General features: G+C 36.5%; 3 protein-coding genes, 1 long non-coding RNA gene and 2 pseudogenes across 4 annotated transcripts; 2 read left to right on the forward strand and 4 right to left on the reverse strand.

Moving 5' to 3' along the window:
• Positions 1-3,520: 3,520 nt before the first annotated feature.
• ANP32A (acidic nuclear phosphoprotein 32 family member A) lies at positions 3,521-62,554 on the reverse strand. Its single transcript, XM_074234494.1, has 7 exons — positions 62,353-62,554; positions 24,482-24,631; positions 24,097-24,219; positions 20,053-20,248; positions 18,493-18,590; positions 17,006-17,069; positions 3,521-16,652 (listed from the first exon to the last, which is right to left on the reverse strand). The coding sequence occupies exons 1-7, from the start codon at positions 62,404-62,406 to the stop codon at positions 16,591-16,593; spliced, it is 747 nt and encodes a 248-aa protein (XP_074090595.1). The 5' UTR covers positions 62,407-62,554; the 3' UTR covers positions 3,521-16,590.
• A 109-nt stretch (positions 62,555-62,663) lies between these two features.
• LOC141521689 (uncharacterized) lies at positions 62,664-102,168 on the forward strand. Its single transcript, XR_012478039.1, has 3 exons — positions 62,664-62,881; positions 66,316-66,353; positions 93,512-102,168. It is a non-coding gene; the product is annotated as an uncharacterized LOC141521689 (long non-coding RNA).
• On the reverse strand, positions 79,854-80,501 carry LOC141521688 (COMM domain-containing protein 2 pseudogene; annotated as a pseudogene).
• A 31,767-nt stretch (positions 102,169-133,935) lies between the features above and the next one.
• Positions 133,936-134,700, reverse strand: LOC141520072 (cyclin-Q-like). The gene is made up of 2 exons (XM_074231936.1): positions 134,026-134,700; positions 133,936-133,965 (listed from the first exon to the last, which is right to left on the reverse strand). Exons 1-2 carry the CDS (start codon positions 134,683-134,685, stop codon positions 133,936-133,938), a joined length of 690 nt encoding a protein of 229 aa, XP_074088037.1. The 5' UTR covers positions 134,686-134,700.
• A 65,026-nt stretch (positions 134,701-199,726) lies between these two features.
• Positions 199,727-200,529, reverse strand: LOC141520073 (THO complex subunit 7 homolog pseudogene; annotated as a pseudogene).
• A 1,620-nt stretch (positions 200,530-202,149) lies between these two features.
• SPESP1 (sperm equatorial segment protein 1) lies at positions 202,150-256,133 on the forward strand. The gene is made up of 2 exons (XM_074236222.1): positions 202,150-202,540; positions 255,109-256,133. The coding sequence occupies exons 1-2, from the start codon at positions 202,150-202,152 to the stop codon at positions 256,122-256,124; spliced, it is 1,407 nt and encodes a 468-aa protein (XP_074092323.1). The 3' UTR covers positions 256,125-256,133.
• The last annotated feature ends 32,225 nt before the right edge of the window (positions 256,134-288,358 follow it).

The following is a 288,358-nucleotide window of genomic DNA, read 5'->3' on the forward strand; positions in this document are numbered from 1 at the left end:
GAGATGGGTAGTGATTCATTATCCTAGAGTTTCCTGAGGCCTCTGATAGATAGTCCATACTGGGATGTGTCAGGGGAAGGAATCAAACCCACATATCCCTGGATATCTCCTCTGTCTTGCACTCTATCCATTACCCCACAGAGTTTCTTGTGACTGTGATACGAATTTAAGTGTGTGGATGTTGCAGTGTAACATACTGAATAAGGTTTTGGACTTGGGATCATAGTTTCAGAGCTGGAAGCAGCCTCAAATGAGGAAGCTTAGAGGCAGGAAGATATGGGTTCAAATCCTACCTTATATTTTCTTATTGTGTGATCCTAGGTACTGAAACACCCTTTCTTCCTTTGTCAAACATAATCAAAAACAAAACATCCCACTTTTTCCAAGTTTTGTTTGCTCAGATGAGCTAATAATGCATTTGCCTTGAAAACTTTAAATAGCAAGCTATTGTTATAATAAGCTATTAATAGCTATATATTAACTCATAGTAATTAATAACTACTATATCAATTAGTTATCGATATATTATTAATTATATTACTTTTTAATTAAGTAATTAATAACCAATATATTAGTATATATGCTATTAATTACTGAGTTAACACATAGATACATATAATGCAAAATAGGAGTTATTGATATATATTAATAACTACATATAACATTAATATAATAACTATATATCTACACATAGCTATTGCATTTGATATATTAATAGACTATTATATATAATAATAGAGTCAGAGGAGAGATTCAAATAAGGTGTCCTAGAAATATTTGAGAAAGGAGAGACCATTTACCTGGAGGGAGAGGGGTGGGAATCTGGGAATCAGGAAAGGATAAACAGAGGAAGAAAAACCTGAGTTGATCCTTGAAGAAAGGTAAGAGGAGGAAGTGAGAATCAGGAAAGGGAGATAATGTGAGCAAATGTAATATTGACTGACATTTACAAAGCATTTTAAGTTCAGAAAGTACTTTGTACACACATTAGCTCATTTGAGCCTCTCAATAACCCAATATCCTATCTATATCTCATTTACAGATAAAAGCAAAGCGATTTCGAGAGCCTAAGTGACCTTCCTATGAATATACACTTAGTAAATGTCAATGGTAAAATCTGAACTCAGATCTTCCTGTTTCCAAATCTAGTATTAATCAACTATGCTTCCTTATTATTGCCTCAAAAGCAGAGTCTGAAGTGATGACAAATTGTTTTAGGATATCCTTGGGCCTCTGTTAAATCTTTTATTTTCCCTTAGTAATCTCATTTAATCACAGGATTTCAACCCCCACCCCTCCACACATTGTTCCTAAATCTACCTTTCTAGTTCCAATCTCTCTTCCAAGCTGTATGCTCCTCTAGCACCTCAAACTCAACATATCCAAAACTGAGTTTGTTTCCCCCTTAAACCTGCTTGCTTGTTCTGATTTCATTATCTCTATCCAGAGTATCAAGTATTTACTAGTTTGGGAATTTTGATCTTCTTTGACTCTTTGACCTCCCTAGGCATAATTGCATACCAAGCCCTGTATGGACTAGACTCCTAAAATCTATTTTGCAACCTCTCCTATTTCTGCTACTACTGTGACTCTTCTGTAAGGGGTCTTCTCACCATTATAGTCTCCCTCTCCAATTCAGCATTCATATTGCTATCAGACTAGTTTCTCATTTTTTAGTGATGTCCTATGTGTTGTTTTCAGTATTAGAATGCAAGCTTCTTAAAAACAGAGACTATCTCTGCTTTTCTCTTTGTATCTTCAGCACTTAGTATAATGCTTTGCTCAGTCATAAGGGCTTGATAAATGTGTTTTCATTCGTTCATTCCTTCATTCGTGGGCAACTAGGTGGTGAACTGCATAGAGGTCCTGGAATCAGGAAGACCTGAGTTCAAATATAACCACAAATACTTATTATGTGTGACTCTGAATAGGTCATTGAAGGTCTGCTTGCCTCAGTTTCCTCATCTAGATAATGCAAATAAGAATAACATCTCATTCCCAGAATTGTTCTGAGGATTAAATGGATAAAAATTTCAAAGTGTTTAGCATAATGCCTGGTCTAATGTAAGAGCCATATAAAGGTTAGCTCTTATGCATTCCTTCTTTTTACTGTACTGATCAAAAAATATTTCTTGGCTCTTTAATTATCTAAGGAGTAATATTCAGTCTTTTTAACCATAATACGTTGGCACCCTACTTTTACAGATTTATCTTAAGTAGACCATTTTCTATCCCAAGCACAACTTGCATTCCCTTGCCTATGTTCCCTAAGCCTGTAATTATCTCTCTATCTCTGTCTCTCCATCTCCTTCCCTCTGTTTCTCTCTCTTTCCCTCTCTGTCTTTTCATCTCTTTCCCTTCCCCCCCAGCTCTGTCTGTCTCTGTCTCTCTCTCTCTCTGTCTCTTTTTTATCTCTGTCTCTGTCTTTCCCCCTCCCTCTTTTTAAAAACTGTACTCACATGTCACCTCTTCCATGAAACCTTCCCTGATTTCCCCTGGCAGGAAAGTCTTTTCCCTCCATAAGAGGCAATAATAGCACATAATCTTATAAAATCTCTAGGGCACTTACGATACAAACTGTGTGTATATCTCTATTCATTCTAGTCACACATCTACTTATCCTAAGACCAGGAGGACGGGAGTCATGCCTCATCTAAATTTTGTCTATTCCCCAGAAGCTACCACAGAACTCTCCATATAGAAGGTGCTTAATAAACTGAAGGGAAGGGAGGAAGAAGAGATTTAGCCCAGGTCTCTCTCTGGTTTCATTGGTATGAGAGATTCCTGGTGAGGAGACTCCCTCAACAAAGATCAGCAACTGCTCTGCAGATTCTAATCTTGGCTGAGGTCACTGAGAGGGGGGAGTCACTATGTATAAGAGGAAGGACTGAAATCCAAGGCTTTCTGATTCTAAAGTCAATTTTAATCTGTTGAGTCAAAGGAATTCTTGAGTGAAATTAGGTTAAAATTTATTAAGACCTGAGATGGGCCTTGAAGGAGGCAGAGAATTTGAATACGCAGAAAAGAGAGAGGAAGCCTCTTCAAGTCCCTAGAAGCAGTGAGGAAGGTCCTACTAGTTTTGTGTGTGTTTGTGTGTGTGTGTGTGTGTACATACATGCATATATATATCTATATATGTAACATGCTAAAGCCCTGCCTGACAAGTTCAAGATGGTTATCTTTAGGGAGATAACATTTCAGTCTTATTCAAAGGAAAAGGATCTGCTGACAGTTTATCTTTTCCTCTAGCTCAACAGTAAAACTCATCTTCTAAGAAGTGAATGTCTCCTTTAACCTTCTATACTGGGTACCAGGCCCATCCAGAACACACTTCACTTACTTAACAACAAAGCAGCCCACTTTTCTAAACAAAATTCCCCTCTGTTCTAATCTTGCACAGGACTAAGACTTGGATGGGTTCTTATACTGCTTCCTAGAGCCTCCCCCTTCCCTTCCCCCTACTTTTTTTTTCTCCCTTTCCCCTTCCTTCCCTCCCTTCACTCCTTACCCCCCCCCCCACTTTCTCTTTCTTTTGGACAGAAGAGCAAAACAATGCAGAAATTTAAACCAAATCTAGCTTCTGGGAGGCTTCATAATATATTGGAAAGATTAGTAGATGGACGTTAGGAGCCCTTGGCTTCTGCTCTCTTAGTGTCTTCATCTACAAAGTCAGAATGGTAGGATCTGACCTGACTCCTTCTAAGGATTGTTATTAAGCTTGAATCAAGAGATAAAAAGAGCAAATCAAAGTTATTATTACCAGTTGGCTAATCTACTCCTTAACCACAGAGCAAGAACTGACTGCATTATTGAATCATACAGTATCATTACTGTGACTTTGAACAGATTACAGTCATTCTGTACCTCAGTTTACCCATCTGTAAAAGTACAGGGTTGGGCTCAGTGATCTCTAATATTTCTTCCATATAAATAGCATTAAATTAGCCAAATAAAATGCCTGAAATTATTTGCATTTCCAGCATAGAGGCTTAATGAATGACTAAACTCTTCTTCATGAAAGCAAACATTCATCAGACCCCTCTCTGGCTGAAATCAGCATTAGCTGGCTACTATGGCTTGCCCTAACATAGCTAAGTATTGTTTAAACAATTGAGATTACAGCATTTTCCCCCTTTTGTTGATAACATCCAAAACACCACCAACCATAATGCAGTGCATTTAAATTCTTTAATAATAATCATATCTAACAATCAATTTCAACTCTTTCACAATCCCTTATTTCATTTGGTCTTCTATTCTCGAAGAAGTAGGGAAAGTAGGTATTACTTTCTTTTTTTCACATAAATAAAAATGAGGAACAAAGAATAAATGTGGAAGTCTCCTTTACATTAAAATTTTCTGATGCCAAATCCAGTAGGACTCTTCTTGCTGTAGCCTGCTAGAAATATTGCATGACTAATTGCCTATTGAGTGGGGTTTTTAAAAGTGTTATGAGCTCAGAAGCTGTGGGTTGGAAGACTTCAGAGGGAAAGAGAGGAGGTCCTTCTCCTTTTGTCTCCCTTGCTCCAGGTAATTCATTCTCTCTCTCTCTCTCTCTCTCTCTCTCTCTCTCTCTCCAGATTTTCTTAGAGAACTTTGAATTTCTCCTTTATTTTTATATAACTTTGCATTCTATCTGCTTGTGCCATATCTTTTACCCCCATTAAACTGTAACTCTATCTTTGTATCCTGAGTGTATAGCACATTATAATTGCTTAATAAATATTTGTAGAATTTGATAACAATTGTGAAGTTATTGGCCTAAATCAGAGGTCTCACCAGGCCTGTAACACTCCTGAGGGACTGAACTAGAGTAAAACAGATCTTATTTGATTTTAATTTAAAAAGAAATACATAAATGTGTATCTTTCTAAATCAATATGTGGCTCACAGGGATCCTTATGTATGATTTCATGGTCCCCATTTCTATAGGAGTTTGACACCACTGGCCTAGATGATCACTAAGGTCCTTAAAGCTTACCCAGTGCTTTAATGGCTGAATATATCTCCTGACCCCAGAAGGTTCACTTTCCATTAAGCTATACTGCCACTCCCATTCTAGAGTTCATCCTTAAAAAGCAGATTGAGAACTCCAGATTGTCTGATGCAAAACTATTGTTGACTTAAAATAAACTTCTCTTACTTAAGGAAAGTCTTAAGGTAGGGTGGAAAGAGGTATTCAATTCAATTCAATTACACTCACTTAGGAGGCATAGTCCAGGCATTGAGTGATATGAACCTGAAGCGTTGGGATGGCAATGGGAATTTAAAAAAAAGGAAAAGATGAATGCAAGAGACATTATGAATCAAGAATTAATGGAACTTTGTACTTTGGATATGGGAGGAGAGGGCGATGGATGAGTCGTTAACTTCAAAGTATTGAGCTCAGCTAGGAATATGACAGTACTACTGATAGAAATGGAAATTAGTCAGGTGAGGAAAAGTTGGTTTTTTGGAAGGTAAAAAGATTTTCTTTGAGAAATGTTGAGCTTAAGGCAACAGTGGGATTTTATATTGCCTAATGCCATGGTTAGAGGTTCATTTCTTTGGAACCTATTTCTCTGAGCTCCTGGGACATTTATAGTTAGGGGAACACAGGAGGGACTGGAGTATAGGAGGTAGTAGAGCTCAAAGAAATGTCAGAATTTAGATCAGCAAAGGAAAGAGAGGTCAAGAAGAGAGATTATTGTCCATAGAAAGAACTGTGTGAACATATATCAATGAGCTATCTTGACAAAGCCTAAAGAGACAAATATTCACCTGGAAGAGAAATGCAAAACTAAGCTTTCCATCAAATGTAGCTTAGGACAGAGACAAGATGGTGGAATTGCAGGAAATTCCCCCACCCACCCACTAACAAAAAGATAAAGAAAGTATATCAAAACAAATGATGATACAGAAATCTATCTTTTAAAAAATTCCTAGTCCAAGTAGGCATAGGGTGACAGAGAGATCTGTAAACCCTAGAGATAGAATCTGCCCAGGAACATGTTACACAGAACCTTCCAACACATGGGCAGGCTATAGTTCAGGTTCCAGATTCAGCATAATTGGGTCTAAAATTGGGTAGCAAGCATCAACAGAAGTCAATTGGTAATTCTGTCACTCCATTCCCAGAACAAGGAAAGACATAGGTGGAAGACTACCTGAGAGTAGTGTACCATGGTAAGGAAGTCACAGGCCTTAGGTTTTATACTGAGTAAATATCAAGTTCAGAAACAGGAAGCAGCTCTGAGGTTCACAGCTCCCCACCCCCAAGCAGGTTTTTGGTACCAGCTTCCAGTCCAGTTCCTTCAGAGGAATAACAAATATCAGGTATTCCAGACCAAAGGGAAGCCTTTCCTTAAGTCATTCAAAACCAGCAGGACTTCCCAGCCAACTAATAAAGGCTACATCCAACAGCAATCTATTGAAATTCCAAATGGAACAAACTCCATAGCCCTGTTACTCAGACCCAAATTCAGATAAGAAACTTGCAGAGTTCAGATCGGGGAAGACACAGTCACTCTTTGCCCTGGCTCAAACTACCCTGGAAGCAATTTTGGACCACTTGGATCCCCAACTTAAATTGTAGCTGAGTTTCTAGAATAATACAATACTCAATATTCCAAGAAAACAGTAGCAAATCAAGCCCAGACATTCTTTTCAGAAGTATGTAGGGCAGGGGCAGCTAGGTGGCATAGTGGATAGAGCACTGGTCCTGGAGTCAGGAGTACCTGAGTTCAAATCTGGACTCAGACACTTAATAATTACCTAACTGTGTGGCCTTGGGCAAGCCACTTAACCCTGTTTGCCTTGCAAAAAATCTAAAAAAAAAAAGACGTATGTAGTCCCTAATCTTGGCAAAGTCTGAAACTAGGAAATCAGTTCGAGGAATGAGTAAACAAAAATGAATACTGCCATATAGGGTTATTATGGAAACAGGGAAACTCAAGACACATACTTAGGAGAGAATGACTTGAAAACATGTACAAGCAAAACTTCCAAGGAAAAACATAGCTTGGACCAAATTAAAATAAAATGCCTGGAAGAAAGGAAGTAGGAATTTTTTAAAAAGGGTTAAAGTGTTTTTTAAATAAAATGAGAGGGCTAGAGGAAAATAGTGGAAAAGAAATGAGAGCTATGGAAGAAAGAATTAGGGAATTTGGCACATGAAGTATAAGATCTTTTCCAAGTGATGACTTTCCTGAAAGTTAGAAAAACTCAAATAGAAGCAAAGTATTCTGGAGTCAGAAGGAAAATATTAAGGCAAAGTCAAAGGTCTAAAAAAAAAAAGAAAATTCAAGGTATCTCATAGCAAAAATAAGTGACCAGATCAAGAAGAGATAATTTAATAATCATTGTACTCTCTGAAATTATAGCCTTAGAAAGGAACCTAGACAACACAGTTCAAAAATTTTTAAACTGACCCGATGGGTTAGAATCAGAGGGCAGAGTAGAAATAAAACAAATGCATCAGTAATCCTTTGAAAGAAATCTCAGATTCAAACTCTCAAGAACATTATAGCCAAATTCCAGATCTCCCAGGTCAAAGAAAAAACACAGTAAGCAGTCAAAAAGAATTTAAGAATCAAGATGTCATAAGCAGAACCACACATAATTAGCAACCACTACCAAAAAGGAACAGAGAACTTAGAACATGATATTCCATAAGTCAAAGAATACAAGCTTACTTATTTAGCAAAACTAAATATAATGCTACAAGGTTAAAAAAAAGACTTCCAAGCATTCCTGTTAGAAAGATTAAAGCTGCATAGAAATTTTGAAATGCAAACATAGGATTCAAGAGAAAAATAAAAAAGGTAAACATGACTGAGCAATCATATGGACTCAATAGGGACAAATTGCTTTTATTTTAATAAGGTTAGATGATATGCAGGTTGCCTATGAACCTTAACATTATCAGGGGTCAAGAGGGAGTATAAGAGAGGAAGACTTGCAGTAGTTTTTTTTTTGTCTTGAACTTTTATTGTTTTCTTTTTTTGTTTTTTTTTTTAGTTTTTGCAAGGCAATGGGGTTAAGTGGCTTGCCCAAGGCCACACAGCTAGGTAATTATTAAATTTCTGAGGCTGGATTTGAACTCAGGTACTCCTGACTCCAGGGTTAGTGCTCTATCCATTGCACCACCTAGCCACCCCCTTATGTCTTGATCTTAAGGGAGATGGAGGTTAAGGGAAATTATCTCATCTAGTCAGAGTGTGCAAGTATATCTATAAAAAACAACAAGGAAGTCATTGAAGGAATAGCTTGTGCTTGAACTTCATCTGAAATGGTCAGAGGGATATACATGTGCACATAAACAATCAAGTACAGAAACACATTAACTCAATGGGTAAATAAAGGAAAGCTGAGAAGAGAGAAGAGGGAATTAGAAGGAGGATAGGTTAAAGGTGGGATTAGTCCTAAGTGAAGCAAACTTTAAGGATGTACAAAAACATTTATAGCTTTTTCTTTTGTAGGGGCAAAGAATTGGGGATTAAAATTCCATAATTTGGAAAATGGCTAAACAAATTATGAAGAATAAATTTGATGGAAGCCCATATGGAGGAACTGATTTGCTCAAGGTCACACTAGTATACAGCAGGGTCTTAATAAATACTTGCTGACTGCAAAACCAAAGAACACTGGACTTGATCATCTAAAGATCTAAGCTTAAATTTCAATGTTACTACCTCTGTGATTTTGGATGAGTTTCATGTCTCTAAACCTCAAGTCTTTCTTCCTCTGTAAAATAAGGACATTGATAGATGATGGCTAAGGTTTCATTCAGTTCTAAATCTTATTATGCCCACTATAGTATTTTTTGAACTACTACAAAAATTTAAAATCAAGTTATTTTCAGTGTGTAATTTCTTGAAGAGAAAATTATTTTTATTTATAATTTAAACTCTGAAAACCAAATTTAGACATCATCCTCATCCTTTTAATGAAACCAAAACACAACAGCCATTGAATCCTAGAATCAAACCACTATTTAATAACTTTACTTCTCAGAATCTCAAATCTAGAGCTGGACAGACTATTTAGTTCTACCTCTCATTTTACAGATAAGGAAACTGAGACTCAGAGAAGTTAAATCATGACAAAGATTGTGTATCTAATACACAATGTGAAGACAAACTACAACTAGTCAATATTGTCTGAGTAAGGCTTCAAGATCCTGGTGGATTTTATTGAAGAAATTATATATCTAGTCTAATCTCTTTTAAAGATGCAGAAACTGAGATCTGAGAGGAGAAGCAATTTGTTCAAGGTCACATATGAATGATGGAAGAATTGAGTTTAAAAATTAGGTCTCGGGGCAGCTGGGTGGCACAGTGGATAAAGCACTGGTCCTAAAGTCAGGAGGACCTGAGTTCAAATCTAATTTTGGATATTTAGTAATTACCTAGTTGTGTGATCCTGGGCAAGTCACTTAATCCCATTGCCTTGCAAAAAAGTCAAGAAACAAAAAAAATTAGGTCTCCTATTTTCTAGTACAATAGTCTTTCTTGGTACACCAAATTTGCCCCTTGAGCAGAAGATAAGAGAGATATTGCATTCTGGCTCATCAAGGAAAATATACAGCTTCTGAATTAAGGTGAATTAAATGTGAATAGATGGAACAACCTAAGGTATCAAACATAAGTCAATATTAGAAGCAATCATGGGGGAGGGGAAGCAAGACTTTTTTCCTTTTGTCCTGAGATTCTAGCAAAAAAATTTTCTACTCATTTATACTCTTAGCAAAAACCATATCAAGTTTTTGATGTTATCCCCTTGCACCTCTAATGTGTAGACCTTATAGATGAAGAATGTGCACTTAACTCCACTGTCAGCAGATTGTAATTTTTGTTGTCCATTTCCATTTGAAGTTGAGGCAATGAGACTGAATTGTTTCATTCACACCATCTCATTTTTCTTTCCTTTTGGGCATATAGCAGGTGTTTGTAAAATGGAGCTAGAAACTACCAACCTCTACTAACATCCAGGGTGGAGAACCATTTGTAGACTTCTTTTAAAATTTGAAAGGATCTCTGGAAGTTCTTTATATAGTTCAACTCTTACTTACATCCTCTCCTGATTTCTCCATTTGTTACTGTCTCCCCATTCCAACACTCACCATTCCATCCATATTTATTTTATACATGTCCTTATTTACTTATCTGTGAATGTGTTGTATGCTTCTTCCTTTTCTCATGTATGGCTCCTTGAAGATAGAAATTTAGTCTGATGGAATATTTAATAAATGCTTACTGATTCATTGATTAGTTGGTTTATCATGAATTTTGGTTATACCACAGTTCAAGTGATCAACCAGATTTGGGTTTCTCAAATGTCCATAGGACCTGATCCCAAATCATAATAATATATTTTCATAAATAATGTTATATTTAAATATTATATAAATATATAAATGATATATTGTCCAAAGTCTTCTTTCAAATACTGATTGACTAGACACCTGAGCTCAGTTTCCCCTTTCTCCATTTTAACTGGAATTATTAAAACTTTCCCCCCCGATCAACCTCTTGAATTCAAAAGGTTAAGAATTGAGTCTTAAAAAAAGTCATGGGGTGGCTAGGTGGCATAGTGGATAAAGCACCGGCCTTGGAGTCAGGAGTACCTGGGTTCAAATCCGGTCTCAGACACTTAATAATTACCTAGCTGTGTGACCTTGGGCAAGTCACTTAACCCCATTTGCCTTGCCAAAAAAAAACAACCTAAAAAAAAGGTCATGATGTACTCTGGGGTTGGAAGTCAGGAGAGTCACTTTCTAATTTTGGCCTCACTATTTTGACAATATGGCACAGTGACTCTGCTGCATCTGGAGTCAGGAAGACTCATCTTCCTGAGTTCAAATTCAGCCTCAGGCACTTACTATGTGTTTCCTGATCTGTAAAATGTGCTGGAGAAGGACATAGCAAACTGCTCTGGTACCTTTGCCAAGAAAACCCCAAATGGGGTCGTGGAGAGTAGAAAATGACTGGGAAAAAAACGCCACAAAAATTGACAATGTATGAATTGAAGCAAGTTCTTTTTCTTGGTCAGTGCAATCCAGGGGTTGGTCTAGATTGTCTCTGGGGTCTCTTGAAGCTCTAGATCTTTTATAATGTGATCTACAATAATTCATCAGATGCATAACTACACAAGGAATAATTGTTCCATGTAATAATGAAGTTTGGAGAGACAATATCTCAGGTCCCTCTCTGCTCAAAGATTCATTCAGGTCCCTTTCAGCTCAAATATTCTAAGATTCGTTTTAATAGACTCACAGAATTAGTTGGAAGAAACTTCAGTGACCACCTAATTTAACTCATACCTGAATAAGAATCCCTTCTACAACATGCTTAACATGTAGTGAGGCTCTCTGGGATGAAGCAGAACAAATTTCATCCTTTAAAAGGACAGACCTTCATTATATTTGACAACAAAGTTTCCTCCCTCCCCATCCTCCCTATACTTCTCAAGTCAACTCTTCTCTAGATCTAACATTCCCATTTATTACAAGCAGTCCTTATATGGTTACAGCTTAAAGTCTTTCACCACTTGGTCACTCTCCAGCTGATCAATCTAGACTTAAATTATGGTGCTCCAAGTGAACACAGAACTCCAAATGATCAGGTAGAAGCAGGACTAGTCCTTGACATTGCTTTCAAATGCAACCTAAGATCTCATTAGCTTTGAAAGCTGCCATAGCACATGGATGACTCATTAATGAGTCCAGAGCTTTTCTCAGACTATTGTCTAGCTACTTTTCCCATCCTGTACTTGTGAAATTGATTTAAAAAAAAATACCACAAATTTAAGAATTTACATCAATCCCTATTAAATTTAATCTTATTAGATTTGGTTCAACTTTCTCTCCTGTGGAGATTTTGTTGAATTCTGTCATTCACTATGTAAGACTATCCCTCCCCTAGCTTTGTATCATCTGAACACTGGGTAAGTATGCCACTGGGGCCTTTATCCATGTTGTCAATATAAGCAGCCTATGTGGTCAGCACATACTATTAGAGATGACCTTGGCAAAGGAAGGCCACCTCTTTTCAGAAACTTGAACAAGAGAAAATGGTGGGGGTTGGAAGAGGGGTGTATGTGTGTATGTGTGTGTGTGAGAGAGAGAGAGAGAGAGAGAGAGGATTTGGAGGTTTGCAACAGGGGAAGTGAGGGACCTAACTGAGGAAGGCCTTGACTTTTTGAGTAAAGTCTGTGGCCATGAAGCAATGGAGTAACAGGCCCATTCATTCTAGGATCAAACCTAATCTCATGAGCACTTTGATATTATTACTCATTGATTTAACTCACTAAGTTCTAGATTTAGTTGAGTGGGGTGACAGCACAGTTAGGAGCAGGACACCATTGTTGGATGTTTCCTGATGTAGTTAATCTCCCCAAACTCCAGGGGCAAGGACCTGAAGAGCCCAGGAGCTAATTAGACCTTCATTATCAAAGGACTGTGAAGTGTATAACCTGACCAGTCTGTCCATTATTTCAGTGTATCAAGTCTATTGATTCTTTTTTTATTATTTTCCACTTCTAAATATTTATTTAGCATTTTATTTTTCCCATTACAAAAAAAAAATTACTATTCATCTTTATTTTTCCCATTACATTTACTATTCATTTTATTTTTCCATTACAAATTTTTTTTACTATTTTTATTAATTTACTATATTTAAAACCAAATTTTCTCTTTTCCTCCCTCCCCCTCCCCCTCATTGAGAAGACAATTTGATATAAACTCTATTAATTTTATTGATTCCTTGATTCTTTTTAACGGGATGAGGGGGATCAAAAAGAAATATAATTAGGGTAGCAAATATATAACAAATTAAAAAGAAAACTTAAGGCATTTTGAAATAAAATGAAATTATTTTGGATTAACTGTAACCCTGCTTCTCAAGTCATCAAGAATTGACATCATGAGATATAATGGCCTATTCACTGGATATAACTTCAAGGACAATAGTCTGACATTCCTCGGAGCACAAAGGGAATGTGCTCCAGACTCCTGGATCTTGCCATTAGATCCTCAGTGAATATGTAGCTGTATCAAATTTTGCCACATAAGGAAATAGATCCAGAGAATTGAGATAATTTACCTAAGGCCACACAGCAAGTTTCAGACAGAGTGAGGACTAGAAACTGTATCTCCTTCCTGCTAACTTTCTTCTGCCTTAGTCATAGTAAGGAGTTACTGAGCTTCAGCACAAAAGAAGGGCTTCTTCTTAACAATTCACATTTATTTCTACTATGCTTTACAAAGCATATTACTGATTCTGTAGATAATGCAAGCCTTGTGTCATTTTACAGCAGAGCAAACAAACTCAAAAAAGTGATATGAGCGGCGTAACCATTTAGGAGGCAAGATTGGAACCCAGACCTCTTGGTGCCTTTACCAGTAAGAGCACAGTCATCCTCATAAAGCCAGGCAAGGGGAAACAACACTAAGATAAAAGTCAAGAAGACCTGAGTTCAAATCCAGCCCCAGAAGTTTACTAGCTGTGTGACCTTGGGCAAGTCACTTAATCCTGATTACCTCACATCCAGGGCCATCACCAGTCATCCTAATCCATATCTGGTCACTGGACCCAGAAGTCTCTGGAGGAGAAAGTAAAATTCATGACTTAGTACAGCCCACCCTCACTCAACTCTAATTCATGTGCTTGTCATGGCATCACCTCCCTGATGCTGTGGTTCTTGAGAACGAAGGACAACAATCTTGATACCTTGTTATACCTGTAATTTCTTTCTTTCTTTTTTTTTTTAAGTTTTTTGCAAGGCAATGGGGTTAAGTGGCTTGCCCAAGGCCCAGCTAGGTGTGTCTATAAGTGTCTGAGGCTGGATTTGAACTCAAGTATGCTTGACTCCAGGGCGAGTGCTCTATCCACTACACCACCTAGCTGCCCCTAATTTCTTTAATGTCAGGGACTCCACAGCTGTAGATGAAGCTCCATCTCCATCTTTTGCAATTTGTCAATAAAAATAGATTAGAGTTATAGCCAGTCACTATGCTAAGTGCTTTGAAATTACCTCATTTGATCCTACAACTACCCTCCAAGAGGTTGCAGGGGTGGCCCAAGCTGAAAGTGGCAACCTGGGAGGTTGATGCTATTATTATTCCCATTTTACAGATGGAGAAATTGAAACAAAGAGATTTGATTTTGAAAAGTAACTTAGGGAATAAGTTTCTAAGGTCAGACCTAAATTTCATTCTTCCTGACTTCATCTAGCCACTGCATAACCCAATTGCTTGGGAAACTCGGGGTAAAGTGAGGTTTAAGGTCAGTTTTTAGCTATTAAAAGGCAGGACTTGCTAACTTGCATCTTCAGTATTGCTTTGTAGAATCCCTGCTTTTCTGTAAGACTCCACTCAAGCACTGTCTTCTACATGAAGTCTTCCCTGATAACCCATCTGTCTGTGTCCGTATCTTCTGCTATCAAATTGTCATATGACTAAGTATATATCTATATGTATATATGTTGTCTCCTACAATAAGCGTCTAGAGGCCAAGAAATGTGATTTTCTCTTAAAATATCTTTTTTATATCTAGCATAGAGCAGGTCTGGTATATATATGTGCTTAATGCTTGTTAATTAACTGACCTAAATCCAAGATTTTCCGACTCCAAGACTGGCTCTTTATCTACTATTTTATACTGTTTCAGCTGACTACTCATCCAAAAGGTGAGCTCCTTTGGAACTAATTGTACCCCCTCCTCCAGACCAGTTTATAATGTTACTTATAGCCATGATATTGTGAAACCAATTCAATTAATTGACATTACTTATCACTACTTGTACTGGTACTACTACTACTACTACTACTACTACTACTACTACTACTACTACTACTACTACTACTACTACTAAAATCATGGGCACTCCTTTAATTGAAGAAGCAAAAATCACTTACTTTGGCAGTTTGGGGTAAAATAGTCAGGGAACAAAATATATAAAAACCCCAAATTCCGCCAAAGCATATACCAACTTTCCATCAATCTGATAGGGAATGACTATTCAAAGGTTCAGGAGAGGATCTCACTGAATTTTGGCTGGCAAATCAAAAACAATAGCTGTTTTGACCCAGCTAGACTTCCTGGTTACATTTCATATAGGAAAAAATAAGCTTCACTGAATACAAAAATTCCTGCAGAATTCCTCTGGAGGAATAATGGGCTATTTGGAAGCATGCTTGAACAGCCAGTGGGCCACCAGACTCAAATAAGCCACCCCAAAAATTGTATAAAAAGATTTATTGAAATTTATCAATGACAAACAGACATAAAACTCAAAAGTTTGGCTCTTCTGGGGGAGGGGGAGAACTGTTGCAAATGATCTTTTATACAGATGAAATATTGACTAGGAAATAACAAGTCACTTCTAAAGCGATCCAAAAGAGGGATAGGAAAGAAAAACTGTACATTCACTAGGCAATTGCAGTCATTTCAGACTTCCACTAGGTAAGAAAATACAATTTTGCATTAGTTTTTCCGTGCTCGGGTATACGAAAAAAAGAAACCCCTACATTACATGCAGTGCTATTTCCTGCACTTCTGTTCATAAAAATTTTCAAAGTATAGAAGCACAAGTGGAAGTCTCTCATTTGTTTTTTTTCCCCAAATGCTGGAGTGTCATAATATAATACAAAACCAAGCAGTATACACCTTGTTTTTGTCCCTTCTTTTTAAATGGTTGAAAAAAAAAGTTGTTTCTTTAAATTACATTTGTCAAATTAATTTCCCATAGAACTCAGAGGACTTGAGAACCCTTGGACACCTTCCAAATGTCTGCGATTTTCAGCATTCTGGCGCCTCCCCTAGTCAATACAATGGGGACAGCTTAAGTCTTCTCATAGAACAGAACCCAGCATGGGATTTGGGGAGTGAGGAGTGAGGAGGGGAAAGAGAGAGGGAAAGAGAAAGCTATGATTGTGGGTAGGCCAGGAAAATACCTTTTCAAACCAAGACATCTCCCTTCCAAAAGAACCTAACTCCACAATCAAATCATTCCCTTGGTTGCTATTTACAAGCCACACACATGAATCTAACCCTCCAAGAGGCTGCAGGGGTGACCCAAGCTGAAAGTGGCAAGTCACTCCGGAACAAGGAACAAGTTATCACCTGCTCAGTGTAGTGACCTCCTTCTGCTGTGGTGGGTGGGTGATTGTGCCTGTGCCATCCTGAATAGCACCTATAATATGGCTGGTATTCCATATGCACCCTAGGCCCTGACGGGACAAGCCCAAGCCTGGATGCTGCCCATTTGGGGAAATGTCACCCACCAATATTTGTAAAATATGAGGATGCCAACACTTTCTACTCCCAAAATAAGAAACAGATAGAACCACTTGGTTTATACTTGCATTTATGGGACTAAACCAGACACAAAAAAAGTAGGAAAAAAAATTTAAGAGCGGCAGTAAAAATAGTACTTTATTCCACCCCTTCCCACCCCCCACCCAATCCACATTTTCCCTCTCATTCCCACAGCAACATTACAATCAGAAAAAAATAAGTTTCAGGGTGGGGTGGGGGTAGGGTGGGAAGGGATATGGGTAAAAACAGTCAAATCACAATAGGAATTTTTCAAAATAGGTTATTCCATTTAGTCATCTTCATCACCCCCATCTTCAGGTTCTCGTTTTCTCTTCTGTCCCTTTTCTTCTTCTAAAGAGGGGGGAAAGGGTGGGGGGGAAAAAGGATGATCTAGGTTATATGCATGTCCTGTCTCTTTTTTCAGAAAATAGTCACTGAGAAAGGAACTAGATAAGGTACACCCCCAGCAAATGTTCAATTGCTCCCAACACAATCTGTTTCAAATCCAGAAAACTATGTATTAACTGCAAAGTAAGAGAGACAACCAGAGTCTTTGGAGAGAGACTATATCTGGCTTAACCTGGGTCCCATCACATCTTATGGAGGAGGGAGAAGTTTAGAGGAGAATATACTTGGAGATCTATGTGCAAAAGAGAGCAGCTGGCTAGCTCCTGTTCCCAGTGAATACAAAATGACTGTCTTACCACCAACTTCATCTTCATCTTCTTCATCATCTACTTCCCCATCATTGTAACCTTCCTCATCCTCCTGAAAAATAAGAGGACAGAGCATCAAAAATGTTGAAGCTTCTCTGGGGAGGCCTCACACAGTCCAGAGAAGGTTTGTTGGAGAATGGTTCCTTTCCTTGATACTGAATTAGAAAGGTTAGGGATTCATTCCTTAAATGCCACAAAGTTTCTTTAATAAACTTTCTAAAGGTCTATCATGTAAGAATTTTTCTAAAATATACTAGAACCTATAATTCTCTATGCCACTTCTTAGGGACATGAATTCCATTAATTAACTTATAGATTATCATAGTCTTAGAACTTTAAGGGCTCTTGACATCATCTAATCTAACTTTTATCTTGCAAAGACAAAAAGGTTCAGAAAAGTAAACTAGGAAGGGCAAGAAGTTGGACAAGGAGAATTGGACCAAAATCTGGATCTCCTGTCTTCTAATCCAATGTTTTCTTCTATTGCCTTCTTATCTGAGCTTTTTTCTTTGAAGGGACCAGTCCTTGTTCTGACCTAACAGGATTTTATAAGTAAGTAATAGAATCATGTCCCTTGTCAATTTATAGGTTTTTATAGGGTTGTTCCTTTGGTTTTAAACATGGAGAGGGGAAGAAGAAAGACAAAGGGCAACTTAATGTGCCATCATCCCATGGGAATAATTTCTAACATCCTTGGATGCTGACAGGACCAAGCAAAAGAGCCTCCTTTTGCTTTTTTTGGGGCAAGGCAGTGGGGTTAAGTGGCTTGCCCAAGACTACACAGCTAGGTAATTATTAAATGTCTGAGGTTGGATTTGAACTCAGGTACTCCTGACTCCAGGGCCAGTGCTCTATCCACTGGGTCACCTAGCTGCCCCCTCCTTTTACTTTCAATGGTCCTCACTTTACACTCCTGGGGGGACAATCAGCTGTAAATGGAATCTTCTCTTGGATATACTGAAGGGAGTCTACTATCTAAAGATGTCCTGGATTTCTTTCTTTCTTTTTTTCTTTAAACAAGGGAAAACACTCCTTTGTCAAGAGATCTATAAAGATTGTAAAGACATTAGGTAGTGGGCTAGCATTGGCAGCATGATGTGATGGAAGAAATATGAGACTGGGAGTTAGGAAATCCAGATTCTGGCTCTACCTAGAGATAGTTCTATCTGGATCCACTAGTTGGTGTTATTACTCTCAGCAAAAACTTTACCTCTTCTGGTTCTCAGTTTCTCTATCTGCAAAAGAAAGATGCTCTCTTTTTGGATCTAACATTCTTTGACTGTATCATATCAAATAACAGCTGGCAAGGTGTAGAAAGAATAATGGACTTGATGGTGACAGAAAGACCTAAGTTCAAATCCCATCTCAGCCACTTTCTGACTATGTTCCTTAACACCAAGTCTCACATTTTCCTTATCTGAAATCTAGAATCCTTTCCAGCACAGTCTCTGAGTAAGGCCCTTGAGCTTCCATACCTCTTCTTCTCCACTCACTTCCTCCTCTTCTCCTTCTTCTTCCTCATCATCATCCTCTTCATCCTCCACTACCTGGGCATCTTCGTCATATTCCTCCTCTGCACAGAGTCAGAATCAAAGTGATTAGCTGGTCCCTTCCTCTCATTTATGTACTCTACAGATTTAGGGTCCTAGTTGTTAAGAGTATATAACAAACAACAGTAGTATTTGTACTGAAGTTTCCTTGTTACCCTACCTCTACTTTCTTTCTATCTGTATCCTTTAGTTTTTTTTTGGGGGGGGAGGAATAAAACAATTAAAGATCTGTAACAACATTATTAAATATCATCTGATAAAACCTTATAATCTAAAAGTTTTCTAGCTCTTTTTGAGAAGTCACCAAAGCATAAGCAACAAAAGATCTCTTATTTGGTCACTAGAAAAGTCAAAAACCCTTTAGGATGAAGCAAAATGGAGATTGGGACAGATTTGAAATGCCACTTTCATGGGCACAATGATCACAGGACCTAGAAAGATCTGAGTCAGCTTCCCTGCCAAAGCAAATATGATGCAATTATCAGAATGATTGGAGTTAAAAAGGAAAAATAAATATTTTGTCTGAATTATTCAGATGATTGCTTCAATTCTCTACTTCCCTTTGGCAGAAAGGGCTGTAAGACTGACATAGATCTTGGAGTTACTGAAAAATATAGGGGGAAAACCAGGAGGTGGGGTTTTTCTCTCTCATCTCTCCAGAGGATCCTATAAAGGAAGACAGTTGTTTCCTCAAGTTTCCTTCACTCTAGCTTTTGAGTACACCTTGACTAGCTCTTGCCTTTACTGCCAAAGTCATCTGTACCCTGGGCACCTGTGTAATCCTTGAGGTCCCTGGGCCACAGCTGCCAGGAGAATGCAGATGATTTCTCCACCCCCACGCCTAAAGGAGTGAAGACATCATCTGCCCCAGGTGATCAGGGAGAGAGCAATGCCAATCCACCCCCACAGCTAAAGTCAGCAGAAGGGAACACTAACCCCTATCTGAACTGACTATGGAGGGCAGGGGAAGGGCATTCTCAATTCCCATGTTAACCTCCTTGCCCAGTTTAACTGTAGATAGAGTAGTTAAATCCTGGGCCAGATTGCACTGGTGTCCAGGAGAATTTTTTCCCTGGGGTAGGGGTAGAAAAAAGATAGAACTCAAAGGAACAGGGATTATTCTAGTTATACAACTTTCATCATGGGGTTTGTTGAATTAAGACCCCCTGAGAGGCTTTGTAGTCTACATCCTTTTTATTCAAGACTATAAAATCACCTGGGGGGGGGTGCTATGGGACATTGGAATTTCTTCACCAGAAAGGCTTTGGAAAGAGGATAGAAAGACACCCCATACTCTTTGGTGTTTGGAAGCAGAAGAATGAGTTCAGTGACCTCATGGAGGATACAACAAACTCTTTTATAATCTTTTACCTGTTTCTGGTTTATTCTCTGAAACAAAGAAGCAAAGAACAGCAGAGACCCAAGAGCCTGAGCAACAAGGACAAAGCCATCTGTGACTATACCCACTCTCCATAAATTACATACCATCCTCATCTTCGTCATCTTCAAGTCCCTCCACAAAGCCCTCAACATCTGAGTCAGGGGCCTCCTTGTCATCTCGGTCATAGCCATCAAGGTATGTGAGTTGGGGGAGGAGTTTGAATACATTTTCTCTGTAGTCATTCAAGTTAGTTACCTCACAATTAAAAAGATCTAAGCTCTTGAGGTTTTCTAACTTTTTCTGAAAGCAAAAAGCAAACAGTGAATCAATGATATGAGGGGATTAGAATTCAAAATTAGGAAAGTCAAAAAATTGTGCTCAGAAACAATAAACAAATATGCATTAAATGTTTTCTGTGTAATAAACATGGTCAATGATACAAAATGTAGTTGTGCTATATATGTTCTCTGCCCTCGTGGACCTTATAGTTTATTAGGAGGATAACAGCCTTTAATTATATAACATATTATGTGATAAAAGAATTATTATATGAGTTCTGAGGGGAAAGAGTATTGAGATGGGATAGAATGGAGAGAATCAGGACAAGCTTCTCTGAGATGTGCTCTAAAAGACAAACACAATGAAAGAACATCCAGGAATTGAGGCTGCTGGGAGTGTGTGTGTGTGTGTGTGTGTGTGTGTGTGTGTGTATGTATGTATGTATGAGAGAGAGAGAGAGAGAGAGAGAGAGAGAGAGAGAAACAGAAAGAGACCAGTCAGAGACACAGAAAGAGGAAGAAAAGGGGAAGGCAAAGTGCAATTTGACTAGAGTATAGATGGCATAAAGGAAAGTTATCAGAAATAAGGCTTGGAATGACATGAAGGCCACCAGATTGTGGAAGACCTTCTGAATGCCAGAAAAGGGGAACTGGACTTTTCTTCAAGAGGAAATAGGGAGCCACTGAATACTGTTTTCTAGATGGAATGAAAACTGAATTTGTGAATAAGGAAAGTTATTTATAGCAACATTGTCAAGGATGGTTTAGAGAGGAGGGAGACTAGAGGTAGGATCTTTAGGGAGGCATTTAAAAATAGCCTAAGTGGGTGGCAGTGAAGGCAAGATTTATTCACTAACCCCTTGAGAGCATAGTTAATTTAGCAACCATATTAACCCCATTCTGGGCTAAAAGGCTTCCCTAAGTCAGAAAGTGATATATATACATATGCATATATATGCACCTTTTAATGATTATAACCAACTCTCAATCCTCTAGATTAACCCTTCATCATTCCTTTACAAGTGATAAGGATGTATGGTCACAATTTGGGGAACAGAAAGGAGAAGGGAAACACAGTTTGGAGAGCCCTTAGAGCAACTATGTTCAGCCTTTTAGCTCTTCTGGGCTGCATTGCCCAACAAAACCTATAGTCATAAATAAATATTAAATTTTGTATGCAGCTTTGACAAGTTTTTGTTGGACAGTGTGATCCAGAAAAGTTAAAATATTGGACACCCCTAGAGTTTTGTCCTGAGGTGTTAATTTATTTTATTCAGGATTTAAATGTGTGAGATTTATGAGCTTTTTCTGAAAAAACTTCTGGTTCTCAAATTCTGCTATCTGCTTAGTTCAAATAAAACTAGTTCATCTCACTCATAGAAGTCAAGAAGAATAAAAGTAAACTTTGCTACAGTCCAATCAGAATAACTCTGGTTCCCAGACAATTTTAGTAAAAAATTATTTGCATTGTATAGTGCCTTTTATTTTATCAAAGTCCTTTCATATGTAATATATCTCATTTTAAATTCCCTAGAACCATCAGGTAGCAAGGTTCTAAGAGAGATCCAGAATTATACAGCTAATTAAAGATTGAGTTTGAACTTGGGCTCTTGGTTTCCTAATCCTGTGCTCTTAAGGAGTCAGAGACACTTTCAGAAATAAGATTATATTATGAAAGAACAGAACAGGGTAGGGAAAGCAAGAAGGAAAACATTGAAGGTTGGTAGAGATTAAAGAAATGATTGTCACAACTTGATATGACCAACTATATATATCATATATATATCATAGTGTGACTTAGCACCTAGTAACAGAGGACAGAGTCTGAGGGGTAGTCCTTCATGGTCCAATATCTCCATCCCACCAAAAGCAGGTTTCTACCACCTAGTGGCTCAGTTTAGAAAACACACCATGCTCAATCTACATAATGAGCTGATCTTCCCATGGTATTTTCAGTGGCTCACACAGTCTGGGTATTTAAGATGGTCAATAATCTCTGAATCACAAAGATTTCCCAAGGACCCTATTTCAAAAAAGCAACAAGTACTATAAAGTGCCAACTAGCATCAGAGTATTCAAAAACAATGTACAAAGCAATCAACATTCTACTTAAAGAGTATACACTGCGGGCGGCTAGGTGGCACAGTGGATAAAGCGCAGGCCCTGAAGTCAGGTGTACCTGAGTTCAAATCTGGCCTCAGACACTTAATAATTACCTAGCTGTGTGACCTTGGCCAGGCCACTTAACCCCATTTGCCTTGCAAAAACCTAAAAAAAAAAGGAAAAAAAAAAGAAAGAAAGAAAGAGTACATACTACTGTCCACAAACCAAGGATTTCTCTAAAATCCTTTCCAGCTGTAATCCTATCTATTTCTGGTTTGATCCTGTGCTTATCTCTTTCCTAACAACAACCAAAAAAACCTCAGTTCCAAGGTGTGTAAAACAGAATGTACTACACCTCAGAAGATGGGCTCCTTATCACCAGAGATCTTAAGACAAAGTAGATAATCAACCTACTGGAAATGATTGAAAAAGATGAGAATTCAGGTATGGGATGGATTATGTTCTTATTTTAGAGATGCAATTATTATAATGATTTGTATTCTTTTGGCAGGACTGGAAAAGCAATGATGGTGCCTGTTCACTTTTACTAGCAACCCTGTTACAAAGTAGGAAAAACTTAGACTCAAACAAACTTGCCAGATACAACTAATCTAATCCCTCTCAGCTACAGCTCAAATCAAATGCCTGCTTTGTGTTCTAATTCATGTAGCCTCCACACTCCAGGGCTGCAGAAGTACTTTCTAATGACCCCAATCTAGATGTTGGGTTCCCATTTCATCCAGATGGAGAAGTGAGGAGAAGACGGGCATATGCTAAGAATTGTATTAATTCCCATCCCAGGAATTCAAAAATAGTTAATTCATTCATAGGGGCTTGGGTTTGCAAGATCTATAAGGAAAAGGTTTGATAACTAAATTGACAACATGGACATGATTACAGGGGGAATGCTCAGCTGTTTCAGAACAGACTGCTTAAATATCCTGAGGCACTTCAGAAACACTCATTTACATTCCAACAGATGTGTTAATCTAATCGGGAATCATTCTGCATTCATTAAAGTAGGTCCCCTCAGGATCTCAACCAGGTAACACTTTGTTAACCCAATTCTTGTTACTAGCTATCCTACCAATTACTATGCCACTTAAAATGAAAAGAGTAATTTAAAATACATATTTAAAATTCAGACTTGTTTTCCTTTGCAACTAATATGAATTTCTGGGGTTTGGTCATGTTTGCAGCCTATGGAGGCACAAATCAAACCATATTCATATCCAGAAAAGAGGTATGGGAACCCATTCCAGTTTGGTCTCCTTTCCCTGAGAGGCTACAAAAGCTATAAATCTAAACTGTCCTGACAGACTCTAGTCCCCAAAAGACATCATGTTAGAACCCACAGAGAGGGAGTTAAGAGATCACTTGGTTTAATATCTCCATTTTACAGATGAGAAAAATGAGGTGATGAGATTTCTCAAGTTTCTAGAACATATCAGGGTGGTAGAGAGGAAAAAGCTATAAGTATAAGGAACTGGGAATCTGAGTTTTAGCCCAAGCTCTTTGTCTGGTTTGGTACATGATGACAGAAGCCATTTAACCTTGGGACATAATTTCCTCTTTGCCAAATGGTGATGACAGACCATATCTGTCAATCATGTTGTGACCTGGTGAAGATAACATGTGAGAATATATATGAAAGCACTTTGAAAATGATAAAATGTCACGAGTGTAAAGATTATTGTTATTCTCCAATGGGGTTTTAGCTTGTTTTGTTTTAGGGATAAGGGGGGGTTAAATGTACTAATTACTCACCAGAGGGTCTATTGTACTGAGGTCTTTTATTTTATTTCCACTTAGATTTAGATGTGTGAGGTTTGGGCACTTTTCTGCCAATACTTCCAGTTCTCCAGAGATTCTGTTATCACTTAGTTCAAGCTAAAGAAGGCAGAGAAAACAAAGAAAAAAAGCCACCACCTCACATTAGTACTTGGATGGAAAACAACCAAGCTCCACCCTCCTCTCTTCTCATTCCCCCAGTTCTCCACCAAAAAAGCAAGGCTACTAGTCACAGGAAATTATCTGGCAAGTTAGAGCAGACATCTGGCACTTAACTACTTACCTTCAATTACCCTCCTCAAAAATAAAGTAATAACCCCACCTCCACATAGCAACATACATTCCAATTACTTTTATTTACCTTCTTAAGTTTATTTAACTTTGGTAAGTTTGCAACTGAGGAGAGGCCTACGTTGATTGTACTTAAGAACTCCAGTTCTTCAAAATCATCTGTGAGGCCTTTGATTTTACCATCATATGTCCGACAGTTGTCCAGGACAAGCTCTTTCACCTGTAAAAGGGAAAATACCTTTGTGAGGAAAAGTGGAGGTGTAGGGGAAAGAGAGGAGAAAGGAAACCTCACTGCCAACATGAACTATGGGAACAGAAGTGGGGGGGGGGTGAGAGTAGGAAGCCTTCTGTAATTACACCACAGGGTAGACTTTTCCAGTTTTGGGCGTCATGTTGCTGACGACACAAAGATAGCATTACAAAATGTGTTCTTTCTTCCTTGAGTCTAGGGAGAGAGGATGAGGGAAGGAGAGGGAGCCAATTTCCTGAATTTAGGATCAGAAACCTTAGAGGAAATACAGGGGTAGAGACCCAACTTACTGAAGATAGTGCTGGGCTTATTGTGAGAATTGCCACAATCCAATTAAACAGCCAAGAGCTCTCAAATTGCCATTAAAAAAATAGCACACACACACACACACACACACACACACACACACACACACACACACACACACACAGCCCCCCCCCCCCCCAAGAGCCACCTGACTTGATGCTACTTGCCAGCATTTGCCTTGGCAACAAGATGGTTAGAAACACTTCCATGCCTGAGAAGCAACCTCCCATTAGATTTCTCTAGTCACTGCTTGCCCTTTTCATCTTTTTTCCCTCTTTGGGGTCAGTCATCCAGCTCACTTTACATGTACCCTATTTCTGCTTCCCTGGCATCCTTGCTTTCTGTACATTCCCATAGTCTCATTACCAGCGGAAACTTCACCTTTCTTTAGCTTTCCTAAACACCTGGATTTTTCATGCTTCTCTCTCTCCCTCCCCCCTTCCTCTTTCCTCCTGAAAACTCCCTCTCATTATGGTTATTACCACAATAATTTTCATCATGTCAGGATGGAGATAACTGTACTTTGCCAGAAACAACAACAACCCACTGGATTTAAAGTCACAGGAGCAGGGCTCAAATCCTGACCTTGCCATATGCTACCTGGATGACCTTAAAGGAATCAATTAATCTCCTTATGTCTCAGTTTCCTCATCTGTAAAATAAGCATACTAATACAGGCAAGTGCTACACTCAGAGGAATGCTAAAATACTGTACATGAATAATGCTCTTGGTTGACACAGGCAAACTTTAGGTAAATGACAATGACTGTGCTTCTTATCACAATATCAGATTAGGGATAGAAGCTAGTAGAAGACAAAAGAGCTTCAAAGCACTTCAGAAGTCACCTAGTCCAATCCCTGATTTGAAGGAGGAAACAGAGCCCTAGGGAAGAGGCAGTGGCTGATTCAAGGTCATGCAACTAGAAGGCAAAATGAGAGCTATACTTAAGATCTTGGATCCCAATCAGTTTTGTTCTTTCTCTTTACAATATACAGGCAGCTCTTCACCCCTCAAGGCTCAGGATTTCAGGGTTGGTCTTTGTTCTTTTGTATATGGGCTGTTTTTTGAGGGGTAAAAGGAAAGATGATCAAGGGATAGATAATAGAAAATCACCAACTCAGGGACTGCCCCCAACCACTTGCTAAGTCAGCAGTTTGTCTTGGGAGTCTCTGGTTTCCCTCTTTCTTCCTGGTCTTCTTCCACCCCTCCCTTAACCCTGCCCCCAACACACAACACATCAATGCCCTCATGATCCTTCTTCCAGCAAACTGGAGCTTTCATTCCAACCAAGAAGTAAATAATTTATAACAGCTTAAAGGGGAATTTTGCACTTTAAGAGAAATCAAAACTTTAGTCTAAAAAGATGAATATCAAATTTGGGATTTGGAGGAGAGCAGAGCTGGTGGGGTGGGGAAGAAAATGGGGACCCAAGGCAGAAAAAAGTCCAAGAAGGGCCTGGGCAAACTCCACAAACACTGTGAATTGTTCTCACAGTGGTTCATTCTTGTTTGCAAAGAAATTTGGTTTGCTTAGATACAGATTCTGGGTGTTTAGTGTCCTTAACCCCCCCTTCCCCCACTGCAAAGCAAAAACCTAGATTCCTCTGCCGGTGTGAGAAAAAGAGAGGGGAGGAGAGGTGACAAGCAGAGCAGACATATGGCCTGCCCCAACACCCCAGCCAGCAAATACCACTCAAAGGGTGGGTGCTGCCTGCACAATCGTGCTAGAGTTGGGAGCATTAGGGAGTCCTACTAGCCTTCTGTTTGCTTTCTTCCTCCTCAGCCCCAGGGGCTGCTTCCCCACTGTGGGCCACTGGACCCATTCCCAGAGTACCTCATTTCCACTGTAGGTAACCTGATAAAAAGGGCCATATCCTCCAGAAGTCTTTCTCCTGGGTGAGGGGGGGACGAGTCTACAAGATGAAGTCACGGGCAAACTCCAATTTTCACGTTCATGTCCATTTTACAGATGAAGAAGTAAAAAAAAACCGGTTCTGGCCCAGCTTCTCTCCCAAATTTCTCCCAGGAGGCAGTGGATAGAAAAGGTAAAGTTCAGTTCAGTTTTCTGAGGTTATTTGTTAAACAAACTGCACTGGGGAGTAAATGGTGATAAACCTCAATTTCCTGGAACAGCTAATTCCTCTTTGCCCTTAAGTCTGGGATCTCCCAACTTGCAGGAGATAATACTGTGATCAGAGTCTAAGTGAGGAATCAAGTAGCACATAAAGAACCAAGGAGTAGAACTCTCAACTCTAGGATATTTTAGACAGTGTCCAGTAAGCATAATAGCATAAATGTTTTACCTTCAAATCAGGAGTACATAAGAAAGATACTTGAGACTCAGGTCTGTTGTTCCTGTATCTCACCCTTGTCCCCCAACTCTTAACTCAGTCAGCCCCTTGCCTAGAGCAGGCAATTTAAAAAATGCTTCTTGAATTGAATTAAAACCAGTCACAAATAATTCTCTTTACTCTAACCTCCTAAACAATACTTGTTACTAAAGAATAAGGAATTATGTAACTAGAGTGTATAGTGAGGGCAGCTCAGTGGTACGCTGGCTAGAGAGCAGACTTGGAGTTGGGAAGACTCATCTTCCTGAGTTCAAATCTGGCCTTAGACACTTCCTAGCTGTGTGACCCTGGGCTTAACCCTATCTGCCTCAGTTTCCCTGTCTATTGAATGAGCTGCAGAAGAAAATGGCAAATCAGTCCAGTGTCTTTGCCAAGAAAAACCCCAAATGGAGTCACAAAGACATGGATTTGACTGAAACTACTGGACAAAAAATAGCATATAATAACTAGAAGTTACTATAGGATTTGAGATTAGATATGGGGATACCATAGTCCTAGCTTTACATATGGATAGAATGACAGAGATTATTGAGGCCTCTCCTTCATTTGTCTAAAGTCATATAAGAAATGGCATAGCTAGGAGTTGAATTCATAGAATTTTTTAGTTGGGAGGGATGTCAACAATCATGTAATTCAATCCATACCTACAAAGGAATCTTTAGTGTAATATGGCCAGATAGTCATCAGCTAACCTTGAAGATTTGCAGGGAGGGAACCTCACTACTTCTTTCTCCTCCTCCAGAAATCTATAGTTCTTTTTTGAGGGTGGGGGTGGCAATAGGGAATAAGTGATTTGCTCATGGTCACACAGCTAATAAGGTAAGATTTGAACTCTCATTCTGACTCCAGGGCCAGTGCTTTATTCACTGGGCAACCCAGCTGGATAGTTACAATGGTTAGTATGCCTTAAACATAAAGATATTTATCACATCTCCCTTCCTTCCTTCCTTCCCCAATATTCCCAAGACTCTTTTTCTCCAGTCTAAACCTTCTCAGGTCCCTCAGTTGATCCATTCCATGACATGAACTTAAGGTCCTTTTTCTATCCTTGTTCACCCCCTCTGGATACTCCCTTACTAAACCAATTTCTTCCCTAAGCTTTGGTGATCAGAACTGAAAACAGTATTTCAGATGTGGTCTGAACAAGGTAGCTGGACTATATTCCAGCTCATTCTTAGATGTTATCCCTCTTTAAATGCAGCCTAAAATCACTCTAGCTTTTTTCCTCTGTCACAGTCATATTAGGCTTGTTCACTAAAACCCCTAGTTCTTTTTCTTATTGCTGTTCTGTCCTTTTCCAACTAAAAGGCCATTCCTTTTTGACTGAGAAAACAAAAGCAAAGAAAGAATTGTGCAGCTGTTTTTTTGTCTCTTGTCAGTTATCACTGTCCCATCCACCCAACTTTTTCCCTCCAATCTTTTCACACAATGTCCTATTTCCTGTCAAATTCCTTTATAGTAAATATCCTTATATCTTGGTCATCTTTGTTAATCTTTTTTTTTTAGTTTTTTTTCCTGCAAAGCAATGAGGTTAAGTGGCCACAACAGCTAGGTAATTATTAAGTGTCTGAGGCTGGATTTGAACTCAGGTACTCCTGACTCCAGGGCTGGTGGTCTATCCACTGTACCACCTTGCTACCCCATCTGTTAATCTTGATCCCCTTTGATGGCTCTTGGAATTTTTAATATTCTATTGAAAGAGTAAAAGGTAGGAATCTACCTTTCACTTCCCCATAACTTCAAACCAAAACAAAAACTGAGTATCTTCTCCTCAGAATCTACTTTTGTTTAATGAACTACTCACTTTTCAAACATTTCATATATAAAACCTTCCCTGAAGTCTAGTGTGTATTTGACTCTCCTTCCCATTGCCTTCTTTACAGAATAAATCAGACTAGTTGAATTAGAAGGAACCAAGGACAAGGAATCAATGGGTCACCTAGCCTTTGTTTAAAGCCTTCCCCAAATCCTCTATCCAATTCAGTACACATTTACTCAACATTTACTATGATTAAGGTACTAAGGAAATAAAGGTAAAAATGAACCTGTTCCTATCATCAAGGAACTTACGATTCTCCTGGGCAGGATTAAAAGGGTGAAGGCAGCACAAAGTGTTCTAGGAATATTTAGGGGAGAGGGGTTGGGGGAAGAGGTGCTGCTTCAATTGAACCTTGGAAGAGATATTCTCAAAACTGGAGATGAGAAGGGACTTTTTCAGGCTTGGGGGACAAGTTTATATTTATAAATGCAAAGCATTGGGAAATAGTATGTTGAACTGAAGAAACAGATAATAGTTCAGTTTGACTGGAATGCAAAATGCAATAGGAAATAAGAGCCAAATCATGTAAGACTGTAGAGGCATTGAATGCCAGACTCAAAGGGTTTTATTGTGTCCTAGAGTCAATAGGGATACTGAAGGCTTTTTGAGCAGGACAGTGAAATAGATTAGATGTGGGCAGTAAGACATCTATATCTTGCAGAATACTTGGCACATAATAGGCCCTTGAGAAATGCTGAGAGGTTTGATGGGAGGGGGAAGGGAAATGGGAAAATTCAGTTGAGTTTGAGGTATAATGGGCATCAGGTATTGACATCCAGGAAGAAGTTTGAGTAAACTCAAACTTGAGGAAAGAGATCAGGGATGTATAAAGAAGCTCTGGTCTAGGTTAAACCAAGGCAAATAGAGGTTAAATGACTTGTCCAGGGTCACACAAAAAGTAACTGAGATCGGATTTGAACTCAGATTCAGTGCTCCAGTCACTGTGTTACCTTGATGATCCCCATTTTACAGTTAAGGGAACAGAGATGAAGTAGCATGCCTGGGTCACACAGCTAATTAGTGTCTGAGGCTAGACGGGAATTCACATTTTCCTAATTCCATGCCCAACACTGTGTAATCTGCCACCATCTTTTTAGCCTGTGTGACCTTGACTAAATCTTCCTTTTTCTGAGCTTCAGTTTCTGATCTGCAAAAAGGAAGAAGGTAGAGACTAAATGGTCTCTAATGTTTAAACTTTGTATTTGCTCCAACACAATGATCTGTGTAAAGTAGGTGCTTAATACAAATTTGCTAAATTGACAGGGTCCCCCCCCCCCTTTTTTAAGGAAGAAATCAGCCTACCTGTAATTTCTAGTCATTGGTCCTATGTTTATGGATGAAAAGTCAAGAATGCCTTTCTATGTGACCTTTCAAATAATTGGACACAGAAATCATATGCCTTCTTCCCACCCTTAGTTTTCTCTTCCCCAGGCTAAATAGCCCCAGTTTCTTTGAGTGATCTTTATATTGTACAATGTTTAGTCCCCTTATCATTCTTGCTACTATCTAGGTGATCATAATCCTTCCTAAAATGTGGCACCCAGTCCTGGGGACAATATTATTATTAAATGTAGTTTGGTTATAGGAGAGAAAGTAGAGTGGAATTCTCTCTTTGCCATCACTCTGGACATTATACTCATTACTGAAGCTTGTCTTTTATATTGTACTGTAGACTTTGAACTGTCCACTCTTTTAAGAGGTTCTTTTTCCAAGATCAGTTATCTGATCAAACTTCCCTCATTAGAGAGTAAGCTCCTGGAGGGAAGGGACTGTGTGTCTCCTTTTCTATCCTTAGCACAATGACAGAAACAGAGTAAGCATTTAATAAATATTTATAGGCTGACTGCCTTAATGAGCTGCTTTTTCTTCTGAATGCCACACCTCATTATATTTATCTCTCCCATACGTCATCTTGTCAGGATCCTCTCATAGTTCCAGCCTTTTTTTGATCCTGATTCTCTCACCTGATACATTAGCAATGCTTCCCAGCTCACTACATTATCTGTAAATGTAGAAGCATGCCATCCCAGTCAAGAGTCAAGGAGAGAGGTTTCTGGGGAGGATGGGTAGGAAGACAGACTTTACCACAAGGTATCATGGTTTATATCCTGGGAGACCATCTCCTGCCCCCTATCATTTCAGAGGTAGGGTGGGGGTGGGGAGGAGGAGAAACTAAGGATTTATGAGTTTCTGCTGTCAGCATGTATGGAAGGCAACCTCTTCTGTCTGGCAATAATCCTATCCTACAACCACCGGGCTGTATTAGGCTAGGCTCAACCTATCTTCAGTGGGGAGGAAGATATGCCAAGAGCCAGAAACTATTTGTGTATGGATATCATACCCAGTACATTTCCTCAGCAGCAAATCAGGTATTGACAGATTCCAAAAATGTGGGCAATTCTTCTTGGGGGAGGGGGGGAGTGAGGGGATGACTTGTCATTGAGACAAGGAGATGAAGCATTAAGTCCTATGTTCCTCTATATATATATATGGACACATATGGACACACACACAATCTAGCTCTAGAGAATAATTTCACTCACTTCTACATATATATAGTATATAGGATATCAGACTTGGAGTTAGAAGAATCTGGATTCAAATCCTACTTTGTGACCCCAGGAAAATCACTGGACCACCCTTGACCTGAGTTTCCATATCTGTAAAACCTGACTTTAACTTGTCTTCTGACCTCAAGTTTCATACCTTCAATTATTTAATAAATAATTTGAAATGGATATCCTTCAGATATCTTAAAACCAAGCATGTCCAAAATTTAAGTTTATTATCTTTCTCCAAAAATCTGTCTCCATTTTCTAACTGTGAGATTATCATTCTCCCAGTCACCCATACTTGAAACCTAGGTTTCATCCTCCACATCCTATCTCCCAAAGGCAATCTAATATCAAGTCCTGTCAAGTCTATCTTTGCTACATCCTTCATATACATCCTTTTCTCTTATCTGACATGACCTTCCACCCTGATACCAACTCTTATCACCTCAAACTGAACCATTTTAATAACCTCCTGGCAGGTCTGCCTGCCTCAAGTCTCTCTCTATATACTACAGTCTACCATCTACAAAGTCATTAAAGTGATCTTTCTAAAGCACACGTATGACGACCAAGTCTCTTCTCATTCAATACATTTCAGAGTCTCCCAGTTGCTCCAGGATCAAAGATAAAATTCTCTATTTAGTTTTTCAAGTCCTCCATAAACTGGTCCCTTCCTTTCCTATCTCTCCAGTCTTATATCTTATTCACCCTTCTTGCTATTCCTTGCACATGATGATCCATCTCATATTCCAGTCATATTGACTGTCCCCCGTGCTTATAATTCTTTCCCCTAATCTCTTTCTGAAGCCTTTTCTGATCCTCTTAAATACAAATACCTTCCTTGTGCGATTATCTCCAAATTATTATATATATATATATATATATATATATGTGTGTGTTTCCCCATTTGATTATGAACTGTCTGATAGTAGGGGTTGTTCCTTGCCTTTTTTTGGTATTCCTAGAACTTAACACAAGAAATGAAGTAATAAATTCTTGTTGACTGGACTTTACTTGATTGGACCCAAGGCTTTTCAGGTTCCTTTCAGCTCTAAACCAGTAATCCCTGTTATACTCTTACTCAATTGTATTCTAACTAACTTCCCATCTATATACTCTATCCTTTTCATCTTTTTCATTCCCTCTTTTGAATATAACTGCCAGCTATACTTCCACCTAACTGCATCCTCTATGGGTTATGCCTCAAACAAATAACAAATCACATCACTAATCTCCTTTCCCAATTGAAGCCCCTCTCAGCTGAGTGTAAATTCAGTGAATGCTTGGGAAAAAAAGATGATAACAAAATGAGGTAATGGATTGAGAAGGAAAAGGAGATGAATTTGTGAAGGAGGCATGGACATTCCTCCTGAAAAGACCCTGATGGGAAAGGTTGTCATTTTTGAACTAGTACAAAGAAAGTTGGAACAGTTAAGGCTATGCTGCTACCCAGGTCATGTGTCCATTTTTCTTCATTTCCTTCCTGGATGTCATTACTACAGTGCATTGGGTGGAGAAGGAGGTGGAATGTATGTCTCTGGGGAATGCAACATCATAAAAGAACCCTTCTACTGGGATGCATTAGGCTCTTTAGCACAGAAGGCCCCCAAAAGAACAAGGGGATGTGCTATTATGGTTGGGATGGCAACCTGATTTCAGAGTCAGCAGCAGCACATTGTGAGGTGTCTGGCACAGACTCAGTTTGGGCAACCCCTCCTTTCCCCCACAGCTAATTTCTTATTCACAAGGCATCTAAGGTTTAGAGAAAAAAAAGAAAGGAGTCATCAAGTTCATCCTGCTGCTTTAACACCTTAGCCATGCTCCACCATTTTCTTACTGGCCTCTAAGGAAGGAGATCTCATAAGTCTCCCTTGGAGAGAATGGGAATATAATATTCTGCCTCAAAAGTCTAACTTTCATTTTACTTCATCCAATCCTTTGTTCCATGGGGTTATAACCCCAAACTACCCAATACAAAAAAGAATACTATCTCTTTTACATCTAGTGTATATGCCCTGCCTTAAAAATAAAAAAGTCCCTTTCCCCTGCCAAGTCCTGGGTGTGATCTAAGTAGAAAGTTAAAATTAAACTGAAAATTTGTACTTTGGATTTAAACTACACGTTCCTCATTTTGGGACACCCCCCCCCACAAACTAAAAATATCATCAGTATGTGGCTATATTTCTCTTTCCAACAACTACAGTTACTCAGGTTGTAAAAACTGTTTTTTTTTTTCCTACTTTAAAAACCTCCACAAAAAAACAAAGGCCAAAATCCTAGGCTTAATTCTTCAAATGTCAACTTAGAAAAAAAAAAATTTTTAAGCAAATTCTTCAAAGTTCAGGCATTACCAATGAGGAAGATCAATGATTTGGAAAATTCTAAAGAAATGGAATGAATACAGAGGTAACTGTGTTGACCAACAGGAAGTTCCAGATTCCTTTTTATAGGGTGCATATCTTTCTCCAAACCAATAAAGATACATCAACAACTTGCCATCAACAAAAGAGAAATCTACCATTGCAAACACTGAGTTCAGCACCAAATATACCTAGACTCTAAGGATTGCCATTAAGCTTCTATGAAGGTAAAGATCACAAGATATGAGGGCAGAAAAGCCTCAAAGCTCAACTGTTACAACTATGAGCACAATGATTTAATGGATCTGGGTCTCAGTTTCCTCATCTGTAAAATTGGAGTGGAAAAGTTAACCTTAGAATAATCTCTGAGGCTCCTTGCCTGCTATTTGATTCCTGAAACTTTATTCAATTTTAACTTTAAATGCTTCTGCGTTCCTCTCCAATCCTTCTATACCAAAGGATTTAGAGTTAGAAGATAACCTTACAAATTATCTAGCTAGTCTTCCAACTTCAAATCCAACTCTTTTCACTTAATCACTTCTCTCCAGACTGCTTTTATGAGAGCAGATAGTATTAGACATCCTATTATTCCCATCTGGCATGGCCATCAGGCTCAAATACCCATTACCTAGTACCACTATTTGCCTAGTGGTGCTTAAAGAAATTGTAGAGGCACCAACTCCTTCACAAAACCTCCCCTCCCCAATCTCCTTTGTTCAAACCATGTTCTCATAGTATTGTTTGGTTCTTTGAAGCATCAGTCACATTGTACCCTGTCCTAGACCTGTGTGTGAGTGTGTGTGTGTGTGTGTGTGTGTGTGTGTATGTACAGGATCATAGATTTAGTTTCAGATTTGGAAAGGAACTTTGAAATTGAGTCTGACCTTCCTCCCTTAAACAAAGTATATAAAAGAGCCAAAGAGGCTGTGATTTGTTCTAAGTCACATGCATAATAAACTTAGAATCAGACTTTGAGGCCAGGTCTTTGACTCTAAAACTCTACTATTGTACAGCAGCTAGTAGATAAAGCACTAGACTTGGAGTCAGGAGGATCAGAGTTCAAATTCTGCCTCAGACACTTACTAGTATAGTGTCTGACCTTGAGACAGTCATTTAACTGCTATGTGTCAGTTTCCTTATCTGTAAAATGGGGAAAATAATCACAATCATAATAAACTTTTAATTCCCAGGGTTGCAGTGAAGACCAAATGAGATAATAATTGTAAAGGAGTAAGTACAGTGTCCAGACCTATATAAATAGGTACATAAATGTTAAACACACACGCACACACAAACACACCTTTAACCCTTCTTGAAACTCTTATCAAGTTGTAAGCTCCTTTAGAGCAGAGACTATCATAATGCATCATTGCATTCACAGAACTCAGCAGTGTTTTACATTTAGAAGCTTAATTTGTTTTTAGGAAAACATTTAATAGTAAGTGATCAACAAACACTTCTGGAATACAAACCAACTCTCTCCAAATCTATATAGTAGGTCCACAAAATCATGGAAATGGGAAGGTCTTGAGAGATTATCTAGTTTAGCCTCCCCCATTTTACTGAGGAAGAAATGAAGGACCAGAAGTAAAATGCCTTAGGCACAGACACAGAGTCTGGTAGCAGAACTAGTTTTCTGGTCTAATACATATATATATATATATATATTTAAAATTTTAATAATTTATGTGAATGATTTAGTTTGGACATCCAATTTAGCCCTATTCAGCTCAAAACTCCCAAATTCAAGTGATCCAACAGCCTCAGACTCCCCAGAAGAATATATTAATTTAAGCATACAAAATTATTCATCTCAGGTAGGGTCAAAGGTCTAGAACATGAAAAATAAAACAAACCAAAAAACTATAAAAGAAAAAAAAGGTCTTTCTGAATTAGCAAACCATTTTTGTTTTGTATAACAGAGTATGAGAACACAGACAGGGCAAAGCAATGAAGACACATGGAGGATATGCAGGGTGACGACATCCCTTATTATTTTAAGGAGCCATCTGAATTCAGGATGAGGCTACGCCTTGTGCAGTCGTAATTAAGCTGTCCATCACCGCCCTAGTTTAATAGGCTAATCCCAAATGGGGAGGGGAAGAGGAAGGGAGGAGGGAATAGAAGAGGGAGATTGTCAGAAGTTAATGTAATGTAAGCATTGTTGCTCCCCACTCAGAATTGGCTTTCCTGCATAAGTGGGTGAGGGATTGGGTTTCTCCCTCCCAAGTGCAGGACAGCTGGTTCCTTTGCAGGACTCACCCACTGAGCTGAATGAGCAGATCCAAGTGTAGTTTGAAATGACAGCCCAGGTACAAGATAGAAACCTGTTGGTTTGGACTTTTTAAATAAGCCAATTCAGTCAGGTTCCATCCCCCTGCTCATTCCATGATAGTAGTTTCTGAGAATTCGATCAGACACAGGAACATAGGGTTAGGTTTTGAGTGATGCCAGAAGGGAAGTCTGAGGCTCTTAAGTAATTATGGAAATGGAGAACCACCTGTTCTCCAAAAATACCATGAAAACAAAAACTGTCCCTTGAGATGGTAACCTTGTTAACTGCTGCCACCAGAGGATGTCAATTCTTTACTCCATTCGTTTCAGTCAAGACTAGTTTCCCAATCCCATGCTATCCACTGCTCCATTTCTGGAAAGGCCCTTCAGTCTGATGGTCTTACCTATTTATTTATCAAAGACCATACCATATCATACCATACCACTCCTCCCCCAAGGCCCTTTCTCTCAACCCTGAGGCTGGGTGATATGATACAGTTTTACCCAGGTCACTGGGCAGTCAAGAGTAAACATCTCAAATTGTGAAGTTCTGCTCTCAAACACTGGGCCACTGTTCTAATTCTGAGACATAAAAATCACAAACAGCCTGCCTTATTAGAGAGACACAATTTCCCCTAAGCAATAGCAAGTCAGGGAGAGAGGTTTGGAAGGAACAGAGGAAAGGAAATCTAAACTCCACTTTGATCATTGTTATTTCCTGGACCAAGAAGCCTCCTCTCTTCATCTTAAAGTGTAAATCCTTAGATTGTCAATCACAGCCTTTCACAATCAAAAGTCACAGTCTCCATCTGTTTCCTTATCTTTCTGTACTTCCCTGACCCCAGTTACATTTGTCTCTCCTCACTTATCCCCTTGATATGTCACAGAATACTTCCCCTCATCTCCCCACCTCCCACACCAATCACACATGAAGAATGACATTCCCTCTCCTTTCTGCCTGTCTGTTCTTATTCATCCTTTAAGGACTACTTTAAATCTTCTTTGAGGCCTTCCCTGACCAGCCCATAGTATTAACCTTGGTTAGACTTTACATATTACTTATGAAGCATATGATTCACCATGCTATTAGTTTACTTTATATGTATTTGTCTACCTTCCACTAAAATTCTTCAAAGTTATCCAAGCAGAGTGTAGAATTTGGTAGATCCTACATCAAGCCACTCAGCTTTGGGAACGGGTTGGGTGATAGAATGTATGGGCCCACCACAATAAAATGCTTCAAGCTTTATTATCAAGTTGACCTCGGAGAATGATTAATGTTTCAGCTACAGAAACTCTCAAAGACAGTATCCTAAATCATAATCCAATGGTGATCTGCAGTATTGGGGGTATGGTGTAGCTTCACTCTGAAAGCTCCTGTTCCTGGTCTCTCATCTAGATTGTTAGCTCCTTGGGGACAAAGAAGGCTTTTTTTTTTAATACTTCTTTTTGTACTATCCACAGAACCTGATAAAATGCTTGGCATAAGAATGCCCAAGAAATCAATCAAAAAAATATTTTGATTGCTTAAATGAGTACATGAAAACAAACCATTAGAGCTGGGGATAGAGCTGTCAGAAGGGTATCTCTCTATGAAAGAAAAATTTTAAGGTCCCCTAAAAATCTATTCATTTGCTTTCAGAGGGAAAAGGACATCACCCTAACACAAAACATTGTAAGTTACAGAATAAGTTTCCCAGGACTGCTAGTCAAGTTAAAAGATTAATTTAGTTGATTGGGTCTCCTGCAATTGGCTTCTGGTTCTAAAGCTTGGCTAGGTCTGTTTAACTCATGGTCTAACAAAATAGCATAAATAAATGAACTCGAGAAAATAACTTAGCACTTCAACAAATGAGAAGGAAAAGTCTTGAGATTTGTTTCTCTATGACCAAGAGGGACCCATCTGTACAATAACTAGCTCTGGTGCAAACTATTGTAGATGGCAACAAAAGTAAGGATTTTTCTCTAGGTGAAGCTAAATGACCCTAAAAAGAAACTGAACCCATGACCTGGGCTTCATTAGTCCTGTACTCTAGCAACACAGGATGACAGAATCACAATTTAAAAGCTGCCAATCCAATGTAAATTTGGACAGAAGCACTGAATAACCAGATAGAAAATTTAGAGTTAGGAAAGAAATCTCTTTTTGATCATGAAAAAGAAAATCCCCTCCCATGATCTCTCCCCTCCCAACAAGAGGATTATGTATAAAAAGTAATTTAGTTTAGGTTTTTTCCTCTTAAAGAGAGTATAAAACAACTATTGTAAAACTGTAAACAAGAATCAAAAATTACTTCTGAAATATAACAACTATTAATATACTTTATTCCATCTTAATGACCATTTTGGTGGGAGGGGGAAGACAAAAAGGTAGAGGAAAACAATAGAGAAGTCAGACTCATTTGTTAAAGTATTAGGAGATTATTTTCTGCTTCACTAAGGGATTTAGGTAACAAGATTTGATTAGTTGATTCATGTCTTCACAGGTTCTAATCTTTAAGTAGGGGGAAATTGTAAATAATAGGAAGTACTCTTCGAGAATAAGTGGAAGAAACAGTTGGTAAAATTCTATCAGGGATTTATTAAACAAATCCAAGCATTTAAAAAAAATATCAGCACAGTTTCACTAGGAACAAGAACTTTATTTCCCTTTTTGGTAGGTTTATTACACTGATAAATTGTGGTGGGTAAGAGAATGAGGGTTTTAAAAGATTTCTATTTAATGAAGTCATAGGCTTGCAATGACAAGCAATAATTTAACAGGGATAATTGTCAGGGTCTACATTTAAGTTTTTAAAACAAAACCTTAGTTTTTGTTGGTACTTAAAAAATGCTTGTTGATTATTGTTTGCAGTTCATGCTCAATGAAGGCCAATGACATTAGGAAGGTGAAATCCTGATTTGCAAGTGAGTTGGCTATAAGTGAAGCAGAACTGTGTAAAGTCACCAGCCTCACTCTCTCCTCCAGAGCCATCTGGGGCCCCATGGCAACATATAGATCAGGAGATTAGAGATAGAGACTTTTTAAGCTAAGGTCTCTCTCTGAGGAAATGCCCATTTAGTGATTAAGACTAGGTAAGAAATGTTTGCTTTTTGATTGACTGAGAGGTAGGCAGATGCCTTGCCATGTTCATGTTGTTAGTATGTGCTGAGGCAGCACTCGAACCCCGGTTTTCTTGATTCCAAAGTCAGTCTAATTCACTCTACTGCTTCTCAGGAAACATGTTTGTTTTCTTTACATCTAAATATTTGAAAGGTCGTCACTGGAAGAGTTAGTAAACATGCCTTGTTACTTCAGAGGGAGAAACTTAACCATTAGGTGGATGTTGGAAAGGAGTGGATTTCAGTTCAATGCAAAAGAGAACTTTGGTATTAATAATGGATATCAACTTGCAGGAAGACTTTGTGTAGCTCCATTAAAATCTCAGTAAATTCTCTGACAGGGTATGTCACTCAGCCTTGAACCTTGGTTTAGGGGATGAAATAAATTACTTTTAAGTTCCTGGTCAAGGGCAGCTAGGTAGATAGATCACTGAACTTGGAATCAGGAAGACTCATCTTCTTGAGTTCAAATCAGATCTCAGACACTTACTGTGACCCTGGGCAAGCCACTTAACTCTGTTTGACTCAGTTCCTCATCTGCAAAATGCGTTGGAAAGGAAATGGCAAGCCATGCTAGTATCTTTGCCAAGAAAACCCCAAAATGGTATCATAGAAAGTCAGACATGACTGAAATGCTAAACAAGAACCACAAAAGGATCTAACCATTGCTAACAGTCTATGACTTCATTTCTTATCCTAGAGAAGCTTCACATTCCTGTTAGAGTTATTCTCAGGTTTATAAACCCAATGGTCAGAGACTTACCCTTATCTTGGAAAAGAAACCTGTTTTTATCATATGAAAGTAAAAGGAACAACTACACCCAACATTTCAAGTCTATGACTGCCAATACTTCCAAATAAAATGGGTACTAATTCTCAGTAAATATCTAAGGGATAGAAGCATTGGCATAGTGAATCATCAGAAAAGGAAACTCTCTTAAATCAATGAAGATTGGAACCTTCTCTGAAACTTAGCTTTAGAGAGTGGTTCAGAACATTGAATGACTTGCCCAGAATCATACGTGTCAGAAGTGAGACTTGAAACCAAGCCTTGATTTCCAGGCTATCTTCCTGGCTGCTATAACACCCTCTTGCACCAAACTAGAATAAAGCCCAGGAATGGAGAGTGGAGCCATAGGGGCAGTGAAGGACTTGCAAGACCTGGAAAAGGGCAGTCAGTGGCAGCAGTAGAATGCAGAACAAGAAGGGTGGATGGCTACATGAGATGTGAAACTTTAAGGTCTGGTATGGAACCAGTTATATATATTGGGCAAGGCTGAGTCTATAATCACTCATCTGTTACTTCACTCAGTCACATCCCCTAGTTCATAGACCATTTACTTTGCTCTTGGTTCATTTTGTTTGTGTTTTTGCAAGGCAATGGAGTTAAGTGACTTGCCCAAGGTCACATAACTAAGTATTAAATATCTGAGGTCAAAATTTGAACTCAGGTCCTCCTGACTCCAGGACCAGTGATCTATACACTGTGCCACCTAGCTGTCCCCTACTTTGCTCTTGAGAAACTTCCTATGCAGTTAGGATGACCAGACTCATCTCAACTACAGAATTGTGAATTGCAATTTTCTTCAAATGATAAGCTCCTAGGAGCCAAGAAATACTAATGGCTTGACACCTGTCAAGGGAGGATCCCTTGTTCAGACCATTAGGGAGTGAAATTGTTTTTGGTGAAATTTCTTCTCTTTTTAATACTAGGTAGCTGTTTTCTGAACTGAGTGAGCTGCTGGTTCACAGTCCTGCCCACAGGACTGCCCACATTAGTTAGGGTAATCCTTTGGTGCTCGACTGTTGCTAAGTTAGAAGACCATGGCCTAGGCCTCCTTGTGCATGTACAGTCAGATTATGTTCACTCATGAGACCTGTGCTAACCAGTCTGAATGTTTCACTTCTTTGCCAAAATACCATTCTGTTGGTATTAGATGATGTTTTATAGTCTCATGGGGGTGGGGTAGAGAAAAAGAGTATTACAGAGTCACCCTTTCCTGGAGTCTATCCATCTGGATACAAGGAAGCCTGGACAGGCAAAGGATACTACTGTTTATATTTATATATGGTCACAAGAAGACTTCTTGAGGTCACTGACTGTAGTCCTAATTACTTCCTTTGCTCCCTAGAGCTTCACACTGACCTTCACCTAGAACAAGGATTGACCTGGGGTCAATACCTTTTTAATTGGTAACTGCATTTTGATTATGATTTGCTTCCTTTGTAATCTCATGCATTATCTTATGCATTTAAAACAATTCTGAGAAGAGTTCCAAAGACATCACCAACCTTCCAAAAAAGTCCATGACGCGAAAATATTTAAGAGCTCAAAGCAGGACCTCATCTGTTTATGAGAAAGGATGTTTAGGCATATCTCTCCCAAGTGGGGAACAAAAAACCATGTTCAGAGATTTCTGTAGAACTTTTTAATTAACTATGCTGGTAGAGCACAAATTATCCAACTAAAGAATAATCCAAAAATTATTTTTATTGGGCATTAAAAGTACATTGTTGGTATTTTGCAACAATAAACTTCAGCAACTCGATTCAATTTAACACTTATGAAGTACCTACATGCTACTATGTGTGTGTGTGTGTGAGAGATGCCTTCCTAGGTGCTGAGGCTACAAAGACATAAAACATAGGACCCCCCACCCAATCTCTCCTGGAAGATACAATGTATGAATGTAGAAAGCCAGATTTGTATCTTTTGACGGGTTGTCTCAAAGTTTGTTATCGGGAATGAAACTATTCCACAAACCTTCTCATTGTGATTATCTTTCCACAAAGGAGATAGATGATGATTGCCAGACAATTTAAAAGATGACCAAAAGAATGCTTTGTTCTTGGTTGGGTTTTTTTTTGGACAATCTAAAATAGCTTATTTTAAAAATAAAAGGGAAATAGTTTAAATGATCCTACATTTAGACCTGGAATGAGCCTTCAAGATCACTGAGTTCAACCTTCACATTTTATTGAGAGACTACGTCTTGCCTAAGAGCCTAGAGATACTAAGTTGCAGTCCACTTGGGCATTAGTATAAAAAAGTTCCCCAGGAGGCAGGAATAGGTATATTATCAACTATCCTACCCTGAAGTTGGTCAAAAGGGATTATAATTATCAAGTACCATAAAAGGTATCTGAAGGCTGTCTCTAATTATATAAGTTTAATAGCCTTCTTGGTATATTAGTCAATTTATGTATTAGTCAAAGTTTCTACAAATATGTATGAAATTTAGTCAGCCACTTTTGTTTATTGAATGGTTGAAATAAAATGATGCCCTGGGTGAGGAATACAGTAAGGTTAAATAATTGCCTTAACAAAATATGAAGCCAAAGGATCAAATTTTATTGTACCTACAATATTAGAAAGTCAGTAAAATTAAAAAAAAGTCTTTTCAAGGTTGTCTTCCAAATTTACATGGGCTGTAAAAACAACCAACAAATTGTTATATTCTATGTACTGATCCTTAAAGGAAAGAGAGTTAATGACTAGGTATAGTAGACTGAATTTGGAGTCAGGAGTTGGGGTTCTAGTCTTAACTTGGTTTCTAACACTGGGTTAACTTAAACAAGTCATTTCATTTCTCTATCTTTGAAATGAAGGACTAATTGGATTAATCTTTCTAAGATTCTTCTATCTCTAAAGTTGAATCTCCAGACTCCTAGTCCCAGTGAATAGTCTTTTCCAAGGGCCCATTGGGAGCTAAAAACCCTCACACAAGAGGTAGCATGTAAATCATTAGCTCCAACATAACCCCAAGTTTGGAGCACTTACAACTTTTTAAGGTTTTGCAAGACAATGGGGTTAAGTGGCTTGCCCAAGGCCACACAGATGGGTAATTATTAAATGTCTGAGGCCACATTTGAACTCAGGTACTCCTGACTCCAGGGCTGGTGCTCTATCCACTGCACCACCTAGCCGCCCCACACTTAAATTTTTAAGGCATTTTTGTCCATATCTATGAACTATATTTTTAAAAATCTCATGACAATCCTGGGATGCAGATAGGGCAGACATTAACTTCCTTTTTTAAGGTAATGAGCCTGAAGCCCAGAAAATGAATCAAGTTGTCCAACAGAGCAGGTTAGAACTGATTCTCCTTCTTTAATCCTGTCCTGGGGATAGACATTGTGCTCTGGGAGAATACTAGGCCTATAAATCAGGGCAGTTCTTAAGAGAATCTAATCAAAATGCCTTGGAATCTTTGACAACTGGTAAGAGAAAATATCTGCCACCATCCTCACCTTCCAACTATTCATTTGTGCTATATATTTTGCTCCTAGATCACAGATGTGTGTGTGTGTGTGTGTGCATGCATGTGCGTGTGTGGAGGGGCATTGGTAGAAGGTCTCTAGAGGTCATCTATTCTACCTCCTCACTTACAATAAGACTCAGTGTAGGGAACATGGTTGGTCCATGGAAAAGCCAGGTCCAGCTCCTAATGATAAACCACTGAACCTTAAAAGTGTCTAATTAGGCTACGTTTTGCTTTGACCTCTTATCACAACATTACCTCCCTTTTTGCTAACTTAACATAAAATAATTGGATTTACATAAACTATGAATAAGGGGGTGATTATTCACTTTATAAAAAGAACTTGCCATATAATTCATTTAAATAGAAAGCTCCCTATGTTACATTTAAAGGAAACTTGTTTTTTGTTTTTGTTTTCCAAAAGGTAGAAAACTGGGACCTGGTAGATCAAGAACTGGATTTGGGATCAGAAAGATGAATTCAATTAATCTTGGGCAAGTCACTTAACTTTGATCTGCCTTAGTTTCTTTATTTATAAAGGGAACAATGATAGAACCTTCCTCACAGGGTTGTTTTAAGGAGAGTGTGTGTGTGTGTGTAATATGTATAAAGATATATACACACATGTTTACACATACCCATATACACATAGTATATGTGTTCATGCACATATATAAACATTTTGTGCTTTAAAGTACTACATAAGTAAAGGCTCATTTAATACCAAGATCAGTGGTCACCCCTTCTATAAAGCCTTTCTGAATTCCTACTCTGTAGAAGGGGAGAGCAGGGAAACAACCTGTCCTTTTCACATTCTACCTTATAGTTAGTTATTTGCAAATGTAGTTACAGTACTCAGACTGAAGGTCCTGGTCTTTCTTACTTATCCATGTTTCCTTAGCATCTGGCAATGTCATGCACAGCGGAGATCCACAACAAATTCTCTTTTACTCATTGATTCCCCCTTCCCTGGAAAAACCTGAGTTCCCATATCTCTGAATTCCAGTTGCTCTGCAGATTCACCTCTCCTCTCCTCTCCTTTAGAAGGATAAAATAATATAAAGTATATTAAAAAGTATTTTGCAAATCTCAAAACACTATATAAATATCAACTTTTATTATTATACTTTCAAGTACTAGCCTCAGGCTTGCCCATTCCAATTACTCTGCCAAGATTTAGAAGATGAGATTACCATAGTCAGCCCTCATTTTACCTAAATCCCCTTTAATGTAAATTAAAGTACCAATATTTGAATGTATTTATTTCAATTAAAGTATCCAAAATGTTGAAATTCTCTTTACCAATTGAGTTCTGCTCTACTCAACAAGGCAATAAACTAGCAATATGGTTTTCACAAGGAGCTTCCCCTCCCCATCCCACTCTAACCCTTTCTGGGATTGTACCTCAGCCTAGAGACCAGAAATGGTCTAGTAATGAAAAGGATGAATCCTAACTACCAGCAAGCAAATTGGGTGGGGAGTGGATGGTATTGATGATGGACAGAGCACTAAAGAACCAGGCTAGAGATTTGGGTCCTAACTGATTTTTTCCTTAACTAGCTATGTGTCACCCTCTTTTGCATTAGACTACTCATTTTACATATTAGGAAAACAGAGAAGCTAAGCACCTTGCCCTTGGTTATCTTTATTTTAACTTTATGTTAATGTTCAGGCACTTCAATCATATATCAGATTCTTCGTGACCCTACTTGGGTTTCTTGGCAAAGATACTAGTGGTTTGCCATCTTCTTCTCCAATTCATTTTAATGCATAAAAAAGCATTAAGTGACTTGTCTAGGGTCACAGAACTAGTAAGTATCTGAGGGCAGATTTGAACTCATGTCTTCCTGATTCTAAACCTGGTACTTTATCTACTAGTGAATACCAGATTTGAAACCTAGTCACTGTTGACTGGGCAGAGACTCTCTAAAGTTTCTCTTTACTTCTAAAAGGATTAATATTTCATGTATTATTTTTGTTCCCCCTAGAATGGTAGGTATAGCACTGGACCTGGAATTGGTAAGAACTGGGTTTAAATCTCATCTTAGATGATTAGTGTTATGACAACATAGAATTAATTTAGTTCCATTTTCTGCAGCTGTAAGAAGGGGATGATAAAGCCTGAAGTAGACACCTCACAATATTGTGAAACTCACATGAAATGGTCTATGTAATGTGCCTTACAAACTTTATTGCATTTAACAAAATATTAGTTATTCTTTTGAGAAAATATTATCTAGCCTCCTCACCCCAGGTTTATTTAAAGTACCAAAATGAATTGGCATCAGTACATTCCACTGAATTCAATTCAAAAGTTCTTGAGTATCTAATACAATACAGCATGTCCCAAAAGTGTTAGTACAGTTAAAGCTTTAATAGTTATTATATACTAATTGTTTTTAATAGCTATTAAGGCATAAAATATACTCCCTATTAGCTTAAATAAACTATTAAAGCTTAAAACTGCACTAAGACTTTTGAGACATGGTTTATTAATAGCATTATTACTGATATGTGTGGATGTCAGCCTCCTGGGACTATGACATAGGATCATAGATTTGGAGCTTGAAGAAACCTCAGAAGTCAATCTCTTCATTTTACAAATGAGGAAACTGAGTCCAAGAGAGGATAAGCGATTGGACTAGGGTCACCAAGCTAGTTGTCCTGTCTGAGGCAGGATTTAAAACTAGGACTGGATATAATTGATTTCTATTGTGGACATCATCTAGGACAAGTGACCACACCCCCTACCTAAGTCATATAGGGATGCTTCAATGCTTACACAAATCTGACTGCAATAACTCCTCTGATGGTGTGATGATTAAAGGCTCTTTAGTTCTGTCAAAGTAATTACATTTGGCTCACCTACATTTCTGCTACAGCTATAACTGAATGATATTCTTTTCCCTTCTTCTTTGGAAGCAAAATTCATTGTCTCATTTCTCCCCATGCCCTTAAACCCCCAACCCGATCTCTCAAGCCTCCTAATGGAGGCCCATTATATAGTTCTTTCTTGGTTCAGAACAATGGCATCCTTACCCTCAAATAATAAAGACTGAGGAAGCTTATGGGCTGACACCTTGGAAATGTGAAGAATAGAACTATGTTGATCTAGAATACTTAAGACATACCTAGGTTCTGAATCCACAGCATGTTTGTGCATTCTTATGATGCATTCGTTTTCAGCAAGATGCAATATTTGTAGGTAACTCAAACACTTTACTATGTGGACTTTAAAGGAAAGTGAACTACAATGTAACAAAAGGGCTGGAGACTAAAAATGGAAAAAAAATCTTTATTGTTGAGAAATAATACAAGTATTTATGACTCAACATTTTAAGGATTACAAAATACCTTATATACAACATTTCATTTATTCTTCATAAAAACCCTTTATTGTTCCCATGGGGGGGGGGATCTGGTGGTCATAATTTGAATGACTTGCTCAAGATTATACAGCTAATGAGTAGGGGAGCTGGGACTTAAAGCCAAGTTCAACTCTAGCTCCAAAACTAGTCATCTTCCCACTATATATCTACCATATATGCATATACCCACACATTATGATAGGATTAGAATATATAAGGTATATATTAGAAAATTATTATCTCTATCTCTAATGATCAGTAGAGAATCAGCCTTATTAATGTTCTGCACAACTCTGTGCAGAACTTTGCCACATACTTTAAAGCAGAGTGCTGCTTCCAGCAGTGTAAAGTTGGATGAAGAGCCGTCAGTGGTGTGGAAGGAGCTGGGACCACACCCAAGAGATATGTAGACAATTTCACAAACATGGAGTGAATGTGAGACTCAATTAACTGGTATTATTTACTCATTTGAGCAGTAGGTAAATGTTGGGGATCAGGGAAGGGGGGTGCTGAATCAAAGAAATTGTTCTATTATTGCTCTGCTTATTGTTCCTTGCTTTTTGCCTTCTACCATTCCAGACAAACCTAATGCTTCCCTGAGTTTGATCTTCGGGCTCCTACTTCATCATATGACTAAAAGTTAACTTCCATTTCTGCTCTGTACCTGCCTTCTCATCATCTTCATCTTTTGGAATCTTTATTTCCCTTTTGAGGCTTGGTTCAGATGCCCCCTCAATCTATAAAACTTCCCTAATTCCACATTACTAACTCAGCTGAAAATATTCTCTCTCTCCTTCAAATACTTTTCAATTATTTGTGTGTATTGTCAGTCTTGAGAAAATGAGCTCCTTTAGGGAAAGGATTTCTGTATAGTAGGTACTTAACAACTTTGGCTGAATTGATATGTGCATTCAAATGGGTCTGAGATCAGAGAGAATTTATTGCCTCTCTCTGGGATCAGCTAACTTTTCTGTAAAATGGACCAAATAGCTTCTGGGCTTTCTTCAAGTTCCAATTTTTTATGAATTTATGAATCTTACCATTAAGGGAAGAATTAATTCCTAGAAGAGGCAGACTCTCTAGGGGCAGTAACTGAATAAAAGGAAAAACACTATATGATGAGACAAGGTTCAAGGAAAGGAACGCACCAGATTTGAGTATCCAAAAGAAGGCTCAAGAACAGAATTGTAGTGACTAAATTAAAAATGTATGGTGCTTTACACATTATGTACACAACTACTGGTTGAGGAAGGAACTACAGAAAGATGCAGCTATCTTGACACATTCTCCCCAAGCAGCAAAATGGAGATGGGAGCACAGGAAGGCACGGATGTCCATATCCTGGCTCTAGTCCCAGAATGAGAAAAGCATCAAAGGTCTGCAGATTGCTTGCCTGCCTTTCCTCCTCCTCTACCAGCATTTGGGGGGGGGGGGTAATTTGGCTACTGCTCCTAGCTCTGAGTAAACAAAAAAAAAAACTTGTCAAGAATTGATGCTTGGTACCTTCTCGGCTCACTTCACTTTACTCTACAAGCTCAGACACCTACGAGATTCTTGTTCAGATTAGCCAATTACCCTCATTCATGGGAATCATCCAACCCAGGGGCAGTTAGTTAGAAGGCAGGTCTTAACCTTCAGGGAAAGAATGGAAAAGATAGTGTTGATCTCTACTCACATTGATGGAGACCTCCCTTTATCATTAGTTTGGCTTCCAAAGGGGAAGGAGAACCATGTATGGTGCCAGGGAAGGGGTAAGCCTCTTTCTTCTCTCCCTTTTCTTCCTTCCTTTCTTATACCCCACACCACCACCACCACAAGCATTTAGAGACTTTGCCATACAGTTTAGCACTTAGTCATATACTTTCTCCTTTTTGTGTGTATATGTCTCACCTCCCAAACTAGACTAAATTTCTCAAGGCCATGTACTTCTATATCTATTCCCACACAGTGCCTACCCATATGCTTCTGCCTTAGGCCCTCAAAACAAGGAACCTTTTTTCCTCCTGATGTCTGTAAGAACTGGTGGTGGACTCCACCCGCCATCACTGCTCAGAACTGATATGGGACTACTCAAGGCAAAAAAGACTTGCCCATCCACAAAATGAGTATTCATTATCATTGTGCTAAGGTGAGTCTCTCCAGAGTCCCTTTCTTCCAGATAGCACACAAGGCCCTTTATTAGATCTGATAGTAATCCTGCTAAATATCTCATTTCCCTCTTTCCTCCATAATGCACCATACACAGTTCTCATCACCACCACAGAAGGCACCAGAGATTTGGCAGTACAGATCTTCTGGGGGATGGATAGATGAACAGTCCCTACACAACCTGGTTCTGTTCTTGGCTTTGCATAGCAATTCCTGCTTCTCCTAGAAACAACAGGGGTCAACTCTCCAGCATTCAGAGGCTCATCAGTCTGCTGATTATGTGAAGTCCTTTCCCCCCTTCTCTATGTTCTTTCTTCATTGATTTGTTTCTTCCCACCACTTCATCCCCTACTCATTATCCTCTTTGACAAATGATAATCATCATCCATATAGTACTTGAAAGTGTGCAAAGCACTTTACCAAGATATGCCATTTGAGTCTCAAAGCATTTCTGTGAGGCAACTCATTCCCATTTTATAAATGAAGGTTAAGTAACTCTCTCATGTTCATGTAACTAGTAACCTAATCCAAGTCCATCCAGTCAAGACTCCTCTCTCTCCACTACACATAGTAAGATGTCTGTCCTGAGACAATCGAAGACATTAGGGAGTCTCTTGGAGTTTTCAGAGAATTGCTAATGCCCTACTCCTCAACCCCCAACTTGAAGCACACCTATCTCTCTCTTTTTGGATATTCAGAAATACTGAATGACTTCTTGAGTCAATAGTTTAATTGGGCAGATTTATGAGAGTGTGATAGTCGTCCCTCCATGACAACAACCTCAGAAAGAATGAACACAGGACTAGCAGTAGCCAGGAGATACACAACTGCTGAGGACAGATCAGATGATCTTGAGCAAGGGTGGCAAAGGGGAATGAGTACTGGTCTAGAAATGAATAGAAACTGAGCTCCACTCATGGCTCTTTCCCACAATGTCCTCAGCACCTCTGTCTCATACCAAAGAGGTGAAATACAGCTTTGAACCTCATTTCTTTCACCTATAAAATGAGGTAGTTCTTGAAGATCCCTTTGTCTTCTAACAATTGCTTTGTGTCATTCCTCATCATTGCCCCTTTCTGCTCCTTCCTCACTGGGCTTTCTCTGCCATGCCCAGAAACATCTTCACCCTGAAGAACAACTCTACCCTTGCACTTCTCACACTAGGAGCCCCATCTGCCCCTCATTGGCTGGTCAGTCACATCTTCAATCTGCATTTCTGACTCTGGACTTTCTCTACCAAATCCCCAAGGTTATCCCATACTTTCCAACTTTCTTTTAGGTCTTATATTCATTCCCCTATTAAACTGTGAGCTCTTAGAGGGGTCAGGAACAATTGTTATCTTTCTTTCTATGATTAGCACTTAGAACAAAACAGGAATGCAATGTGGGTGCTTTAAAAAATGCTTGTAGACTGAATTTTTTTTCTTTTCTCAACCCTAGGGAATATTCAATCAGTTGTCAAGTCTTATTCCTATTCCTAGGGGTCATTGCTTACCACAAATCCTTATCTCCTCTCATTTGGATGATTGCAAGTCTCATATTTTGACTCAAAGTCATCAGTCTCTTCCCTCTATAATCCATGCCATTTCTCTGATCAGGAATCTTTGATGGCTCCCTATTGCCTCTAGTAGAAATCCAAATGCTTCCATTTGTTATTTAACACCCTTCCCAATGTGTCTACAACCAACCTTTCCAAGCTTTTTATACATCCTTATGCTTGACATATTTTGCATTCTAGTCAAGCTACTTGCCGTTCTCCTAACTTGACACTCCATTTGCCATGGGCTCAGCCTATCCTTCATGTCCAATATATTTGTTCTCATCTCCTTTGCCTCTTGGCTTCCCTCAAGGCTTAGTACTATGTTGCTTCCTAGGGATACCTTTGCTGATTCTCTCTTCCCTCTTTCCACATTACCTGAGTTTAAATTTAGCCTCTCACACTTTCCAGCTGTGTGATCCCAAATTTGTACCTATCTCTGAGGGCATGAACTGTTTAAATTTGGTTTTATATTTCCAGAGTTCAATAGGTGTTTAGTATATTCTTGATGTTTATTGGACTAGGTTAGGAAAATAAGTCATTTAGGCTCTCTGTTTATCTATAACATGCATTGATAACCTGCCCTATTTTTTAGGGTTTTTATAAAGGACAGCAAGATATATAAATGAGCTTGGAAAAGTATAAAGTATCACACAAATGTATGAAATTGGGACAAAAATAAAGAGTCACTCCTTTCTTCTTCCTTCCTTAGAATTGCCAGTGGTACTGATCTTAGAATTAAATAACTAAGAACAGGACAGAAGAGATCACTTATCTATCCCCTTGATTCTTTCTGGGATAGATGAGGCCACAAAAGAGAGGAGGAAAGTTCACACTGCTACCCACTCAAGACATCGAAGAAATAATCAGTAAACATCTCATATTTCAGTGGATTAGTAATCTTATCAGAAAAAGGTGAAAATCAAAATTATCTAGGCTTGTCCTATACTACTTTTGTCTATTTCTTCCCATAAATCTACCATAGACAGCTCACATAATGTGCTGAAAGATTTAGCACTATATATTTCACAAAATCAATTCATTATGTTCTCTTCAACCTTTTGCCAATTCAGGATCCAAGTCACTGCCCATCTCCAGGACCTGTTTAAAATGTGTACTAATGGACTAATGCAATGATTATATATCATACTCTGAAAAACCAAACAGCTTTCATCCATTTGATGTTTCCTGTACGGATTGCAGGCAAATCTCATGTGAGTGGTTGCAGATCACAAATCAGAAACCATGTAGTATTTTTATTTACTTTTCCCCTAAATTTTCTTTTATTTTCAACTAATAAGATTTTTTTTCCCTTCCTCTCCTTCCAATTCATCCCATTTTGGGGGGAAAAAAACAAACCCTAAAACAAATATGCATAGTCAAGTATAAGAGAATACATTTTCACAATGACCATGTCCTAAAATGTACCAGCAGGAGAGTGGTACAGTGGATAAAGTGCCAGATCTGGAATCAAGAAGATTCATCTTTCTGAGTTCAGACACTTACTAAGTACATGACCTTGGACAAGTCTCTTTTTGCTATTTGTCTCAGTTTCCTCATCTGTGAAATGGGCTGGAGAAGGAAATGGAAAACTACTCCAGTATCTTTGCAGAGAAAATCCCAAATGGGACATGATTGTGGACACAAGTTGGATACAACTGAAACAAATGACCAACAACAAAATGTATGTCTGATTCTATTTATTATATCAGTCACTGTGTCAGGAGGTAGCATGATTCATCACTGGACCACTTAAAATATGCTTGGCATTACTTTGAAAAATTTTTTTTACATTATTTCAGAATTGTTTGTCCCTAAAATATAGACTGTTCTTCTGGTTCTGTTCACTTCATTCTGTACAGTTCATACAAATCTTCCCAAGTTTCTCTGAAACTATCTCCATTATTTTTTAAGGCACAATAGCACTCCATCACATTCATTTGCCATGATCTGTTCAACAATTTGACAAATAATGGACATATCCTTAATATCCAGATCTTTGAGACTAACGGCTGTATTTTCCTTTGTTCCTTCCCTCTTTCTTTGATGTCTGAGACATAGTCATAAAGTATTCAATTAAATAATGAGAATCTCTCTTTAATTGGAACTATGTAAAGAATATCTAACCCAGGAAGAGGCAAATATGTATCTTTTAGCATTACTCTTCAAGTTTTAAGCCTTTATTGAATAGTAAAATCTATGAACAAAGTTACTATTGTGGTTATATCCATCAAGGAATCTTAAATATTCTTAACATAGGCATAGAAGATACTTTGTTAAGAGTCTTTATGTCTGAATTTTGATCTAGAGAGTCAAATATTTTGAAATCAATAAATATTAGATCTTGTACTCTCAACCTTTCAGTCAAATATATAACTATGATCTGCTGTAGGAAATCACTTATTTGTGTGTATGATTACTCATACCATCATATATTTAAATTGGTAAGACACCTTGAGAGCAGTAAGATACAATTCCTTCATCTTAAAAAGATGAGTAAGCCTAAATCTTGAGAGGTTAAGTGATTTGCCCAAAGTCACATAACTAATTACAGTCTGAGGTGGGATTCAAATTCAAGCCCAGTACATCATAATGCTGCTTCTAGAGATTTCACTGGCATGAGAAAATAGGGAAATAGGTTAGTTTCTGATGTCTTTTCTTTCCTTTTAAAATTTTATTTATTTAAGGCAATGGGGTTAAGAGTGACTTGGCCAAAGTCACACAGCCAGGCAAGTATTAAGTGTCTGGGGCCACATTTGAACTCAGGTTATCCTTTGGAGAGAGAGAGAGAGAGAGAGAGAGAGAGAGAGAGAAAATGTGTGTGTGTGTGTGTGTGTGTGTGTGTGTGTGTGTGTGTTCTTGTCTGGGTGCTTCCCATCTCGAAGTTATATTGAAAATTGAATCCTTGTTGATAACAAAGTTATGCTCCCTTCACATTCTTTCTGTGTGTAATATTTATCTGTTACCTTTCCTGACTTTATTTTCTTATGTGTTATTTATCTCTTCATATATTGCACATCTGGATCTGAAGTGCTTAAAGTTCAAATGTGGCAGTTTCAAACAAATAATAAATAAATGAAAAATGGAACAGATCTGCTAGAGTTTTAATAGACAATGATCTATTTTCATTGTTGTTTTTTGTTCTTTGATCTCTCAGAAGGCAAAGATATAAAGGAGGTGATACCATGATATGCAAGACAATTGGATTTAGGTGTGTGTGCTCATGCACACTTGTGCACTTAGCGGCGGGGATTACAATGTCACCTGCCTTACTTTCTTCTTCATTGTCATCTGGGTCCAGATGACTGGAGATGGTCCTGAATGTAGTGGGAGACCATGGCATTTTTAAGCCAAGGTCTTTCCCAGGTCACAATGCCCACTGGATGATTAAGATTAGGGTAAGAGAAAGATGAGACAAAGAGGACTCTTGACCATTTAGTTAAAAGAAAAAAATTAAACTGGGAGGGCAAGATCCTCAGAATTTACTAGAGATTGAGGCAGGTAAGAAAGAAGTGAAGAAAAGCAAAGTCTCTTTTGTATAGTCAAAAAAAAAAATTCAATCTGGGAGAGGAAGACCCTCAGGGTTTCTGGCCAAAACAAAAACAATTACTATTTTCATTCACTAAGAGCCAAATGACCAAGTGGGCCAAGTCTAGGGTTGACCAATCCAGAAAAGTCATTGTTAAAGAAAGTTAGAAACAAGACATTTGAAAGGCATACAATTAAAAAAGAAATAGTTACACCAGTAGATGTACTGATAATTGTTCTGTGGCTCTTCAAACTAATATAGTAACTAGAATTAGTCAGGGAAGGCTTCAGAGGAAGGTGAATTCAATGAGATTGGGAGGAGTTAGGAAGAATGTTATAAACTAATACAGTACCTAAAGGGGGAACATGGTGGTAAACAGGCCTAAGCAAGATGACAGGAGTAAGGATGGCTCAGGAAATATAAAAGTCATTTTCTTCAAATTTAAGAATACCAAAGAAGTCAGAAGAGAGATAGGGATAAGAGAAGTAAAAATTTAAAACTCTTTTACCTAATCCATAACAGGCATTTTGCTAAGTACTGGTGATATAAAGAAAATAAGGTTCTTACCTGTGAGATGATTTTACACAAATAGCCATAACATGAATTAAAATGTGATAAACACATAGGAGAGATTAAACAGGCAAGATGATGATGATGTTGATAGCTAAGATATAGTACTTACTAAGTCGCAGACACTATACTAAGCACTTAAAAATATCTCATTTGATCTTCATAACAAGCCTGGGAGGTAAGTGCTATTATTCAGTGACTTGTCCAAGGTCAAAGCCAGTAAGTGGGAAGTCACATTTGAACTCATATCTTTCAGATTCTGGGACCATGCTCTATCTACTGTGCTACATACTAATCAAATTCTGGCATATAAACAGTTCTGTAGTTTAAAATTTTCAATTTGCCTACTTAATTTTGACTAAAACTCTCTGGTAGGGGTTCTTAATTTGGGGTCTAGTTTTTAAAATGTTTTTCACTAAGTTTATTTCAATATTAACTGGTTTCTCTTGTTCAGTTTCTATCACATTTCCAAAGGAGTAGAGGACACAGACAAAAAAGTAAGAATCCCTGCTCTAAGTTTACAATATTTAAGAAATAGCACAAATTGTGGCACATGATGTTATATAGTATTTCAAGTAGTAATTGCTGTAAATCATTCAAGCTTGCAGAGGATAGAGGCATGCTGGTACAGCAGGGCTAGCTTTGGAATTTGGCAGACTTTGGTTCAAAGCTTGCTTTTTGACATATATTAGGCATGTAGTCTTTCAGCTCCATCAATTCAGATTCTAAGTGGAAGACAAACTGACCATCTGTATGTCTATGTATTTATAGGAGTTTTCAAACCAGGAATGCTGCATGATGAAGACCTCAAAGGTAGGAGAATCCCACTCTATTCTCCCTGACCCCCTCCCCCAAAAGAGTGATTTAACTTGAAAGAATGATTTAGCTGGTGGCATAGTATGGTAGAAACAATATGGACTTTTGAAGGTAGAAGACTAAAGAGAATCTCTCATATATTTGCTCTCAGACTTTGGGAAAGTTGCAACCCCTCCCTGAGCCTCGGTTTCCTTGTCTGGAAAATAGTGGAAAAGGAAGTAATTGAAGTTATTATTCATGTCATGCTATTGATGATTAACAGTTTATTCTCTAAGGATCTGACATAAATACTAGACAATGCATAACACATAAACTTAGAAAGTTAAAGACAATTCTATAGCTGTCTCTACTTTTAACAATATCAATTTCTATGTGTATAGTGTTTTGGAATTACTAAAAGTATAATCTTGAGACAAACATTTAACCACAAGATATAATTATAAATTCTAGATAAAACATTGGAAACAATTTAATATGTAGCATAAAACAGCTAGAAAAAATATATCATATATCTAGATCTGGAAGAGGCTTCAGAGGCCATTAATAATTCAATCCTCCTTATAAATGAAGAAATTGGGGTCCAAGGAGGGTAAATGACTTGCCCAGGTACTCAGGTAGTAATTATCAGAGGCAATATTTGAGCCCATTTCCTATAAATTCAGTCATTGTTCATCTTTGAATGATTTCAAAGCATTCTGCACTACTGTGTAGTCTAATCCCTTCATTTTATAGATGAGGAAAATAAGGCACAAGGAAGTTAAGTGATTTGCTTACCTTCACAGGGGTGATAAGAATCAAAGACTGAATTTGAATCTAAGTTCTCTGATTCCAAATCTCCTGTGACTCCACATTGTCTCCCATCTAAGAACTCCATGACACTGACAAAATCATAGGATTAGAGCATTAGGGTTGGAAGGTACTTTAAACCTTAGAGTCCAATCCTCTCCATTTTACAGAAGAGGCATTCTTACTGTGCTGAACATGCATTTTCATTGACTATCTCTTATGATGGAAATCTCTATCTCCTTGTCTCTGCCTCTTGGCTTTCCTGGTTTCCATCTTCATGGCTCAGTTAATTCCCACCTTCTGCAAGCAGCCTCTTCTGGTACCCTGAAATGTTAGAGTCTTCATTCTAAGACTATTTCTATTTAATCCTGAAGATAACTCATTTGTACCTAGTCATCTGCAATCTGTTTTCTTCATTAGATTGTGAATTCCTTGAGATACTTAGTTTTATTTTGGGGGAAGGTGTTCTGTATATTTGTTGTTGTTTTTGGTATACCAAGTACTTAATAAATCAATGGCAATAATGGGTGTTTAATAAATGCTTATTGACCCTCTCAAGACCTAAAGGGTAGTTGGTAGTTCCTTCAGTGATTCCTTCAATTTTGGCACAGTTTATTGGCCTTCAATGGCTTAGGACACACCTCAAAAAAGAGGTCAATAATAATTAATCAGTGGAGCTGGAAGGCTTACTCAGTAGAAATCCCACCTAGCTGTTACTAGCCAAATCACTGTAGGCATTTCCTTTCATCTGCACACGAATAGGACTACCAGAAGATTAAAAAGAAACCTTGCTGAGGAAGGTTAGAAGAGATGGGGAAAGGCTATAGTTTTAGTACTGCCTGGTTTAGGTGGCAATTCAACAAGCATTTATTAAGTTCCTACTAGGCAGTTTACATAATAACTGGGCACTCCTAATATAAATACACACTCCTTGAGAGCAGGGACTGTTTCATTTTAGTCTTTGCATGCTCATTTCATTGCCTATGGCAGGCACTTCATAAAAGCTTACTTACTGATTAAATAAGTAAGAATACATACGTCTCCCTACCCATCCATGCTATACCCAGATTTTCATAAAAAGCTATTTTCAAAGAGCTATTCCTAGTCTTCTTCTGGACTCCAAAACACACAGAGCTTTTACTTTGAAGTGTCCTTGCACCTATACTGTAACAGGAGAGGAGGAAGCACTGAATAAAGGTTGAAGCATCTTTTGTTTCAAAGAATATAGATCAGTCAACCAACTAATCGAACCTAGTTTTATCTAGAAAATCTAAGAGTAACCGAATTCATTTCCTTGAAAAATATGCAAAAGGACTTTTCCTAATGCAATTTAATTAATATTTTCCAGTTTTTTCTCTAAGTTTGTCTTTTTATGATATCCCCAATAAATAGCATTTATTCCTTTCATAAACATTATGACAATAAAAAATATGTTATATGTTTATATAGCATCAATCTCCAATTATCCTTAGCAATATTTCAAGTCTGCTATGCCGATCCCACCCTCTAAAATTTCCAAAGTTCTATTTTAAGAATCCACAGTCGCTAAATATTCTGAGAATATAATCAACAGCCTGGATGAAATATAAGTAGGTAAGACTACTACAAAACCATCATATGGTGCATTCTAAAGCCTGATAATGTTTTCTTTCATCATTGTAAAAGGGAGCTCCCCTCATTGATGTCCTAGGAGACATAGCATAAGTCCTTATTCAGGTGTTCACAAGAAAACTCCTTCACTCACAGTCAAAACGATCTGGCAACAGGTGGTTGCAACTCAGATATTTTTTAACCTGTAAGATGCTTGGCTGGTCAAGTCTCACATTAGAGCCTTCCTTCCAAAAATAATGCTACTACTGTTTAAAAAGTCCCTCAATCCAAGAGTAGTTAACGCTAATTTTGCTCCGTGACAATGATCAAGAGGAAGCCCTATGGATTAAGAATTTTTTTTCTGCTTTTTAAATATATCCTATTTCCTTTTAGTTTAAGGGAAATAGTTATAACCTTAATCTCCTCAAAAGAAAAATGAGGGGAGGGAAGAGAGGACTCCAGGACTTCCACTGAACGCTGTCAGCCAGCGGAGGCGCTGTAATAACCTACTAGAAACAGAAAGAACGCGACCTACCTTCCCGGAGAGCCCAGCCCAGGAAGGCGTTTTCCCAACTCATCAATAATTCGTTCCCTCCCGTAGGAAGCGGCTGCTGCTGCTGCTACTGCTACTGCTGCTGCGGGCATCGGAGATCAAAAGTCTTGTTCAATTAACGCCCCCCCCCCCCCGACCTCCACCCCCAAAGAAAGAAAACAAAAAGATCGCTTTTGCCCCACCTTGGGTCAGTTCCAGTGAAATAATGATGTCAGATTAAGGAAAAAAAGCATTATCAATGTAAAAGTTAACTCCAAGATTCAGGGGGAGGAAAACAGAAGGAGGGCAAGATATTGGGGTTAGGGAGAGGACCGCGGGAGGAAAAGGAAAACCTGATTCGGCGAGGTCGTTTTCACCGAAAATTCCGTCTTTTCAATGTTACTACTGCAAACAAGGCAGCCAACAACAAGGTCCCATTTAAAGATACAGGACATTCCATTTAAAAATACCGGGCGACTCCAAAGGACGGGAGACGTCCCTGCAGAGAAACCCCGAAACATGGGTTCCTCATTCACCCTCTCCGGCCCCTGGGCTGCCTCCAGAAGAGAGCCAGGCAGAGCGATCGAGATCTGGGTCGGTCACTCGACTACCAGTCATCCTTTGGAAACTAGTCCTGCGGTGCGGGTTCGGAGATGGCGCAAGACTTATCGTTTTACCTTTATTTTCTCCCCTCCCCAGTGACAACAGCCACAGTGACAAAATGGCAGCTCTCTGCGCTGGCAGTCATGTTACACAGACACGCAGAGCGCAGGGAAGGCGCCCTAGAGCCTTCGCTGCAATTCCGGAGCAACCTTTTTCCCACCTCCCCACAATCACGAAACAGTACACCTCTCCGCTTCACCTGGGGTGGGGGGGGGGGAGGGAAGGGGTGCTAGCCACTGGAACACCTCCGGCTCAGAAAGTGCCCGGAGAAATAATCATCGAGCACTTTAGAGGCTCCGGGTCCCGGCTATCAAATGTCTCGCTCCATCACCCACCCTAAAACCCACACGCACACCCTTGTCCCCCATCTCCCTCCCCGAATATCGCACGGGTCCTCATGGAGACAGTCGCCTTCATTTCAAACCCAGGCTTTTTCTTTTGCAGCTCGATGGGGGAGGGGGAGGCGGGACGGGAGAAACCCAGGAAAAAATGGCTGCTCGTCCTATTTCAGCTCCAACGCGGTGTTGCCAGCTCCCGGAACAAAGTTGAGAAAGGATCTGGAGGTGTGTACTGGGGGGCTAGGGGAAGGGGAGGTTTGGGGGGCGCTGGGGGCGCTCTCTCGAATCCTTTCGGGTGGAAAACAAAAATACACGCACCCACTTCTCTCCTCTCCTTCCCAACCCCCTTTGTCTCTTATTACCCTGTTTTCTTCCCAAACAACAAGCAAACTGCCCCCCTCTTCCCCCACTAATGCCCAACCACTCCCCGTTGGAGTGAAGCGGGGATCTGGGGAGGGAAAAAAAAAGACTATGAAGGGTAGGAGGTGGGGGGAGGGAGGACGCGTGTGAAATATCGTTTAGTATGCGCGTCGTATTCCCCTCCCCCCTCAACCTAAGACAAGAAGACTTTGTGAAGTTTAAAGAGCGGGTTCGATCCGCTCCCCAGTCTCTTCCTTTTGCTTAAGATGGTTTTTAGAACCCACTACCTGAAGCACATCGTCTCCCAAGGCTGGCCTCAGCCCCTCCCCCCCAACTGGGACTATTAGCTCTAGGTTTTATCTCTGGCTGGGTGGGGGTTGTTAAAGTAGGCGGCCAGACCAGTCTCGGAGCCGACTACACGCGGCATTCCCCCCCCCAACCCCATTCCCTAAATCTTGGAGCAGTTAAGTTCAAAGATGTGAAATGAAAACGTTAGCAAAACAGCGATAGTAATTCTCTTTCAGTGAACACCCCCCCCCCCCCCCGCCAACAAACCCTAAGACAGGCAAATGGAGTGTCCACAACTGCGTTGTGACAGTGTGGGCACAAAACAAATGTTGGTTTCAAAAGTCAAACCCAGGTTTGAGGGAGAAATCATGGGAGGAAAAGTGGAGGAAGGGAGGCGAGGAGGGAGGAAATGGGTGGAAAGGTTCCATCTTCCTCAAGGATTCTAGTCTTTACTGGGGCGGGCGTTGGAGGTGGCGTGTTTGGGGTCCGCTTAGAACGCTCTCAAAGTTGCCTCCGCGCCCAGTCTCCCAAACCCATCCTCCAGGGTTTCAGCGACATCCTCCCTCTCTTCCCGCCCTGTGGCGGCTTCGGAAAGGGAAATTGGGCGAGACCGCCACAATCCCGGTTCTTTTCTTTCTAAAGTCTAAACAACCCCACTCCCCCTCCCCGAGAGAGGGGGACGTAAACTCCACGGGTCGAGATGGCAAGAATCATCCTGGCAGTTAGTCCGACACCTTCCCCTTTTCTCGGGTGTGTGTGTTTTGCAAGATGCTCCCTCCTTTCCCATCCATTTAAGTTTCTTCCGTCGGTGCCACCGCCGCTGCCCAATCAATAAAAGCGACGGGAGGGGAGCTCCGATCCTAGAGACACAGGTTTTCTGGTGCCCGCATACATCTGGACCCAGCCAATACCCACCACCGCCACCAGCCAAGGGCTGCTTGCGTCCTGACAAACTTTCTTGTTCTCATTTATTCAGCCAGGCGCCCAACAGCTGCCTAAGTGCTAACCGCGGAGAAGGGGAAAAAAACGGGGTGGAGTGCTTAGTTTCGGGGGCAAAAAGCCCTTCACCTTTGTGGGGGGGGCTGGAGTGAGAAGGGGGGCACCCTGCCTTTCACTAACTTGAAATCGCTTTCAAGGTGGGGGGGAGGCGCGGTGATTTCAAACGTCTCCCTTTAAAAAAATTCCTTTTTCATTTTTTTGGGGGGGGAAGGGGAGGAGGGTGGAGGAGAGGAAGAATCCTCAGCATCTGGAGGGAAGGTGAGATAGAGTGAGGGAGAAAAGAGGAGAAAGAGGAAGGGAGACAGAGAAAGGGAGGGAGGGAGGGGGAGAGAGAGAAAGGGCGCGTTCACGAACACTACAAAGTTACAAATATGGCTCCCCCGTCTCTCGCCTGATCACTGCAAAGAAATGAAGACGCACTTCAAACTCGAACCATTCCCAACTCCGCTGCATCCTCTCTCCCCACACTCTCGTCCCCGGGGTGGGGAGTACTCAGCCCAAATATATCGGGAACTAAACCCGACTCAAGAGGCACAAAACTTATTGTGTGCTGTGTGCATGGGGAGGGAGGGGGTACGGGGTGGGGGGGGGTTCTCTCCCTTTCTTTCTTTCTTTTAATTCTTTTTTCTTGGGGGGGGTGTTGAATTCAGGAGGCAGCCCCCCCTTTTTTCCCCACCCACCCCTCCTCCCTCATTTATCTTTCATCCAGACACCGACTCATTGGAGCAGCGGGCTCGTAATGTGTTATTTTTTCCCTCATTCTCTCAGACCATAACGCGTGCGCCTTCTGGCCCCCCAGTGGGGTGTGCACACACACACACACACACACACACACATACACACAGACATATATATATATATATATATATATACACACACACACACACACACACACACACAAACACAGGTAGTCACACACCAAGGGCAGCGGCGGCAGCGCCAATAGCAGCCGGAACATGCATGGCCATTGCAACCCCCACAACCTTGCAATCCGTTTGCAGACACGCTTCCCCAGCCTACCCCACCCCCCGCGCCAAAATAAATAAATAACTAAATAGATGGATGGAGACCCCGCCGCTCCCCCCCTCCCCCCCAAAAAGTGGCAATCCATAGAAAGCTATTTTGGGCGAATGCTCACATCGGAGGGCGTCCTGTTCCGCAGCTCTAGATGGATCCGTTTCTCCATTTCCATCTCTCGCCGCCTCTTCGCAGAAGTCTCCCGCTCGGGCGGTGTGCAGTGGATGAGCCCCGACCCCGCGGCAGCGCGTTTTAGGACTTTGAAGGCTCAACCAGCTCCGCTCGGCTCTCGAGCCCCCAGCACCCGCGGCGCACACTAACCTGATCGCCGCGGAGGCGGGCTCTGCGGGCCCCCTCGCCGGAGCGACGGCCGCCCGGGCCAATCGGCACGCGGGGCCTCCCGGCGGCGGCCAATGAAGACGCCGGCGGCGGAGGCCCAGGCCAATAGGCGAGCGGCGGAGCTGGCCAGGGGGGCACGGCTCTCGGGTTGTGGTGCCGGAGACGGACCCCTTTAGATTTCGGGGCGGCTGGGAAGAGCCGCGGCCGTTCGGCGGCAAAGTAGGGGGGAAAAAAAGGTGACGGTGCCTCGAGGTGCCGAACCGCCATGACTAGCCGCCGCCTCGGCGTTATTCCCGGGGGCGGGGCCGCAGGTGCGTTATGTCGGGGGGCGGGCGGGGGGAGCCGGGCACGGATAACGGGGTCCGGGGGGGAGCCCGCCGCCGCCGCCGCCGCCGCCGCGGGCTCTGGGTCGGGGGGTCGGGCCGCGGGGCGGGGCGGGGCGGGCGAGCATCCTCCGGGGCTGAGCCCCCACCCCCCACTCCGCAGCCGCGCCGCGCGTGGGAAGCAGGGTGGGCGAGCCTCCAGAGGATCCGGAGTGGCGAGGGGGGCCCGGGCATCGGGGAGGGGAAGGATGCCTATGGTTTGTCCCACCGTCCATCCCCCTCCCCCGCTTCCTGCCCAGCTCGGCCCCCCAGGAATTCCACTGCCCGCCAGCTCTGCCCCCCTTCCCGGGCTTCAGCCGGGCCCCGCATTCGCCCCCCCCCAGGTAGCGGAGCCACCCGCACCCCCCCTTTTCCTCTCCACCTTTCCAAATAAATAGCAGCTACCCTGTTGCTTGAGGCGTTCCCCCGGCGCTGGGCGAACTTTCGGAGCTGCCAGCCAGACTCCCTCCGTGGCGTGGCTCAGGTTGTCGGGGAACGAGCAGCCTCGGTGGGGGGATCGCCAGAAGGATGTGCTTCCCCTTTCCTTCCCTCTCTTCCTCGAAATAAATAAAGGAACAGGACCTGTGGATAAAATATATGATGCCACTCCCCCCCTCCCCAGATAGTAAAATAGAGTGTGGGGAGATGATTCTAATAAACTTTCTCTAAGCCATAGACACCCTCTAGCCTTTTAGCTTGAGGGACAGTGAAAAGTGTTACAAGCATATTTCCAAGATTTGGTTCACAGTTTTATCTTTTGATTTTTATCAGTGACTAATTATTTGCTTATATTTAGATCACAGAAGAGATCAGACTTGGAGAGCTTTTATCAAAGTTTATTTATTAATTTGACCCTTAGAGACCCTAATCTGAATACTCCCTTACTTTCCATAAATGTTTATCAGTCAAAGTGAGTAATAGTTGTCAGTTCGACAGAATTATATGGGACTCTCTTGCTCCTTTATTTGATTTAAGTTTAGAAGCATAGCCTTTTATAGACCTTGGACATAATCTTTGGCAGCCCCCTGATTCTGCAGTGTGAAAAACTGTACAGAGAGGTTATGATTTACTTGAAAGGCCAGGCAGCAAATTAGTGTTAGAGCCTGAGACTTAACTTGACTTTCCAGTCATAGGATTATAGAATTTCAAGCTGGGTGTGAGACCTTCAAGATCATTTAGATTAACCCCATCATTTTACAAAGAAGGAAAATGAGGTGTAGAGAAGTGAAGTGATTTGCTCAAGTCCATACTATGTCTTACTCAACATAACTTTTATGCAGTGTACCCGATTCCTCCTTGCCAAAAACATTAGACACCTTTTCTGCCAGATCTAAAGATTTAGTTTTATGTACTTTGAGGAAAGGGTGGTAGGGAGCAGACTTGCTGTATATACAATAAATGTGAAATGTTTTTTCATAATTTTCCAAAACAGTTTCATTTTTTTACATGTAAAAAAAATTGTTTCCTTCAGTGGAAGAGGGAATCAAAAGGGACAAGAAATAAACAATACACATTTATATAAATAAATAGAATATATACACTGGGGAGAGAACTCTAGTCACCATAAGATATTAAACTGATGGATTACAGATTTAGGCCTCACTAGAAAATGGCCCAGGGCATTAGTGCCAGAAACATTTACTTTAGTTACTTCTCATTTTGTGATGAAATACCAAGCAATAAATAAAATATAAAAGGGTGAAGTAATATTTAAATTTTGACTAGCATGAAAATACAGAATAAAGCGAATAAGTAAAGTTGCTAACTTTCCAACTGTGCTTGTATTTTTCAGAGCAGGTTAGCCTAACTCTTTTCTGTCATTGGATGGTATGTGTTCATGGGAATGACACTCATCCTTATAAACTGGCCTTGTTAACTTGTGAACCAGATATATTTGTACAATCAAATTATTTATATCAATATTTCTTTGATATGAATATTCTATCTATAAATACATAGATAGTTTTTGAGAATTACTGTGGTTGAAAAATCATCATCCTTCAGTCAGTTTTCTGATGATAAACTTCTTTGAACTTAATTAGACACTAAGTCCTTGTCCTTGCAAGATGGGCAAACATCTATCCTTAGGCCTTTGCAGTTTGTTAGGATGTTCTAGCCTGCTTGCTCCGGTCTTTGAAAACTCAAGAGACACTGTTAATTCCTTTAATTTAATAAGAAACAAAAAAATTATGTTTTTTTTCCCCTCTTAATGTGCTGTGGAGTTTGTGTGAATGTGCAATTTGTAGGAAAAACATGGATCTTTTGCTGCAAATCCCAGGAGTGGACTAATAATTTTAAGATACAGAAATAATTAAACAATTTTAAATTGTTTCAGCAAAACAAAAACTTAGCAGACATTCATATTCATTGTGTGTGGATTATCATACTGAGTGGAGCTAGTACTATAAATACATAACTGTTTTGATAATAAATTCACATCCCCAGGTAACTAAATTTATTTCTAAACTGAGTAGATCTTGTATTGAAGAAGAGGGAAAGTCTTTTGTCACCAGAATAGCCATTACTATCTCACCAATCAGGTGATGAGCCACAATCATTTCCTCCAAGCAGAGATAAACTGAATATTTTATGTTAGTACTAGAAATAGTCACTACTATACAGAGTATATGTGAAATCAAACTGAAAATATGAAAATGGCTCTTCCTTTGGTCAGTCAAATGAGGGAGCTGAAGAAAAAGAAGGTTGTTGAAAAAAATGAATCTTAAGTGAAATTTTTCTATTTTCTAGATTCATATTTATTTCATCAGCTTTAACAATAGACTTTCCATAGGAGCTTAGAAAAAGTCTTTTCTCATTTTTCTACTAGACAAACATCACATGATCTATTCAGAATAACCAGCCATTAAACATTGCAATACTCTGAGAAGTAGAATTTATAGTAATAGCTTACATTTTATATAGTATATTTTTGGTTTTGAAAATGCGTTGCCTATATTAACTCATTAGAAGTACCCAACAACTCTCAGAAGTAGGTATTTCAGGTATTATTCCCATTTTATAGATGAAAAAACTGAGAACAATGTTTGTGACTTATCCAGTCTCAGAGTTAAATGGCAGAGTCAGATTTAAACCATCTCCAGTCCTCAAATTCAGTCCCTTTTCCATTTATATCACCACTATTCTCTCCCCACCCCAACTACCCTTTGCTCTTGAACCATTCTAGTGTATATTTATCCTGTTAAAGATTTAAAAAAAAGAAGATGTTTTCTTTACTCTGTTGTGGTAATTATTGGAAAGTGCCTCCTATCTAGTCTGAATCTCGTACAATAAACCAATAATCACATCTGATATTGCTATAGAATTTTCTCCTCAATCACTCTGTGCAGTAATTAATGCAAATATTACTTCCCCCCACTTTGCAGATGAAGAAATTGACTTAAGTGAAGTGACTTAAAAGAAGGTAAGCAGTAAATGACTTAAACAATTTTGACCTGGCCTCAGTTTTTTTTATCTGTAAAATAAGGAAAATGGATTAGATCATCTTAGAGATCACTTTGTGTTCCTTTGACTAACCTATTTGTTCTTTTGAATGTAAGTGAAGATGAAAAATAGTCAGCATTCTCCTCAAGAGCAATCTTTTAGAAATTAGAAGACTGAGTGTATTTTTATTTTGGACTGAATAATGTACATGCTAAAAACTTCTCTACCACATTGGAAACTCTTATATGATATAGCTCTGATGCCTAGAACTCAAAAGACAGTTGTAACAGCAAAGCATTAGTGTGCTTATTTTCCTTTATGTATGTATTTTTTAGAAGTGAAAAATTATTCTTTTAAAGTCTAATGCTAACCCACTCATCAGATTAAAGTGAACTTTGAATAAAAAATGCTGAGATTATATCTAAAAAGGTTTGCTTTTAAAAATTTACCTTTTGCTTAAAAAGGATTTGATTATTTTTTCCCAAAGATTAGATGCTATTGCCTATTAATTTTATATATATATATATATATATTTAATATATATTTAATATATATTTAAATATATTTATTTAAAAGACAAGCAAGAGAAGAGAGGTATTTTGAATTGATGCATTTGTGTTACTATTTAAATCCCTTGATACACATATCAAAATCATATGAGAATGTTATGTGTCATTTTAAAAAGTTAAATGTTCTAACTTTTAAAATTTTCTTAATATTTGAAAGATAAGAAAATTCAAATCTGATCTCCATTTGGAATTGCTGTTTAAAAGAATGTTATTAAAAAGAAATTAAACATTAGGAAACCAGCTTCCTATGTAGTTATGGAAAATTGAAGTAAATAGCCGTAATAATGAATTTACCTTTCATCTTTAACAGAAGAACCTGAGATGTAAAAAAGCACTAAAAGATTTGTATGTTTGTGTTTTAGGGAAAGAATAAATGTTTTAAAAACAAATAATGGAATAATGTTTGGAAAAAAATATGGGCTACCTGGGTACAATTAAAGAACTATAAAGAAACTTTATACAAAAAGATCTCATTCATTCAAGACTAGAAATTTGAGTCTGGTAACTCAGCCTGGGTCAAAATTAACCTTTCCTAGACTCGGAGAACAAAAAGTTTATTAGATGAGTGAATTACTTAAAATTATAAGGGGAATAAATTAAAAAAATAAACATACCTACATGCCTGTATTTGGCAACACCTAAGTTAACACTTTGGTGTGCTATATTGTTATGTATTTGAAATCAGTAAAATTGCATTGAAAAGTTTTATAGGTTCTTTCAGCTAATTTAGACTGATTTTCATGTAAAAGGTGAGGCCTCTGGAAGTATTGGAACCTGTTAGTAATTCATGGTGGCAGAGATGCAATGACTTAAAACTCTATCATGAGTGACTATACCAAAGGAATGAACTCTGGCTGCATCAGACTTCAAGTAATAATGTCAAAGGACCAAAACTTTGACCTTTATGGATTGATTGCAATATCCTGGGTCAAGAATTTACTGCTAATGGCAAAAAATTTATGGCATTGCTGATAAGTGAGAATTATTTTTAATGTATATTTATTTAAAAGACAAGCATGACAAATATGCCATACCAAAAATCTAATGACAGCTTATTATTCTCTATCCTAATGGAGAATATTAGTAGCATGGATAATTTTAACAGCATGCAAGTCAAAAATAATTTCTATTTGACTTTGGGAACATTATTGTTTTAAACTATAGAGGTATCTGATAATACTGAGTTTTCACACTGATTCAAACTAAACATTATTGTAAAGGTCTGTCTGTAGGACCTTATGCTCAGCCCAACTCCTCTCCTTCCCCACTCTGATGGAAATAATCACTTCTCAGATTAATATAACCCTAAAAGCAGAGTTGAACTCTGAGTTAACTTGTACATGCACATCTGCCTAGAGTAGAGATATAATTGATTCTTCCAACTCTTTCTAGTCTATAGTAAATAAAGATTCTGTATATGCCAACAAAATACTTAACTAAACTGAATAGATAATATAAAAATTTGAGAGTAAGAATTAATACAGAATAATCCACAATAGAGAGATATGATTGTGAACTATAAAGGTTAATCCTAAAAATATAAAATAAAAAATAGGAGTCATTTTATACTTTTTTGTAAGAAGCAGAGGAGAGTGTAGGATCTCCAGAAACTTAATGATATGTGATTGTGATGAATAGCAATGGATTGTCACTAATGAGTGACTGTCCACTGTTCTGTAAACATTTTAAACCCACCAAACAGAAGAATACACTATTAGGTAAAAGGGGAGGGTTTAGGTAGTAAAGGCACTTGATTTATCGATACATACAGCACCATGCAAAAGGGAAGAAGAAGAGTGATTCAAGTCAGGATACAGCTTTTTTCGAGGATAGATTGTGAAAAAATTCTGGCAATCAAAGATAAGTGAAAGTCACAGGAAGATCAGTGATCCCAATTCCAAGGACTAGAAGGGCAATATCAACAATTCAAAGAAAACATTCTTGAAATAACTGCAGAAAGGAAATGTGTTATCACCTATTACATAATTCTGGGCCAATAATATTCTATTTGGGAGGTTGCACCTGGGAAACACAATACCATGTTATGCTGAACCATCAAAGAGATGATTCTAAAATTCAGCCCTCCTCAATAAAATCTAGTAGCTACCTAGAGATTATAGGCATGTTTTGTATTTAAAGTACTTCATAATCTGACCTCTTCTGATCTTTCCAGTCTCCTTACATATTATTTCCCTCTATAGTCTTGCATATTGGTCTGTCTTCATTCTCTAGGCTTTTGAGCTAATCTCTGCTTCATGGAATTCCTGGTTTTTTCCCAAGACTCAAATCAAGCACCACCTTCTGCAGAAGCCCTTTCTTGCTTCTCTTTGCTACTAGTGTCTTGTCATCTATCATCTATAGTTCCTTTGTATTTCTTTTGAATATATACATATATGTATATATTGTTCCTATTGTCTGTCTAGGTAGAATCTTAGTCCCTTGGGACCAGGGGAATTTTATTTTTCATTTTGTATCCCTCTTACCAGACCCATCTATAGTCCAAGATAATAATGCCTTCAAAGCAAAACATAAATTATTTTTTGGTTTGCTTCTTCTTAAGAAATGTCCATATTACTAATTCTCTCCCATCACTAGATTTTTAGTATGGCATATCGAGTCAATAAAATGGTATTTGAGAGATCTCACCTGAGAAAAGCAACTTCCCACAATTTTAAGCAACCTGAGATCTGGATACTAGTCTTAGCCCTACCTTCAGCTTTTGGATCTAAGGGGTGTTACTTCAAATGCATAAAATGAGGGACTTGGACCACATCATTTCTAATAAGCAACTCCAGTGTTCTTTGATTCTAGGATAGTCTACATATAGTCATACCATTTAAAGAATGCAACTTGTCTTTATTCTATCATTAGAGAAAATAAGGCAGCTTTGAATGAATAGAAGTACCTCTTTAAAAGATTTAACATTTCAACAAAATAGGGACAAAACTAATATTCATCAGTAAACAAGTACCTTTGATTAAAGTTTTTAAGGAAAATATTTTTTAATTTAAATTTTAACATTTGATATCATTTTTTTAAAGCCACGAGAGCCCTAGATTTCTATTCATTCAAACTTTGAATTGATTGTTATTCCTTTCTTTACATTTAAGTGGCACCACAAAATTAATGAGAAACTGCCATATTTTTTGGGGGGGGTTGCAAGGTAATGGGGTTAAGTGACTTGCCCAAGGTCACACAGCTAGGTAATTATTAAGTGTCTGAAACTGGATTTGAACTCAGGTCCTCCTGACTCCAAGGCCAGTGCTCTATCCACTGCACGACCTAGCTGTCCAGCCATATATTTTTTACAAAGTACTGGTAAATCAAGAAAAGATGAGAGGTTGCTTATAAATTTTTTTTTATTTAAATAACTCTTCAAATGAAAATTAAATGGCAATAAGCATGGCTAGCAAACTAGAAGAGTTGTTAATGATGGCTTTATTCCTACTGTAAACATTAATAATAGAAACAAAAGATTATGATTTCTAGAACTATTTTTGAACCATTCCAATAAGTTGAATTGCAGTATAAAGTCTTTGTTTCTACTCAAAAATTGCATTTTATTTGTCTTAGGAAAGACAAAGTAAAAAAAAATAATTTTTGAAGTGCACTGTACCAAGTCCTTTACAAATATTTTTTTATGATCCTTGCAACAACTCTCTCAGAGTTAGAGAGCTAGGAATAAAAAAATTCCCAAGCTTAGTAGTAATATCATATCCCTTTGCCATTTAGTAATCCCCTCTACCTCTATACTTTTTTCATTTTTTCCTTCTCTAAATATGGATTACCATTTCATTCTAATTTGTTCATTAGGAAAAATATTGCTGCTTTAAGGAGGTTCTTTTTATTATTGTTGTTGAAAGGGTCCTTGCATGTGAAAGCTTTACATGCTAAAACTATTCATGAAAGTGTGAAGTCTTAGTTTTATTGTTTTATTAGTTATTTTCTGTAAAAACATGCTAATTGAAGGCAAACCTGTAGGAATATAAGATAATCAAGTAGGAATTTTCAATTCAGGGGGCATTTTTTAAAAAAACTTATCATGAGCCAGATACTGCTTGGTCCTGGCAATACAAAATAGAGATAGTCCTGTCCTTCAAGGAACTTATATTCTGCAAGGGAAAAGCAACCTATATATATAGATATGAAAATGCAGAATACATGCAAAATATAAATGGACATCACTAATACTTGGGAGAACCAGAAAAGACCTCTTTAAGGAAGGAGTAATTAAGTGACTCAGAGGATATAATGCTGGAACTGGATTTAGGAAGACCTGAGTTCAAATTTGACTTCAGACACTTACTAGCTATGGGACTCAGGGCAAGTGGGATGACCTGTTTGCCTCAGTTTCCTCATCTGTCAAATGAGATGGAGAAGGACATGGCTAACCAGTCCTGAATCTTTGCCAAGAAAAACCTTAAATGGAATCATGAAGAGTTGTACCCAACTGAAATGACTGAAGAACAGCAAAAGCAGTTGGCACTTGAATTGAACAATGAAAGGAGCTAATGATTCCAAGAGGCTACGTAAGGATGGAGAATGTCAGTGTCAGGGACAGCCTGTGCAAAGACATGTAAGAGGGAGATGTAATCCCATAGTTCACATTAGTACTTGTAGGAATCCCATTTTCTGTGGGATTTTGTTCTACAAAATCAGGTAAGACAATTTCCTGGAATAAAGAATATGTTTACAGAAATTTAAATCTGAATGGGACCATCTACTTTGGCCTATGTTTACAGATTGAAATATGAATAAAATATTTGCTCTTTTAACTGTTTGTACTCTGATAAAATGTTTGAATTGCCATCGTAGATCTAGTTCCAAGTAGTACAGGGCTGCAGGTGATTGAAGCTAGGCAAATTCACCTAGTACTACCACTCTTGAAAAAAAAAATCTCCTTCACTTTTCCTAAGAAACACAAAAATCTGGTTCCTCATTTTTCCTCAGAAACACACACACATTATTATTTTTCACTCACACACATACATTTATACAGTTGAGAAACTGTGATACATATATATATATGTATAGCTTATCGACAGCCTAGATGATACACAGTGGATAGAATACTGAACCTAGAGTCAGGAAGACTTTAGTTCAAATCTAGCTTTATATACTTATTTATTTTGTGTCTCTGGGCAAATGACTAAACCCTCTGCCTCAGCATTCCTATCTTTTAAAAGGGGGAGGTGATAATAGCATCTGTGAAATAAAATAAAACCTTCAGAGTCTGCATAGGTATTGCTATTATCATTATTATTATTAATTTTGTTATTTTACAAGAATGGATCTAAAAACACACCTGTTGTCTTTGTTCTTAAAATCTCCAGAGAAAGAAATTCAATTATTGTCCTTGGAAGCAAGTTCCAGCATTTTATAGCATTTAAAGTCAGAGAGATGAACTCAAAATACTTTAATTGGGTATTATGATAAGATAACAAAATTTCAGAAACAAGCACCCAACCCACTGTAGAAAGAAAGATTTCCCATAATGCAAACATTATTTTGCATATTTTGCTCCCCAAGTTAAATTAGCTTAATTGCTTTAGCTTTTAAAACAAGACCAATGTCATATTGTTTTTCTCTAAGATATTGAAGTCTATCTCTAGACATAAATTGTTGTTAAGAAATGTAAAATTTACCTGTATTGATATACACAGGTTATGTGTATTTTTGTGATTTGTATTTTTAAAACCTAGTTTTTAACTGTACTAATTTAAACCTATTGTTAATTATTTGCAGATGCTGAAAGAGAATAATACTGATGTATATCAATAAGGGGGTTGGAATATGTTGCAACCTGAACTGTCTTTGTCTTGTTTATTTTGTGGTTATTGGATTGTTTAAATTTAAGTACAGACATTGCCTTCCCTTTTTTCTTTCCTTTCCCATATTACTATGTAAACATGGGACCAATAATTCATTTTTATTTTACCTTAATAATAATCTACCCATTTCATATTTTATAAACAGTCACCATTTTATTTGCACTATTGGTAATAAATTTTTTCTTTCCATTTGCATGACAAGTTATAAACTCCTCTTCAGTTAGCAAATCCAGTTTCTTAAATTACTGTAACTGAAATCTCAAATGGTTCTAAATTAAAAGTATTTCTTTTAGGGAGCCAGAAAAATAAGAACTCATATATTTTTAGTGAACAAACTAACCCAGACATTGATAAGAACCATAGACCATAAAGACCTAAAGAAAAGGTGGCATGACTTCATTGAAGGAAGGAGAGAAGAAAAGGGAAGGGTGGTGCTGGCAGGGACTAAGCAAGACATTCCAGAGAGGCAATTGAGTCCAATGAGAACCCAGCAAGGCAGGATTCCAGATTGGCTGCTGTAACAAAAACGCCATAGTGGTGAAAACACTGTCTGCCTCTAGATACCTCACTGGCTTTTAAATATATGAAATGATGCCAAAATAAGAGTACATGCCAGGGCTATCTCAATCTCCTCTCATTTCCACAATGTCACAGTTGGGCCATTTCCACAATGGCCACAAGGGCACAGGTGGTAGAAATGCGTAGGGGAGAAAAACTGGTGTATAGATAACAGGTTACTCCATAACTTTAATCACCAAAATATTTCACTTCTCATGAGTAAGACATTTTTATTTCACCCTCTTCAAAATTTGTAGAATAATTCAACTACATTACCAAAGTTTTATATGAGATCTATAAAGGATGCAGTACATATTTATTCAGTTCTCAAACTTTCCTTGTATATAGGACTTTTAAATTAAAGCTAAAATGATAGGCATTTTAATGTTACTTCTTCATAATAAACTCCAAATACTTAATAAACTTTTGGTAAGTGCATGAGTCTTTATTGTCAATCTGTAAAGCAATGTGACCCCATTCTAAAGAAACAAACAACTAAACAAAAAGTTTTATAAAGACATTAAAATAAAAGTCTTTGACAGCAGACAGGCTAATATTTCATGAAACTTTTGTGATGTCTTGTCAAGTACTAATTCAGCCTGTGAAGAAAATAATCTTGGAACGACCTATCCCAAAAGATTTTCAGCTGTTAATGTTACCACTGGTGATATTTGGTTATGTTATTATATTTATTACATAAAACATCCAATAAGTGAATCTTTATTTTCTGATGTTGCCATTCTACTTTTGGTTGACAAAAGGATTATACTTACAAGTCTTAATTTGTCTTCTAACTAATGATTAATAAAGTGGGATCTAGGGTAGAACATGGAGAAGCAGAGGATATGCCTTCAAATCAAATATCTGAACTAAGTGATAGAATTTTAGTTGGGCAATGTGATTTTTTGAACACAGGGGTCCATAGGTTCTAAACCCTATTTCAAAAATGTTTCAAATCCGACCTCTTCCCATTTCCTGTAACCCAACTTGGACCCTCAACACTATGTAACTGTTGCAACAAGTCCTTAGCTAAGTTTCTGTGCTGTTAGTTTTGCCCCTCTACACTTCCTTCAGATGCATTTAATTCAATTAAATAGTTAACATGTACCTCATATGGGTAATACATTGTATTACATGTGGATTCAAAAATGAAATTCATAATCCTTGCCTTTAAGAAATTTTCTGTCCAATGCATACATACGTATATATATATATGTATTATATATATATATACATACATATCCTATGATAAAAGAATGTGAACCGAAAATCTATGAGCACTTGAGAAGAGAGTGATCTATTTCTCCTATGTTTTTTCTTCTTACACCATGGTTTTTTCTTTTCCTTTAGTCCTAATTCCTCATATACAAAAATGACATTTGTAAACACAAGTGAACATCTACAACTTTTTAGACTGTTCATTGCTGAAGGGAGAAGGGTATAAGGGGATGAATGTTGAAAAACTTTCATAACATGTAATTGAAAAAATAAAATATCAATCAAGAAGAGAGTGATTAATTATAGCTGGAAAGATTCATAAAGAATGTGGCACCTGAGGTTGCTCTTAAAGGAAAGAATTTTAACAGATGGAAATATGTCAAGTTCCTTCCAGCTGTAAGAGAGCAAAGACACAAAGGAGGAAAGCAAATAAGAATGGGGGATGGATAGCAGTTCATTAAAGTGTGCAAAGAGAAAGAACAAGGATAGAGATTGGTCATATAATTTCATTGATATAGGGAACTTAGATCACAGAAATTTTATAATTTATGATTTTAGAGTTGCTTACAACACTGCAGATTATTTGCCCAGGGTTACACTACCATTCATGCCAGAGCAGGTAAAGGGAAGTAGTGAGAGAGGAAAGTGCTGTTTTTATTATATTACTTGCCTGAATAAATAGTTTAATGACTTTCCAAGATGTATATGACAAAAATCAAAGCTCTACATAAAGTCCCTCCCCCAAATCTGTATTCTCTAACCCCCAATTTTTTTGCCAACCCCAAATCTTCACCAACACCCAGCAAATGGCATCATAGTCTCCTATACATAACCCCTCTATTCACTTCTGCCTTTGTTAAAATTGCCACCTCTAATCAAGTATTTAGTACTTATGCTGTGTCGGGGTATTGAATGGATGCCAAACAAAATTTTTTTTTTTTAGGTTTTTGCTAGGTGATGGGGTTAAGTGGCTTGCCCAAGGCCACACAGCTAGGTAATCATTAAGTGTCTGAGACCGGATTTGAACCCAGGTACTCCTGACTCCAGGGCCGGTGCTTTATCCACTGTGCCACCTAGCTGCCCCTCAAACAAATTTTTAAAAAAGAAATTACTTTTGAGGAACCTAGATTCTATAGAGAAAAAACACCATTTACACTTAAAAATAAATACATGGAAACTAATTTTTGAGGAGGGAGGCACTAACAGTTGGAGGAAGCTAGGAATTCTGAGATATAGAGATCAGGAAAGAGTACATTCTAGGCATGAGGAACACAGCCTATGCCAAAGCACAGAAATCAGAGACAGAATGTGATGTATGAGAAATTGACTAATTTGGCTGAATTTAAGCATGTGAAGAGCCAAGCAGTCATCTTTCTGAGGGTAATGTAGGGTTAGAGTCTGACAAGATATGGGGTCAAGGGACTTGAAAAATGGAGTCAAGTTGAATTGGTTAATTAGAGATTCAGTATTTAGAAGGGAAGAAAATGAAGCTAGAGCAGAGAACCCCCAGGGATGAAAGGACTAGTAGTCATGATAAGGATAAAAAATAGAATAGGAAAGATAAAACATGGGAAAGATGGAATTATAAGAAATTATAGTTAAATCAAAGAATTTCAAATTCTGGATCATGAAAATAAAATACTCATAACACCCTATTTTCAGTTCTTTTTATGCTTCAAGATACAGCTCAAGCCACAAAATATTATCATGTCATTCCAACTTCTCTCCCTCCAATCGTCTCTCCATCTCCTGAGGCTTAACTACATATATTCCTCACTTTCACATTTATGGTACTGTTTTAATAATTATCTACATTTATATACATATATGGGAATATATGTAACTCCTCAATGAGATTATAAATTATTTTGTAAATGAGCAGGTTAAAAAAAACAACAGGTAAATGAGCAGGTTGATTTTAGAAAAGCATAGAAAGACTTGAAATAATGAGTAAAGTAAACAGAACCAAGGGATCATTTTATACAGTAATAGCAAAATTATTTTAAAAATAACTGAATGACTAAGCTATTCTGAACATTATAGATATTCAAATCAACTACAAAGGACCTATGAAAGAATATGATCTCCACCTCCAGAGAACTGATTTTATATATGTGTGTGTGTGTGTGTGTGTGTGTGTGTGTGTGTGTGTGTGTAGTGTTGTATGTGTGTGTGGGGGGCTTTTTCTAGTGCAGGGTAAGGAGGGAGACAATTTGAAACTTAAAATTTAGCATCACAAAAAAACCACAATTTTGCACAAATTAGCTTTCTGATTTGAGTGATGGATGGACAATAGATGGGCAACCCAAGTTTTGTACATTAGTACACAAAACATAAGACTTCAAAGGAGGCTTCCTCCATTGGGTATATTATTTTTTGAGAATCTTAGAGAGGAAAATTGTAAATGGGTTGTGATTTTCAAAGATAAAGGAAATATCCACCACCAAAATGACATAAATATTAAACAATTCTGACATTTCAATGAAATTAACTTAATGAAGTGGACTTTGCATAGCTTCTAGGTAGAAGTTTTCAAATTCACAAAAGGCATGTGAAAAATGACTATTTAAAAAAAACCTAGAAGACTGAAAGATATTTTCCACATCTATGGTTTGGAGAAAATTTCATATACAAATAAGATAAACAGGAAGTTACAAAATACAAAATAGATTATTTTGATTATACAAATTTAAAAGCTTTTTCTGAGCATAATCAGTATAACTAGAAAAAGAATTGTGTGTGGTTCCTATTGTTCAATCATTTCTGACTATTCATAATCCCATTTGAGGTTTTCTTGGCAAAAAATACTGAACTGGTTTGTCACTTCCCTTCTTCAGCTCATTTTAAAGATGAGGCAAATGAAGTTAAGAGAATTGCTCAGGGCCATGCAGCTAGTAAATATCTGATTCTAGATTTGAACTCATGAAGATGAGTTTTCCTGATTCCAGGCCTGGCATTCTATCCATTATACCACCTATATGCCCAAGAAAAGAAACTTTTATTTGGGAGATTGTTCATAAACTATTTCTTTTTTTTTAAATTTCATTTTTTTAAGGTAACAGAGTTAAATGACTTGCCCAAGGTCACATAGCTAGGCAATTATTGTCTGGGGTTAGATTGGAACTCAGGTCCTCTTGACTCCAGGGCCGGTGCTCTATCCACTGTGCCACCTAGCTGTCCCTCTTCAAATATTTCTGATGAAGATCTGTTATTACAGAGAAATGAGAGCCAATATAAAATACTAATTTAAATTCTATAAGTGGATAAGAGACATGAATAGTTTTGAGAGAAAAATGTAAATGATCCGCAACCATATAAAAATACTCCAAGTTACTATTGATAAGAAATACACATTAAAAAATGGTGAGATTTCAAGTAACATCCATCAAATTGGTAAAGGTGTTTAAAAAACAGAAACAGTCATTGTTGGATGAACTGTGGAAGGACAGATTCATCTGGGAGCTTTGAATTGGTCAAACAATTTGGAACTATGCTAGAAAAGTCACTAAATTGTACAAACCTCTTGGCTCATCAACATCACAATATCCCAAGCTATTTCAAGACAGAGGGAAAAGTCTCATATATACCAAGATATTCATGATAAATTTTTCTGTGGTAAGGACAAAGTAGGTATCCATTGTTTAGGAAAGAAAAACAAATTGAGGAATGATATTTGAGAAGACTTGTTTGAACTGAGATAACTTGCAGACACAATGACTAAAATAATAAAAATGAAAACAAGACTAGAAGGCAGGGGCAGCTAGGTGATGCAGTGAATAGAGCACCGGCCGTGGAGTCAGGAGGACCTTAGTTCAAATCTGACCTCAGACACTTAATAATTAATCTAGATGTGTGACCTTGGCCTAATCACTTAACCCCATTGCCTTGCAAAAATCTAAAAAAAAAAGACTAGGATGCATATAAATTTGGCTAATTTCCCCTCTCTAGGAAAAGGTAGTTGATGCAATGAACAATGACAAGCTCAGAGTCAGGAAAACTCATCTTCCTGAGTTCAAATCTGACCTCAGACACTTACTAGCAATGGGACCCTGGGCAAGTAATTTAATCCTGTTTACCTCAGTTCCTCATCAGTAAAATGTCCTGGAGAAGGAAATGGCAAAGCACTCCAGTATCTTTGCCAAAAAATCACCAATGGGGTCACAAAGAGTAGGACTCAACTAACATGACTGAATAATTACAACAAAAATCACCCATCTTGATTCCAGAAGAATAATGATGGAATATACTTTCCTTTTCTCAGGTGAGAAGTGTTATATAACAGATATAAACAAAACTGTTAATATTAAATATGCTATGTTGTTTTGCTTCGTTATATTTTCTTGTTAGAAGGGGAAAGTGAGGAATGTAAGTGATTGCCATCTAAAGGGGGAAAAAAACCCATAGCACTAAAACATTTAAAAAATTATCTATCTATTTATCTATCAATTTTCTCTCTCTCCCAGATTTTAAAGGTTCTGAACTTTTCTAAGAGCCATTTCAAAATATACAATGGATCATGAATACAATATTAAAAGTAATTTATTAAGACAGTAAAGTAACATTTATCCAGAATACAAATGATCCCCAAACTCAGATAACCATGATTTTTTTCATACTCCTGAAGAATACCAAAATATTCATAATGATTCCACATATCCTCTCCCAAAGCACTATAGGATTGTAAAATGCATATTGAACCAAAAAAAGATTTTATTCTCTATTTTAAAGTGTGTTTTTATATGTCTAGTACAGGAAAGCACTATAATAGGTATCAGTAGAGATGGTTTCTGCTCCCAATTCTTCTGTTAGGATGAGTTGGCAGTTTTCTGTAAACTTTTTCTCTCCTTCCATTTCTCTCAATAGCTTTTCATTATTTTTACGAGGTAATATTCTAACACTATCCTTTTCCATTATATTTACAAAGAAGTTTACTTTTTTAAGGTATCAGATTGTACTTTTTATTTTAGTTATAATTCAAATATTTTTAGATATCAGGGCATAAGGAAAATAATGAAAAAAATTATATGCTTAAAAAATCAAAAGATTCTAAAAGACGTTAATATGTACAAAGCCATGAATATAATAAATTCATTTCCAGTTGGCCCATCATCATACATATATGTATTTATATATAAGAAAATTCATTTTATAGCATTCAGAAGCTGGGAATAGGAAGCCTCATGAAAGGAATTTTAGCTTCTAATTACTGCATCAATGGTATGGCAGAGAAAAACAAAGTCTATCTAATTCAGATATTTAATGCTCTTAATTACAAGAAAAGTGAATTTCAACCAATGCATTCTTTAACATTGCTTTATAAATCATTTGAACAGATTTACAATGCAAATCCAATACTGCTTGATATTTCCAACAATTCTCCTGCAGTGGTTTGTTTTCATTTCTCCTAATGCTTGTTCCAGTTGCTGAATCAAATGGAGCAATGTAGCTGGGTCAGTTGCAAAACCTGGTTGCTTTGCTCTCCATCCTGACTCAGGTGTAGCTTTAGGGTCATTGCTGGTTTAATTTGTTGTCTTAGACATCTGCTAGCAAGCTGTACATCTAATCTCCACTCAAGATTGTGGTAACTGGGGAACACCGGTGCCAACTCACTCAGAATTGTTCTGATTTCTTTTCTGTTGTCAAGTAAAGCTGAAGCAACAATTTATTCAAGTCTTCATTGAATCCCAAAACAAGCACAGAATCTTGGAAATCCAGTTCAGAAATCATGAGTTTTGAGCTCTCAGTGAGTAGATAGGTTAATCCCTCAACTCTATGCTGGACTGTGTTACTACCAGCATTGAGTTTTCTGGTGGCGCCTTCGTAGACTTTCGGGTTGGAGCCTTTCCTCAGAAACTCCAGAGCGATCTGGCCGAAATCGGCGACCACGGCACAGTCCACCTTGGGCAGGAAGCTCAGGTGCTCACGGTGCTCCTCTGAGAGCTCCAGAAGCATCTTCCTGGCCCTCCCGGCGCTGCCCGAGCCACGGCAGCGACGGCGGAAGCCGAGGACCGGGCCCAGAAGTTTACTTTCTAAATCAGTTATTGGCCTTGGTTGCCATATCTCTCTCCCTGGCAAGAAGAATATATTTCCTGTCTAGGGTGGTTTCTCTGTTCTTTTCATTTTTTCTGTGTGATTAAAATCTACCAAACTTCTTTAAGAAATCACAATGGTCAATGTCAATATTGCTTCTCTTATCTATTTCCTAAGCATTAATAGTTTCTTTAAAAAGGACAAGTTGGTGTTTTTATGCTTATCTTTTTTCTCGTTTTTATTCTTCTAATTTGTTATTAATTTTTATACTTTGATTTAACAAGACAGTGGTATGACTGTACAGAGACAATGGTTTGGAAATGACTCTCACAATGGTAAGAAGTATATCCTTTAGGCTAAAATATATTAATTTCATTTCTGGTGATGCTATTTTGGCCTTACAATATATAGTGCCTTCTGACTCTCTTCTGGATATAATTATGACATATGCATGTGGTTTTTGTCTAATATCTAGGCATTTAGCCCCTATTTTATGTATGAATCAAGCAAACTAAGCAATAATTTATAATTGAACCATGTTTGTCAAAACATTTTACATTGTCCATTTTTTTCTGTTCACCTTTGAATTGAAACCATAAATTATTCAAGTCCATGTTGACTAAATTTAGAGATCTTATTAAAATTCTTTGCAGAATTATTCAACTTTTACATACTTAGTAACAGTTGCTGGTATATAAACTGTAATTATTTTCATGGGGGTCTTTTTGCAAATGATTATCAAGTATGCACTATAATGTTAGATGACCAAATGTTCCAGGAAATTGCATTTCTTGTTGCTTTCACATTCGCAATAAAACCAATGCCACCAGAGCTAATTTATATCTTCAAGGAAATTTGGAAGAGCCATCCTTTCATTTAATTATGACTTTTTTTCTTTTGTTTCATTTATAGCAAAAATCTTAAGATTGATAGTTCCTCTAATGGTATGTTGCCAAGTCAATAAGAATTTATTCAGAGTTTTCTTTGTGCAAAGTACTTTGCTCAGTTTTGGGGAATACGAAAGAGATGGAAAGAATGGTCCCTGCTCTTAAGAAGCTCACATTCTAAGTAGGGAGGACCACATACAAACAATGATGTACGTACAGGTTAAATTAGAGATACTCTCCCATTAGCAATGGGCTTGGGGTGGGGAAGGGAGTCACTAGGAAAGCATCCTTGCAGATGGTTCAGTCATATTCACTAGATAAGGATGTACCAATAATTAAATTAATGCTTTTAAACAGTTAAACAATCATGTGAATCTTAGCACTCTGGTCCATTTACCTACAATTCTGCTTTTACAACCAAATCAAAATGCATTTATGAAAGATTTACTATATTCCAGACCCCATATTAAACACTGAGAATTCAAATACAAACAAAAAGATAGTCCCTGACCTTAGGGAACTTACATTTCATCAAGCACAGACAGTATATAATAGGAAGCTTAAAACAAGTAAAGGCCAAAATGAAGAAGTCTAGAGAATACAGAGAAGAATGAAGAACTGAATGCAACTGACCCAGGCACTGCCCTTATAATAGAATATACAGGAGATTTCAACCAGTTAGAAGAAGGGACCACAGGAATCTAGTTGAGCAGAACCAGAAGAGGGACTAGAAGCACAAGGTCATTTTGTATTTTTTCACTAAGTATCCAGTCTACTGGTGGTGACCTTCTCTAACTAGGTTGTCCCCTCTCTACCTAAGGTTGGTCCTTAGGAACAGATGCAGTCTGGTATTGAAACTGTACTTGAAACCTTTCCTTCATGGGAGAATATGCCAGAGCTTGTGCTCTACTGACATAAGCTTCAAGGACTCAAATTGATGTCTATGCCATGGTGAGGCATCAAAGAAGGACAGTAGAGGTCATTGCAAACCTAATGTAAATTCTTTTTCCACTGAGCTTTTCTAAAGCAGTGCTCTTTGTGTGAGTCTCCTTTTCCATAACTTTGTATTCACTGATGTTCTTCTAGTTTCAATGGTAAGCTAACTGTACAACATTACCTTTTCTTCAAATCAGTCCTTCTCTTTCAAAGCACTCTTTCTCTTATGGAATGGCTGACTTCACATCAGTTGAGCCCAGAGGATTATTTTTTCCTATACATGAACAGAATCCAACTATTTTCCTTTAGTGCTGAAACAGGCATCTCTACACTAGAAAAATGGTTGCCAAGAGAAAAAAAGTGCCAGGCTGTGAAGTATGTTGACTTACCAACTCAAATGAAACATTTAATGAAAACAAAATAAAATTATGTCATGTCCTTCATATAAGTTCCAGCAGGGAACTTTACAATCTAGAAAAGGAATTAACAGGAGAAACTTTTATGTTTTTATTTAAAGGCTGGGTAAAATTCAACTTTCTAAAATTTGCTTGGAAGACAATTCTACAACTGTGCAGTATAATTACAGAAGCTTGGAGTCCCATTATTCTAGGCTGTATTTAGGGTATCCCAGTCAACCAATTCAGACTGCTGAGTAACTAGGGATGGATGATGGAAGAAATGGCTGAAAGATTTTGTGGCACTGCTAAAACTGTATATACTGCATAAGTGAGTTAAAGGACTTAAAAATCAATACACAATTTTACTGGAAGTCAAGCTATTTTAATGTGGTAGTAATGTGCTGAGACAATTTAGTACTAAAAGAGAAGTCCAGCACTCTGCTTAGTTTATGTGTATCCATACTAATAGCATTTTATCTGGAAAGCTCATAAATAACAAGTTATGAGGACCAACCTTTGAAGTAAAGTCATTTGAGATCAGATTTGATGGAAGTCTTTGTCCATTCATGCTTCTAAGATGGCAAGATGAAAGTCATTAAGGTTTAAAAGACACTTATCAAAATAATAAAGTAATACATCAGAAAGGGACTTGACATACCAAATATGCAGGACTGGTTCACTTATAAAATAAGCATTTAATTTGAAGTAAAAAAAAACTTGAAGATTCCAATGATGATTAGTTCCAAGCAAATCAAAGCTCTTCAGTGTATGGAAAGAAGAGCTTAATTGACCAGCAATGTAAATGGAGGAGCCTGAATTAAAAAAAAATACTGACATACAACTATTGTTTTGTTCAACCTCAATTCTTCTATGCTACCACTAGCTCTGATTTGGTCATACTTTTAGTAATCATTATATTTTGTTTCTTTATCATACTGCTGCTGTATGTTACACCACCTTCCCTTGCTTTACCACACCTTGTGATCTAGACACATGCAAAGTGAGATGGCTAGCCAGTATAATGTATTAGTCCATGGTGCTAATGAGATTTGGGAATCAAGTTTAGTCACTGCATATATCAGAAGACACAGAAATATCTCCTTGGTCACCACTTGCATCCTGAAGTATTAATTGCCTTCTAATAAATGTAATCCCTAATATTGGAATAAGGGAATTTGGGTCAGAGAACAGATGATTTGGTGCCATTGATACCTCTAAGTCCCTTCAGAACTATTGCAACAACCTCTCAGACTGTTGACTTTCAGTCTTTGCCCTCTCTATTCCCTCTTCCCTGAAACATGAAAATAATATTCTTAAATTTCAATCCCCTACTCAATGGTTCCCTATTGTCTCTAGCATAAAATATAATCTACTCATTTTAGCTTTAACTGACTCCAGTCCATTCTTTTAGATTTATTGTACATTACTTTTCCTAACATACTCTAGTTTCTAGCCAAACTTCTTCCTTCTTCATGACTTCATCTTACATCATTGTGCCTTTGCATTGGTCCTACACCTGGTTGCCCCCATTCCTCACTTCTACCTCTTAGAATCCCTTGTTTCTTTTAAAGGTCAGCTCATATGCTATCTTCCATAAGGAAGTCTTCCCTGAGCCTCTTCATTGTTAATGCTTCTTGTTACTTCTCAAATAATCATATTTATATTTATTTTTACATGTTGCATTATTAGATTATAAGCTTCTTTGGGGCAGGGACTAACCTCTGTTGCCCCAGTTTCCTCAACTGGAAAGTGAAGGTAATCATAGCACCTAACTTTTAGAGTTATTATGAGAGCCCAATGATATATTTGTGAAGCATAGCAGTTACTGGGACATATTAAGTATTTATAATTTTTATTCTCTTCACTCTTTGTACCCTCATATCCTAGTATAAAATTCATGTTTAACATACTTATTGCATTGAGTTCAAAGAGGGTTAAAAAAATCTGGAATTTTTTTGTGTGTACATATTACCATGAGATATAAACTTGGTCATAAACTTGCACAACTTAGTAGATGCTCTCCTATAGAAATGTCATGACTAAAAATTCTATCATGCTCTCACCAATTCAATAATGGACCCATTAATTTAGTTTATTACAAAAAATAACATTTAAATGGTATTTTAAGGTTTGTAAAGTGCCTCATATATATTTTCTCATTTTATTTTATCCTTCTAAAAGCCCTGGGAAGTAGGATGCTAATAGTAGCTCCATTTTATAGATGAGAAAGGTGAGACAGATGAATGATTTGCCTAGCTAGTAAGTATCAGAGGCATGATTCAAGCTCAGTTCTTCCTAACTCCAAGTCACCATCTATATAGTCTCTCTCTGGACTCATATCAGAACTCTCTCTAACTTGGTAAAGTCTTGGTAGAGTCAGAGCTTACCTTCTGTTAGCATAACCTTCAAAAACCCAAGGATACTCTCACATCTTGATGAGACATTAAGAATAAGACATTATTAGAGCTTCACCCATCTCTACTGTTGAATACAGATAAGATTTCTTTAGATTTTGTAGTAAGTCAATAAACATTTATTATGTACCTACTGTATATCAGATACTCCCACAAACTAATGGGAGATAGTAGGATAAATAGAAAAGAATTAACAGAGGGGAGGCAGTAGAATTAAGTGATTAGGGAAGGTTATCTGTAGAAGTTGAGATTTTAGCTGGGACTTGAAGAAAGCCAGGGTGGTCAGTAGGAAGAGATGGGGAGGGAGAGATTCCAGGCACAGGACACAGAGAAAATGACAAGGCTGAGAGATGGAATGCCTTGATTTTTGGAACAGCTAGGAGGCCAATGCCTCTGGATCAAAGAGTATATGTTGGGGGTAAAAGGTGTAAGATGACTGGAAAGGCACTAAGAGGTTAGTTATGAAGGGCATTGAATGCCAAAGAGAAGATTTTGATCCTGGATGTAACAGGCAACTACCAACATTTACTGAGTAGGGTTGAACCTGCACTTTAGGAGTGGCAGCTGAATGGAAGATGGACTGCAGCGTGGAGAGATGCGTGACAGGCAGGCTATTGTCCAAGTGTAGGATAATGAGGGTCTGTAGTGCCAGCTTGTTGACAGTATCAGAGGAGAAGGGATGCTGCAAAGGTGAAAATGACAGACCTTGGAAACACATTGTATATGCAAGGGGGGGGTCAAGGATGACACCTGGGTTGCAAACTTGGGGTCCTGAGAAGATGCCTTCAACAATAGTAGGGAAATTTGGAAGGAAGGAGGGCTTAGGGGGGGAAGATCATACAGTGCTAAATCTGGTGATGTGTTATTTTCTGTAGAAGGGGTCCTCCTCAAACATAAGGCACTGGAAATCTTGGGATTATTGATGTTTGTTATACATACATACATACAGTATGTATAAATAGAACTAAAAATTATAGATCAAAAGGCCCATATTTACTAAACCTCTATAAAAAGGACCAAATGTGAAAGGGAAATGAAAGCTTTTTTTAGAACCAGGTTTTAAGCAGGTTTAACATTATTTTCCATTAATTTTATTTTCCAATTGATTTTTTAAAAAATGTTTTATTTTATTACTCTTAAACTGAGGTCTTTCTTAGTATTGTAAAATGAGTTTCTCTTTGTAAAGGAGGGAAAGTATGAGGATACAAATCCTGATTCCTTTAGACATTACTTTTGAAGTTACTCACTACCAACATGCTCCTTACCTTTGCAGGATGCTGCCTGTAGCTTAGCATTGAACAACCATTACTGAAAATTAATTGCATACTTAATTAAGAATAATGTACTTAATTAGGCATGCAAAGCATATTATTGGACGTGTAATATTGGCACAAAGTTTGGATGGTTTAGTCCAGTCTTCGGAGATATTGTGTTATTTATTTCTGAATCAGACAGTTCAAATTGAATTTGTTCAAACTACCTCTGCACTTAACTCAGCATTCAATAAACATCCTGGGTGGGCCTTATTTCAGACAATTTGCTTTGAAAAGTTTGCTTGGAAATAATCTAGGACAGCTGTTCTCAGAGTGTGGTCTGAGTACCCCTGGGGGTCTCTGAGACCCTTTCAGGGAGTCCTCCAGGTCAAAAACATTTTCATAATAATACAAAACATTTAACTTTCCAATATGGTAAATATCAATGGACGTAACCTATGTAAACAAAACTGCAGGAGAGGGGAGTCCCCAATAAATCTTTAAGAGTACAAAGGAGTCCTGAGACCAAAAGGTTTGAGAACCACTGATCTAGGGAATTACTAAAGAAACATAAACAAACAAAACCAGTAATATGGATAGGGAAATTCTATTCTCAATAACAAAATGGATAAAATATTTCATTATTAATCAGTCAAGGTACATATAAAACTTAATGTAAATATAATTAAAAACACTAAATACAAAAATAAAGAAAAACAAATATTTGGACAGGAATTCATTATTCTTGTCGGACTTCTCCAATATTAAAAAATGATGGTATTGCCTAATAAAATGGCAGATTTAATGCTATAGTTATGAAAGCTATTAAATAGTTTCTTTGTAGAACTAGAAAAAAGTAACAAAAAATTCATTTGAAAAGAAAAAAACCCTTCTAGAATATAAAGTAAAATTAAGAAAAATGTAGCAATAAAGGGGTCAATATCATCAAAACTGTTTGGTGTTAGTTAAAAAAATTAGTAAAATAGATCAGTGGAATAAATTAGATAAACAACATCCAGAAACAACCAAACATCCATGTCCAATGTTTGATTAATGATAGAAAATAAAACTTTTTATGGAGTCGCTTTTTTTGACAATAATTATTAAAAAATTTGAAAAACAGTTTGGCAGAAATTAGTTTTAGAGCAGTATCTTGCATCATATACCACAATAATGGGAAAATGACCTAAATATAAAATGTCAGTTAACATTTAAAATGAAAAGAGAATGGAAGGAAGATACTCTCAGATCTTTGTTTCAGTAAATATTAATCAGCCAAGAAGGATAAATGAGTTAAAAAAAAAACAAAAGAAACCATTCATGTTATATAATTAAAAAAAACTTTTGCATGAATAAAATCAGTGTTATAGAACAAGAAGAAAGTTACCAGTTGGGAAAAAAATCTTAGGGAAAATATCTTTGCATGAGATAGCTCTAATAAATTCTTATGTCTGAGATATATAGGGATTTTATGTAAATATATAAGAACTAGAACCATTTTCTAATAAATGTTTCCAAAAGGGTGTAAAAATGTGATCAGCATCACATAAAAATGCTCTAATAATAATAAGATAACTACATTAAAATAACTGAATTCTAATATTAATCAAATTTACAAAAATGTTAAAAGATAGAAATAGATAATATGGGGAAACTGAGAAAGATGAAAGTGGTGTAGTGTTGTTGAAGCTGTGAACTGGCCATAATTCTGGGAAACTTTTAAGAATTATGCAAAAATTCATCAAATTTATACCTTTTGACCTTAAGATTCTACTGCTATGAATATAACCCTAAGGAAGTAAACATCAGAAAGAAAGTTTCCAATTATACCAAAATGTTTACTGCACTATTGTGGAAATAGAAACAAAAATGGGTTTCCATCCCCTGGGAATTGCCTGATCAAATTGTGGTATGTTAAATCTTGTCTGGCAAGCAACAGAAATAAAGAAATTTAGGAGACCTTAGTTAAAATGATATATGGCAAAGAAACTGGTATCAAAAGAACAGAAGGCACAATGATTACAGTTCTGTTATTATTGTTCATCCTTATCATTTGAGGTGATATCTTGACTTATCCATGAACTGGATTTAGTTGAAGCAGAACAACATAAAGTCTTCAATCTCATTCTCTTCCAGAGACATCAAAGTCCAGGAAGACTAGTGATAGCCTCAAATGCGGTGGATGACCTTGGTGTCTTTGCTGTCTGATCAAGCTTTAAGTACTCCATATGTGCCCTGCCTTGTGATTATTGGGACAAAGTGTTCTCATCTGTCCATTCCACTGAGGGAAAGTCTTCATGTACTTGGGGTAGACATCACTTTAATTCAGCAATTGGTTTGAGATCTGTCTGTTATCCTCAACCTCATTTAGCCCATCTGCTGAGATAGTTTACTAGGGTGTGACTGCTATGCATGATACAGCTTCTTGGAGTCACAGGTGAAAGTCAGCTGATGGTGGACACCAAAGATAGATAAGCAACCCTGACAAGGTCTCAGGAAGCCTCCGCACTGGAGTGCTAATTCTCCTGGAACACTCCATGCACCCCACAATGACTGCAATCATTAAAGTGGAAGCAATACCAAAAGCAGCCAATTGATTTTAATGTATATCTTGTTTTTAGAGCTCAGAGGATGAAGAATTGCTCCTACAAATAGAGATATAGTGGACTATGTGTGTAGAGTGTTTCTATCATGTTTTGCCTATTCCCCCCGCCCCCAACAAGGAAAGGTTTAATGTGTACATGAATATATCTCGAGAGGTGATTATGATGTGAAGAAAAAACAAATAAGCCAAAGGAATCACTAAAAGCATGTAAACTAAGGAAATAGCCAGAGGTTTTGAGGAACATACTACAATGCTCTGAGGTTCAAAATTCCCAGAGATCATGTTCTGTATCCAGGTAGTTAACTAAAAGGATTGAATAAAACACATATCTCTATTGACTAGAGCTATCTGAAAAATAGAATTTACTCATTTATTTTCTAAATTCCAAATTCTAAATTTCTTATCTCTAAGATAAATTTTCTTACCCACTTTTCCTCTGCCTATTCTAATTTAATACAATCCATATCTAGCTACTGGATCCACATGGCTCTGGAGAAGAAAGTGAGACTGCACAGTCCCCCAGCCCCCACTTAAATCTAATTCATTGCATGTCATGGCATCACCTTCCTGATGTCATGGTCTTCTTTGAGAACAAAGGACAAACAACATCAATCCAATCAGTATTTATAAAGAACCTACTACAATGTGAAGGCACAATGCTAGGCATTGGGAACACAAAGACAAAGTATAAATAAGCTTCCTGTCCTGAAGGAGTACATTCTACATTGGAAATGTCTAGTTTACTATTGATTTATACTTGGTTTTGATGAAAATTTTGATGATTGTAGATATAGAGTACTCAGAATAAAAACTATTGAATTTTAGTGGTTAATGTATAACAAATTTTTAAGACTGAAATAAAAGATTTTTTAAAAATTAAGAAAAACTACTTAGGACCAAAATGAGCTTTGAAAAAAGTAGAATATGATCATTATAAAATGAAGATCTCAAGTCAACAAAAAAAAATGATGGCCATTTTAAAATTTTGTTTTATTGTGTTTGATCTAAAGCAATTATTTCATAGTATAAGGAATTAATATAAAGATTTCATTACTATAAATCATTTTACCAATGAAGATCTGCAGGTTTTTTTTTTTTTAACAATTTGGAATTTTAGAAAAAGCTGTTTTGCATATCAAATTATCAAGTCTTAAGAGTTTCCCAGACTCACAGAGAACATTTATGTCAGAGACTGAACTTGAATTCAAGTTCATCCTGACTCAGAGGCCAGGACAAAGACCACCTTACTATATTATCTCTCCTGTAGGCACTCAGCTTAAAACTAATATCTGGAGAGCTGGAGGACAGCAACAATATCAAACTGGGGAGAATTACAGTTATCTGAATATTTCAAACTTAGAATTTCTTGAATATATAGCAATACCACTTGCCATAACTTTGTTTCTATTCTGTGGAATGTTATCTTTTCAGATATGTGACAGTTATTTCCCACTTGATTTGCCAGATATCTTAGAAAAGCCATTGTCACCGATTTTGTAAAAATCATCTTCCATTAATTTTATCAGCTATCTTGTATAATTCAAGTTAATTCAATTCATTTCATTTTAATTCAAAAAAGCATTTATGAAGAGCCTGCTATTATGCAAGGCACTCAGGATACAAAGATAAAAACAGAATGACCTGCCTTCAAGGCAGAAACAGCATGGACCCAGATAAATAAAAGCAAAATATAGGCAAAGCAATTCCGGGAGAGGGAGAGGGAGAGGGAGAGGGAGAGGGAGAGGGAGAGGGAGAGGGAGAGGGAGAGGGAGAGGGAGAGGGAGAGGGAGAGGGAGAGGGAGAGGGAGAGGGAGAGGGAGAGGGAGAGGGAGAGGGAGAGGGAGAGGGAGAGGGAGAGGGAGAGGGAGAGGGAGAGGGAGAGGGAGAGGGAGAGGGAGAGGGAGAGGGAGAGGGAGAGGGAGAGGGAGAGGGAGAGGGAGAGGGAGAGGGAGAGGGAGAGGGAGAGGGAGAGGGAGAGGGAGAGGGAGAGGGAGAGGGAGAGGGAGAGGGAGAGGGAGAGGGAGAGGGAGAGGGAGAGGGAGAGGGAGAGGGAGAGGGAGAGGGAGAGGGAGAGGGAGAGGGAGAGGGAGAGGGAGAGGGAGAGGGAGAGGGAGAGGGAGAGGGAGAGGGAGAGGGAGAGGGAGAGGGAGAGGGAGAGGGAGAGGGAGAGGGAGAGGGAGAGGGAGAGGGAGAGGGAGAGGGAGAGGGAGAGGGAGAGGGAGAGGGAGAGGGAGAGGGAGAGGGAGAGGGAGAGGGAGAGGGAGAGGGAGAGGGAGAGGGAGAGGGAGAGGGAGAGGGAGAGGGAGAGGGAGAGGGAGAGGGAGAGGGAGAGGGAGAGGGAGAGGGAGAGTCCTAATAATGGGGGAATCATGAAAAGTTTCATCGAGCCAGGTCTCTTGAAGGGAGCTAGAGATTGCAAGAAGCAGAGTGGAAGAGGAGATTATTTTAGCAAAGGATATTAGTTGGTGCAAAGGCAGAGACAGTAGGTGGAATGTCAGGTATGAGAAACTGGAAATTGATTAGTTCGGTTGAACTGAAGAAGGGTATGTGAAAAAAATTATGGGAAATAACTATAGAAAGATGATTTGGATGATAGATTGTGAAGGACTTCTAATGCCAAAAAGAGTATATATTTTTTTCCTAGAGGAAACCACTGAAACTTTTTGAGCAGAAGAGTGGCACTTTTGTAAAATTGTAATTCTTAGGAATTTTTTTCTATATTAAATCTAAATTTCTGTCTCTGCACTGTTTAATCTTTAGGTAGAATGCCCCCAAACCCTTGGACCATTTGAAATAGCCTCACAATCAGTTAGCTCCTAATAAGCATCTAGATAACCCATACTTCACAAGAGAAGTCAAAAAACTTGGGTTCCAAACTCTGTACCATATACTATATCTGTAAAATATAAGAAAATGATCTCTAAGCCCTTTTTTCTAGTTCTGGTATTTTTTGATCCTAATAATAACTACAACAAATCCTGTATAATTCTCAGAAGTTTCTAGAAAGAGGAAGTTATCTGCTTATGAGATCATATTCATTTGGTAAGCAAGCATTCTTAACCTTCCCTTTATTCCTAGTGCAATGGGGGACTTGCTAGGTGACAATGGGTAGAGTGAAGGGTCTACATCAGAAAGAATCTTCCTGAGTTCAAATCTAATCTCAGATACTTATTGTGTTGTTGCCAGAGAAATTTGGACTGCCATTCAAGATTGAGAGTTGTTGAAAGTGAAAGAATTTACATCTAGCCCTGGAATTGAAATAACTCAGGATTTATTTTATAAACCTGCAAAGTTTACAGATTATTCTAGTAAATAGCATGAGGAAAGGGTGAATAACAAATTTTTAGGCAAGGCTACCTGAGAGTAAGGAGGAAGGAAAGAAGGTCTTACTTCTCCAATGGTCTAGGCCAGGAATATATGGCTCTAGCTTAGAAAAAGGAAGAAAATGTCCATTCTTGTATAAAGAAAGAAGGAATGAGAGCTTTTCTTTTGGGTACCCTGACTGAAATGCATTTCTGCAGTGGATTGGACAAGGGTGGCACTTGGGGAGTTGTTTAGCACCTAGCTTCAGATACTCTCCAATATGCACCCTACAGGGGATGGTACTCCAAGGAGGGGCCAAGACAGTGCTCATTGTGCATGAGTGATGCAAGGACACACCAGTACTTGCTGTTTCAAAGTACATGACCTTTAAGTCCAACATGTCATTTCCTGTGGAAGGTGATTTTCAAGCCTATGTCATCAAGTTCGCTAAGACTGGAGTGAAAGTCAAGAGGAAGTATTTGAATTCCCTACATCAGTGTGACCCTGGGTAAATCACTTAATCTGATTTGCCTCATTTCTTCATCCTAAAATGAATTGAAGAAGGGAATGATAAACCACTCTAGTATCTCTGCCAAGAAAGGCCCAAATTGGAATCATGAAAAGGCAGTCATGAATGAACATCTAAGCAATAACAATGGGGAAACAAGAAAATGAAGATCCAGGCCTTAGAACTTAGGGTGGATATATTTGTCTTAGTGGATCATTCAGAATATAAACAGAATATTTTCTGCCTGCTGTCAATTCAATACATAGAACTTTGGAAAGGGGTGGGTGGGTGCACAGCTTCTGCCCAAGATTATTTGAGGGTCTGGTTCTATATGTTGATAAGGAGTTTGCTATTTGGCTTTGGAGCCAGAATAACTCTTCAGAGGCAGAACTGAAGCAAAGTTTGCAAACAAAAAAATTGATATGTACCCTTCCTCAGTCCTTTGTACAATTTTCTTTCCTCATGATGAGAAAAAAATGAACTGTTGGAAGCCTCCCATTTTTGAGAGAAGCCACACTGGTTTAGCAGTTAACTATGGCTCCTTTAGCTCCCTACCCAGTTACCACATGTGTGGGAAAGCATGATGCCTCTATTGTTTTGTTTCATATTTATCCTTTCTTGATCATAGGTAAATGAGTATCTGAAGAACAAATGAGCCATTTTATAACCTTGTGAGCCTTGAAAGTTTTAAAAAACCATTAGAGGATCAGCAGCTGGAATTGCTAGAAGAATCTACTGGTCATCACAGCAACTGAATGCAGTGAAGAGTCAGCGAGTCAGCATAGAGGAGTGAGCTGCTTGATCCAGATTGGCAGTGAATCTAACTGTCATCTGAGACACCATGTTCTGAAAACAAGGAAGATAATCATCCATTGGCTATGCTGCTTCCAAGTGATCTTTGTGGGGTCTTTTGTGAAGGAAAAAAATAATTCATAGAACTAAGAATTGCCCTTCCAGGTGCAGTTGGGGTGGGGGGAGAATTTTGTACCAACCACTTTAAGTTTGAGTCTACTCTCCCCAAGGTCTGAGTGTATGAAAGGGGAGAGTACACCATCCAGTTGTAGCTATCACTGTACTTTTTTCTTTGCTGTATCTTCTCAGAATATATTCCTTTGTTAAAGCTAATTGATATCAATTGGTTGAATGATATTGGGGAACACATTAAATGGAGTTTATGAGTGCTAACATTAGATAGAATACCTCAGTCATTTAGAGTTAGCCCTAGAGCCTTGGGGAAATTTTAGTCAACTACTTTCTAGGGACCCCACTTGCTAAACTAGTGGGAATGAATAAGCCCAGAAAAGGTGCTGCACCAATAGGAATGAACAAATGAGCATTCATTAATAAACAAATATATTCCAACTTTGTGTTGGTCACCAGGGATAAAACTACAAAAGTGAGATAACCCTTCTCCCTTGAGGAGCTTATATTCTTATAGAGGAATATAATACATAGGATAGCATGGACTATGAGAGGAAACTCTGGTCTGAAGTATAAAAATTAAGAGTAGAAATACTGTAAGGTATGTGTTCATCATATCCTTTCTAGTCAAAATGATAACATTGATTTTAGTGCAAAAGAAAGAGTTGGAAGTGAAAGGAGAAACTGGAAGGCAGATGCTATAGTGCCCCTGCTAGGTAGTCACTATTTTTCTCATGAATCTGTAGCTGAGATATGAAGTATGGCTGGGATCAGGGATATATAGGGAATACCTCTATACATCCAGGTAACATAGTACACAGTATAGAAGATAAGACAAAGGATATTCCTAAGATGTTGAGAATTAAAAAAAAAACACTTCAGTGATCCACACTAACTAAAAAATATAGACAAGTTGGTGATGGGGTGCTAATTGGAAATCAATGTCAAGAATCTGTGATTTCTAAGTCAGAGATATCATTCAACATAGATCACAACCCAGATATAATTTAAAAGTTAAGTCTCAGAGAGTTACTCGAAACTGTATCTGAGTAATTATATATATAGTATCTGAGTGATACTAAGTGACTACTCTATAAATTGTTTAATAATATCAGACATGGGATTTGACCTCAGGTCTTCCTGACTCTCAAATCTAGCATGTTATTTAAAAGAGCAAATTCTTTCAGAAGAGAAAACTTCTTGGAGGTGGTAAATCCTAAGCCAGGAAGTGACAGGATAGGGAGAGTTGCAGATTGGCAGAGAGGAGACAAGGAGGAATCTCTTGTATCCTATGAATCTCTAATTTGAGTGAATTCCACAGATTTCTCTAATTTTAGTTACATGTTCTTGATTCTTAGCTGATGCTTTGAATTTAGAAGACATGTGGAGATGTGAAAAAAAGTTGGGTGTGTATTGAGCATATTAATGTAATTTGAAAAACAATCAACCACTCCATTGCAGATAGTGGTAGTATGATTATACTTAGCAAAATGTGGAATCATAGAGCTAGAGATTATGTGTCAATTCCCTCCTTTTGCTGAGAAGGAAACTAAAGTCCAAAGTGAAGTGATTTATTTGCCCACCGTCACACAAAAAGTTAGTGCAGGACCCAAGACCAGACTCCAGACTTTTTTGATATCCAATCAAGTATCTTGCTGTTATTCCATACTGTATCCAAATTCCATGTCTTCTCTGGTAATATAATATTTGCTCAACATAGAAATAATCATTTCTCCTACTGAACTCTCTAAACCAATAATTTACAACTGAATTGCCAATCTGCATTGCCAGAGGCAGTTTCCATGGAGAAAGTTCCTTACTCAGATGAAATCAAGGTCTGAACCAAAAGACAATTCACATGGATATGAGGTAAGTAGGGTTCACATTATTATGCCCATTTTTGCAGCTGAAGAGATTGAAAATCTGGGAGTAAGGAAATCAAGGGAACAAGTATCTGGGGGCAGAATTTAAACCCAAGATTGCTAACTCCAGAATCCAGTACTCTTGCCACTACTTCCTCTCTAGTATCTTGCAAGCATCAGGGGAGAAGTTGAAAGGATTGAACTGTTGTTTTTTTATTCTGTTCTGTTTTCTTTGGGATAGGGAAACCCAAGGGCAGCCAAGAGGTGCAAGCAGACCTAGACAAGTCCCAGATTCATTTTCCAGAATTCAAATTTGGCTTCTTGTTTATTATAGTTCATCCTTCCTAAAGGAAGAATGACATCAGAGTGTCTTGAGGTGCAAATGAATTGGATTTAAGTGATTCAGGATTGTGCAAAGTACTCAGTCTCACCTTCCTCCGGAGTCATCAGAGTCCAGTGGCAAGACACAGGACAGGAGGACTGGTGATGACCCTGAATACAGTGGGAAAATTCACTTCCAAGTCAAGACATCACCCTCTTGAGGTCATTGGTCCTCTTGGAGAAGAAAGAATGAGCAACAGTCTGTGAACAGTAGTAGTTACCCCTTGAGGACCCAATGTAATACTATTATAAATCTTACCTCATATACTTAATTACTTAACTCATTTGCTTTTGTCTTTTTCTGTAAAATAGGCTGAAGAAGGAAATGGCAAATCACTCTAATATCTTTGCCAAAAATAAAACCCAAAATAGGATCATGAAAAGTCCGACATGACTGAAAAATAACTGAACAACCACAGCAGGGAGAACCAATGAGTCAACCCTATCAGTTAATGCAGATCTATAAGTGTTCTTAGAGTTGTCTCTTAGAGTTTTGGGGACTCATTCAGGTTCACAGTATAGCACTAAACAAAAGGAATATTTAGGTCAGATGTCTTAAAGTCATTCTGTAATTGTGAGAGTGGTGAAAACACCCATGGAAGTCTAGGTATTATCAGAATTTCAGAACTCCTAAACTACCCTGAAGAGGAGAGAGAACTTTTCATTGGTTACTTGCTTTAAAAAAGACCAGTGGAAAAACCCCAGATAGGGAAAGATCCTTCATTGCTGGTCCAATGAGCTATAGTTATCTTTTCCATATTTCAACTTTTCTCATAGTGGGTTTGATATATCACAGATTTGGCATAAGAAATTAAGTGGGGATTTGGGGGAAGTTTTGTGGAAGTTATAAATGACACACTCACAGGCCAGCAGATGGCAGAACCTATGACCAAAGATTTAAAATTTTACAATAAGGTAAAGAAGGAAAAAGAAAAAAATTAGACTTCTCTGGTACAAAGGTGGGGGGGGGTGGTCAAAAATTTTGTACAAATTTGTCCATAGCCCCTGCAATGTGGAAGGGAAAACTGTAATCTTCCTGCTCCTTCCCAAGTCTATATTCCTCAAGACATCAGAGTGTCTTGAGGTAAAAATAAATTGGATTTAAATGAGTCAGGATTGTGCAAAGTCCTCAGTCTCTCTGATGAAAAGAATAATAAGAGGTCAAGAAATCCTGGGCCTTTGCAACTAATTTGTTACAACTAACACTTAGCATAGTAATGAGGTTATCAGGGCCTCAGATTCTTTATTTATAGATTGAGGGTGTTGGCTATCACTTAATAAAGAGCAAAAACTCATAACGTTTGACCCAGTAGTAAAAAAGGGGCAAAACAGCCAGCCATTAAACATTCATATAAGGAAACATTAGTTCTAGGCTTAGCTCTAGTGCCAGTCTACTTTGAAACCTGTCTCTTACTCAAAATGTTGAAAATTAGCAGAGAGGGGCGGCTAGGTGGCACAGTGGACAGAATCAGGAGTACCTGAGTTCAAATTTGGCCTCAGACACTTAATTACCTAGCTGTGTGGCCTTGGAAAAGCCACTTAACCCCCATTTGCCTTGAAAAAAAATCTAAAAAAAAAAAGAATATATTCGAAAATTAGCAGAGAAAAAGTAAGGGTGGAATTCCTTGTAGTCTATGTACTTTTAATTTCAGTGAATTCCACAAATTTTTCTATTATTAGTTTTACATTCTTGATACTTATTCAAGCTTTGAATTTGGAAGACATGGAGATTTGGGGAAAGAATATTTTCCTGGATGTCTGTATGTCATTTTTGTCCATATCAAGGTCAACCTTGAAATATACATATATATGTATATTTATTCATGTATTTGTATGTATGTGTGTATATCAATATGTACACATACATATACATGCATACATTTTTGTTTACATGGCTATGTTTTATTCCTTCAAGTAAAATAAAGGCTGTTAAGAGCTGGGACTGGGCCTTTTTTTTTCATTTTTTTTTTTATCTCTTGCAGCAACATGAGGTTTTCCCAAACATTCAGGAAAGGAAGGATTTTTGCTTCATTTAGATAGGGAGCTCCCTTTACCAAAGCATTTCCAAGGTGAGGTACATTGATCTTAAATGACTTCCTCTAGATCCTACACAAGAAATATCTGAGGTAAGATTTTAAATATTTATCCTTCTGATTCTAAGCCCTCCATATTATCTAATATTCCACATTGGATACCATTTTGCTAAGTATTACAATTTAAACTGAAATAGTGCTGAACTTGAAATTTGATTTTGAATCTTATTTTTTATGCATAAGACCTTAATGTAGCCTTGTGTGACCTTGAACTAATCATTAAAGTTCTCTGAGCCTCAGTTTCCCCAATTGTAGAATGAAGATAATAATACTTTAACTATCTGGTAATGACAAGAATGAAAGCATCCTTAATTTCTAAAAACTTACACCCCATAAACTAACTAGATTAAAAAAATACCCATTCCTGACTGCATTCTCCTCTCATTTGTGTCCTAAGGCTTCATCACAGTTTATCAAGAAGATATGGTGTGGCCAGCCAGGTGATGAAGGAGATAGAGCACTGGTCCTGATGTCAGGAGGACTTGAGTTCAAATCCAGCCTCATACATTTAACAATTACCTAGCTATGTGACCTTGGGCAAGTCACTTAACCCCATTGCCTTACAAAAGGAGAAAAAAAGAAGATATGGTATCCTAAAGTGTCAACCAGTACTTGAAGCTCAGAACCCCATCTGTATATAATTAGCTTCTGTCCTTTCTACCTTCAAAGAATTGAATTCAATTTACAGGACTGACTTTAACTAATATGTATTAAATTCCTGTGTGCTTGAGACTTCACTCTTTGAGGGCAGGAATTTTTAAAAAATCTTTGTATCTTTAAATGTCCATCACAGTTCCTGGCACATACAAGATACTTAATAAATGCCTGTCTTTGTTATGGTTATAGGTCTTGCTTTTTCAAATTGGTTCATAACTAGACATAGGATTTAGTAATCCCTCAGTAAAACCACCTTCCAACTCTAGTTTGGCTCATAGACCTGACTTATTAAATAGCTTTGTTGCTGAGCCATCATCTCTGAACCAATAATTCCAACTTCTGGTTAGCATCTGTAACAAATTTTTACTCATCTACAAAACCTTTATTACCAAAGATCTTACTTCATAAAATGAATAGATTTAAAAGATCAACTCTGCTGTTTCTTTTGCTTTTTTTTTTCTCCTCCATGGCTCTTAGTTTTCTTGCTGAATTTCTCTAAGAACCACCTGGCAGAGGTTAAGTGAGTTTTAGGTAAAAAAGGGCAAAGAAACTAGGTTTTAACCATTTTGAAGTACTGGATATTTCTGACCCATTTGGATGAGGAAATACAAAGACGTAAAAGTCTATTTGTTAATCAAAGTCACCCTATTGTGAGGTTAAATAAGATAATATATCATTTTGATATAAATAATTGCTAATAAATATTATTTTTTTTGCAAATCTTACCCCAACATAGAAACCAAGCCATAGATAGTTATGTAACTAGGTATCTAAAATAGATGTTTTATTTTGTGGTGATCACTTTATTTTAAATAATGTTCATGGGACAATGCTATGGACCATTTAGAAATAAGTTTTAAAAATCTATTTTATGTTCAGTTTAGGAAATATTTTAAGTAATGTAAGAAAAGTCATTATACACAGAGGTCCCATATCTAGGCATATTTCCCAGAGAGATGAAACATTGAAAAAAAGAGCCTTATATATACCAAAGGTCCAATATAAACCAAATATAAATAATAACACTTCTGTTGTGACAAAAAACTAGAAACAAAGTAATTTGATTGGACCCATTGATTAGGTGATGTTTGAAAAATTCATAATATGTAAGTGTGGTGAGCTACTATTGTGTTACAAGAAATATAAATATATGGAATTCAGAGAAGCGTGGGGAAAATATAAGGAGAAATAACTAGTATCAGGAGAGCAATATAAATAATGCCTGCAAATATAAACAAAATCAACACAAGAAGGCAACTAATATTACTCTGATTAGGTTTTTTTTTGTTTTTTGTTTTTTTTTTTAGGTTTTCGCAAGGCAAACGGGGTTAAGTGGCTTGCCCAAGGCCACACAGCTAGGTAATTATTAAGTGTCTGAGACCGGATTTGAACCCAGGTACTCCTGACTCCAAGGCCAGTGCTTTATCCACTACGCCACCTAGCCGCCCTACTCGGATTAGTTTTTTATTTTAGTTTTATTTTTTCAATTACATACAAAGCTTTAAATATTAATTTTTTGTAAGATTGTGACTTCCACATTTTTCTACTCCCTCCCTTCTCTCCCCTCCTCCCCTTTACAGAAAGTCATCAGTAACAAGTAATCTTGTTGGTCCTGAATAATAATTGATGAAACATGGCTAGAAGAAAGATAAGGGGCTTTGCATACTCTGTCAATCTAAGTAACTGTGTTGCTTTTACTCATCTATCTATCATCTATCTATCATCTATCTATCTATCTATCATCTATCTATCTATCTATCTATCTATCTATCTATCTATTGTTACAAAGGAGAATTCAGTAGTAGGGGTTAGGGAGGAGAGGCATTCAGGATCAGGCAAATGGATGGCATAAAAACAAATGGCACTAATAAAACTTAAAAACAATTAGCTTCTCATAAAATATAAATGCAGGTTTTCCTAAAAATAGCTATGTAAAACTAAAAGCAAGCATTATATAGAATGAGGATATACTAGAAGCTTTCTTTATGAAATGAGGAGTAAAGCAAGGTTACTCACTCTTTCCACAATTATTTGATTTAGTTCCAGGAAAACTAGCAAGTAATTGAAAAAAGAGAAAAAATCAAAGGCATAAAGAATGACAAAGAAAACATAGGAACTATATCTTTTTGCTGTTAACATCATGGTTTACTTAGAAAATTCTAAGTTATCAGAAAAGATTTTAACTGAGACAATTCATATCGAGCAAAGTTGCAATCTACAAAATAAATTCACAAAAATCAGCAGCATTTCTGTACAATAATAACAAGAGGCAATAATAGATAGAGAAATCTCATTATCAAAACTATAAAATACATAAAATACTTTGAGAATAGCCTACCAAAGTACAAAAAATACTAAAGGTAGATTTAACTACAACGTGTTCCTTAATTATAAAAACACCTTAAAAATAAAGAAACAGGAATGATAGTAAATGTACATGTCTGGGCTGTGCCAATATAATAAAATGGCACTACTACCAAAGTTAATTCAGTTTTGATGCTCTACTAATCAAATTATCAAAGGAATAACTTACAGAATTTGGAAAAACCATAATAAGTTTAATTTCAAAAAAATAAAATCTCTAGCATATCAAGGAAATAATGTAAAAGGCAAAGATGAAGGGAGAATACTTCTAGACCACAACCTATATTCTATATAGCAGTTTTCAAAGCCATTTGGTATTGGTTAGAAATAGAAAAATAGATTAATGAAACTTACCAGGCAAGAGACAATCAGTGATAGTGAAACTCAAAAATCTTGTTTCAGTAAACTAGAAAACAAATCACTAAGGAAAGAACTCTCTTATCTGTTGAAAATTGGAAAAACTGGAAAGTATTCTAGGAGAAATTAGGTGCATAATATCATCTTACCCCATATTCTGTAATAAATTCAAAATGGATATTACCTGAAAATTAAAGATCATTCCATAAAAAAATTAGAAGAGAAGCAGACCATATACTTTTTATAGTTATAAGAGGGAGGTGCATTTAAAAAAAATGTATTTATTTTCACATTATTACCATAGTCTTGCTGTAAAAGTAACTATAACCCCCCCACACCCCTACAAAGACAAGCCTCAAGAAAATTAAGTGAGAGAAAAAGAAAAATTGAATTTCAGTCTGTATTCGGATACCATCAGCTCTGTCTCTAGGATAGATCACCATCTTTATCATAAGTTCATCAAAGAAGTTGCTTCAATAATTTTTTCCCCCACAATTGCTATTGCTAACTGTATTTCCCTCCATTCTATTCCTCTCCACTCCCATTTTTTCTATTCTCTTTCTAGAGGTGAATTCTTATTTTTTTTAAATTTTTTTTATTTTTTTAGGTTTTTCGTAAGGCAATGGGGTTAAGTGGCTTGCCCAAGGCCACACGGCTAGGTAATTATTAAGTGTCTGAGGCCGGATTTGAACTCAGGTACTCCTGACTCCAGGGCCGGTGCTTTATCCACTGCGCCACCTAGCCGCCCTAGAGGTGAATTCTTAATGAAACATGGGATAGAGGTAGTTTAAAAAATAAAAAATAATAAAACAAATCAGAAAACTGATTACATGAAACAGAAAAACTTCTACACAAATAAAGTTAATGGAGGTACAATAAGAAGAAAAGTTGGGGTGGCTAGGTGGCGCAGTAGATAGAGCATCGGCCCTGGAGTCAGGAGTACCTGAGTTCAAATCCGGCCTCAGACACTTAATAATTACCTAGCCGTGTGGCCTTGGGCAAGTCACTTAACCCCATTGCCTTGCAAAAAAAAAGAAAAGTCATTAGATTAAAAAAATTTGATCTCATTTTCTCAGATAAAGATTTAATATTCAAGATATATGTATATATAAGCACTCATATGTATATATGCATATATTCATATATCATTTACAAAAATATATACATAAAAACTAAAAGTAATTTCTTAATAGATACAAATAATTAATTGTTATGAATGAGCAGCTCTCAAATGAAGTATTGAAATTAACAATCATATGAAAGAATGCTCTAATAAAAGAAATGTAAATCAAAACAAAATTGAGAGAGATTTCACAATTCCACTAGCAGCCAAAGATGGCAAAAAAATAGTCAATGTTGGAGGAAGTTATGAATTAGTACAACCATTTTGGAAAGTAATTTATGAATATGCAAATAAGGAGACAAAAATGCTTGTATCCTTTGACAAAGCGATTCCATTATTAGGCTCATACCCCAAAGAGATTATTGGTAAAAACAAAGTTTTCATATACACTGATATATTTATAGTAGTACTTTTGTGGTAGCAAAAATTGGAAACAAAGTAGATGTTGATCAATTGAGAAATGACTAAACAAAATTGTGGTATATTATATCATAGAATATTATTTTGCTGTAAAAAATGGTGACTAGAATCCGTACAAAGCTGTGTGGAAATATTTTCATGATCTGATATAGAGTGAAATAAACAGAGGCAAGAAAATAATATACACAAATGACTACATACAGTAAATGGAAAGAACAGCACCTACAAAATAATCAAAAGTCAGAGTTATAAAATAGCCATAAAGCTACATGACCCTGAAGAAGAGACACAATACATACTTTCCCCATCCTCCATTCTTTTGAAAAAGTAGGAGGATCATAGATCTGGAACATTACATATATTTTCTGATTTTTCTTGAAATATTGATTAGTTTTGCTGATTTTTCTTTTTCTCTTATTTTTTCTCTTTAAAAATATTACTTGTTAAAAGGGCTAGCTCTCTGAAAGTGGGATTGTGGTGAGGGAGTGATACATGGAGACATTCTGGTGATGTAAAAAAATGATAGCAATAAAATTTATTTTTAAAGCAACATGTATATATTCTTTAGTGAAAAATAAAATAAAGTTCAAATATATTCTTTCAGCAAATTTGACATGATATTTGAAAATGTGAATTTGCAAACTATTAAGTAAGAGATTTGCTATTTCGATCTCAAGAAGAAACTTCACTTTATAAAAGGATGCACTACAGGGTTCCTTTAAATAAAGAACTCCCCTAGTGGAGTTAGTGGAAGTATTCCTTTATGGCTCATTAATTATGTGTCAAAGAGATGGGATTGCCAAGAAACTTAAAACTGAAGTGTTTAGGGCCATTGACATTTAAAAATCAGTCAGAATCAATGATGAAAACCTTCAAAATTATAATGGAAGTGGGTGATAATATAACATCAGTATACAAAAATTCGATTTATACAACTTTTGGGAGGAACCAGAGCATATCTTTAACTACATTGAAATATATGTTTAATAAGAATAAGTGGCATTTATGAAGAGTTTTAAGGTATGCAAAATACTTTACAAATGTTATTTCATTTGATGCTTATATGTGCAATTATTGTCCCCATTTTATAGATGAGGTTACTGAGAGAGGTCATATGACTTGCCTAGGGTCACACAACTAGTGTGTTTGAAGCAGAATTTGAACTCAGATCTTCCTTGTTCAAAAAGTTAGGTTTTAAAAGTTGACTTCTCTTTATAGTTATGCTAAATGATATTTACAGACTGAAAGCAAGATATCTGAGGCCAAATGTGAGAGTTTTATTGCATTAGTCCAGGTGAGAGGTGATGAGAGACAGAAGTAGGGTGGTAGTCATATGAGTGGACAGAAGGGGAACATGTCAGAAATATGAAGGTAGAAATGACAAATTTTGGCAATTGACTGCATATGTGTTGGGGGTGGGAAAGTGTGGGAAAGTGTGGGGAAGAATGAGAATTGAAACCATCTTCTTTCTCCTTCAATTATCTTAAAGTACTCTACTTTAGATCATAGAGTAAGTGCAGTAATATATAAAAAGGTGGTTGATTGGTGATTCTTGTTGTCAAAGGAGATCAAAATGATACAACTATGTTACAGGCAATGAAAAGGACAAAAATGGCATCATTATGTTAGAGACAATTTACAGTGTGTCTGTTTGTGGCTGAAAGACCAACATGAGTTTGAAATGTTCTGCCACAGGTCAGACACAAATAACCCATGTGAACTCCTTGAGGTGGTTACTCTAAACTCACGAATCTCATATTTTCTATGAGCTACTTCAATTCTACCTTGCTCATAGAGCACATCACTTTCTCTGATGAGGACTCATCATGCTGGGTGGTCCTGTGCCAGTGTCTCCCATTCTGTACAATCAATTCCAAAGGTAGGACAGGGTCAGATGATGAAGGGCTTTGAAAGTCAAACAGAGGATTTTATATTTGATACTGGAAGTTGTGGAGAGCCTCTCAAACTAGTCATCTTATCAACTATCATATAACTTGCACTATAATAATTTGAGCCTTGCTTCCCCTAGTAGACAAAAAATTCCTTGAAAATAGGACCCCTATCTTGGTTCAATTTTATATCTTATGCCCTTAGGAGAAAAATAAAAGTATTTCACATAGTAATTGCTTAATAAATATTTGCTAGATTGAATTGTAAGCTCCTAAAAAGAGGGCTTCATCTGGAATTCATTATTTCTTTCTACCAAAATTAAGAATGTGTTATGTTTGTTTGGTGGGATAGTGAGTGGGGAAGTTGTAACCTGACCATTTTTTAAAAGTTACAGGTTTCAAAAGCATTTAAAAGGATTACAAACCTGGAAAAAATGCTAGTAATTTTCAATTCCATAGCACTTTATAGTTTACAAGATGCTTTCCTCAAAATAGCCTGGTGAGGGATATAATACTAGCATTGTCATTCCTATTTTGCAAAGGAAGAAATAGGCTCAGGGGCAACCAGTGCCTATGGTCACACGATGTTGCCTGTTTCCAAAACTTTTTGTTCATTTCATCCCTAACTGAATTTCATATGTGAGGACCTGAGTAGGGCAGAATAAATGTAAAACACCTTGAAAGTTATAAGGACTCTGGTAATGGAACAGGGTGCCAGATTTCAGGTCTGAGACTCAATTTATTCTCTGTCATTTACTAGCTGAATGCATAGTTAACGGTCCACACAGTGACTTTCCCTATTGCCATTTTGCTCTATTGTGGGTTTGTGTAAGAACTTTAATGGGAATATTTTGGGAGTTTAACAGAAGCCACAGATGACACATGAAAGCCAACAGATGATACAGAAAAAAATTTAGAAATTCAAAAATTCATAGAATATATGTATTGTATAATATCAGCATATTTTTATCTGTTAATACCATAACAAATTAGACTCCTCTGTTAAGAAGGGAGGGTCAAAAAATTTTATTCAGATTTTCCAGATCGTGGCAAGGGGGGGTGGGAAGAGGGGTTGCCACACCTCTAACCCCATGATATAGAAGGGATAACTCTATTTGGTTAAAGGCACTTAATTTCTCTGAGACTGTTTCTTCATCTGCAAAATTAGGGATTGACCTAGAAGCAGGAGCCCAGGTTCTTAGCCTGATGCCCTTAGGCTTCATCACAGGCTTTGCATCAAACTAACTGCCCAAGGATTACACGACTCAGAAAAGGGTAAGAACTCCTGGCCCAGATGATCCCTAAGGCTCCTTGCAGCTGCAAAATAAATGAGTAGAAATAAAAGCCCGATCTGGATCTATTAGTTCCTAGTAAAGGAGTAGAAAAATAACAACCATTATGCTTTAGACTGGTTACTGTTTAAACTTGGTTAAACTCTCAAGGCTTTCATCATCTCATTTTCATTATTATCACTATCAAGTATTTACTGAAAATCCACTCCCCAGGTTTCAGGAACTGTGGAATTAAGAATTTTGCTTAGGTAAAGTTTTAAGCTCAAGTCTTGCTGCATCCAAGTATATCCTTTATCTTCTAGCACACCCCTTAGCTGTCACTGAGCTTACATTATTAGTGTGTTAATGTGCAAAGAGGTTTGAATTCAGAGTCCAAGGACCTGGTTTTGATTCCTAGTTCAGACACTTATTGACTGTGTTATTGAAAAGCAGTTGAACATCTCTGTACACTTACTGCTGTGAATCACTCACTGATAATTTCCATGAAGTTTAATTTCCCAGAATGACAGAATCTGAGAATCTGAGGGATCCTCGGTGACCATCAAATCCAACTTACATCCCCACCCCACCTCTAACACATCCAAGAGCAGTCTCCAGCCTCAGTTGAAGCCCTTGAGAGACAGAGATTTCATCCCCTCTTAGGGAAGACCATTCAACTTTAGGCCAGCTCTAATTGTTAGGAAATATTATCTGAAATAAAACTTAAACTGGCTTTCTTTAACCTACTATGCCTTGCTCACCATTCTGTCCTCTAGGGCCAAGCAGAGCAATCCATTCCTTCCCCCCACAAGATAGCCTTTCAGATTCCTGAAGTCAGCTTTCATGTGTCTCTTGGGTCCTCTCTTTTCCAGGGTGAATGCATCCAACTTATTTAACCAATCTTTTGCATGGACTCAATGCCCTCCCCTCATCATTCTCCAGCTTATCAACATTCCCAACAATATTTGTGGCGCCACAAATTGAACATAATCCTCCAAATGAACTCTAATGAGGGCACAGTACAGTGGGACTAGGGGCAGCTAGGTGACTCAATGTGCCAGGCTTGGGGTAAGGAAGACTTGAGTTCAAAAATCCATCTTCAAACAGTTAGTAACTGTCTGACCCTAAGCAAGTCACTTGACTCTGTTTTAGTTACCTCATCTGTCATATGACCTGGAGGAGGAAATGGTGAATTATTCCAGTATCTTTGCCCCCAAAACCTAAATGGAGACATGAAAAGCTGAACACAACTGAAACAAGTAAACAGTGGGACTATGACTTTTCTGTTCTTTAGATGCTCTGCCCTTTCTTAATATAACCCAAGATTGAGTTCACTTTTTCAGTTACCAGATCATACTGTTGACTCATACTGGGCTTATAATCCATTAGACTCCCTCAACTAAGTCTTTTTTTTTTTTTTTTGCTGAATTGCTTACTATCTATGAAATTGATTTTGTATACCTAGTGTAGGATTTTGAATTTATTCTTGCTGAATTCCATCTCGTTAAATGTGACCCAATATTTTTTCACTTATCAAGATGATACTGGATCTATGCTTTGAGTTGTTTGCTCTGCCTCTCAGTTCCAGACCATTTGAAAATGTGATGAATATCTCATCTCTGCCTTTATCCAAATCATTGCCCAGGATCAAACCAAATCCTTAAGCTATTCCAGTGGATACCTCTTTGCCATACTGAGTTGATACCAATTGGGTTTGATCCTTGACCCAATTCTAATTCAATATGATTGCATGGATTATATGTTCCTTATTTCTCTGTCTTTTTCATGAGAACAGTAAGAAATGTTTCATTAGAAACTTTACTAGAAGAATGCTTTCAGGAAAACTATAAAGACTTACATAAACTGATGCAAAGTGAAATAAACAGAGCCAAGCGAACATAGTATGCAGTAACAGCAAACTTGTACAATGATCAACTATGAATGACTTGGTTATTCTCAGCAATGCATCTAAGACAATTCTGAAGGATTTATGATAGAAAATACTATCTAATTCCTGGGAAAGAACTGATGGAATCTAAATGAAGATAAAAGCATGCTTTAAAAAAACCCCAACACTTTATTTTTATTGGATTTTTGGTAGGGGGCTTTGTTTTCTTTTGCAACAAGGCATACATGACTACACATGTTTAATCTATATCTAAATGTTTGTCATTTCAGAAATGGGGGGCTGAGAAGAAGGAAAAGAGAGAAAGAATTTGAAATTCAAATTTTAAAAAGTGAAAGTTAACAATTTTTTTGCATGTAACCTAAAAAAATAAAATTAAAAAAGAAATTTTGCTAAAATCTGGATAAAATATTTTAACAACATTCCCCTCCTCAACTAATTTAGTAATCCTGTCAAAAAAGAAGATAAGGTTTTTCTGACATGACCCATTCTTGATGAAGCATGATGACTATAATGATGAATTTACTTCATAGATATTTATCAACTATCTTTTAAGTGATTACTTCTAGAATTTTCCCCAAAATTCAAATCAAGCTCATTGGTCTATCATCTGTTCTCTTTCTTCTTTGGAAAATGTCACTTCTCTAGTCCTACAGTATCTCTCTCATTTCCTTTGATCTATCACATATCATTGATAGTGTCTCAGCAATCACATCTGTCAGTTCTTTCAGGACTCAAAAGTGCCAATTCATTTGAATCAAGTGGCATGAAATGATAAAGGGAATCTTGGTGCCATCCTCTTGCAATTTCTTTTGTTATCTTGTGGTATCTTCCTATTAGTCATTTTAGTTTTGTCATCACCAGTGTATATGCTGTATTTTTTTTTACTGAGAAAATAGAAACCTAAAAACAAATCAGCAACTCTGCCTCAGTAATGAACTTGACCTGAATTAGAATGGTAGCCTTACAATGGACAAGGAGGAATGGAAGCAATCAAGATAACTAAAGTTTGGTATTATTACAATCCTTTACACCCATGTTCCTAAAGTGAGAGCCAGCCTTAGAGCTGTTTAATATTTATGGGAAGCCCACAACATGCTGGATGTGGTACAGAACATACACATGACAGCAGCTGTCTTCTCTTCCTTCAAGAGCCGCCCACACTTGCAGTCAGCATGCACTGCTGGGGGGAGGCCTCGAGCCTGATGGAGGGAGTTGAAAACATGGGCTAACAAAGCAGCCGAGTTTGGGTATTAGGGATGTGTTGTACTGTCGCTTTCAGGTGCAGTAAACTCCTCCACCTGAAAATGCCACCAAAGACTTCTTTTGACTTCACTTTCCAACAGGCGACCATTTCATTTCCTTCTCTCCACTTAATTGCTGCCCTCAGGCCCATGAGCAGAGGTTGGTTGATTGGGAGCTTTGCGTACAGTCAAACACGGACCAAACCTCCTCTTTTTTCTCTCAGTGGTGCCAGCAAAAAAGAGTTATATAGAACTGGAGAATGTTAAGAGTTGGAATAAAGAGGCCTTACCTAGTCAAATGTCCTCATTTTATAGATGAGGATACTGAGTTCCAGAGAGAGTCTTTGGCAAGCTGCTTTGCTCACGGTAATGAAGTTAAGCAATGGCAGAACCCAAGTCTCCAGATTCCTACTCCAGTGCTCTTTCTGTTACATCATATTGCCTCTCTTTTGTTAATAAAAGCACACCAATGGTCTCATTATAACAAGTTCTATTTATCCCAGAGAAACAATAACTTAACTAGAACAAAATAAACGCAAACTTCCTGCTGATCACCCCTGTGTTGTTCTGTTTAATTTTTAAGCAGGTTTTAAGAGCCATTGGAGAATCAGAGGACTGGAAGGAACCCTGGAGCTTCTTTTGCCTTTGATCAGGGTGCTCTCACATCCCCCAGTCAATCAGCTGATTCTTCCAACTCTCAGTCTAGGTACTGAACACTATATATAGAACAATGGAATAATGACCAATATATAGAGCCCTAAGCTCATTGAAGGAGGGCATACAAAGTCAGAGGACATGCTTTCTTCCTCAAAGAGCTTATAATCTAGCCATCTGTGGAAAAACAAAGTATGATATTAAAATGCTCCAATGTTTCTGGATTTCATACATGTAGGTATTACCTTAAACAATGGGTATTCCTTCTAAAAATGCAGATCGCGCGCAGTCTTGGAGACATCCTTGGCTACTTGCTTTCCCTCATCCTTCATATTCAATCAGTAGTTGAGTCATATGGACTCTACCTGCTCATCTCTCACATCTATCTTCTTCTTTCCACTTACATAATATATCATCCTACTTCATACTTTCCTTATTTCTCATCTGGATTTTTGCAATAGCCTCCCAGTTTGCATCCCACATAGATGCCAATGTGATATTCCAAAGAGCATAGTTCTAACTATATTACTTTTCTGTTTGAGAAATTCTAATAGTTCCTTATTGGCTCTAAGATAAAATATAATATTTTCTTTAGCATTTAAAACCTTTCACAATATTGCTACAGTGTCATTCCCTTTTGTATTCTCTACATTTCAGACAAACTGGCCTATTTTCTGATCCTCATAGATATATGACATCCTACTTCCTTTCTCCATTTATTTACCCAAGCTGTCCTCCAGGCCTAGAATGTACTCTCTCCTCATCTCCTGTCCTTATATCCACATGTTTCTCAGGTCTATCATTTCTCTGCCAAGAGGTGGGAGGCATGCTTCATCAGTGTTCTGAAGTCATGCCTAGTCCCTGATTGATCAGAGTTCAAAGTCTTTCAAATTTTCCCTTTTCTTACTATGACCAATCAGATATGTCTGTTGGTTTTCAGTGGGGATAGTCTACGAGTTCTTCTAACATCCTGAGTGTGCCTAGGAAATACATCCATTACCTAGGAAATACATACCTTCCCTCTCTCCATAGGAGAAACTCATCTTCTTCTATCAACCATTTCTTTTTTTGATGACATGTACATCATTTCTCCTGTGATTACATTCTTTAGAATTTATAATAACTTTATAACTCCTTCTTTGTAACACATGGCAACTTGCTCAGATCTCCTTGTGCTTCTCCAAAGCAATTTGGTTGAGTCTTAAGCTCAGGTTTTCGGAGACTGTAGTCTTCCAAGTTTTGTCATGTCATTGAAAGAATGTTGCAATTAAAAAGATGGGCCTTCATTTTAAGAAGAAACTCAGGGCTTTCAAATAACTTTTTTTTTTGCAAGGCAAATGGGGTTAAGTGGCTTGCCCAAGGCCACACAGCTAGGTAATTATTAAGTGTCTGAGACCAGATTTGAACCCAGGTACTCCTGACTCCAGGGCCGGTGCTTTATCCACTACATCACCTAGCCACTCCTTCAAATAAATTTTTAAAAAAAATCAATTGATGTCTTTTTTTTTTTTGCAAAGCTGTAGGGTAAAGTAACTTGTCCAAGATCACACAATTAGGTAATTACTAAGTGTCTGGGGTCAAATTTGAACTCAGGTCCTCCTGATTCTAGGGCCAGTGCTCTATCCACTGCACCACTTTGCTGCTCCATAGCTTTCAATAATGCAAGACAAAATAGAATCATTGAACCTGTTCCTACTAGGGAAAATCAGACTGGTTCAATGGATAGGGACAAAATGATAGACAACAGGGGATCAGAAATTAAAGCTCATCTATAGTGAGGAAGTCCATAAGGTTTAGCTAATAATCTCAAAGAGGCAGATGCAAAGTGTTAGTGGCAGGATCTGGGCTAAGTGACATATCCTCCCCTCATGCTCCTGCTGTTTGGAATTATATATAAGTTTTAAGATCTACTTTAATTTGTGTCAATTCAGCACATATAAAATGCCTATTAGAAACCACACATGCTGAACAATATTCTAGATAGCACAAAGGTGAAAAATGGCATAATCCTTACTCTCAAGAAGCTTACATATCCAATAGGAGACATGCAACAAATTCATCTCTGTATATGAAATGTGTGACCCAGAACAAATCACTTAACCTCTCTTTGCTTTCAGGCATGAATCTAAGAAAACTCTATAAGGTAAGGTAATAAATTGATAAGCAGAGTTAAAACTGAATCAGGAGGAAATTTTCTTCTAGTAAGTTCCTCACCTCAGGGAAATCATAGAACCAATCTATAAAACATACTAAATTAACACACAAAACAAGTATAATAGAAGTGATAGAATGATGAGAGCAAAGAATTCTAAATGAAATGTTCTAAAATAATGTTACCTAGGACAGAGAGGTAACTTCCTGTCCAAATTCTAGGTGGCCTGATGGATAAAGACACTTATTAGCTTTGGGACCATGAAGATATCATTGAACCTTTCTATGCCTCACTTTCCTCATCTGTAAAGTGAGGATAATAATACCAGCTACCTTCCATGACAATTGTGAAGATCAAATGAGATAATATTTATAGAGCTTGTCCAAAGCCTTAAAGGGATAAATAAATACTGGCTATTATCATTATGTATTCCATTAACCCTTCTCTAGTTTTTTTAGACTAGTTTTTGAATTTGCATATATTTATAACTAATTTTTACATGGCACTGACATTTTTAAAGTACTTTAATTATCTTTCCTTAGATCATAAATTTGGATTTGAAAAGGAACTCAAAGACCATCTCTAGAAGTCATTTGACAAAGTCAGAAACTGAGATCTAGATTGGTTATATGATTTGTCTAAATTAACACATATCATCCATAAAAAGAGCTGGGATTCAAACACAGAGCCTCTCTGATCATAAATCCAAGTTTCTTCCCAATGTATTGCCCTTGATTAAGCCTAACCATATCCTGTGAGGTAGAAATTAGAAATATTGTCACCTTTCCTACCCCATTTCTCCATCTTATAGATGAAGAAATTGGGGCACACATGTTCGCATGATGAATAAGACTGGGGGAGGCTGTTTACATGATTTTGGAATTCATGGTCAATATTTTGTCCACTGAGTCACATTCCATTTTATTTAATGTTGAGTTGTGTATTTCGCTTATCTTTCCTACTGGACCATATAAAACACAGGACATCTCTATGTAGTTTAGCACATAGTAGATACTATATACATTCTTATTCCTTTCCTTCCCCTCTACAAAACTTCTCAGAGTGATCATTCAGTCTCTGTTTAAATTTCTACAAGATTGAGGAGCTCACTACCCCATAGGAACAGTCTCCAGGCTATTTTGCATAAGGGTTCATCATTCCTTTACACTTGATGGGGTGGGGGGGAGTGGTCATTTTTTTGTAGTACATTTCCATTCAGGCACTCTATTTCAGTTATGACTCAGAAGTAGCCAAGACAGCTAAAGGAAAAAAAAACTAGCAGGGGGTTGAGGGGGACTGCCAGGTTGGAAGACTAACCAAAAACTTCAGTCAAATCTCTACTGGCAGAAAAAGTGGATAAATGAGACTTTTCTGGGGGCCAATTGAGGGGAAAGTGCCTCCAGTTAGAACTGAATCATTCAAATTGTGGCATTTCTCCACTTTACTTTGCCAGCCTCATCCTGTTTGTATTTCAGCCTCAATGGTGTAGTGGGAAGAACCCTGGGCTGTGCTTTCCCTTAGTCCTTGAAATTACCACATTTGGTCTATCTTCTCTATCTACAATGGGACAAAATGGAAAGAAACTTGCATTCAAGTCTTGACTTTGCTGTGAACTAACCATGGGACCCTGAATGAATTCCTTAACCTTTCAGAGCCCCAAGTATCTCTTTAAAACCTTAAATTACAGAATAAGCAGAACTCTTTTGCTTCTCCAATTCTATACTTCAAATTGCTTCAGTGCCAATTCTTTCTTCCTTTTCTCCCTTGATTCTACATTCTGTGAGAATGTGGACTCCTTCCATGCTGCCTTTAAACATCTTTTAAAATCCTTGATTTGATCCTACCATCTTCTCAATCTAGCATTCTATCTACCATATTTCCCCATGTAAAAGATGTACCTTAATTTTTTGACCCAAAATTTGAAAAAAAATATTACATAAAGTTATTGAACTCAAGTTTTATTCAAGATGAAATTCAAGGACCTTCTGCTCATAACTTTCAGGCATTTTTTGGGCAAGTTGGGTGCAGGAACACATACTTAGTTCATTCTGTTTCATGAACCTGAAGAACCAGTTGTTTCTTTCTTTGAAATATGTAACTTCTTTCTCATCATCAATTTTTGCCTCATGCTGAACCATCTTTGTGGACACAGGAATTCCAATTGCCTTTTGCTCTTATCCATCTCTTCAATACCCTCTCTTTTTTTTTTACTTTAAGGCAACAGGATTAAGTGACTTGCCTAAGGTCACACAGCTAGGCAATTATTAAATGTCTGAGGCCACATTTGAACTCAGGTCCTCCTGACTCCAGGGCCAGTGCTCTATCCACTGCACCACCTAGCTGCCCCTCAATACCCTCTCTAAATCAGGTCATTTTTCTGACTTGCCTCTCATGGACTTCTGCTGTGGCATTTTCAGTAGGGTTTCTTCTTCTAATAGCCAGTCTCAGATTATTTTCCCAGTTGGAGGAGGACTAAACCTTATGTTCATCAGCCCAATTTCAATTCACTTTTGCAAACTGGATCACTTTGAACTTGAATTCAGCACTGTACAAAAATCTCTTCTGAGCCATTTCTGAGCATAATGTGGCAAAACTTAACCTAATATATTGGTAAGAAATGCAAAACAAAGAGCTCAAAGACACCGAGTATGAAAAAGCAAGAAATGCAAGTAAAAAAAAATCTACAACCACTGTATAAGAAGCTCCCGGTTTTTAGACCTTAAATTTTTCAGAAAAGGATGCATCTTATACATGGAGAAATATGGGTATCTCTTCTCCCTTTTATAACCAGAGTAGAAAATGTTGTCTATATCCAGCTATTTTCTATTTCCTCCACTTTCTCACCCCCATTACTCTTTTGAATCTGCTTCCTCCAAGGTCACCAATGATTTCTTAATTACTATTTTCTTTTCTTTTTTTTGCAGATTTTATTTATTTTGAGTTTTACAATTTTCCCCTTAATCTTACTTCCCTCCCCCCAACCCCTAAAGAAGGCAATTTGCCAGTCTATACATTATTTCCATGGTATACATTGATCCAAATTTAATGAGATGAGAGAGAAATCATATCCTTAAGGAAGAAAAATAAAGTATAAGAGATAGCAAAATTATATAATAAGATAACATTTTTTTTCTAAATTGAAGGTAATAGTCTTTGGTCTTTGTTGAAGCTCCACAATTCTTTCTCTGGTTTCCTCCATAAGTCTATCATGTCCAGGTTTTCTAACAATTCATCTACCTCATTAATTTCTTTCTTGTTTATTTTATGATTAGATTTATCTAAATCTGAGAGTGGGAGATTGAGGTCTCCCACTAGTAGAATTTTGCTGTCTATATCTTCCTGTAACTCCTTTAACTTCTCCTCTAAGAATCTGGATGCTATACCAATGGGTGTATACATATTTAGTATTGAAATTACTTTTTTGTCTATGGTACCTTTTAGGAAGATATAATTTCCTTCCTTATCTCATTTAATAATGTCTATTTTTGTGGTGGGTAGGTGGCATAGTGAATGAAGCACCAGCCCTGGAGTCAGGAGTACCTGGGTTCAAATCTGGTCTCAGACACTTAATAATTACCTAGCTGTGTGGCCTTGGCCAAGCCACTTAACCCTGTTTGCCTTGCAAAAACCTAAAAAAATAATAATATCTATTTTTGCAGCTGCTTTGTCTGAGATAAGGATTACTATTCCTGCTTTTTTTCACTTCAGCTGAAGCAAAATATATTTTCTCCAACCTTTTAACTTTAACTCTATATGTATTTCTCTGCTTCAGATAAGTTTCTTGTAAGAAGTAGATTGTAGGATTTTGGTTTTTAATCCACTCTGCTATTCACTTACATTTTAAGGGAAAGCTCATCCCATTCACATTCAAAGTTACAATTACTAACTCTTTATTACCCTCCATGTTATTTTCCCTCTGTTTGTATTTTTCCCTTTATCCATATTCCTCAGTATTTTGTTTCTGAATATCAATACCTTCAGTGTGTTTGCCCTCCTATATTCAACCCCCTCCTCTTTTTTCCCCTTTCTCTTTGCCCCTTCTTCCTTCCCTTCCTTCTTTTAGTTCCCCCCTTTCTCCCCCTCCCTGTCTCCATCTCCCCTACCCTTTTCCCCTTTTAATACTTGAAAGGTAAAATGTTTCTTAAGTTAACTGAGTGTGTATATTTGAGTTACCTTTAAACAAAGTCTGATGAGAGGAAGATTCAGATGTTTCTCATCTCCTCCCTTCTTCCCCTCTACTACAATAGGTCTTTTGTACCTCTTTATGCAATGAGATTTACCCCATTCAATGCCCTCCATCCTCCCATCTCCTTCCCATACCCCTTCTTAAGGAGGTAGTGTTTTTAAATCATTCTATCTGAGTCACAGGAAATCATGAATATCCATTACTTCTGGCTAACTGTATTCTCTCTGATAGAGTTATAATTCTAAAGAGTTATGAGAATCTTTTTCCCATGCTAGAATATAGCCAGTTTCACCTTATTGGATAGCATTTTTTTCTCTTTACCCCCCCCTTTTTAACCTTTTCATGAGTCTCCTGAACCTCCTGTTTGATTTTCTATTTAGCTCTGGTCTTTTCATCAGGAATTGTTGGAAATCTCCCATTTCATTAAATGTCCATCTTTTCCCCTGGAAGAGAAGACTTAGTTTTGCTGGATAGTGGATTCTTGACTACATTCCAAGCTCCCTTGCTCTTCATTATATAGCATTCCAGGCCCTTCAATCCCTTAATGTTGTTGCAGCCAGGTCCTGCATAATCCTTACTGTGGGTCCCTAGTATTTAAATTGTTTCTTTCTGGCTGCTTGCAGGATTTTCTCTTTTATCTGATAGTTCTGGAATTTGGCCATAACATTCCTTGGTGTTTTCATTTTAGTATCTCTTCTGGGAGAGGGGGGGTCGATGTATTCTTTCAATAACTATTTTGCCCTCTGGTTCCATGATATCAGGGCAATTTTCCATCACTAAATCCTGTAATATTAAGTCCAGGCTTTTTTCCTCTTCAATGTTTTCAGGAAGGTCTATAATTCTCAGGTTGTCCCTCCTCAATCTATTCTCGAGGTCAGTGGTTTTGCTGATGAGGTATTTTACATTTTTTGTCTATTTTTTTTTGATTTTTTGGTTTTGTTTAACAGACTCTTGCTGTTTTATGAAGTAATTAGCTTCCACAGACTCCATTCTTTTTTGAAGAGAAAAATTTTCTTCATTTACTTTTTGCAGCTCCTTTCCCAATAGGTCAATCTATTTTTGTGAGAGTTTTCTTATTTGAACAATTGAGGTTTTGAGAGATCTGTTTTCTTGTTGCAAGGTGTTAAGTTTCTCTTCCAAATTTTCCAATTGATTTTTATACTCCTTCCTTATTTTTTCAAGGAAGTCTTTCTGTGCTGGAGACCAGATCATATTCTCCTCAGAGGTTCTAGGTCTCACTGAGTTAGTATCTTTTCTTTCCAAGAATTTTTCTATGGACCCTCCTTTTCACTGCCTTTCTTCATTTTCCTAAGACCTTGTGTTGGAGAGGGGCTGGTTCGCAGAGGTTTGGTGTTGGGATCCCTAGAGGCATTAATCATTGAGTGTAATATCTCCATCTGGCCAGTAGGGAGTGCTAGATGTTTTTCTCACTGTGTGTAATATCTCCAGCTAGCCAGTAGGGGGTTCTGGTTGCTTTCTCTGGAGTGTCTGTGACCTTGATTGAGATCTTCTCTCTTGGTCTGTAGGGAGTGGTTGAAGTTGTTGAATACTTTCATATTTGATCAATGGTGGGCTATATCCTGGGGTGAGGTAATCACTCTCCCTATTCACAGCCTGGGGCAGAAGGTGGACTGTAATTGTGTTTGTTCTGGGAAGAGGCTTCAGCTGAAATGAAGGTATGGACTCTCAGTTCCTCCAGACCAGAGGAGCCCAGGGATCGATTTCTGCAGCTCTCCTACACTGAACTCTTGCTCCAGCCCTGCCTGCAAGCTCCAGACAGTTAGTGCCACAACCAATGCCTCTGCACCCTAGTTGGCCTGAGCCCCTGTGGCTGACCCAGCTCTAGCCCCGCTGCTGATAGAGTCAGTCTGGTTCTCAAGCTCTCAGGCTGGCTGGCTCCTGCTCCACTGCTAATCAGGATAATCCAAGTCTGATCCAGGCTCCCAGTCTTACCTGGTCTGGGGCTCCCAGCAGAGTCCACCCTCTGCACCCAGACTCACCCACGATCTTGGAAGACAGATCCTGAGGTGAATGTTCTTCTGGATTTTTCTTTCTGGGTTTTGTAAATAGGCTTTCTGTTAAGAGGTTTATTTCATATCATATATGAAGGAAGATCAGGAGACCTTTAGCACTGTGCCTGTCTTCTCTCTACCAACTTGACTGGGAATCTGGTACCACTTTTTCCTTTTAATTGCTATTTTCTTTTTCAGATTTTTGCAAGGCAAACAGGGTTGAAGTGGCTTGCCCAAGGCCACACAGCTAAGTAATTATTAAGTGTCTGAGACCGGATTTGAACCCAGGTACTCCTGACTCCAGGGCTGGTGCTTTATTTACTGTGCCACCTAGCCACCCCTTAATTGCTCTTTTCAATGACTTTGCCTAAGTTCTCATCTTTGACTCCTCTCAGTGATTAAGGTGAGAAAGAAAAGAAATAAGAAGCCTCTCTTGCATAGTCCACTTTTTTTTGAGGCAAATGGGGTTAAGTGGCTTGCCCAAGGCCACACAGCTAGGCAATCATTAAGTGTCTGAGGTCGGATTTGAACTCAGGTACTCCTGACTCCAAGGCCAGTGCTCTATCCACTGCACCACCTAGCCACCCCCATAGTCTACTTCTAAAAGATTTTTGATATATCCTGTATTTATTTATCTGTGAATATGTGTCTTTCTAGTCCAGACATTCTTAACCTTTTCTGTATCAGGTTGACAAAATCTCCATGGAATTAAAGAAAATGCTAAATTGCAGTTAGAAGCTTGTGAAAATAAAGATGCTGATTTTTCCCTATCCAAATTCCCATACCCCTGAAAACTATTCATAGGTATGAATTCCAGAAAAAAAGATCCCTAGACCCAGCAAAATAAAGCCTCCTTGAGGGTAAGAACTGTCTTATTTTTAAATTTCCCCACTGCCTCATATAGTGTCTGGTTCTTAGCAGGCATTGGGTAAATGTTTATGGTTGATTGGTTGGTCTTTATTATTAGTTTCCTCAGTGGCGGTTCACTACATCAGGTGAATCTCAGGTTTGCACTCCTCTCCCTCCACAATCTACCTTCTACTATGGATCACAAATTTAAGACTATTAATAGCCTTAGAACTCTTCTAACTCAACACCCTCATTTTATAGATGAACTGAGGTCATTCAGGTTAAGTAATTTGTCTAAAGTCATACATGTAGTAAGCAGCAGAGATGACATTAGAGCTCAAATTCCAAATTCAATTCATTCAGATCAGTCACAGTATGCATGCACACCCTGTTGACTCTAACCTTTTTGACTTTGCTTATGCTGCACCCTTCCACCCTTCCATATCTTCTTGTCATTAATGGAAGTTTATGCTATGAGGCACACTGAGAGATTGATAGAATATTGTATGTGCCAAGCAAGTCAAACTTCCTCAGTGACTATTTGCCCTTATACCTGAATGGAGTCAACATAGAGCACTTTACCCAAGAATAATGAGACTCATAATACTCTCCCTAGATTCACTCGCAATGTTTCCAACTTTGTGCCAACAACAATCTCTGAAGGGAGCAATCTCTGTAGAGAAAAACCCTCTTTTATCATCATCATCTATACCAACCACTGATAGAAAATCTCAAATGTTCCAGATTTAGCAATGCTCAACCAGAGCATTGCTCCTTCTTCTAATTCTGTAAGTCATCATTAGGGAAGCAACTATTTGAAGAAGGGGCTAGTCATTCTCATCGCTGCTGACAAATTTCTATCTTTGGAATAGGCAAGCCTGGCTAAAACAGCAAGGAAGACAGTGCAGAGGACACCAGAGGCAGCACCAGTCAGGCAAATCCAACCACAGTGATCAACACCTGCCTTCAGACTCTAACAAACAATCTAGAATCTAGAACCCTGTGAATAGCAGTGCCCCCAGACCACCAATCCTGCCTACAACCTGGTTCTTGCAGCTATCATTCTAGGAAGCAACTCCTACGATCCAGGAAATAGATGCTATCACAGATGCTAACACAAATACTAATACCTTTCACCCATCACCCAGCCCTAGAAACTGCAGTTCTGAAGGCATAGAAAGTTTTTGACAAAGTCCTTGGTATTTTCAAATTTTAACAAAATCAGCAACAGATAAGATTTTTTAAATTAATATTTTATTTGTTTTCCAATTATATACAATAGTAGTTTCTATCATTTTTGTAAGGTTTTGAATTCCATAATTTTCCCCATCTTCCTTTCTCTCCCCCTATCCCCTCACAGAAGGCAGTCTGAAAAGCTTTACATTGTTTACATGCTATATATTGATTAAAAAAAATTGTCCCTGATTATTGCATTGATGGAATGAGCAAGTTCATTAAGATTATTCATCATCCCCATGTTTCTTCTAAGGCATATGTATTCTTCTGGTTCTGCTCATCTTTCTCAGCATCAGTTCATGCAAGTCCTTCCAGGCTTCTCTGAAATCCCAACCCTCTTGGTTTCCAATAGAATAATAGTGTTCCGTAATATACATATACCACAATTTGTTCAGCCATTCCCTTGATGGACATTAACTCAGTTTCCAATTCTTTGCCACCACAAACAGGGTTGCCATGAATATTTTTGTACAAGTGATGTTTTTACCCTTTTTCATGATCTCTTCAGAGTATAGACCCAGTAGTGGTATTGCTGAATCAAAGAGTATGCACATTTTTGTTGCCATTTGGGCATAATTCCAAATTGCTTTCCAGAAAGGTTGGATGAGTCCACAGCTCCACCAACAATGAATTAGTATCCATGATTTCCCACATCTCTTCCAACTTTGAACATTGCCCTTTCTGGTCATATTGGTCAATCTGATAGGTGTGAGATGGTACCTCAAAAATGCTTTAATTTGTATTTCTCTAATCACCAATGATTCAGAACAATTTTTCAAATGACTATGGATAGTTTTGATTTCCTCTTCTGTAAATTGCCTTTGCATATCCTTTGACCATTTGTCAATTGGAGAATTGCATATTTTTCTTTTTTCTTTTTTTTAAATAAATTTGACTCAGTTCGCTATATATTTTAGAAATGAGACCTTTGTCAGAAATACTATTGTAGGAGCAAAGCCAAGATGGTGTCTTGAAGGCTGCAATTCCTGGAAACTTATTCCCCCCAAAACTCTAAAAGCCATCAAATTATGACTCTAGCCAAAATCTAGAGGGGCAGAACCCATAAAAAGACTGAATGAGAAAAATTCCCAGTCCAAGACAACTTAGAAGATCTCTGCAACAGGTCTGTTCCACTGGGACCAGGGGTTGGAAAAAGCTGCAGCACAGCTGCAGCACAGCCTGGCTGGATGCCTGGGTCCATGGCAGAGGGGGTGGTTTAATCATCGGGAATAACCAGAAGGGGTAGTAAGAGATCCCTGCCACATCACAATGAGTGAGGAGAAGAGCTCCGGTCTCAGAGCATCCCTGCAGTGAGAACATGCAGCGGAGTGGGCAGAGCCACCCAGCATGTCCAGAGCTCTCAGTCCATAGATGGTAAGGGGGTCAGGGGAGACTGCAGAAATCTCTGCTCTGCCTGGTCCAGGACTCAGCTGTTTTCCCACACTCAAATTCAGGTTGCAGTTTGGGCTTCCACACTACCATAGCTGAGCAGGGGCCATCTTCACAGCTACAGGGCAGAGGGGAGTACCTGAAGCCTCTCATAAGAGTTTAGTGGAATTAAGATCCCTGTGGATTGTCCCCAAATGAGCAAACACAGGAAAAAGAACAATCAGACTATAGAAAATTACTTTGGTCCCATAGAGGGGCATAATACACATTCAGATGATGACAAAATCGAAGCTTCTATATCCAAAACCAACAAGAGAAATAGAAAATGGACTCAGGCTATGGATGAGCTCAAAAAAGACTTAGAAAAGCAATTAAGGGAGGATGAGGAAAAATTTTGAGGAGAAATGAGAGTGATGCAGATAAATCATGAAAACCAAGTCAGCAACTTGGTGAAAGAAGTACAAAGAAATACTGAAGAAAAAAATATGTTAAAAAACAGTTTAGGCCAAATGGAAAAAGCAGCACAAAAAGCAAATGAGGAGAATGCCTTCAAAAGCAGAATTGGCCAGCTGGAAAAGGAGATATGAAAATCTCTCTAAAGAAAATAACTCCTTCAAATGCAGAATGGAACCAAAGGAAGTGGATGACTTTGCGAGAACCCAGCTGTACCAACCCCCCCCCCCCAAATTTGAAGAAAATGAGAAATCTCTCATTGGAAAAAACCACTAACCTTGAAAACAGATCCAGAAGAGATAATTTAAAAAGTATTGGGTACCTGAAAGGCAGGAAAAGAGCCTAGACTTCATTTTTTCAGAAAAATAATACAGCAAAATTGCCCTGAGATCCTAGAAGCAGAGGGTAAAATAGAAACGGAGGGAATTCATTGATCACCTCCTGAAAGAGATCCCCAAACAAAAACTTCCAGGAATATTACAGCCAAACTTCAGAACTTCCAAGTCAAAGAGAAAATATTAAAAGCTGCCAGAAATAAGCATTTCAACTACTGTGGCTCTATAGTCAGTATTACACAGGTTCTGACAGCATCTACATTAAACCCCTCATGGGGCTTGGAATATGAGATTCCGGAAGGCAAAAGATCTTGGTATACAACTGAGAATCAACTACCCAGAAGAACTGAACATCCTCTTTCAGGGGGAAAATATTGACTTTCATTAAAACAGGGGACTTTCAAACTTTTCTTTTGAAACAACCAGAGCTGAAAAGAAAGTTTGATCTTGAAGTACAGGACTCAGGTGAACCATAGAGGGGGTGGATGAGAAGGACTAACTATGAGGAACTTAATGATGTTGAACTGTTTATATTCCTGCATGGGAAGAAGATACTGCTAACTCATGAACTTTCTCATTTATAAGAGCAGTTAGAATGAGTATTTATAAAAGGCACATGAAGGAACTGAATATAATGATATAATACAGTAAAAAGATTGCATCAATAGATGATAAAGGAAAGTACTGGGAGGAGGAGAAAGGAGAGGAAGAAGGGGCTAAGATATAAAAGAAAAAGCTTTTTCAATGGAATAGAATTGTGGGGGAAGGTGAGGACAACGAGTGAACCTTCATTCTCATCAGAAATGGCAGGGGCAGCTAGGTGGCTCAGTGGATAAAGCACTGCCCCTGGAGTCAGGAGTACCTGGGTTCAAATCCGGTCTCAGACACTTAGTAATTACCTGGCCATATGGCCTTGGGCAAGCCACTTAACCCCATTTGCCCTAAACAAACCTAACAAACCTAAAAACACCCTAAAACCTAAAAAAAAAGAAATGGCTCAAAGAGGAAATAACATACACTTAATAGAATATAGAAATCTATCTTATTCTAGAGAAAAATGAGAAAAAAGGGATGGGGATAAGGGAGAATGGGGGGGAGGGAAGGGGGAATAGGTGATAGAAGAGAGGGAAGATTATGGGAGAGGGTACTCAGATACATTGAGTATATATGCTGTATATATGTGTATATATGTGGCTACCTCTGATGAGAGCAAAGATTCCCTCATTCCCCCTTGTCTTCCCCACTTCCATATCATTGCAATAGCTCATTGTAATAAAGAAAAATCTTATTATATGAAATATCTTGCCCTATTCCCCCTCTCCTTTTTCTTTCTCCCATTATATTTCACTTTTTTTCTATTGACTCCATTTTTACACCATATTTTATCTTCAAATTCAACTTTCTCCTGTGCTTCAAGTATAAAAGCTCCCTCTACCTGCTCTATTAATTGAGAAAGTTCATATGATGAGTATTACCAGTGTCATTTTTCTATACAGGAATACATGCAGTTCATCAAGTCCCTCATATTGTCCCCCTTTCCTCCGATCTCCATGCTTCACCTGAGTCCTGTATCTGAAGATCAAACCTTCTGTTCAGCTCTGGCCATTCCAACAGGAACATTTGAAATTCCCCTGGTTCATTGAAAGTCCAGCTTTTTCCCTGGGAGAGGACATTCAGCCTTTCTGGGTAGTTGATTCTTGGCTGCATTCTAAACACTTTTGCCTTCCGGTATATTATATTCCAAGCCCTATGAGCTTCCAATGTAGTTGCTGCTAAGTCCTGTGTGATCCTGACTGCAGCTTCACGATATTTGAACTGTGTTCTGGCTGCTTGTAATATTTTCTCTTTGACTTGGGAGTTCTGGAATTTGGCTATAATATTCCTAGGGATTGGTGTTTTGGGATCTTTCTTGGGGGGGATTGGTGGGTTCTCTCCATTTCTATTTTGCCCTCTGCTTCTAGAATATCAGGACAATTTTCCTGTAGTAATTCTTTGAAAATGATGTCAAGGCTCTTTTCCTGATCATGACTTTCAGGTATTCCAATAATTTTTAAATTATCTTTCCTAAGTCTGTTTTCCAAATCAGTTGTTTTTTCAATGAGATGCTTCACATTTTCTTCTAATTTTTCATTTTTTTTGGTTTTGAAGTATTGAGTCCTGGTTTCTCATAAATTCATCAATCTCCCTGAGTTCTATTCTTTGCCTGAAGGATGTGTTCTCAGAGAGTTTTCTTATCTCTTTTTCCATCTGGCCAATTTTGCTTTTTAAAGCATTCTTCTCAATAACTTTTTGAACTGTTGTATCCATTTGACCTAAGCTGTTTTTTAGCATGCTGTTTTCTTCAGCATTTTTTTGGATTACCTTGACTAAGCTGCTGACTTCATTTTCATGTTTTTCCTGCATCTCTCTCATTTCTTTTCCCAGATTTTCTTCTAAATCCCTCATTTGATTTTCAAAGTCGTTTTTGAGCTTTGTCATAGCCTGAATCCAATTTTTGTTTTTCTTGGAGTCTTTAGATGCAGGAGCTTGTGCTTCCTCATCTTCAGACTGAGTATTTTGATCCTTCTTGGGCTCATATGCAAAATATTTCTCAATGGTGTTCCTCTTATTTCTCTGCCTGCTCATTTCCCCAGCCTGAGCCTGGTTTTGGGATGCTTCCTGAGCTTTTGGGACACTCCCACAAGGGTCTCAGTGTGTGAGGCTCTGTCCTCCCTCCTGGTCTGTGAATGACCATATGTGCCCCACCTCTGCCACAGGGCTGAGGTAGGGGGGGGCCCTGCTGTTCTATTGGGGGGGGCTAGACTGTGATCAGGATCTAAATGTGGTCACAACCCCAGAGTCCTGTTCCTGGACAGAGCTCTGCACTCTCTCTCTCTTCAATCCCCTCCCTAGGTTCAATGGGCTTATGCCCTGGGGGCTCCTGCTTACTGACTCTGCCTGCTTCTGTTTCCTGGAACTCAGCTGCACTAGCCAAGTTGCTCTCTGTGTGCCCTGAGGGCTGGGCTTCATGTGCTCGCTCTGGCAGAGGTCCCCCTGCTGTTTCCCCATTTTGTGCCTGGTGCTCCCCGGGGTGTAGCTCAGGAAACTCCCCTGCTGCTGTGAGCCGCAGCTCCCAGCACCCTGGGGCTGCCTCCTGGAGGCTGAAGTTCTTTTCGCTCTGGCGGGCCACCCCTCTGGTGGGCTGCCCCTCCAACTCCGGAGAGCAGAGCCTTTCTGCTCTTTTCCAGGTTACCTTGAGTAGGAGAACTGCCTCCCTGGGTCCCTCTGTGGGTTCTGTCTCTCAAAAATTTAGTTCGAGTCCTTAGCTTATAAGTTTTATGAGAGAGCACCTAAGACAAGATCCATTCTTGTCCCCATCTTGGCTCTGCCTCCCCCAGAGTCATAATGTGAAGATTTTTAAAATATTTTGATGATAGCTCCTAGGAAAGGCTGTTCTCCTGCTGCCATCTTCACTCTCGATGCTTCTAGTAGTTTTTTAGATGATTTTTTAGGATTCTCTAGTATACCATCATGTCATCTTCAAAGAGTGAGAGTTTTGGTTCTTCCTTACCAAATCTAATTCCTTCAATTTCTTTTTCTTATTGCTGAAGCTAGCATTTCTAATACAATATTGAATAGTAGTGGTGATAACGAACATCCTTGTTTCACCCCAGATCTTATTGGGAATGCCTTTAGCTTATCCCCATTGCATATTGTGCTTGTTGATGGTTTCAGATAGATCCTGATTATCATCCTAAGAAACAATCCATTTATTCCTATGTTTATGTTCTCTAATGTTTTTAGTAGGAGTGGGTGCTGTATTTTGTCAAAGGCTTTTTCAGCATCTATTCAGATAATCATATGATTTCTGTTAGGTTTCTTATTTATATAGTCAATTATGCTAACAGTTTTCCTAATATTGAACTAGTGTTGCATTCCTGGGATAAATCCTGTTTGGTCATAGTGTATTATCCTAGTAATAACTTTTTGTAATCACTTTGCTAAGATTTTATTTAAGATTTTTGTATCCATATTAATTAGGGAAATTGATCTATAATTTTCTTTTTTCTGTTTTGACTCTTCCTGGTTTAGGTAGCAGCACCATATTGGTGTCATAGAAAGAGTTAGGCAGAGTTCCATCTTCACCTCTTTTTATTTTATTTTATTTTTAAATTTTAGAAGGGGTTTATTTATTTTGAATTTTACATCCCCCCCAATCTTGCTTCCCTCTGCGCCCCCACAGAAGGCAGTTTGTTAGTCTTTATGTCGTTCCCATAGTATGCATTGATCTAGGTTGAATGTGATGAGAGAGAAAACATATCCTTAAGGAAGAAACATATAGTATCAGATATAGCAGAATTATATAATAAGATAACATTTTTTAAAAATTAAAGGTAATAGTCTTTGTTATTTGTTCAAACTCCACAATTCTTTCTCAGGATACAGATGGCATTCTCCATCACAAATATCCCAAAATTGTGCCTGATTGTCCTTGTTGGTATGAGCAAGTCCATTCTGGTTGGTTGATCATCATTCCCATGTTGCTGTTAGGGTATACAATATTCTTCTGGTTCTGCTCATCTTGCTCAGCAGCAGATCATGCAAACCTTTCCAGGTTTCCCTGAATTACCATCCCTCCTGGTTTATAATAGAAAAATAGTGTTCCATCACATACATATACCACAGTTTGTTTAACCATTCCCCACTTGATGGACATTCCCTCAGTTTCTATTTCTTTGCCACCACAAACAGAGATACTATGAACATTTTTGTACCCTTTTTCATAATCTCTTCAGGATATAGCCCCAGTAGTGGTACTGCTAGATCAAAGGGTATGCACATTTTTGTTGCCTTTTGGACATAATTCGAAACTATTGCTCTCCAGAAAGGATGGATGAGTTCACAGCTCCACCAATAATGTATTAGTATCCTAGATTTCCCATATCCCTCGCAACATTGTTCATTGTCCTTTCTGGTCATATTTGCCTGTCTTAGAGGTGTGGGGTAGTACCTCAGAGATGTTTTAATTTGCATTTCTCTAATAATTAGTGATTTAAAGCAATTTTTCATATGCCTATGGAGTGCTTTGATTTCCTCATCTGTAAATTGCCTTTGCATATCCTTTGACAATTTGTTAGTTGGGGAAATGGCTTGTCTTTTTTTTTTTAATTTGACTCAGTTCTCTGTATATTTTAGAGATGAGTCCTTTGTCAGAAACACTAGCCATAAAAATTGTGTCCAATTTACTACATTTCTTTTTATCTTGGTTACAGTGGTTTTGTCTGTGCAAAAGTTTTTTTAATTTAATGTAATCAAACTTATCTAGTTTATTTTTAATGGTGGTCTCCATCTCTTCCTTGGTCATAAACTGCTTCCCTTTCCATAGATCTGATAGGCAAATTATTCCTTTTTCTTCTAGTTTGCTTATAATAATTTTTTTTATGTTTAGATCATGTATCCATTTTGATCTTATCTTGGTATGCAGTGTGAAGTATTGGTCTAATCCAAGTTGCTTCCATACTAACTTCCAATTTTCCCAACAGTTTTTTATCAAAGAGAGTTTTTATCCCAGTAGCTGGACTCTTTGGGTTTATCAAACAGCAGATTACTATAATCAATTCCTGCTTTTGCACCTAGTCTATTCCACTGGTCCACCACTCTGTTTCTCAGCCAATACCAGACAGTTTTGATGACTGATGATTTATAATATAATTTTAGATATGGTAGGGCTAAGCCACCTTGTTTTGCATTTTTTTTCATTACATCCCTGGAGATTCTTGACTTTTTTCTTCTCCATGTGAATTTACTTACAATTTTTTCTAACTCATTAAAGTGATTTTTTGGAATTTTGATTGGTAGGGCACTAAACAAATAGTTGGATTTTGGTAGAATTGTGATTTTATTATATTTGCTTGGCCTATTCATGAGCAGTTGATATTTTCCCAGTTATTTAAGTCTTATTTTATTTGTGTGAGAAGTGTTTTGTAATTGTTTTCAAAAAGTTTCTGAGTCTGCCTTTACAGTAGACTCCCAGTATTTTATATTGTCTGAAGTTACTTTGAGTGGGATTTCTCTTTCTAGTACTTTCTGTTGCATCTTGCTAGTTATATATAGAAATATTGTGGATTTATGAGAGTTTATTTTATAACCTTCTACTTTGCTAAAGTTGCTAATTATTTCTAGTAGTTTTTTAGATGATTTTTTGGAATTCTCTAGGTACACCATCATGTCATCTGCAAAGAGTGAGAGTTTTGCCTCTTCCTTCCCTATTCTAATTCCTTCAATTTCTTTTTCTTTTCTTATTGCTGAAGCTAACATTTCTAATATGATATTGAATAGTAGTGGTGATAGTGGGCATACTTGTTTCACTTCTGATCTTATTGGGAATGCCTCTAGCCTATCCCCATTGCATATAATGCTTGTTGATGTTTTCAGATAGATACTGTTTATTATTCTAAGGAGCAATACATTTATTCCTACTCTGTCTAGTGTTCTTAGTAGAAATGGGTGTTGTATTTTGTCAAAAGCTTTTACAGCATCTATTTATATAACCATATGATTTCTGATAGGTTTGTTATTGATATAATTAATCATATTGACAATTTTCCTAATATTGAACCAACCCTGCATTCCTGGGGAAAATCCTACTTGGTCATAGAGTATTATTCTAGTGATAACTTTTTGTAGTTGTTTTGCTAAGATTTTATTTAGGAATTTTGCATCTATATTCATCAGGGAGATAGGTCTATAATTTTCTTTCTCTGTTTTAACTCTTCTTGGTTTAGGTATCAGCACCATATTGGTATCATAGAAAGAGTTAGGCAGAGTTCCATCTTCACCCATTTTTCCAAGGAGTTTATATAGAATTGGAACCAGTTGTTCCCTAAATGTTTGTTAGATTCACTTGTGAATCCATCTGGCTCTGGAGATTTTTCCTTAGGGAGTTTAATAATGGCTTATTGAACTTCTTTTTCTGGGATAGGCTTATTTAGGTATTTAATTTCCTCTTCATTTTACCCGGGCAACTTATATTTATAAATATTCATCCATTTCATTTATATTATCAAATTTATTGGCATAGAGTTGGGCAAAATAATTCTGAATTATTACTTTAATTTCTTCCTCATTGGTGGTGAGTTCACCTTTTTCATTTATGATACTAACAATTTGGTTTTCTTCTTCTTTTTTTTAAATAAAATTGACCAGGGGTTTATCAATTTTATTTTTTTTCATAAAAACAGCTCTTGGTTTTATTTATTAGTTCAATAGTTTTCTTGCCTCTGATTTTATTAATTTCTCCTTTAAATTTTAGAATTTCTAATTTGGTATTTAACTGGGGTTTTTGATTTGTTCTTTCTCTAATTTTTTTAGTTGCATATTTAGTTCATTGATTTCCTCTTTTTTTAATTTATTCATATAAACATTTAAAGATATAATATATCCCCTGACAGCTGCCTTGTGTATATCCCATAGGTTTTGGTATGTTGTTTCATTATTGTCATTATCTAGGATTTAGAAATCCAGGATTTCTATAATTTGTTGTTTGATTTCCACATTCTTTAAAATGAAGTTATTCAGTTTCCAAATGGTTTTGGCTCTATGTCTCCATGGCCCAATATTGCATATGTCGTTTATTGTATCGTGATCTGAGAAAGATGTATTCACTATTTCTGCCTTTTTGCAATTGACCATTAGGTTTTTATGCCCTAGTACATGGTCAATTTTTGTGTAAGTGCCATGTACTACAGAAAAGAAAGTGTATTCCTTTCTCTCCCCATTTGATTTACTCCATAAGTCTATCATGTCTACGTTTTCTAACAATTCATTTACCTTCTTAACTTCTTTCTTGTTTATTTTGTGGTTAGATTTATCTAAATCTGAGAGCGGGAGATTGAGATCTCCCACAAGTAGAATTTTGCTGTCTATATCTTCCTGTAACTCCTTCAACTTCTCCTCTAAGAATGTGGATGCTATACCATTGGGTGTATACATATTTAGTATTGAAATTGCTTTATTGTCTATGGTACCTTTTAGGAGGATATAGTCTCTTTTAATAATATCTATTTTTGCAGCTGCTTTGTCTGAGATAAGGATTACTACCCCTGTTTTTTTTCACTTCAGCTGAAGCAAAATATATTTTCTCCAACCTTTTACCTTTACTCTATATGTATCTCTCTGCTTCAGATGAATTTCTTGTATGAAGCAGATTGTAGGATTCTGTTTTTTAATCCACTCTGTATTTGCTTACATTTTAAGGGAGAGTTCATCCCATCCACATTCAAAGTTATAATTACTACCTCTTGCTCTCCATGTTATCTTCCCTCTGTTTTTATTTTTCATTTTATCCACATTCCCTAATATTTTAATTCTGAATACATCTCCTTCAGTGTTTGCCCCCATATATCCACCCCTTCCCCTATCTTTTATTTTTAGTTTTTTTGCAAGGCAAATGGGATTAAGTGGCTTTCCCAAGGCCACACAGCTAGGTAATTATTAAGTGTCTGAGACTGGATTTGAACCCAGGTACTCCTGACTCCAGGGCCGGTGCTTTATTCACTATACCATCTAGCTGTCCCTCTTCCCCTATCTTTTCCCTTTCCCTTTGCCCCTTCTTACCTCCCTTCTCCTGTTAGTTTCTCTTTTCCTCCCCCCCCTCTCCCTTTCCCCTTTTTCATATTTGAAAGGTGAGGTAAGTTTCTTAACTTAACTGAGTGTGTGTATGTTAATCCTTCTTTAAGCCAAATCTGATGAGAGTAAGATTCAGGCAGTTCTTACCTCCTCCCTTCTTCCCCTCTATTTCAATAGGTCCTTTGTACCTCTTCATGCAATGTGATTTACCCCATTCTATCTCCTCCATCCTTACATCTCTTTAATGTCCTCCCTTTTTAAAGAGATATTGTTTTTAAATTATTCTATCAGAGTTATGGATAAGTCATGAGTGTACATTACTTCTGGCTAAGTATATTCTCTCTAATAGAGTTTCAATTGTCAAGAGTTATGAGAATCTTTCTCCCAGGTAGAGATATGGCCAGTTTCAGCTTATTGGAAAGCAGTTTTTTCTTTTCCCTTTTTTCCCTTTTTCATATGTCTCTTAAGTCTCCTGTTCAAAGTTCAAATTTTCTATTTAGCTCTGGTCTTTTCATCAGTAAAAGTTGGAAGTCTCCTATTTCATTTAATGTCTATCTTTTCTCCTGGAAAAGAAGGCTTAGTTCTGTAGGATAGTGAATTCTTCGCTGCATTCCAAGCTCCCTTGCCCTCTGTAATATCATATTCCAGACCCTTAGATCCCTTAATGTTCATGCAGCCAGATCCTGTGCAATCCTTACTGTGGCTCCTTGGAATCTAAATTGTTTCTTTCTAGCTTCTTGTAGACTTTTCCTCTTTTACCTGATAGGCCTGGAATTTGGTCACAATATTACTTGGTGTTTTCATTTTTCCCTCCTTTCAGTAGGGGTTGATATATTCTTTCAATAAATAATTCAATAAATATTTTGCCCTGTGGTTCTATGATATCAGGGCAATTTTCCTTCAATAGATCCTGAAATATTGATTCAGGTTTTTTTTAATCCTTAATGTATTCAGGAAAACCCAATGATTTTTAAGTTGTCTCTTCTAGATCTATTATCTAGGTCAATTGTTTTGCTGATGAGCTATTTTACATTTTCTACTTTTTTGATTATTGGGTTTTGTTTAATAGACTCTTGTTGACTTATGAAGTCAGTAGTTTCCATGGATTCCCTTCTTTTTTTTTAAAGAAGTATTTTCTTCATTTACCTTTTGCAACTCCTTTTCCAATTAGTCATTTCTATATTTGAAGGAGTTTTCCATTTGCATTTTCCAAGGATTTGTTTTCTTGTTGCAAGGTATCAATTTTCAGATGACTTTTTTTTAGGTTTTTGCAAAGCAGACAGGGTTAAGTGGTTTGCCCAAGGCCACACAGCTAGGTAATTATTATGTGTCTGAGACCAGATTTGAACTCAGGTACTCCTTACTCCAGGGCTGGTGCTTTATCCACTACACCACCTATCCACCCCACAAGTTATTAATTTTCTCTTGCAAGGTGTTAGTTTTCTCTTGGGTTTCTTTTCCCCATTTTTTCCAATTGATTTTTTTAAAAAAATTATTTTTTTAAGGCAGTGGAGTTGTGACCAATTGATTTTTTTTGAAACATGAAACAATTTTTTATTAGGAAATCAACAAACAGGTTTAATAAACAACAAATTTCTTTTGGAAATGACATAAGTGAAAATCTTAAGATGACTTGTTTCTTCTGGCCAACTGTTGGCAATATGTTCTTGGTTTCTGAACTGTAAAAGTGTTTTGCTATTCTTCCAACACTTTAATCAATCCATGATCTCATCCGATTTGTGCTGCTAATAACCCATTCCTATCCTCTCTACCTCTGTGATTCTTTTCCCCTGGTGTCTCAGACATTCTCCACATAGCTACCCATTATTCTAGAGGCCTTTCTCAGCTTTTTACATTTTGTGACTACCAGTCCATCATTTATACTGTCTTTCTATTACTCCCTGATGGTTACTACATGACTGGTTCATGAACAGTTTTCCCTTTTACATTTCTTGCACATAGGTCATCAGTAGAATGCCCCCACTACTTAATTCTCATTTGCCCCAGGATTTACTGGAAAACTTTTTCAGAGACTAAGGTGTTCCAAGATTTTGAACATAAAGGATTACTGGAAGAACATTTGTGTTGAAAAGATAATCATATTTTATGCTTTGGAGAGAGGAAGAGAATGCAAAATGAAAAAAGAAAAGGCTAATATAATCTCCTCCTATCCCCAATGTGGTCCACAGAACATTGACATCTCTTAAAATATGTGCCTATTTTCACATTTTTACAAAAAAAACTTTTCTTTTATTATGTAAAATAAAATACTGTTCACTTATGTTACAAGATTAAGTTTAGGTATGGCTTGAAAATATATTCCAAAGGCTACAATCAAGTATTCTATTTTGGCTTTGTTTTAATGAAGAGATGTCTAAATATAGTCTGCACCAAATTCAAAAGGTTCATCTTCAAAATTTCCTAAGGTGCAACTGAAAAGGCAACTGAACACAGTACATTCTTTTTTCAACATGGACCTATTCATATCCAAACACAACAAGGTCTAAAACTTGCACAGGGGGAATCAGTCAATCACTGCACCATTACATGAATATCAGAAAACAATTCCTTTAGTTCTTCCCCCTTTGCTAATACAAATAATGACTTATCTACTTTTCAAAGTTGGGACCCTTTTGAGTGGATCAGACCCAACCTTCAAACAAAGCAAATGTTTACTTCTCCCTGCATGAATTAAGGGATTTCTGTGTCCATTGTGTAAATCTGAATCAGGTCAGACACAATGTTATCAATGACTGGCTTGGTAAGGTCTTCACTAAAAACCTGCCACCAGGGCTTTTCTGCCTCTGAATTGGCAGGCACCTCCACTCCATAGCACTGCAAAGCAAGATAGAGCACCACTACAGCTATGTGTTGGGCAGGATACTGAAGGCACAATGATCTGTGATAGCTATCCCGCAGCAATGCCCAGGCTGCCAGAGAGAGGGGAGTCCTTTCCCAGCTATGACTATTCATCCAATTCTTTAAAGAAATAAGGTAGTGGAGCAGATATTTGTGGGGATGCTGGAAAGAGAACCAGAAATGCAAAACTCTCAACATGAGTAATTCACATTGAACAATGCTGTCCCTCAGTTCCCAGAGCCAAGAGTCTAACTCCAAAGGTTCACTCTTGGGATTTAAATACCTATGAGAGACATTGATGATGTCTCTTGTTCGGAGGTGTTGCTCCTCCATTTTACCTGCCAAGTAAATGGCTGACATGGCTATTAGGTAAGGGTCATATGCATCTAATTTGGTCTCACAGAAAAATTTATGGTAAATGATGCAGGATGTGGCAATTGGAATGGATTGCATCCCTAGCTTGACACCGGCCTCCATGATGAATCGTGTCACTTTGAAGTGGACTTTGGCCTCAGAGGCTGGGTGCCCTTCTTTCCTCACTTCTTCACCCTCTGTGCTGCCCTCACTCTGTCTAGACTCCATGACTAACACCTTCACCTCAATGTACACCTGGACCCTTGGGTTCCTTAATGCCAAACAAAAATCCAATTCAAGTCACACAAAAGGACAAAATGAAATGAAACAAAAGTAGGAAGTATATGCTACTGCTATGAGGTCTTTGCATATACATAGCATGGGAACTTTAAAACAGTGAACCCATCAGCATTCAAAAGATTTCCTACAGCACACCATATATCTTTAGTCACCCAGTTGCCCAAAAGGTACAGAGAAGACAAGATTCCACTATATTTACTGTCTTTTGGTTGATAAAGAAGCCTCTGATTTCAGAGATTAGAACATTACCACTTAAGTGTTCTCTTCCAATGAGTCTCTTGCAAATACATTAAGATATTACAATATTCCTTGATGAATGCAGAGATTCTGTTGATAACAAGACTTCAATTACTAAGCATAACATAAGATGGATGCTCACAAAAGGTCCACATAGTTGTCATGGAAGATGTCACATAGAGAATAAAAGTGGACAGTGGGGTGCTCTGATGTTCCTGTTTGTGGATAATATTGTGTTCATTACATCAAGCCCTGGAACATCATGAAACTTCCAAATGGGGGGAGAAAAAGGGATGAAAAATGCCTGTTGTCCAGAATATGAAGAGCTTTTGGATGGCCAGGCAACTGAATCAGGACATCAGTTCATAAACCTGTGACAGACAATGTAGATGGACAACAAGTTGGGCTGAGAATCATCTGGGTAGAAGAAGGTAGACTGGAACTATCTTTGTGAAATTCTGCAGGACGTGTTTTGCATTTTCAGCATCAACAGTATCCATAGAAATGGGTCAGATTGAAGCTGCTTCAAGTTGTTTCCCGCATGTGCCCAGTCCCGGCCCCAGACGCGGCAGCAGTGGCGGCGGCGGTGGCACTTGGGCCCGCGCAATGCTGTTCCGGTTCGGGGTGGTGGTGCCTCCCGGTATGGCCCAGGGCCGCCCGCAGGTGCTGCTGGTGGGCTCCCAGGCTGAGCTGGGGTGCTGGGAGCCGCACAGGGCCGTGCCCATGCAGCACAGGCGGTGGCGGTGGTGGTGGCGGTGGCGGACTGCAGGAGCCGGGCCTGTGGCTGGCAGAGGTGGAGCTGGCCAGGGAGCCCCAATTGATTTTTAAACTCCTTCCTGATATCATTTAAGAAGTCTTTCTGGGCTGGAGACCAATTCATATTCTCCTCAAACGTTCTTACTCTCTTTGAGTTAGGGTCTTGTGTCTTTGAGGTAGCTTTAAATGGACCTCCCTTTCCACTGCCTTTTCTTCATTTTCCAAGGATCTTGTGTTGGAAGATGGGCTGGTTCACAGACCTTTGGTTTTGAAAATCCTAGAGACTCACTAGGTTTAGTAACTCCAGGTGCACGGGCCAGTACAGGATGCTGGATACTTTGTCTGAAATGTCTGTGACCTTGATTTGTGTCCTTATGCCTAGGCTGGGGTGGGTGGGGTGGGGGGTGTGGACAGCAGGATCTGGATTAGCCTAGCACAATGTGGGCTGGGCCCTTGGGCTGCATAGTTAATCTCTTTATTCTACTGAGAGGTATCTGTTGCCCACACTTGAGCCTGGGAGTGAGGGTGGAGGTGGGAGGTGTTACTTGCGCTTTTTCAGGGAGGAGTCACTTTCTCCCACAGGGACTGGGAGAGGGGACTTGACTGGAAATACCGGGGACTCCACTGAAAATATGACCTTCTAGGTCAGTGGAGCTGACCAGTTTGATTTTTAGCTGATGCTGGAGCTTTCCTGCTACCCTGTAATTCCCCTTCCAATCTCTCTGGAGCTCTCCCACCAGCTGCTCACATAGCCAAAGCTCCCGAGGCTGTTATTAGGATAGTCCCTGGTCTCACCCTAACAACTCTGTGCTGGCTTTCTGCTCTCTGCCCCAGGCTCGTTCACGTTCCCCTGAGACAGACTTTGTTGGTAAATGTTCTTCTCCTTTGTTCTCTGGATTTTGTGGATCTGAATTCTGTTAAGAAGCTTGATTTATATTAGTTCCTAGGGAAAGCCAGGAGACCTTAGGACAGTGCCTGGCTTCTCTCTGCCATCCTAGCTGGAAGTCAACATAGATTGTTATTTTTTTTTTTAGTTTTTTTTGCAAGGCAGTGGGGTTAAGTGGCTTGCCCGAGGCCACACAGCTAGGTAATTATTGAGTGTCTGAGGACAGATTTGAACTCAGGTACTCCTGACTCCAGGGGAGGTGCTCTATCCAGTGTGCCATCTAGCCACCCCCAGAAATTATTTTTTAAAAATTTAGTTTTAAAAATTTAGAGGAGCATCACATTTGCTTTCTCTATGGTCCTTTCCCCTGCAGACCATGTGCCATTTTCTCTACTTGTACATGAAACCCTATTAGAACATGAAGAATAGCTAGTTGGCACAGTGGATAGAGCACTGGCCTTGGAGCCAGGAGGATGGGAGTTCAAATCCAGACTCAGACACTTGATAGTCACTAGCTGTGTGATGTTGGGCAAAACATTTAACCCTGATTCCCTTGCATCCAGGGTCATTTCCAGTCATCCCAATTCATCTGACCACTGGATCCTGATGATTCTGGAGGATAAAGTGAGACTGGTGACTTAGCACAGCAGCCCCTAACTTAAATCAAATTCATGTGCTTGTCATGGCATCACTTCTCTGATGTCATAGTCTTCTTCAAGAATGAAGAATAAACATCAGAACATGAGCTCCTTGAGAGCAAAGCCTGTTCTGATTTAATTTATATTCCCAAAACTTAGCATAGGGAATGCACATAGTAAACATTTAGGAAATTGTTGTTTATCTATCCATCCATCCATCCAACCATTCATCCATCCAATACTTTTACCTAAAAAAATCTCAAACTAGAACTACAGTTTATTTAAGTTATTGCTAGCTTCCTTTCTCTAGTATTATCTACAGTTGTGAATTTTCAGGGCTTCTCAATCCAATTACAGGCTTCCCCCAAAAAAAGGTGGGGGAAAGGATCACAATAAATAACTTGTAGGGAAGGTACAGAAACCCTAAACCTCAGAAGGCATTGACTTTGAAAATCCTGATTAGTTCATTCTTCAAAATCCCACCCAAGTCCTTTTTTTTTTTTTTTTTTTTTTTAGCAAGGCTGGAGTTAAGTGACTTGCACAATTTCACACAGCTGCGAATGTATCAAGTGTCTTAGGCTGGTTTAGAACTCAGGTCCTCCTGACTCCAGGACTGGAGTTCTATTCACTGCACCACCTAGCTGCCCTCAGCCCCTATTCTGTCCACTTTGTGGATAGCCTTCTCAGATTTCTCTGCTTCACAATCTGGAGTCTTCTTTTTCAGACTTTCCCTCTTCTGAAGTCTGTGCATCTACTATATGAGTTGTATTACTACTAATGCTTTAATAATATTTAAGTTGAGGATCTGTGATTTTCTAGGTGGGGGGATTCCTTCCACCTATGCAATTAGTAACTCACCTATAATTTGATAGCTAGTTTTAGACAGTTGTTTGAGTTATTTGCATATTATTTTCAAAGCTAATAAGTGCTAGAAATATGACTTGAGAAATAATGGAATGAAATGAGCAAAACCTAGCAAATATTGTATACAGTGATATTGTTCAAAGTGTAAATGTGAATAACTAAGCTATTCTGAATTATAAGAATTTTCAAATCAGCTACAAAGGGCCTATGAAGAAAGATGCTATCCACCTACATAGAAAGAATTGTTATATGGAGCTATGTATTGTATATATTTGTGTGTGTGTGTGTGTGTGTGTGTGTGTGTGTGTGTGTGTGTGTGTGTATGAATTGTAGACCTTTTCTAATGCAGGGTTAGGAGGGAGGGAAATAGCTTGGAACTCAAATGTAGCAAAAAATTGGATAAAAATTTAAAAAAAGAAATGAATTCAATTCAATTCTTACTGGATTACTTACTAATATTATATATTACTAATAGTACCAGTGTTTCATTCAACAGCATCATATTCAGTGTTGTCCTTTTCATCATTGTACTTTTAGAGTATGTTTTTATATCAAAGTAAAATTCTGTCCTGTTTCTTAATTCATGAATGTTAGGCCTTGCTTCACCTCCTAGATTATAGTTGCTCCTTGTGGGCCCAGGGCATATATTTAGTTTTGATATCATAGGAACATGCCCATTGCTACAGCATGTGATTAATACTCAATAACTATGTGATATGTTCCATACTAATTTGAATTTCTTTTCTGGAACTTGCCCTGAACATAGGAGATCAATCAATGTTTATTGAATTAAATTAATACAAAATAGTATGATCCAATCCAATACAATAAGTATTTATTAGGTGTCTACCATGCATTTTTTTATTTCTAGGGATACAAAGAGTACAATCAAATAATTCCTTCCATTGCTTTTCACAGAGGATACAACTTGGAAACAGATAAGTACATAAATTATTAACTTAGTAATATCTCTTATTTTAGGATTAGAGAAATCCATCTTTTAGGAAGTGATACACAGTGAACTGTGTTATTAGGAAGCCTGGAATTTTAAGAGGTAGAGATGAGGAGTACATTTCCATAGCCTACACAAAGGCACAGAAACAAGAAATAGAATGTCAAGTTAAATGAATAAATACAAACTCTCTTTTGTCATGTTTTTAATTTTGTTTTTACAGAACTGTTATTATTTCAAGGAAATAAGCAAAAATTCTAGCTCATAATGAGCGTAGTACAATGACAGAGATATTGCAGAAGCTGTTGGTGTATGGAAGTCATGTTTGTGAGTCATTCAAGTTCACAGTGAAATAAGGTCAGCTGAATCAAAGTGCAGAGGAAGATGTAGTTAAAAAAATCAACGACTAGCAGACTATTGCTGCAAAAACAAAGCAAACAGAAAATTAAGCAAGCAGAGATCTGTAGAATACGGCATATGATGAAGCTGTTAGTAATTGCTCTGCACTGTAAAATAAGCTTTTAAAGTTGGAAGAACATGAAGAATGCCAGTAAAAAACCCCAGATATTATCCATTGTCATGAGAAAAACTTTTTGTTCTAAGCAAGACTATATAAAGACTGGAATACTGAAGATTGAAAAAAAATATTTTATGATTAAAACTCACTATTTTTATTCATGGTTAGCCAAAACCACTGACAGAAGTTGATATGAATTGATATGAGTTGGACATCTTCATGAGATTTTAAAACATCTACCCCCCCCCAAGTTTTTGTGTTTTTTAAAAATTACTTCCAATGGGTCTGGAAGCCTAGTCCCCTTTGAGAAAATGATGAAGTCTGATAAATGTATTGATATATTGAAGAACAGAATTATTAAAAAATAGGAAATCTCAGATTTTTCTAAGAGATGGAAGTAAACATTCTTTCATAGCCTAGGAAATTGCTGGTTTGAAACTCCACTGAAAGCTTAAAGAGTGTAATCAAGTCCAAATTTCAAAAACTGAAGTATTTGCCAAAGGTATGTTTAATATCCAATGCAATAAATAAAGTTTTTGTAAAAACAAATATATATATATGTATATATATATATATATATATATATATATATATATATATAAACCTTGTGAACTTGATGATAAATCATGTAAAATAAATGAATGCTATAAAAGGCAGGACCAATATATATTAATAAATATATTTTTTCTAAAGATATAAAAAATTGTAAGACTTATTGGATAAATAAAAAAATTGCTTTGTTCTAGAAAATTCATACAGCATTTTGAAATGATAGCTCTTGTGGACATTAGAACATTAGAATTAGGAGAACTTTTTTTTAATGGATACAGAAGACCTGGACATGTTTGTATACCACAAGGAAGGAGTCAATAGAGAGGGAGAGATTGAAAATTAGAGAATGGTAGATGATCAAAGAGACAAGCTCCAGGAGAAGATGGAAGGTAATGATATCAAAAAAATAATTAGAGGTCTTGACCTAGAGAAGGGTCACCTCTTCATTAAGAATTATAAGAAAGGTTTGGGGATGATGTTGAGGGGTTTGAGGCATGAGACATGGGAGAAGAAACTCATGGCAGATGACATCTAATTTGAAAAGAACTCTGAATTTCAAGACAGAGGACCTGGATTAAAATTCCATTTCTGCCATTTCTTACTTGTGTGACCTTGGTCAAATTGCTTATTTTTCTCTGGATTTCCTCACATTTAAAAGGAAAATGGTAGACTAGAATCTAGTGTCAGGAAACTATTGCCCATGGAGAAAAAGTAGCCTGACCTCTCTCTCTTTTTTTTTAATTTTATTTTTAGGTTTTTGCAAGGCGAATGTGCCTAACTGGCTTGCCCAAGGCCACACAGCTTGGTAATTATTAAGTGTGTGAGGTTGGATTTGAACTCAGGTACTCCTGACTCCAGGGCCAATTACTCTATCCACTGCACCACCTAACTGCCCTAGCCCTCCCTTTTTTGTATAGTCTACAAGCTAAGAATGATTTTTACATTTTGAAATACAGTAAGACTTTATTTAAAAATATAAAAACCAATCTTGATCACACAAAAATATGGGTTTAAAACTCAGACTGTAGTTTTCTAATTCCTGAACTATGATCCTATAACTAAAGATCTAAGAAGAAGAAAAGACACATTAAACAAAGCATGGAGACCTAAAAGCTCAAGCAGGTAAAGCCAAGAAGACTGATGTTAGAGTAAATTTTTAACTTATTTGGAGGATAATAGGGAGTCACTGAAGATTTTTCAGGAAGGAGATAACATGATAGGAAATATGTAAAGGCTGTGTAAAGAACTTTTTAAAGACAAGGAATTTGTATCTTATAAAGGAAACAGTAACAATGCCAGAATAACTTGGATGAAAGCATAGATAGCAAGCTTATTAAATCTGCAGATGTCATAAAGCTGAGGAGGATAACTAGCACATTGTATGACAGATCCAAAAAGATCTTGACAGGCCAAGTCTAAAAAGAGGAAATTTAATAGGGATAAATGTGTAGTGCCCATGTCTCACCCACACAAAGTTTCAGAAATGAGTACAGCCAAGTACAAATGCACATGGCTATGCAACTAATGGAGGAAGCCCAAGGCAGGGGGATTTTTAAAAAAGATGACTCGGAATGTGTGAAGTGAGATTTGGGAAAGGATAGATTTGCTTATACTTGCTTATACTCACTGATTGATTTTGTGGGATTGTGCTATCCAGGCAGTGTGCACATTGGAGGGGAACAACTTCCTTAGACCAGTCTGGTTCTATATGGAAAGAAATGCAAAATAAATACAAATAACCATGATGCTATGAATCAGGAAATGGAAGTATGGTTATGGATATCATGCACATGCATTAGGCAGTGAATGCTATATTCAGGAGACATCAGTAAGTATTCCAAGTTTCTATATCACACTATTGAACATAAATCTATTGTGAAAGATTTGTTGTGAATGAAAAAAAGCCCTGGGCCAGTGCCCTTGCTGGCTCTCCATTAGTTGAGATGAACACTTCCGTGGTGGTACTTCATTCATTTCTACTATTTTGGTTCAGCTGTATGAAAAGATGCTTTCCTAAGTTGTTTAGCAAAAAGATGGACTGAATAAGGGGAAGCATTCAGAAGTTGGGGCCCAAGCTATGATTTGATTGGTAGCAACAGCAAATCATGCATAGATAGTTGGAAATGTAGACACCACTCACAAAAGGGCAGGGCTAAGGAGTGAGTACAACCAAATATCCAAAGAAAGACACAGAGAAATTTGTAGTTACCCCACAAGTTCCCTGTGGTATTAGGTGGTACACATGAGGGATTAAGTACTTGACTGACAGCCACAAGTTTAGCATCTTGATAATTCTACAAGTATATTGAGGAGTGAATTCTTGTTAACCAGAATAGATTTTCTCCCTCCAATATATACTCTCTAGTTTAGAAAGGGCAAGCAGATGGCCTTTTTATCTTTCAAACACATTAAATTCATTCTTGCCTCTACCTTACCTCAGGCTTTGTCTCTCACTGGAATGTTCTCTAGCCTCCTCATTCCACCTCCAAACCTTACCCCTGTATAAAACTTTACTAGCCCATTTGCACTGATTTCCACATCACCCAATTGCCTATATTAGTACATCTGGCAATGCCAAAGTTAACTCAGTTTTGGGGATGTTTCAAAGGAAAGTGTGGGAGAGAAGAGGCATCAGACTGCTTTTCAAACTGAAGGTCTACAGAACCATAGCTGACATCAGTGGTGTAAACCTGTGAAACCTGGACAGTATACCAATATTGTAATAGAAAATTGAATTGTTTCTATTTGAAATATCTTAGGAAGATTTTGAAAAACGCCTGACAAGATAAAGTGTCCAGGTTTAAAATTATGCTTTATATCTGGGCTCTGTGTGATGATGGGTAAGTCACTTCATTTCTATATAAATAGTTTCCTCATTTATTAAAAAAAAGTGTGTATATATGGCTAGATTGACCATCTCTCTCATAAGATTGTAGCAAAGCTCAAATGAAATATTATGATTAGATCATTTGGTATATATTAAAGAGTTATATAAACATTGATTCATTTTTATAACTATTTTGTGTTATATTTTTATATGTACTAATTTCTCTTGATAAAAATGTAATTTCCTGAGGGCAGCAAATGTTTCACTTTTGGTTTTGTATCTACTCTCAGAGCCTGGCACAAAGTCTCCTACTTTGGAATCACTTAAAGTTTATGGATTGACTGATAGTTTGACACTTAATTATATACTACCTTGTGTAATATATCTCACTGTTGCTTCTTGAGTAAAGTTTAACTTAAGTCCTTTGAGGGCAGAGACTGTGTCCTGAACACTTTTGCTTAGCATTTTTATCTCATAGGTATATGGTAGCTACTTGATATCTACCTGATGATTGACTGGTTTTGTGGTTTAAGATGGTAAACTCTATTAAGGGATCAAGGATCATGTATCTTATTGGTCTTTGTATCTCCCCTAATATTTAGTACCAACTAGAGTTTTCTGTATACTCTAAATACATGACTATTTGATGAACTGAATTGGACTGCATTGTTGGACATTGTGACATATATGCTATAGAATCATCAGGGTATAGAACTTTACATTTGAATTGGACTTTAGAGATATCATAGGCAATTATATGGCATGGTGAATCTGAATTCAAATTTGGCCTCAGACACCTCCTAACTATGTGATTCTGGCCAAACCATTTCTGTTTGCCTCCGTTTGCTCAACCTAAAATGGACCTCAATGTAAAACTACCTCCCAGGGGCAGTTTTGAGGAACAAATGAGATAACTATTAAACAGCAGAATACCTTACACAAAGATGGTGCTATGTAAATGTTAGTTGCTGCTGCTGTTACTACTATTACTCCTAGAGAGTTGGAAAGGGTATTTGCATATCCTAGGTAAGGTTTAGAAATTTGTCCCTTACGTGTTATTTTCTATTAAAGTATCTGTTCCATTTACTGTAGTTCTTAGAGTTTCTTTAAAAACAAATAACTACATGCCAGAGATAATTTTCTGTATTAAAAAATACACATTTGTAAAAAAAATATGTATAAAATTTTCATTGTTTTCTACTTCCATTTGTACAGATAGTTAGCTATCTTTCCAACCTAGTACTAGCTTCAATTTACTAAGGAAACTGAGTCTCAGAGAGATGAAGTGACTTGAGCAAGATCAGACTATCTAAGCCTGAAGTCGAAAACAGGTCTATTGATTTGTGGTCTGAAGCTTTCTCTGACTTACATTCTTCCTTTTTTTCCTTGCCTCTTGTTCTCTTTGACCATTACTACTTTGTCCCAGCTCTCCTCTTAGGATGGAAGTTCCCTCTAAGAACTTCCTCTGGGTTTATCACCCTGAAACCTCCCTCTGATTCTTCTCCCATTGCTGATTTTCTCTTATAATCTCCATTTTGAGGAATGACTCAGATATATTTTATTCTTTTCTTAGTACTGATTTAACTCTTGACTTTGCTGCTAGGCCAACATGTAGGTACCTCTACCACTAACCTTTTAGTTGCCTTTTATGAGTTGTCTTCCTCCATGAAAATATAAGCTTTTGTTTTTATATTCTTAGCACTTCACAGAGCTGGGATGTCAGAGGCTGAATTCAAACTCCCATCCTTCTGATTCCAAGGTCAGTGCTCCATCCACTGACTGTGCCATCTAGCTTGAAGACCTCTAGGAAGGAGGAACACCTCTCCTAGAGCCACCTGTTCCACTTCTGGGTAACTTTAATAGCTTAGAAGTTTTGCTTTACATCAAACTTAAAAAGCCATTGCACCTTCCAAACCATTGCTCCTCATTTTATCCTGTGGGACCACATTTATCCTGTGGGAACTCATTTAATCCCTTCCCATTCTCTCAATCTATATGCTTATGGTCTTTCTTTTTGTAACCTTTAAACTACCTTCACTTTGCAGAAGCACTTAGAATTTGGCAGTTCTACCAACAAATACTTGCAAATGACTGATGAATATTAAGATCTAGGTCACAATGAAAATGGGAAACAATAGAGTAATACTGTATGCATTTCTCTGTGGTGTAGGGTGGGTGGTAGTTTGTTTTTTTCACTCTTATTTGTTCAGATAGTTGCTGCATCATTTACATGTGAATGATTAGATTAGCCAGTGGCCACAAAAAACTCAAATCTCTATGCCTAGTTGGGTAAACTTGAGAAAAAAGGAAGGAATTGATCCTAGTCTTAAAGGAGAAATATTTGTCTAGCCTTTTAATATTGAGGATATTTTTCTGACTCTCCCCTTCCATTGATCAATGAAAGCCTCTTCTCAAATGTAAATTCACCAGGATAATACCCCATACCCCTTCTCTACCTTCCTGGTTCTCAATTTTCCAAGGAGAAAATCTGACCCCAGTTATGTCAAGGGTGGGGTCACTCTTCTACCCCTTTCTCTTTGCACAGAGGATGAATAGGACTCTCTATAATAGTTTGGCCAATACCCTCCTCCATACTGGATCCACCTAGATCTAAGCCTCCTCTGTGGCTGTTTTCTCTTCCTTTTCTCTTTCTTCCTCAGACACTTTTGACTCAATTTTGCTATTCAACCTGTCCTTTGAGTAGTTTGCTATTTTACTGCCTCTCCTGAGAGTTCAATCTTCAATCTGTTTGTATTCACCTATGAACTTTATGTAATAACATGTGAACTTCACAGTTATCTGTGAATTAAAATTTAGCCTTTCCCAACTTCAGGGTCAGCTGGTCTGAATTTTTCATTTAGAACAAACCCCCTTTCTTTGAGGTCACCCTATTTTTCCATCATAGTTCTTAGCATTCCAAAACAGAAATTTCTATATATAAAGAAAAATTGATTATGGTTGGGTTTATAATACTGTTATTCAATCCACTTTTGTAATGGATTCATTGATCTTTGTTCCTAAAACAGGATTAAATTCAACCTTGCTCCTGAGTTTGCCTACCTAACTTCTTTGCAGTTTTGTGAAGTGAAGATGATTTGAAGGAGATCCAGGCTTCTGATTACAGATATAAAAGAGCAGTTAAAAAGAATTTGGGAGGGGCAGCTAGGTGGTGCAGTGGATAGAGCACTGGTCCTGGAGTCAGGAGTACCTGAGTTCAAATCTGGCCTCAGACACTTAATAATTACCTAGCTGTATGGCTGTGGGCAAGCCACTTAACCCCATTGCCTTGCAAAAAAAAAAAACTAAACTAAAAAAACTAAAAAGAATTTGGGGATCATTACTCAGACAAGACTTTAGATTAAGAAAAAGAATTCAAGATACAGACAAACATTTCTAAGGGCTTCTCTGGATAGAAGACTGGATGTGACTAATCGAATTCTTTCCCAATAGGAAAAATGCAATGAAATCCAACATATAATAGCAACATCCTTAATAGAAATTCCCAGCAGATAGTCCCAGAGAGATAACCCAGAAGATAAACACAGAGAGCAATACAATAGTTCTGCAATACTTTAGAGGAATGAGTTGCTTCAGATACTATTATATTTCTGCCACACATAATCTCTAAGTCAGCATATCTTGCACATTTACTATGTGGGTGAACTATATGCATGTTTTCTGATTATACTTGTTCTCTCTGACTGACCTCTCCTACTGATGATATGCTAACATGTGAGAGAGTACACATAACTTTGTATATATAGTAGGCACCTTCCACCCCTCACTTGGGCTCACTTTTCCAATCTGCATCCACTCTTATAGGCTGAATTCTCAGAAGGGTTACTGCTGCAACTAAGCTTGTAGTTCTAGGGGGGTAACCCCTGTGATTGGCTAGGCTAGCTACTAAAGCTCCTGAGCTCCCAGTGATATAGTTCCCATGAACAAATCAGCCAGCTAACTCAATTGATTCAACAAAACTGTTTACTCAAAAGACAAAGCAAGAACTATAATTATCCAAGATTCCACCCATAAATCCAGAACCCATTCTCACCAATGTGCTCAGCACTGATGAGGGAAGATTGAGAATAAAGCAAAGTATTCAAATTGGTGAGGCACATATGGCCAGAACAACTCATAATTTTGAAATTGAGGTCCTCAGTGCCCATTGTGGCACAGTGGATAGAGCACTGGCCTTAGGGTCAGGAGGATGGGAATTTGAATTCAGCCTCAGACATTTGATACTTACTAGCTGTGATCTTGGGCAAACCATTTAACTCTGAATGTCCCACACCCAGGTTCATCTTCAGTTGTCCTGATTCATATCTGGCCACTAGACCCAGATAACTCTGGAGGAGAAAATGAGGTTGGTGATTTATGAAAGTACCCTTTTACTCAAATCCAATTCATGTGCTTGTCATGCCATTACCTCCTTGATGTCATGGTCTTCTTTGAAAATGAAAGCCAAACATTATTCTCTTTCTAGGGGATTTTCTCTATTAAGCTCACCATTGGTTGTGGTGTCTATGTAGAATTGATCTGTTGCTACATTCTCTGTTCAATGGCTGTACTTCCACTGCACTCTGGGGGTGCTCTGTGGCTGTACTAATCTGTTTGAATGCAAAACTGGTGCTAATCTGTGACTAGATCAGAGAAGTCTACTCTAAGGGTGTTTCATAATCGGACTAGGTTACTTTACTGCTGAGCTGGCTTTTTCTCTCCTAGGCTGGGCTGTCTATCTTACTGGAGTGCTGTACTCCAATTGTGCTGCTAGAGTAGTACTTCATTATTTCAGATCAGATAGAGCCCATTGGTTGAAGACTGCTTTCTCAAAAGTTTTTTATATTTAAATCTCACATTTGTCTTTGTCCTTGCTTCTTTAAAGTAATTTTCTCTGTAGAAAAATTTGTGTGACTCTCTGGAGTCTACATCACAAAAGAACCAAATTTAGTAATTATCATACACACACACACACACAAATATGCAAGGGTTCCTTTTCTGAGAAAAAAAATTTACTTGTCTGCCTGATTCGTTTCCCATGGCATACTGTAAACTTATTGAGGGCAGGGATTATTTTATTTTTGTTTTTGTCTTTGTATACAGTAATTACTTAATGAATGCTTGTTAAATTAATTATATGAAGTAGAGTCTTTTTTGTCACTTATTTTGCTATGTTCTTTATTGTTTGTTTGATGGTTTGTTTTTCCCAAGGCAATTGAGGTTAAGTGATGGATAAGTTCTTTATTTGGAAATTTTATACTTTGAACCAGTGTGTCCTCTAGTTGTCCAGAGTTAAAACAAACTTATTGATGAAGGCTGAAAAGCTATGATTTTTGAGTGAACTGAATTCCTTAAAGTGCTTGACATCTGGAGGTTCTTGAAGGGACTCTAGGTGATACGTTATTATTATAAGTTAAATAGACTTTTGGGAGACCACCTGAAGGCTCAAACAACATTTTACTATTTCCTTTGTAGATGTCCTGTGGGCTTTGGTTTGGGGTGTGTGTGTGTGTGTGTGTGTGTGTGGTCCTTGGCTAAATAAGGGAGAGAAATATTGTTCGTTGAATTTCTTGAACATTATTCAATTTAGTGCTCTTTTTGTGATTTTTCCAGGAGTGCACGTAGAAAAAAAATGGGCTCTTATATAAACTTTCGTACCCTGATTCTGACTCATTTTTGATGCCAGGCTGTCACTCATTTGTAACTTTTCTAGTCATTTTTTTCACATGAGGGACTCTTAGTATTTTGTGTTCATTTTCATATCTCCCAGTTGTAAAATCTTTTGCTTGGCACACAATGAATGTCTGATCTTTAGATAACTATGATGTCCACCTTGAGTCTTCTCTCATTCTCAGTTCTTTCAATTCATTGTCATATGACCTGGACTTAAGACCCTTTACCCAGGGCAGCTAGGTGGCACTGTGGATAGAGCATCAACTCTGGAGTCAGTACTTGAGTTCAAATTTGACTTCAGACACTTAATAATTACCCAACTGTGTGACCTTGGGCAAGTCACTTAACTCTGTTGCCATGCAAAAAACAAAAAAAAAGTCTTTACCCTTTTCTGGACACAATTCAGCTTATCAATGTCCTTTTAAAACCCTGGAAACTTGAGCTTACAATGCACTTCAGATGTGTATTGTAGAACATAGTATAATAGGGGTGTAGGATGTGTTTAAGGAAGATTAGTACTTGCTAGAGGGCTGCTGAGTCCTCTTCAGGGTTGCATTCCACCTTTGATGTCCACCTGAGTCACCTAACTCTCATCTATGACTACAAGAAGCTGTGGCATGCACAGTGACCACTCTCTGGTAAACCATTTCAGCAGGCAGGCTAAACCAGGTTGAGGGTAACTGAGGGAATCTCAAGCTCATCAGATTCATGGCTGGGGGAGGGGTTTCTACCCCAAGCATGTGAAGTATTCTACTGGTGGAATGGGAAGAAGAGAACAACTCATTCCAATGGCCATGTAATCAGCTGAAGCAAGTGCTGTGAAGCATTTAAGAGCTTGGTTATATATCAAACACTCCAAGGTCATCCACTGCATCTAGAGACATCACTAGTTGTTTTGACTTGTCTTGCTATGCTAGATCATGATGACTTTGGAAGAGAGAATGAGGCAGATGACATCATGCAGCTCTACCTCACTTAAATCCAGTTTACTCAAGCAACAAAAGACATCACTCATAACCATTCCTTAAAGTCCTGTGGCAAATGGCAAATGACAAATGACAAAGCAGCATGTGCAGATACACTGGGAGTTGTAGTCACAATCCTGCACATAGATTATCCAGGCCATAGGGTCATTTCTCCAAGAAAGCAGCATTGAGATTCAGCAACCCCCTGGGTAACTGAGCAGCCCTTTAAAGGATCATAATGCTCACCTCCTGATGTGAGAAAGGGGCTAGAAAAGTTACCCTAAAAATTGTCTACTTAACCAAACCATAGTTTACATACCATGGCAAGTGAGGATCCCACACTGTGGTCAAGACACAAAAAAAATCTACAAAAACTTCTTCAAAGAAGATTCTACTCACCATCAGTGAATGTAATGTGCACACACTCATAGACAACACAAGATCCAATAGACCTGAAAGAACTCAGCAGGTATCAAATTCAAAAATCAACCTTGAGTAAAGCAAGGATGGCAAATGAAGGTCAGTCTATTGAAGTCAGATCTGGATATACTTTTTTCTGGAGTGGCCACAATGAAGGGGAATTCTGTGAAGCTGGGGTGGATTTTGCAATCAAAACTAATTTAGTCAATATTCTTGAATGCCTATCAAAGGAGTGAACAACAGGCTCATGAAAATGAGATTGCCACTTCCAGGAAAACACCATGCCATCATCATTAGTGCCTATGTTCCCACCATGAGGAGCACTGATGAAATTAAAGAAAAATTTTATGAACACTTGAGGACCCTTTTCCATCAACGTACCAAAGGAGAAGAAACTTATAAATCTGGGTGACTTTAATGATAGACTCAGATTACATATGGTAGGGAGTCCTTGGAAAGAATGGAATTGGAAACTACAATAGCAACGATCACTTACTACTGAAGACTTGCACATCCCATAATCTTTTCATCACAAATACTGTCTTCCATTTATCTAAACACATTAAAAATTCCTGGATGCACCCTTGTAGTAAATATTGCCATCTATTAGACTATTTAATTGTAAGGAGAAGAAACAGACAGCATGTGAATGTGACAAAGGCAATGTGTGGTGCAGAGTGCTGGACTGATCACAGATTCTTCCTCTCTAAGCTAAAACCAAAGCAGAGACCCCAAGGCAAAATGAATACTAGAGATTAGAGTGTCTTTCTGAGCAGGAACAGTTTGTTGTTAATTTGGAGGGAAAACTGAGCCAGCACACAGTTGGTAACAGTGGAGCAGAAAGAGTGGGCTAATTCTTTGGTGATAACATGTCCAGACTTACTTAAACTGGTTTCTCAAAGCTGTATTTAAACCTTTTTAAATTTTGAAGGACCTGCTAGGGCTTTTGTTCAATTGATAAGACATGTGAGAAGTTAGAGCCACCTCCACTCCAAAGTGAGACAAGTAAAAATGCACATGGAATGAAAAAATCTAATCCTGACTGATCATATATTTGAACCATAACAAAATCCATTGCTTCTTCATTGATTTTATTAACCATCTTCAGTGTATAGAGAGATGCTGAACAGGAAAAGAAGATATAAACAGGGTCATCTACCTGATGTGATTCGAAGGATGGTCCAGAAATGTCATTCTTTTCTTTTTTTTTTACCTCTCTTTCATAAAATATAATAAAAAAAATTTCTTTGAATTTCCATCATCAGAGTTGTATACTTTTGGATTAATTAGCAAATATAACCGGAAATATTAACCTATTCAAACAACTTTCAGGCATTCTTATTTTAATAAGAATGAGATTCACCAGACTGTTTTTCTCATAATAGTAAGCTAAAGTTAGTTGTTCTGGTTTTGATGGGAACAATGAGAAGGGCAATTTTGAACTTTCTTTTTTTATTTTCTCATTTTTATTTATTTTCATATTACTATAATAGTCATGTTGTAAAAGTAAACATAATCCCCCCCACCACCAAGAAAGAGAAACCTCAAGAAAAATAAAGTGAGAGAGAAAAAAAGTATGCTTCAGTTTCTGATACCATCAGTTCTGTCTTGGGGATCATAAATCCATCAGAGAAATTTCTTCAATATTTTTTTCCAGTTGCTATTGCTAGCTGTATTTCCCTCCATCCTATTCCTCCTCACTCCCATTTATTCTATTCTCTTTCTTTCCTTTCTCTCTGTCCCTCCTCAAAAGTGTGTTGACCTGACTACCCTCTCCCATGATTTTCCCTCTCTTCTGTCACTTACACTGCCCCTCCCCACCTCAACTTGTACTCTTTCTCCCTTACCTTTCCTCTCCCTGTGTCCTGTAGGGTAAAATAGATTTCTATACCCAATTGAGTGTGTTTGTTATTTCCTCTCTGAGCCACTTCCAATGAGAGTAAAGGCTCACTCATTCCCCCTTACTCCCCCCCCAACCTTTTACTCCTTTGTAAAATCTTTTCCTTGACTCTTTTATGTGAAATAACTTAGCCCATTCTACCTTTCCTTTTTCCTTTCTCCCAGTACATTCCTTTCTTGCCCCTTAACTCCATCTCTATAATGTATTATACCTCCAGATTCAGCTAGCTCCTGAGCTTTATCTATATATACTCCTTCTAACTGCCTTAATAAATAAGAAGGTTCATATGAGTTGTTAGTATTATCTTCCTATGTAAGAATATAAGTAGTTCAGCATCATTAAGTCCCTCATGATTTGTCCTTTTTGTCCACCCTTTTTATGTTTCACCTGAGTCCTATACTTGGATATCAAACTTTCTATTCAGCTCTGGTTGTTTAAATAGGAAAGTTAGAAATTCCCCTATTTCTTTGAATGACCATCTTTTCCCCTGAAAGAAGATGTTCAGTTTTATTGGGTAGTTGATTCTTGATTGTAAGCCAAGCTCTTTTGCTTTCCAGAATATCATATTCCAAGCCCTACCAGCCTTTAATGTAGAAACTGCTAAATCTTGTGTTATCTTGACTATAGCTCCATAATAATTGAATTGTTTCCTTCTGGGTGCTTGTAATATTTTCTCTTTGACTTGGAGTTCTGAAATTTGTCTATAATATTCCTGGGTGTTTTTATTTTGGGATCAATTTTGGGAGGTGATCATGGATTCCCTCAGTTTCTATTTTATTCTCTACTTCTAGGATAACAGGGAAATTTTCCTGTATTATTCATTGAATAATGAAGTCTAGGTTCTTTTCTTGGTCATGACTTTCAGATAGCCCAATAATTTTTAAATTTTATTTTCTGTTTTCCAGGTCAGTTGTTTTTGCAATGAGATATTGCATATTTTTCTTCTAGTTTTTCATTCTTTTGGTTTTGTTTTCTTGTTTCTTGATTTTTCACAAAGTCACCAGCTTCATTTTACATTTGAAGGAATTATTTTCTTCAGAGAGTTTTTGTATCTCTTTTTTTTCATCTGGTCAATTCTGCTTTTTAAGACATTCTTCTCCTCCTTGGTCTTTTGGACTGCTTTTTCTATTTGACCTAAACTGGTTTTTAAGATGTTATTATCAGAGGCAGCTAGGTGGCACAGTAGTAGAGCACTAGCCCTGGATTCTGGCTTCAGATACTGAACAATTTCCTAACTGTGTGATGTTGGGCAAATCACTTATCCCCATTGCCTTGCAAAAACTAAAAAAACAATAAATAATAAGATGTTATTATCTTCAGTATTTTTTTTGTAATTCCTTCACCAAGCTACTGAATTGATTTTCATGATTTTCTTCATTGCTCTAATTTCTCTTCCCATTTTTTCTCTACTTCCTTTACTTGATTTTCAAAACCTTTTGGGGCTCTTCCATAGTCTTAGACCAATTCATATCTTTCTTGGGGGCTTTGAAAACAGAAGTTTTGACTTCATTATCTTCTGAGTGTGTATTTTGATCTTCCATGGGAGCAAAGTAATTGTCTATGGTCAGATTTTTCTTCTTCTGCTTGCTCACTTCCCCAGCCTATGACATGATTTTGACTTTTTGTTAATGTGGAACTCTACTTCCAGACTGAAGGATACACTTTCCCAGGCTTTTGAGGGTTTTTGCAAATGTTTTCAGGGACAGCCCCCAGGGACCTCAATTCCTTCAAGGTCTTATGAGAGGCTCTGACTGCTCTCCTGGCCTGTGCTCTGGTCTGTGGATGTCCACAAGCACTCCCCTCTACCCTGGAACTGAGGGGAGAGTCCCTGCTTCACTATGGCAGTAAAGTTCTTTTTCCTGAGACTGGGCCCATTCTGCGACATGGATCTGAGTATGAGCAAAGCAACAGAGTCTTGCTTCAGAGATAGCAAAGAGACCTCAGTAGTCTCCCCTGACCCCCTTAACATCTATGGGTTGAGCACTCTGGAAGTGGCTACCAGGTAGTTCCCTGCCAAGTGACTCTGAAGGTCTACTTCTGGATCCCAGGGCTGAGACCTGCACTGGACTGGGCTCTGTGCTCACTCTAGTGTGGCAGAATTTCCCTGTTGATTTTCCAGGTTGTCCTTGGCAATCCTTGGGCTGATAGATCTGGAAAATGCCCCTGCTGCCACAGACCCAGGCACCCTGCAGGTTGTTCCTGGATGACTGCAGTCAGTTTGCTCCTGTGGCCAAGCTGGGCCCTTTCTAACCCTGATGTAATAGACCTTTCCTGTGGATCTTCCAAGTTATCTTGGGCTGGAAAATTGTTTCACTCAGTCTTGCTGTGGATTCTGCCATTCTAGGATTATGTTAGAGTCATTACTTAGAGGTGGGTGTTTGTTTTTTAAAAGAAAGATTTTATTGATTTTGAGTTTAACAATATTTTCCCCATTCTTGCTTCCCTCTCCCCCACTCCCCACAGAAAGCATTATGTTAGTGTTTACATTGGCTCCATGTTATACATTGATCTCAGTTGAATGTGATGACAGAGAGATCATATCCTTAAGGAAGAAAAATAAAATATGAGGTAGTAAAATTACATATTAATATAATGTTTTTTCCCCTAATTTGATGGTAATAGTCTTTGGTCTTTGTTCAAAGTCAATAATTCTTTCTCTGGATACAGATAGTATTCTCCATTGCAGATAGAACCAAAATTTTCCCTGGTTGTTGCACTGAAGGGATGAACAAGTACATTAGGTTTGATCATCACCTCCATGTTGCTGTTAGGGTGTACAATGTTTTTCTAGTTCTGCTCATCTTGCTCAGCATCAGTTCATACAAATCTTTCCAGGCTTCCCTGAACTCTCATCCCTCCTGGTTTCTAATTGAACAATAGTGTTCCATGACATACATATACAACAGTTTGTTAAGCCATTCCCCAATTGAAGGACATGAACTTAATTTCCAATTTTTTGCCACCACTATTTGCTATAAATATTTTTGTACAAGTGACATTTTTATCCTTTTTCATCATCTCTTCAGGGTATATACCCAGTAGTGGTATTGCTAGGTCAAAGGGTATGCACATTTTTGTTTCCCTTTGGGCATAGTTCCATATTCCTCTCCAGAAAGATTGGATGAGTTCACAGCTCCACCAACAATGAATTAGTACCCCAGATTTCCCACATCTCTTCCAACTTTGAAGATTGCCCTTTCTAGTCATCTTGGCCAATCTGAGAGGTGTGAGGTGGTATCTCAGAGATGTTTTAATTTGCATTTCTCTAATAAGTAATGATTTGGAGCAATTTTTCATATGACTATGGATTGCTTTGATTTCCTCAGTTGTAAATTGCCTTTGCATATCCTTTGACCATTGTCAATTGGGGAATGGCTTGTTTTTTGAAAATTTGACTCAGGGGCAGCTAGGTGGCTCAGTGGATAGAGCACCAGCCCTGGAGTCAGGAGGACCTGAGTTCAAATCCGGTCTCAGACACTTAATAATTACCTAGCTGTGTGGCCTTGGGCAAGCCACTTAACCCCATTGTCTTGCAAAAACCTAAAAAATAAAAAAAATGAAAAAATGACTCAGTTCTCTGTATATTTTAGAAATTAGTCCTTTGTCAGAAATACTAGTCACAAAAATTGTTTCCCAATTTGTTACATTTCTTTTGATCTTGGTTACAATGGTTTTGTCTGTGCAACAGCTTTTTAATTTAATGCAGTCAAAATTATCTGGTTTGTTTTAATTTTAAGTTTGTTTTAATGTTCTCCATCTCTTCCTTGGTTTCTCTTTCCATAGATCAGACAGATAAACTACTCCTTGATCTTCTAGTTTGCTTATAATATTTTTTTATGTCTAAATCCTGTATCTGTTTGGATCTTATCTTGGTATAGGGTGCTAAATGTTGGTCTAATCTAAGTTTCTTCCATACTACCTTCCAATTTTCCCAGAAGTTTTTATCAAAGAGAGAGTTTTTATCCCAATAGCTGGATTCTTTGGGTTTATCAAACAGCAGATTACTATAATTGTTTCCTGCTATTGCACCTAGTCTATTCCACTGGTCCACCACTCTATTTCTTAAACAATACCAGACAGTTTTGATGACTGATGCTTTATAATATAATTTTAGATCTGGTAATGCTAAACCATCTTCTTTTACACTGTTTTTCATTGCATCCCTGGAAATTTTTGACTTTTTTTTCTCTATATAAATTTACTTACAACTTTTTCTAACTCTTAAAGTAATTTTTTTGGAATTTTGATTGGTAGGGTGCTAAATAAGTAGTTGAGTTTTGGTTGAATTGTCATTTTTATTATATTAGCTCAACCTATCCATATGAACAGTTGATGTTTGCCCAGTTATTTAAATCTGATATTATTTGCATGAGAAGAGTTTTGCAATAGTTTTCAAAATGTTTCTGAGTCTGCCTTGGCAAATAGACTCCCAGGTATTTTATATTGTCTGAGGTTACTTTGAATGGGATTTCTCTTTCTAGCTCTTTCTGCTATATCTTGCTAGTCATATATAGACATGTTGAGGATTTATGAGGTTTTATTTTTATATCCTGCTACTTTGCTAAAGTTTCTAATTATTTCTAGTAGTTTTTTTGATGAATTTTTTTGATTCTCTAGGAATACCTTCATGTCATCTTCAAAGAGTGAGAGCTTTGTCTTCTCCTCTTTTCTAATTCCTTCAATTTCTTTTTCCTTCTCTTATTGCTGAGGCTAACATTTCTAATAGGATATTGAATAGTAGTGGTGATAATAGACATCCTTGTTTCACCCCTGATTTTATTGGAATTATTGGGAATGCCTCAAGCCTATCCCCATTGCATATAATGCTTGATGATATTTTCAGATAGATACTGCTTATTATTCTAAGGAACAATACATTTATTCCTACACTATCTAGTTTAGGAATGGGTACTGCATTTTATCATAAGCTTTTTCAGCATCTATTGATATGATCATATGTTTTCTGATAGGTATGTTATTGATATAATTAATTATACTGGCAGTTGTCCTAATATTGAGCCAACCCTGCATTCCTGGGATAAATCCTACTTGATCATAATGTATAATCCTAGTGATAACTTGTTGTAATTGCTTTGCTATGATTTTATTTAAGATTTTTGCATCTATATTCATCAGGGAAATAGGTCTATAATTTTCTTTCTGTTTTAACTCTTCCTGGTTTAAGTATTAGCACCATATTGGTGTCATAGAAAGAGTTAGGTAGAGTTCTGTCTTCACCTATTTTTCCAAAGAGTTTATATAGAATTGGAACCAATTGCTCCATATATATTTGATAGAATTCACTTGTGAATGCATCTGACCCTGGAGATTTTTTCTTAGGGAGTTCAATAATGGCTTGTTGAATTTCTTTTTCTGAGAGAGGGTTATTTAGGTTTTTAATTTTCCCTTTATTTAATCTGGGCAACTTATATTTTTGTAAATATTCATCCATTTCACTTGGATTGTCAAATTTACTGGCATAGAGTTGGGCGAAATAATTCTGAATTATTACTTTAATTTCTTTTCATTGGTGTTGAGTTCACATTTTTCATTTATGATATTAGCAATTTGGTTTTCTTTTTTTCTCTTTTTAAATCAAATTGGCCAGAGGTCTATCAATTTTATGTTTTTTTTTCATGAAAACAGCTCTTGGTTTTATTTGTTAGTTCAATAGTTTTCTTGCTTTTGTTTTTATTAATTTCACCTTTAATTTTTAGAATTTCTAATTTGGTATTTAACTGGGGTTTTTAATTTGTTCTTTCTCTAATTTTTTTAGTTGCATATTCAGTTCATTGAGTTTTTCTTTCTCTAATTTGTTCATGTAAGCATTTAAAGATATAATATATCCCCTGACAGCTACCTTGAGTGTATCCCATAGGTTTTGGTATGTTGTATCATTATTGTCCTTATCTAGCATGAAATAATTAATTCTTTCTAAAATTTGTTGCTTGATGCACTCATTCTTTAAAATGAGGTTATTTAGTTTCCAATTAGTTCTGGGTCTATATTTCCCTGGCCCAGTATTGCATATGATTTTTATTGCATTATGATCTGAGAAAGATGTATTCACCATTTCTGCCTTTCTGCAATTGATCATTAGGTTTTTATGTCCTAGTACATGGTCAATTTTTGTGTAAATACCATGAACTACAGAAAAAAAGAATATTCCTTTCTATCCCCATTCATTTTCCTCCATAGGTCTATCATATCTAGGTTTTCTAACAATCTATTTACCTTCTTAACTTCCTTCTTGTTTATTTTATGATTCGATTTATCTAAATCTGAGAGTGGGAGGTTGAGGTCTCCCACTAGTAGAGTTTTGCTGTCTATGTCTTTCTGTAGCTCTTTCAACTTCTCCTCTAAGAATTTGGATGCTGTCTCATTGGGTGCATATATATTCAGTACTGAAATCACTTTATTGTCTATGGTACCTTTTAGGAGGATATAGTTTCCTTCCTTATCTCTTTTAGTGCTATCTATTTTTGCAGCTGCTTTGTCTGAGATAAGGATTGCTACACCTGCTTTTTTCACTTCAGCTGAAGCAAAATATATTTTCTTTAACCTTTTACCTTTATTCTATATGTATCTCTCTGCTTCAAATGAGTTTCTTGTAAGCATATTGTAGGATTCTGGTTTTTATTCCACTCTGCTATCTGCTTACATTTTAAGAGAGAGTTCATCCCATTCACATTCAAAGTTATAATTACTAACTCTTTATTTCCCTCCATGCTATCTTCCTTCTGTTTATATTTCCCCCCTTTTCCCTTCATCCATATTCCCCAGTGTTTTGTTTCTGAATACCGCCACCTTCAGTGTGTTTGCCCTCTTAAATTGACCCCCTTCTCTCTTTTCCCCTTTCCCTTTTCCCCCTTCTTCCCTTCCTTCTGTTCATTCCATTTTTTCTCCCTCTCCTCATCCCCCCCTCCCCTTATTTAGAGATGTTTGGAGTGGTCTGGGGGAGAGCTACTGGGATTACCTGCCTTCACTCCACCATCTTGACTCTACCCTTAACTCTAGAGGGTGGAGTGGTATCAGAGATGTGCTGACAAATGTTTAACAACACGCTCTATGAAATAAAAATCTTGATCAAGATTTAAGTTTAATCTGTTTAATTTTAAATTTTTTTCTACCATTCTATTAATTTTAGTCAATCAAAAAGGCAATTAATATAATCTTGCTGATTTCTGAAGTGTAAATGCTCACATTTTTTTTTTGGTTTTTGCAAGGCAAATGGGGTTAAGTGGCTTGCCCAAGGCCACACAGCTAGGTAATTACTAAGTGTCTGAGACCGGATTTGAACCCAGGTACTCCTGACTCTAAGGCCGGTGCTTTATCCACTACACCACCTAGCCGCCCCAAATGCTCACATTGAAAATTTAACATTCTCTCCATCCAGGCAGTTATAGCAGACTCCAGCACACACCTCTACATAGTTAATAAGTAGCACAAAGGTATTGGAGAATGCTGATGGAGAGGGGGATCCCAGAAATCAGTAAGAGACAGAGAACAGGATGTAGTAGAAGGGCTCCAAAGGCTACTTTCACCTACTTCTTGATTTGCCTTAAGTTTAATTATAGGATTAGAAGATTTATAGCTACAAAAGACTTGAGAAAGCAACTAGTTCAACTCATTCATTTTTACAGATGATGAAACTGAAGCCTAGAGAGATTATGATTTTCTCTAGTACTATGTTCACTATGCTATTCTGTAACCTAATAATAAACAATTGATAAGGAAAGAGTAATTATGTTTGATTCCTAATTTTCTTCCCATCTCTTCTGTATTATTTCAATAGTCTTCAAATAGAATTTCTTATCTCTTCAATCTTCCTCCTCCAGTCTATTCTTTACATTTCCACCTGTCCTCCTTATACATTTCATTCAGTTGTTTTCAGTCATATCCAACATTTTGTGACTCCATTTGGGGTTTTCCTGGCAGTGATACTGGAATGGTTTTGCCATTTTCTTCTCAAGTTTATTTTACAGAAGAGAAAACTGAGGCAAACTGAATTAAGGGACTTGCCCAGAGTCATACAGCTAGTATGTGTCTGAGATTGAATGTGAACTCAGGAAAATGAGTTTGCCTAATTACAGGTCCAGTACTTTATCCACTCATGCCAACTAGCTGCCCCTTCTGTATGCTTACATCTAGTCATATCACTGCTCTTCTTAGAAATCTTCCATGGACCCCTATTACCTACCAAGTAAAGTTTTAATTCACTTGCCTGACAGTCTTACACAATTTGATGTAATTTAGTCTTATTTTATTATTCTGATCCTTTCAGAAAGTGGACTACTATTTGCCAAGTTGAACAATATCATACTTTTCCAGCTCTGTGACTTTATTCTTTAGGCCTGAAAATGTTCTTTTTTCCCTCATCTTCAGCTTTTGAATTCCTACCTACTCTTTCAAACTTGTCAAATTCAAATCTTCCATGAAATCTTTCCTGTTCCTCTTTATCTAGTTAAGACTTCTGGTCCTAGTCATCTCATGCAAAAGTTTGTTTTGCATTTCTTCAATTGCTTATCTTATAATATTGTGAAACATAATTATCATATCCCTACTAGCCTACCAGATCTATGTGGGAAGGGACTATGCCATATGAAAACTATGTATGTTCCCCAATATATAATACAGTGTTCTACACATAGTAAGTGATTAATGAATATATAAATAATATGGTTGTTTTGTGGTTTATGATTTTTTGAATAGTTATTTTAGTTCATGTATTGATTTATCATGTATTGATAGAAAGATAGGAATAGGTTTGGACCTCTGATTTCAGGGGCATAGAAAATTCCCAGGTGAGGAAAATTCTACCAATGAAGATCAGTTCCCTTATTTGATCTTTCAATTCCTCTTAACCTATGTCTTTCTTCCTTTTGTAGTTATACTCCTTGAGAAGGTCTACACTAAGTGCTTTCACTTTTCTTCTCACTCTCTTACCTCCCTACAGTCTGGATTCTGCCCTGATAATTCAATGAAATTATTCTCTCCAAAGTTAATAATAACCTCTTAGCATATAACAGTGCACAATATGTTCTGATTTTTTTTACTGTGATTTTATCTTGCTCATTTATCATTTTTTTGGTTTTCTATTCTTTTACTATTATCTAAACATTTATCAATTTTATTAGTCTTTTAAAAGATAACCTTTTAGTTTTGTTTTTCACTCTTCTGATTTCTCTATTTTCTTTCTAAATGTTGATCTTATCATTTGTACTTACTTTAGATTTGATTATTTATTGACTTTCTAAGTTTTTTTAATGCAAATTCAGTTAATTAATTCTTTTTCTATTTTGTTACTATATGAGTGATTGTCAGGACATGATTTCCACACCCCCACCCTCACCCCCAGGAACTGTTTAATGTGTAGCTCAGAAATTTTGGTATGTTACTTCATCTTTATCTTTTTTCATAGATATTAAAAGAATGTATTGACTATTTCTACTATTTTACATTTGTTTGTAATACTTATGTGTATTATAAGCTACACGATCAATTTCTGTAAAAGTTCCATGTGGTGCAGATAAATATGTATATTTTTTGCCATCCCATTTAAAAGATACCACGAGTCTTTTAACTTCATTTTTTCAGAAATTTATTCATATTCCTTTTATTTATCTTTCTATTGGATTTATCCAAAACTGATAGAGTACATGTAAGTCTCCTGTTATTAATGTGATACTGTCAATGTCATCTTATGGCTCAGTCAATATTTCCTTTATAAATTTGTATACTAAGGCATTTGAAACATATAAGTATAATACTGTTATTAGGGTATTGCTTATGATTCCTTTCAGCATAATTTTGTTTCCTTGTTTATCTCTTTTTATTTTTTAATATTTGTTTTGGCTTTGTCATAAAACATTATGACTTCTGTTTTTTTAATTCACCTGATGCAGAGTAAATATTTTCCATCCCTCAGTTTTATTTTCTGAATGTCTTTGTTTTTTGTAAGCAGCATATCAAAAGTTTTTGCTTTCTTGTTCAATCTGTTACCCTTTTTTTCATTTTATTGGATTATACAATCCATTTCCATTTAAAGTTATAAATTGGTTTTAAATTTATCTCCATGTATCTCTAAAATTGTTTTCCCCAAGTTTTGATTTCCTCCTCTTCTGTAAACAAAGTATTATATTCTTTCAGTTATTTTAATCTTTTTTTAAAAAGTTGACTCTATTCTCACTGACTCATTTCTTGTTCCTGATCCCCTCTTCCCATTTTTTATCATTTTCCCTTCTGAGTTTTATTAGGTCCTCTCTTCTGCTTTTATTTTGTTATATATTTCTTCTTCCTCTTTTTCTTTTCGGTTAATTCTCCCCCTTCAACTCTCTTCTTCACTAATTTTTTCATTTAATTTTTTATATTTCTTTCCAAAAAAAAAAGATTTTTCTCACTCTCTTCACTGTCCGTTTTCTATTTCTGCTTACTATAGACCCTCATTCTCAGATTTATGGTCCCTATGATCCTATGGTCTCTAGTTTCTCTGTATCCTTCATACTGTTTTTGCTGTTCATACCTTGTTTTTGAAGAAGACTGATGACAGACACTATAGGTGATGCATTGACTTGTGTGTGAATTGGATTTAATTGAAACAGAGTTGTGTAAAGTCATTAGCCTCATTCTTTCTTCTTGAGTTATTAAAGTCCATGACAGGACAAAAGACTATAATCCAGGATGCAGTATGCCTTTGGTGCTTGACCAAACTCTAAGCACTCCATATTGTCTCTTTCAGCTGCCTTCATGGCCACTGGAATAAATAGTCTTCTTCTGCCTATTCTTCTGGGAAAAGTCTTCACAAACTTGATGTAGACATCTTCCTACCTCATCAACAGGTTTGAGGCTTGTTGGTTACTCTCACCACGGTTTAGCCCATTGGGCATGACAGTTTACTCAAGTGTGGTCATTGTGCATGCTACAGCTTCCTGGAATCGCAGCTTTCAAGATATTCATTCTAAATTCAGCTTCCAGGTATTTTCTGCCATTGCCTCATAGGGATTCATGAGGTACTATGGATTCCTTTTTTTCCATTGTATCTCACTCTCAGAACAATTTTTGCATGTGCCAAAGAAGACATTGCCCAATATCAGGGCACCTCCCCTCCTGCTACCCTGCCACCAACACACAAACGAACTCTCTCTCTCTCTCTTTTTGATCTATTCTTCCCTCTATTTAACTGGGAATATCCTTCCTATATCCATACTTTCACATACCTCCAGGTGCCACTTGCCTCAGGGGTTCTAACTTCCTCCTTCCAGGAAACATAGAGTTTTCAGGCACCAAAATCCCCCCAGTTGTCAACCAGTGTAAGGTCCTTATCTCCCTTCAACCATCAAAGCATTCATCAGTAGAACCTCATCCCACTTCCAAAGTAAGGTTTCTTTTGTTTTCTCTCCCCCTTTTAACCTTGCTTCCCTCTTCTTCATTCATTTCTTTGTAGACTCTTCTCTTTCTCAGATCAGAGTGATAATTTTTGCCTAATTGTGAGCCATTGATTTGACCTTGGCATATTACTCACTTCTTAAACCCCCTTCTCACCCCTTTTATGTATCCTCTCATGTTAGAATGTAATATCAGAAAAGAAGTACTCATCTCTATGGAGGGTATCACTAGGTTCTGTCCATAATGCCCCCTATCCTGTTACCACTTCACAATTTCCACCTTCATACCTGTCTTTCATACATTTAGAAAGAAGCTACTTATTGCTCTTTCTTGCTGTCTTTCTCTTACCATCTACATTTATTCACTCCTGGGTTTCAATTGTTTGGGGTATGTGAGAAACAAATAAGTTCTTCAATTCTATTTTTCTTTCTAAAAATATTTCAAGGGACAGCTAGGTGGCACAGTAGATAGAGCACTGGCCCTGGAGTCAGGAGGACCTGAGCTCAAATGTGGCCTTAGACACTTAAAAATTACCCAACTGTGTGACTTTGGGCAAGTCACTTAAGCCAATTGTCTGGCAAAAGTAAAACATATATATAAATCAAAGTCTTATTGCTGAATGTCCATCTTTTGTCCTGTTTGGTTAAGCCCAGATTTATAAAATTGGTCACTCTAGGCTGTATCCTGATCACCAGTGCTTTCAGAACACATTATTCCATTCCTTATCTTTTTTCTGGGAGGTTTAGAAAAGTCTTGGATATCTTCCTCTTTATGGTTTGCAGAATTTAATGTTTCTGAATTTAATTGTTAAATTTAACTACTACTTGAGTTTACAGCCTTGGGTTCTTTTGTGGAGGTGATCTAGGAATTCTTTCTATACAAATTTCAATTTCTATAATCAGAAGTTGCTTCTTTGTAGTGTTAATTTTTTTGTTCTGTCACATTCTTTTGTTTTTGGTTGTCTTTATGCATCCTGTCTTTGGGGACCATATGTTTTGCTTGCATGATGAACACATTTTCTTTTAATGTTCTTGTTTTTTGCTTTTTTTTTATGTTGTCCTTCATGTCTGTGTATTTGTATTCCCAATTTGTTATTTCTTTTTTTTTCCTTTGGTGAGGTTTGCCATTGAATATTCCAGTTTTTCCTATTAAACCTATTTTAAAAAAAATTTTTATTTAAGGCAGTGGGGTTAAATGACTTGCCCAAGGTCACATAATTAGGCAATTATTACGTAACTAATGTTGGATTTGAACTCAGAGTCCTCCTGATTCTAGGCCTGGTAGCCTATCCACTGTGCCACCTCACTGTCCTGGAAACCTATTGTTTTTGCTGTGCATAATATAAATTCTGCTCTCACAATTCTTATGTCTCTTCTATACCATTCAGGAATAGCATGTTGTATTTCCCTATTCTCTTCAAATTCCATAGGTTTCTCTGTTTTGTCAAGTGCTGGATCATTTTCCTTCATTTTATAGTATTCATTCATAGATGCTAAACTCATTTACTAGATGTGGAGACCATATTTCCCTTCTGTTACTGTTTTTCTTGTTGATTTGTTGATATTCAAGGTCTTTGAGATTTCTTCTTCCTGAAAATCTTTGATCCTTTTAGTTCTTACCCTCCCCCTGCCATTTTCCTTATTACTCATTTCCTGATACCCTCTCCTCTGAATTTTGGATTTTCTTTGGGGTTGGATCCTTTTTGTGGGGGGAGAAGGCAATGGGGTTATGTGACTTGCCTAAAGTCACACAGATAGGTAATTATTAAGGTCTGAGTTCAAATTTGAACTCAAGTCCTCCTGATGCTAGGGCTGGTAGTCTATCCATTGTGCCACCTAGCTGCCCCTGGGACTGGATCTGTCTCAGCTTCCTCCCACACTGGGTAATTCAAGGTTCACAATCCAAAGTCTCTGCCCCAACTGACCTTTGAGTAAGAACTGTCTCTATTTGGACTCTGTGCTCTTTCCCTTAGACTTGGTAGAGTGCTGCACAACTCCCCACTGTATTCTATCCTTACTCTGACCATTTTCTCAGGCTGCCCCCCATGCTTACAATACTCTCTTTCCTCATCTTTGCCTTCTGACTTATCCAGCTTCCTACAAATCCTAGTTAAAATCCCACCTTCTCCCGAAACCCTTTCCAAACCCCTCTCTTAAATCTAATGATTTCCATCTGTTGATTATTACCTGTTTATCCTGTATGTAGCTTGTTTGTACATAGCTCTTTGTATTTGTCTCTCTTCCATTAGACTATGAGCTCCTAAAGGGCAAGGACTATAGATCTTTTACCTTTTCTTTTATCCCTAGTGTAGCATAATATCTGGCCATAGTAGGTAATTATTTAATGCTTATTGACTGTCTTTCTTTAAAATAGATAGTTATAGAGTTACCTAGTGCCTAATGGAGAAGTGACTTGTGCAGGGTCAGAGAGTAATTTTATGTCAGAAGTGTGACTTGAAGCCAGACTTTCCTGGCTTCTCTATCCATGACAACAAGCTGTATATTTTTTGCATCAATTTTGTTTTGAGAAATTTTTGAGAATTGCATATCCTCCCACACACACAATAACGAAAGATACCTTGGGGTATCATGATGCCAGAGATGGGAGCAACTGATTTGTAAGACAATCTTCTTGACTTGGAAAACATCATATTGCAATATAGCATGAAAATACAGGATCAGACTCAGATATGACTTCTTAAGAACCTCTAGAACATTTTGACATTAGTTTAGCAGTAGGTCAGGTGACAATGGGATGGACTAGATTAGAGATCATACAGATAGCCAGGACACAAACACTAGAGAGAACTCATGGTTTACAGAAACTGACCCTGGGTCATCTCAATAGTATATCTGGATATGTGGGTGAACTCTTCGGGGAATTTGGCATCAGATAACTCATTCTTGAGATAACCTCCTCACCAACTCTCTTCTCACTCTAGAGAAACCTGGGAACCTGGGGGCACTTCTCTTTTGATTGGTGAAAACTTGGCCCAGACCACTATTTCAGAAGGGGTCCTTGATGTATATCACTTCACTTTACACTTGCTTTATTCTCTGTGATTCTCTTCACCAGCTACTTTGCCCTTCTCAGGTATTCTATTCCCTATCCCACCCACTTTGGGTTCCCTTTTATGTTGCCTCCTCCCAATCAAATGAAAAGTCTCAGAGAGTAACGTCTTCTTGGCTTCTATTCTTAGCCCCGGTACCTAACACATTGCCTTGCATGTGATAAATGCTTAATAAATGTTTTATACACTTAGCATTTTTCCCTCCCTCCTCCCCCTCCCCCTTTCCTCTACCTCCCCTCCCCCTTCCCTTCCTCCCCTTCTCCTTCCCCTCCTCCCTCCTTCCCCTTCTCCCCCCTCCCCCTTCCCCCTCATATGAAGGTCAATCTCTGCCCCTCCCCCTCTCCCCCTCCCTTCTTTTTTCCTTCCTTCTTTCCTTCCTTCCTTCCTTCCTTCCTTCCTTCCTTCCTTCCTCCTTCCTTCCTTCCTTCCTTCCTTCCTTCCTTCTTTCCTATCTGTCTATCCATCTGCCTGTCCATCTGTCTAAGTATCATGGATATCCACACAGGTTATTGTCAGGAAGCTCTAGTGGGTGCCAATAAGGGTTATTTATTCATTCAAATTTGTACTAGATTACAAAGTCTCTGAGGCTGAGGATCTCATGTTTTTATCTTTACGAATAGTTCTCAAGCTTTTTAATTTTTGGATTCTTTAAAAATTATTGAGGCAGTCTCCCAAATAGCTTTGGTTTAAATTGGTTATATATCTATCAATATTTACCATATTAGAAACTAAAACATCTTAAATATTATTATGAAAATAGTTTTTACCTCATAGATATCCCCTTCTCCCTGAAAAAATCTCAGGGTATTCTAGAGGTTTTACAGACCACACATTTAGAACTTTTTACTTGGGACCTACCCAATATCTTTCTATATTTGTACCTTTTTAAAAAAACCATCTGGAACAGTTCTTTGCCCTCAGCAGGTGCTTGGAAGGGTTTCCTTACATTCCTTTAACCTTTGGGTCTTAGACCAGATTAAGTCTGAAGATGGTGGAATACAAAGGGAGAAGTCAAGCTAGTTATTATATATTCTGTTCTCATCAACAATTGACATTAAATCCACCCAGTCAGAAAAGTAGCCATTTTATCTCACCCCCATAGATTCCCTAGAGAAGGATCTTCCTCACTTCAGCAAATTTCTTTCAATATCTTAGAGGCTTGGCTTTCTAGATGTTATTCTTTATATTTTTACTGAGATTTCAACCCAATATAAGGGGAAAAAATCCTTTCCAACAGAGCTGTCTTTGGAAATTGGAAAAGAGCTCCATCACTGTAAGTATTCATTTGGAGGATGGATAACCATCTGTCAAGCATCTCATCTAAGGAGTTATACACTGGGTGAAAGGTTGGCCTAAGTGACCTCCAGAGTCTCTCTGATGATTTCAAGCTAGCCTCCATCTCTCATGAGGTAAGGAGCCATGGCAACTACAGAGTATTAGGAGGAGTTTTAAAAGACCATCTTTTTTTTTATTTAGGATAGACTCAAAAAGACAAATTTGCTTTTCTGGAAGTGAAAATCTTTCAAACAAAGTTATTTTAAGGATTCTTGGTTTTCTTTGTCTTTTAGAGAGGAAGATGGGAATTGCCTATTAAAATAATAAGAATATTCATATTCTTCTAATTCTTCAAACCTTGAATATAATGTCCACAACTATTTGACCCTCACAACAATCTAGGAAGTTATTAAGGTAGATATTATTATTCCAGTTTGAGAGATGCTTGTCCTTCATTCTCAAAGAAGATCATGGCATCGGGAAAGTGATGCATAACTCTCATGTGAATTGGATTTGAATGAGGTCTCTTGAAGTCGTTTGCCTCTTTTCCTTCTCTGGGTCCAGTGGCCAGATATGGACCTAGATGCAAGGCAACCAAGGTTAAGTGCCTTGCTCAAGGTCACACAGCTAGTAAGTGTCTGAGGTTGGATTTGAAGTCAAGTGTTCCTGACTTCAGAGCCTGTGCTCTACCCACTGGGCAACCTAACTGCCCAATTTGAGAGATGAAGAAATTCATATTCACAAAAGTATGATTGACTTAACATAGATCCAGGATCTATCCTTTATAACTAAAGGTTTCCCTACTCACCCAGCCCTTTTCCCATGTAAGATCACTAGTCTCTAACTACATTAAATATACTGCTGTGTGTGAACTGCTGTGTGTGAACATGGTTCCATGTCTGGTTTGATTAAAATGGGTTCTAGGTGACAATGACCCCCCAAAAAACCCCAAACAAGCTAACTTTCCAAAAATGTATTTCTAACCAGACTGTAAATTTAACAGTTGCAAATTGAAACATTTAAAATTCATTGGAAGAATTCAAAGTTTAAATTCTACTTTGAGGTAGAATACTTTGTAAATTGGATCATTCTTTGGAAAGGTGAAGCATAAATTTCTCTCATTTGCCAATTGTTATTGTTGTTGTTCAAAACTGGTTCTCATCAGATCCCTAACTAGGAATTTTTGCATGTAGGGCAAATAGCATAACCCTTACTTGGGACAGGTAGACATGAAGTGCTCTGACATTTGAGGTGCAGGTATAGATGAAGTGGACAGGTTGGAGTAGGGGAAGAGCAAGTTCTAGCCTACAATTGGTAGTTTTCCATGTGTTGTTAGAGGACTGAAAATTTTATTAGTTTCCTCTAAATCTCACTGCCCTGAGGTAAAACTCTGATTCCTCCACCCAACTTTGGCTCTTATTATCATAGACTTTTTAAAAAAAATGACATTCATCATCCTTTTTTTATGATAATTTTTTTCCAAATAAGGTCTTAGGAATTAGAATTTTAAGAACACTGGAAGGTCATCTATTTGAGAGGTACTTAATTTGATCCCATGAACTTATTTTTTGTAACTATATTTTGATGAGTATTTCAATATAGTTGGTTTCTTTTATATTGGTTTTTTAAAATTAAATTAAAAACATTTTGTCAGGCAAGTCTTCATTCTTGAAAAGGACCAAAATGACAATTCTATATTGTGATTAAAATGTAGTATATCTGACTGCAACCGATCATAATACTACAAACTCAGGAGTCCCTCAGGTTGGGCAGAAATAGTCTATATGAAAATTTAGAGTGGAGATGTCTCTAAATTTATGCATCTCATTTATTTTAAGCTATTGCAATTTTGCTTTGCTCATAGAGTGCAATACCTTCTTTGATGCAGGCAGTGATTCCCATGTCTTATTTACAATAGACTAGGCAAGGTAGTACATGCTTGTAAGCTCCACTACCAGTTTGGTTGGTGGATCATTTGAGCTCAGGAAAAAAGTGATTAGGTGCCCAAAATAAGTCTGGCACCAATATGTTGAGACCCCAGGAATAGAAGACCACTAAGTTGTGTAGCAGTCGATCCTGCTCAGATAAGAAATGGAGCAAGTCAATACTCCTGTACCAATTAGAGTGGGATCCTGCTGTGTTCTATCTAGCTTCTGGGTTTCTAAACTGGGGGAGATATGGAGACCTACTTTCAAAAATAAAAGAAAATTTAAAACCCATTATTCTGAGAAGAGTCTGTTCATAAGTTTTTATCAGATTGCCAAAGGGATCCTGACAAAAAATAGGCTAATCCCTTGAAGTCTCAGTTTTCCAGATGTTGAAAGTGGGGTCCAGAGAATTTAAGTGATTTGCTGAGAATCACTCTGATATTAATGTAGCAGAAATCTGGGAAAAATCCAGATCCTCTGACTCCAAGTCAGATCTGGATCTAGATACAATACAAGACATCAAGATATTTCAAGACTAACTTCCTCTTTCAGTCTACACCAAAACTACCAGGAAGTGACCATTAGAGTTCAGAGCACAGAAATATATTTTCTTAAAATTTAAATTGTACTGAAATTTAGAAAAATTTCTAGTTTTTGAAGGCAACCAATCCCTGAGTTCTGAACTTTAATTCCCTTGTTTTTGATATAGGGCAGTGGCTCAGAAAAACAAATGCCAGAAAAGAAGGTGAGTTTGCCAACAAGTCCTAAAAAATTATGGAAACCAAGTCACCATGAATCTTTTGTTCCATTATACCCAGTTTGAACACATTCAGTGACCTTACCTGATTAAGTCACATACATATGATATTCTACAAATATTAATGTAGTTAAAGCTATTATATTTCTGTTTATTTTATATATCCATATGGAAATTTATAGACATATTATTATAATAGCATTTGTATAGTGCTTTGAAGATTACAAAGTACTTTACAAATATTATCTTATTTGATCCTCATAAGAACCCTAAGAGGTGGATACTTCAATTATATGCATTTTAAAGATGAAGAAACTGAATTAAATATTAACTGGCTTGCCCCAGGACACACAGCTAGCCTCTAAGGTCATATTTGAACTCAAGTCTTCCTGTCTCCAGATCCAATTCTCTTATCTAGCTGCCTAAATGTGCTTATGTTTGTAAACCTACACACATAAGTGTACACATATATAAATATCTATATACTGAAAACACATTTGTATATAACTTGATAGCCCTAGATGTCCCTTCAACAAGTAGGAGTTCCTACTCTGAACTCAAGTGGACAGGAATCAATCTTGGAGAAGCCTGACTTTCAAAACAAGGGATTCAGGTTTTTGTTTTTTGGGGATTTTTTGTTCTTTCTTGGTCAGTTTACTCCAGTTCTGGACTTCCAGAGAAAAGCATTTAAATACAGTTTAGGTGTAGTTGAAGTCTAGAGTTTCCTTTAAAAGTTCCCTTCTAGAAAATACCCTTCCTTCCTTCCTTCCTTCCTTCCTTCCTTCCTTCCTTCCTTCCTTCCTTCCTTCTCTTCACTTCCCCTTTTTTCTCTTATAAAAAGTTTATTTTTAAAAAGTTAAAACAGAAAGATTGATTTTATTTTTAAAATAATAAAAGCTTTTTGAAATAGAAAGACTACATAGCAATCTCAGTGCAGTGCTTCATACCTACACTCATTCTAAGACTTCTAACATGATGATCCTATTTCCTCAGATACAACAATTCTGATATTGTTTTGTTGCCACATGGTGCCATCTCTGCACATTCATAAATCACAAGATTCATAAATGTATCAAACACTGGCAATATTCCTTGGATGTGCTTCTCACTATTAAATTTCAGTGATAGACTCTTTCCCATAGTAAAACCAAGCAAACTTGAATAATTTTGTTCATCCTGTTTCATTTGACCTCCTTGATATCCTCCTTGAACAAGTAAAGAACACTCAGACTTCTCTTGCCACCTTCACCATTCTGCTGTAATTCTGGCCAATAATTATTTATTTCCTCCACCAAAAAAGAAATGTTTAAAATACAACAACCTCTCTATTCATTAACAAATTAAACATGAAACAGTAGCTTATCACCCCTATTATATTGTCCCTGAAGGTCCAGACAAATTTGTAGGACTACAGAATATATATTTTACTTTTGCCTTATATCTCCATAATAATAGGAACTCAACAATATCTAGATTTTTCTGGCCAGTCAGATGTAAGCTGTAATCCTCTTGGGTATGGTACTGTTCTCCTCTGAGAAGCTATTGGGGAAATCAGTTTCTGTCAAGTAACCGTCACCTGTCAGGACTTCTGACCTCTGGAATTCTTGAAGTTACTGACAACTGGAAATATTCATTTCTCATCATCATTGTCTGGTGACAAAGTCAGGGAAAGAAACATAAACCAGAAGAGGCAGCTGAGGATATGAAGGCCAATCTCCTATATCTGGACAAACACATATTCTTTCTGTCATATCACCACTGCTGTGGGAATATGAGAGAAATCCTCCCCCCCCACCACTAGAAGTCCAAATGAGATCTGTGTTCCAAGCCAAGTGGGTTCCAAAGAGATAATCAGTGGTTTATCGTCATTCTTATATTGTACATATGAAGGAAACAGCTCTTCCTGGGTCATATATCATTCATTTTTTACTCCCAGTCACACAAAGGGACTGACAAGATGTTCACAAATGTCTTTTAGCAAATGATCCACCAGAAGGGACCAGGGCATATTCTCAACTATATCACTCCGATCACTTTTAAAAATGGCATTATATTGTTAATTTCACTGATGATACGAACCATGTTTTCTTGAATTTTGCTTCTTGCACAGTTGTCTGCATAGAGTGAGTGCTCAATTAAGGTTTATTGACTGTAAGAATCACTTAAATGGTGAAAAGACTTTCCAAAGAAGTCACACTTCAGAGAGCACAATCCCTATTTCTGTGGCATCTTGCTACCTTACCGTGTTCCCACTTTTCAAGTTGCAAATAAATTTCAATATCCAGTCTGTCTCTGCAATGTGACAGTAGATGGGTTATGCTTATCTGTCTGATTCCTCTAGCCAACCTTGAAGGAGGAAAATCTTCCTATGTGAGTAAAGAAATTGTTAATGTTTATTTCTATTGCATCATTTTTATTATTACCACTACTGTCTTATTTAATGTATGAGAGTAAAAACATACACACAATAATAAAACATGCTCCCATAGTCCCCTACAACAAAAATATCACCCATTCATTGACTTATTAAAAGTTAATAGTCCTGCCCTCCTGTGGCTATTGCATTAAACTCACTCTCTCACCATAGCTCTGTTAGATGTTGCTTTGTTGCCCTCTACTGGCATATGGGCTTCTCTGGCACACTGAAGAAGTCTCCATTATTAGATTCCTTCAAGACAGTATTTTGGAGGGTTGTAACTGAAGGAGGATAAGGTCAGTTTTACTGTGTTTGAATCATATATTCTCAGAGACAGAATGTTATGGGGAAGGGGAGGAGAAATATGCTATTGATTTCAATTTTTTATTGATTGTACAAAAAGCTGATAAAGTGTATAAATAAAATCTTACTAAAAGTCTCCACACACATGTAACTCATCTATATTTTCCACATCTATATAATAGATATATATTTGTTAAAACATAAAATGATATTTATTGAATACAATAATGTTAATGCTAAGAATGTGTGTACTGTTGTATATGCAATGCATATATTGATGTTAATCATAGTAATAATTATTAACATTTGTATTGTGTCAACTTTGTAAGAGGTATTAAGTACTTTACAAATACTACCACTTTTTAGCCTTACAATAGCCCTCTAAAGTAGTTACAACGGAAGAAATTGAGGCAAAAAGAGATTGACTTGTCCAGAGTTAAATATATAGTATCTTAAGTGGGGTTTGTAGTCAGTTATTCTCGGCTCTAGATCTGCTGAACCACCTAGCTCCCTATTATATTATTCTGATGTAATATGTATGGAGAATAGTATAGGATAGTGAAAGAGCGCTGACCTTACTCAGAATTAAAAGAAAGAACTGGACTTGAGAGCTGCCTCTGATACATTCTGACCAAGTGACCCTCATCAAATTACCTCACATTTCAATTTCCCAGATAACTCTCTCAGAAGGTTTGACCAAGCTGGTGATAATTTAGGGATCTGAGGGATCATAGATCTAGAGAGAAGGAATCTAATCCAACCTCTTCATTTTATAGGTGAGGAGTTGGTGACTCAGGGAGATTGTGCAACTTGCCCAAAGTGATAGAGCTAGTAGGTGTCAGAGATTACACATGTACTTATATACATAATACATGTACTGTATATGTATACACATATACCCATCCACATAGACATGTATATATGCACCCATGCACTTGTATATATTAAACATAGCATGCAATTATACACACATATAGCCACTTGAATACATAAATATAAACACACATATAATATATAGTATTATATATAACTATATAGCTAACTATATACCTATATATCTAAGCATATATACACATATTTTTATACATACATATTTAACAGGGAATTGACTGATGAAATCTCATTCTTGGAAGCATGCATCATTGGTGACCTTGCTTCAGAAAGTTCTTGATAACAGAAATGAGGGACCCTATTCTGTACTTCAGATCATAATCTTATAGACAATTGATGGTTCATTAACCACATAGTGAAGACATATACTTTTGATTGGTTGCTGAACTAGAACTGATTGATATGCATTCTTTTTTTCCCTGCTATCTGCAATGAAAAAGGAGAAAAAGACTCTTGGTGAAGAAAGAAAACTAGTACCATTGGTCTATTCTTCCCACTCTAGTCAACATGAAGCCATGATCCCTGATATTGCTTCTGTATCTGCGGTGCCTAGGCTTTTCTGCCTTAGATAAAGGAATTTTGAAGATGCAAAGGACTGCGTTATGATCATGTGATATTTGAAGGGTCAAGAAAGTTGCCAAAAGCCAAGAGATGGGAGTCCATGATAGTTTGCCATCAGAGTAACCTCAAGAAGTGACCCATGGGATTTAGGCCAGAAGAGAATTAGACTAAGCAGATAAGATTCTACTTTCTGAAGATACTTCATTTATTGACTATGACACATTTGGAAATGGACTTGGGGTGAAGGGAGAAAAGAAACAGAAGCAAATAGAGGTACAGGGTACAGGGGAGAGTATGCTCTGATTTGGGGTAGGACACTGTTTGAACTTCTTTTCTCATTGTAAATTCTCAAGAAGTATCCATTTGTGAAAGCTAATAGATATTTATTGTTTGCTAATTACTAGATGGTATCAGTGATATAAAGATGCACTACTCATAACTGGGGATTGACATTGGAAAGAATGCACTGGAATGGCATTTTAACTGATAGGACTGGAAAACCCTCTTACTACTCTGGATCATATGACCACTAGATAGAGGACTAAACACTGTTGTCCAATCTTCATGGTCTCTCAAACCTCTCCAAAATACAAATTATGCACAAGGGATAAAAACTTTATCCCCATGTCTAAATCACTAGCACACTAACCCATGAATTGACAACAGAGAAGGCTAATCTCTAATCCCTTAAATGCTCAGTAAGCAGCCATCCCCCACCAGCTCAGCTAGCTCTGTCAGGATGACTCAAACTTAAAAACATGCTATTAAAAAACAAACAAACAAACAAAGATTTCACTGACCTATGGCATACAATAGAGCTCAACTGTCACCTCACTCCTCACCCTTAGTTTACCACGGCAAGCTTGATGCTTGCTCTGGTTGGGCTGGTAATGCTCTGTTCCAATAGTGCTCAAGTCAGAGAATTGAGGAGCAGAAGGAAATATATAGTATGCCAGTATGTGTGTTTCTTCATCATATCTGAAAACAAAAGGGCACTGACATTTACCTGTGGGCAGGGATTTGGGGGAGGCTTCCAACTAGATCCTGAGCAGTATCAGACAGGATAACCCAAATGTTCCAGAATGGTTACAATTGTGGTTTGCTAAAAATATAGAAAAGTGATAAAGAAATCTCCAGACTTCACCTTTTTCCATCATTTTTCTGAGGCTGACCCTACTTCTCACTCATTCTTCCCCAATTTTACCTAACTGGTAACTCGACTGAATTTTAAATTTTGAGAAATTGTTTTTTAAATTTGAGAAAATTTAAGAAAATTTAAAATTTTAAGAAAACAAGTGGGTAAGACTGGGGGGGCGGTTCTGTTAAAAAATGACTGATTAGCATTTTCAACCCAGATAAGTGCAAGAGAAGGAAGAAAGGGAGAAATAATTTAAATTATTGTTATTATTATTAATATTATTTTAGTTTTTGCAAGGCAATGGGTTTAAGTGGTTTGCCCAAGGCCACACTAGGTAATTATTAAGTGTCTGAGGCCAGATTTGAACTCAGGTACTCCTGACTCCAGGGCGGGTGCTCTATCCACTGCACCACCTAGCTGCCCCTAAATGATTTTTAAAATCATTTTTAGAGCAGTGTTTCTCAAACTTTTGGGTCCTAGAAACTCTTTATACTTCTAAAACTTTTTGAGGACCCTAAAAACTGTTTGTTTATGTGGACTATGTCTAGAAGCATGCTTGTAAATATTTAGCCAATGGATCTGGGGGAAAAATGTACCCATGACACATTTTATGTGTCATGTTAATCTGCATTATTAACATTTTCCCCAACACTTTCTTAAGTGTAGGCAATTAATAACAACAAAAATAAATCAAAGTCTCATTTGTAATGTTTGCTGATTTCTGAAGTGTAAATGGTCATACAAGTTTGAGTTGCCTTAGCATATCCCTGGTTATATCTATTGGTATTTATTGAATTAAAAAAATTAAATCTAATAAAGTTTAAAAATGATTATTTATTAATTCATCTAAAATAACAAGAACCCATCATATTACAACAAAATAGCATGCTTTTATGAAAAAATTTATCCACTTTCCAAAACAAAATAATGAGAAAAGTACATTTTCTCAAATCTCTTTAATGTCTAATTTAATAGAAGACAGCTGGATTCTCATAGCTGCTTCTGCATTCAGTCTGGAGCAATATGTTGTTTTGATTGGAAAATATATATATATATATATATATATATATATATATATATATATATGTGTGTGTGTATATGTACATAAATCTAACATCACAATATGTATGGTTGGAGAAAGGGAGGAGTACTTTAGAGGTGCATAATGTTCTACTATTATTATGAAAATAGTTTTGACCTCAGAGACACCCTGAAAGGCTTTTGGATGCCCCAGGGACTAAAGGATCATACACCTTAGTGAATTCTGTTTCTATACATAGCCTTTATAAAACAAATTACTGTATATTTTAACACTTTGTTTGCATACTCCATTCAGGTGTCAAAGTAGTTCTAGAGCCCTAGACTTCAAGGTAAGATAGAAAGCTGAGTAAATTGCTTTATGGATTTCTTTAGTGTAGAAAATCAGTCTTGTTTAACTAGATAAAAACCTAAGTCCTTCAAGATCTCAATTGTGAAATTGATTTTATGGACAGAATGGGCATTCATCTAGTTGATTTGAATTATTTCATTAAATTCAATCAAATCAAGGGGGTTTTATTCCTGTCAAGGAGTTCCTACTATGGTGGAGATAAGATTGATAAAGGGGAAAAAATATCACCATGAGGCACTTAAGTGGTAAGGGCCAAACGAGGGGTTCAGGTATTTTGTGTTTTCTGAAGTCAGGGAAAGGAGTTGTAGCCTAGATTGGACTCTAGCTGTATTCTGAAGGATGAATAGGATTTAGAGGGAGGCATGGGTCCTAAAGGTAAGAGAAGGGAAGAGTGGTACTTTGGGAATGATAAAAAAGGTTTTATAGAATAATCACTATTTAATCACAAATTATGATCTTCAAGGAATAAGAGAGATGGTGATAATTGATCAGTGGGATCAATATCTAAAATAAGAGTGGATATTGTATATATATATATTATATATATACCATGTCACATGTATATTACATATACATATATGCCTATATGTAGATATCTATCCAGCTAGGTAGAACAGTGGATGGAGTAGCCGGGCTTGGAGTGAGAAAGGTTCATCTTCCTGATCACAAATCTGACCTCAGGCACTTGCTATCTGTACAAACTTGAGCAAGTCATTTAACCCTGTTTACCTCAATTTCTTCAATTATCAAATGAGCTGGAGAAGGAAATGGCAAACCATTCCAGAATCTTTTCCAAGAAAATTTCTAATGGCATCACAAAGAGTCAGACATGATTGAAAAGTGATTTAATAACTATATCAAAGGTGTGTATGTAAAAAATATTAATTGAAACAACAATATGTATCAACCAATACTATATGCATAAGTAATGTTATATACTAGGTTCTGTGGGGATAGGAATTATATGAGGAAGAATCTCTGCCCCCCCCAGAAACTTAACAGAATAACTGGAGAGAAAAGCTAGGAAGCAAAGCAAAAGATAAAAGATAAAATAAATGATATAAGCAGTAAATAGCAAAGATGATAGCTTAAAATGGATTCTTAACCTTTTCGATGCCTTGGGTCCTTTATGGAAGTCTGATGAAGCCTAAGGAGTATTTCTCAGAATAATGCATTTGAATGCATAAAAATGACTTGTTAAATGGGTGGTACAGACACACAAGTAATATTATAGTTGTTTCACAGGAGAGAGGAATAAATATGTGCTGGAGTGGCCAGGAGATGGTGACTCTAAGGGGTAGCTCAAGAAGTCAAAATCAGTAGAACATACAGCAAGATTATCTTGAAATCATTTTAATAAAATACCTAGAGTCACTTTATATGCAATAAAAGAGCATGCAGTTCAAATTCAACTGTTATTTCTTAGCCACTTGTCTATGAACAAACTATGTAACTTTGCTAAGGACAGTTTCAAATCTCTAAAATGGGAATATGAAGTATCAGTGATTTCAACCTTGTCAGGAAGAACTTATAAGTGTGGAAATTCTTTCTACTAAACATGATGATATTCCATCTGTGTCTTAGCAGATATGTCCTAGTAGAGTTGTCTAATTTGCCCAAAGTCACTAGAGAGTATAAGAGACAGCTCTTCCTGACACTGAGCCAAGGGTACTTAACTTCTTTTATGTCATAGACTTCTCTTGAAAATCTAATGATGCCTATAGACCCCTTCTCAAATTTTTACATGCTTAAAATAAAGTGGTGGAGATTACAAGGGAAACCAATTATGTTGAAATAGAGCTATAGACTTATGGCCAAGATGGCAGAGAGAAGACAGGCACAGTTCTAAAGTCTCCTGATCTCTTCCCCATCTATCACATGAAACAAACCTCTTAAAAGAAATCCAACCCACAAAACCCAGAAAGAAAAGCAAGGAGAAAGAACATCTACCTCAGGATTTGTCTCTGGCAGCAGCATTGGCCGAATGCGGGTGGGTGAGTCTGGGCACAGAGGGAGGATCAGCCTCGGATCAGCCAGATTAACAGCTGAATTGGAGCCAGGAGTCTGAGGGCCTGAGAGCTGGACCTGCTGGATCAGCGGTGGGGCTGGACGGCAGGGGCTTGAATCAACTAGGGAGTAGAGGCACTGGTGTTGGTGCTGTCCTCCAGGAGCTTGCGGATAGGGCTGGGGGAGAGTTCTGGTACAGGAGAGCTGTGGACACCATCCCTGGGCTCCTCTGGTCTGAGGAACTCTGAGTCCCATTACAGCTCAGACCTCTTCCTGAACAAACAAATGCAAACTACTTCTGCCTCAGGCCCAGGTGTGTGAGTAGAAGAACCAGCCCAGCTGAGGAATGACCTCAGGCCAGGGTAAAGCCCACCATTGATTGAAGGCAAAAGAATTCAATAGCTCCAACTCCTCCCTTCAAGCAAAGGGAGAAGGCTTCAATCAAGGTCATAGACACTCCAGAGAAAGCAATCAACACTTCCTATTGGCCAGCCAGAGAAATTGCACTCAGTGAGTAAAGCCTTTAGCGATCCCAAGCCCCTGTGAAAAAGTCCCTCTCCAACTCAGGTCTTAGCAAAATGAAGAAGGGTCAGTGGAAAGGTGGAGCCATAGAAAAATTCTTGGAAGGGAAAGACCCTAACTCAGAAAGACCTAGAACCTCTGAGGAGAATGCGATCTGGTCTTCAGCACAGAAAGACTTCCTTGAAGAAATAAGGAAGGAGCTTAAAAATTTGGGAGAGACAATTAATACCTTGCAACAAGAAAACAAAACCTTAGAAAGTACAATTGGACAAATACAAAAGGAGAATAAATCTCTCAGATCATCAATTGGACAAATACAAAATGAGAATAAATCTCTCACATCATCAATTGGACAAATACAATTGGGCAAATGAAAAAAGAAAATAATTCTCTCAAAACCTCAATTGGTCAAATGGAAAGCTCTTTCAAAAGTAGAATTGACCAATTGGAAAAGGAAGTTGCAAAGGTTAATGAAGAAAACTCCCCCCCCCACCAAAAAAGGAGTCTACAGAAACTAATGACTCCATGAGACAGCAAGAGTAGGAACAACAGTAGGAACAACTGTATCAAAAAATAGAAAAAAAGAAGAAAATGTAAAATACCTCATCAACAAAACCACTGACCTGGAGAATAGATTGAAGAGGGGCAACCTGAAAATTATAGGACTTCCTGAAAACATTGAAGAGAAAAAAAGCCTGGACTTAATATCACAGGATCTAGTGATGTAAAACTGCCCTGGTATCATGGAATCAGAGGGCAAAGTAGTTATTGAAAGAGTACATCGATTCCCACCAGAAAAAGATCCTAAAATGAAAACACCAAGGAATGTTGTGGCCAAATTCCAGAACTATCAGATAAAAGAGAAAATCCTGCAAGCAGCCAGAAAGAAACAATTTAAATATCAAGGAGCCACAGTAAGGATCACGCAGGACCTGGCTGCATCAACTTTAAGGGATCGAAGGGCCTGGAATGCTATATAAAGAGATATTTTGAAGAGCAAGGGAGCTTGGAATGCAGCCAAGTATCTACTTTCCCGCAAAGCTGAGCCTTCTCTTCCAGGGAAAAAGCCGGATATTTTTTTTAGGGTTTTTTTTTTGTAAGGCAGACGGGGTTAAGTGGCTTGCTCAAGGTCACACAGCTAGGTAATTATTAAGTGTCTGAGACCAGATTTGAACCCAGGTACTCCTGACTCCATGGCCAGTGCTTTATCCACTATGCCACCTATCCACCCCAAAAAGAGACATTTAATGAAATGGAAGAATTCCAAAAATTCCTGATGAAAAGACCAGAGCTAAACAGAAAATGTGGACATCAAACAGGAGGTTTGAGAGACACATGAAAAGGTTAAAAAAAGGGGGGGGTTGGTAAAAGGAAAAAAAAATGTGATCCAGTAAGTTGAAACTGGCTATATCCCAGCATGAGGAAAAAGATTCTCATAAATCTTGAGAATTGTAACTCTAACAGAGAGAATATACCTAGCCAGAAATGAAGGACATTCATGATCTATCCATGAAACTGCTATCTAAAGAGATGTAACTGGCTTTAACCCCACTTGGGAGAAAGACTCTAATAACTCTCAAGAATTTTAACTCTATTAGATAGAATGTACTTAGCTAGAAGTGACAGATACTCAGAATTTTCTATGACTAAGATAGAATGATCTAAAAAGCACTACCTCCTTAAAAAGGGGGACAAGAAAGAGATAGGAGGAGGGAGGGGATTGAATGGGTTAATTCTCATTATACTATGAGGTACAAAATACCTATGGTAATAGAGGGGAAGAAGGGAGCAGATGAGAAGCACCTGAATCTTGTTCTCATCAGACTTGTCTTAAAGTCAACCTACACAGACTCAGTTAACTTATAGAACATTTAACCTTTTAAGTATTAAAAGGGGGAAAGGGGAGGGGGGGAAGAAACAGGAACTAACAAAAGGAAGGGAGGGGAAAAGGGAAAAACAGAAAGGGGAAAGAGTAGGGGGTGATAAAGGAGGGAAAACACACTGAAGGGGTTGGTATCCAGAAACAAAATACTGGGGAATATGGATAAAGCGGGGGGGAAGGGGGAAACATACAAACAGAGGGAAGATAGCATGGAGGGCAATAAAGAATTAGTAATCATAACTTTGAATGTGAATGGCATGAACTCTCCCTTAAAACCTAAGTGAATAGCAGAGCGGATGAAAAACCAGAATCCTACAATATGCTGCTTACAAGAAACTCATTTGAAGCAGAGAGATACATATAGAGTAAAGGTAAAAGGTTGGAGCAAAATATATTTTGATTCTGCTGAAGTAAAAAAGGCAGGGGTAGCAAAGCAGCAGAAAATATAGATAGCTTAAAAAGAGATAAGGAAGGAAACTTTATCCTCCTAAAAGGTACCATAGACAATAAAGTCATTTCAATACTGAATATATATGCACCCAGTGGGACAGTACCCAAATCTTAGAGGAGAAGCTGAAAGAACTACAGGAAAGCATAGACAGCAAAACTCTACTAGTGGGAGACCGCAACCTCCTGCTCTCAGATCTAGATAAATCGAATCATAAAATATACAAGAAAGAAGTTAAGGAGGTAAATAGATTATTAGAAAAATTATATATGGTAGACTTATGGAGGAAACTGAACAGGGATAGAAAGGAATATACCTTTTTCTCTGCAGTACATGGAACTTATACAAAAATTGACCATGTACTAGGACATAAAAACCTAATGATCAACTGCAGAAAGGCAGAAATAGTGAATACATCTTTCTCAGATCACAATGCAATAAAAGTCATATGTAATACCGGGCCAAGGAGATATAGACCCAGAACAAATTGGAAGCTAAATAACCTCATTTTAAAAAATGAGTGGGCCGAAAAACAAATTATAGAAAAAATTAATCATTTTATCCTAGATAATGATAATAATGAAACAACATACCAAAACCTATGGGATTCATTCAAAGTGACTCTCAGGGGATATATTATAGCTCTAAATGCTTACATGAATAAATTGGAGAAAGAGGAAATCAATGAACTAAACATGCAACTAAAAAAATTAGAGAAAGAACAAATAAAGAATCCTCAATTAAATACCAAATTAGAAATTCTAAAAATTGAAAGAGAAATTAATAAAATCGAAAGCAAAAAAAACTATTGAATTAATAAATAAAACCAAAAGTTGGCATTATGAAAAAACCAATAAAATTGATAAACCTTTGGTCAATGTGATTAAAAAAAGAAAGAAGAAAACCAAATTGCTAGTATCATAAATGAAAAAGGTGAACTCACCACCAATGTGGAGGAAATTAAAGTAATAATTCAAAATTACTTTACCCAAATCTATGCCATTAAATTTGATAATCTAAGTGAAATGGATGAATATTTAAAAAAATATAAGTTGCCCAGGTTAAATGAAGAAGAGATTAAATACCTAAACAACCCTATCTCAGAAAAAGAAATTCAACTAGCCATCATTGAACTCCCTAAAAAAAAAATCTCCAGGGCCCGATGGATTCATAAGTGAATTCTACCAAACATTTAAGGAACAATTGGTTCCAATTCTATATGAACTCTTTGGAAAAATAGGGAAAGATGGAACTCTGCCTAACTTTTTCTATGAAACCAATATGGTGTTGTTACCTAAACCAGGAAGAGTTAAAACAGAGAATGAAAATTATAGACCTATTTCCCTGATGAATATAGATGCAAAAATCTTAAATAAAATTTTAGCAAAATGATTATAACAAGTTATCACTAGGATAATACATTATGATCAAGTAGGATTTATTCCAGGAATGCAGGGTTGGTTCAATATTAGGAAAACTGTTAGTATACTCAATTATATCCACAATAAACCTATCAGAAATCATATGATCATATCAATAGATGCTGAAAAAACTTTTGACAAAATACAGCATCCATTCCTATTAAAAACACTAGAGAGTGTAGGAATAAATGGACTGATCCTTAAAATAATTAGCAGTATTTATCTGAAACCATCAACAAGCATTATATTCAATGGGGAGAGGCTAGAGGCATTCCCAATAAGATCAGGGGTGAAACAAGGGTGTCCATTATCACCACTACTATTCAATATTGTATTAGAAATGTTAGTGTCAGCAATTAGAGAAGAAAAAGAAATTGAAGGAATTAGAATTGGGAAGGAAGGGACAAAACTCTCACTCTTTGCAGACGACCTAGAGAATCCCAAGAAATCATCCAAAAAATTACTGGAAACAATTAGCAATTTTAGCAAAGTTGCAGGTTATAAAATAAACCCTCATAAATCCTCAACTTTTCTATATATGTCTAGCAAGATACAGCAGGAAGGGCTAGAAAGAGAAATCCCATTGAAAGTAACCTCAGATGATATAAAATACTTGGGAGTCTATTTGCCAAGACAGACTCAGAAACTTTTTGAAAACAATTATAAAACTCTTCTCACACAAATTAAATCAGATTTAAATAACTGGGCAAATATCAACTGCTCATGGATAGGTAGAGCTAATATTATAAAAATGACAATTCTACGAGAACTAAACTATCTGTTTAGTGCCCTACCAATCAAAATCCCCCCAAAATTACTTTAATGAGCTAGAAAAAATTGTAAGTAAGTTTATATGGAGAAATAAAAAGTCAAGAATTGCCAGGAGCTTAATGAAAAAAAGTGCAAAAGAAGGGGGCTTAGCCCTGCCTGATCTAAAATTATATTATAAAGCATTAGTTATCAAAACTGTTTGGTATTGGTTAATAAATAGAGTGGTGGACCAGTGGAATAGACTAGGTGCAAAAGCAGGAGATGATTATAGTAATCTGCTGTTTGATAAACCCAAAGAGTCCAGCCATTGGGATAAAAACTCCCTCTTTGATAAAAACTGCTGGGATAATTGGAAGTTAGTATGGAAGAAACTTAGATTAGACCAACACCTAACACCCTTTACCAAGATAAGATCCAAGGGGTGGCTAGGTGGCGCAGTGGATAAAGCACTGGCCCTGGAGTCGGGAGTACCTGGGTTCAAATCTGGGCTCAAACACTTAATAATTACCTAGCTGTGTGGCCTTGGGCAAGCCACTTAACCCTGTTTGCCTTGTAAAAACTTAAAAAAAAAGATAAGATCCAAATGGTTACAGGACTTAGACATAAAAATCAATACTATAAGCAAATTAGAAGATCAAGGACTAGTTTACCTGTCAGATCTATGGAAAGGGGAGCAGTTTATGACTAAGGAAGAGTTGGAGAACATCACCAAAAACCAATTAGATGATTTCGATTACATTAAATTAGAAAGCTTTTGTACAAATAAAACCAATGTAACCAAGATCAAAAGAAATGTAGTAAATTGGGAAACAATCTTTACTACTAGTGATTGTGACAAAGGACTCATTTCTAAAATATACAGAGAACTGAGTCATATTTTTAAAACAAAAAGCCATACCCCAATTGACAAATGGTCAAAGGATATGCAAAAGCAATTTACAGATGAGGAGATCAAAGCAATCCATAGCCATATGAAAAATTGCTCTAAATCATTAATTATTAGAGAAATGCAAATCAAAGCTTCTCTGAGGTACCACCTCACACCTCTCAGATTGGCCAATATGACCAGAAAGGATAATGATCATTGTTGGAAGGGTTGTGGGAAATCTGGGACACTATTACACTGTTAGTGGAGCTGTGAACTCATCCAACCCTTCTGGAGAGCTATTTGGAACTACACCCAAAGGGCAACAAAAATGTGCATACCCTTTGACCCAGCAATACCACTACTGGGTCTATGCCCTGAGGAGATGATGAAAAAGGGTAAAAACATTACTTGTACAAAAATATTTATAGCAGCCCTGTTTGTGGTGGCAAAGAATTGGAAATCAAGTAAATGTCCTTCAATTGGGGAATGGCTTAGCAAACTGTGGTATATGTATGTCATGGAACACTGTTGTTCTATTAGAAACCAGGAGGGACTGGATTTCAGGGAACTGATGCTGAGTGAGATGAGCAGAACTAGAAAAACACTGTATACCCTAACAGCAATGATCAACTTTGAAGGACTCGCTCATTCCATCAGTGCAACAATTGGGAACAATTTTGGGCTGTCTGCAAAGGAGAGTGCCATCTGTATCCAGATAAGGAGCTGTGGAGTTTGAACAAAGTTCAGTGACTATTCCCTTTAATTTAGAAAAAAAAGAGATATCTTATTGTCTGATCCTGTTACCTCTTAGACTTCTCATCTCTTCTTTGGGGATATGATTTCTCTCTCATCACACCCAACTTGGATCAAGGTACAACATGGAAACAAAGTAAAGACTGACAGATTGCTTTCCATGGGGAGGCGGGGATGGAAGTAAGATTGGGGGGAAAATTGTAAAACTCAAATAATATCTTTAATAAAAAATAAATTAAAAAAAGAAATAGAGCTATATATGGTCATGAATCTTAGGGTTTTTTTTTTTTATGATAACAGTTTTTTTTCCCTAACTTGAAGATAATAGTCTTTGGTCTTTGTTCAAACTCCACAATTCTTGCTCTGGATACAGATGTATTCTCCATTGCAGATAGAACCAAAATTGTCCCTGGTTGTTGCACTGATGGAATGAGCAAGTCCATCAAGGTTGATCATCACCCCCATGTTGCTGTTAGGGTGTACAAGTTTTTCTGGTTCTGCTCATCTCACTTAGCATCAGTTCATGCAAATCCTTCCAGGCTTCCCTGAACTCTCATCCCTCCTGGTTTCTAATAGAACAATAGTGTTCCTTCACAAACATATACCACAGTTTGTTAAGCCATTCCCCAGTTGAAGGACATTCACTTAATTTTCAGTTCTTTACCACCACAAACAGGTCTGCTATGAATAGTTTTGTACAAGGGATGTTTTTACCCTTTTTCATAATCTCTTCAGGGTATAGTGATATTGCTGGATCAAAAGGTATGCACATTTTTGTTGCCCTCTGGGCATAATTCCAAGTTGCTTTCCAGAAAGGTTGGATGAATTCACAGCTCCACCAGCAATGTATTAGTGTCCCAGATTTCCCACACCCCTTCCGACATCAGTCATTGTCCTTTCTGGTCATATTGGCGAGTCTGAGAGGTGTGAAGTAGTACCTCAGAGATGTCATAATTTGCATTTCTCTAATAAGTAATGATTTGGAGCAATTTTTCATATGATTATAGATTGCTTTGATTTCCTCAGCTGTAAATTGCCTTTGCATATCCTTGACCATTTGTCAATTGGGGAATAGTTTTTATTTTTTTGAAAATTTGACTCAGTTCTCTGTATATTTTAGAAATGAGTCCTTTGTCAGAAATACTAGTGGCAAAAATTGTTCCCCAATTTACAACATTTCTTTTGTTCTTGGTTACAGTGGTTTTGTCTGTGCAAAAGTTTTTTAATTTAATGTAATCATAATTATCTAGTTTGTTTTAATTTTAAGTTTTTTTAATGTTCTCCATCTCTTTCTTGGTCATAAACTGTTTCCCTTTCCATAGAGCTGACAGGTAAACTACTTCTTGATCTTCTAGTTTGCTTATACTATTGTTTTTTTATGTCTAAGTCCTGTATCCATTTTAATCTTATCTTGGTATAGGGTGTGAGGTGTTGGTCTAATCTAAGTTTCTTCCATACTAATTTCTAATTTTCCCAACAGTTTTTATCAAAGAGAGAGTTTTTGTCCCAATAGCTGGACTCTTTGGGTTTATCAAACAGCAGATTACTATAATCAGTTCCTGCTATTTTGCCTAGTCTATTGCACTGATCCACTACTCTATTTCTTAGCCAATACCAGTTTATTTTTTGCAAGGCAATGGGGTCAAGTGGCTTGCCCAAGGCCACACAGCTAGGTAATTATTAAGTGTCTGAGGCTGGATTTGAACTCAAGTACTCCTGACTCCAGGGCCAGTGCTCTATCCACTTGATGACTGATACTTTATAATATAATTTTAGATCTGGTAAGGCTAAGCCACCTTCTTTTGCACTTTTTAAAATTAAATCCCTGGAATTTATTGGCTTTTTATTTCTCCATATAAATTTACTTACAACTTTTTCTAACTCATTAAAGTAATTTTTTTGGAATTTTGATTGGTAGGGCACTAAACAAGTAGTTTAGTTTTGGTAGAATTGTCATTTTTGTTATATTAGCTCAACCTATCCATGAACAGTTGATGTTTGCCCAGTTATTTAAATCTGATTTTATTTGTGTGAGAAGTGTTTTGTAACTGTTTTCAAAAAGTTTTTGAGTCTGCTTTGACAGGTAGACTCCCAGGTATTTTATACTGTCTGAGGTTACTTTGAATGGGATTTCTTTTTCTAGCTCTTTCTGCTGTATCTTGCTAGTCATATATAAAAACGCTGAGGATTTATGTGGGTTTATTTTATATCCTGCAACTTTACTAAAGTTGCTAATTATTCATGAACTTTAGTTTAAGAATAGCTTTTAGCTTTACATCTCTTCACTAAACTAGGATGTTTCTGTATTTATAAAATGGAAGAAATAATAGTTCTTATTATGTGTTATATATTATTATATAACACATATAAGTTATAGTTTTATATATATGTATATATATAGTTATTGACATATGCTACTTCACAAAGTAATGAGAATAAAGCTCTTAGCAAACCTTAAAGTGATATGTATCATTGTCAGTGCTAATGTTTTTTTAGGGTTCCCTGGCAGCCTCTTAGATTAAGTTTCTATATTTCAGGATGAGACACCTTCCTTAGAATAAACTGGGCATAGACTAAACCATGACTGCTCCAACAGTTACAAATTCCAAACTGGAAGACACTTTAGAAATAATTCTTCCAACAAATCTTCCACCATTGTATCATATGTATCTAATCGGGCCTCATTTCTCCCTATTAGACTTTTCTCCTGAGGACAAGATTGTGTCTTATCTAAACTGTATACCATGTTTTAGATGAAGCACAGCACAGGGGTAGTATGATGTGGGTCTAAAGTCCAATGCTGAAAGAGATGTATCCCATGGTATCTAGGTAAACCTTCTAATTTTTTTGTAGAACAAAACTTGAATTTAATTACTAAAATTGAAAAGTACAACCACTTGGCAGAATTAGAATGTGATATTCTAACCTATTATAAGTACAGATTGAGTTAGTTTTTTTTCCCCACAAATCACTTTAGCATTGTTTACTAGGAAAATATCTAATTTTTTAAATTTATGGAATAAAACAAGTATTTCCATAACAGAATAAAAAGATTAATCTGCAAATATTTTATTCTATTTGCTATTACCTTTAAAATATAATAAGTTACCATGTAAATTTCTCCCCCTCGTTTTCTCCTTGTTTTTCCCCTCACCTAAAGATGGCTACCATTAGACGCAAATAGTTGTATATATGCAAAATTATTCTACACACACTTCTATTTATTCATTCTTTCTCTGATGCAGATAGCATCTTTCTTCATATAATCTTTATAATTAGTGGGTATTAATAATAGTCAAAATGACTTATTCATAAAAGTAATTCTAAAAACAATATTGCTGTTACTGTAATCAATGTTCTCTTGGTTCTGCTCATTTTGTTCATTATTTTATTTTATTTTTTTATGTTTTTGCAAAGCAAACAGGTTTAAGTGGCTTGCCCAAGGCCACACAGCTAGGTAATTATCAAGTGTCTGAGACCGGATTTGAACCCAGGTACTCCTGACTCCAGGGCTGGTGCTTTATCTACTACAGCACCTAGCTGCCCCCATTATTTATTTTTTTAAAAAGATAATTGAACTTATCGTATCTTAAAGCCCAGTAGCATTCCATCACAATTACATAACAAAACTTGTTCGGCCACTTGACAAAGAAGATAGTATTTACAGTAACCTTGGTTAGATTCCAATTTGGAACTTCATTAGATTGATGCAAGGAAGAATTTTCTCTTTTCTTATCTTTAAATTATTATTTGCTTCACTGACCAGATATTTGTTGTCACAGCCTGACAAATTATTCCACATAAGGCATTGCAAATCACCATTTCTTGTTGCATCTTTTGTTTAAGTTCCAAAGTATTGTCCACTGAAAATACTTGTGTTGGTGATACAATCAAAAGTGTCTTTTGCCAGGTGCCTGAGATACTGGATTTCTTTGACCTGTTTGAAGAAGATTCAGAATTTCATCTTTTTCCTGAGCAATTTTTCTAGTTACATCCATAGACTTTAATTATTTTCTAATTGTTCTGGGCTTGGTACTGGCATCATTTAGTATGTGACTTCTTAATCTAAACAGGAGTTCTTAACTTTGTATGTGTGTCATGGACTCCTCTAATTATCTGGTGAGAGCCCCTTTCAGAATGATGTTTATTTAAAAAAAAATCTTAATAGAAGGAAATGCTAAAGTCAGAGGTTATAAAAAATTTTAGTGTACTTTTTTTTTCAAATTCATTGACCCCCATGACCACTGTACTTAAACCATTGGGCATCTATGGATCCCAGGTTAAGAGCCCCTGATCCAAATTAAGATGCATATTTCTTTCTTTCACTGAGACATATTAAAATTTACATCTATCTTCCTTAGTCTGGTGCCTTTACTGTTCAGAAGTTCAATCAGCATTTTTGGAATATTGCAACTACTGGAACTATTTCAGGAATTAAAAAACAATGAAATGATGACTTTCTTCTTCCTACTTCAATTCATTTATTTGATGGTAATTCACCCCCTACCATCTTTGCATAATGTCATTGAAATCATAACAAAGCTCATGAACTAATGTCAACCCTAGATACTATGAATATTTCAGAAACTTCATAGACTCTTGAGTTCTTAGAATCCTTTAACAGATATAATCTTACTACTATCTTTTTGTTAAAACTTCACAATGCCCTGTAGTAGCACAAAGAATAACTGAAATATTTGTTCATACATCAATTAGGGAAATTGTCTGGTTCTTACAAAAGGAGCTTTTTTTTACTTCTTGATCCCCATTACTGTGGACTCAAAGATGGATGATGATAATGAGACTAAGATTCATCATAAAACATCTAAATATCTCCTGAAGATGTCAGAGAAATTTATTGTGAAGGGAGGAGGCAGAGTCACGATGGCAGAGCAAGAGGATGCATGGTTTAGTTCTCCCCAGTACTTTCTTGATAAATATTTAAAGAATCTCAAAAAATGCTACATAGCTATAATTATCAAAACAATTTGCTACTGGGAAAGAAATAGATTGATTGGAGGGACATATTAGGCACATGATATATAGAAGCAAATGAGCACAGTACCTATTATACACAAGAACACAATACAGATATATAGAACACAAATGAACATTGGCACTTGATAAATCCAAAGATTCCAGCAATTGGGGCAAGAATTCTCTATAATACACACACACACACACACACACACACACACACACACACACACACACACACACACACCACCACCACCACCACCACCACCACCACCACCACCACCACCACCACCAAAAGACTATTGAGAAAACTGAAAAGCAGTCAGGAAGAAATCAGAAAAAGAACAACATCTGACACTATATAGTAAGATAAGCTTGAGATGTATACATGATGCAGACATAAAGGGTAATATCATATGCAAACTCATAAGATTTAGAATAAATTACCTGGCAAGAAATTTGGGGTGGGGGGAGATTTTTTATAGTAAATTTCTCTAATAAAATTCTCATTTCTAAGATATATAGGGAATTGAGTAAATTTAAACAATATGTCATTTTTCAATTGATTAATTGTCAAAGAATATGAACAGGTACTTTTCAGAGAAAGAAAGCTCTTTACAGTCATATGAAAAAATTATCTAAATCACTAATAACTAGAGAAATGTAAATTAAAACAACTCTGAGATACCACTTCACATCCATTAGACTGACTAGGCTGACCAAAAAAAAAAAAAAGCAACAAAAAAGGAAAATAACAAATGCTGAAGTGACTAAGAAAATAGGTTCACTAAATTATTGCTGGTGGAACTGTGAACTAATCCAATCATTCTTTTTTTAAAAAAATAAATTTATTTATTTCCCAATTATATGTAGAGATAATTTTCATCATTCATTTTATTTATTTACACATTTTTAAAACAGCCATGTTACAAAAGTAAACATAATCCCCTCTTCCCCCACAAAGACAAGGAAACTCCATGAAAAATAAAGTGAGAGAAAAAGAAAAAATTTGTACTTCAGTCTGTGTTCAGATAGCATCAGTTCTATCTCCAGGATGAATCACATTCTTTATCATATGTCCTTCAGAGAAGTTCCTTCAATAGTTTTTTTCCCATAATTGTTATTGCTAACTGTATTTCCCTCCATTCTATTCTTCCCCACTCCCATTTATTCTATTCTTTCTCTCCTTTCACTTTGTCCCTCCTCAAAAGTGTCCTGTGGGGCAGTCAAATGGTGCAATGGACAGAGCACCAGCCCTGGAGTCAGGAGGACTCGAGCCCAAATTCAGCCTCATACACCCAACAATCATCCAGTCCTGTGACCCCGGGGGGAAGCCACCCAATCCCACCACCCTGTAAAAAACAATGTGTTGTATTTGACTACCCTCTCCCACAATCTTCCCCTTCCTCTATCACCTAACACCCTGCCCCCCATCCCCTTTTCCCCTTCCCCTTACTCTCCTTTCTCCTCTAGGATAAGATAGATTTCTCTACCCCTTATGAGTGTGTATTATTTCCTCTCTGAACAATTTATGATAAGAATGAAGGTTCACTCATTCCTCCTCACCTTCCCCTCTTTCACTCCATTGCAAAAGCTTTTTCTTGACTCTTTAATGTGAAGTATCTCAACTCATTCTACCTTTCCTTTCCCTTTCTCCCACTACATTCCTTTTGTCACCCATTGAGTCCATCTTTATACTGTATTATACCATCAGATTTAGCTCTCTCCTGTGCCTTATCTACATATGCTTTTTTGACTACTCTAATAAATGAGAATGCTCATATGAGTATCATCTTCCCATGCAGGAATATAAGCAGTTCAACATCATTAAAGTCATCATAATTTGCCCTTCTATGCTTTGCCTAAGTCCTGTACTTGGAGATCATACTTTCTGTTCAGCTCTGGTCATTTCAGCAGGAAAGTTTCAAATTCCTCTATTTCATTGAATTTCTATCTTTTCCCCTGAGAGAAGGTGTTTGGTTTTGCTGGGTAGTTGATTCTCAGTTGTAATCAAAGCTCTTTTGCCTTTTGGAATATTATATTCTAAGTCTTATGAGCTCTTAATATAGATGCTATTAAGTCCCATATAATCCTGACTGTAGTGCTATGATATTTGAATTGCTTCTTTCTGGCTGCTTGTAGTATTTTATTTTTGACTTGGGATCTGGAATTTGGACAAAATATTCCTGGCAGTATTTTTGCTGGGGAGGGGGCTCTTTCTGGAGGTGATCAATGGATTACCTCAATTTCTATTTTAACCTCTGCTTTTTGGATATCAGGGCAATTTCCCTAGAGAGAAATTCTTTAAAAATGAAGTCAAGGTTTTTTTCCTGGTCACAACTCTAATTTTTAAATTATTTCTCCTGGATCTGTTTTCCAGGTCAGTTGTTTTTCCAATGACATATTTCACATTTTGTACTAGTTTTTCATTTTTTGGTTTACTTTTATTGTGTTTTAATTTCTCACAAAGTCATCTGTTTTCCTTAGCTCCATTCTACATTTGAAGGAGCTGTTTTCTTCAGAGAGTTATCTTATCTCCTTTTCCATCTCGCCAATTCTGCTTTTTAAGGCATTCTTCTCTTCACAGACATTTTGGATTGCTTTTTCCATGTGATCTAAATTGGTTTTTAACATGTTGTTTTCTTCAGCTTTTTTTGTATCTCCTTCACCAAACTGTTGACTTGGTTTTCATGATTTTCTGCATTGCTCTCACTTCACTTCCCAATTTGTCCTCTACCTCCCTTATTTCATTTTCAAAATCTTTTCTGAGCTCTTCCATACCCTGACACCAATTCCTATTTTTCTTGGAGGCTTTGGAAACAGAAGATTTGATTTTATCATCTTCTGAGTGTATATTTTGATCCCCCATGGGATCAAAGTAATTTTCTATGGTCAGATTCTTTTTTTCCTGTTTGCTCATTTTCCCGACCTATAACCTGGTTTTTACATGCTTACCAAGTTTTTGAGTATTGTGGGGACACTACCCCCCCACCCCCAAAGACCTCAATTCCTTCAAGGTCTTATAAGATGACCACTTTCTTGCCTGTGCTCTGGTCTGTGAATGACCATGAGCACTCTCCTCTGCCCTGGAGCAGTGAGAAGGGTCTCTGCTCCATTATGGCAATAAGAGGCCCAGACTGTAGCCAGGGTCTGAATATGGACAAAACAACAGAGTCCTATCCCAGGAAGCAGAGAGACCTCAACAGTCTACTCCCTACCCAGATGCCCACAGGAACCCTGGTGCCCCTCAGGTTGTTCTTGGAAGGCTGGAGTTCATTCACTCTGGCAGACTCATATGTAAAAACATTTTTTTACCATAGCCTTGGAAAATGAGAGTATGATCATCAATTGGTTAGTGACTGAACAAGTTATGGTATATGAATATGATGCAAAAATACTGTGCTATCAAAATAATGATAAAGGGGACAGTTTCAGAGATCCTTGAAAGACCTGTATGAGTTTATGTAAAATGAAATAAGCAGAATTAGGAGAATAATTTATAATATATATGCAAATATTTTAATGGCTTCATTTTTCTTGTCTTCTCAGTGGATGAGGGAAAAAGGAGGAGTAGAAAATTCAAAGCTGAAAATAAAGCAAAACTGAATTTACAAAAAAAAGGATGGAAGAAAAGAGGAGTTTATAACCACATCAAACTGTTCTGTTAGGCTAGGTCTGAATGTCACAGATTAATGGATATTAGGTATGAGGAGACAGGATTCTCTCATCTTTTATTGATCCTAGGTAAATGTTATGAATATCTTTTGGAATTTCCAGTTTATATGTCAGAATTCCACAACATTCAAGGAGTATTGTACATAGCCAGATGTATGTTCTAAGGTAGTGGTGTCAAATTCAAATAGAAGGGGATTCCTGTGGTTCATATTGACTTAGAAGACCACAAATAAGCATTTTCTAGGTAGTAATATATTTTTATTTATTATACTAAATATTTCCCAGTTAGATTTTAAGCTCACCTGGGCTATACTCAGAAGTGACCATGAGTTTGACTCTTCTTGTCTAAGGGAGGCTTTTCTGTTCAAAGAATAGATAGCACAATGAGAAAACTGAGTGATGAAAATGTTGCTAGGACCTTAGCAAGACCATCCTCTCAACCTTTCTATTGTTCTCTATCTACTTAGAGCTGACTATAACATTTGGAGATGTTAGGAAGCTCTTCTTCTTATCACCTATTAGCATTTCCCCTTACCTGTGGATTGTTTATTCAGTAGCAAAAAAGAAATAAAACCAACCCCCCCTCCCCAAATTTACTTGGATTAAAACTGAGATCAGAGCAGGTTTAAATCTAATTTGTAGTTCCATGAGTTTCTATGCAAAATAAGTTGCAATGTAATTTAAGTAGGGTACAATTATTTTGTATTTTTCACTGATAACAGCATATAATAAATGGCAGCTATTAAAAACATCTTTTAAACTCATTATGTTTGTACAGGATCTTTTCTAAAAGCTTCCAGTTCTTTTATTCTCATTCATATTTTTGTTGTTGTTGGTCAGACATTTTTCAGTCTTGTACATCTCTTTTTGACCCCATTTGAGTGTTTCTTGATAAAGATACTGGAGTAGTTTGAGATTCCCTTCTCTAGCTCTTTTTATAGATGAGGAAGCTGAGGCAAACAGGGTTAAATGATTTGCCCACAGTCACACAACTAGTTAATGTCTGAGGCTGCATTTGAATTTAGGAAAATGTCTTTCTGACTCCAGGTCTGGTGCTATATTCATTGAGTCACTTAGCTGCCCATTCTCATTAAAATATACCATGCTATATTTTTTTCTTAAGGGAAGAAAGGATGCTTTTTCTATTTACATTCCTGCTTGTCTGGGCTGTGGGCTTGTCCAAAGGGCCTGAATAAGATAGAGGTAAAAAATTCTATTCCTTCTCATGAGTTGGAAAACCAACAGGCCTTACCATTTGCCCCGACTCTATATCTCTCTACTACTGCTATTTTAATTATTTAAATTAATAGTGATCTAAGGGCCTCTAGATCTTTCCATTTGTCTCATCACTGCATTGTTGATCCTTTTGGCCTTTCCATCTACTGCAGTTATTCACAATTAGAATGTGTCTCCCTTGAAAGCAGGAAATGTCTACTGACTTTTTCTATTTGTATCCCAACACTTAGCACATAGTTTGGCTCAAAAGAAGCATTTAATAGTTGCTTTTTCATTTATCTATAATACATTTGGATGCAAGCAATATTACAAATAAATAATTCTAAAAACAGCAGGTTAATACTGTAAGATGTTATATTAAAAATGATTGAGCAAAGTCTTTGCAATGGGTAATGGCAGTAAGGTTCAGATCCTTGTAAAGGATATATCATAAATAATTTTCATTTCAGTTATGAAGTGCAGTCAGGTTTTAGCAAGGCTTATATCTAGCTGAAAAAACCCCCCAGAGAATTACTCTAATGCTGATAAGGGGAGTGAATATCAAGAATAGAGTCATATCACTTCAAACCACTATGGGGGAGATTAAATGTGTCACATTTTCTTCCTCTCATGCATCTCCATTCATTCTGACTGCCTCTATCAGGGCTGGAACACAGGTGTAAAAAATCTCTGATTGACATTTACAGTATTGTACAATCCAAAAGAGAAAATACTTCAAGCAAAGAAATATAGAAGGTAGCATAAGCATGAATATCACTATACATTTTGTCAAGTTTAAAATTCTCATCCCTCCAGTGGCTGATCCCAATTTGAGTTTTAGGAGGGTATGTTTAAAATAGCATTGATAATAAGGAAAAAGGGGGCCTGCAGTTGAGAATAGGTGATTTGTTATTCCATATTTGCTATAGTTTAAATATATGGTGCGAATGCTATTGTCAAAAAGTAAATCATTCTAGGTTGCCAGGCTCAAAGACCAACTCTGAATAGCAGAAAACATTCTCCTATCAGGAGATGGGGGCAGCTAGTTGGCACAATGGATAGAATTCTGGACCTGAAGTCTGGAAGATGAGTCTTTCTAAGTTCAAATCTGGTTTCAGACATATATTAGCTGTGTGATTATGGGTAAATCACTTAACCCTGTTTGCCTCATTTTCAACTGTAAAATAAGCCTGGAGAAGGAAATGTCAAACCACTCTGGTATCTTTGCTAAAATAATCCCAAATGAGGTCAGAAAGAGTTGGATAGAACTGAAACCAATCTGGAGGTAGAGAGTAAGAGAATGAGTTGGAGTTAGGGTTCAGCTCATCTTATCTCTAGGATATGGAAGCCCCCCTTGGTTGCCTTGGTGTATAACAAAAGTATCCTTTTTACACATGATCAATATGGAAATATGTTTAACATAATTGTACATGGATAATCTATATCAGATTACTTGTAGTCTTGGGGAGGGGGAAGGGAAAGGAGAGAGGAAGAAAAATTTGTAACTCAACATTCTATAAAAATGAATATTCTATTCCTTGTTGAATTTTGTTGGTAATGATCAGTGACTGAAAATTTGTATGAGTTTATCCTATATCCTCCTAATTTACAGAATCTAGGATTTATTTCAATTAATTTTAATATAATTTCTGAGTTTCTTTCTGTAAGTAAACCTAAATATCATCTGCCAAAATATTGATAATTTTGTTTCCTCTTTTTCTTATGCCTTTGTCTTTAATTTTTCTCTTATTTTATTCCAATAGTAAGCATTTCTAGAACTATATCCAAAAGCATTGTTGGTAAAGGACATCTTTACCTTGCCTCTGATTTTATTGGAAAGTGTTTCTTCATTATCCAGGCTAAGTTATAGATTAAAATTTCATTAAGACATAATACCGACTCTTGGTTTTAGATAATATTTATCATATCAATAAAAGGTTCACTTATTCCTATGCTAATTAAATCTTTTTGAAACAGAAATTGATCAAAAGCTTTTTTTGAATCTATTATTCATATCCTCACATTTTTTAAGTTTTCATTTTTCCTATAATTTATTACGTTTATAGTTTTCCTAACATTGAACCAACTCTTCATAACTGGTATAAATAAAATCTGTTCATGGTATATAATCTTTTTAATATGTTGCTTTGGCTTCTTTGCTAATATTTTATTCAGTATCTTTGTATTTATATTTATTAGAGATACCTATCAATGGTTTTATCTCTGCTTTGGTTCTACCTGGTTTAGGTATTAAGGTCATATTTGTATCATAAAAGGAATTTGACAAGAGCTCTTATTTTTCTTTTTGTTTTTGCGTACTTTTTGTATTATTGGAAATAACTTTTCTTTGAAAGTCAGAGAATTCACTTGTACTTCCATTGGTCTTGATGAATTTATTTGTGGCTTGAGTAATTTCATTTCCTAGGATTTTAATATTTAAATTCTCCATTGTTCATTCTGCCAATCTGGATATATTTTTGTAAATATTCATTTCATATTGTTCTTTGGATTATCAAACTTTTTTTTAGTCCTTTCTTTTAACAAAATAGAATGAATGAATCTACATTGGAATGTGTGTATCTGTGTCTTTGTTTTTTTGTGTTTTAGTTCAGCAAACTGAAGCTAACCCTGGACAGTCAGGGAACTGTGGAACTTGCCAGGGGGGGAAAAACCACAGCAGCGGTCAAGCAAGCAATATTTATTAATCCCCTAGGTATAGAAAATACAAGAATAAAGAATTAAGCAGTCTTTATTTGCAATGAACTTGCATTCTAATGGGGAAACCAAGTATAGGAAAAAATATAGCATAAATATAACGTTAAATATATATATATATATTTAAATAATTAAAAATACTAAAATATTAAAAATAAAAAATAATTAAAATTTATATATATATATATTGTATGTATATAAGGTTAATAATATATACATATGCCAGTTGGACAACAGAGCTCCTCCCTCCCTCCTTCCTTTCTTCCTTCCTTCTTCCTTCCTTCCATATACATATATAGAGAATTATACAGAAAGTAGTTAAATCCATGGCAATTTGAGAGAAGGGAGTACATTATCAATTGGGAGCTTGGTAAAGATTTCAGGTAAAAGATAGTGCATAAAGCTGCATTTTAAAGGACCAACAGGACCCTAAGTGGCCAATGTAAGGAGGAAGTGCATTCTTGGAATGAGGAAATATCATTTCAAAAGAATAGAACTGGAAGACAGACTATCCTGTGTGAAGGATAGAGAGCTGATAAGTTGATCTAAATCTGGAGCTAACATGGGAGTAGATAGTTTGGGGTCAGTTATGAAAAGCTTTAAAAGTTTTATTTTATCATTAGAGGCAATAAGAAGCAACTGGAATTGGTTGTAGTAGGAAATCCACAAGGGCAAATTCTTGCATAAGGCAACTTACCTTGGCAGCAGTGCCTAGAATGTACTGGAGAAGTGAAAAACTTGAGTCAGGGCCACTAATTTGACAACATTATAGGGGAGAGGTGATGAGGGTATAAACTAAGATGGTATCTGAGTGAATGGAAAGAAGGGTTCAAATGTGAGTGCTACTATAAAGGAAGAAATGGCAAGATTTGGCAACTGACTGGACTTATGGGGTAAAGGAGAGTGGGCAGTTGAGGATAGTGCCAAGATTATGAACCTGAGACACTGTTAGAAGGTTGGAAAAAACAAAACATCTCTTACATTTTTACCATATGTCCATCTTTGATTTTACAGATGTAAAACAGTAATAGAGAGGTTAAGTGATTTTGCTCAAGATTGTACAGGTAGTTAGTGTGGGAGGCAAAATTTGAACTGAGTCTTCTGATTCCAGAATTAGTGCTCTTTCTATTGTATCATATTGCACTTCAAAAATTGTAATATATATATATATATATATATGTATATATATATGTATATATACATGATAAGGTGATATAATTAATATATGAGTGGAATATTCTCTCTTAAGAGTTAAAATTCTGGGGCGGCTAGGTGGCATAGTGTGGATAGAACACCGGCCCTGGAGTCAGGAGTACCTGAGTTCAAATCTGGCCTCAGACACTTAATAATTACCTAGCTGTGTGGCCTTGGGCAAGCCACTTAACCCCATTGCCTTGCAAAAAAAAATCATTTTTTTTTTCATAAAACCAAACTTCATTAAAATAGTTTCTTTGGCTAGTTGGGCATGTCAAAAAAATAAAAATTGATCATCCATAGTCTGTTAGTTTCACCAAAGTAACAACAACTGAACATGTGGAAGGAAACTAAGATGATGCTATTCAGGTCTCTTCATGGTAGTCGCATTGGCCTAGGGTTTTGTCTCTGTTCCCCTGCCTGCTTCCTGAGCCTCTTCCACTTCTGAGAGTTTTTCATCATTTTCTAATGTTTGCTGAAGTTCATGAATAGTGCTCAGAAGAACATGGAACTGCTTTCGCCTTAACTCCAGCTTATCTTCAACATTTTCTTTTATATGAGAAAGATGCTATAATTCTTTCCCCAAAGCATTGAGCTCCTTTAATGTTTCATGTCTGTCTGGATGGTGCTGTATGACTTTTGCCAAAGCATTGTATTCCTGGCAATTTTTCTGGATTCGTTTTGCTTGAAGGATCTGCTTTTTGCACTCAGCAATTTTTTCATGTGCTCCAGTTATGCTGTTTTCGATGTCTTTGTAAATTTTTTCATAATTTTCCTCTCTGAGATTCATATCATATACAAGCAGGGTTTTTCCCATTGAAAATTCACATTGAGACAATGTACTCAGCATACGCTGGTATTGGCTATAGCCTTCTTCCTGAGATCCAGCATTGCACCATTTAATGAAACTCTTCACTAACAAGTTGATTCTCCGATCATCACCAGCACCATCACCATAGATTAAGAGACGCTTTCTAATAACTTCATCATCCGTCACGGCCCCCATGCTGGCCTCGGCGGTGGTGCGGCCCGCGCTCCCAAAAAAAATCATTTAAAAAATGATAAACTATTACTCTTGGACTATTCTTAGAAGAAAGAGGTAGAGAGACCTTGCATTCCAAGCCAGGCACCCTCCCGATTCTGTTGGGGGTTGGGGGGGGATAGTGGGTTATTTCCAGAAAGACCTTGCATTTTTGGTTTGTCACTTATTTGATGATAAAACTATCTTAACTGGGAGAACAAGAGACTGTTCCCATGAGAAAAACTTTGCATTCATAAGACTCCCCTTATTTGATGATAAGTAGACTGTTCCTAGACCTTGTTGTTACTTCAATAAGATAGTTATAATTGTGAAGGTTATTCTCACCATCTGGATGGTGAGGTAATATTTTATGAAAACCTTTCATTCTTTTCTTTGTTGCTGGGGGTAGATTGTCACAAGTAGAATGTAACCAATGAGTTGACAGAAAGGGATGATAGGAAGGAGGAGGGGATTGCCTTAGGTCATATAATCTTGCTTGACTGTCAGTTTGGGGCAGCTCCTTGATCTTCACTACCTTTGCGAGACTTGGAGTATGCCCTTTTCTTGAGAAACGCCAAAATAAACTTTTCTCTTTTGCTCAGAGTACTTTCTATATTTTTTAAGTGGATTTTTATCCCACACATATCCATAACTATGAAAGAATACATAATTAATAAATATAATAAAACAATTATATATAATAACATCCATATATTATATAGAATCATGCTCATATATATATATATATATATATATATATATATACTTTTATAAATATATACATTCATATGTGTGTGTACTTTAGGCAGCTAGGGGGCATGTATGGTAAGCCATTTGGCCAGAATTGGAATATGAATCTCCCTTAATAACAGTGGTCCAGCCTGTCCAGAAAAGGTTCATTTTAGGAGATTATGGTTATATAATCAAGGTCAGACATTGAGACCTTATTTGAGCAAGGAAGTAATTGCACAACTTGTTTATAATTAATGATATAAATGCTATAAATCTTAGACTTGGCATGATGCTGGATTTGTTCTCTGTCCCTATAAGTGTCCTGGCTAGGGGGCTGAACAATGGATAAGTTGAGGTGGTCAGAGATTGCATTGCTTGCAGACATGGAGAGTATTGGACAAAGGGGAGAAGCAGACCCCAAACTTGGGAAACTGAGAAGCAGACCTGGGCTATGCAGATAGATTTATGTGTGGACTTGACCCTTCAGCCTTCAGAGCCAAGGCTGTACAATAAAGGTATATATTTCTCCAAGCCTCCTCAGCATTCCTTTGGTTTCTCTGAATAAAGAACCTAGAAAGCAAAGAGGATGGGATTTGTTTGCAACCTCCTACTCCCCTCAAAGAGACTATTTTGACAGGATTGCTCTGACTTACATTTTGATTTGCTTGACAGGCACAGTGGATAGAGTGCTGGGCCTGGGGTCAGGAAGGCCTGATTTCAAATCTAGTGTCGGACACTGAGCAGTGCGACCCTGGGTAAGTCACTTACCCCTTTGCCACAGTTTCTTCATCTATGAGTTGGAGAAAGTAATGGCAAACTGCTACAGTATCTTTGCTGAGAAAAAACCCGACGATAACAAAATGTGCTGTAAATATGGACACACACATATAAGCATGAATGGGTTAGGCCCGATTCCTGTCCTGCATAACTTAATTCACATGGAGGGGGCAAGCAAGGGGAGGGGGCGCTTGCTGATCTCCCACCTACAGAGGGTGCAAGCGCAACTAACAAAATGCTGGGGTGACGTCAAGTCCTCCGCTACGCCTGCGCAGTGGGGCCTGCAGCGGGGGCGGGGCGCAGGCCTCCACGTGGGCTTCGGTGGTTGCTGGGATCCCGTTTGTCCCGCCCGCCCGCCTTGGCCCTCAGGCGCGGGGGCTCGGACTGGCCTGCCCATGGGATTGCCCTCCGCGCGGCGCTGCGCTCGCAGGGCGATGCCCCCGACTCCCGCCGGCCTTGTGGTGGCCGCGCTGCTGCTCTGGCCTCTGCCCGCCCTGGCACACCCGCGTGAGTGACCGGCTAGAGGAGTGCGCACCCTAGAGCCACCCGCAGCCCGGCCCGGCCCCCCGCCCCTGCCCGCCGCGCCCCTGCCCGGCCCCGCCCCTGGCAGCCGCGCCCCTGCCCCCGCCTCTAGGCCGCCTCCACCTGCTTCTCCTGCTTCCCTCCTCAGGCTTCTCCTTTGTCCACTCTAACCCCCTGGGACCTGTTACCTCCTCCACTTCCTGCTTCTTTGCACATTTCTAAATCCTCCCATTTTGGGGAAATCTCTTTTTTTTTCCTAGGCTTTGGTACCTTTCTCCCCCAGGGAGCCTAAGATCTGTCTGTCTGTCTGTCTGTCTATCTATCTATCTATCTATCTATCTATCTATCTATCGATATCTATATCTATCTATCTATCTATCTATCTATCTATCTATCTAGCACCTTTCTCTCCCAGGGAGCCTAGAATATATACATATTATATAAATATATATATATACATATATATATATATATATATATATATATATATATGGCACCTTTCTCTCCCAGGGTGCCTAAGATCTATATCTATCTCTATCTCTATCTCTATCATCTATCTATATCTATCATCTCTATCTCTATCTATCTCTATCTCTATCATCTCTATCTCTGTATCACACCTTTCTCTCCCAGGGAGCCTGGGATATATATGTGTGTATGTATATGTGTATATATATATATCTATACACATATACTATATATATATATATATACATATACATACACAATTATAGTTTATATGGTTTTATATGGCTTTTGCTCACCTAAACCCAATACAGTTCACATGCTTCTTCAGTGCACCAAATTAATCTTGCAAAACTTAATCCACATGGAGAGAAGGGAGTAGGTGTTTGCAGATTTCTTGTCCAGGCTGGTCAACATCTAAGTTCAGCCCTTTACAAATACCCAGCCACTTAGTACTTGAGTAGCTGCTTAGGTACTTGCTTCCTGGAAGGAACTAAAATGAATAAATAAAACCTCTGAAATGATCATATAATCAACACCCCCCAATGGACTTGACCATCCAAACTCATTTCAAGGAAGGAACAGAAACTAGGTGCTTTGGGTAATTTCTGGTTTGTTTTAGCCAGTCTTTTAAGAAATTCATCCAGGGGTGGCTAGGTGGCGCAGTGAATAGAGCACTGGCCTTGGAGTTAGGAGTACCTGGGTTCAAATCCAGCCTCATTGATTATTTAGCTGTGTGGCCTTGGGCAAGCCACTTAAACCCATTGCCTTGAAAAATCTAAAAAAAAAAATTAATCTGAATTCTACCATTAATATGTTTAGGGAAATGTGGACAATTTAATTTTGTTCAGTTGAAATTTCAAGGAGATGAAATCTTCAACTTCATAGAGAGATTTAACAAGTATCCAGTGTACTGTCTGATGTTTCTATTTTATACTTTTAGGTTACAGTTTTAAAATTGATTTGAAATGTATGAATAAATGTAGGCTTAGCCATTTTAAATGTTTGTTGTCCAAGTTAACATTGAACTATGTAAAAAAAATGGCTTAATGGCTTTTAAAAGTTCTAACAGCTGTAACTTATTTGTAACCCTCTGTGACTTATGCTACCTTATCAACTCGTCCATTTTTTGCACATTTCCCCATTTTGGGGGAAATCTCATTTTTTCCTATTCTCATCTCTTCCAAAGTCTCCACCTTTTCCGGAATGAACATAGTGACTTTTAATTATTACCACATAAAAAAGTAATGAATATATAAGGAAAAAAGTCATGCTTGTCTTCAGCTTTGTTATAAATTTTTACAATATAACCAGTTTAAATGCTATGGACTAATAGTATATCAACAAAACATATGCATGGATTAAGTCTTATACTTACACACACACACACACATATATATATATATATATATATAAATATGTATTTCAATTCATTTAAAGTGTCACTAATAAAAAATTCATCACTTTTATTCCCTTTTATAAATTTTCATGAAGCATTTTAATACCATGATGATAGTTCAGTTTTAGATGACTATGCTATATTATTAACCACTAACATGAATGAATTATTAACCTAAACTAATATGAATTCTTAGGTTTCCTAAGAATTGATAATTCAATGGGTTGGATACTTCCTCTGCTATCACAAGTCATAATCTTTCCATGCCTTGCCACTGTGTTGTTCTGATCCATGAATTCCAATAAATGTTCACAGGAGATCTTACTGAGCCCACTGTAGACTTTTTTCTGATTTTCTTAGTATTTAGGGTGGACTGATATATTATTCAGGCTGTCTTACCTGTTGCTTGTCATTCCTATTACATATAACTGGTTCAGTTTTTATTCTAGTCCTCACCAGGTTTGTGCTGGTAAATGCTTAACAACTAGCTCTCTTAAAAATCTTCATAAGTGGGGTGGCTAGGTGGTACAGTGGATGAGCACTGGCCCTGGAGTCAGGAGACCTGAGTTCAAATCCGTCTCAGACACTTAGTAATTACCTAGCTGTGTGGCCTCAGGCAAGCTACTTAACCCCATTGCCTTGCAAAAACCTAAAAAAAAATTTTCACAGGATACACTTTAGTTTAATCTGCATTATTGACATTTTCTCCAACACTTTTGTAAGTCTAGGCTATCAACAAAATAATAAATCAAGTCTTGATTTGTAGTGTTTGAAATTTTCTAAGATATAAATGTTCAGACTGAAAATGTAACAGTCATCTCTTGAGAGCCAGCAGAACAGGCTCTAACATCCTTGGTCCTGACACTCCTTGTGTTTGTCTTAATTAAATTATCACACACTATTCCATTGGTATTTGAGATTATTTGTAATAAAGTGAGTATGAGTGTGTGTGTGTGTGTGTGTGTGTGTGTATGTGTGTGAGAGAGAGAGAGAGAGAGAGAGACAGAGACAGAGACAGAGACAGAGACAGAGACAGAGAGACAGACATCTAGATAACAGAGTGACAAAGACTGATATTTTAATATAATAGCAGATGTAGGCAAAGTGATTAGGTGATTCTTGAAGTATTATATGAAGGACTCCACCCAATTTGCTGCTCTGCTTTCTGTAGAAAGCAAGTTGTCTCTTTAATTAACCAATTAATAGCCAATGAGGAATACCCTAACTTGTCTAGGTTCAATATAGTACTAGGTGTTCAGTGTAGAATATATTTCCAAAGAAGTAAAATAGGGAAATCTCATCTCTGCACTGGAGCCTTCTTTCCCACTGTTATAATCTTCATTTAGTATTCACAATCGATATTTATCATTATCATATATGCAATTCATACTGTGACTAAATCATTTTGTTGTACAAAAAAGAGGAATAAAGAAAAGGAATGTTGAGGCAGCTGGGTGGCGCAGTGGACAGAGCACTGTGTGCTCTTGGGCAAGTCACTGAACCCCACTGCCTTGTAAAAAAAAACAAAAAAAAGAAATGGAACATTTAGCTCAACATCTTCTTAACCTTCTTGTTTTCTCCAGGTGGTGAAAGGAATACAGAAAAAAAAGATTGCATATTGATGATCTCTTCTTTTGAGCGGGTCCCTACATTAACTGAGATAAGCAATGTTGTGACAGGAGAGTCTGCTCTTGTTCCGACTCACCAGTTGGTGCTGTTCTCAAAAGATGTTACTCTTGGTAACCCAGAATATATTTCTGGTGCAGATCTGACTCCTCTTGGCTAAAGTGACTCCTATAATCCCAGGAGATACCTTACCTGAATCTTAGCCTTAACCAGTCCTGGACATAGCAACTTGAGGCTTTGTCAACACAGCAACCACAGGGAAACAGTCAGACTGAGCACTGCTGCATAAACCTGTTTGACAGGGATAGATAATTTGTCTCTCAATCCTTCTCCTTCCTCCCCCCCATCCATATTTATTGAATCTCATGGTAGATGTCTCTACAAGGACAGAGGACAAGGGAACTCCCTCGTGGGAAAATGTATATTTGTATATAATTTTTTCCCATCCCCATTGTCTTATTCTTCTATTTTTCTTTAGTCAAAACTAACAGGAAGGAGTGGGGTTACCAGGAACATTATTAGGATTGTCATCTGTCTAGCATTTTTACTGAGAGAATATTGGTGCTGAAGAGATAGGCAATTAGGTGATAATTAGTTTGGAATTGTTGAAAGTACTGTTTAGTTTGCCTAATGAAGTTGAGCTTACTCTGATCTTTGAATCTGTGGCCAGTTTATTATCTATCTATAAAAGCTTATCCTGGATGACAGATAGCTAGTTAGATAGACAGACAGACACATAGATAGATATTAGATGTATTAGTATTTCTAATTATATTTATAGCTACACAGTTGTATATATAAAATTATAATTCATATATATGCATATATCTTATTTCATATATGTAACCATTATATATATATATCTATATCTGTCTTGATAGATTAATTTGATAGTTCAATTGTCATAATCTGAGCAAATATACTTTTTCAGTTTATTTTTTTAAAAACATGGATTGTTAACTTATCACTTTTGTTAAAATGTAATCTATGTATTCCTTTCACTAAAGAAAGTTTTGTAGTATTCAAAGGTCTAATATGGCTCATGAAGAGGAAATTTGGAGAATTTCATTATCGATAGGCCAAGTTTTATTTTGTTTATACCTTACATAGGACATCTTCCATAATGCTGGTAAATGTCATTGATAATTTTTATTTATGTCCTAACTTGTTTGAATAGACCACTAGATGGCACAGTAGATAGACCTTAGAATTAGAAAGACATCTTCTGGAGTTCAAATTTAGCCTCAGACACTTAATAGCTCTGTTACTACCACTACCAGGCAAGTCACTTACCACTATTTGCCTATACTCCAGTATCTTTACTAAGAAAATTCCAAAGGTCTCATAAAGAATTGGACCTGAATGAAATGATTAAGCCTAATGCTTAGTAATGCTGTGTGTGTATGTATATACTCATATTTGTATATATACATGTATTTATATATCATGACATATTGCATAATTTTGGCATATGAAAGACTTTAGGGAATTTTACTTTGCTGAGTCCAATGCTTTCTTAAAATTAATGAATATGAAGCACAGTAGGATCTTATATTCTCATACCTCATCCAGTTTTTAAACAGTAAAGATAGTCTACAATAGATCACCTGTGAAAATCTCCTTAATGCTGCTTTATGCTTGTATTAATGATATTGTCATTGATCATTCTTATGAAAAAATTTTGATGATTAGAAAATAGATATTCAGATCAATAATTGTTTGTATCTTGATCTTTTTTCATTTCAATATAAGGTACCACCCATAAGCTTTTTTGTTCTCTTGGAATCTACACCTTCTTCAGCTAATTTGAAAATCAGTCCCTGAAGGCTTTAAAAATTGTACTGTCAGGGGTGGCTAGCTGGCGTAGTGGACAAAGCACCGGCCCTGGAGTCAGGAGTACCTGGGTTCAAATCTGGTCTCAGACACTTAATAATTACCTAGCTGTGTGGCCTTGGCAAGCTACTTAACCCCATTTGCCTTACAAAAACAAAACAAAAAAACCCCTAAAAATTATACTGTCAAAAGCATAGGTTTTTCCTCCTGTATTTACCTGGTCGGTTTTTGACTGCTCCACTCAAATGTTTCTTTTTATGTGCCAATAACTTTTTTAAAGTACATTGAGGACAGAAGTAGTAGAATCTAGGTATGAATTCATTATTGCAGATGAGAAAAGGTCAGTATTAAAATGTTAGATCTGTTCCATTTTATGTCTTTTTTTGTTGTCCTTCTAGTTTTATCTGATATACACTTAGAATAATACAGTCTCCTTAGATCTCATGTTAATCCCTTTGAAGGTGTATATATATACATATATATATATATTTACTATTTTAAAACATTTCATTAGGAAATTATACTCTTATCTCCTTCCTATCAGTTTACAAATAAATTTAGATTCTAAATGGATTTTTTCCTTGACTGACTTCTGTGATTCTTCACTGAGTAAAGAGATCAAATTTTATTGACATTTTGACAAGTTTTTATTGACTCATTCAACAAACATTCATCAAACAAATATTCACATAATTTTTTAAAAAATCTAAGGGTGATTGAAAATTAAAGAATAAGTGAAAAATAAAGAATAAATATAAGTACTAATAGTTATATAAAGAATAAATGAAAATAAAGAATAAGTTAAGAGTTGTGTTTTTATGGATGAGGTTTTAAAAATCAAAGTACAAAATTATTTAGTTACATGTAGTGCTTTACTTCAACAAATATTTATTCAGTGCCTTCTGAAGGGGGTCATGTGATAAGATGGAGGACTAAACATTCTCTAATCCCTTCGATCTTTCAGACCTCTCCAAAACAGAAATCATGTACAGGGAGGGACACATATCTGAACTGGGAATAGAGTTCAACACTGCAATCTCTCCCCCTCCTCCCAGAACCTCAGAGACCCTAACTACAAAATAAGTCAGCTTCTGTGTGATACTATTGATGGTAGACCAGAGTATTGAGGAATAAAGGAAATGGGATATGACATTGTGTCCTGAAAGTAAACATGAAACACGAACATGAAAGTGAAGCAGAAACAAAAATCTTAATACCATAGTGTAGGAAATAATACAAGGAAATAAGACAATTGCTTGTAACTTCTGAACATAAAGAATGCTTTTGTTTGTCCTTCATTTTTGAAGACCTGTTATACCATGTCTTGGCTTGTACTTGAATTGGATTTAAATGAATCAGAATTGTCTCATCATCTCTTTCTGAGTCACTGAAGTCCAGTGACAAGATAAGAGTCAAGATGACTGGCAATGAATGACTGAGGAATGAAGTGGATGACCTTGACATGTTCTATATTTGACCAACCTTAATGCTTTCCACAGTGCCTGTTTCACTTGCCTTGATGGTCATTAGAACAGTTTGTTCCCATTCACCCATTTCACTGAGAGAAATTTTCACATCACTCATCAACAGGTTTGAGGCCTGTTAGTTACCCCCAACCTAGTTTAGTGCATCTACCAAGACAGTTATACCAAAATGTGACCACTACCCCTACTTCACTTGTTGGAGCCACAGGTGAGAGTTGGGTAAAGGTGAACACCAAAAAAGGATGAACTGCTCTGAAAAGGCCTCAATAAGTCCTCACAGCAGAGGTGCTTGTACTTTCTGAAGGTCTATATACCCCATAGAGAAGGGAATATTAATTGAAGGAATTCATAGATCACTTTCAGAATTCAAAACAAAAAAACACAAACTCAAGGCTACAAACTCCAAGACACATAGAAGCTAAATTAACAATTCAATTCAGAAACAAGAAGTTATTGCAAGCAGTCAATAACAAGGCCCTCAAATACAAAGTAAAGGATAATTTGAATAATAAAACTATTCTGTATCCTCTAGAAAATCTAGAAAGAAAGGAATAATGTAATCCCCAAAGCAATGGAACTCACATACAATCCAGGGTGATCTAACCTGCAAATCTGAGCTGAATATTCAATAATAAATAGGATTTTGAAATAATCTTAGAAAGAAAACCAGACCTGAAAGAATCATTTGTTTTTAAATGCCCCAGACAACAGAAATTCAGGAAGGGAAAATGAATATAGCAGCAAAAGCAAAAGAGTAGCAGCAGAGGTACCAGTAAGAGACATTTTTTTTTCTAAATTTACACATAAAGATAGGAGTGAAGGCAGAAGTCATGTGGAAGTAACAATGAAAAGGTAGACCTAGACCATTATGGACAGAATCTAGGGACACAATGCCTAGAGAGAAACAATGCTTTTTTTGTAATTATATTACAACATGGGAGGTGAACAAGAGAGGAAGAGGGAAGCAAGGGAACAGAGGTTGATGTGCATGGGGTTAGTAATAAGAAGAAAATGACCATGATACTTTCAAGATGAGGAGATTTGGGTGAAGAAGTAGGGAGAAAGATTGAAAAGGGGAAAGAACAGGAGAGTTTCTAGTGAAGACTCCTATGGATGTAGAGAAATGCTCTGTGAAAGAAGATGGACACTGTGCTACATGTGTTTGGGTGATTTAATGCTTGAAAAGACCACTTGTAATTCCTCAAGAGAGATGGAGGAAATTGGGTATTCTGGGGACAACTTGGCATCTGGGAGAGAAAGTAGGAGAGCATGGACCCATTTGAAGCAAATGATGAAAAGCATGTAACTAGGGTGAAGATATAGATAGATCAGTGTTGGGCTGCATAGTTAGAGATGCGGTGCCAGAATGTGGACCACTCTACTGTGAGACAATATCTTCTTTGTCACCTGCAGGAATTGATTTTGTTCTGAGAGTGAGGTATAATGGAAAAGAAGAATCCTTGGGGGCAAGTTCTGCAAGACAGTGGCAGAAACTTCCAAGGGTAGACAAGTCCCAATGGATACCTTGAAAGTTATGGTCAAAGAAGGAATACATAGGAGTGGAAAGGAGAGGGGAAGGGAGAGAGAGAGAGAGAATAATTACAATGGCCAGGAAACAGAGAATAAAGAATTAGAGTTTTATAACAGAAGTAACAGAGAAAGTAAGAGAAGATGGATAATAAAGAGAATAAAGATACCTGTTCCGGAAAGAGGTGAAAAAATTAAATAAAATATTATATCTATAATGTATATATTAGAGCACAGTGCTATTTCAAACAAATATTAAAAGGCATAAATAGTTACAATATCTTTTATAGAAAATAATATAAAAATAATAATTGACTCATGATCATGAACAAAAAATACAGATTGAAAGGGAGATTTAACAAGAAATTTTAAGTAATGAGTGAGTTAACATATAAATATATAGAGAAATATATATAGAAAGCATTATGAAATGTAAAATGGATCATTTTGATTATATAAAATTAAAGTTTTTGCTCAAAATCACTGCAACCAAAATTAGAAGGAAAGCAGAAAACTGGGGCATAGGAGGGGAATTTCAGCAAATACCTCATTTCTAAAATATATAGAGAACAGAGTCAAATTTATAATAATACAAGTTATTCTTCAATTGATAAATGATCAAAAGATATGAATAGTCAATTTTTCAGATGAAGAAATCAAAGCTCTCTTTAGTCATAAAAATGCTCTAAATCACTATGAATTAGAGAAATGCAAATTAAAACCAGGCTTATCAGATTGGCCAATATGACAAAAAAAGGAAAATGCTAAATTTTGGAGGGGATGTGGGAAAACTGGGATTCTAATGCACTATTGGTGCAGTTCTAAACTGATCCAAATATTATGAAGAACAATTTGAAACTATATCTAAAGAGTATAACTATGAAACTCTGCATACTTTTTGATTCAGCAATATTAGTACCAGGTCCGTATGCCCAAGAGATTTTTTAAAAAGGGGAAGTTGGGGTGTGAAAGATAAGGAAGAGACTTATTTGTACAAAAATTGAGCAGCAATTGGAAACTGAGGGGATGTCCATCAGTTGGGGAATGACTGAACAAGTTGTGGTATGTGATTGTAATGGAATATTATTGTACTACTGTAAGAAATGACAAGCAGGATGATTTTAGAAAAACCTGGAGATGTACATGAATTGATACAAAATTGAATTGAACCTGTGGAACATTGTAAACATTAACAATAATATTGTAATATAGAACGAATGAATGAAAGAACTGTGAATGACTCATGATCCAGTGATCAAAAACAGTCCCAAAAGACTCATGATGAAAAAATATCCAGAAAAATAACGAAATAACTTATGTCTGAATATGGACTGAAGCATACTCTTCCTCCCTCCCTCCTTCCCTCCATCCCTCCCTCCCTCCCTTCCTTCCTTCCTTCCTTCCTTCCTTCCTTCCTTCCTTCCTTCCTTCCTTCCTTCCTTTCTTCCTTCCTTCCTTCCTTCCTTCCATCATCTTGCATAAAATAACTAAAATGGAAATGTTTTCCATGATTGCAAATATATAACTTGTATCAGGTTGCTTATTATCTCATGGAGGCAGAAGGGAAAAAGAGAACAGTAGAACTTGAAGATCAACATTTAAAAAAAAGAATGTTAAAAATTGTTTTTTACATGTAATGGGGGAATAAAATACTATTTTAAAAAAGAAGAAATCATAGAAACTAATTTAAAACTAATGTAGATGGGGTGGCTAGGTGGCGCAGTGGATAGAGCACTGGCCCTGGAGTCAGGAGTACCTGAGTTCAAATCCGGCCTCAGGCACTTAATAATTACCTAGTCGTGTGGCCTTGGGCCAAACTCAAATAAATAAATAAAAATAAATAAAATAATGTAGAACTAAACCATAGAAACAAAAATTATGTGAAAGAAAAGGATGATGAAATAACATATCAAAATTTCTTGTATGCACCTAAAGCAATCTTCATAGTAAAAATCATATTTCTAAAAATATGCATTAACAAAATAAATGAACTGACTAGGTATCTAAAAATTAATAAAACAAAGGGATCTAAAATAAGCACAAAAGAGAAGATAGTAAAAATTAAAGAAGAAATAGACAAATTAAAATCCAAAACCTATAGAAATAACTAAAACTAAAAGTTGGTTCTTTGAAAAGATCATTAAAATCAACAAAACCTTACCTAATCTGATTTTTAAAAGGTAGAAAATCAATTCAACAAAAGAACAAATGAAGGTGAAATTACTACACAACTAGAAGAAAAGAAATGGATAATCAGAACAAGCTATGCACAATTATATGCTAACAAACCTGATAACAAAGAAATAGAGGAATATTATCAAAAACATAAAATAATCCAATAGCTATTTTAAATAACCCTGTATCTGAAAAGGAAATAGAATTAAGTATAAAGGAAAAAAAATGCTTGATTCTTATGGATCCATAGAAGATTTCTATCAATTTTTAAAAGAATAATTCTTACCAATACTTCCCAAAGCTTCCTCAAAAATTGAGAAAGCACCTCATCAGAATCCTTTTATAAGACAAATATAGTGTTAACACCTAAATCAGGGAAAGAAAACTATAAACTAATATCATTCATGAACACTGACTCAAAAATTTTTGAACAAAATTCTATCAAAGAGATATAGAAATTTACTCAAGAAATCATTACCAAGCATGATTAGAAGATAGTTCAATGTTAAGAAAAAACTATGAAGGTAGCTAGGTGGTGCAGTGATAGAGCACTAGCACAGGAGTCAGGAGGGCCTGAATTCAAATCCAGTCTCAGATTTTTGATGCTTATTTGCTGATGATATGATGATTACCTTTGAATTTCTAAGGATTTATCAAAGATATTAATAAAATCTGAAAAGTTGCAGACTGTTTAAAAACAACCAAAACCAACAACCAAAATTCAATAGCATATCTATATAATAAAAATAAAATCAAGAAGCAAATATAGAAAGGAAAATACCATTCCATATAACTATAAAATATATAAAATACCATCAATCAACTTACCAAAACACAAAAAGAATAGTAGAGATTCAATTATATATTACTCCTTAAAGAAAATACCTGAAAAGCTCATGGCTATGATGTGCCAATATAATAAAAATACTGCCAACATTAATTTATTGCTATAAGAAAATATTTTATAGAATTTGATAAAATAATTTTAAAAATCACAAAAAATCCAGAGATCTGGAATAACAAGAAAATGAAGAAGTAGGGATAAAAAGAAAATATTTTCATGACTCAAACTATTTATTTATGTTTTACTGCAAACATTTATTACAATAGTTAATGAGATTCATCTCACCAAGTGAATGTTATTTCCAACATTTCAGAGTGGAACCCACTAATGATTTCTCACTTTGTTCAGTTCTTATTCATTCTTTTGTTTACTTCCTTCCCTTCCCCCAATAATTCATAGCATATATCAGCGAAGCCCTTTGGCTCTCTTTCTACTCTCCTTTACTTTTGCTTTAAATGCCTCACATTCTTTTCTAAAGGAATTATATATTTCCTGGATGATATTTCTTTTTCTTTTTTTGGTTTTTGCAAGGTAGTGGGGTTAAGTGACTTGCCCAAGGTCACACAACTAGGTAATTATTAAGTGTCTGAGGTCAAATTTGAACTCGGGTCCTCCTGACTCCAGGGTTGGTGTTCTATCTACTGTGCCACCTAGCTGCCCCTCTGAATGATATTTCTTAAGTCACTTCTTGCTTGCAAATAGCTATTGGTGATATCCTATAACTTGTTTATGTCCATTAAAATTGTCTTTAAATGTTTATCTTATTGTTATTGCTATTTTAGCTCACATTTATCTTTATAATATAACTTTCCTCTCTAACCAATGAATCATTTTTAATAACAAATATTTTAAAAGAAAATAAGATTTCAGTAAAACAAATGTATTGACAATTTCCAATTCAAGTAATATTCTACCTCTATGGTCCTCCCCTACCCCAACTTTTCTTTTTAAAAAAAATCATCAATCAATCAATTAATTAATTAATTTTCACAATACTACAATAGTCTTGTTGTAAAAGTAAACATAATCCCTCCTCTCCCACAAAGATAAAGAAAACTCAAGAGAAATAAGGTGAGAGAAAAAGAAAAAAATTACTTCAGTCTGTGTTCAGTTACCATCAGCTCTATGTCTGGGAGGAATCACATTCTTTATCATAAGTCCATCAAAGAAGATGCTTCAATTTTTTTCTCACAATTGAACTCTATTTCTCTGCATTCTATTCCTTCTCACTCCCACTTAATCTATTCTCTCTTTCCTTTCACTATATCCTTCCTCAAAAGTGTGTTGTGGGGTAGCCAAGTGGCTCAGTGGACAAAGCATGGGCCCTGGAACCAGGAGGACCCAAACCCAAATCCAGCCTCAGATGCCCAACAATCACCCAGCCCTGTGACCCCGGGCAAGTCATCCAAACCCATCACCCTGCAAAAAAAAAAAAAAAGAATGTCTGACTACCCTCTCCCACAATTTTTCCTCTCTTGTATCACCTAAATCCTGACTCCCCCCTCCCCACTTCCCCTGTTCCCCTTTCTCCCATCCCTTTCCTTTCCTTTTTCCTCTAGGGTAAGATATATTTCCATATCCTATTGAGTGTGTGTGTGTGTGTGTGTGTGTTGTTTTCGCTCTGAGCCATTTTCAATAAGAATGAAGGCTCATGTATTCCTCCTTACCTTCCCCTCTTCCACTCCATTGCAAAAGCTTTTTCTGGCCTCCTTCATGGAAAGTAACTTAGCCCACTCTACCTCTTCTTACCCTTTCTCCCAGGACATTCCTTTTTTTTTCACCAATTGACTTCATCTTTGTAATATATTATGCCTTCATATTCAATTCCCTTCTGTGCCTTGTTTATATATACTCCTTCTAACTGCTCTAATAAATGAGAAAATTCATATGAGTTATCAGTATCATTTTCCCATGCAGGAATATAAACAGTTCAACATCATTAAATTCCTCTCTTCCTTGTCCACCATCTCTATGCTTCACCTGAGTCCTGTACTTGGAGGTCAAACTTTTTGTTCAGCTCTGGTTGTTTAAATAGGAAAGTTTGAAATTTCCCTGTTTCAGTGAATTTCCATTTTTTTCCTCTGAAAGAGGATGTTCAGTTTTTCTGGACAGTCAATTCTCAGTTGCAATCCAAGCTCTATTGCCTTCAAGAATATCATATTCTAAGCCCTACAAACATTTAATGTAGATGCTGCCAAATCCTGTGCAATCCTGACTGTAGCTCCATGATATTAGAATTGTTTCTTTCTGGCTGCTTGTAATATTTTCTCTTTGACTTGGAAGTTCTGGAATTTGATTATAATATTCCTGAGGGTTTTTTTTGATGGGGAAATCTCTTTCAATTATTGATCATTGGATTCCCTCAATTTCTGTTTTACCCCCTGCTTCTAGGATGTCAGGGCAATTTTCTCTTCTCCTTGACATTTTGGATTGTTTTTTCCATTTGACCTAAACTGGTTTTTAACATGTATTTTCTTCAGTATTTTTTGTATCTCCCTGGTCAAGCTGCTGACTTGGTTTTCATGATTTTCCTGTATTGCTCTCATTTCTCTTCCCAATTTTTATTCTGCCTCCCTTACTTGATTTTCAAAATCTTTTTGACCTCTTCAATAGCCTGAGACCAATTCCTATTTTTCTTGGAGGCTTTGGATACAGAAGTCTTGACTTTATCATCTTCTGAGTGTATGTTTTGATCCTCTATGGGACCAAAAGTAATTATCTATGGTCAGATTCTTTTTCTTCTGTTGTTTATTCATTTCTCCAGCCTATGACCTGTTTTAACACTCTTCCCAAACTTTTGAGTGTTTTTGGGACACCTCAATTCCTTCAAGGTCTTATGAAAGGCTCTGACTGCTCTCCTGGCCTGTGCTCTGGTCTGTGGATGACCATAAGCACTTCCCTCTGCTCTGGAATGAGGAGGGCCCTGTTCTTCTATGACAGTAGGGGACCTCAGACTGTGACCTGAATCTGAGTATGGATAAAGCAACAGAGTTATGCCCTAGACATAGCAAAGAGACCTCAACAGTCTCCCCCAACCCCCTTTCCATTCATGGGCTGAGAATTCTAGAAGCAACTGCCAGTTGGCTCCCTGCTGGGTGGCTTGGCAGGTCTACTTCCCTTTCCTGGGCTTATTTAGCACTGAAGCCTGAGCTGCACTGGGCTCTATGCTCACTCTGATATGGCATAGTTTTCCTACTGACCTTCCAAGTTGTCCTTGGCAATCCCTGGGCTGAGAAGTCGAGAAACCACTCCTGCTGCCATGGACTCAGGCACCCCCAGGGACCCCCCATGGGTTGTTCCTGGAAGGATGGAACTCATTCATTCAAATGGAGTGGCTTGGACTGGAGGATGTGGCTGGCCCCTTCCAACCCTGGTGCAATAGACTCTTCCTGCAGATCTTCCAAGTTATCTTGGGTCTGGAAATTGTTTCACTTGATCTTTCTGCGATTTCTGACCCTCTAGAATTTGATTAGTCATAATTTTAAGGCATTTAGAGTGTTCTGGAGGAGAGCTTCTGGGAATTCCTGCCTCTACACCACTATCTTGGCTCCCCATGTCTCAAAATATATTATAAAGCAATCATCATCATCAAACCACTTGGCATTGGTTAAAATATAGAGAAATCAATGGAATGAACTAGATAATGGAAAATCAGAAATGATGCAACTCATTTGCTTACTGTTCGATAAGGTGAGCTCATAAAACTTATTGAAAAAACTCTTCTCTGGATAAAAAAAAACTATGGAAAAACTGGAAAGCATTCTGGCAGTAATCATTCTTAGAACAAAACCTCATACCATATTCTACAATGCATTCTAATTGGATACATGACTTTGGTGTTAAAGATTTTACTATGGATACCAATAGTCGGTGGCGGAGCCAAGATGGTGACAATAAGGGATCGAGTCTTAGGAGCTCTCTGATAAAAACTCATAAACTAAGGACTCTAACTAAACTTTTGAGAGACAGAACCCACAGAGGCACCCAGTGAGGCAGTTCTCCTACTCAAGGTAACCTGGAAAAGAGCAGAAAGGCTCTGCTCCCTGGGGCCAGAGGGGCGGCCTGGGGGGGGGGGGCACCAGAGTGAAAGAACTTCAGCCTCCCAGAGGCAGCCCCAGGGCGCTGGGAGCCTCAGCTCACAGCAGCGGGGGAGTCGCCTGAGCTTCACCCCGGGGAGCACCAGCACAAAGTGGGGGAACAGCAGGGGACCTCTGCCAGAGGAAGCACGTGGAGTCCAGCCCTCAGGGCACACAGCCAGTAGCCTGGTCTTTTGGCAGCCCTGATCCAGGAAACAAAAGCAGGTGGAGCTGGTAAGCAGGAGCCCCCAGGGCATGAGCCCATTGAGCTGAGGGAGGGGAGTGAAGAGAGACTGCAGAGCTCTGTCCTCTGCCCCTGGAACAGGACTCTGGAGCTCTGACCACATTCAGATCCTGATCGCAGTCTAGGCCCCCCCATAGAACAGCAGGGCCCCCCCTACCTCAGCCTTGTGGCAGAGGGAGGTGCTTATGGTCACTCACAGACCAGGAGGGAGGACAGAGCCTCACACACTGAGACCCTTGTGGGAGTGTCCCAAAAGCTCAGGAAGCACCCCCCAAAAATAGGCTTAGGCTGGGAAAATGAACAAAGAAACAAGAGGAAGACCATTGAGAAATATTTTGCAAATGAGCCCAAGAAGGATCAAAATACTCAGTCTGAAGATGAGGAAGCACAAGCTCCTGCATCTAAAGACTCCAAGAAAAACAGAAATTGGGCTCAGGCTATGATAGAGCTCAAAAAAGACTTTGAAAATCAAATGAGGGAGTTAGAAGAAAAACTGGGAAAAGAGAGAGATGCAGGAAAAACATGAAAATGAAGTCAGCAGCTTAGTCAAGAAAATCCAAAAAAATGCTGAAGAAAACAGCATGCTAAAAACCAGCTTAGGTCAAATGGATAAAACAGTTCAAAAAGTTATTGAGGAGAAGAATGCTTTAAAAAGCAAAATTGGCCAGATGGAAAAAGAGATAAGAAAACTCTCTGAGGAGAATAAATCCTTCAGACAAAGAATAGAATTCAGGGAGATTGATGAATTTACCAGAAATCAGGAATCAATACTTGAAAACCAAAAAAAATGAAAAATTAGAAGAAAATGTGAAATATCTCATTGAAAAAACAACTGATATGGAAAACAGACTTAGGAAAGATAATTTGAAAATTATTGGAATACCTGAAAGTCATGATCAGGAAAAGAGCCTTGACATCATTTTCAAAGAATTACTACAGGAAAATTGCCCTGATATTCTAGAAGCAAAGAGCAAAATAGAAATGGAGAGAATCCATCGATCCCCCAGAGAAAGAGATCCCCAAAAAACCAACCCCCAGGAATATTATAGCCAAGTTCCAGAACTCCCAAGTCAAAGAGAAAATATTACAAGTAGCCAGAAGGACACAGTTCAAATATCGTGGAGCTGCAGTCAGGATCATACAGGACTTAGCAGCAGCTACATTGGAAGCTTGTAGGGCTTGGAATACAATATACTGGAAGGCAAAAGAGCTTAGAATGCAGCCAAGAATGAACTACCCAGCAAGGCTGAATGTCCTCTTCCAGGGAAATAGATGGATTTTCAATGAACCAGGGGAATTTCAAAGGTTCCTTTTGGAATGGCCAGAGCTGAACAGAAGGTTTGATCTTCAGATGCAGGACTCAGGTGAAGCATGGAGATTGGAGGAGAGGGGGAAAATATGAGGGACTTAAGGAGGATGAACTGCATGTATAGAAAAATGATACTGATAATATTCATATGAACCATCTCAGTTAATAGAGCAGGTAGAGGGAGCTTTTATAGTTGAAGCACAGGAGAAAGCTGAAGTCGAAGATAAAATATGGTGTAAAAATGGAGTAAATAAGAAAAAAAGGGAAATGGAATGGGAGAAAGAAAAAGGAGAGGGGGAATAGTCCAAGCTGTTTCACATAATAAGATTTTTTTTTATTACAATGAGCTATTGCAATGATATGGAAGGGGGGAGGCAAGGGGCAATGAGGGAACCTTTGCTCTCATCAGAGATGGCTAGAAGAGGAAACAGCAAATATACTCAATGGGGTATAGACAACTGGAGTAAGAAGGAGGGGGGAGCAGGGGGAAGGGGTGGGGATGTGAATAAAGGAGGAGAGGATGGACCATGGGGGAACAGTGGTCAGATATAACACATTTTCTTTTTTTACTTCTTGCAAGGGGCTGGGATTGGATGGCCTGCCCAGGACCATAGGGCCAAGTGGATGCTGGGCCTCAGGGGTGGTATGGGGGCTCAGGGCTTCTTGGCCCCAGGACCAGGGATCTGTCTGCTGCGCCACTCAGCCACCCTACAGAAGAGTAAGAGTGAAAGGAGAGAGAAAATATAGTAGGTAGTAGAGAAATAAGAAAGGAGGGAGTTGCAATCAGCAATGGCAACGTTGGAAAAATATGGAAGTAACTTTTGTGATGGACTTATCATAAAGAATGTGATCCACTCACGACAGAGTTGATGGTGTTGGAACAAAGACTGAAACACATTTTTTGTTATTATTATTTGGGGGAGGGTACAAGGCAAGTGGGGCTGGGTGGCCTGCCTGGGGCCACATAGCAGGGTGATCATTGGGTGTCTGGGGCCAGATTCAGACTCAGGTGCTCCGGGCTCAAGGGCTAATGCTCTGTCTGCCACCCAGCCACCCCTACTATTATTACTATTTTATTTTATTTTGGGTCTTTTTTTTTCTTCTTTTTTGGTTTTTGCAGGGCAGTGGGGATCGGGTGACTTGCATGTCACATGGCTGCGTGATTATTGGGTTTACGAGGCTGGATGTGGACTCGGGTGCTCGTGGCTCCAGGGCTGGTGCTTCGTCCATTGCACCACCTGGCCATACATACAATTATTACTGTTATTTTTTTTATTTTAATTTTTTTTCTCCCCCCTTTACTTTTTTGCCCAAGCAAGTCTATCTATATTCATGGGGGGAGGGGTATTTTGTTTACTTGTAAGCAAGTATATTTTATTAATGTAAAGAAAAACATTTGTACAAAATGAGAATAAAAAATAAATTAAAAAAAACAAAAAAAACAAAAAAAAGATTTTACTTTGCAGAAATTAACAAGGAACATCATATATCTCACAGTTATAAATAGGAAATGTATTAAACTGGAGAGAGCACAATTACAAAAGATAAAATAGATAACTTTGATAACTTGAAACTTAAAAGCTTTTGCATAAATAAAATTCACCTAAAATAAGAAGAGAAATAGTCATGAGAAAAAAATTTGTAGTTTTTCTGATAAGTTTGACAATCTAGATATATATATATAAATAATTAATAAATTTATACAAAATTAGTAGTCATTCCACAATAAATAAATGGTGAAAGCATGTGAACAAATTGTTCTCAAAAGAATTGCAAAGTGTTTGACCACATGAAAAAAATGCTTCAAATCACTAATAATAAGAGAAATCAAATTAATTCTGAGGTTTCACTTCACCCAGAAAATTGACAAAGATGAATAAAAATGTCAGGGTTGTCAGGATTGTGTGGAAGATAGAAACTAATACAACATAGTATATTATTATAGTACTGTAAAACAGTATAATCTTTTGATTTTATTTTCTCTCCCTCTCTTTTTACCCTGCTCTACCTATAGAAAAAACAATAAAAACAAAACCTATTACAAATTTGTATAATTATGAAAAACAGATTCCTGATTTAACCATGTCCAAAAAAAAGAGAAAAAAATGAAATGAAATTGTGCTTCAATTTCTATGATGAATTAAAAAATTCTCTTTGTAGAAGTGAATAGCATGTTTCATAATGAGTTCTTTGGAGTTGTGATGGGTCAATGTATTGAACCAGTTCTCCTTGTTCTACTCAATTCATTTTACAAAAGTTCATTTAAGTATTTTCAGGTAGAATTATTTTGGAAAGTTTAGAATTATATAAATAATGTGACTAAAATATCCATACCCTTTGAACCAGAGATTCCATTACTGGGCTTATATCCCAAGGAAGTTATTGATAAGAAGAAAGTCTTTGTAAACAACAAAATATTTATATAGTAGCACTTTTTATGAAAGCAAAGAATTGAAAACAAAGTAGATGTCTATTGATTGGGGAATAGGTAAACAAATTGTGATATAATGAATATAACTGAATATAACTGTTATAGAAGAAATGAAGTATATGATGAATATAGAGAAGCATGGAAAGATTTGTAGGAACTGATGCAGATTGAAGTAAGAGGAGTCAAGAAAACAATATACACAAAAACTGTACTAATGTAAATAGAACAATCACATACCAAAAATCAAAAGTGGATGCGGGGCAGCTAGGTAGTACAGTGGATAGAGCACCGGTCCTAGAATCAGGAGTACCTGAGTTCAAATCTGACCTCAGACATTTAATAATTACCTAGCTGTGTGGCCTTGGGCAAACCACTTTACCCCATTTCCTTGTAAAAAAAAAACCTAAAAAAAGTGAATGCAATGAAATTATGAAGATTAAATCGAATTTGAATGAACAGTTATGAAAAGACAGTTCTAATTCACACATTCATTAAGATGAAAGGTCTACAGCTTTTAGGCATTGTATATGTTTTTAGACTTCTATATATTGATCAGTTGTGCTATTTTTTTCCCTTTTAAAAAAACATACTATTTTTTATCTAGGATGACTCCATGGATAATAGGCAGACTCCTAGAGGTAACAATGATGATGTAAGAAACATCAACATTTTTAAAAGTTCCTGCTACATATAGAACAGTCTACTGGGTGTTGAATGATACATAAAGGTTTGATAAGACCAAGTCCCAGACTTCAGGGAACTTACAAGCTAATTAGGGGATATTACAAATACATAAATTTCATGTATTATTTTGTATTAGAGTGCAAGTGTCTTAAATAGATGTGACCAAAATGTTATATGAATTTAAAGGAAAGGTTATAACCAATGATGGGAATCAAAGAAGACTTCATGGAGAAGGTGGGATTTAAATTGGGTCTTAACATATTAAAAGGACTTCAAAAAGAAGAGGGAGCTCATTTCAGACACAAGGAAGAACATGAACAAAGGCAGTTGAAAAAGACTACACAAGGATTGCATAAGGGACAGTTAATAATTCCCTTTTGGTGGAAGGTAGAATATGTGGAGGTGGAGTAGTATAATTTTATAGATGTAGCATACTGCAAAACTACAGATAACCTTGATTATCAGAGAAGGGCACAGGTTCAATAGAAGGTAAGAAGTTTGGTTTTTTCTTGATATGGAGTTATTCAACTGTTTTAAACAGGAGAGTGACTGGCATGGAAAGGTATGTGTGAGCCAGAGTGAGGAGAATTAAATGCTAGACTGAAGATTTTGTATTTTATTATAGAGGCAATAGTTCCTAAAGATTTATGAGTAGAAAAGAGGCATAGTCAGAGCTGTATTTCATGAAGTTCTTTTCTGGCATCTATGTGGAGATTGATTGAAGGGTAGCAGGGATTGAAAACAGTAAGTCCAATGAGAATCCAGGATGAGGACATTAACAGTCAGATATTATGAAGAATTATTGAAGGAATGGGATAGGTTTATTTAGTTTGGAAAAGAGAAGGTGTAAGTGATATGATCACTGTCTTCAAGCATTTGAAATACCTTGTAGAAGAAACATTAGACTTGGTTCTGCTCAATCCAAGAAGGCAGAACTAGACACAATAGATGAAAGTCATGGAGAATCAAATTTCTACTCAGTATAAGGTCAAACTTCCTACTTAATTATTTCAAGTATAATGGATTCCATTTGGTGGTTGTGAGTTCTCTATTCCTGGAAGTCTTCAAGCAGAGACTGTATGACCATAACTGGGAATATTGAAAAGGGAATTCCTGTTCAGGTATGAGTTGCATTGATTGATATCTGAGCTCTCTCTCCAAACTCTGAGATCTATGAATGCTCTCATACATTTTTCTGTTTTATATACCTTAAGCCTGATACTAAATGTAATGCCCATTGAAGCTATTAAGATGAATTTTAATGAAATTAAGATGAATAAAATCCTCACAGACTCCTATACTGTATTCATTGGCTTGCAGTTAGAATAGCACAGTGACACTCAAAGGGAATAATGAATTGTGCAAAGCTTAATTAACCTTTTTATTAATTGCCCCCTACATATTTCTGTCTTCCCAACAGATCTTTTTTTTCTTTCTTCATGGCAGTGCCTGTCCTATTGACTTGTTCTACATTTTTGTTATAGTATTTGTTAAATGAGGGGATTAAAGTAAATGATCTCTAGAGTTTCTTCTTATAAAATTTTATGATTCTGTGATTCACTTGTTGCCTGGATTATCCATTGTTTCGTTTCTAATTGTTGATCTTTCTGCTGTTTGCCACAATGCCCTTTTTTTTATACTTTTGTTCTTTCATATCTACTTCCTTTCACTTTACTTCTCCCTTTCCTATAACTCATCTCCCTCTCCTACACCCTAATATATGAACCTAGTAGAGCTTTACTTTTACAACCATTGAATGTCTGAGATCATGCCATTATTTGTATGGATGGTCAAATGATGAGTCACTTTATTTTATCTGAGAACATGTGATTATGATTTCCTGGATTGTTTTTGTTGCTGAGTTGGTTCACAATCTTTTTTGGTCACTTGCTAATCTAAAAATCCTAACAAGATAACTATCTTGAAAAATTGAAGGCACTAATATTGCAAAGGTCTAATTACCCTTAAACTAGGTTCACTTGAACCTAGCTTCCAAGCTTAGAAAATACTTAAGAAGGTCATCTTCTCCACTTGATTTTGCTTTCTTTCAGAGTTTGCCGAAAAAATCTCTATGCCTTGCTTATTTGTAGTTTGTGTCTGCATGTAGTTGTAATAATATCTCTGAAAAGAGCTCCTAGCACACAGCCTCTGATGCTTGTTTGGTGGATCACCATGTACACCTCAGGCAAGGAAATGTTCAGTTGAATCAGCTCAAAATGTCCTCAGTGCCTAACCCTGTTGAATAGCCTTCTCTTGCTTAGTAAATCTCTTTTTTGTTGACTGATGGATGACCTAGGAGAATTTTATTTTGTTAAAATATAAAACCTAAAGTACCAGGAGACTGACCTGAGTTAGGTTCAGTTCAGAACATCTGTTTTCCACAAATGTGGTTGTTAGGGTCCCCAGCTTCCAATACACATGTGTGAGTGTGTATGGGGGAGTATTGATGATTACATGAAAAACAAGAAGTAAAGAAGATTCAAGAAATGAAGGAGCTTAAACAAAGGTAGACAAACATTTTGGGACTTCAGTAACCCATAAATACGTTCTCCCTTTCTGGTGGGTACCACTTTTCCAAAAGATCCTGGTATCCTTCTGCCCCAGCTCTACCCTATAGTTTATAAGGAAATTGGGGTTGCCATTGAAACAACATCCTGTCAGAAGGACTGGCCCCTTAGTTTCACAGGATTCTGTAGTGGCCTTCCTAGACTTATAGTCCAATATGTGATCTGCACTCCAATGAAGGAGCAACATATCTTGAAGTTATGATCCAGGCAATCTCCTTCCCTTTGGACCCTTTTTATAAAAGTCAAATTCTTTTTTTCTCCTATATCATAGAGTCCTTTATTGATTTCTCTAGCTGCAAGAACTACATCAGTGATTCTTTTCTCTCATGAGAGACACTGCTTAAGAAATTCACCTTCCCCGACTACAAATCTAGATGCAGACTCTCAAAGTTGGCGCCATCCAAAAATTCTTCCTTCTCTAACTGGGAGATGATATATAGTTCAGGAATGATATTATTATCTATGAAGTTGCTTCTTGAGTGAAAGGAATGAACACATATAACTCCTTATGCTTCTCCAGAGTGTCCTATCACTGCCTTGACTGCTGCCACCTCTTGGAATGGGAAAGTCAGTTCTCTGACCTTAGAAGGAAAAAAGTGCAGCCATTTGTATCGGGAAATTAGAGACAATAGTAATGTCACTTTAGTGGACTGACTGTCAGAAGTTAATGGTTATAAGTCTGGCTGCTGTGGATACAAGGGAGGACAGGGCGGGATGCTGTTGTGTCCTGTATTGAGCTTCCAGGTATCAGTTGGTAGAAAGATTTTGGTATCTATTAGATAAAAGAATCATCTAATTTTGTATTTCTGATCAAGAGCTTAGGGTGTTCCAGGAATGCATGAAGCTGATGAGTAAAGAGGCAACCAAGAGCAAATTTTTGCAACTCTAAAGTAATATTTTATTTTGTTCATACATTTTCCATATTCCATCCAATTCAGCAAAAATAACCCCTTCTATGTATGAGGCACTGTGTTAGGCAATAGTTGTATAATAATAATTATGGCACAATATCTGCTCTTTAGAAACTCAGAATCCAATAAATTTGCCTTGGTTTAGGCATTCCTTTTGAATTTGTTTGATTTACATGAATTTTTGCAATAGTAATAGAATCAGCATTCCAAAAGAAGATAATTGCCCAATTGAGAGATTTTTGTAAAATGTTTGGATTTGTTGATTAAAATTCATTGAATTCTTAAATAGTAGTAATTGGTCATCTGTTTGAAGATAATCTAGTGAAAGTTAATTAGACTCTGTACTATAAAATTAATCTTTTAGACAGATCCTACAAAAAAAAAAAGATGAGATTGAAACAAGTTTTCAGCTGTAGGTGTGGAGGATCTTCAGTGAAGGTTTATCTCTTTGGGGGAAAAGGGGAAGTTCAGCTAGGCTGGAGAGTGGGAAAGTCAGTGAAAGACTTTTGGCCACAGTGCAGTACAGGTCCTGACAGCTTAACAACTGCATAGGTCCTGGCTGCTAGATAGCAAGCCAACAGGGAGGGTCCAAACCCCAAGGTCTGAATTCCTGGGAATACTGGGGCAAAAGACAGGACTGGGTTGGAACAAACCACCAACAAAGGCAGAACATGGACATAAAGTAGAAAACAAACCTCTGCAAAGGCAATGCTGAGCTAGGGATCAGACCCCAGCCCCACCATAAATAGAAAGTTTAGGTCTATACTCCCCATACTCCAGGAGCAGAGCTCAAACAATCAAAATGAGCAAAAAAAGTTAAAAGAACACTATCCATAGAAAGCTGCTATGCAGAGAAAGATGATATAAATGTCCCCTCAGAAGAAGAAAGCAGTGAAAAATTACTTACATGGGAAGTCTCAAAGGAGTCTATAAATTGGAATCAAATCCAAAACCTTAAAGAAGAGCTTAAAAAAGAATTTAAAAACCAAAGAAGAGAGGAAGAAGAAAAATAGAAATAAGAAATGAGAGCCTTGTAGGAAAATTATGAAAAATTGACCAAAGAAATCAACTACTTTAAAAGTGAAAAATGACCAACTGGAAAAAGAATATAACTCTTCAAAAAAATAAAATTGACTAATTGGAAAAGAAATGCAACTCATCTACAAACTCAAGGAGAACAACTGGAAAAGGAATGCAATATATCTAAAAATCAATTCAAACAACTGGAAAGGGAATGTAACCCAGTAAAAAGTGAAATTAATCAATTGGAAAAGGAAGCACAAAAGTTAGCTGAAGAAAATAAAACCCTAAACCTTAGAATTGGATAAATAAAAACCAATGAAACTATGAGATACCAAAATTTCATCAAACAAAGTAAAAAGATTGAAAAAATTGAAGAAAATGTAAAGTAACTTTTAGGGGAAAAAAAAGACCTGGAAAAATAGATTCAGGAGTTTATGAATTATGGGTGCACTAGAAAGCTTAGTTCTTAAAAAAAGAGGTTGGAAAATATCTTTCAGGAAATTATCATGGGAAGTGGTCCAAATATGCTAGATCAAGAAGACAAAATAGCCATTGAAAAAATACACAGAAATCCTCTAGAAAGAGACTCCAGGATAAAGAAATCCAAGGACTATCAAAGTCAAATTCCAGAATTTTCAAATAAAGGAGAAAATAGTGCAAACAGCAAAAAATAAGTAATTTAAATTCAAAGGAAACACAACCAGACTTACACAGGACTTTTGAATGTCAACACTGAAGGACTGGAAGACCTAGAATACCATATTTCAGAGGACAAAGGACCTTGGATTATAACCAGGAATTTACTATCCTGAAAAATTCAGCATATTCTATCAGGGAAAAAGATGGATGTTCAACAAAATAGAGAACTTCCAAAATTTCCTGATAAAAAGACTAGAACTGAACAGAGAATTCAATCTCCAAATACAAGACTCAAGAAATGCATTAAAAAGGGAAACAAAGGGAAAAAAAATGAAGTAAATATTAGTAAAGATCATTAAATTGTATCCAACCCTACAAGGTAAGATATAATAATACTTGTAATTCTTGAGAATTGTATTTCTCTTAGGATAGTTAAATGGTTGAACATAGTTGAAGAGATTGGATTTAGAGGATATGGGTATGATTGGTTCTTGTCTTTCTATTGAAGAAAACCTAAATGACGCTAACTTTATTTGAGACAAATAGCCTAGGTGAAAAGCTGGGGTGCTTACTCTAAACTTTTGTGTCTCACTTTTCCTTTGACCTAATTTAATTCTGTTTTGTTCATAGAGCTTAGTACTTTCTCTGATGAGGGCATCCTATGCTGGGCAGTCCTGAGCCAGGATTTACAAACATTTGTAAAGTTCTTAAGAGAGACCTTCAGAGTGTCACAGTGCTTAGAGTGCTTAGAGACTCTAGTTAATCAAATCAGAAGTGACTTTACTTCACTAGATAGAGGTTTTATAGTACCATAGGGACAGAGGGTGGGAACCCTATTCAGAAGGGTTGAGCATAAAGAAATTAGGAAGTGATTTTATCTTTTTTTTTTGCAAGGTAACATGGGGTTAAGTGGCTTGCCCAAGGCCACACAGCTAGGTAATTATTAAGTGTCTGAGGCCAGATTTGAACTCCAGGGCCAGTGCTCTATCACTGCACCACCTAGCCCCCTGATTTTATCTTAATCTATAATTTAGTTAATTTGGGTTTAAGTACTAAAGTGTGTGGGGGAGAGTATGGGAGAAAGTATGCTTGGGGGAGGATACAAATGGTTCATGAAATGATTTGACTTTGCATGATGTTTTGACTCATGAAGTTTGTGTATCCATGGAGGGTACTTGAAAAGGGGGCAAGGTATAAAATGATTAAAATTTGATGTGATTTTATGACTCTTGACAAGTATATTTTTAATGAGACAGAGGAGGGGAGGGTACTTAGTGACTAAGAGACAATGCTATTCATTAATCCATCAATCAACCTTTGTATTTTTGATAGTTTTTTGAGTTTATCAAGCAATCAATCAAACAATCATTCAATCAACCTTTGACTGATGGTACTTTCATAGTACTTCTATCAGGTCAGATAAAGGAGTATAATTTGATAAAAGGAATATAAGTACAAAACAGGGTTAAAACAATAAAAACATAAAAAGGGGAAGACTAGGCATTAGTGGATAAATAATATCAGGTGAAGAGGCACATAGACCTTTTATAGTAGAAGGAAAGAAGGGAGGGTGTGAACACTGAGTAAATCCTATTCAATAGATTGGGCCCAGAGAAGGAATAAGATATATTTCCAATTGGGTTTAAAAATCTGTCCTACCCTATAGGGAAGGGGAGAAGGGAAAGAAAAGGGAAGAAAGGATTGATAAAAGGGAAGGTAAAGGTATAAGTGAAAATAAACTAAAAGAAAAGTTAAAAGGGAAAAATAGTAAAACATTGGTGAGGAGGAATAAGAGGAAAGAAAAGAGAAAAGTATAAGTGGGAAAAAGGTAACAGGGAGGGAAATACAGAATTAATAATCTTAACTGTAAATGTGAATGGCATGAATTCTCTCAAAAAAAAGAAGTAGATTGCAGAATGGATTAAAAACCAAAATTCTACAATATGTTGTTTACAAGAAACACATTTGAAGAAGAGAGATACTTACAGGGTAAAGATATAAGACTGGAGCAAAATATATTATGCTTCAGCTAAAGCAAAAAAGAAAAATCAGGGATAGCAATCCTGATCTCAGATAAAATAAAAGCAAAAATAGATATCATTAAAAGAAATAAGGAAGGAAACTACATCTTCTTAAAGGCAATGAAGCTATTTCATTATTAAACATATATGCACCTAGTGGTATAATGTCCACATTCTTAGAAGAAAAGCTGAATGAAATACAAGGAGATATAGACAGCAAAACTTTAATAATGGGGGACCCCAACCTCCCTCTATCAGAACTAGATAAATCTAATCACAAAATAAACAAGAAGGAAGTTAAGAAGATGAATAAGATCTTAGAAAACTTAGATATGATAGGCCTCTGGAGAAAACTTAATGGGAATATATTATATCTTTTTCTCTACAATACATAGCACCTATACCAAAATTGACCATGTACTAGGGCATAAAAACCTACTTGAGAATCTACCTCCCAAGACAAATGTATGAACACAATTACAAAGCACTTTTCACACAAAGTCAGATCTAATCAATTAGAAAAATGTCAATTGTTCATTGTTAGGTTAAACTAATAAAAATAAAATGACAATTCTGCCCAAATTAAATTACTTATTCAGTGCCATACCAATCAAATTACCCAATAACTATTTTACGGAGTTAGAAAAAATAGTAACATAATTCATATGGAGCAACAAAAGGTCAAGAATATCAAGAGAATTGATGAAAAAAATTGTAAAGGTAGGTGGCCTAGTAGCTCTACCAGATCTAAAACTATACTATAATGTGGCAGTCATCAAAACTAGCTGGTACTAGTTAAGAAATGTATCAGTTGATTAGGATAGGTTCAAAAGAAACAATAGTAAATGATTACAGTAATCTACTGTTTGACAAACCCAGAGACATTAGTTTCTGCGATAAGAACATATTATTTGACAAAAATTGTTGGGAAAACTGGGACAAAATCTATGCATAGACCCACATTTCATAATACCAAAATAAGGTCAAAATAGGGACAGGATTTAGACATAAAGGGCAATTTAAATCAAGAAATAATCTATCTGTTAAATCTATGGAAAAGGGAGAAAATTATGACCAAACAAGAAATAGAATACATTATAAATTGCAAAGTGGATGATTTTTGACTCCATTAAATTAAAAAGATTTTGCACTTATAAAGCCAATGCTACCAAGATTAGAAGGAAAACAGAAAACTGGGAAACAATTTTTCACAGCTAGGGGTTCTAATCAAGGTCTCATTTCTAAAATATGTAGAGAAGAGCATCAAATTTATAAGGTTAGATATCATTCTCCAATTGATGAATTATCAAAAGACATGAAGAGACAGTTCAGTAGAAAAATACAAATGAAAACAACTATAAGGTTATATTTCACCACTTATCATATTGGCTATGATGACAAAAAGGGGAAAAGATCAATGCTGGAGAGATTGTGGGAGGATTGGGACATTAATGCATTGTTGGTGGAGTTGTTAACTAATTCAACCATTCTGGAGAAAAATGAAACTATGTGCAAAGAGCAATAAAACTGATCATACTCTTTGACCCAGCCCAGCAATAACACCTAGGCTTATATCCAGAAGAAATCATAAAAAATGGGGAAAGTCCCACATGTTCCAAGATATTTATAGCAGCTCTTTTTGTAGTGGAAAAAATTAAAAATTGAGAGAATGCCCATTAATTGAGGAATGACTGACCATGTTATGGTATAGTTTTATAAGAAATCATGAATGGTTAGACTCTAGAGAAGCATGGGACATATTGTAAGGACTGATACTGAGCTAAGGGAGCAGAACCAAGAGGGCACTGTACACCTTAACAACAACATTGTGAGTTGGTCAGTCTTGATGTACTCAGCTATTCAATGCTATTCACATACCAAGGAATAAAAACCAAACCAAACCAAACCAAACCAAACCAAACCAAACCAAAAAAACCCTACAGAATGTGAACAAACACTACTTTCACTTTTTATAAATTTCTCTTATGTTTTTCTTTCCTATCTCATGATTTTCTCTCTTTTCCCTTAATTCCTAATTCCTCATGCAGAAAAGGACTAATTCTGTACACAAGTTAAGCACAATTGTTTATGTTCAATATTTACCAGACTGTTCATCACTGAGGGGAGGGTGGTGGGGAGGGAGGGTGGAAGGAAATTATGTAACTTAAAATATTAGTATGCATGTGGATGAATGTTAAAAAACTTTCATAAAATGTAATTGGAAAAATTAAACAAAATATTAATTGGAAAGAAGAAATAAAATTGATCTTTTATTTCCCATTTGCTCATTTGTACTTGCTTTTATACATATGTATATGCATATATATTATATATATATATATGATGTATGGATGGAAGAGGAATATTATGAAATATTTCAATATAGTTGCTAAAAAGTTTTTCAGGTTCTAAATTTGAAGTATCACTTTTGTAATTCCATCAGCTTTCTCTTTGATTGATCCCCAGGACTTCTTGGTGCCCATAAGTCTATTGTGTGTTGATAATTTTCTTTCACTCTGTGTTCATTATTATGATTTACTAAACAGACTTAGACCATATCAATATGAAACCATCAGCTTTATTGGCTTTTCTTTTTAATTGTAGTGCTACAAAATGAATCAGATCAATTATGTGACAGTCCAAAATAGATTTTAAAAGTAGTTCAAATAACTTAGCTGACCACACTGTAGTGAAATTACTTTCATTTCATTGCTATTATTTAAGCTTCTGTAATTTATCTTTTAAATGATCAACTTGATTTTGAAAAGTAATTATAACCAATCTATTTTTCCTTCTATATTTGACAACTGTCTCATTTTTAATCCTTCTTTCTCATTCAAAAAACTCTCTTCTTAAGAGAAGAATGACCAAATTTCCAAGAACCAAATCTTAAGAGAGATTCTGATTGTTTTATTCTACTCATCTAGGTATATATGGGATGTTTATCAACTACCAACTTAATCTCATATATACTAGTTTATATATAATATAAAACAAGACAGTTTTTATGGGGTTAATTTCTTCCTACTTTTAGTAGAGATTTTGAAATATCTTTCATTTGTTAGGCTAAAATCATTTTTAAACTTACAGAACAAAATATGAAAATATATTTAACATGTTTGTGCTTGTATAACCTTTATCAGATTGCTTGCAGTCTTGGGAAGGGGATAGGGAAGGGTGGGAGGAAGAGAGAAAATTTTACAAAAATGATGTTGAAAACTATTCTACATATAATTGAAAAAAAGGGAAAGTAAATACGTTTTTAAAAAAGAAAAAAAAAGAACAAAACTTCAATGAATTCCCCTCCCTTCATTAATTAAGAATTTATGATCTCTTGAAAAGTGGTTGAAATTACCTTTGTTTTATGTATATTACAAATTAAAGCAATAGGATCTTAGAATTGAAAAGGATCTTCCAATCTCCCACTTATTTGATACCACTTCTGTGGTATTCCAGACAGATGATTATACATGTACTTGAATATGTTAGTTTTCTTAATCTGAAATAGGTCCCACGGTGATCATAAAATATTACTCCCTCTTTCACATGCTTGAACAATCTTTCAAAATTTGGAAAATAACCATCATTTTCCCTTAAATTTTTTTAAATCTCTGTTACAATCATTTTTCATTTAAAATATATAGAAATGGAGTGGATTTTAGATATCACCTTGTCTAATCTTTTCATTTTCTAAATGAGTAAACTGAGACCCAGGAAATTTAAATGACTCCCCAAGGTCACACACCTAATTAGCAGAGGAGTGCTAATTCAAATCATTCAAATACAGACCTTTTCTTGTGAAACCTGACTAATTACAAGCTAGAATTATTGAGAAAACTGTAGAATCCTTTACAAAGGAACCCTGCTCCTAAATCCCATATTAAATTACTCACAGGTGTTCATGGCTCGTGAAACATAGACTTTCTTGTCATGTGCTACTTGGTTCCCATTGTTCAGTCAGCACATAATTGGGCTTCTGATCTGGATCAGCTTGTGTCCAACTTTAGAAATTTTCAGTGATCAAACCAAAGTTGCCTTGGCTATATCCCACATATGGGAACAGGGTCTTATAATTTACTTACATGGGTCCTCCATAAGCACAGAAGAGAATCCCTTCCCTAACCCTTGGCTAAAATTGAAAATTCTGTCTTATGACTCTTAAGAAAGTTTTGAATAAGCCTGTGACCAATTAAACATATAATTTAGGAGAACTACTTCAGTTGTAGGTAGTTCTAAAGATTTCTCAATAGTTCTAGCTTGTAATTAGTCAGCTCATATGGAATGTTTGTCAAGGGCCTTATGAGTTCATTTAAGGATAGAATCCCAGATTTGAAAGGGATCACTGAGGTCATCTTGTCCAACCCTTTTGGAATAAGAATTTTTTCCACAGTGTCCCTTACAAATGGTCATACAGATTTCACTGGAAGGACTCTTGTGTAAGACAATCCATTTCCTTCCAAGGAAGCCTAATTCTCTTTGGTAAAGATTTAATTCTTTGGAATCATTTCTTTAAATACACCCTAAATCTGTCTTTATTGAATTTCCTTTTAGTCAGGCAACCAGAATATATTAGTACTAGTTCTATACTAGTTCTATGCTTGGTACTGCTTCTACCCTCTGCAACTAGCCTTTCAGATACTTGTGGGCAACTATCATGCTCTCTCCATTTGCTCCCTCTTCCCACATAAAATAAGTAAATCTGGAAACCTCCAAACAATTGTTTAAATAAATCTCATAAATACCTTTCTATTTTAGATTATAGTCTGCTCAATAATTCATTATTTTAGGCCTATCATTTATCTCTGTTCCTGTCAGAACCATTCCTACTGAACCAGCTCCATAGATTCATTCCCATTGAACCAGCCCCACTTGGAGTCCATTACTGTCCCAAGCTGTTGCATCACCCAAGTAGCTTGAGTTGTGTAGTAACTTGGGGAGTGAGGAAAAAGAAATCAAAAAGCCAAATGATACTAAAAAGGAATCTGAGATGCTCACAATACATTTGATATGACTTTCCTCTCACTCTTTCTAAGGCAACTAGGTGGCTCAGTAGATAGACCACTGGCCTTAGATTCAGGAGGATGCAAGTTTGAATCTGACCTCAGACACTTGCCATTTACTAGCTGTGTGACTTTGGGTAAGTCACTTAACCCTGATTGTCCTGCATCTAGGGCTGTCTCCAGTCATCCTGATTGCTATTTGACCGCTGGAACCAAATAGCTCTGGAGGAGAAAGTGAGGCTGGTGACTTGACACCTCACCCCCCTCACTCAAATCCAGTTCACGTGCTTGCCATGGCACCTCCCTGATGCTGTAGTCTTCTTCAAAAATGAAGGACAAACATTATTCTAAGGCAACATCATCAAGGCTTAAATTGGCTGACTGAAGTAACTCTTTTACGATATCTCTCAGACTATTTATGTAGAGTTGCCAGAGTTTAGAATCTTTCAAATTAAAAAGAAAATCCCCCACTCTGAAATTCAGGTTAACAAACATTTGTTAATCCCCTACAATATGCTAGGCATGGTAGTTGGCATCAGGGTTACGAAGATAATATTGAAGTGATCTCTGATCTCGAGAACCTTATATTCTACTGAAGGAATCTAAAGGAAGTAAATTCAAAGCATATACCAAATTTTTTAAACATAATTTCAGAAGGTGGAGAACACCAACACTGATGGCAGATAGGAATCAGGAAATTGTTGTGTATATATCAATCAATCAACAGGCAGTTATTAAATACCTACTATGGGAATACAGAGATAAAAATGAAAGATTTGTCCAATCTTTTTTTTTAGGGTTTTTTTTGCAAGGCAAATGGGGTTAAGTGACTTGCCCAAGGTCACATAGCTAGGTAATTATTAAATGTCTGAGGCCAAATTTGAACTCAGGTACTCCTGACTCCAGGGTGGGTGCTCTATCTACTGTACCACCTAGCTGTCCCTTTGCCCTCCAATCTTAAATTAGATTCAGAATCCTTTGTTTTCTAATGATCTTCCCATTCTAATTATTTTCACAAAAATTATCTCATTCATTCTGATACTAACATTGTAAAGTAGTTAGGGCAGATACAGTTATCCTCATTTTCCTAATGAAGTACCTATATAATTGAGATGTGAAAGAACCAGGCAGAGATTCGATAGAGCAAGTCTAAAACCAGATATTAATAGAAAGACTCTACTTAATAAGAGTAGTCAATAATATGACTGAATAATAGAAGAATCTTTAATTTAATTTAATATATTTAATAAAAGAAAAATCAATAGAAGAAACCAAGGATATTTAACTTGGAGAAAAGATTTTTTATGTGGGAAGAGGAGGCAAATAGGGAGAACATGTAGTTCTCTGAAGCATCTGAAAGGCTTGTTGCAAAGCATCTAGCATAGGAATATGAAGTGCCTATTATTTCTTTGTTGCCTGACTGAACTGAAATTCAATGACAATGATGAGACATCATACCAAAGGGAGTTCTTTTTGCCAAGAGTTCTTCCAGTGAAACAATCATACAGGTTTAACTGGAAGAACTCTTGCCAAAAAGAACACATTTCCTTCCAAGGTAACCTATTCCTCTTTAGTATAATTCTAATTGTTTGGAGATATTCTCTTAAATCTACCCCAAATCTACTTTGGCCACATCCCATAAGTTTTGGTATGGTGTCTGATCATTGACTAAGGAGAAAATTCTTATTCAAAAAGGATGGACTAGATGACCTCAGAGACACTTTTCAAATCTGAGATTCAATGACTTTGGTTCCCTTTGAAATAAATTTCTCTTTATCTGAACTTACCAACAATCCCATAATTTTTTTTCCTCCAAGTTAAGCAACCTTAGTTTCTTCTATTGATTTTTTAGTCACATTGTTGGTTGCTCTTATTATGTAGAGTTTTTCTATTAATAGCTGACTTTAGACTTGCTCTGTTGAATTTACCTCATCTTTTTACATTCTCAGTTACATACCCCTCTTCCTCCCCCCACTCTTCGCCTCTCCAAGGCTCACCTAAAAGAACCTTGTCAACCAGAAAGTCTGTTACTTAGCCTGACCCAATGCAAGAGACAATCTATAGTACTTTCTAATGATTTCTATTAAATTTAATATATTTTCCCCATATCAAACATGTTGCCTGAAGGTCAATTTCAGTCTACAATGCTCCTGGGACCACAAACCGAATTAAAATGTAATATGGTTTTCTGAGTCAATATGCTCCCATACTCTACTATGCAGGACCATAAAAGCCTTTTGAATTTTGATTCTGTCACTTCTCCCAGGTTCATGTCATTAATAATTTGATAAGTGTGTTATTTATGATCATCTAAATCAATGGTAAAAATTTTAAAATAAAACAGGGCTCAAGAAAGATGCCTTGGGCACTCTTCTAAGAGACCACCCTCAAGCCATTAATGGTTAACTCTTTTGGTATGATAATTCACATTCTTAGTCTGTCTAAATGTATTATTATCTAGTTCATATCTTTCCATTCTGTTCAAAAGAGTAGGATGAAAGAATTTTTCAAATTCTTTACTGAAATTTAGGCATACTTAAACCATCATTGACCTCCTGATTGCCAAATCCACTGAGATTTTCTTAATCTTCATTTTTGATCCCTCTACAATTGTTAACTATACTCTACTGAAATTTTCCCTTCCCTTGGTTTCTGTGATATTATATTCTCAGGGTTCTTTTTTGTGGGTTTCTGACTATTCCCTTCCTATCCTCTTTTGCTGATTTTTTCTTGCTTCATCCACCCCCTAGATCCAAGAATTCTTAACTTTGTAGAGTTATGTATGCCTTTGGCAGTGTCATGAAATCTAGAGACATCCTTTCAGAATCATAAAATGTAAAATAATTGTACACAGGATTACAAAGAAAATTAATGAAAATGAAGATGTAATTTTTTCCACCTAAGTTTGCAGACACTCTGAAATCATTTGATCTTTGAATCAGGTTAAAAATTCTTGTGCTAGATGTTGGAGCTCCGTTATTAGTTTTCATCTTCACATTATTTTCCTTGATGATCTTTTTTTGTTTTTTTTTTGTGTTTTGTTTTTTGCAAGGCAATGGCGTTAAGTGACTTGCCCAAAGCCACACAGCTAGGTAATTATTAAGTGTCTGAGCCTGAATTTGAACTCCAGTACTCCTGATTCTAGGATGGGTGCTCTATCTACCGTGCCACCTAGCCACCCCTCCCTTGATGATCTTATTTGCTTAAGTATCATGGAAAGATTTTTAAGAGAGTGAATGCTCATTTTTTTTTAGTTTAATAATCTGAATCATATGATCTCAGATGGGAACTGCCCTAATCTGGTCTCTCAGCACCAAAACATCCCAAACTAATAACCTGAAATGGGAAAGACTTTTGATCCTCATATCTTGCTGGAACCATCTGAACTGATGAGTGATTGATATAGTACTGAGGAGATTGTTGACTATCCCATAGAATTCTCTAAGGCAGGTCATGTATCATTCAATAGGAATGTTTGATAATATAAATATAGGAGGGTGTCCATCAGACTATTTGTCCTAAGAAACTTACTTCCACGTTGATTGTGAATGTCCAGGACCAAAAAAATCATAAATATGCATGTCTGCATGAGATATTTAGATTGCCCACCAATCTACCCAGACTATTATGACTAGAGGACTGATATAGGGTGACATTTTGTTACAAACTTGTGGAATTGCCAGATTTCCTTGGTCAAGGATGCTACTTAGACCTACTGGTTAGGATTTTTTTTTTTCTCTTGATAGTGTGACTAAACTGATTCTGTAGTTGGCTTTCTGTATAGTCTGTATTAATTGTGGCATTCAGAATCACCATATCTTTAGGTTACATTTAACTAGGAATGGTTGAGCTCCTGGTATGTTGGAATAGCTGTTTACTGCTTGAGGGAGGGTACTTCCATGGAAATCAGGAATCAGGAATGCAAAGTAGTGGTCAAGTATGAGTAAAATGTTGGGAAAAGGGGAGTCTACATGACACAGAGATAACTACAATGCAAATCCAAACCTGCTCAGATGTATTGGAGTAGTCAAACAAGAAAATTAACTAGGTTGAAGGCAAACCTTCAGGATGGCCAAGAATGGCAAATGAAGGAGAATCATCCCATCATTTGCTGTGTTTAGCCTAGTATCTTTTTCAACAGCTTAAGCACATGTCCACACCCCTTTCTGCCACTTAGAGGAAAGCTATTAAGGCCAAGATGTACAAAAATAGCACCAAGTTTATCCTAAATATGGAGATTGGAGCCTGATTTATTCTCCATGAACTTGATAGTTATAATTAGTTCTATCAGGAAGTAAAGTGTAACCCTCATGGAAAAGTCATAAAGGAGGTTGATTGAAAAAATGTAGAATTGAGTGACAGATATATGGGATAGGAAACATACACAGGGAAGAAAGGTTAGGCATGTTATAGAGAGGGGTAAAAGGGGGTTACAGGCATATAGTGATGGAAGTGAAGGTGGAAGATTTGAGGTACAAGCATTGGATCTGATGTAGAGAGATGAGATATAGAGTGAAGAGTGACTTGTTTTGTACTTTTGAATGGAAGAATTAGAAACTGCTTCAGCTTCAAACATACCTTGATAACATAGTAAATGCAGACCTATCTAAATGTCATATAGTGATAAATGTTAACCCAGTATTTCTACTTTATTTAACTATAGTTGTTTAGTCATTTTCTAGTTGTATCCAACTCTTCATGACCCCATTTAGGATTTTCTTGGCAAAGATACAGGAATAATTTACAATTTTCTTCTCCAACTCTTCCATATGAAACAACTGAGGCAAACAAAAGTTAAATGCTTTGCTCATGGCCATAAAGCTAGTAATTTTCTGAATCTGAATTAGAACTCAGGAATCAATTCTGGCACTGTCCACTGTAGTACTTAGTTGCCCTAGTTCCATTGTATTGTTATTGTTCAAACATTTCAGTCATATCCAACACTTCAGTGACCCCATTTGGAGTTTTCTTGGGAAGATACTGGAGTGGTTTGCCATTCTTTCTCCAGTTCATTTTCATAGATGAAGAATTGGGGCAGAGATAAGTGGCTTGCTCAGGGTCACACAGCTAATAGGTGTCTGAGTCTGAATTTGAACTCAGGAAGCTGATTTTCCTTGGCTCCAGGTCCTGTACTCACGCCACACTGCCTGTTTTATCTAACTAAAGAACTAAACTTTTAATGATGTTTTACTATCTGGAAGAACCAGGATTGAAAATATTAATTTGAATGATGTTGTGAGAATTAAATTTCAATTACAATTACTTTTTTGCTTGCCAAAATGATCAGCATTCAACTTTATCAGTAGCCCACAAATGTAGACTTTGGTAGGAAATTTACATTATTATCCTAATTTATTCATAATTTATATTACGATGTGTTAATATTATATCATATTTTATCTATCATTATGTATTTGTTTTTTAAAAAATTTGAGAGCTCTGATGAAATGTGCTAGAATTGTTAATTTTCTATAATTCAAAAAATCAAATGAAAGCAAACTTTTATTATGAATGAACCAAGATTAGACAAATCATAAAAGTAAGGCAGAAGTTGAAGTGTGTTTGTGAAGTTATTTCAACAGGAAGTACAGTCTTCATGGTCATCTAACATTTACTTAAGATGCCTTCCATGCTAGTTTATGCCCATCTGCCTGCATTTCTAACACACAGAATAGTAAATCAACAGAATTGCACTTGTATTTCAATTCTAGCTAGATCAGCACCTTGATAAAGACATAGGATGGTTGTGTCCTTGATTTTTTTAAGTTTCATAAGACTAGTGGTGCCATAACCTAGGTCAATATAAGCAATTTTCAATTTAGGATGAGTTGACCTAAGAACAGCTTACATATATGAAAAACTTTAGGGAATATTCCCTTTTGCCAAAGCTAGACATTAGTAGGTACCTCTGCTATCACTGCTCTGAGCAAGGACACTCCTTATCTGGCTGTTGTTCCTTAAAAGTAGAGCCAGAGGGAGCCCAGGGACACATTTTCAAACCAACTTAATGGCTTACTTTGAAGTTAATTTTAATCAGCAGCTACCTCCCGAAGCAATTTGACCAGTTTATCCTTGGTTGCCAGATTTAGACTGTTGGAACGCACAGTTAGACCCACCAACCAATACAGCTGAGAAGAACCCATGCTCAGTGATGACCAATCTCCTAGGAACCCATGAGCAGGATTCTTCCTGGGACCTAAATCAAATATAAAAACCAATGAGCCACAAAAAAGGCAATATGGAACAGGATTGGAAATCTACTATTGGCAGAAAGCTTCCCGAGTTTTGTTACCTTCTTCCAAAATCTCAGCCTTCTATTGTAGTTAACAAATCTCTCTATATACTGAGGTCAGTGTGACTCCTTATTCTTTCTCATCCCCCAAAACATGTGTTGCCAAGTCCTATCATATCTAACTTTCACAACAATTTTTATCCTGACCCAGACCCTCATCAGCTCAAACCTGGACTATTACAATAGCAGGTTGGTTGGTCAGTCTGCCTCAAACCTCTTCCCACTCTAGTCCATCCCCCATTCAACTGCCAAAGGAATCATCCCAAAATGTAGAACTAACCAAGTCACTTCCCTCCTTCCTGCCTAATTAATGGTTCCCTATTAATTTGAGGAGGATAGATGGCACAATGACTAGAAGTCAAGAAGACTCATCTTCACAAGTTCAAATCTGATCTCAGACACTTACTAACTGTGTGACCTTAGGAAAGTCACTTACCTCTATTTGTTTTGGTTTTCTCATCTGTCAAATGAACTAGGGAAAGAAATGGTAGACCTCTTCAGTATTTTTTGTCAAGAAAATCCCTAAAGGGGTCACAAAAAGTTAGATACAACTGAACAACAAATCCATTGAGGATCAAATATCAACTCTTTTAGACTTCAGAAATTGTCTCCTTCTTACCTTTAGAGTCTTCTTATACTTTTCTCATATCTACATACTTCACCATCAGTATTGGTATTTTGGGGGGAGGGGGTTCTTTTCCTCTCATAAGACAGTCCATCTCTTGATTTTTCACTGGCTTTCCCCCAATACTTCAAATACTGTCCATCTTCACCTCTTCCTCCTGATTTCTTCAAATCCTGGCTAAAATCCCATCTTATCTAAGAAGCCTTTCTTGATCCTCTTCATGAGCTCCAATATATTTTATAAGTAACATACCTGAATGTTTATAGATATCTGCATGTTGTCTTCCCCATTAGAATGTGAGCTCCTGGAGAGCAGGGACAGCATTTGCATTTCTTTGTATTCTTATCACTTAACACAGTGCCTTCCAAAAAGTAAAAGTTTCTTCTTTGCCTGATTGCTGCTGTTTTGTTCTTTTAGCCATGTTCAATTCTTTGTGGCCTTATTTATTCTGGGTTTTTTTTTTTTTTGCAAGGCAAATGGGATTAAGTGGCTTGCCCAAGGCCACACAGGTAGGTAATTATTAAGTGTCTGAGACTGGATTTGAACCCAGGTACTCCTGACTCCAGGGCCAGTGCTTTATCCACTACGCCACCTAGCTGCCCTGGCCTTATTTATTCTTGGCAAAGATACTGGAATTATTTGGCATTCCCTTCTCCAGCTTATGAGAGATGAGGAAACTGAGACAACAACAACAAAATGCTAGGATATGCCTGTGAATTATTTTTTGATTTGAACTTTAAAAAACTTTAAAAAATTGTCATTTTAATGAATCTTTGTTCGTACAGTATAACAGAAGAACCGGATTGTATATGAAACCCTGACTTACTGTTTTTAAAAGGTAGATAATTAAACATGTAACTTTCAAAATTGTATTATTTATGTTTTACAATGAACTCACTTCTCTTTCCTTCTGTGTATTTTAAAAGATAATTCAATGACCTATTATTTCTTTTCTTCTTATTTTTTGGCAATTATATTGCTAGCTACCTCTCTCCCCTCACAATAAAAAGAAAAAACACCATTCTTTCCATAGTTAAACAAAACACTTTACATATTTTTCATTTTCAAAAATGTCTCATTGTGTTTTATCACTTCCCTTTCAAGAAATAGGCCCCTCTGAAGTTGAGGGGTTCTGATCAGCTCTGTACTTTAAAAAATCTTACCAAATTATTTCTCTTTACAAGGGAGAGAGAATAAGATGCATACAATCCAATGATTATTTTTCATCCCAATTACTGATTTTCAGCTTCAGTTGAGGAAACAGAAGACTTGCTCAGGATCTGAGGATATATTTGAACTAAATTCTTCTTGATTCTAGGCAAAGTTTGATAATCATAGTGCTGTCTCACTTCCTCAATTTACAATGATGTTACTACATGAACTCTTTTGATTTTATTCACTATGGTTTGCATTAGTTCATACAAGTCTTTCTGGATTTCTCTGAAATTTCTTTTATCTTTTCTTAAGACACAATGATATTCCACTAATAGTCATATACTGTAATTTGTTCAGCTCTTCCCCATTTGAGCAGAATCCTTTTGTTTCCAGTTCTTTGCTCCAACAAAAAAGAACTACTACAAAATTTTTATGCCTATACCCTCTTTGGTCTCTTTGGGATACAATGGTATCACTGAACAAAGAATATGCACAGCTTAGTGATATTAGGTATAGTTCTATATTATTTTTTGGAATAGGTGGACCAGTTCATAATTCTCTTGGTAATGTACTATTATGTCTATCTTCCTACTACACTTCCAAAAATTGTCTTCTCTGCCAATCTGATAGTGAGATGGGACTTCAGAATTATTTTTAAATTTCATTTCTCTAATTAGTCATTTAGAACAATTCATCTAATTATCAATCCCTTGAATTTCTTTGAGAGTAGTTTATTCATATCATTTGACCATTTATCTATTGAGGATTGGATATTATTCTTATATGTTGAATGAGTTCCTTATATATTTTGGATAGCAGACATTTATTCAGAGGAATTTGCTGTAAAGATCCCCCCCCACCCCATTCAGCAGTTTTCCTTTTAATTTTAATTGTATTGATTTTCTTAATGCAACACTTTTCCACTTTTACATAATAAAGCTTTTCCATTTTATCATTTGTGATCCTCTCTATTCTTTGTCTAGTCATAAACTCTTCCTTTAACAATAGTTAGAAAGGCATTTTTCCTTATTCCTCTCATTTGTTTTATGAGGCAAACTCTTATATCTAGGCACTATACCTATTTGTAACTAATTATATTACTACTTTAGGATCTTGATTTAAATCTAATTTATGTCAGGTTGCTTTTCAGATTTTTAGCAGTTTTTGTCAAATAATGAGTCCTTATTCCAATGTTGCAGTCTTTGGGTTTATTGAACATGATACTGCTATGTCCGTTTATTTCTGTAAGTTGTATATTTAATTTATCATTGTTTCTTCTCTCTCTGTGTCACACAACAATTCAAGTTGATGATAACTACTCCTGTTCGGCACAAGAATACAATCTCATTGAAAAAAGAATTAAATTTATTCTATTTGACCCCAGAGGACAGAACTGGAAACAAAAAGAAGTTGTAAAGAAGCACATTTCTGATGTGCCTTGATGTCAGGAAAAACATCCTTGGGATTAGAATGATCCAAGATTGGAATTGGTCAGCTTAGCATCTAGTCAAAGAGAAGAAGAATAAGCTGTTACATTTTATATTGTAGAGAGAAATTTTGTGAGGGTATAGGTTAAGTAAGTGAGGGAGGTCATTCTTGACATGAAATTCAGTATGTACATCCAGTCTCTGAACCTCACTCCTGTTCCATGTATTATTAGGGATCCTTGAAAATATCCTGGGCATCTCTCCTTTTCCCTAAAAGTATGAAAGCATTCTACCCTACTCTCTTTTCCTAGCTACTTAACTGATTCTTCCATTCCTTGGTCCCTAATCAAGGATTATTTATTTATTTATTTGATTAGCATTATCAACATAGTGAAAACTCAGGCCATATTGAGACCCATATCAGTAGAACTAAGCATAGTCTAAAATCTATTATACTTCAGTTAAAATAAAAAAAGCAAGCATCCATAGGTCTTGGGAGCAGTAGCCTGGGAACCTGTGACCATCATTGAAAAGATTATAATGTATAATTATTCCTCTGATTTTGTCCCCATGATCTGGAAAATCCATGTAAAATTTTTTGATCTTGCCTTTGTACCAGAGAAAAAGTCTGATTTTTTTTTGTTTTCTTTTATGGATTGTTTACAGAACTTAAAATTTGGTGTATGTGATTGATCATAGGCTATATATATATAAGTCAAAGTTAAGTAAAACTATTGTATGAAAAATATTTTTTTCTGTGTTTTCTGCTGGCTTTTGTGTTTATTTATAACTTCCACAAATTCCCATTTAATTTCTTATGCCAATCTGCAATATATTGAAACTGCAATTAGAAAAGTCTTGATGTGGAAGGGATAATTGTAATGTGAATGGAGGTACACCAGTTATACCACCACCCCATATATCATCCTGATCTCACTTTGAATCCTAGTGTGTACTCATGTGTAATTCCAATGTGGGATAGGGCAAGTCAGTTCATCTTTATTAAGAGAAGAGTGGACTGTCTCCAAGTGTGGATAAGTCAGATTAAAATGTAAATGGGAAATGTTTAACTAAATATATTAAAATAAAATACAACATAGATAATGTTAATTTGTGGATTTCTAATTCAATAGGACATCCACAGGGATTCATTTCTATTTTAGTTTGACAATACTGAGTTAGATAATCCTTAAAATCCTATGATCTCCTGCTGACATAGAAGTTATACCATTTAGACTCCTAGAAATCCAATGACAAATCTTATCTTTATGTATTATTCCTTAAAGATGCAACAAATCAGCTGAAAGACATAATCAAGACATAAAAAGCTTTGTTAGCTTAGGCCATTTAAACAGAAGCAGTAGCTACATTTCTTGGTGAATTGACAAGCTCATGTTCAATGTCGGCATTTTGATGGACTTTGTATTCAGGGTCAGAATGGGGCATGTCCAGCACACACTATAAAAACTGCTGCCATAGGATGAGTCAAAACATCAAGTTCATTCAATAGCATGCGTTTCTTCAGAGACTTTTTGTCTCTTTTTGGCATTGTCCTTTGCTTCTGTTTTTGTCTCTTGTATTCTGTGCCTCATTTGCTCCAGGTTCCCAATGTCCTTTCCACTTCATTTTTTCTGACCCCCCTTTTTTTCTGCTTCTCAGGGATCCATTGGTTTATAGCTTTGTTGTATTACACCCTTCTGATGTTTCCATGATCGTGTAACATTCAACTTTTCAAGCTACTAGTGCCTCAATTTTACATGATCGGGAAGACAGAAAAGGATAGTTAAGGTCATTTTTCATTTTGCTTCCCACCACTAGAAATATACTGATGAAGCCCATGACCAAAACCCTTCATTCTCTCTGGGATGTAGATAGAAATATGATTTCCCTGGGCCCAAACCCAGTGGTGAAAACCTGAAGAAAGTATAAAATCTCACAAAAAGAGTCATATGGAATGCAAGACCAGTACTACTTGAGTAGATAAGTTGTGTGATTATATATATATATATATATATATATATATATATATAATAACAATATTACATCATCTTCTAATTGAAACATAGCTTAGCTACATTAAGGATGGCAGTCCATACATCATTAATTACTAAGGCTTTCCCCCCTCTGGATCTTATAGGCTATGCTGATTGGCTCCAGTAGTGCCAAGAGGAGAAAATGCCAGCTGGGGAGAACATACCCCACTTGTCATATTTCACCTGCCTCTCTTATTTTGCATGTGCTTGCTTTCATTTGTGCCTTCTTGGTCCCACCATCATTAACAATTAATTTTCCACTATGGGTATGACGTCTATCAGATACATGGAGTTCTGTTTTCTTCCTTCCTCTTGTCTGCATATCTGATGTCAATCTTTGATGACATGTTGCAATGAAAAATAACCTTCTCCATAAGCAGCAGCAGCCACAGAATCTAGACATACTGATGGGAGAGAGGCTGGGGAGTCTTCTGGGAGCCAGGGGACTGCTCTTGAGCTAGAAAGGAATTCCTTCTCCCCCTGTTTCCACACTCAGTATTGTCATAACTTAGCTCACTAAGAGCCTTTTGGTCTTGGAATATAAGATCTGCTGCTTTATTTTTTACTCCATAAAATAATTTGAGTCTTCTGCTTTTTAAAGTATTTTCATCTTAAATTATAATCTTTTGAGCCAAGGGTAAAGAAATACTTTTGTCAGATGACTAGGTTGTCTAGAATCATTCTTTTTGACTACTGGTTTCAGACAGCCGCACCTAGTAGTTACTTAATGAATACTTTAATATAGGCAGATAAAGTCACACAAAACGTTTCTTGGGATTTTATACTTGTGAAAGTGTCATCCATATGACTGAGCAAAAAGGAATTTAACTTTTATATCTTTAGTTACATTAAACCTAATTCATTCCTCTTACTAATTTGAGAAAATGAGTAGTATAAGATAAATCTACTTCAAAGATCAAAGTATTTTCAAATTCTTCAGAAAATTCCATATATTTATAATATAATTGCAAGGTTCAGTACAAAGACTATAGCCTGACTGGGTCTAGAAGATGCTTTGATAAGCTCAGAATAAATCAGTCTTATCTACTCACTGAAGTAATTTAATACTTTATAGTCTAATTTGTATTATAACATGGACAACAATATCATATAGTTACAATTCTTTTTTATGTCTTTATCTTAAAAATAAATTTTACTGATATCTTTTGATTTTACTTCCCTCCTATTTGGCTTTCCCCTCCTAGAGAGCAATCTTTCTTTCTTTCGTTTTTTTTTTTTTTTTTTTTTTTTTTTCCACACAGCTAGGTAATTATTAAGTGTCTGAGGCTGGATTTGAACTCAGGTGCTCCTGACTCCAGGGCCAGTGCTCAATCCACTGAGCCACATAACCACCCCAAGAGCAGTCCTTCTAACAAGGAAGAAAACAGTAAAATCAACCCTCCCTCAAGAAGATTGAAGTTCTTTTTTTTGAAAAGTATTTTCTAAGTTAGTTTTCTCTTCAATAAGTCTGAATTTATTTGAAGTGATTTCTCCTTTCCTAGATTTTTCATAGCCCTTTGTGCCCTTCTTATGTAACCATTGGATACTAAAAGTTCTGTATTTGGCAGGATAATTCTCTAGCTTTAGGAATATCACACTTTCTCTGAGTCTCAATTCTCCATTTGTTAAGTGAGGAAGTAGGGCTCAATGATGTTTAGGGTTTCTTTTGACTCCAAAAATGTAATTATTTCATTCATTCATTCATTTATTTTTTGTTTCTCATGTCCCCTAACATAATCTAAGTTCTTGGAAGACATCAGCTTCCTTATTCACCTCTGTAGCTTTCAATACCAGGTATAGGGCATTGTATCAATAGATACTCAATAAATGCTTCCCTAATTAAATATTTATTGGATTGGTTTAGTAAGTATTTATTGTATTTTTTCATGTTGCTCTCAATTTTTTGCAGGTACATAGATCCCATATAACCCAATTTAGTAAACATTTTGTGAGCAGTTACTCTCCTGAATAAGCAGTGTAATGAGTGTTATAAAAGAAACAAAAATTGTGAACCTTTTTGTTTTTTACTTCATGGACTGTAGGAGACCATTTAGTCCATTTCAAATACCTTGAAAGATGCTAGCACCTCTTGAAGTTTGTGTGCATTTTAAAGAGTTCAAGGAACTGTATAAATTGTATGAAATAAACAATTTAATTTTAATCCCTTTATTTTGTAGTGACAAGTAATGTAAGTGCAAGGGAAATTAGTGAATGTAATCTGTATGCTATATTAGTCAATACTTTATCAACTAGAAAGCTCTGAAAACTATATCTTCAAGGGTTAATTGTCAGAAGAACAGTCATCTCTGTCTGGTTTCCAAAAACATTACTTTAAAAGATCCATGATTTCATTGATATGAATATTCCCTCAGTAAGGCAGATGACAGTTTACTCTATGACTTAGATACCCTTCATGAATTGGTTTGTCCAAACACAATTCCTTATCTGGGTGATGGTCTAACTGTAGTTAGATTGCAGTTAGACAAATTTACCTTCAAATAGAAACAGTCTGTGGTTGAACTTGAAGCTTTTTTGGTGTGATTGGATTGACCAGAATTCTGGCTTAACTTTTGGGGACAAAGAGGTCTTACTGCACCATGATAAAGCAATAGTTTAGGACATAAATAGGAAGTGAAAGGGTTATTGCTGAGTTAGCTGCAATTTTTATCAAACTGGTATGTCATTATTTTCCATAAAATGAAATCATAGATTATGGATAACAAAGTTATGTGTACATGCACCATACCTTAGTGGTCCTCAGTAGCAAACTAGAAAAAGAAGCCATGTTCAAATAGTGGTTTTATTAAGGTATTTGACTGAGAGATCATTATCAATAACTTAATAGTTTGAGATAATATTAAGATAAACTATTAGTTTGAGATAATATTTCAAATGGTATCCCTAATGGGTTAATCCAGGGTTTTGAAGACTTTTAACTAATTAAAATGATTAGGGCATGGTAATTCTTTGACTAATTTTACAGATTGAATCTATTAATTAGACAGTTTTCTTTGCTCTTGTCATCTGTAGCTATTTACCTTAAATTGATATCATCAGTCATTGTGTAACCAAGAAAGACAGAGGTTATACTGTGCTACCTAGGTCACTAATATCACTAGCAATCATCTGGTTTTCATGCAAGAAGGATAAAAGATTAATATCTTTAATGATCTTGATGCAGTAATTTGGAATGTTCTCACCAAATATCCTGTTGTTCAGTCATTTCAATTGTGTACAACTCTTTGTGACTCCAATTGGGGTTTTCTTGGCAAAATTACTAGAGCTATTTATCATTTCCTTCTCTAGCTCATTTTACAAATGAGGAAACTGGAGCAAACAGGGTTAAGTGACTTACTTATGATCTTCTAGCTAATAAGTCTCTGAGGCCAGATTTGAACTCAGAGAGTCTTCCTGATTTAAAATTGGGCATTCTGTTCACATATGATGCTAAATTGAGTTGAATTGTAAGAGTGATAAAGAGTAAAGAGCATCTGATATAGAGTCAAATGCCTTGAATTCTAACTGCTAATTGTATGATTGTGTAGAAGTCACTTAATATATTCTAGTGCTTAGCAATGTGCCTGGCACAATAAATGCTTATAGATTAACTTACTGACTAAGGCTCCATTATCTGTCTTATAAAATGAATGCCTTGGGATTAGTTGTTCTCTAATATTCCTTCCAGCTCTAAATTCTATATGTAGTTAGTTAGTCAGATAGATAGGTAGTCTTTGAAATGGAGACTAGTATTCAAGATGACCTTGATAAATGAGAGAAAACATCCTTTAGAAGAAATTCAAGCTTATTGAGGAGACATACAAAATTATTACATTTACCAGTAAAGTTATATTAACATAAAATAGATAAAATGCACTTGTTGCAATACCTGAAAACTATAGTAGACCATAATACCTTGTTTTTAAAATCATTGATATAGGATTTTCTTCTAGTCAGCAATCTTTGAAATATCATGGAGAAAAGGAGAAAGTGATCAGTGCCTGCAACTCATTGCCATAAAAATCATGAGACAGAGGTTCTTTCTGGTCAGTGATCTTTGAAATGTTTTGGAGAAAAGAGAAACAGTATACAACTGGAACATGGCAGATGCTGCCCTGATTTTCAAATATAGGAAGACAATAGAGCATGTTTATTGTGGAATGGGAACTTGATTTTAATTTCTGACAAAATGCTCGAACCTGTTGTTAAAGAAAAAGTTTGTTAACATCTAGCAAAAGAAGGGCTGATCATAGGGAAGCATTATTGCTTCATCAAGACCAGGTCATCAAATACTCACCTTATTTACATTTCTGATAGGATATTAATCTGCAAGTACAGAAAATTCTCTATAGTCTGCCTAAATTTTAGAAAAACATTTGATAAAAGAATTCATAGTAGTTTTGTGGGGGAAGGAAAGAATGGAGAGCTATAGGGTATAGGGTAGTACAATCAGGGAGATTTAGAACTGTTTGAACAGCTAAATTCCCAAAGTATAGTCATTAATGATTCAGGATCAACTTAAAAAGAAAGTCTATAGCTGAATGTCTCAGGAATCTCTGAATGTCTCTCTGCTTTTTAGTATTCTAATCAGTGTTATCTGTGGAGGTATAGATGTTATGTTTATCAGATTTACAGATGACATAAAGCTAGAACATTAACTAACACACTGACAGATGAGAGTCAAGATGGATAAAGATCTTGGGAGGGAGAACATTGAGCAGGATCTAATAAGAAAGTTAATACTTATCAATATAAAGTCTACCACCTGGACCAAAAAAAATCAATTTCACAATTATAAGATGCACAGTACCTTAAATATAGTAGATATTTAATAACTGTTTGGTGACTGTCTGTTGGGAATAATAGGCTGAGGTAGGCATCACCTTGATTGAAAAAAGACCTTGGGGTGGAAGAGGACAGGTTAGTGAACTAGAAGGTCAATGTGTATGTATTAGTAGAATAAAAAAGCAGCTAGAAGCAAGTAGGGTTTTAGGCTGTAAAGGGAGAGGCCTAGTTTCTGGGACAGGAAGTGAATTGTGCCACTGTCTGATCTGCCCACAGTAGTGGGCAACTCAAGTTCACTTTTGGACTCATGTTTAAAGATTAGCAGTAATTTTTTCAGTTATACCTGACTTTTTGGGATCCCATTTTGACGTTTTCTTGGCAAAAATACTAGAGTGGTTTGCCATTTCCTTTTAATTTTACAGATGAGGAAACTGAAGCAAGTGGAGTTAAATGACTTACCCAGGGTCTCACACAGCTCATAAAGTATCTGAGACCAGATTTGAACTCAGAAAGATGAGTTTTCCTGACTTTGGGTCTGGCACTCTATTCACTGTGCCATATAGCCATCCCACATTGGCAAGAAAGAAAAGGTCTATAAAAGGTCTACACACACACACACACACACACACACACACACACGCATACACACACACACACACACACACACACACAAACACACACACACACACACACACACATGCGCACACTGCACACAGTACACCACACACCATATCCATATATATCTACTGTATGTATATCTATATGCATATCTATGTATATCTATGTATATGTATATATGTATATGTATATCTATATGTATATGTATATCTATAATCTATATCTCTCTCTCTCTCTCTCTCTCTATCTCTATCTCTATCTCTATCTCTATATCTATATACATCTCAAAAGAGGATCACATTAAGGTACTGTTGTTTGATCTGGAGAAGAGAAGAAGACTTGGGGGACTTATGATAGTTATCTTCTGATATTTATGTGGTCTTCAATTGAAAGGGGTTAGATTTATTCTCTTAGTCCCTTCAAATAGGCAAATTTAGACTTCATAGATAAGCATCTTAATTATTAGGATCATCCATTTTTTTAGAAAAAGATCGTCTACAAACACACCCTTATACAAATTAGCATTATCTAGAAGTCAGATGAGCTAGCTCATGAGGTCATAGGAGCAAAGATCAGGAAATGGGCAAAAACCTCCAAGATTTCCTGTCCAGCCCTTTTGTTCTGCACATAACTGAGATTAAATGAGGCCCCACAAGGAGTGTTAGAAGTGAAATTTGAGGGGGTGGCTAGGAGGCTCAGTGGATAGAGCACTGGCCCTGGAGTCAGGAGTACCTGAGTTCAAATTAAAAAAAAAACTAAAAAAAAAAAAAGAAGGGAAATTTGAATCCAGGTCCTCAACTGTTACTTTTCTTTTACCATTTCTCACTATAAATCTTCAAGCAAGGGCTAAAAGACCACTTTCAAATGTGTCATTAAGGCATGGATTGTGCCTTGCTTTCTTTTTTAACTATGGAATTCTGGAATTATCGAAATTGTGCCTGACTAAAGTTTTAAAAAGTGTTTTACATATTTGAAATAAATATGCTATTTAAAATAATTCTGACAAATTATTATAGTAACATGAAGAACTTTTTTCAATAGTGAATAGTTAATCCCAAAACTTATCTCTTATGAAAATCCAAAATTTTATGTAGGAATTTGTTATAGGCATATAACATAGCTCTCCTTTGAGATACATAGTAGATATAGTTGGCAAACTTGGCTGCAAAGTAAAATTTTGTATGTCATAATGCATTGCCTCAGCAAGTACAATTTGTAAAATTGGGGAAATGTTTTAGAAGTGAAATTAGAAGCAAGGTCTCCTTTTAGCAAGCCCTGCCAATTTTTACAAGATGGAACTTAACTCTAACCTACATTGGATGAGGTTCTGTTCCATTGGACCATCTCTGTCTGCTTCTCTGAAAACTCTCCAGTTTTATTTATTGAGCCAAAATGCTCTCCAGAGTGTACTTAAAAGCATTATAAACATTTTACCTCTACTTTGGAAGAGAATTTTTTTTTATCCTTCTGAACTCTGAGAAGTTCAGGAAAGAGGAAACCTCTAAGGTCAAGGAATTTTAAAAATATTTTGTCTCAAGACTACCATATAAAAGTATTTCCACATATGAAATTTCTTTATTTAGCCAGAATAAAATTTAAAAAGTATTCTAGATGGAGTGGTTGATAGAGTACAAGTCCTGGAGTCAGAAAGACCTGAGTTAAAATCTGATGCCTACTAGCTTTGTGACCCTGGGAAAGTCATTTAACCTCTGTTTGTCTCAGATTCTTCTTCTGTAAAATAGGTATAATATAAGCACCCTCTTCCAGGGTTGTTGTGAGGATCAAATGAGTTGATAATTGTCAAGCACTTTAAAATGTTAGCTATTACTATTTTTATTAGATAGTATTGAAACTCCTGAATTGTGGTTACTGAGTCAGTAATGGATCCTTTATTTCATTCATATATATATATATATATACACACATATATACATATATTCATATAGATATACATATATGTATATGTATGTTTGATTAGCTGTACTAAAGGGACAAGATTATTTGGCATATAATTTACAAATCACAATGATAGTAATGAGTAAGGTGGAAATCCTGCTTAGAAGCCCTAGAAAAGTGTCTGTTATTTCCATTCTATCCCTTTATTCGGAGTACTTTCCTACTACTTTTCCATAGTGTTTGTCAAAGAACCAACATAGAGCTGGTAATTTTTCAGCTTAGTCAAAGTATAGTTTTTCTCTAGACCAAGAGTATTTCATCACAAAGAGAAGTATCTAGGAGATCCTCCTCCAATTACGTGAGGTTGAACCATTTTTAGTACTCTTTGAAGTAGAAAACAACAATAGAAACTGCAAGGACAAAAGATCTTAAGATAACATGAAAGTTTTTAGAGTTGGTAGCTTAATGGAGATATTTAAAATGGAAACCTTGGTTCAACAGGTGGCAGTTGGCAGGGTGGGGAACCATTGAAAATTGTTGATTAACATGGTTCAGATAACTATTAACAGAATATTTTATTACAGCAAATAGTATAAATGCTTCCATTGTTTTGAAGAAAGTAAAGTTTATCTTGAAAAGTAAAATTTCTCTTACTTATAAGTTTATTGAGGTTTCCAGTATCTAATTTACATATTGGCCTTTTCAGTGATGTCAGATTTTTTTAGAAGTTCAAATGAAGAACAGACATAATGTCTTGATTCAACAGGTGTTTTTCTCAGATGAGAAAGACTGCTTAGACATTTCGGGTCTTTAGACTGACTTGGGAAAATTAAAAATTAAACAAGTTTTGGAGAATGGTATCAACAAAAAGGACTTTGTTACAATTCCAGATATCCTGAAAGAAAGATTTGCCTCAGATAGTTCACCTGAAGATAGCTGAGTTCTTTATTATTGTTTTGACTAACTTTTAAGCAATGATATATAAAAATCATATACTTATAGTCCATCTATATATCATAAAAATAGCTCTATACCTGTGAATTTTTTTCCTAACTCTCAAGTCATACATCCTGTAAACACAATGAAAATATTTGGAAAGATTTTGTGACATTTTAAAGGAGATTGTCAAAAGTGTTGCAAAAGAAGGGAACCGGAATATGAGCCAAATCCATTGGGAGAAAAATTATATAACATATTTTCTTGATAAATGACCTCAAAATTTCCCAAGACAGGTACCCTACACTATTTGGAAAAGGTCAAACAAACCAAGACAATGCAGTTAATTTCTCTTTAGATGGTTCCAGATATCCCTCATACGTCTAGCTATCCAAGAGAGAGAAAGGAAAAGAGAGGTAGAGACAGATGAGAGGAGAGAGAGACAGAAACAGTGAGAGAAACATGCCACATAATGACTATTATGATACTATTCTGGAATATCAAGTTTAACAAATGTTTCTGATGTTTTAGATACAAAGAAATCTTACATTGAAAGAGAACCATCTGCTTCAACTGTGATGTCAGTTTTGGGTCCAAATCTGGAAGCAGTGAAGCTGGTTCTAGGACCAGTTACAAGACTAGAGATAAAAAGTCTGAAGCCAGAGGCAACAACAATATTGATATCACCTATGCAACATCTGGTGTCACCTTGGAAATCAATTGGGTTGTTACCCATTAAACAGCTGAAACCAGATAAAAAACAAACTGTGAAACCAAGCCAATCTAAGAAGATGAAACTGTCTGTGATGATAACTAAGAATTCATCTGTGGAGCCAACTGGGTTGCTGATCCTGAAACCAACTATAGAGCCAGCTGTAGAATCAACAAGTATGAAAAAATCTCAAAAGTTAAATGTACACACATCTCAGTACCTGCCTCTGGACAAAGTTCAGAAAGGGAAAATAGTTGTAGACATAGCTAACTCTGTTCCTCAACTTGAAAAAGTTTTAAGAGAACAACTCAAGATCATAGACACATTAACAAAGTATAACTCAAAGTCACAATCAAACTCTTTAACGAGGAAATACAAAATATTGAAAGACCAATTAGTGAATGAATATATGCTTGAAGATAAAATATTGCAAAACATTTTAGAAACTAACAAAATGATAAACCATGATCTTATGAAGGCTAAACAAATGAATGAATTCAAAGGCAATATTGATTCTTCAAAAAACCATCTAACCCCAAACCATTTTTTAGCAGCAAAAGGATCATTTAAGAAAGTAAATAAATCTCAGAAGGGAAAAGAAAGGTCTGATGATAAAAAACTTATAGTGCTTATTAATTTTTTTTATGATTACAGGTCAGAACTAACTTTATACTTAAATATAAATAATATTCCATCAGATATTCGTGAAAAGGCTGCTACTTTATTCAACATTTTAAAAGATATACTTTGTGAAAATAAACAAAGAAACACTATTAAAAGATTATTAGAAGATAATTTAACAATCTTAAACATGCTTGGTACTCTATTACATTGATGACTAGATTTTCTGTGACCTATTCATTCATTTCTAAGAGTTGTTAAATTCTATTTACTAAAATTTTATTAATAGATTTTGTATTATATTTCTATCTACTAACAACTGTAATTTGTCATGTAATATGAAAGATTTCAAGCAAATAAAGCCTAGTAATTTGAATATAATCTGTTTTCTATGATGTTTTGTGACATCACTTTAATTCCCCCAAATCTATTGACTTTTGTGTTTAAAATATTACCTTCAGTTTATGCATAAATAAATTTGGTTTAAAATACATATTAAACTAGGTTAATATTTTTACAGATTTATTTTATAGCAAATTATGATTTGCTGGATTCATATATATGGTGTTAAATAATTGCTTAGAGATGAACATTTTTAGGGTATAGTCTCTTTTGTCTGAGAAAGTCTGTTTAAATTTTGTCTGATTTCTGGGCTTAAGTATATATCAGAAATATATCTGATTTATATGTTGGCTCTCCTTGAGATGTAGGTAATCAAATGACAACTATATATAAAATCTTCTGTTCTTTTTATTTTAGGAAGTCACTCTATAAAACTCATTGGGGGTCCATACTGCCTGTCATCAAAGCCAACTGTTTTGTGTTCACTGTATGTTATCTTTATGTCACAGGGTACATAACATGTATTATATCTTAATATATGGAATGGGTTAAGCTATGGTATAATGAAGTTCAATTTGATTCCCCAAGTATTTATTAAATGTCTGCTATATGTAAGCTACTAGAGATGCAGAGACAAAAAAATAAATAGTTTCTGCCCTCAAGAAACTTAAAGTTTTCAAGGAATATACTTTGTAAAGTGATTAAAAGACAATCCATGAGGGGATAGCTAGGTGGTGCAGTGCATAGAGTGCTGAGCCTGAAATCAGGAAAATTCATCTTCCTGAGCTCAAATTGACTAACTGTATGACCCTGAACTGGTCACTTAACCTTGTTTGCCTCAATTTCCTCATCTGTTAAATGAACTGGAGAAGGAAATGGCAAACCACTACAGTGTCTTTGTCAAGGAACCTGCGAATGGGGTCATGAAGAGTCACCAACTAAAATGACTGAATGTCAGTAACAACCTGGAGATCAGGAAACGTCTTGTGTAGAAAATATTACCTTAGCTCTGAAAGGGGGAAAATGAAGGGAGAGCATTTCAGGTGTGATGGATTGTCTCTGTTGTAGGAGAAATAAAGTTATATACAGGGAGCAAGAAAGAGACCAGTTTGTATAGAGCCTTGAATATATTTGGGGGTGTAGCATGAAATACATCAGGAAAGGTGTCAGCTGTCATAAGGCCTTTTAAAATGCAATTGCCACAATTCATTTCATAGTTTATGATTTCTATGATCTTTTATTATGCTTTATAGAAGGTTATGCTTGCATCTTAGAATTTTGTAATTGCCTGTTCTATCATTTCTCACTCTGGGGAATGAATATAAATGAATCAATACAGCTTACCAGAAAATAAATGCATCCATGCATACATTCATATACAGATATATTAATAATTAAAGCCTTTCTCCTCTTGAGAAAATCTTTGGGAATTGGAAGTCTATTTTTCCTCTTTTAGAGAATCTGAGTTAGTATTAATATATAGATTCCCAAAGGGGAGGAACAAACCACTTATTCATATATAGAATTCCAAAGGAAAAAACCCTATTTCCCCAAAGCCTTAATCCTCTCTCTGAGAGAAAATTCCAAGATTGTCCTACATCATGCCTGTATCAATCTGACTAGTATCTGAATTAATTTTTCCTTGCTTTCTTTTGTTTTTCATCCCTAAAACCAACTGAGATTTTCTTTTTCTCTAATTTTTCCTTTTTTTTTTGGTAGGGGAAGGAGGAAGAATAATTATCACTTCCTAGGTAATTGTCCATCTATTCTCAAAGAGCCTCATAGTATCTGCTGTCACAGATGAGAACCTCAAACCCTCTTGTTAGCCAGTTTCCAGGAAACTTTTTGGGATGCAATTTGGGTTAAGTGACTTGCCCAAGATCACCCATCTATTAAGTGTCTGAGGTCCAGTTTGAATTCAGATTCACTTTACTTCAGGGCCAGTGCTCTTATTGCTCTCCTCTAATTACCATGTTCAAAGACCCTGAAGGGTAGATCTGTAAACAGAAATAACCAGTAATACCTTGTGCTCCATCAGTCATCACCTTGAACCCCTTCCGCCAAATAATTGTGTTAGGTAGATTCCTGTAGCTCAGGATTTAGAACATGCTGAGTAAACAGTGGTCATCAGATCAAATTCATTATAGACATTTTTAGGTAATGTTTGCAACAAAAGATTCTTTTGTTTTGATAAGAATACTATTTATCATTAATGTTTTATTAAAAACTAAGATAACTTTCAAGTGAAATTCTATTTTGAAGATTATGTTGTTTAACATTTGCTTTGAGAGCACTTGTAATACACAGATGAGATTGAAATTCAATGATATTTTCAGAGAGCATTTATAGGCATAGACTAATGCTTTAGTTAAATTCCAAGCTCAGGCTGGAATTTAACTGTAAGAAATATTTGAAAATGTTAAATCCTATTAGAAAACCAACAATTTGCTCATTAGCAGGTCTTAAAGAAAAAGTCACCCAAACAAAAACTGCTAATAATTTCTATCCTTTAATGGTGCTGATAAGAAGCTAATGGTGTGATGAATTTCTCTTTGTTCTGCCTCTGTAGTTAATAATATGATTACCTGCCATATGTTGTCAATTAGCCAGAATTTGGATATTAACCATAAACATATTCCTATTAACCAGTGGGAATGTGCAATTTCAAATACCTGTTGCCTGCCCAAGAAAAAAAAATTGTATTAGACAGAATATCTGAATACAGATTGAATCATGCTATTTTCACTTTTTCTTTCATTCTTTTTTATTTGAATCTTTTTACAAAATGGCTAATATGGAAATGTTTTACATGATTGCACATATATAACCTTTATCTGATTGCTTACCATCTCAAGGAAGGATAGAATTTGGAACTCAAAAGTTTAAAAAAAATGTTTAAAAAAATCATTTTAGCATTATATGCATATATATATATATATATATATATATATATCAGATTGCTTGCTATCATGGGGAAGGGGAGGAAAGGGAGAAAGGCAGAAAAATGTGGAACTCAAAAATCTTATAAAAAAATCAGTGTTGTATTCTTTTGAATTTTTCTATTAACTACATATTGTCTTTCCCCATTAAAAATAAAATAAATTGTTTACAGCATTTAGTTTAGGAAAAAATAATATTAAACAATAAAAAGAATTATATTGGAATAAAACGGTCCAAATTTTAATATGGATAAAATAAAGACAAATCTGTTGGAAATAAGCAAAAAACTGAGAAAACTATTTTGATTTTCAATTTTTTTAAATTTAAGGCAATGGGGTTAAATGACTTGCCCAAGGTTACACAGCTAGTTAATTATTAAGTGTCTGAGGTTGGATTTGAACTCAAGCCCTCCTGACTCCTGGGCTGGTACTCTAGCCACTGTGCCACTTAGCTGCTCCCTTTCAATTTGTTTAAATTTAGAAATGTTTGCATTGTTTTAGGACTATCCAGTCTATCATATTTAAAAATTTCATTCTGATTTTTCTATGCTTGATTGTTAACATTTCTTAGTAGTGATCTCTAAGATCTCATTACTTCAGACACTGTGGAGTCTAGCAGTCTATGCTGGCTGGTCCTCCAAAGCTGGAAGAGCTTTAAATATATACCTGTTAATGCACTCTATATCTTTCATTCAGATTCACTGAAATTGCTAATGGGGGTTGGTTGTAGGATGATGGGTTTTTCTGTCACAGAAACTCTAGAAGGTAATCTAGGTATAGAGGGATTGTGGTGATCTCTGTGGTTAGAAGAACCATTTGTACCTCTATGAAATCACATATTGTTAAAGGTTTGAAGTAAGGAGTAACAAGAGATCATTTCTGTGTTTACAGATGACAATGACATATACTTTCAGAATAGGTGTTGACCTTCAGAGATGTTTTTTACATAATATGCTAGGGGAACACCTCAAAATACTGCTGCTACTCTTGGTAATCCTCTAAGGATTCTTATTTTGGGGGGAATTGAAGCCATTATCCTCTGTTAAAATCGGAACCTGTACCACAAATTAAACTATAAATCATCAACACCTTGATTTAATTCATCAAGTCATTTCCAGCATACTGGTTCTCTTGAGAACAGGACTCAAATGGAGCCCAAAGGAATTCAGAAGAGGTAAGTTTAAATAGAGGGTGGGGAAGGTAAACAGGAGAAAAGGAAGGAAAAAAAAAGTCAGGACAGCTTTCAGGACTGTTATCTGGTAGAGGGATTAAAGAGGTTTTGTATGACCTCTGAAAATTGCAGATGTTAATGATGAAAGAAATAGTAGGACATATAAGTTTAATAATTGATTTAGACAGGTCTTGAACTGGCTCTCCCCCGATGGGATTAAGTCACTGAGAGCATTTGGAATTTGTAGTTTCTCCAGCCCCCAAGGTAGCTAAAATGTGACCTGTCCGCATAGACTGACTTGAGGGTTAGGTGGTCTAGTAGACAGATCACTAGACCTGGTTTCAGGAAGATGAGTTCAAATCTAGTTTCAAACACTTACTACATGATGCAAAGTGTTTGTTTCCTCACCTGCAAAGTGAAGATAATAATAGCTTTTCCCCAGGATTGCTGTGAGGATAAAATGAGCTAATATTTGTAAAGTATACTGTAAGCCTCAAAGTACTATATAAATAACAACTTATAATTATCCAAAAATCAAATGTCCAACTTTTGAATCTTAATAAGTTCCCAACTATTAGAGGTCTTTATGATGTTTAGGTAAACACTGGGGCTAGGTGACACAGTGGATAGAGCATCTGGCAATGAGTTCTAGTTTCTATGACAAGGTGGTGAAGGAACCTGCCAATAATTACTGTAGGTGCTACAGCCAAAAGTACTGAAGATTCACCAAACAAAGTTCTGACCATCAAAGTCCTTGGCATTCACAATAGCTCAACATCAGAAACTGATATCTGTGGAAATGACATCAAGAAGAGGCATTATCATCTTCTTTGCCACTATATCCTAAGACCCATGGGATCTTTTTCATCTGACTTGAAGCTAAAACCTTCCCTATTTATTGTCATTAAAAAGTGAGCTCCTTGAAAACAAGACTTCTTTTTCTATTTTTATCCTTATGACATAGCATGCTTTACATATAATAACTGCTTCAGAAATGTTTTTTCATTCATTCATACTATCTATATAATCTTCTAATCCTATCAAACAAGAAAATTAGATTAACCTGGCAAAATGTGCTTTTGACTTTAATTCTAGCTTATTGCATCACTTCTTCCCCAGTTAAATACTCACAAAACCATTTTTTTGTGGTTTTTATAAGACAATGGGGTTAAGTGACTTGCCCAGGGTCACAGCTAGGCAACTGTTAAGTGTCTGAGGTCAGATTTGAACTCAGGTACTTCTGACTCCAGGGCCAGTGCTCTATCCACAAAACCACTTTTTGGTAGTAATACCTATACTTTCCAACCAAGTGGATGTGTTGGGTGACTGTGCTTAAATGGTTTCTTTTAATTACAAAAGAAGGCTCATTGATATAAAAATAAGAAATGTCAGTATTTTTTTCAGGTTTTTTCAAGGCACTGGGGTTAAGTGACTTGCCCAAGGTCACACCAGTTACATAATTATTAAGTAGCTGAGTCTGGATTTGAACTCAGGTCCTCTTGACTCCAGGGCCAGTGCTCTATTCACAACCTCACCTAGCTGCCTCCCAATAAACTTTTTTTAAAAAACTCAACAATTTGTTCTAGATTTTTTTTTTACCAAATATCAAAGGCAAGTTCACCATTATCCCTGTTAGAATTATTTGTCTCTTTCTGATTCTGACAATCAAAAAAGCAGTTGTCTGTCTTTCTTTATGAAGGTATCTGTCCAGTGATAACAAATTTAAGTTTTTCCTTCACTGTTCAAATAGATAAAAAGTATCAGTTCCCAACTAGCAAATTACAAAGAGCAGAGGGAACTGAGGACATAGCTGCAAGTTATTAACTATGCTAATGACAAGAAAAGTGGGGAGCTGACAATACCTTCTTACAACTTAACAGAGTGATAATAATTCACTTTTTTAAAAAAATAGATAAGGAAACAGTCCCTGAAAAGTTAAGCAATTTGTCCATGCTTACACAGCTATTTAATATATAAGAAAGCATTTGAACTGGTGTCATGACCCCAAATCCTGAAGGAGCCCTCTTAATTTGGTCCTATTTTTGAATATCATAATAGAGGGGAAAATAGAATAATATTGCATTTCCACTACTCTTCAGGAGAACTGTGTTTGAAACCAGCTTTTTCACTTCATCAGAGCATTTCCAGCATAATAATTATTTTGAGAACAGGACTCTGTCCAAATGAAATACAAAAGAGGTAAGTTTGGAAAGGGGTGGGGGAGAAGGGGAACTAGGGGCCAATTACTTTACTAATGCCACTATTTTCTCATCTACAAAGAATGATTGATAGTCATAGTTGAACTCTTAAGATTACTGTGGCTTTCTTTGATACTACTTCAATTGAGGATTTTAATTAGGAATTTTAAAAGGAAGCAGGACCAATGAAGGAAAATTATATTCTTAACTAAATTCTTACTTTTATGGGGAAACTCTTTGCTGAGATAGAAATGAAAGCAATATTTTGTAGAAGTGTCCATTCATTTTAGAATTTGTGATTCAAAAAGGGAAAAACCAAGAATAGTCTGATATGTCCCCCTAAATTTCAAATGAATTGAACTACAGAGGAAATCTGCCCTGGAGAAATGGAAAATGCTCAAAAATAAATTCTGAACCCATAAAGAGAAACATTTAAATGGTATTTAGAGATTAATGTGGATGCATAGGGAACTCACTAATCAATTTAGATTTTTTTAAAATGACAAATGAAAGTAAGAGCAGTCATTGAGAATAAATACAAATGTATGGTCTAGTCCTTTAAAAATTGTGACTAGGAGAGCAAAATGCAGCAAATATTGCATATATTGAAGTGATTTGAAGAAAAGAGAATCAAAGAATCAAAGGAATATGACCTTTGTTTAAGTTAGAATTATGACAAAAGGAAACTATGCTCAACTCATTTTATTTCTCTATTCTCTGCCAAGGAAAGTGATGTGGGAATTGCAGAGGACAAAACAATAATAGAGAGTTGATACTCAAAAGAAATGACAAGAGAATACTTAGCTGCTCTTGAAATCACCTGTCCTAGATGAACCAAAATTCACATTACAATACTGAAAGAACTGATAGGTGAGTTCAATAATTATTGAACTATCATGAAGAATGGAGTATAAAGTGTAGCATTAGAGAAGGGGAAATGTCCAGATTTTCAAAGAAGATAATGGTGCTTTCAAACCGTAGGTCATTAGACATGACTTCAATTTTTGTCAAAATTCTTGAATAGATTACTAAATATAGGACTTTAAAAAATATTGACCAATTCAATTCTGCTGCTTATTACCTATATGTCCTTGAGTGAGTTGCTTAATTTGTCTGAACTGCAGTGAGCTTAACTGTAAAATTAAGAAAAGGCATGAATTAAATTATCTACACAGTCTCTTTTAGCTCTAAATCTAGAATCCTATGATTTAGAAGAGAACATGGCAACCACCAAGCGCCATCACAGCAGTCAAGAAAAGTTCATTTCATCTCAAGTTTTTGTCCCTTTTTTGAAAGTTACTAAATTGGTAAATCAAGAGAATGTCATAAATATCTATCCAGATTTAAACAAGACATTTTATTGAGGCTCATGCCATTTTTTGAGTGTAAAATAAGAGATCTGGACAGTAGTGCTTTTATTGCTTGGATGATTAGTTCTAAAAAAGTCATTATTTGCCTGATGTCAGTTTGGAAAGAGAGTTTTACTGGAGGTCCTGAGGAAATTGTAGTTGGCCCTGTGCTATTTAAATTTTTATCAACAACTTACATAAAAGTAGAGGCATCAAGTTTAGCAGATTTTTCAGATGAAACAAAATTGAGAATATCACAATTGATGACAAAATTAGGGAACTCACTACCTTGGCAGTCTAGACTATTGATTCCAAAATAACAGGACAAAATATAACAGGTATAAAAGCAAGGTCTTACCTTGTTAGCACCAAAGACCAAGTAAAAGATAATGGAGACAATTTATCTGAAAAGTATTTGGGAATTAATGGATTCAATATACTTTAGGTTGATATGCCCAGTCCACACTGGAGTATCATTTTCCACTGTAGATTTAGTAAAGACTTTTTAAAAAACATTTAATAGTATTTAATTTTTTCCAATGACATGTAAAGATAATTTTCAACATTCATTTTTATAAGATTTTTGAGATCCAAATTTTTCTCCCCCCTCTCTTCCCCAAGACAACAGTAATCTGATATAGTTATACATATGCAAGCATATTAATCATATTTTCACATTCATCATGTTTTAAAAATAAACAGAACAAAAGATAAAAATCACAAGAAAGAAAAAATAATGAAAGTGAAATATGCTTTGATCTGCATTCATTCTAACTCTGGATGTGGATAGCATTTTCCATCATGAGTCTTTTGGAATTGACTTCAATCACTGCATTGCTGAGAAGAATAAGTCTGTCACAGTTGATTGTTGTACAATGTTTACTTGGTTCTGCTCACTTCACTCAGCAACAGTTCATATAAATATTTCCAGGTTTTTCTGAAATCTGCCCATCATTTCTTGCAGTAGTATTCTATAACATTTACTTGCCACAACTTATTTAGTTATTTTCCAGCTGATGGACAATGCCTTATTTTCTAATCTTTGCCATCACAAAAAGAGTTGCTAAAATATTTTTGTACATGTGAGGCCTTTTCCATTTTTAATGATTTCTTTAGGATAAAGACCCAATAGTGTTATTGCTGAATCAAAGGGCATGCATAGTTTTATAGCTCTTTGGATATAATTCCAAATTGCTCTCCATTGGATCAGTTAACAACTCCACCAGCAATGCATTAATGTTTGGATTTTCTCACATCTTATCCAACATTTATCATTTTTCTTTTTTTGTCATATTAGTCTGATAGGTATGAGGTGGTACCTCAGTCATTTGCATTTCTCTCATCAATAGTAATTTAGTGAATTTTTGCAAATGATTATAGAGAGGTTTAATTTCTTCAATCTGTAAACTGCCTGTTCATATCCTTTGACAATTTATAGGAAATGATTTGTCTTCTTATAAATTTGATTCCCTTCTCTATATATTTGAGAAATGTGACCTCTATCAGAAACACTGCCTATAAAAATTGTTTCTCAATTTTCTGCTTTCCTTCTAATTTTGTTGCAACATAAGGGCATTCTTAAACTTGAGAGCATTTAGGAGTGAGCAGTTAGGTTGGTGTGAAAGCTTTCAAGTTAATGTCATACAAGAAGCTGGGAGAGAGGAAGTACATAATAATAGTTGTCTTCAAGAATTTGAAAGGCTTTTGCTTAAAAGAAGGACTAGCCTTATATTTGATTGCAAAGGGCAGAATTGTTGATAAAAGTTGAAGGAGTAAATATTAGTTTTACTTAAGGAAAAGCTACCTAACAAATTCTCCCAAAATTGAATGTGCTGATTTAGAATGGATGGTTTCTTTCTCATCATTAAAAGACTTAGGGCAAAGGCTGGAAAATAATGTCAAATATACCGTGGATCATTTCTTCTTAAGTTATACTTGATGACCACTCAAATCTCTTCTAACACTGATAGTCTGTAAAAAGAACACAAACTTTGTGGATAAATTAGAGCAATATACAAGGTCTACAAAGTTCTTTTAGACTCTGATAAATGTTCCTCTACTTCCCCTCAATTCCCAATGCCATGACAATATGTCATGGCAAGGTATAGCAGTTTTCTTAAAAAAAATCAAATTCCACAACTCTGATTATGTTTTTAGTTTTGATCGAAATTCTAATTTAAACTGTCAGAATCTTTTTCTTTTGTACAAACTATTTTATTTCATTACAATTAATTAGAACTTCAGGGTTTCCATGATCTATCTTTCCCAAAAGATGATTTTGGAAGTGTGCAACAGGCATTTCTAAACTACAAAAGAATAGTATCACTAGAAATAGGTATCAATCATTCTTTAGAAAATATGAAAAAAATCATGTAATTGTGACAATAATGTAAAGTAGTTGGTAAACATATAAACTGTACAATGATGTTTCCATGAGCTAAATGAATATTTAATAGGTTTAGAATATGAGAAATTTATTATTGCTAATCAAAAAAAAAAAACCCTGACTGAATAATGATTGTATCTAAAAACAGTTAAGGGGGTGGCTAGGTGGCACAGTGGATAGAGTATTGGCCCTGGAGTCAGGAGTACCTGAGTTCAAATCCAGCCTCAGACATTTAATAATTACCTAGCTGTGTGGCCTTGGGCAAGTCACTTAACCCCATTGCCTTGGAAAAACTAAAAAAAAAAAGTTAAGGAAAGTCTCAAGATGTGGAAGTGAAAAAAAACTTGCCATTTTTAAAAAATGAGATTCTAGTAGTGCTAGTGCTTAGTAGTGAATGGATACTACTTTGTATACTGAATAGTAAAAATTTAGGGATAGATTACCATACTTATTCCTCAAATAATCATAATAGACACCCAGTTTTACTGTAGTTGGCCCAACACCTGTAAGTATAACTGGTAGACATTTCAAAGCTTCTAATTATTCTGATGCTTTTTTAACTTGACAGTATTGGCATTCTTACAGTAAAAGGGATAACTCAGTGGTTGGACTCAGTAAATACTTTAAAATTTGAATCATTTATGCAACGATAACTTGTTATGTCAAGATTTGGACTCATGTGTGCTGCCTTTGGCAACAAGATAAAATTTGAAACCAACCATTTCAAATCATCTTACATTTAGTAAGTATATAAGCTCAAGTTTTTATATTATTACATTAATAAGCTTTATACATAAAAGGGAGCAGTTTATGCATAGTTAAGTAAAGAGAGGGTAATGATATTGGTCTGACATAAATGAAGGACAGCATTATTTAGAACAGTGGTTAGTTTTGTTATAACAGATGAGGAGGAATAATATTTATTTTTACCTGATATTTACCAAAAGAATATTAAAATTACATGGAAAATGCAGGTTACAAAATGACTTCTAAAGTATAGATATTTTATGTTTTAAATGAAGGCAATTAACTAGATATAAGAGGATAAGAGAGAGAAATGAGACCTCAGAAGCCTAAGGAGGCCAAGAGGTTTGTAGTGGAGTAAGAGTAAATAGTCCAGAAAACTTCATTGTTAGTGTTTTAATTCTTGAAAAACTTGAAAAATCAATCTGTGTTAAGTTACAAAAATTACAAAAACCCAGTAACTTAGAATTGCACCTTAAGCCAGGAAGGAAAGATATGATTGAACTAAGATCTAGCAATGATATGCTTTAAATATGCAGCTATTATAGTAATTAACAATTTCAAATAGCAGTTTGTGGTTTCTTTGTAATCTGGCCATTAGTTTTATATACTTTATAAAATAATCATGCTAACCTAAGAAAGTTCTCACCAAAACACAGTTAAGAAGTTTTGAACTGTAGGCTTGTTTATTATCTTTTCAAGATTGTAATTTTAAAAATCACAGCTTCCTCATAAATGTCAGCTACCTGTTGCTGTCTTCTGATTTTTTAAGTTGTGAACTTTAATCCCTTGTGGATCAAATGTAATTCTACAAAACTCCCTAGATATTCTGATGATCTATTAGTGAAGCTCAAGCGAGGCCATTAATTAATGCCATTGATGTAATGAAAAAGTCATGAATCATTAACATTTCAGTATAAAGGTTTACCTGAAAACTGTAACTAACAGATACAAATTTCTTGATAATTCTTAGTTTTCCATACTCAGCTATTATATAAACTTTATTATAAGTCCCTTGATCTCTTCATCTGAAATACTTCAACACGATTTTAGAACAAGAATCCATTACATTAAGAAACTGATTATTCTTCCCCTCCATTCCCTTTCCAAAATTGCTAGTTGCTTCATGATAAATTCAACATTTAACAATTATAAAAATATTATTCAATTTCTATGGTTTATAACAATTTCATGAGAAGCCATTTTTCTTCTAGATTGATTCTAAGAGTACACTAATTTCATTCAGTCAAATTTTTAAAATGAAAAGAATTTAGTGGAAGAGATAATAAGTTAGTCTTAGATCCTTACAATCTAGTAAATCTTAGCTACATGCCAAATTTGTGGCATTAATTACTAACTTTACTTATGTATTTTTATTACTATTACTTTATTAAAGTTGTCTTGAAGTTTCATCAATCATTTATAATAGCACTGTAATTTATAGAGCATTTTAAACTCTGAAAAGAGTTTATTTAGGTCTTATACCATCCATGAGGAAGTTAAAATATTAGTTGCCAATCAATGCTAAATTAATCTTCCCACTAAATGTCTTTCATTTCTCTGATGAAAAATATCAGAAAATATTTTGGATTCAAGTAAATCATGAAAGCTTTAGCAGCTAAATCTGAAGTTCATGCAATCAAGGGTTAGCTAGTGAATTTCAAACTAAAATTAAAATGATGCTTTTTTGTCTAAGTCCTCTTCTACCTTTTTACAATAGTCTTTTTCATGGTGCTCTACCCCTGCTTGTTTGCTTCAATCACTGTCCTCTTATAAGGTAAGCATTCACTATTCTTCTAACAATGATATTATTTTCTTAAGATATGTATACACCTGGTGAATCTGCTCTTATCCTCCTACTCTTTTGTTTTAAAGATGACTACACGATGCAGTACAAGTCCCAGTTTACCCTTGAGATACCGACTACCTACCTTTCAGATATTTGGATTAGACCTTTGTTATAAGGCAAAACCATCCCATGCATTTAAAGAAAAACTAGGAGGGGCCAACTCCATTATAGCTTTACTGCTTTCATTTTTCATTTAGCTCTTCTTCACGTCATGCCAAGAAAACCTAATGAAGATGTTTGAAGACGGTCAAGCTCATTTTAATTTAAGTTTCAATAGCAATGAAATTTAACAGAATAAGGCAAAAATATCTGAAAGTAAAATCTATCCTACAAACTGCAGTGGAAGACTATTACATTGCTCTACTTTACCTTTCCCTCACCAGCATCATCTATTAAAGCTGCACAAGCTTCCCAGGAACCTTCCTCATATTCAAATTCTCTTTCAAAATAATTCTGTCTCTTTATCTAAAGATAATTTTTCAGCTATTATTTTCACAGTTAATTGCTATTTGAATGAACTAAATCTCTAACATTTTCAGTGGTCCTTTGGGTGATTGGACACCCATTTCATGCATCATCATCATATACATCATCCCTTTTGTGCCAGTCAAAAATTCTTGCTGTTGACCTTACTTCATCCCCATAAGCTTCTTTTAACATTTCGAATGTCTCACTGGCAGATTTGTCTAGCTTTACACAAAGCTTGAATATTAATTCTTTGTTTTATGTAATGGTCATTCATTTTTACACCAACAAGAAGTATACTTTTCTACATTCTACAACTGCAATACTGACTCAAGGACCTTGAAAGTATTTTTTTTTTTCTGCAAAGTGAAGCATGTTCCACTAGGGTCACTTCTCTGCTTTCCAAGTCAGACAATAAAAACTAGTCTCATGTAATAAATTATACATGTGAATTATACAGCAATAGCTTAAGAGTTTTTGGAGGAGTCTCAGAATCAGATCATCTCAGCTTGCATTTTTCTTACCTGATACTGCAAAATCATATATTAACTTATAATTTTCCAAGGCCTCTGAAACCCTCAGCCTCTAGAGTTCTCTCAGTACCTGTCTGTTCCTAGGACAAATGGGTTTTAACAGTTCACATCTTCCAAGCAGAAACACTGTGGCCTTCTAAGAAGCATCTTTGTCCCCCATGGCCACTAGCCTCCTCTACCTTTGCCTCTGAGAAGAGAATCTATCAGAATTTTTAATTCAAAACAAAATGAGATAATTTATTATTTTAACAAGATAATTTTTCTCAGTTTTGGGAAAATAGGAAGGTAATACTCTAAAATAAATTTGCATCAAAATAATACACACACACACACACACACACACACACACACACACACATATATATATACTATTTTGAAATCATTAGAAATGATACTATCAGGTAAAATGCTCAAAGCTATGTTAGTTTTTTAATGACAAGAAAATATACTTTTTCAGATTCTAATAGCATTGCATATTTTCTTACTTTCACATTACATATATTCTTCCAGAAAAGGTTTGTAATAGACTTTACAAGCACTAAGAAACACCAATTCTTTTAGACAGTAAGATTATTCTCATCTTCCTAAAATAGAAACATTATTTTTTTAAATACAGGTTTTAAATACAAGACAGATTTCCTGTCTTTTAAAATGCTCATTTCCATGTTTTTCAGCAATGTATTCATGATTTATCAATAATCAGTGAAAGAGGTTTGTGATTGGATTGAGGATCTACTGATCATACTTCTTTGGATTTCTATTCATAATCAATGGAGGGGATTTTGAAAATATGTACACACAGATTTATATAAATACAACTAAATACATGCATAAATACATATATTTAAATATCCACACACACACATATATATATATATGTATACACACTAAAGAGTATTATTTAGTTGTCATCAACAGATGGTGATCTCAGGAGCTCTTTTGAGATTCTTATTCAACAAACAGAACCTTTATAAGGGACTTGCACCAATAGCAGATCAGATTTTCTTCTCTTATTTCTTAATATTTTTGTAATTTCATTTCAAAATGAACTGTTTGCTTTGAAAAACAGTAAGAACAAGAATTTTTCTTTCCTTAAAGAAAAACAAGTTTTTTTTGAAAACTAGAAGGCAAGGTAGGTTTCATCATAGATGAGTAGTTTTGCTGGTGGGGGAGGTGGGTAACTGTTTAGAATGACCATTTTATAGATATTAGTAGGGATGGTGATAATAAAATGAATTTATAATTGATATATAATATTATTAATTTTGATACATCTAATGATTTTAGACTTTGTGTTCATATTTTAAAATGAAAATTTTTGGAGTAGTGACAAAGATGTACAGAGAAACAAAAATTTATAATAAACATGTGTTTATTCAGCAAAATCATCTATTCTGCCTAAAAGAATTATCCAAATAACTTGAATTTATCCTTTAAGACACCAAAACATGAGGGGAAAAGATGAACAATTTTTCCTAAATATATTAAATGTTTTGCTGCCTTCTTAATGAAAAGATAGAATTTAACATTTTCTTAATTATTCAGGGATGTGTGCACAATTATTGGCAAATAGTTGGAACTTCATCAATGCTTCTTAATTGGTTGATTAATTAAAATCCTTGGTGATATTATATTGCTGAATTTAAAATTATACACTTAAGAACTATGCAACTCAGGACCATTTTTCCCAACATGAAATTTTTCCTGCTTATTTTTTTTTTTTTGAGTTTGGGTGTCCGCTTTTTCTAGTTTTCCCAGATCTTTTTTCATTAAAAAAATTAATGTATTTGAGCCTCAAGCATCTGACCTGATAAAATCTTTTTGTTTACTTTGAAATGATAGTTTAATTATTAGCTAAATGCTATTTATGTTGATTAATGTAATTTATTTTGATTCATATTTATTTTAGAGAACTATATTCCTCTTTCCCCCTGTAATTGAGAAAATTATTTGTCTTCTCTTGATGTCAGCTGTCACTTTAAATAAATTATATTTTGTCTTAACAGAACTCTCTTTTCTGGATTTATCCTTATTCCCCCTTCTCATTCTGGCTTAGAAAACTTTCCTTTAGAACAAAGAAAAATTAAGCAAAACCATCCAATTTAGCAATCTTGGCAGCAGAGAGTTTATTCATTTTCCATCTGTAGTCCTCCATCTTTCCAAGGAGAAAAAGGATGCATATTTTTTTCTTTTCTCCTCCAGGGCCATGCTTTGTCATTGCAATTACACAGTTCTGTGCATTTGGTCAGTTCAGGAATTCATAGGTTCAAAATTTGTTTTTCTTTTCTAGTTTGTTGTGATTCAGCATTTCAGTCTGACTCTTCAAATACTGTCTTGGCAAAAGATTATAGAGTGGTTGGCCATTTCCTTCTGCAGCTCAATTGACATATAAGGAAACTGAGGCAAGCAAAGTTAAATTACTTGCCCAAGGTCATACAAGTAGTAGGTGTCTGAGGTAGGATTTGAACTTAGGAAGATTAAGTCTCCAGGACTTTGGGCCTGGAACTATATCAACTACCACACCTTGCTGCCCCTAGTTGAGTTTAAAAGTTTGATTTTCTCATTGAAACATTTTAATTAAAAGAAACCTGCTATCTTAAGTTTAAGAGTTTGGTTTCCCTATAAATCACTTATAACGGAAAGAAACTGGTTATTTCTACAGCACTTGGTCCTTGGATAATTGGTGGAAATGTGTTATCTCTTGGGTTCAGAAGTTTAGCGTTCCTGTGAATCACTCTATGTCAAGGAAGTCTGTTATCTCTGTTCCGCAATAGGCAGAGGGACTTCATCATGGGTTCCACCTTTCTTGACAGCAAGATGAAAGAAGAGGTTATTAGCTCCAAGTGTCTGGCTAATCATTTTGTTTTTGCTGCCTATGATGCCATTGACTTTGTAGCTAATCTTATCATTTTCCTCATCTCTGATGTTTCCTTGTCAGAGATAAGGAACATTTTGTTTTCCCTATCTATTATACTGACTTTTAATATTTGGAGACTCCTCTTTTATCTATAAAAATGATTTTTCAACCCTCACTTGAAGTCTTTTATTTTGCTGAGAAGCTGTGAGATCTCATTTATTGGTATTTGCTTCTCTTACCAATAAGGGCAGTGAGGTGACTCAGTGGATAGAATGCTAAACCTGAAGTCAGGAAGACCTGAGTCCAAATTTGCCTCAGATATTTTCTGGCTCTGTGAACCTGTGCAAATCACTAAACCCTTTTTGCTTCAGATTCCCCATCTGCAAAATGGGCTGGAGAAGGAAATGGCAAAGTACTGCGGTATCTTTGCCAGGAAAACCCCAGATGGGGTCATAAAGAGTTGGACATGACTGAACTGCGTGAACAACAACAAAAGTTTTTATTGATAAATTGATCATGCATGCAGCTTTAGTGCCTCAATTGACCTTATTTTCAATCATTACAATATCCTTGAGGAGGGGGAGACAATTCATCAAGGATGGTGAATTTTAATTTTTTCATATATGGCATTTATATCAAGAATAGTGATAATAACTCACATTTATAAAATATTTTAAGATGCGAAGTAATACATGTGTTATTGCCCTTACTTTGCAGAGTTAAACAGAGGCTTAGAGAGAGATTTGCCTATGATTATATGACTTATAAATGCTCTATCTGGGATTTGAATCTCCATCTACTGATTCTAATTCAGTATTATATATTACAGCCCTGTGTTGCCACATTTGAATATATAGTTCTACTTTCTGCAGTGGGAATAACTAGTTGGTACAGCAAAGAGAGGGTAGGAAAGAACTGAGTTCAAATCTCAGTCTCAGATACGGACTACAGTTATTCCTTCCACTTCATGGGTGAGGGAGTTAAGGGCATGATGCTCTGAAGTTCTGGAAAATCCATGTAAAATTTTTTGGACCTCCCTTCATACTAGAGAAGTCTGATTTTTTTCTTTTTTCTTTTATGGGATGTTTACAATATGCTATTTTAAAATTTGGGTTGTATTATATAATACTCTACATATTTTATGCATTTCTGAGTTTCTAAGTCTTTCTCTATCTGCCTCAGTTTTCTCATCTGCAAAAATAAGATTATAATAGTTCCTATCTTCTAGGTTTGTTGTGAGGATCAAATGAAATTATATTTGTGAAGTACTTTGTGAACATTAAAACTTAAACTGTTTAAATACATCCTAAGCTACTGTTATTATTAAAATTGGCAGCAATTTTGGTCATGATTTTGAAATAAAATATTTAAAAAAATAAATTCATTTTACTTATTGACTTTCTTATATTTTGTCTATTCATATATCTTCTTTGTCTATTCCTTGCTGCTTTTCTTTCTTTGAAATTATTGAAGTGGCCAGACAAATAACCTTCAAATGAAGAGATATTTTTGACATAGTCATTGGTATTTATACTGCCTAAAACTAATTTTCAATAATTATTACATTGAATTTAACCAGGTATGACAGCTAAATGGTACTGTGGATAGAGTACTTGGAGTCAAGAAGACCTGATTTCAAATCTGGCCTCAAAGCTTATTAGCTGTGGGACTCTGGGGAAGTTCCTTTAATCCAGCTTGCCTCAGTTTCCTCATCTGTAGAATGAACTACAGAAGGAGAAGACACTCTGTTATCTTTGCCAAGAAAATCCCAGATGGGGGTCATGAATATTTAGAAAACAATACAATAGCATCAAGGCAAGTTATAAAGGCTTACTGAGCTTCCATTGTGGAAATAAATATTTTCTAAGAAACTTGTAAATTTATAAAAGCCTTCATTTTTGATATTTGATCCTTAAAAAACACTTGTAAGGTAGGGGAAAATATTGCATTTTATAAGTGCAGAGATTGTATAGTTTCAGAAAAGTTACTACAAAGCTAGTAGTTGATCACTATACAATGTTGCTGTCAGTGTATACAATGTTCTTTGGTTCTGCTCACTTCACTCAGCATCAGTTCATGCAAATCTTTCCATGCTTTTCTGAACCCATGATACAATCCCAGTTAAATAGATTATCACCTAAGTGCTGCTCCTGGATCAAGTTTATAGATCATGCAAAGGATATCTCACACCTTGAACTCTAGAATCAAAATTCAAATATAAAACTGATAAACTGGAGCAATGGGCCCATGTCAACAAGATTAAGCTTATCAAAATAAATACCCATGTCCCATGTTCAAATTTGGAAGTCAATTTTCAGAACTAGGTATGAGAGACATAGTTTTTGAGCAGTTTGATAGAGATTTTGATCATAATCAATGGTATGCCACAGCAACAAATGACTATATGTACATGAATGCGCGCATGTGCACACACACACACACACACACACACATACACACACACACACAAACTCATATCATAGTGTTAGGCAGTATAAATTGAAATTTAAGATTCAGGGAGAAAATGCTCTCAATATCCGCTGTCCTAGTCAGATCACATCTGGAGCAATATATCTTTTTTTCTCTATTTGCCCTATTGAGAGGGATATCAACAAACTTGGTGTGTTCAGGTAAGGGTTTACCAGATCAGTGAGGGTCCTGGCAACTGTTATAATAAGAATTTTTCAGAAGAAAATTATAGTTCCCTTTCCTGAATTCTTCCCAGAATTTCCTCTTAGGCATAAGTAACTCAACCCTCCTAATCAATCTTTCTACCCACTTTTTAGCTTCTTGCCCTTTAATATGTTATCTTTCCTTATTTAAATGAGGTCAGGGATTACCCATGTTTTTGCTTATATTTTACCTCCTTAACACTTAGAACAGTGCCTACATGTGGTAAATGCTTAATAAATGTTAATTGAAGAGAAGAAAAGACAAGGAGAAGACAACATAGTTTCCAAATATGTGAAATGCTATCAGTTATGTGAAGGAGGGAACAGATTTATTCTCTATGGTTCTAGAGGACAGAACAAGGATCAGTAAGTAGAAAAACAGGGAGGAAGGATTTTAGCTCAAAATAAGTTAGCAGAGTACTGAAGATGGATGTTCAGTGAGGAAATGCTTACCATTTCTCTCCTTGGTTGGCTGTAGCAATGCCCACATCTTGTGATTACCTGGGGCTAGATTTGCTATTAGGCTAGCTTTACTTCGGTCAGTCACCATAATGGGACAGGTCCCTGGAGATTTCTACTTCTGGGATTCTGCAATATAAAGGAGACTTTTCTAATAATTAGAGCTGTTCAGTAATAGACTAAATGACCTTTTTCATAAAAAAAGTTAGCTTTCCATCATTGGGAGTATTCAAGCAGAAGCTAGATTACTATTTGTCAGAGATGTACAAGAGATTCTGAATGATCTCTAGGGATTCTTCTGGTGAAAGAGGGATTTGATGAACTCAATCCCAAATCATTTATGGGATGAATGCCTCCAGAGATGTACTGGTAAATGTTTAACAGTTGACTCAAGGGGTGTGCCCATGACACGCTTCTCTTTTGCCTTTTCTTTAAAGTGTTATTTTATTCTTCAGTTGTGTGCTAAGATAGTTTTCAACATTTATTTTTTTGTAAGCTTTTGAATTCCATATTTTTCTACCTCCTTACCTTCCCTCCCTCCTCCCCATGACAATGAATAATCTGATATAGATTGTATATGTACAATCTTGTATGTATAAAGGGGAAAAACCCATGAGAAAAACAAAAAACACAAAACATGTTTTAAAAAAGTAAAATTATGCAGTGATCTGCATTCAAACTCCATAGATTTTTCTATGAATGTGGATGGCATTTTCCATCACAAGTCTTTTAGAATTGTTCTTGACTATTGAACTGCTGAGAGGAGCTAAGTCCATCATAGTTGATCATTATACAATGTTGCTGTCAGTGTATACAATGTTCTTTGGTTCTGCTCACTTTACTCAGCATTAGTTCATGCAAGTCTTTCCATGCTTTTCTGAACCCATGATACAATTTAATTTGCATTGTTAACATTTTTATCCTTCTTAATTCTTATCTTTCTTAAGTCTCGATAATCAGCAAAATAATAAATCAAGACCAGAATTGTAGCATTTGCCAATTTCCAAGATGTAAATGCTCATATTGATAATTTAACAATCAGCTCCTAAGAGTGGTATGAGCTATTTCAAATACACCCTTTACCAGTCTTAGAGTACCATCCAGTTCTTAAAGGACATAAGGTCTAGTTCCAGAAGTGATAACTATGCAGTGGAAGTAAGCAAATTCAGCAATAGATACAAATCCTTGAAAAGAAACAGTCTTAGAGTGTGAAAAAAAGTTTGATGAAGCATGCCCATTCATAGAGAATAATTCATAATCCCTAACCATTTTAGCCTAGTGTAATACTAACTGAATTGCAGTTTTTGGTAGTAACTAGAGTTTGAGATGTATAGACAATTATAAAAAGTAAGAAAATATCTGAAATATTGTATGTAAATTGCTTTCAAAACAGATTGTTCAATCACTTGCTCAATTGTTGATCCCACTGGGGTTTTCTTGGCAGAAACACTGAATGGTTTGCCATTTCCTTCTCCAGCTCATTTTAAAGATGAGAAAACTGAGGCAAAAAGGGTTAAGTGACTTGTTTAGAGTCCCGCAACTAGTTAAGTATCTGAGGTCAGACTTGAACTCATGAAGTCTCTTGACTCCAGGTCTGGCACTCTATCCACTGCTTCCTCTCCCAGGAAAAAAATTGTTGATTTTTTAATGGTAAAAAAAAAATTAATTACACTTTTGATTCAATTTGTCAACTGTTTATTAAGACCCTAATATGTACAAAACACTGTTCTAAGCACTGGATATATAAAAATCAGGTTTCTTGCTTTCAAGGAACTTACACTTTTCAGAGTGATAACAGTGGTGGTTCATTTTTTTTAATTTATGGAATAAAATAAGCATTTCCATAACAAAGTATAATTAAAAAACCTTGCACATGAAATTGCAAATCCACTATGTACAACTTGCTATTCTTTTAGAATATATAAATTTTTCTGTTTTCTTTTTTTCTCCCCCCATTATACCCAGATATGTATAAGCATATATATGTATATACATATATACATATATATACATATATACATATATATATATATACACACACATATGTGTGTGTGAGTGTGTAAAATCATTCTATACATACCTTTGAGCAGCAAAAAGGCACAGTGGGTAAAGCACTGGTCCTTAAATCAGAAGAACTAGTGTTCAAATCCAGCTTCAGACACTTACTGTGTGATCTTGGGCAAGACACTAAACCCTGATTACATTGCATCCAGGCCATCTCCAGTCATCCTAATTTATGTCTGGCCATTGGACCCTGGTGGCTCTAGAGGAGAAAGTGAGGCTGGTGACTTTGCACAGCATCCCTTCACTCAAATCCAATTCATGTGCTTGTCATGATATCCCATTCCTGATGTCATGGTCTTCGAAGAATAAGTATCATCATCAAGTATACAAATTTCTAGTTATCAGTTCTTTCCCTGGATGCAGATAGTATCTTCCTTCATTTTCCATTGTTGTTACTTAGAATGTTTATAATAGTCAAAATGACTTAGTCACTCAAAATTGATCTGTTTTTTAAGATTTCTTTTTTAAAATTTAGTATTTTATTTTTCCCCAATTAAGTAAAAAATACTTTCATTTTCCAGTTGGTTATTTTTACTTTTAATGGATTTGATTTCTTTGGTCAAGTTTTTATAATTTTCTTGAATAACTCATTTCTTTTTTCCATTTTTCTTCTTCCTCTCTTATTTAGTTTTTAAATTATTTTTTAAAGCTCTTCTATGAGCTTTTGTATTTGAATCCAATTTATAGACTCTTTTGAGATCTCCCCTGTGAGTAATTTTTCACTGATTTCTTCTTCTGATATGGCATTGTTATCATCTTTATCTGTAAAAATATTTTTCAACATTTATTTTTTAAATTGAGTTCCAAATTCTTTCTCTCCCTCCTCACACCTCTCATTGAGAAGGCAAGCAATTTGATTTAGGTTATATATGTTGAAAGAAAATATGAACCAAAAAAAATCCAAGAAAATTAAGTTTTAAAAATATGCTTCAAATTCTATCAGTTCTTTCTCTGGGGCTGCATAGTATCTTCATCATAAATCCTTTAGAGTTGTCGTGGATCATTGTATTGATCAGAATAGCTAAATCATTCACAGTTGATCATCTTACAATACTGCTGTTACTATGTACAATATTCTCCTGGTTGTACTCATTTCACTTTATATCAGTTCATGTGAGTCTGTAGTTTTTCTGAGAACATCTGGTTCACCATTTCTTATGGTATGATAGTATTCCATTACAATCACATATACAATTTATTCAATCATTCTCTAATTGATGGATATCCCCTAGGTAGCACAGTGGATAGAACACTGACCTTGGAGTCGGGGGGATGGGAGTTCAAATCCAGCCTCAAACATTTGATTCTTACTAGCTGTGTGACCTTTGAAAAATCACTTAACCCTGATTGCCTTGCATCCAGGGCCTTATCCAGTTGTCCTGATTCATATCTGGCCAATGGACCCAAATGGCTCTGGAGAAGATAGTGGGACTGGTGAGTTAGCATAGCACCCCTCATTCAAATCCAGTTCATGTGCTTGTCATGGCATCACTTCCTTGGTGTCATGATCTTCTTCAAAAATGAAGGACAAACATTATTAAGGGCAACTTTAAATATTATTAAGCATATAGGTCCTTTTCCTTTTTGCTTTTTTTTCTCTTTTGAGATATAGAATTAGGAGTGTTATTACTAGGTTAAAGGATATGTGTGCTCTACATAATGGTTGAATTAGTTCACAATTCCATCAACAATGCATTAGTGTCTTAGTTTTCCCACAACCCCTCCAACATTTGTTATTTTCCTTTTTCGTCCCATTAGCCAGTCTTATAGGTGAGAATGATACATCAGAATTGTTTTAATATGCATTTCATTAGTCAGTACAGTGTTAGAGAATTTTTTTCATATGGTTATAGATAGATTTTATTACTTTATTTGAAAATTGGCTTCCTTTTTAAAAATCATTTATCAACTGGAGATTGGCTCTTATTTTTACAAGTGTGACTCATTTTTTGCATATTTATAAGATAAGCCCTTTAGCAGAGAAACTTGCTTCAAAAATTCTTCACAGTTATTTCCCTCTCTTACTCTTGGTTATTTTATTTTCTCTCTCTTTTAATCCTGTTCTTCCTCAAAAGTATTTTGTTTCTGACTATCACCTCTCTCAATCCTCCCTCCTCTCTATAAGTACCCCCCATCCCTTTTTATCTCCTTCCCTTCCTACCTATAGGTTAAGATATATTTCTATACCCAGTTGAGTATATATATATATATATATATATATATAATTTCTTTTTTGAGGCAATTTCAATGAGATTAATGTTCAAGCATTTCCTGCCACATCTCCTTCTTCCCCTCCACTTTAAAGGGTCTTTCTTGCCTCTTTTGAGTGATTATCTACTTCTTCTACCTCTCCCTTTTCTCTTCTCTCATTTTATTGCTCTTTTTCATCACTTAATTTTAGTTTTTTAATATAATCCCATCATATTCAACTCCCACTTTTGCTCTCTCTAACTGCCCTAATAAAGAGAAAGTTCAAGACTTCTGGGGTGGAGCCAAGATGGCAGCATGAAGTTAAAATGCCTTTCCCTACCAAAGTTAAATGAAGCCTCTGCACCGACATTAAAGTCACAGATCCCACCAAGAAAAAGAGAAGATTCAAAGAAGTTTCCAATGGTAGATATCATGGAGGATCTTGCCCCTTTGGGGCAAAAGGGGAAGTAAAGCCAAGTGAGGTGGAAGAGTGGGAAAGCCAGTGGGAGGTTTTAAACCAAAGTGTAATCCAAGTCCTGACAGCTTGACAACAGCATAACTCTTGACAGTTAGATAGCAAGCCAGCAGAGAGGGTCCCAACCCCTAAAGTCTGAATCTTGGGAACACTGGGGCAAAAGACAGGGATGGGGTGGTTGAAAACAAATCACTGCTTAGGCAGAACCTGAATGAACATAAAGGAGGAAATAAACTTCTGCAAAGGCAAGACCTAGACTGTATAGGCAACATCTTGGCCAACAATAAGCCAGAGATACTAAATTACAGTGTACTTATAATGACATAGAAGAAGGGAGGGTACTTAGAAACTATGAGGAAATGCTGTTTATCAAGCAATCAATCTGTGATGGTACTTTGATAACACTTTGAGTTTATCAAGCAATCAATTAATCAAGCTATACTAAAATTGACCTATACTAAAAAGTCCCAACATAAAAAGATTGAATCCCTATACCCCAGGAGCAGAGCTAAAACAACAAAGATGGGCAAAAATGCTAAAAGAGTGCTCCCTATAGACCAAGAATTTATGATCCTGCAAAATTCAGCATATACTGTCAAGGGAAAAGATGAATGCTCAATGAAATAGAGGACTTCCAAAATTTCCTGACAAAAAGAACAGAACTGAACAGAGGAGTCAATCGCCAAATACATGACTCAAGAGATGCATAAAAAGGTAAATGTAAACAGGAAAGAAAAAACAAAACCAAGCAAAACAAATGTTAATAAAGACCATCAAATTGTATATAACCCTAAAAGGGAACATATAGCACTTATAATTTTTGAGAATTTTACTTAGGATAATTAAAGCATTGAATATAATTGAAGAGCTTGAACTTAGAGGATATGGGTATGGTTTGGTCTTATCTCTCCATTGAAGAGGTCCAAGATGATCACTATGTTTGAGACAAAAAGCCCTGATAAAAAACAGGGGTGTTTATTTTAAACTTAAGTATCTCAGTTTTCTTTGACCTACTTTAATTCTTCTGTGCTCGTAAAGTTTAACACTTTCTCTGATGAGGGCATCATAAGCTGGGTGGTCCTGAGTCAGAGTTTTCTATAACTTACAATCAATTGCAAAGTTCTTAAGTGAGACCTTCAGAGCCTCCCAGTACTTGGAGCTCTTTGAGATTCTTAAAGTTAATTAAATCAGGGTTGGACTTAATCCATACTTTACTTAACAAAAGGTTAAGTATTCTGGGTAGGAAGGTGGGGAAAGTGTGGGAGAAAGTATGCTTGGGGGGAAGGGTACAAATAGTTCATGAAATGATTTACTTTGGATGATAATCTGGTTCATGAGGGTTGTGTGTCCTTGGAGAGTACTTGCAAAGGGGATAAAGTAAAAAAAAAATGATTATAATTTGATGTAATCCAAGACTCTTGAAAAGTGAACTTATAATGACATAGAAGAGGAGAGGATTCTTTTATAACTATGAGGAAATGCTGTTTATCAAACAATGGTGATGGTAATTTGATAACACTTTGAGCTTATTAAGCAATTAATCAAGCTATACTAAAATTGACCTATACTAAAACTGACCATGTACTAGGGCATAAAAACTTTAAAATCAAATGCAGCTGGACAGAAATAATAAATGCATACTTCTCAGACCATGATGCAATTAAAAATTACATGTAATAAAAGACCATTGAAAGATAAATCAAAAACTAATTGGAAATTAAATAACTTAATTTAAAATAATAAAATAATTTTAAAATAGAAATAATTAGTAATTATATGCAAGAAAATTATAATAATGAGAAAATCATACCAAAATTTATGGGATGTAGTCAAGGCAGTTCTGAGGGGAAACTTTGTATCTCTAAATACTTATATGAATAAAATAGAGAAAGTCGACAACAATGAATTGGATTTGCAATTAAAAAAGCTAGAAAAAATTAATTAAAAATCCCTAATTAAATACAAAATTAGAAATTCTGAAAATCATGGGAGAGATTAATAAAATTGAAAGCAAGAAAACCATTGATCTAATAAATAAAATTAAAAGTTGGTTTTATGAAAAAATCAATAAAATAGATAAACCTTTGGTTAATCTGATTTAAAAAAAAGAAAGAAGATAATCAAATTTCCACTATCAAAAATGAAAAGGGTGACAACCACTAATGAGGAGGAAATTAAAGAGATAATTTGGAAACATTTTTCTGAACTATATGCGATAAATTTGATAACCTGAATGAAATGAATGAATATTTACAAAAATACAAACTGCCTAGTTTAACAGAAGAGGAAATACCATACTTAACCCCATTTCAGAAAAAGAAATTGAAGAAACCATTATTAAACTCTTTAAGAAAAAGTTTCCAGGTCAGATGGATTTACAAGTGAATTCTAACAAACATTTAAGGAGCAATTAATTCCAATTCTATATAAACTATTTTTAAAAATAGGAAAAGATGGAGTTCTGCCAATGACACTAATATGGTGCTGATACCTAAACCAGAAAGAACCAAAACAAAGAAAATTATAGACTAGTCTTTCTAATGAACATTGATGCAAAAATTTTAAATAAATTTTAGCAATGAGATTTCAGCAAGTTACAAGGATAATACACCATGATCAAGTAGAATTTATACCTTGTAGGTGCAAATGTACAATATTAAGAAAAAGTCAACACAATTGAACATATCCATAGCAAAACCAACAGAAATCATATGATTATCTCAAAAGATGCTGAAAAAACCTTTGATAAAATACAGCATCATTCCTATTAAAAATAGAAGAAAGTTAAGTAATAAATGGAGTTTTCCTTAAAATAATAAATAGAATCTATCTAAAACCATCAACAAATATTATACGTAATGGGGAGAAACTCAGAGCATTTCCAATAAGATCAAGGGTGAAACAAGGATACCCATTACATTACCTATTACTATTCAATGTAATATTAGAAATGTTAGCTTTAACAATAAGAGAACAAAAAGAAATTGACAGAATTAGAATTGGCAATGAAGAAGCAAAGCTTTTAACTCTTTGCATCATCTTAAAAAATCTTTGAAACAATTAACAAATTCAGCAATGTAGTAGGTTACAAAATAAACCCACATGAATCATTAGCATTTCTATATATGAACAGCAAAGCCCAAGAGCAAGAGATAGAAAGAGAAATTCCATTTAAAGTAACTGTAGACAACCTTAAATACTTAGGAATCTACCTCCCAAGACAAACTCACAAATTGTATGAACACAATTGTAAAGCACTTCTCACCCAAATGAAATCAGATCTAAATGATTGGAAAAATGTCAATTGCTCATGATTAGGTCGAGCTAATATAATAAAAATGACAATTCTATCCAAATTAAATTACTTATTCAGTGCCATACCAAACTACCAAATAATTATTTTACCAAGCTTGAAAAAATATTAACAAAATTCATCTGGAGCAACAAAAGGTCAAGAATAGCGAGGAAACTGATTTTAAAAAAATGTAAAGGAAAGTGGCCTAGCTCTACCAGATCTAAAACTACTGCCTAGTACTGATTAAGAAATAGAGTAATGGATCAGTGGATTAGGATAGGTTCAAAAGAAGCAGTAATAAATGACTATAGTCACCTACTGTTTCACAAACCCAAAGACATTAGCTACTGGGATAAGAACTCACTATTTGACAAAAATTGTTGGGCAAATTGGAAAATAGTATAGCAAAAACTAGACATAGATCTACATCTCACACCTTAAAACAAAATAAATTGGGGTGGCTAGGTAGCACAGTAGATAGAAAACTGGCCTTGGAGTCAGGAGTACCTGAGTTCAAATCTGGCTTCAAACAGTTAATAAATTACCTAGCCTTGTGGCCTTGGGCAAGCCACTTAACTCCATTGCCTTGAAAAATCTAAAAAAAACCAAAACAACCCCCCCAAAAATAAGGTCAAAATGGGGACAGAATTAACACCATAGATAAATTATTAGATCAAGAAATAATCTGTCAGATCTATGGAAAAGGGACAAATGTATGACCAAACAAGAGATAGAGTACATTATAAACTGCAAAATGAATAATTTTGACTCTATCAAATTAAAAAGGTTTTGCAGTAATATAATCAATTCTGCCAAAATTAGAAGGAAAGCAGAAAACTGCGAAACAATCTTCACAACTAGGAGTTCTGATAAAGATCTCATTTCTAAAATATATAGAGACTTGTATCAAATTTATAAGGTTACAAGTCATTCCCCAATTGATAGATGATCAAAGGATAAGAATAGTTTACAAATTAAGAAATTAAGTAATATTTATATTTATATATGAAAAAAATGTTCCAAATCATTATTGAGTAGAGAAATGCCCTTTTAAACAACTCTGGGGTATCACCTCATGTTTATCAGATAGGCTAAGATGACAAAAAGGGGAAAATGATCAATGTTGGAGAGATTGCAGGAGGACAGCGACACTAATGCATTGCTGTTGGAGTTGTGAACTGATCAACCACACTGGAGAGCATTATAGAACTATGCTCAAAGAGCAATAAAACTTCATTCCCTTTGACCAAGCAATTCCAATTCTAGGGTTGCATCCAGAATAAATCATAAAAAATGGGAAAAGTCCCATGTTCCAAAATATTCTTAGCAGCTCTTTTCATAGTGGCAAAGAATTGTAAATTGAGGGGATGCACATCAGTTGGGGAATGGATAAACAAGTTATGGTATATGAATATTATGGAATGCTATTATTTTGTAAGGAACCATAGGAAGTCAGACTCCAGAAAAGCAAGGCATAAATTACAGGATCTGATGCTGAGTGAAAGGAGCAGTACACATTAACGACAACATTGTGGGAAGATCAACGCTGATAGATGCAGCTGCTCTCAGAGGTTCAGGGAGCTAGGACAACCCTATTAGACTGACTATGGACAATGCTATTAGCATCCAGAGGAAGAAAAACAAAACAAAATAACCCCCCCCCCCAAAAAAAACACCCTTCAGAACCTGATGAACACTACATTCATTTTTTAAAAAATATCTCATATGTATCTCTTTTCCTTAATTCTAATTCCTCACAGTTAAAATGACTAATTTGTAAACATCTTTAACACAAATGTGTATATATAACATTAAACTGATTGTTCACTGCTGAGGGGAGGGGGTTGAGAGGAGAGAGTGGAAGGAAAGTTTGTGACTTAGAAATATACATATGCAAATGAATGAATGTTGAAAAATTTTCATAACGTGTATTTGGAAAATTAAAATAAAAATAAAAAATGAGAAAATTCTTATGAGTTACAGGTATCATTTTTATCATGTAGGAATGTAAATAATTTAACTTTACTAAGTACCTTATAATTTCCCTTTTCTATTTACCTTTTTATGTTCTCTTGAGTGTTATATAAAGAAAGTGAAATTTTCCATTCAGACTTGGTCTTTTTATCAAGAATATTTGAAAGTCCTCAATTTCACTAAATAATTATTTTTCTTATGAAAAATTATACTTAGTTTTTCTAGGTAGGTAATTCTTGGTTTTAATTCTAGTCCTTTACCCTCCAGAATATCATATACTCAGCCATCTGATCCTTTAATGCAGAAGCTGCTAAATCTTGTCTTAGCCTGCTTGTTATTCCACAATACTTGAATTGTTTCTTTCTGACTGTTTGCAATATTTTTTTCCTTGACATGGGAGCTCTGGAATTTGGTTATAATGTTCCTGGAGTTTTTATTTTGGGATCTCTTTCAGGAGATGATTGGTGGTTTCTTTCTATTTCTATTTTACCTGTTCTAGAATATCAGAAGTTTTGCTTGATAATTTCTTGAAAGATGATGGCTAGGCTTTTTTCTTTCTTTTTTTTTCCTCACATTTTTAGTTCAGTTGTTTTTTTCTAACAAGATACTTCACATTGTATTCTATTTTTTCTTACTTTTGGTTTTATTTTATTGTTTTTTGATGTCTTTATAGAGTCATTAGATTCATCTTGTTCAGTTCTAAATTTTTAAGGAATTATTTTCTTCAGTGAGTTTTTGTACTTCCTTTTCCATTTATCCAATTCTGGTTTTAAGATGTTCTATTCTTCAGTGAATTTTTGCATCTCTTTTACCATTTTACCTATTCTATTTTAAGGCTTTATTTTCTTCAGTATTTTTACCAAGTTGTTGACTCTTTTTTATGATTTTCCTTTCTTTTCCCAGTTTTTCCCCCCTCTACCTCTCTTACTTGATTTTAAAAATCCTTTTAGAGCTCTTCCAAGACCTGAGACCAATTTATATATTTATTTGAAGATGGAGTTTTGACTTGTTTTCTTTTGAGTATTTATTTTGATCTTTGTTGTCATCAGAATAAATTTCCAATGTCAGATTCTTTCTGTTGATTTTTTTCCAGTTTTTTTTCTTGACTTTTAACTCTTTGCTAATATGGAGGGTACATTGTCTCAAACTTCATTGTCTCAAATTTTCTTGGGATCTGTAAGTTTTTACTTCTTCCAAGATCATATATTCTAAGGAAAAGTGTGTTTACTACTCTCCTGGTCTGTGTATTGGTCTGTGAACAACTGGAAACACTCTTTTCAGCCCTGGAATTGTGATGAGGGTCCCTGCTCCACTGCAGTCAGAAGCTGGGTTATCTCACCCTGGGACTGAAATGGGATTAGTTCACAATTCTAACAACAATGAATTTGTGTCCCTATTTTTGCTTTTGCCTACACTCCCTCCAACATTTGTCACTTTCCCTTTCCATAATTTTAGCCGATATGATAGGACATATTATCTTGAGGTTGCTTTAATTTGTATTTCTCTAATCAATAATGATTTAGAGTATTTCTTTCATATGACTATAAATTGTTTTGATTTCTTCAATGGAAAACTGCCTATTCATATTTACTCATTTATCAGTTGTGAAATGAGTCATCTTCTTATCGATTTTACAAAGTTCTTTATGTAAGTGGCAGTTCTTAAAATCTTTTGAGAATGTTAAGGGCCTAGTATTCCTTGCTGTGAGTAATCTCACCAAAAGTAAAAGTTCAGATTGGTAGAAGAAGGAAGAAAAAGAGAAGGAAAAGGAGGGAGAAGAGGAGGAGGAGGGGGAAGAATAGAGGAGGAGAAAGAATAATAAGACTAACAAGAACAAGAATTCTGTTTCTCCTCTTCACCCTCTTCTTTCTTTACTTACAATGAAAAAGGTGACTATACTTTTCAGGTCCAAGGGACTTAGAAGAAGGAATACCTGAGGCAGTGTGAAAAGTTAATACTTCAAAATAAAGAGTTGTCTCTTAGAGTTTAAGAGGGTATTTTATTTTTATTGGATTCTGATGAGTGATAACATTTATGGCAAATTCAAAATCAGTAGAATTTATTATGAAGGCCAAAGTGGGTCAATTTATGAAGTTTTAAGTGGACATATAGGAAGAAAAATGTACATCTAGTGAAACTCTGGGGACATGTTTCAAGAATTACTGCTGTACCCAAATGAGCAAATTTAGGATAATTTCAGGTGGTTGATCAGCAAAGGTGGGAAGGGAGTGTATTTTAAGGATTGAAGGCATCATTTCAGGCATTTTTTTGCCTTTGTCACATCCTAGAGACAGGAGATCAAATGCTGAATATAAAGAACAGAAAATAAGCATAATTTGACTGTTGTATAGAGTATATATACATGAAAGGAGCAGTCTGCATTGCTGTAACTAGGGTTGCCCATTGAGTGTTGCCTGAAGTTGGGCATTGACCCAGGGTAGGGAATGTGTATTAATGTGGGAGAAATTTAAAGGGCCATGGTCAAA

This window comes from Macrotis lagotis, chromosome 4 (genome assembly GCF_037893015.1).
Source record: "Macrotis lagotis isolate mMagLag1 chromosome 4, bilby.v1.9.chrom.fasta, whole genome shotgun sequence".
NCBI lineage: Eukaryota > Metazoa > Chordata > Mammalia > Peramelemorphia > Peramelidae > Macrotis > Macrotis lagotis.

Excerpts from the sequence above, each read along its gene's own strand:
- SPESP1 (XM_074236222.1), top strand. The coding sequence starts at position 202,150 with ATGAATGGGTTAGGCCCGATTCCTGTCCTGCATAACTTAATTCACATG. Across the intron at positions 202,541-255,108 it reads GCCCGCCCTGGCACACCCGC|ATACAAAGAAATCTTACATT; the intron begins GTGAGTGACCGG and ends CTGATGTTTTAG.
- LOC141520072 (XM_074231936.1), bottom strand. The coding sequence starts at position 134,685 with ATGGAGTCTAGACAGAGTGAGGGCAGCACAGAGGGTGAAGAAGTGAGG. Across the intron at positions 133,966-134,025 it reads CAGAAAAGCCCTGGTGGCAG|ATTTACACAATGGACACAGA; the intron begins GTTTTTAGTGAA and ends GACCTGATTCAG.
- ANP32A (XM_074234494.1), bottom strand. The coding sequence starts at position 62,406 with ATGGAAATGGAGAAACGGATCCATCTAGAGCTGCGGAACAGGACGCCC. Across the intron at positions 24,632-62,352 it reads GGAACAGGACGCCCTCCGAT|GTGAAAGAGCTTGTCCTGGA; the intron begins GTGAGCATTCGC and ends TCCCTTTTACAG. Across the intron at positions 24,220-24,481 it reads AGTTAAATAAACTTAAGAAG|CTTGAACTAAGTGATAACAG; the intron begins GTAAATAAAAGT and ends TGCCTTCTTTAG.